This window comes from Daldinia vernicosa (assembly GCF_022497035.1).
Source record: "Daldinia vernicosa strain CBS 139.73 unplaced genomic scaffold F5Y00scaffold_30, whole genome shotgun sequence".
NCBI classification, from domain to species: Eukaryota; Fungi; Ascomycota; class Sordariomycetes; order Xylariales; family Hypoxylaceae; genus Daldinia; species Daldinia vernicosa.
The window spans coordinates 1-259,028 of NW_025953946.1; the positions used below are offsets into that span (position 1 = coordinate 1).

The window sequence follows — 259,028 nt, forward strand, 5'->3', positions numbered from 1 at the left end:
TATAAAAATTCATAAACCCTTGTTGTTTGGTTTTGCAATCAAAATATATCTTACAATAATCTTTTGGGTTTTTTTTTCTCATAACCCCCGCCCCCCCCCCCCCCCCCCCCCCTCTCCTCCTCCTCCTCCTCCTCCTCCTCCTCCCTCCTCCCTTTTCCCCCGTCCGCGTTTGAGCGGACGGGCAACGCCGCTAGTACTAAGATAAGTATTTACCTACTTTATGATAAATACAATACCTAAATCTTATATCTTAACACTAATGTAATACGTGCGACAATTTGGGGTGGATGGTGGATATATCTATACTTTTAACGAGGGGTTGCGGATCCCTAGCAACAGCAACTCAGGCACTCATTGTAAATGAAGAAGTCATTACCTGCATCTGCGCATATATAAACAATAGCTAGATCCTAATCCTGTAATCCTAACAATAACCAATAACAACGATGTCACCACTTATCTAGGGAATCACAGGGTCATCTCGTTGAGCCAACAATAATAATCCTTGTTCGATCAATCTATAAGTCTACAAATCACATGGTGTCGTTAAGCATATGGCCACGACGAGCTCCAACGCTTAGATTCTCCCACTTCTAATAATGACCAGAGTACTCAATAATAGACATATGGTATGATCTTTAAGCAGTCTACTTATTACCCCTATTCTATTTGCTACCTATTTAGTTGGATAGGGGCTTTGTGTGCAACGCCCTTATACAAATAATTTACAAATAATAGCATGGAAACTAGCACGATATTATAAGATATCTATCTTTGAATGGGGTCAAGCCTTTTCATCCTTCGCTGGCCTTTTCTTCGTACTTGTCCAGCTGCAGCAGGCCACTAAGATAAATGATAGAACAGGTGCTCCGGCGGGGATATACTAGTCCATACTATTAGCTAAGTCAACTTTTCGTTGGCATGACATTGTATCTTACGAAAACTTGAGCTATTGCTTTGCTGTATGCGCTGATCACGGCAGGAACGTCTGACGCATCGACTACTGATCTAACATCAGTTGCACCGACTGATATAACGACGTTGACAACGTCCGGTGATAAAATAGGGGCAAGATTTGACCTGAGTGCTGCCTCGAAGACGGCCTGTCCCACAGCGAGGAAGATAGCGCAGCTAGTTGATATCACCAAAAGAAGAGTAGAAGCGCCAAGGGGAACAATACTCTGTGGGAGTGATGCTTGCATGCCGAGGTGTGCCTAGAGCGTGTTTGGTATCAGCACACATTTAGTCATGCTGAGGGTAACAGTACTAACCTGGTTAGTTGCCAATGCATACCCGATGCCGCCAAAGATTTGGAATCCGATCCATCTCCCAGCATTGACATTAGGATGTAGAGTACTCAACAAACCTCCACCAATACTAACTGCACACTCAGAAAATAACAGAAAAGGATTCCAATATCCAAGCCGTAGTACGATAGCGGACCCTATAAACGATGCTAACACATGGGAGATGACGGTTGGGAGATAATCAACTCCGCTTTGAGTAGGGGATACTCCAAGGACCGTTTGAAACCAGATAGGTAACCAATATATGACGAGCTGAAATGGTCCATTTACGAAGAACGAGCTGAGGCATATAAGCCAAGCGTTCCGATGGGCAGTGAAGATTCGAGGGGGTATTAGAGCACCATCTTGCAAGCGCAACTGGTAGAAGATGAATAATGCCATGACGACAGCAAATCCGACAAAAAGCCCCACAACAGTCGACGAACTCCAGGCATAATCATTACCGCCCCATTGTACCGCTAAAAGCAACATAGTCAAAGATCCGGCGAAGAGAACGAAGCCAAGGAAATCCAAATTCTTAAGCTTATTAGAAAGTGTTTGCTGTTCGCCTTGGGTGGGCTTGATCCGAACAAGGACGAGGAAGAGAGCAGCTGCAAACCCCCCTATTGGGAGGTTGATGTAAAAGCACCATCTCCACGTAACTTGCTGCGTCAGCGCTCCTCCTAAAGGAGGGCCGACGATGCTAGCCATTGCAAAGGTTGCGCTTAGTATTCCATTCCAGATAGCGCGCTTGTGGAGCGGTATGATCGTAGTCAGGATAGCGAATCCTCCGGCAAAGATACCAGATGCCCCTATACCTGCCACTGCCCTCCCGACGATGAGGGCCTTGGACGAGGGCGCGAGTGCGCAGACTAGGCTTCCGATTTCGAAGATGGCGACATATAGCAAGTAGGCGGACTTCTTTGAAAATAGAACGAAAGTCTTCCCCGTTAGGGGTTGTGTGGTACATCTAAGGGGGAGGTCAATATCAAGTTCTTTCAACCGACTAGTAAAGGGGACTATTACAACGCAAGCTGGAACGTGGCACCGTACCAGCCGACATCATTGATTGAATTAAACTCAGAAGTTATGACAGGAATCGCTGTTGCGATCAAGTTGAGATCCTATGAAGCTGTTAGTACGCTTGGATGCTAGGCACAAGATACTATGAGGCTACTCACTAGGCCAACTAGAAAGTTGCACAGACAAATCGCAGTATGTATTAAAACGAGCCGTACCCCTTGTACTTCGTTATCTTGGCTCTTGGAACCTTCCAAAGGGCTTTTCCTGTTCTGATCTGTTATTACCTCGTCCCGCGGAGTCTTCTCTAGCATGCCTCCTATATTTGCGGGCTCCTGCTTGGAGTCCGAAGCGGGGATAGTGGCATTCGCGTTGGCCATGTTATAAGCCTAAGTCAAAGATTTTCGAGATGAAAAGCGTTATACCATGATGTTCGTTATTGATATGCCGACGATGGATGCACAGAATAAGCTCTTGGGTTCAAAAGAAAGGTTTCCATCGGGCGAAGAACAGATGGCTATGCCAAATTTGGAGTAACATTCTTAACGAGGTAGTATTCTACAGCGGAAAGGATGCATGTGTACTGTGAGGCAAGAAGTAGCTCTACATACCTTGAAAAGGGTACTTCACTGCACGGTTAAGCTAACACAGATTTCGGATGTAACCTACGTGTGCGTTTTTATATATGCAATGTGACGAGTAGTTTCTATCACCCTACATGTTCCACGACAGTAATAGGAACATTTGTTAAAGTGACATGCACTCAATATTAGCCAGCTCCTTGAGTAATACGGCGGAAATTGGTAACCGACATGATAAAGGAATTAGACGACCAGGATTCCATGTTAGCATCTTGACAGGCTTGCGGCTCAATTTGAGGCACTTAAGTATTGTGCTGACTATGGCTTGCAGATCGAGATCAGTTGGAAATATCAACTTCCTTCAACCCCGCCAGATGTTGACGCCACACCGGTGCATGAGCACAATTACGCAAGTCACCCCCTCAAGCAGATATGAAGAAAAATGAAATTAGGAAGATGGGATATTGATTGGAACTATCCCTTAGGTACCTACCTTATGTTTACTTTGGAACCATTAGCCGTAACCTTCAGGGTTATCATATTACTGGTGAGATGCGGCTTAGTCCACCCCCGGATTCACATTCCACAACACCTCGATAAGACTTGTAAGGCATTACGTTACAGCGATATAATCAACGGCGCTAAGTTTATTAAGCTTTAGGAACTCTATGAAACATCGGTCCCTACTTAAAGTACATACTACTACTACGTGGTCGATTATCTCCATATGTTATTATGCCTCAAGTGGCTTGCTCTGGTGTGATGTAATGCTGCCGAGAACTGTCTCGCATTATTGCAGTAGATGACCTAATGTGTCATAAGGAGATATTGGTAAACGTAGAAGCATTCAGATACTTATGAAGTCCACGAACTATCAAATTTATCCTTCAACCCCCTAAGTTATTTACTTTCTATGATAATACCTACCTAGGCTATACTTAACTTCTTCGTCAGAATGATTGAAATTACTTTGTTCTCGCCGTCGTCATTATGGATTTCGTTGGTAGTATTGTTGGTTTATTATGTGGCTGATTCGCTACTAACACATAGAGATGTGAAGAGAGGCAAACATCCCCTTGTGGGAAGTCCGTTATTTCTCACACCACGATTCATCCTCAATCTCATATTTGCTAGTAGGGCTAGTAAAGTAGTCAATCAAGGTTACCAAAAGGTTAGTCCTCCTGTTTTAAATAACCTATGTAAGTACAGTATCTAATAGCTGCATCATATAGTTCAGGACTCGGGCTTTTCAAGTAGTTCGGGGAGAGGGGAATCTCATTGTCCTGCCAAACTCTTTAGTCGAAGAGCTTGCGACTCTCCCTTCAACAGTGGCAAGCCCCCATGGCGCTTTAGAGCACGACTTATTAGGCTCTTATACAGGGCTAGATGTCATTTTAGAGAGTCGTCTTCACCACTCTATCGTACAGCGTAGACTTACCCCTCGTCTCGGTTTAATCACGCCTCGCCTAGAGAAAGAGCTTATCCCGTTGTTTGAAGAACTATTACCACCTTCCAAGGGAGAATGGATTGAGTTTCAACCTTACCAAGTCTTCTGCCAGTTAGCCGCACGCCTTACTGCGCATGCTATTGTCGGCCCCGCCTTTTGTAACGACCCAGTCTGGCTAGACATCGCTATTAATTACACTGAGAACCGTAAGTCTATTGTGATCTTAGTCCTCTATCGTCTATCATTAACCTTCTGCGCTGCTAGTATTCAAAACAATTGTGGTGCTACGTTTGCTCCCTTCTTGGACACATTCTGTAGTATCTCGGCTACTTCCATCCTATTGGAAATGTCAGGGGTATATTCGATCATCTAAGGTATTGCTAGGCCCAAAGATTAGAGAACTCCTTGGGAGAAGCGAAGATGGCTCCCTCGCTCCGGACTCTAACGAAGACGAATTCAATGTTCTTACGTGGCTTGCCTTCCTAGCAAAGGGATCAGAACGAAAACCTGATAATATCGCACATACTGAAGTACTCCTTTCCCTTGCTTCCATTCACACGACCCTTCTCAGGATGCTGAATGTGCTGTATGACCTTACGGCTCATCCTGAGTTACTCGAAGAGCTGCGAGTGGAGATATACCAAGTAGCTTCTAGTCCGGAAGGTTGGAACAAGCCTTATGATCGACTTTATAAGCTGGATAGTGTACTGCGCGAATCCCAACGGATGTCACCACCATCAACTATTGGGATAAAACGGCTCTTCAAAACACCATACACATTTCAGAACGGGCTGCACATCCCCAAAGGAACATACGTCTGTATGCCAGTCTATGCCATTGAGAATGACCCCGAACATACCCCTAATCCAGATTTGTATGATGGATTGAGAAGCTATCGCGCTTACATGCAGAGCCAATCTACTCCGGGAAACTCCAATAACTCTAAGGAATTCCAGTTTTCATACGCTAACGACCCAAATGTCCTGAATTTCGGGTATGGGAAATATGCTTGTCCCGGAAGATTCTTTGCCAGTTTGATCATCAAGATGGTCCTCGCCAAATTACTTGTTGAATACGACTTCCAGTTCTTACCAGGTACTGGGAGGCCGGCAAATCTAGAGGTCCACGAATTTCTATTCTCGTGGCCTTGGAATAAAATGTTACTAAGGAGGAGGGAAGGTAGTACTTTTTCGTTTTAAGATTACACAGGTTAAGTCTATGTAGCTTAATATATTGCCCATCCTCGTGTGATTGATAATTGACATTGAAACCCGAGAGATTGTTACGTCGATCAGCGTATAGGTGGCAGTTGATTTCGATTGCATTCTTAACAGTCTTTTACTAACTGTGCTACAATCGCTACGGTTGATTTAGTAATATTGGTGATCATTGTAGCTTAAGGTAAAATATCCCGAGATGTCTCTACGCGCCCATACCACCTCTCGCCTATTTCGACGTATCGTGGTGATGAACCAGACGGTATCTGTGCCAACATGCCGTGCAGTGCCTTCAACTTTTCCAATATCGTGTAACCAACTCTCTTTTATTTTATTTCCGCGTGGTTAACGGCAGTGAGAAAATTGGACATCCAGAACGAGACATGTCAGAAAGTATTGCAGAATGAAGACTATTGGTGTGGTAGTGCCTGTATGGACGAATTAAAATCGAGAAGAATATCTTTCTTTCTCCAACTCATGTTGCACAGCATCGCATCCTAATTTGAAAAGTACCTAATCTCGTTGGTGGTTGTTGGTTTTCGTGTTAATAGATATCTGCACGTTGGAACAGATGGGTTGGGTAGCAATTTTCCGAGGGATTTTCATAAAGCTGTTCAGGAACTACTACGGTACATCTTAACATTTTAATCACTAAGATGCTTAGATGAAGATATCGCTTCTGGGAGGTCTATTCGATGAGTACCTAATATACGATTCTCATTGCTAAACTAGAATATACATACGTAATAATACAAGATTCGGAATATGCCAACGATTCTCACCCATGCCCAGCCAGATGTAGTTAATGTTAACCCTTAACCTCGTTCTACGTCAACACCTCTAGTGACATTAATCACCCTATCGGAAGTAAAGGTTTGTGGCTCGTCCTTGTCATTAGCGGCAAGCACTTGTGTATCGTGGTGAGTTTGAGGCCAGTCGTTGCTTCGTTCGTTAAGTTGAAGTAGAGAGTCATCCTTTGGCCCCTGGTGAGCACCGGAATCCAGTGCTGTGTGATTTTTATCCGAAGAAGATCCCGAGCGCCTGCTTCTGAAGGATCTTAGAGAGAAGGCAGATCGTACGCTACGAACGATCGATTCGGGCGCCCTACCACCCGCCACTAAGGGCCCGTAACATGGCAAACAAGCGGCAATGATAGAGCAATTAGGCTCAAGTATCATGAAAACAAACTGGACCGATTGTGTGTCTATGTCTATTAGCAATATTTCTTAGAGTATTAGAATAATTGATATGACTTACACACTGCACTTCGGGACTTATGGACTTGGTTAAGGGACTGCGATACAAGTACCAGGCGAACAATGGCGGCAACACAGCAGCTTCAAAACGTAAGCTAGTGAAAATGAGGGTCCATGGGAAGTAGAATAACATACAAGGCACCAAGCCAGAAAATCAAGCCGACGAAAATCTTTTTCCTAGTAGGCATGTGGAGCCTGTAAATAACTGGCAACGGAAGACAAAGGACAGCAACATCGAGGCCTATGCTTGTTCCGACTTGAGCGAGAGCTAAGGGTGTCGGACTGAATCGTGCGTGGCCCTTCCCGGTCCACGACCCGGATACCGGATCGGTCTCAAGCAGGACCAGCTTGAACAATATTAGTCCTAGACTTGGAAATTCGCAACTAGGTAACTTACGAAGAAGAATAGAATACCCCAACAGCTAACAATTACAATAGCAATCCACACAGCGACTCTGAACCTATCGTTACTACTGAAAACCCTCTTATAAAACAATAGAATAGCGATTTTCACGACCGTTAGAGCGGGTTGAACAAGACACGACGAGATCAAAATGCACTACATTCATAGTCTGTTAGCTATGGAAACGCAGCGATTGTCTTCCAGAGAATACTAACCTTCAATGAGTCCGTCGTGCCAATTGCTGGGTCGATTTTATAATAATCAATGCCTGCAATCGCTCCGAACACCCATGAGTTTATGCTAAGCGAGAGAGCGAAAATCTAGATGCCGTCAGCGCATATCTCAGTTATATCATAGGAACGAAGAAAATACCCAGGAAGCTATAATCCACCAGTCGTCCGCTTGAAGTAGCATCTGAGCCATCTTTCGAGATTTGAATCGAAGGTAAATTGCACCAAGAGATAAGAGCGGGATAATAACAGAGACGATGATGAGCGGTTTGGTAACCAGCGTATGCACTCGTTCCGCCATCTTGTCGACTAGGTAATCCGATCGCTCACATTAGAACTTCTCTCAGATAGCAAGAAGACGCCGTCTTAGCGGCTCTATCAGTTCGTGAGAACCAAATGCTCGTCTTTTGTACTTGTTGAAGCTGTACTAATATCAAGCAAAGGATTCGAAAGCGAGGAAAAGCTACACGGAGCTGAGATTACCAATCTCGAATCTCGAACGGTAAAGATCAACGGGGCTGGTATCGATGTTATGTCTTACGAAAGTGGCCTGCTTCCATGTGTTAAGGCAGGCTGCGTGTTACCTGAAATCGAACCTCCCCCTCTTTAAGTACCTCTGTCGACACAACATGTACCTCTTAGGATCCTGCATAATCCCCAAAGCTACTGTAACCCATGCGATTATTATGAACTTATCGGCAGGCTGTGTAATACGCATTATATTTCACTATAGATGAAATATGTACAAAATTAGAATCTCAATGCCGATCTCAGTATTGGCACCAAGTGGTATGGTACTCGACATCACAGTCCACAAGCCTCAGGCATAAGAGTATCTCATATAATACAAAGACTGCAGTATAAGAGTCTTAGGTTAAATAGCTAAGATGCAAGCGGTTATCGACACCATTGGTAAATTACCTAGCACCAGTATCAAGTTCTTATTTTAGTAATATTAAGACAGAATGGCTGACAAGGTTTTCTTTGGTCTTCAGGGTCTTCAACAATATGTTGTCTCTACTCAAGCCTTCCAATATGCGTCTACCGACGCTCGACAAATACTTACTATCATAGCTACAGCTTCATTCATGCTCCCTATATTGTATCTCCTCCAATTGAAGACGTACAAAGAGAAGATTCCCACGGTAAATCTAACATTTGGGCTTGAGCCACGTTGGTTTGCCAGGATACGTTGGGGGCTGAGGTCAAAGCAAATCCTAGAAGATGCGCATACGAAGGTAAGGCTTCGATGCCAGGCTATACCTAACCCACGATGTCTAAGAAATATTAGTTTCAAGGTGGCGTGTATAGGCTCGTCCGGGGCGATACCAATCTTATTGTCCTTCCGCATAGCTTGATCCCCGAGCTCAATCGATTACCGCCATACATACTCAACTCCCGCGACTACCATTCCTTCTCCGTACTAGGACATATTACTGGGTTGGATACCGTCCGGAAAACGAATCACCACCTTAAAGTAATGCTGGGACAAGTCGGCCCAGCACTTCCACACTTGAATAAGACAATCGGCGAAAGGGTAGCCGCAGCTATTACACGATGCTTTCCACAGCAAACCGACACGTGGACGGCGCTAAGGCCTCTAGACAGGGCCACCAAGTGCGTCACTGAAGGCATTGTTGTAGCAGTATTCGGTCGACCTGTCTGCAATAACCCTAAATTGAACCACGAGTGTTATCAGCTCGCTACAGACGGTAAGTTTACACCCTTTGACTCTACTTGATGGTCACCTTAGCTAATTCTTTACTAGCTTTCACCATTGTAATGATCTTAAGATTCGTCCCTTCGTGTTTACATCCATTCCTGGGTTGGCTTCTCCCCGCAAAATGGCGCTTGAGGCGGAGTTGGAACAAGATAGACGAGATGGTTGTGTCAGAAGTCAAACACCGCCAACAAGGAGGAAGTGCGTCGCCAAAGGATCTCGACTTCCTGTCCTGGATGGCGACAGATGATAAGTCGGTTGAAGTAACTGACCCTCATATGCTAGTCAAGCTTGCAGCAACGATCGCAGTAGGGGGCATCTACAGTATGTCCAACACTGTAGTCGGAGTAATTGACGACCTAGTCGCCCACCCTGAAGTTCTCGAAGAAGTTCGAAATGAAATCCAGGAAAAGCACAACGAGATAAATGGCAAATGGGACTTTGCGGCTATCAATAGCTTACAAAAGCTCGAATCGGTCATCAAGGAGACTACGAGGCTTGCCCCTGGCTCATTACTTGTTTACAGCCGGGTCATGAAGGACGACCATACACTATCTAACGGGGTATCACTCCGAAAGGGCCAAACCATCGCCATGCCCGCTCACGTAAAATCCATGGACCCGGAAGTGTTTCCTAGCCCAGAGACTTACGATGGGCTCCGTCATTACCGCAACCTTGACAGCCAACATACCCGCCCCTTCATTAGCGTTGATGGGAATATCCTTACGTGGGGTGCTGGACGGTCTGCATGCCCAGGCCGGTTCATAGCTAATACGGTCATCAGAATAGCTCTAGTGAAGCTTCTAGATGCTTATGAGTTTAAGTTCGTCGAGGGTAGGTCACTTCAGAAGCTTGTATGTCACGAGTTTGTGTTGTTCAACCCATTTAGTAAAATAATGGTTCGGAAACGGGAACACTCGCTAGGCATTGAATTCGAATAATTAGATTAGATAGGTAGCATTCAAGTTCCTGCGTATATCTTAGATTCATAATAAGTAGTTCAAGAAATGAAGCAGTTCTCATTTTTACCTCTCCTCATTAGCTACCTAGGTACCCACCCGCCTAGGCACATCACCGCTACACGCCCCTATTTTACCCCTATTTTACCCCTATTTTGACCTTGAGAGACATAACTCTCCGTTCTCACTTACAAAAAAATATTAATGGTTACCGGTCAACTAGCAACCAATAGTTGTGGCTCACCTATTCAGACAAATTGCACTTTTAGAGAATTCGAGCGCAATGCATCAATGCCCTGAACAGGATACAAAATCCGAACCATTGCGTTGCATACATGGCCCTAAAGATGGAGATGTCACGTCCTGAGCCTCTTCCCCCGCATCCCCAAAGTTACACTTAATATCACTCTTATCTCATCTTTCTTCATTCGTCAACCCCACGCAACCTCAATGACACAGATATAGATAGTTTACGTGTTACCGCGGCTGTACAACACTACTACATACTGCAATTCTCCCATTATACTCCAACGTACCAACATGCTTATCTTGCCCACCCACACATCACATCATAGTTGAGGCTCATATCTAAGTGCCTTATGATCGACATCAAACAGAAGTAACCCTACCGAATCTTCAAGCACTGCCACTATCCGGGAAAACTCCATATTTGACAGATTTAGAGACATTTCGCGAGCATCCGGTAATCCGGAACCAATCATATTTAAATATGAAGTCTATTTGTTGCGACGGTAGGACCAAGTATTACTACCAGCCCTACTTCTTACCTACACTAAGTACCTATACACTCTAGAGCTTGCCTCTACAAAACCCGGATGCTTACACTTGCACTTCACATTGCTCATCACGCCGCCAGAGTGCTTTAAACCCCAGCATATACCCTGGCGTAGTCCTTAGCCGGTACTACCTTAACAAGCTTTTTACAACGGCAAGCGGCAGTTGTTAGCTTTGAAGATCGCCGCATAGTAATCCTACCAGGCATAACGCAACTCTCGAGCATGAAGAGATGACGAGGTCTTTAACGCATTGTTCCACAGAGCAATAATGGAACTACGTGAGCGCTAAACCCTTGTCATCATTGGACAGACTATCAATTCATCGTAACACAAGTACAACTATACACAAGTCGCATGCGACTCTTACCAACTGCGTATTGGTTCCTGTATGTTGGCGGCAAATGGGAGATCGAATGTGATGTCTTAGCCCTATCCAACCCGGAAGGATCAAGCTCTGCTAATCGTGATAAGTCCAAATTAATTATCACGGCTATTGTTGCTCGCCTGTTGTAGGAATGGCAACCTAGTTGCTTAGATGCTATTCTCAACCGTGCCATGCCTGTTATTACGTGCCACTTCGGTACGGGGTATCTTAGAATAAGCCAATGTATCATAGAGTATTCTACACAAGAATGGTACATCTAGAGGTTCGATCAACAGGGTTATGCTCGGCTTAGAGTCTTTACTCCCCTTTATTGAGTTTGTGAACCATTGTTTTTTCTGTTGGTGAGATATGTACAGGTAGCTAGGTAGACCTAAGTATCGTTGCATAGGAATATGAGAATAAGTAATCTTCGCGGTTCTAGTAGCCCCTTTTACGCTACAATACAAATTTCGTAGAATCTCATACAAACGAGCGTTCTAGTATACAGTTGGATATTACAGACTTTTTCAACCTCACCCTAGTCCTGATCCCTATCATCCGAGCAATAATTATGGATATCTCTTTATACAGCCAGTCTCAATCGCTGCTTGCCCAAGTCGCGGCACAATGTACGGCGGGCAAAGCGCACGGCTTCATGTCATCATCTATTTACGATACGGCTTGGGTATCTATGATACAGAAGCCTGGGGACTCAAAAAGCTGGCTATTTCCAGAGTGCTTCAATTTCGTACTCCAGAATCAAATGTCAGATGGTGCCTGGACGTCTTACGCATCGGAGATAGACGGCATCTTGAATACGGCCGCTGCTCTTTTGGCCGTGATCAAACACCTAAAGGAGTCGCCTGATAATGAAGATCTGATGCTCAGGAGTCAGAAGGCAGAATCCGCGCTTACACGGATGCTCAGAAGCTGGGATGTGGGGGCTACAGATCAAGTTGGGTTCGAGATTCTTGTCGTAAAACATCTCTCTTTGCTTGAAGACGAAGGGATCGTCTTTGATTATCCGGGGTTAGCAAGCCTGAGAGCTATTCATAATGCCAAATTAGCAAAGCTTCCCGTGTCCAGTGGTATGAATTATCCCATCCAGATCTCTAACCCCCTTTTTCAGAAAAAGAGAAATTTAATTTGAATTCGTTCATCGTAAGCTAACATTCGTATAGTACGTGTAGTCAATCCAAGAAGCCGGATTTCCACGTTGATTCTCAAGAGGCGGGGAGATTTTTATGAGACAATCCTTTGAACTGACATATTACAGGTGTACAAAGCACCGTCAACCCTTCATCACTCTCTTGAAGCATTAATTGGACGTATTGATTTTGACAAGACGAAATGTCAAAGGGGCGACAACGGCTCAATGTTCAATTCCCCATCATCAACTGCAGCCTATCTCATGAATTCATCCACTTGGGACACAATGGCTGAATCATATCTCGAAGATGCCCTTATGTATAGCACAGGTAAAAGGGACGGAGCCGTAGCTTCTGCTTGGCCAACAACAGTGTTTGAAGTCTCTTGGGTATGCTTGTTCAGATACAGATATAGATCTTTGAACTGGGCTAATCTGTGTAAGTCAGGTCACCACAATACTTGCTGAAGCTGGAGCCCCTATTGGCGTGGTAGAGTCCTCTGCTATTAGTAAATTTCTTGAGGGAGCTTTGACAGCGCATAACGGGATTGTTGGGTTCGGTAAGATTCGTCTGGCAAATTTATATTAACAATCCGTTCCTAACAATTATTCCACAGCACCTTCAATTCTCCCAGATGCAGATGATACGGCCAAAACGATAATGGCATTGCGTTACCTAGGTAGATCCGCTGATGTTGCACCTCTATTAGAGGCGTTCGACGCAGATGATCATTTCAAAACCTATCAAGGAGAACGAAACCCTAGTTTCAGTGCAAACTGCAATATTCTTACATGTTTGCTGATGCTGGATGACCCAGCGCCTTACGTATCCCAGATAACGAAAGCAACTAAATTTCTATGCAAGCAAGCATTCAGCGGAGACGTGAGAGAGAAGTGGGTAAGTTAATGGAGTAGCTAAACCATCATGATATAAAACTCACTGACGACGATTTTTAGCACACACATGAGCTGTACTGGATGATGCTCCTATCCCAAGCTTTCGTACGAATCTGGCATCACATGAAGATTGAAGCTGGGAGTCTCCGCGATGGTCTCTTTTCCAGAGAACCACAGCTGAGGCAGTATATCCCTATGATATCGCTACATATTCTAGTGAAAACACTTGGTTCTCAGGAGACCAATGGCTCATGGGGTAGCATATGTGAAGTAACGGCTTACGCCGTCTTGACGCTGTCTTCGCTGGCGCAGATCCCCTGGGTTCAGGAGCTTCATGATGACAGAATTATCGCCAGTATCAACAGAGGACTGTCGTTTCTCAAACTTCACAGAACCCAATGGGATAAGGGGCATTATCTGTGGGTTGAAAAAGTGACTTATTCATCCGACATTCTCTCCGAAGCGTATTGCCTGGCAGCTGCTATGGGTCCAGCTACTTTAACCTACCAGTCTAAGATACCTCACGCATTTTCATTACCAGAAAAACTTGCTGCTGGCGTCAAGAAGGCGATGGATATTACTAAGGGGACTCCGCTGCTCGCCCATACCGAACCACAAATCCTCCAAGAAGCAGAGCTGGTAGCCGTTTACGCTCTTTGCTATCTGCAACAAAAGCACGTAGAGATATTTCCGCAGCCAGAAGGTGGAAAAAGAGACCATAAGTACCAGATATTTACACCAGTTATATGGGCTGTCTGCAATGCAACACACGGCAACGCCATTAGCCTGTCAGCGATGTGCGAGATGGTAACATTTTCCACGCTGATCTACCAGGTTGACGAATACATGGAAACCGTGATCGAAAAAGTCTTCAAAAAGCATCTTCCTGTAGTCGCTAGACTCATCGCGCAACTATGTCAAGATATCAGCATCACATCGGATGGTAATTACCCAGATGGAGGAGAAGCGACAAGCTCGTCTTATGGACTGGTGAATGGCGAGAGCGTTGCCCTCGAGGAGGCAAAGTACGTCTTCAGTCGTTTCATCAGATACGTTTTGAAGCACCAGGCGGTTCTTGCTAGTCACAAGAGTGTACAGCAAAGACTTGCTTATGAGCTGGAGATATTCCTCACCGCTCATGTCACTCAGGCGATGGATAATCAGCAGCTTGCTCTTCAACAAGAGACCAATGCGACATCTCCTTCTACGCTTCGCGAATACCTTAGTCCTGGACGGACTTTCTACAGCTGGGTACGAAGTACGTCAGCAAATCACACGTCGTGTCCCTTTTCTTTTGTTTTCTTCAACTGTCTGGTTCCAAAGCTATCGTCCAGAGTCTTCAAAACAGCAAGATCATCTTATCTTGCCGAAGACATGTGCCGTCACCTTGCCAGCCTGTGTCGCATGTATAACGACCACGGTTCGGTAGCGCGGGATAGAGATGAGGATAACTTGAATTCGGTGAACTTTCCCGAGTTCCACCTTGGCGTTAGAAAAGGACCTGACGCGGAGCAAGTTATTAAACAAGAACTGATCGGGATAGCTGAGTACGAAAGGGAAGGGCTTGAGAGAGCAATGAGTGCAGTAGAGAACGACCTAGGCGATAGCAACTTGATGGATGCTTTAAAAGTACTCATTGATGTCACAGACCTCTACGGCCAGATATATGTCCAAAGGGATCTTACGGCCCGAAACAAGTAGCTCTCGATAGTTAATAGGGGTTGAGAAAGGGGCTCCTAGGACCTAAGGTACATAGTCAGAAGGGCTTAATCGCTTAAGGATAATAAATAATAAATATCCTTGTTATAGCTTTCTACTGTTCTTCTGCGTATGCTGTTCTTTCGGAAATAATGAAGGATTGTTCGACCTGGATAACAAGTCACCGTCTTATAAATGAAGCGCGTCACAATACATATGGCGATGTTGAACTTACATCAGCAAACCCCCACACGTTAAGGTACGACATAGGTAACCCCACACTTTTTACAGCTAGGTAGCTCACTTACCTAAGGTACCTAATCTCGACACTCGCCTTAACAAGAGGGCAAGCCCTAATCTCCGCCAAGACTTCCAACCGCCCCACATCCACCCACTACGCTCTCCAACAACGACCTACTCGTCAATTTCACCAAAAAAAAAAAAGAGAAGTTTCTAAACCACACCTCTCCTCCGCACACAGCCAACTTCTTGCGCGAAACGCCAAACCCTCACGACACCCAGTCGACCAACCAACATCTCCGACAAATCCCCAATTTCAATACCGCAAAAATGACTGGCGGAGTCTCCGTTCGCGATGTCGATGTAGGTTCCTCCACCTTTCACAGATCGCTCTGCCCGCCGTGAGCGGAAAGCGGAAGCGGATCGCAATTCCTCCTCCTCCTCCTTCTCGCGCCTCTCCAACAGGCGCAGTAATCAAGAGAAGGACACATGAGATCCAAAACATGAATCAAATTCCAGACGCAACAGGATATGAGAAAACTACAAAAGAAAATCTCACTTCATTGCCGTCGGGAGCAGGCGCGAGGGGGTCGCAAGACTTCTGATGACGGAATATTTGCTGATGGGTTTTGGGTTTCCACACTATAGGCGCAGAAGTTCATCGACGCGTACGCTAGCTTCTTGAAGCGACAGGGCAAGCTGCCCATTCCCGGTATGTCTATTCTTTATCCTCCTCGTTCAATCATAATACTAATACAACCCCCCCAGGTTGGGTCGACACCGTCAAGACCGGTCCCTCGCGCGAGCTTCCCCCCCAGAACATCGACTGGTTCTACGTGCGCGCCGCCAGCGTCGCCCGCCACGTCTACCTACGCAAGACCGTCGGTGTCGGCCGTCTCCGCAAGGTCCACGGCACCGCCAAGAACCGCGGCACCCGCCCCTCCAAGCACGTCGACGGCTCCGGTTCCGTCGACCGCAAGATCCTCCAGGCCCTCGAGAAGATCGGTGTCCTCGAGCAGGATGAGGAGCAGGGTGGCCGACGCATCACCCAGTCCGGCCAGCGAGATCTGGACCGTAAGTTAACCACCACATTCATTCTTGCCGGGGATAAGAAGATGCTGACTGCTTGCTTATAGGAATTGCCCAGACTACTGCTGAGGCCGAGGAGGAAGAGGATGAAGAGTAAATGTTGATACCATGCGGGAATGATTCTACTACTACGGTCTAGGTAGCAAAGGTCTGTGGGCACGGCGTCTGAAAATGGCTGAATGAATTGATTTGGCGAATTTCGCTTTCGCACTTCCCCATGGCACATTATTCGCCTACAATACGCGTGACTGCTATGTTTTTTATTATGTTTCAAGTTGTTGTATAAGAGCAATAGAGCTGGGTAGGCCAAGGAGCATAGAAATGACTGGATGACTGCAATAGCCAGATTCTAATTACAAAATTCCAACATGTCCGGCAAGTGTGAGATCAGCATAGCGTGTCCTCCTATCACCACATCATAGACTCTTTCCTGTCATTCTTCGTCCTTTTTCCTAGATCCTAGAATACATCGAGTTATTTTCTAGACCTAGAACCTTCCCTTCACAGACTGTTCATTTTTCTCATGATTATTTTCTCATAACTAAGCTACAAGCAAGCCACTTTAAAGCATCTCCAAGTTTTGCTCAGATTCCATCAAGTGCTCACAGAAGCTGTAGAGCGGGGGGTCCTAACCCTTACTTCCATGTGTCTGTTCACGCTTCTCTCTAGAAATTCCCTCGGTAATGTTAGAGACAAGATAAATCGGCTCCGGGACAGGGTTGGTAGGGTATATATGAGGCTGAACCGCCTGCCCCTCGCGACGCCATGGCTGCAACAGTTGAGGGCGGGCTCGTGGTTGCGGCTGGTAACGCCACTGCTGAAGCTTGGTTAGTCCAGAGACTGGGCACGGGGTTATCTCCCTCTCTTCTTGCTGTTCCTTCACGAGACTATCCTCGTCGCTAGGACGAGATCGATGAGACAACTGCCTTGGCACGTAGTAGTAATCTTCCTCTTCCCCTTCCCCTTCGCTTTCCGAGTGGACATTAGCATGGCGTCCTAGATCTCTTTGATTCTCTCCTTTCGAAGTATTGCCATTCTCGTGGCCGGCAATCGGCTCAAAGCTACAGAATGAAAAGTCTGCTTCATTAGGTCGAGGAGTGCTGTTATCACTATCCTTTTTTCCGGCACTAACGTTGACCACAGAACGTCGAAGAGTCGGCTCGTTATCGCTGCTTGTGGACGAATACATGACAGTGTCGCTATCATCCGCCACATCGACGAGTACAGCATCATCCGGTACCGCAGAAGACGGCCTTCGATTTCCCGATGGGAGAATGAAAGGCGTCGCAAGCGGTTGCTGCTGGCGCGGGTGACGATCCGTCATAACAGCGTCATACCCAGGGAACTCATATACCGGCGTCTTCTTCTTGTATTCAGCTAATATTTCGAAATGGTTTGGTGGTCGGCGAGATGGTATATCAGAGAATGGATCTTCGAAGAAGCGTGATCTCTGTTCAGGAATAGGCCATTGCATTCTCGGGCGGGCGGGTGTGATGGGAATAGCTCGCTCCATGGCGGCGGCGGGGTTCGTAGCAGGAATAATAATATCAGCGTCGTTGTTAAGGACAGGAGACAATTGTTGTCTCTCCATTGACATCCCTATGAATGACTGGCATGCTCTATCTGCGGGAACGCCACCTATAACCCGAACCACATCTTCCACGACAGCAGACTCTTCACCATCAGATTCCGGGAAAATGTCGCCGAAGGTATCGCATCTTGCGCCGCTTCTCTTGTCCTTTGTTGCAAGAGTAGGGCCAATACCAATCCCGCCCCTAACGGAAAAGTGTATGCCCGTATACTGGAAGATTCTATTGATGAATTTTAGGCATGTGGCACATGGTTGTGAATCGATCATGATCACGGCCGAGCGCGCACTGCCAAGTGTCGCATGCTTCAGCATATGCATATTGGCAAGAAGCCAATCCTTGTCCGCCTCCAGATTCCCGCTTGACTTTCGGGTCATCTCGAGCGCATACCATGCCGCGAGGAGAACTTCAACGTGTCCGGCGTGTGCACGGCCTCGATGTTCGTCTTCTGCGGGTTTATTCCCATTATCACGCTGGTTTCCGGGGAAGTGAAACTTGAGTAGGGCAGCAATGTGGTGGAGAGCGATATAATTCCATTTATTCGTGTCGAGGCATTTCTCATCACGGTCGCCTCCAGGCTTATAACCACTATGAGCGGTCATCAGAACTTCGCTGTTGCCCTTGGCTGTTATAAGACCAATAGTCTTGCTTCTGTCCAGAGGGATGTCGGTTTTTACTCGATAGACCGGAGCATATACGACGATCTGGCTTCCTTGCTTTGCCAGTCTATAATCAGGGAAACCTATGTCAGCCCTTAGGCCTCTCACTACAAAACTTCATCAGTCATCAATTCTCCAAGCAAGCAAGATAGCAACTTTTTTGATTTTTTACTCACTTGATTTAAGAACGCTTCGGCGACCTTGAGAGGTCAGAAGATCGTAGATGGCCTTGCGTGTATTATGAGCATCTTGATGCTCACGTCCTATTTTGGCCGTCTCAAGAAAGAATTCTCGTCTACGCATTGCGAAGCCTTCATCTCTAGTATATGACGAGGCATATAAACCGTCGGACACTAAGTTGACGCCTTTCTGGATAAAGAACTCGACTATGTCAAGATGTCCCATAAGGGCGGCAAGCTTGCTATAGCACGGTTAATTAGTATGCCCTTGCCCGGGAGTATATTATGGCGAAAAAGACCAAACTGGTGATGGGTAAAGAGATCCCGGAGATAAAGACTCACATGGGTGTTTCGCGAAGCCCCCATTCCGTACCAATTTTCGGCTCCGTGATCGATTCGAGGACGCCTTCAGATTGTGAAACCAACTTGATGACCCCTTCAAAATCACCTTGGAGGCAAGCCACGTGGATTGGCTTGAGGCCGAGATCCGCGACCACGAGATAGTTGTTTCCCTCCATGTCACCTAATTATAAGAAAAGGTGATAGTTGGGGGAAGGGGTGACGTCAGATTAGAATAGGTATATGAATCGGGAAGAGGTGGACGTTAAATATTCAGAAGCTAACTAGGGAATTTTGGGTGAAATAGAGAAGGGAAAGGAGTTTCAAGCCTAAATTAAAAGGACTCAATATGAACAGCTTTGAACGAGGCGTGCAGTTTCAAGGCGAGTAATTAAAATTCGGGTTGTTGACGACGGTGTATTGGTTCTAAGACTGAAATACCTTCAACACTAGATAGGAAGCTGTCACACTCCGGTTCACGTAGTAGCACATAAAATAGCAAAGGAGGGCGAAAGGGGTACCTAATGATGATTGCAAAACTGAGGTGAAATGTTAGAAGTGCGAGTTGATCACGAAACGGACGGGCGCGGGCGCGAGGGGAATGGGAGGAAAGGGTAGATGAAGCGGAGATGTATGGATGGCTAAAGGAGATGGCGGCGGGGGGGCATTTATAGGCAACAGTATAAATTCCAGCTGCTACTTATGTAGGTATATACAGGAAAGGGCGTTTATGTAGCTCAACATCATCGTACTTCGGGAGGTCAAGAACATATTGCGGACCTGCTATAACCGCTGGAAACACGTATTGACGTTCCTACCTTAGGTACCCAAGGCACTTAAGGCGCATCGTAGCTGCACGTGTAACCTATAAGCAATGACATCTCGATTATAATCAGCAAATAAATAAATACCAAACAGCTAACGTATGTAATATACCCAGATATGATAGGTTAGCAGTTAGCAGACCCTATAGTATGACCAATATATAAGGTCCGGGTGCCGAGCTCTTTGCTTTTTTTCTCTGATAGAAGATGGTGTAGTAGATAAGAGTACGAGATGTTGATTTGACAAGTCTTATTGTGGCGTGCGGGGGGGGATATGTTTGCATGTAAGAGACGAAAATAAATGTGAGAGGTTGTCATCATGGTTTGCTGTCATCGGAGACTTAGCTTGGGGGTTTATTATAGGTACGGAGGAATGCTTAATAGGGGTCATCTATTAAGGAAACAATTCACGAAATTATACACGTGCAGGACATCACGGAGTAGATATGTCATAAGAAAACTGTGCCTTTCATCAATGTTGTATTAATTTTATTAGCGAACTAGGTAGTTCCATTTCTACAAAAGCTGTACGTCAACATAAAAAGTTCCTATGTGCATTTGTACAGTTGATAGCTCATCCGACTCCGGTTGACTTGAGAAAATCTGGTATGTGAAGGTATGACAGAGCACAGGCATAAGGCCTATAGCGTGAAGAGACTGCCGTTAATGCCCATCTATTACTCTATCCCACTGACTAAAGCCTCCGGACTTCCGGGCCAATCTTAAGCCCATTCCGCAAGCACGGCCATCAGCCCACAGCCCAGTGCGACACACCCTAAGGCGTAGAGCTGAACCTTTAGTCCCGCATTTCGCATGTACGAGTTAAACATGAACTCGTGGGCGAGCAGTTCGACGAGACCGGTGTAAATAAGAATACCGGCACTGATAGAGTCGAAAATACCATTGATAACCAAGCTCTTCGGGCTACCAGGCTGAAGAGTTGATCGCACACCCAGGCCGATGGCAATGGATATCGGCGTACTTATGGCATAGCCAAACGCCAACGCATAAGGCATCCATGCCTTAGAACTGGGCCATTGTGCCGTAGCCAACCGCGATCCAAGACCGAGACCTTCGAATGTCTGATGAAAGACGAGCACGATATATAGAACTGTGAATTCTTCACCGGCAACTGCGAGTGTCAAACCGATGAAGATACTGTGGAATATGACACCGAACTCGAGGATGAAAAGCGCCGTCATTTGCGCGGCGAAAGCAGTATGGTTATCGGTATCGCGGTGTTCACGTTGGTGGCCCAGGTGATCTTCGCCGCCGGGAGGATAGCTAAGATCTGTAGGTAAACCATTGTTGGTTGCGTTCCCAGCATTGTTCTCCTTGTTCGCCGAGCCAGCCTCGAGATCTCGGATTGGCGACGGTGAGACCTGGCTTCCCTTCTTAAGGATATCCAAGGACGGGTCGGCGCCCTTCACGTCGTGATGGTCATGGCCAAAGAAGTCAAAGCGGCTCGCAATAAGTTCGATAGTAAACATGACGAAGACCGTCATTAAACAAATTCCAGCCGCCCAGTCGTAACCGGTAATGGGGCCATCAAGACACGGCGATTTTAAAGCATCGAATGCCGGCGAGAGGAGATGCATGAATGCTGTTCCGATGATGACACCCGAGCCGAAATATTTCGCGATGAAGAAAGCCGCTCCGTTCACCCTCACTTTCGCACCTCGGGCTAAGAAGACGGGTAATACAGCACCTAGTAGCGAACCAACCAAGATAACGAAGATAGAGGATATGCGCAGTCCCATTCGGCCGTCGTATTCGTTACCAGTATCGCAGTCGACCTCGACGGTGAAGCCGGATTCAGGGGCCACATCGGAAGAACCATCCTCCTGCCGTGTACGAAGTACAGCATCCAGAGCTGTATGTAACACCGACATCTTGAAAGATTTTCACGTGGAGATATAGAGATATATGTCTCTGTATCTTAGAAAAGGGCAACGCCTAGTAAGGCTAACGCCAAGATATAGCTCAGGGGGTAAAGATATAAGTGATCTTGATGACCCTCTAGGAGTGAGCCTATCTCTAACTGTTTGTCAGAAAAAGATCAACGAGAGAGGGCAAGGATGGTATATATACCAGCTTGGTATTCGTAAAGTTCTAAGGCTGAGTACTAGGTTAGCGGGATGATGCAGGTGAGAAATTGCTTGTCTGTAGCTGCAAAAACAGGGGAGAGGGGTGAAAATATAATGAGATGGGAGTGTCCAGCAAGGTATAGCAACTCCTTTGAAGCGAATAAAGACCTAAGAACAACAATTGGGTTGTATAGGTATCCAAGGTGAAGAAATTTCTTTGAAATTTCAAAGCACTTAGTGCTTGTTAGGGTCCAAGGCCTAGTGCAGGAGAGGACCTTGATGGCATATACACGCCAACGAGCTTTGAAATATTTAACGTATCCGTTCCAGGGGTTTTACCAGACCGTGAAGCAAGGGAAATAACTAGCAGAACGGCGTGCCGAAATTTTATGAAAAGGAAATGGGCCTTACCTATTGGGAAACACTTCGTATCCTGTCGTTTCAAGCCGGAAGAACCCCAGGACTTGTCAGAATACGGCGTCAGTTCGGTGAATAGATCCGGTCCTCGTTTTTTTTTTTTTCTTCTCGTGCTCCAGGCGCGTGTAAGAAAATACAGACGATGGAATTTAGGGTATCGGAGAAAGGCGACAGCGCTGATGACGATCCGGAATGCGCAATTCTGAATTAACAATATACGCGTCCTATCAGCGCAACATATACGTCTCCTTATTGGTAGATGTTTGTGTTCCGGGATGTTCTAGAAGATCTCGATGATGCTACTCCCAGAAACTGCGCGATCTTATAGAGTATGATCCAAGTAGATGTCGTCGCTTAATTTTCGTAGATTTTGAAGGGAGTATACTATCGCGTACGGCAAACGGGAGGTTATATGGAGAGATCACCTGGGAGATAAGTATTATCCCCGTTCAACGAGCAGATGAGACGCTAATCCGCGTGGGCAAGTGGCCGTTAGGAGCGTGGGGTGATTGGAACGATGAGTGCGACAACTTTCAGGTTTTACCTGAATAGAAATGGAGTGTGAATCACGTCCAGTGTGGATGATCACGAAAATTACGTATGGGTATAACCCTCCTTGTCTATTGATAGATTTGATGGGATAGGATGGAATGACATAACATGCTTCAAATTTATTATGTACGACGTTTATAAGTTCAGCTCCTCTATTTACAAAGTATTTCGCAAACTTAGTTGGGCATATTATGTGGGCAAGCAAGGGCGAGTGTACTAGGCGAGTGACGAGGGATTTAGAAAAAAAAGGCAAACGGCGGGAAATATCATTATCATAGAAAAATGAGAACCTTGATGGTCAACGGCCGAGTTTGGCACCGCACAAGGTTGATATAAATGTCAGAGATCCAACTGGGTTCCTACCTTAGACTGACTTAAAACAGGTACGTACCGTCGGGCGAGTAAGCCATTTTAGGGAAAGAGACCTCTAGATGTGGAGGATACGGAAGTGGGTCTAACGGGTGTTAGTTAAATCCATTGGTCGGTGATGCGCGTGGTGCTCGGTACCTATGGGCCAGCTAAGTACATACAAACATCACCTACCTGTACCTACCTATTTTCGTAGGAAATAAAATGGAAATTCTAGGTATTAGACTATCATGTAGGTAGGTAGTAATAAGCTTTTTTTCTGTATGCACTGACGCAAATATCCTTTTTAGACTTATTACTGTCCATTCGGACTAAAAGCGCCCTACGTATGTAACGTACCACACCATCATAGTAAGTACACACGGGCCGTGATAAACGGTAAATCCAACCTTTGCCCGGAAGGATGTGTAGTATTCTCGTAACATCATACCCAACGTCATCCGACAGGGCTGACAGCCGATATATTAAGTCTTGTATTTCTACCAAAAAAACTCAATACTTAGGTATTTTGCACCAACGCACAGCAGAATCCAGATGAAAAATCTGCTTTGTCCCAACCCCCAAGATCCAGTGTTCTTCGGCGGTATTTCTTCAATGGGTTCCCATACTAAAGACCCTTTATTCATTGTCTGCATTGTACTACGTCGTCCAATTAGGTACAAGTATAATCCGTACAGGTCATGACTACCAAACTGCGCGGCTCGTGATACGTTGGTTGGTACCGCTACTAGGCATTTTAGTGGGTCCCGTTGCATTAGCCTGTCCATCAGGGTTCTCATGCCGAGATCCTACTTCAGCTGGCCATCAAGGTTCTCAGCCTCCAGTACGTACCCCACATCTGAACTTCAACTTTGCGTATCAATGATTTTACCCTTGATTATCAAAACTTACAGCGCGTCATGAACCAACGCCTTATCATAGCTGGAGAAATAAAATGATACGATCTCCTAAACCTTAATATTTTTATCTCATCTCTTCAAGTACTATGGTGCAAAATTTGCTATACATGGCATTTTCTAGTTGATCAAGCTAGCATCCAGTCATGATCAAGAGTCATATCTATCATACCATACACCAATTTCGTTCTCGACTACAAGAAGCGAAGCCAAGGCACAGTAAATCCTAGATAGCTCGTGTTGCACCACAACATGCGGAGAAATTAAGTTAATATAGCTTAGACCAGTAGCCTCTCGAAACAAGCTTCTTCCAAGACGGCCCCCTTCTCGGCACTGGGCCAAGCCGTCAATGTAATAGCTTGTCAATGGTAGCGGAGGGAGCTCAACCCCATGACTACAGTAGGCGGGTAGCTATACTTGCAACAGCATAGCGGTATGCCAAGTTGCGAGATTCTAAAGAGACACCACATGTGGTTCGAGTATCTATGGAGGTATTCCAGTTAGACTGCCCGGTCTCCTGGGTCGCACCACCGCATGCAATAACAAGGGTCTCCGTTACTCAAGAACGCATTAGAGGCCGCCGGGGACGCATCAGGGGTCCAGTAGAATTAGCCTACATACCTAGATAGACATCAAGGTATTTTGACCCCGGGGTCACCGAGAGAGGTATCATGGCCGAAGAATTGACATATAATCCGCATCTCTTCTCGCCCGTCGTTGCAAATCTTCTTCCAACGATGCGACCGTAGTACAGGTCCCTCATACAGTGAGAGTGCCTCAGGAAGGATGCTGGCAATACACGTCGGCCCATGAGATTGGTTGGGGATACTATCAGGGGCGTAATTGCGACAGTGCCACCAATCCATCGTCAAGCAACGATATCGCACATTCGGGTTGGACAGCAATACAGGCACGCCGATTAATCGCCACGAAAGCCATTTTGGAGGGTCTAAGCTTATGCTATTAATATCTTCATGCCGAGAATTGTACTTCGAGTCCTAGTGTGCGGAAAGGCGAGTCAAGTCGTCGTAGGTCAATGCTACTGCCAAGACTAAAAAGTAAAGACTTGACTCGACCCTCCCATAAAAGACCAACCCTGAGATGCTGGTCTAGGCGCGCCTTCAAAACGCCCGAATACTGCTCATCATGATCATCATCATTCTCATTGGTGGCCGGTACTGTCGCATCCACATCCGGATCGTCTAGCCTCCACTCCATCTTAGCCTGGAAGCTTCTTTCCTTCTTATTTAGCTGAGCGACCGATTCCGGTGGTGGCAGAATTTCAGCCGTGTCCAGGGGTAGGGGAGGGCTATCCAACTCCAATTCTAATTTCTCCTGGAAACTCCTCTCGGGCGTGGCGTTGACTGGCGTTGGTACTTCTTCCAATTCTTGGTTAATAGACCAAGCCGCTCTCTTTCTCCAGAGCTCCATACCCACAGCCCAGTCACTTTCATAACTGTAAACATTGAAATCCATCCTCGATGCAAGCGAACAATAGCTACCAGCCATGACTGCATAACTCCAACTAATAGTTCCCATCAAGGGGTTAACCGTCATTGTCGCAGTGAGTGGAGTACCTTTGTGCGTAGGCAGCGTCGCAAATCGCGTTCCAACACTCATACCTCCTGACTTGTTTAGCGTTCCGTAATAGAACTCGGCGCCAGCACTGAACCGGCCGAAAATGCGTTCTCGCTCGCTGTTACCCGTTCCGTTCCCATTGGTAGTCGCTGGTTGCGTTTGTGTATCCAGGTGAGCCACATCACCGCCGAAATTGTACAACGCGCGCGCTCCGAGCAAACCGCCGTCGGTTGATGCGAGACCCTCAACCGCATAGCGACCCTTGTCGTACTGTACCATACCCAGCATAGTACCCCCATTCCGTAGTTTTTGATCTGACACAGCACTCAGCTGGAATTGTAACGTACGCGAAATCCTCCTAACCACCAGGGCCTCCAACATCGATGCTGGGAGGTAAAGTCTCCCATATGCAAGTCCATCTTTGATCAACCCTCCCTCCGGTTGTCCTTCCTCAGCTCGGCGAGGTAGCTCGGCAAGCGGGCGGTAACTTCGCAAAAGATCTGGTAGGGGTATCTTCTCACTCTGGGCAATGGCATGACCGAGAGGCACCGTTGAGTATAAGTATGATACAGAGCCATCAACAATACCCACGGTGCCAAGCTGATACGAAGTAGCGAATTGCGATGTTGCGAGAGAAGATAGGGTTAGACGAAGACCACGAGGCGTCGGAAAGTTCAGAAGGGCATCGGACGTCGCATTGAGCGAAGAATAGCTATTATCCCGGTTCCAGCCTGTTGCAGCATAAAAGACCGACTGGATATAATCCATAAATTCCCGCATCTTCGTGGAGGCCTGCCCATCTAGCCAGTAGTAGGCAAGCTAGAGATCAGCGTCACCGTATGAGCATCGGAGAAAAGACTCGACGTGATGTTGCTAGTATTGGGAAATCGATAACATTTGGCGATTAAAGAACTCTCCCAATAATTTGGTTGTACCTAGGTACCTAGCTACAATTCGTCTTACGCCTTGAGATAAATTTAGGTACAAGTACCAAAGTATATCACCGGCTTTCAACCGACGGGAACCTTTAGACGTCAAATACTTTTAGGAAGGGAAGGACTGGAGAAATTGCTAAGACAGTAACAAAAGTGGGGTCAAATCACTCTTTATAGCTTCTTTCCGGGATAATGAAAGACTTCTCCCCCTAGAACACCAACAGTTCAACACGATCAAATAGCCTTTCACACATCGCAATATGTATATTATTAACTAAGATATTCCTTATTCAGAACCATAGGATTGGATCCAAAACACCAAACTATCAAAAATATCTAGCAATATCTGATTACTAATTGACTTGCGTCTTAATAATAGGTAAAGCTGTGCCTCTTGCGGCGCTTCACGTCCCCGACGGGCAAACCCTCTCCCCGGATCTTCACCTAGCCAAGCCATATATAAAGGAGAGGATTATAACAACTACTAGGTGACAATTGCAAAGCCAAACTATGGAGTTTTCTATACTTGTTGCGGAAATGGTATAATACTTCTGGGACTTCTCGGATAGATCAGATGCTTGACCTTGGGAACAGACGGACAAACCTTTAACATATCCCGCCGCTATCATATTAGCCCGGGATAAGGACACCTTAGTCAATATGAAAAAAGGTGTACGAATGTATGAGATCTCAGTACCAGGGTCCCCAGTATCATCAAAACACTACCTTTTCGGATTATAACATTTCCCACCGGGTTAAGCCAGACATCGTCAATATGACGAGAAAATAGCCATACTGATTTCTGTAATTCCGACGCATACCGTAAGTGAACACCTAAACACCTATAGTTGAAGTAATGAGAGTCTATAGTAGGTCCAGGAGTAGATGGCTTAAATTAAATTTCTATATAAACCAACCCAGAGCTGCTCGAGTTGAATCGGATATTAACAGATCACTTCGCCCTCAAGTTTTAATACCTAACATATTGTCTTCTACTCTAACCAGTACCTTACAATCATCATGGCTGATAAACAAGTCTGGCTCGTGACAGGAGCTTCCCGTGGCCTTGGGCTCGACATCGCCAGAGCTGCCCTAAAAGCTGGACATGCAGTCATCGCAGGCTATCGTAACAAGGCCAAAACTCCCGCCTTCGCAGAAATCGAAGCCCTCGGCGGAACATGGCTCCAACTCGAAATGGCTGGGGACGACGTAGAATCTCAGGTTCAGTCCGCCATTGCGCTTCATGGAAAGATCGACGTCCTAATTAACAACGCTGGATGGATTATGCTCGGAGGCATTGAAGACACGGAGTACGCCAACACCTAGAAATCATTCTCTTAGAGCAAAATACGGCTAATACTACGAGGTAGCTTCGACCATATCGATAGCATATTCAAGACCAACTTCCTGGGTCCTCTACGTACGATTAAGGCTGTTCTACCTTCTATGAGGGCCCGTCGTTCCGGAACCATCGTCAACGTTAGCAGCTCGACAACTTTGGAGATGGCCCCGGGTCTAGGTATTTACGCAGCAACCAAGTTTGCTCTTGGAGGTAAAGCATCCTCTTTCTATCCCCTACCTAGTTTGGCGTTTGTCCCAGGCTGACCACGTAAAGGTATCACCGAGACGCTCCAGGCAGAAGTCGCCGCGTTCAATATTCGTACACTGCTCGTCTTCCCTGGAAGTATGGATACCGGGGCGCGAGATACTTCCGGCGCAGGCGTTCACAGTGAGCAACACCGTTTCTCGGGATTCTCATTTCCGAGGCGATTTCTAACTCGGCCGTTATAGTTCCTTCAAGCGAAGCTTACAAAGGCACTGTTCTCGAGCAGGTAGAGCAGTTCCTTCTTTCGCCCGCATTCCTCGATTCAGCTTCAAAACCTGCCGCTGTCGCGCAGCGAATCGTCGAGGCGGTTGACGGCACGGGAATATTCACCGGGAAGAAATTAGGTCTCATTCTCCCCCTTGGGAAAGATACTGGCTCTAGTCTGGAGAAACGAGCTGTCATGTACCAGAATCTCGTAAAGGACACTAAGGAGGTGTCCGAAAGCGTCTAAGGACATCGTGTTAGGAAAACAGCCTCGAGACATAAATCCAGCTCATCGGCTCTACGCAAACATTCACTATCGAATATCATCACACGAAAAGTAGTTGTCATGTAATAAATCAAGCCAATCGATGTTATTTACGTATGGCTAGTTAAGGTGGTAGTATACACCGTGAAGAGAATAATAGCCAGCATGCTGACTGGGGTATCTTGAAACCCAAGCACATAAACCCGTGCTTAATCCCTAGTTCCAAATGCTCCAAAGCATATCCTCATCAGAGAAGGTTCTTCCCTGGCCCCTAATGGGCGGGTCGACGACCATGACCATGACCACGAGGCTTTACAACCCGTCTGCGCAAGTACCCCATGCCACTCTTTTTCTGGATAGCGATCGGCTTGCTAAAGCCCCTAGCAGCCGCCGCAACGGTCCCGACATGGTCCCAGCTATCGCTGTCCTCGCCCAGACTCCAAGCCATCACGCCACCCAGTTTCATAGGCGCGACAATCTCACGAACCTTCTGGTCAATTAACTCCGGCGAGTCCCACGTCCAGAACAGCTTGCTGTCCGCATCCCAGTACCACATGCCGCCCTCGTTGCTGTCGAGCTGGCCGTTCGCAAGCGCCTTGCCGAAGGAAGCGATTACGTCCGGGGCCTGGCAGACGCCGTATGCGGACTGGCATCCCATGCCGCAGTACTCGGTCGTGGAGCCGCAGGATCCGTATTGAGAACAGCAGGTGCCTTCGGGGCATACCTTGAAGCCCGCGTCAGCGCCGCAGGTGCCGTCGCTAGACGTGGCCATGTTCTGAGGCGGGGACGGGGGATGGACGTGGGCCTTCTCGAAAGTCATGGCCCCTGAGGTACCTGCGTCAGAGCCGTCGCCGTTCTCGGCCGGGACAACGGGACAACCGATTGGCTGGGTGCAGTTCGCGTCAGGTGGCGTCAGGAAGTATTTCGCGTAGTATGCGAAGCCGAGATTGAGCTTGGAGGGCGGTAGGCCTAGGTCCAGGTACATTTTGGTGGCATTGATTGCTCCCTTGACGGATGTGTGGTGCGAAGTTGTGCCGTCGCGACGGTTCATCATGTCGTAAGACATCAGGTTGACCATGTCCACAGCAGCGAAGATCGACGGTGCCTGGGGCCCTGCGTAGGCGATTATATCGCGCTGCATGGAAGGGACGGCGATCGAGAGTTGCTTAGGAGCGATGGCGTTCTTGATCTGTTGTAAGAACATGGGGAACGTCGTGATCTCGCTTGCCTTATCCGAATTAGGAGTCTGTTTGTAATCGGCGCCGTTGCCGCCAGGATACTCCCAGTCGATATCGACGAAGTCGAAGCCGTGGGTCTCTACCATCGCCGCGACGTTCTTGGCGAACATGCTGCGGCTCTCTTCCGACACGGCCCCTTTCGAGAAGCCGGCCGTGTCGCCCCACCCGCCGATCGCGATGCCGACCTGAGTTCCGTCGTCGAACATGGCGCGGACCTTGTCTAGGGGCATGAATGGCTCGTAAGCCCCTGCCATTTCGGTGACGAAGAGAGATGAGTTGGCGAAGGCCATGATGACGTGGGTTATACCCGCCGTTACGTCCCTGCTTGGCAGGATAGCCGTATGGTATCTTGTAATTATGTTAGCTCATTGTGGCATTAGGGGTGAAGGGGAAGCGTACTGGTCGAAGTATACGACATTTCGCAAAGGTACCGTGCTGTTTGTTAGAGTACTATTGGTTGTCGTGCCGTTGGTTAGGGTACCGCTGGCTGGAGTACTGTTGGCTGGGGTGCTGTTGGGAGGAGTGTTAATAGGCGCCGTATCGTCGCATGCAATGGCGAGCCCAGCCATGGCTAGGCCGCCTAGAATCTTGATCATATGCATAATGAAGGTAGTGCAGTTTGATGAAGGTTATACGATAAAGGAGTATATAGTGGTGTTGTCATAATTTGTTGTTGAAGGATGGTTAAGGATGGTTAGGGTCAGCTGAATTAGAAGGAGAGGGTTGGTTTATGTAGTAATGCTGAAACCATTTTCGTATCCTTGTGGTCCTTTTGAAGACTCACTGTCCCTCGCAAGCCCACCTGACTGTCGCTCAAGCTGTGATCCTCAGGGTTCAACAAAGTACGTATTGCAGTGATTCAGTCCCAAACTGCTTGGCAGTTGCCGTGACGAGAATTGGTGATGAAGCAAGGTCGGGGAATGACGTGGGAATATTTTAGAAGACGCGCTGCCACGAGAGTGTTTAGTTTGCTAATTGGCTGGTTGCCTATCGCATTCAAACATACCCTATCATTAATTCACGATCTTTCGAGCTATTGGGAGCTATGAATCCATTCTACGAACAGCTCACCCTATCGCATCCAGGAGTGACGATATGCCATTGACTAACTCTATTGACTTGACACCCCTAAACGTTTTCACTACCAACGTAGGTTAAGTGACATAAGGGGTTGTTATTCAAACTGTGCACCTAGCAAACCAGCATCTGTTAGCAAAGAACCCTTAATAGGGATTATTCTAATCTATTATGCCCAGTCACTAATAGCTCGTGCCGCAAAAGTCTCCAAGGTGGTATGAAAACGTAGCTGCCCAGTTGCTTAAGTTCCAATAATCAATAACAACCTAATATAATAGATTTACAAGTATTTTATGTTAAGTTGTATTATGCTAGAGAAGTCCAAGTCCAAGTCCAAGTGATAGACACAACATAGCAAAAAAATCTCTAATAAGACCAACTGCATAAATCGGCAGATCATGCAATAATTTGTTAACTATCATGTAAAGCTGTAATATTAGGTTTTATTCTGAACTGCGCTTACAGACTTTGTGAATGCTGATGATTTGGGTAGCATCAACGATATATGCTAATAACTTCACCCGAAGACTACCAACGGATGGCAAGTTACACGTTTATGTTTAGTAACACTTTTGTTAAAATCCCGAAACCAAGTCCCAGGCCACCCATATACTCAACCTATGAAGTCCATTATTATGTCACTGAGATGGTCCAGCCAACTTATATGATTGTATGATGGTGTTCTTATAAGAGGCGTTTGCACTGTCCCGAAAATTTACTGAGATCTAGCAAAGCCTCAACATGCCACCTAGTTCCTATGAATAAACTTAGGGAATTAAGGAAATTTGGGACACTTATTGGGACACTTACCTCTTGAGGGGTCATTGCTGTCTTTATTCGTAGCTCTATGTGACATACTAATCGATATACGTAGTCAAGTCATAGGGCTTGTAGTTGATATAAAATAGAAGATTATGTAAACACAAGCGTCTCTTAAAGATGACCATCGTGTAGCGCAAGTAAACAAAGAGTTGAGTTGGGACATTGACAAGAGGTAATCTTAGGCAAGGCTGCAACGGGCCGAAATATATTGGTAATAAATGTTATAATTCAAACTTGGCTTAAAAAGGGAGAGAGTACTATGAACTGTCTCGGTAAAATAGAGGCCAAGCGAAGTTACACTTTTAATCCACCAAACATGTCTTCTTTCTCCATTGCGCGGAGTTAGGTAGGTAGGTATATTATGTAGAGATATCGGCTAAGCGCATTCGTATATGCGGTCTAACTTTTGTTTTGTTGGAATATCATGTCCTCGATACCTACCTCACATCCGAGGATTTATGCGCCGCGAACCTTGTAGGTAGTGATCCACAGGAAAAAGGAAAAAGCAGGAGGATACCTACTATGGGATTGTTGTTACCAGATGTTTGTGGCTTAATATGCTGCATAGGTCGTATAGGTCGCATAGGAAACGGGCTAGGTCCGAGACATGCAGGCAGGATCCTTCGTCTCGACGCGCGCATGCAGATGAGATTCCTCGCAGGACTAAACAAGATGTGACGGGATCGAATTTGCCTACTTTTGGAAACTAACATTTGTTTTGATTGGAGGCAATCAATTCTTATCGATAGGACTACTAGAGGGCCCAAGCGCCTGGCGGTCCCTCTTCGCTGCGCTCAGAGGGAACCAAAAACCTGGGACAAACCAAAATTCTGGGACAGCCTTGGCAACAAAATACCTATTTCTCATATAAAATCCAGATTTCAACACCTTATATCTAATTCAATAAAATAGATAAAAATATATTTCCAATACAAGATATATTACAAATATTCCATTCTATATAAAAGTATTTTTTTCGAATTTAAATAAAAATAAAAATAAAGAATGGTTATTTTTTTCCAAAAGAATTTGGTCGAATCCGAGTATCCCACATATACCCCATACACTTTCTAAAAAACACCACACTATAACAGCCATAACTTGGCCAATATTACAGCTATAAACATGCAACTTATATCAGAATTTTTCTTATTTTTCAAATAATTTTTCAACATTAAAAAATTCTCTATAGCTACAAAATTCGTCAAGTTGGGGTTTTTATTAACCTAAAAATGGTTGAAAATGTTAGTGCAGCCCATACATTCTACATACTAAACACTATCTTGTCCCAGAATTTTGGTCTGTCCCAGGTTTTTGGTTCCCTCTGAGCGCAGCGAAGAGGGACCGCCAGGCGCTTGGGCCCTCTAGTACACAGGAAATCTTGATTCTAAGTGGGGCAAAACTGAAACGACAGCAGCTGCATTGGGCTAAATAGAGTAGTTGCTGTGGTGACAACCCATGTAACAATAGTGGAGTTATCTAGCGGGAAACTGGCAAATAATAACTCGCGCTCAATTGTTGATCTGCCTGAATGGGTTTACCTTCATCTTCCCCTCCATATTACTTTTCTTAGACAACGCCTCGGCCGGCCTCTAAAAGCGAGACACATCATCTTATCAACTATCAACTGCGAAATCGCTTGCATCACTTGCATTTGCATTGATCCTTTGCAAAAAAATATTCCCCGGAGGCCACTTGCGCATGCAAAACGCACAACATCGCTTTGGCGTAACTTGATCGCCTGGGATGCGCCGACTGACCTCACCAAGCTTCTAGGTTACCAAACTAGAAAATACTCATTCGTTAACTTGACCAGATCTTCTTGATATCGAACCACAATCTGCGGTAAGGCCAGTGCGTCACCGCTTGCAAGCTTGAAATCTGCTTGACCTCCCTAACAAAACTTGGATACAATTCATGAATACAAACAATTAGGCATCTGGCCATCTGCTACTGGTATCGCATTCAAGATGGACGCGGGCTACCTTTCTCAGCAGGTTAACACCATAATCGGTCAGCTCCATGGCCTCTTCGACGAGATTGGCGTTGCTAGTCATGATCGCGAAACCAGAGAATCGGAGGTGAGCCACACTATATCGATTGCATCGACGAAAAACTAATAGGAGAAACCCAAAGCTCTTCGCAGCGCTCTCCGAGACTTTGAACAATCAGGTGAAACAGGTAACGCTAGAAAAGAAGGAATTAGTCGAAGAGGCGCAAAGACTTATTACTACAATCCGCCAAATGGAAGCATCCCTTGACGGTTCCAGGTCACAACGCAGCTACACTCCCGAGAGTGATGATCTTCGGGTCACTTTTCCGCTCACAAGATGCTTAACGGTGTTAAAAGAGAAGCATATGCAGATAAGCAAGCTTCACCGTGAACGATTCGAGCAAGTTAAGAGTAAGTTAAACTCAATCATCGCAGGAGGAATCTGAACAGGGCATTTCGTTCTAATCTACTTGCAGAGCTCGTACAGGCATTAGAGTCTTACTCTTCTCATCTCGAACCTACATTCATAAATATTACTTTACCACCCACGGGTCCGAATCAGTCTATTCCCCCGAATTTCGATCTTTCCCCTTCATACGTTAATAAGTTAGACGACGAATTTACGCGAGTCTACGAAGAATATACCCGACGTGTAAATACAGTCAAGTCTCTGTCGGAACATATTATCCAACTATGGGCAGAGCTTGGTACGCCTCAAGCTCAAACCGACGGTGCGATTGTAAAGTATTATCGCGATGCCCCTGAGCAGCTCGGCCTGCACGAAGAAGATCTATCTAGACTTCGTAATAAGAGAGACAAGTTGGCGGAGGAGAAGAAAAATCGCGAAAAGCGTCTCAAAGATCTCAAGGTGTCCGTTGCGGCGCTTTGGGAGAAGCTGGGTGTCGATGAAGCGGAACGTAAGGCGTTCCTAAATGGCAACCGCGGCTGCGGCGTCCGACAGATCAACGAATTTGAGGACGAATTAGCTAGGCTGAACGAGCTTAAGCGTCAGAACTTACACTTGTTTGTGGAAGATGCGCGATGCAAACTCCAGGAGCTATGGGATGCGCTGTACTATTCAGAGGATGAGATGCTCGAATTTACGCCGGCTTTCTCTGACGTTTACAGTGACGCGCTACTGGAAGCTCACGAACGCGAGATCACTCGACTTGAGACTTTACGGGAACAGCGAGCACCTACCCTAGCCTTGGTTGAGAAGCATCGTACTCTTGTTCACGATCGAGATGAGCTTGCAGCATCCAGTCAAGATGCATCCCGACTTATGATGCGCGGCCAAAAAGGAGAAAGGCGAGACCCAGGAAAGTTATTGCGCGAGGAGAAGATGCGAAAGAGAATTGCCAAAGAGCTTCCTAAAGTTGCTGCAGAGCTTGCCAAATTACTAGAAGAGTGGGAGGACGAATACGGTCGCCCATTCCTTGTATTCGGGGAGAGATACCTCGATCTTCTAGAACCCGAAGCTCCCAGACAGCTACCAGGCCCAAGATCGAAGACCCCTGCAGGCCCTCCGCCGTCGGCAAACAAGGTGCAGAAATCAGCGCCGCCACCTAGCCGCACCAACAGTAATGCTAGCAAAGCGGGTACTTTTCCGAGATCGAAAACGCCGGTAGTGAATGGTAACGGCAACGGCACAATCAGGAGAGCACCTCCTGGCATGCAGGGACCCAAGGACCCCAAGGGCAGCCCATCCAGGATACCAGCTCGCGCTCCTTTATCTAATCTAAAGCACGGTAACAATTCTCCCGAAAGACCCCGGCCAGAATCGCGGGTCCAAGGCGTATTACGCCCTGGACATCCGCTCTCGCGCGCTCCTCCGCCTAAGATGAGAGACCTAAACTCGCCTCCCGAATTAGAGACCCCAGTAAATCCCTACCGAAACGTGGGGCTTGGTTCAAGCACTCATATCCGAGCTGTTGAGCCGGACGATGTGTATGATGATCGAGCGTACGAGCGAGACTCGTACCAAAGTTATTCAAGATCTCAGTCGCATCAAGATCCGCATATGTCAATACAAAGTGAGCGACTTGCACAGTCATCCTACCCTCAAGCACCTCCTCCGAGACAGATCTCGAATACGTCTACGGTGGTAACTGGATCTGAAAACTGGGAGACGTATGACGATAATTCGGAGCCGGAGGCGGACGCATCTGATGCATACTACGCCAAGGTACGAGCAGCAAGAGGAAAGCGATTCACACCAGAAGACCCATACTCACGACAGCAAGCAAATGTACCGAAGCGATATCGAGGTATCCCGCCCCAAATGCCACCTGGGCACGGTACGATAGATGCCGAAGGCAATCGTATCATTTCGGGCAGCGAGTGGACTGATGAAGATGCCTACTAAGCATTTCACTGCTCTTCCTGCTAAACTATTAACGAGCGATAACGAGCAATTACGAGCTTTGAGAGTTACGCAACCCACCGTTACGATTTATGTGACGCTTCTCACAACCTGTCAGCGATGGCGCTCTTCCGGATTCTTTTACATAATATTCTTGTCACGTTTTGATACTGTTTCTGATTTGCAGACACCGGTTTTTGCTTCTTATGTCTTATTCCGCTTCTTGTATTTGTCTTTAATTGCATTATGATGTCGTTCGCCGCGAGGCCACCTAGGTGAAGTCCTAACATGGCGAACTTGACGTTTGTCAAAGCTGGTCGATAGCACATAGCACCCGAATCGTGGTACTCATGATAGCTTTAACTTGCCTGGTATTACATACTCTCTGGAACATAATCGGAAAGGGGGTGAAAGGCGGAGGGTAAGCAGGCGGCTAAAGGGGGTGAGGAACATTGGAATCGGCGTCGGTTCATAAGGCGTTCAAGATGGGGGGCGAATAGGCATGTTGAGATTCATATTCCGGCTTTTTTCGTCGTAGCTGAAATTAAAAAGCCGGCTTGAAGCTGGTATTTCCTCTTAAACGTGAAACCATTATAATGTGAAAGTAGTTATGTTTATAATTGTTAATGTTTATAATTGCTAAAGTCGAGCCCATCGACGATATACCCATTTACTTGATATGCAGTGGCATCGCATCGCATCGCATCGTAGTACCACCTAACTAGACTAAAACACAGCAAGATTTATTAGGTGCATGTAGTGTACCTACCCCTGATGCAAGACCCCAGATATCGGAAGTCGGGGTTCTTTAGCGTGTTATTTTAGGATACGAAACCTTATCAGATCGTTTTGTTTCAGCCTTCAGCCCTACAGTATCTCCCAACCCTCTCCTTACTTTACTCCATTATCCATTAGCCCCTGCTTCGAAATGGTTTAACTACCTAATCTTTTTATTCTACAACTACCATGTAGGATTCTCTCATTGTTCCGATGTCACTCGTTGCGCAACAACATATTGACAATAGTTTTATATCCTACCTATAAACAACCTGCCTATAAATGAACCCCTTTTCATCGAACCTCCAATCTAGGCGGTCTCCTCCTATCAACGGGCCTCATGAACGGATCAGGGGCCCTTAATCGGAGCCGATTGCCGCCGAATCCATCGGGAAATCACGATGATGCTTCTTATAACGCCGCCTTAAAAGGTGCTTCACTCGCCTTTCAAAAGTCCGCACCGAGACAATTACCTACGACCACTCCTTCTCGAAATGTCGATAACCGAGCTCTTATCGCAGCCACCTCAGCTTCGCGAGATCATTCCCGAGCAGCTAGCCGACAGAACACGGGTAACAACAGCATCCACGGTGCAAACAGTAGTCTTGAACATGAGCAACGGACAAGAAGCCAGCCTCCGACACAGCATTTACAGCCACCTTTGAACCGCAACTATGGTAGCTCCTCTTCCTTGGGGTTTGCGAGCAAGCAAACTACGCCAGACCCCCGTTCTCCATCCTTCATAGCTGCAACCTTGGCCGCCAGCAGATGTACTAGTCCCGTCCATCATAATCAGACAGCTCAGTCACATCCGCACGCCCAGCAGCCAGTTAGAAAACAGCCGAAATATAGCTCCGATGCCAACAGTGCTACCAGTTCAGTGACGAGCCTCGACTTGGCAACAGATATGACCTCAATCCCTCCTACGAACGCTCTTATATCGATGTTTGAGAAGAAGAGAGATGATACAGATCCTGTTAAGAAAGACGTAGAGGTGCCGGAGAGTTCGAAGTCGCTTAGGACAGAATCTGTGACTCGACCTCTGACCCCTCCAAGGACCTCGAGCTCTATTCCTAAGAATGACCTATCCCCATCAAAACTAGCGAGCAATATAGCGTGGCAAAGAACACCATCTCCTTCGGTTTCAGTTATGGGGCCAGCCCAGGAGGGACATCGCCTGGTTCAAAATACGGCTATCGAAGCTAAGGCACGCCCTCCTACTCCTCCACCAGCAAGGACGAAGAACAAACCCCATACGCCTTCGCAACCTAGAGCTCTAGAGTCAAGTGGTAAACCACGCGCTTCTACACCACCAATATCTATTGGAAGTGCGGATACCGTTATTCTATCGCCTCGGCCAAAGCGATCTACTTCCCAAAAGATTCTATTAAACGACATACAGGCACAAGATACGGTGCAGCCGGACCAAACATCTAGGCCAAGACCGCAATATCCGGCTCCGTCGCATGAAACTACCGTGCCATCCCTCCGGGAAGATGATCTTCGTCGGAGTTCGATTTCATCTAATGACACCTTTGTCTCTGCGTCATCAATCCCAACACTCCACCCTAGTTCCCCAGATAGAAGCAGATCTCGACCATCAACCCCTAACACGACACGACAACGGCGGCCTCCATCAACACGGGCTATATCTACAGAGATTACTTCCACTGGTCGTCCGCCAGTTCCCCCTCGGCGACAGCCGCACATGAGCTCTCCTAACCTACCCCTAGATTCACTTACCGATGCCATCGTAGCGGGCGCTCTCGCATCGTCCCGCATAACGCCATCAAAGACCCCGCCGTCGAAGCCGCCGTCCCGTAAGCAGACACCGCATATGCGCCAGACGCTGCGCCATCCGCCTAGCAAATCGGACGACGAAGAGGTGACTCGCTCGCGCCACCACAAACCTCTCGGGAAACTAGGCGGCAATAAGCACATTCACCACGAAGGTGAGCGTCGCCGCTGGCGCGAAGAAATTACACTGCGCGAGCGCAAGCGATACGAGGGCGTGTGGGCGAGTAATCGGGGCTTACTACTCGTTTCGCCAGACGCGAGGGACTCCCTATCCGTTCCTACCTCTGCTCCTAACGAAATAGAAAAAGAAAGGGAAAGGGAAAGAGAACTGGAGCAAGCCGTAGCCAATGTAGTGGTGCGCGATATCTGGGCACGCAGCCGGCTACCGCCGGACGAGCTGGCGGAGGTGTGGGACCTAGTGGATAGACGTGGACGTGGATATCTAGACCGCACGGAGTTCGTAGTTGGGATGTGGCTTATTGACCAGAGGCTCCGCGGACGCAAAATCCCGCGCAAGGTCTCGGAAAGTGTTTGGGGAAGCGCTAGGGGTGTGAGGGTTGCGGCGCCAAAGGGGGGTAAGTAAGCTTTTTGCTTACACTTCTACTGGTAGTGGTAATGGTGGTTGATAGTGCTATTACATCGAGCAGTCGTGCTTTTCGGCGAGGCAAGTAAATAAATAGATGGGAACGTGAGAAGGCGGGCAGGTTGTGTATAAACTGGAGATTGGATAAGCGCATGGGATAGGAGAGTATTGATACCCCCGTATAAGTTTAGAATAGAGTTATTGATAGTGGTACTGGTTGCCCATATATTAGTAGTATTTATAATGACCTAACCTACTTATCTTCGTTTGATATAGTGTATATACACCGTTTTAATGCCGAAACATTGGAGTATTAGTTCCACTACGATAAAGTTGAAGAGATAGAGCTTTCTCAACTTAAAGACGTTCATGGGTCGGAAGAGGTTAGAGTGCTTGAATTGAAGTCATGACGTGGGAATTATAGCATAGCCCGTTCTTCGAGGACTTCCCTAATAAGCCTCATTGACTTCATCTAAATCCTCTAAATTCTAAATATCCAATAATTTCTAACAAATTTTTTTCTTTTTCACCACTACATACCAGATAAAAACGATACCTCGACTTCCTCGACTGAGTCTATATAGAACTAGTTAGAGTTTGACTTACCTCAGGGGCAGACTCATTCCTAACCAAACCCTCCTACGCGCCATTCACGACATGTCCAGTACGCCCCAAGGTGGTAGCAGACCAAACGAAGAAATAAAACGACCCTGACGAGGAACAGACGGAAGAACATCGTGAGCAGGCAACAAAAACAACATTAGGAAAAGAGAGCGACCAACCTGCCAAGCAGCCAGATCCGCAACCAAGCCCCAGCAAATCTACTGGTATTAGATCCGATGGTCCCGGGTCCCGGGTATACATATGTGAAGAGAAGGGAGCTGGAGCAGGTCAGCATACGGGATAACTGATAATCATTAGCCTTACGGCTTATTTACCGTTTATTTACTAACATAACCATAGAAGGAGCATTTTAAGTGATCTGTTCTTCAAAGTACCTTATCGACACGTTTCCGACGTTCTAGAAAGATTCGGGAGATACGGGAGATACGGGTAGGAGTTGTTATCTGTAAGGATCCACCTACGTAATGGCGCATTTAATGAAAGGGTAGGACCAAGAGTGATGATTGGACAACAAAGCCACAGCAACGGTTACTAGCCTCGTCACGCGGATCCCTTCAGTGGCTAGTCACCTACACTAAGCTTTCTTTAGGACCTTAGCGTCCGGCAGTTCCTGAAACACCTAGTCCCAGCACAGCTAGCGTCACGTTTAGAGCTTAATTACAGGTAAGCAAGGTAGGGGTGGTAGGGGGAGTCCAGTTTCCAGAAAGGCGGCGCTTGTGCGACAGAAACGTAGGAGACTTTTATTATTATGATTACACGAAAACAACTCCACGGACTTCTTTCTATTTTTACACAAATCAAAGGGTCCTTCTTGCACTTTGACCAACTCACTTCTGACTAACTACTAACTGAATTTCTTTTGTGGCCACTCTCAATTCTTACCTTCTTGCGACTTTACAATTTTCTACACTTACAACCGATGCGCACGCTGATTTGCTAATGTTTGACGATTACTACCGCAATTCATTCTTAAGCACTTGCTTAAACGTTAATTGCATTGAGCAATAACCCTGAATCTTGTTGATCCGTTGAGGGGCATTCCGACGCCCTTTTAACCTTATTGGTCATTGACTTCGGCCGCTTCTACATACTTCTTCTACTAACTCCCTTCTCTTTCGCACTTTCGCATATTCTCTTTTGCATATTCTCTCTGATCTTCAGTTGAGAAACTTCACTTGATACTTGTCCGGTCCCATTCTTAATTAGCCTTGCACCATTTTGTCGGGTTAATATTTCGTGGTGTCCAGCTGCTCAGCAATGAACCGCGTCGACTATCTTGAGCTACTCAGACCTTCATCCACTTGACCCCCTGGCATTACGATTCAGATACGATATTTGGGTATCAACAACACGTTACTCTTATTTGTAATTAGACCGCGGTCGACTCAACTAATCTAATACTTGGAGACGGCAAATCTACCTATCCGGAGTTCGGAGACGGGCCTTATTTTACGCGTTCCCAAGAGCTTACGATGGCCGAGACGGCGACCCAATCCCCTGTCGACCTACCCACGAATATATCAAATCGAGGTGCAACCATTGGTGTTCCTCCCTCATCCGCGATGGCAGCGCCCGCAAATTCCCAAATCAACCGTGTACGAAATCACTTCACTGTACCGATGGCTAGCCCAGTCAATCAGAACGGAAGCTTCGAGTTCGACCGCGTGCTCAAGTCCGGCTACGTCCAGAAGCGAACCCAGAAGACCAAGGTGAGTAGTCACATTATACCATACTTTTATCCTGAAGATCATAGCTGCTGGGGTACTAAACAGCGATGCTTGACAGACTTGGAAATCCGTTTATCTTGTTCTTCGACCCAGCGCCCTCTCGATATACAAAACGGACAAGGAGAGCAAGCTTCGGCACAAGCTCTGGACTTCGGAGCTCTCTGCCGTCACGCTCCTCAAAGACCCCAAGAACAAGCGTCATAACCTTTTCGGTCTATTTTCGCCAGCGAGAAACTACCACTTCGAGGCCCCAAGCGCGAAGGACGCGCAGGAATGGGTAGACCTAATTAAGACGGACGCCAAGATCGAAGAAGAGGAAGAAGAGATGTTCTTAGCAAGTCCCATCATTCGCCGACAAACGTTCGCTCCCGTTGGTATGTTGCAGAATGGGTCAGGAACAACGCGGATCTTGTCTCCAGATCACGAAAGGCCGATCTCTAGTTCACCCGAGCCTATCGATCCGAGATCGTCGCGATCTGCACCATCTACGAGAAGACTTTCGCACAACGATTATTCGGGGCTATCTGGAAACGAACTTGCTTCGCATTCAGATATATCCGACAACGAAGGACGAGTGCACGGCGCATCCATCGAGAGCCTCAGTGCCCGATCACCTGCTACGTCGGGAACGCAAATAGAGACGGGCTCGAACAATCGACCGATTTTAGGAGATAGGAATGCAAGTCAACTTAGCGGCCTTAATCTAGAGAACGATCCGGATCGCATCGTCTGGCAAGGCTGGCTCTGGTTGCTAAACAGCAAACGCGGCGTTAAGCAGTGGAAGAATCGCTGGGCAGTTCTCCGACCCCGGAATCTCATTCTGTACAAAGATGAATCCGAGTACAAAGCCTCCTTCATACTATCCCTATCGGGGATAGTTAATGTCGTGGACATCAATCCGATCAGCAAGACGAAGTCGCACTGCTTTCAGGTTATCACGGACGAAAAGACGTATCGCTACTGCGCCCACGACGAGGAGTCGCTACTGCGTTGTCTGGGCGCCTTCAAGAGCTTGCTCTCCAAGCGGAGAGAGTTGGAAGCGCGGGCAGCTGCCTCGGGGAACGTGGCGCCGCCCAACGCAACAGCAGCATGATGTTATCATGCAAAGCATTGTTTTTCGTGATACCCCCGTAGGAGCAATATGGTGAGATTGCATTTGGAACGTGGTATGGTCAGGTACACAGGCGAGGGGCGTAATACCGTCTCGGTGCTACGAGCTAAGAGCTAAGGGTAAATCTCGCATAGGAGGGAGGTGTTACCCTTAACGAAGTGTTACGATACAGAGGCATTCAGGCGTACGCATGCTCTGCAGCATGATAATGACAAGAGTTGTACAACTTAATACTGCTACTGCTGCCCATAAGCATTGCGATGCAATAATACCGTGTGCTACTATATTAGCTAATATAATATAGACAGTTTTATTTCCAAAGAAGACTTGATAGTGATCCTATGCTAGACTCGACTCGTTATGTGCCAACAAGTAAACTAACCACTTAGCCAGGGAGAGTAATGAGATATGGATGGGAGCTAACATGAAGCGAAACTAAATGCACCGATATAGCCGGCTCCTCCCACATAGCTACGGACCTACCTAAAATAGCCTCGTCGATCCGAAAGGCAGTCGGAGTTAGCCCGGCGGCGTAGTTCCACACATCCCACCGCCCTAGCTTATACTAGACGCAGGCACGATGTGCGAAAATCGCCGCAAGTAAGGATCGTCGAGATCTTTACTCGGGTAGGTAGTTAGTTATTTAGTTAGCTACATACCTAAGTTAGCTAGTTAGCTGTCGCGGGGAGATAAGGAAGGAAGAGGCAAAAGGAAGACAGACTAGCAGTAGCTAAATTTCTGGAATGATTGGTTGGTGATTGTTGATTTGTATGTACGAATTATTGAATACAACGGCCTGGTCTCTTTTCACGATAATATATAATAATAACAATAACTACATAGTACCTTAGCCTAGGTAGTTAAATTATGTAATTTGTAATTTCACATGGGAAAAGCGACGAAGAGAATAGGAATTATGTAGGTAACTTGGGTACCTATGTAAAGCAGTCGGGCAGTTGGAATTAGGTTATCACCCGCCGATGGCAGGTCACCCGGACCCGACGAGACCAGGTACGCAGGTGATTGCGGTATAGTGGCTGGCTAGGATCAGATCAGAGGTTCGGTGAATGAGGATGAGGAGGCACGACATCAACGGCAGGTCGAATTGCTAATGATGCTGATGCTGCGATGCAACCTGCCATCGAACCAAAATTATATTTCAGCTGGTTTGGTTTATTTTATTGTGTACAATACGCAGACATGTGCGTATATTACATTAGGTAGGCTTTTACATAGGTGCATGTTTTTACTCACCTACCCTATTTACATCAATACCTACCTAACCATTAGCTAACTGTGGCTGGCGCTCCCCACAGCACGCCGGCGTTCCATCCCGTCCAGCTCGACCGGCGTCAAGCCACTCCTGCGAGGCATGCAACTTAACCTTACCCCTGGCGAACCTATATGCACTAGACATCTCATCTCCAACGACTACGCAGCACAAACACAATACAACACAACAACACACATCTTTGCCCTCCCCATCCCCTCCCTCCTCTCCCCGATTCCCCACCCCCAAAATCCTATGTAGCTTCGCTATTCGACGGCCGCTCTCCAGTAAACCAGCCAATCAGCCGCCGCCGTCATGCGGTCTGCTATAATGACCACCCTTGTCTTGGTCGTGACGGCGCAACCCTTGTCTTTGGAATTGCCGCTGCTGCTGCTTGGTTGATTACCTAGATCTTGTTTTTTTGGTTTTTTTTCGACCTTTTCCCTTTTTGGGGTTTTTTTCGACCTTTTCCCTTTTCTGGATTTTTGGAGCTCCCCCCTTGCGCTGCTAGCTTATGTATGTACATACATAGTGGGCTGGCTACCTGGTTATTGTGATGTTCTTGGATCCCCTGGTTCGACTTCTCGTTGGATGGGAGAAAGAGAAAGAGAGAGAGATGAGCGTGGCAATGGTAGGTATATGTCGGCTGGCTGGCTGGCTGGCTGGCTGGCTGGCTGGCTGGCTGGCTGGCTGGCTGGCTGATCCCCCTGGCTCCATTGGCGCGTTAGGTATAGTGTAGAGGTATAGTAGAGGTATAGTAGAGGTATAGTAGAGTTAGTTTCTGCAACGAAAGTAGCAGGTATTGCCTATGCTTCTATCTCTGATGAGGGGCACTTGTTCCTGATCTCCAAGTAAGATCCCCTATTGGGTCAGGGTCAGGCACGTCTTCTTTTTTTCTCTTTCCCCCAATGTGCGGCCCCTAGGTCTCGGCCTTGACCGATCTCGTGGCGAGAATGTCCGTCCCTGGCTCGGGGTTGCGTTGGTCATTAATCTGTTGGATCGGGAAGGTCGATGGGTTGCCAATGCAGGTAAGGCAGGGTAAAGGTCAGGTAGCGATGTGGAGAGCTAGCTGCTCGGCTTAAAGGCGCGTCATCGTGGTCGTCGGTCTACCGTTTTATGTGATGCTGTCTTGCATCTAGGAGACCACGTTCTGGTTCTTGTCCTTTTTTCGGCTGGGCCTGCTGGTCGTTATATACGGCGGGAGATCCGCATTCCAGATCGCTTTTTCATCTGGTTTCTGTCGGTAGCTAGCTGTGTCGCCAGACTCGCCCGCTTGAGAGACTGGTGTTGAGAGCGCTTCGACGCCTAATAATATAGTAGTTAGCTGTGCAAAGAGAATCCCGTATCACGGCACACATACGCTCGAATCCCAGTATTCAACCCCGGCTGAGCAGATACTGTCAAGATGAAGCTGCTCTCGCTAATCACGGTCCTAGGAGCCGCCGTGCTTCCGGCGGCCCTTACCTCCGCTCAGAAGCTGCCGCTGTCAACATCGTCGCGATGGATCCTGGACGCAGACGGCCAGCGCGTTAAGTTGCGCTGTGTTAACTGGGCCGGCCACCAGGAAGCCAACTTGCCCGAAGGCTTGAACAAGCAGTCGATCGACTACATCGCCGACTTCATCCAACAACAAGGCTTCAACTGCGTGCGCCTGACGTACTCGATCGACCACGCCCTCAACCCGGACGTCCTCGTCTCGGACTCTTTCGTCAACGCCGCCAGCGCAGCAAACGTCAGCGCCACTGACATGAACAGCATGTACTCCCAGGTCGCTGAGAAGAACCCCTTTGTGAGCGGCGCTACTACACGCGCTGTCTTCGAGGCTGTCATCGCAGCGCTCTGGAAGAGGGGCGTTATGACTATCCTAGACAACCACGTCAGCAAGGCGAGTTGGTGCTGTAAGTAGCCCCTTTCCTACTACATCCCTCTTACCCCTTAACGAGAAACAAAGAGGGAAGATCGGAATCTAACAAGCGCCAGGCAACATCGACGACGGCAACGGCTGGTGGGACGAAGGCTTCGGGTACAACGACTGGAACAGCCGCTTCTTCAAGACGCAAGACTGGCTCAACGGGCTCCAAGCCATCGCCACCTGGTCCGTCTCCCAGCCCGGCGTAATCGGCATGTCCCTCCGCAACGAGGTGCGCGAGTGGCTCCTCCAGGGCACCAACGGCCGCGCCGACTGGTACAACTTCATGACGCAGGGCGCGCAGCGCGTACACGGCGCGAACCCAGACCTCCTGATCATCATCGGCGGGACGCAGAGCGCCACGGATCTGACGCACCTGCGCGTCAACAAGCCGCTCGACTTCAGCGGGTGGCAGGGGAAGCACGTGTGGGAATGGCACGCGTACTCGTTCACCGTCACGTTCGCGCTGGCCAAGGGGAACTGCAGTCTGCTCAAGGAGACGTACGGGCTGTTCGACGGGTTCGTGCTCGTCCAGGACGAGGCGTACACGGCGCCGCTGATCCTCTCCGAGTTCGGGTTCGGGATGACGGGCGGCCCAAACGACGGGCTCTCGGACGACGACAATAGCTACTTCCAGTGCCTGCGCGAGTATGTCACGGGCAACGACGGCGAGTGGGCGCTGTGGGCGGTCCAGGGGTCGTATTATGTGCGGCAGGGGGCTGTGGGCGCGGAGGAGAGCTGGGGGCTGCTCGATGCTGATTGGAAGGGTTTGAGGAATGCGAATGTGACTGAGTTGTTGGCGCCGATGTTCGAGGTTACTCAGGGGCCGTGAGGGGAGTCGTGAGATGTTGGAGGGGGTAGTTCTGGGTATATATTTTTGAACTCATGTTTTTGAGGGTTCTTTTCAGGTATATATATAGTTTGATCGGAAGTGAGATCGAGGAGGAGGATGGTATGTATACTTGACGATACCATTGGGTGGTCGCTCGGGTTGGCGTGTACTGGGCTTGGTTCTGATACCCTTTATTTACATCCTGCCTACAATAGAGCATACATAAGTTGTTACTTACAGTTTCCATCTTGACCATTGTGAGGAGAGGGACAAGAGAAGATTTTGTTGTAGACAGGAATCCCGCGTATATAATATAATATAATAATACGCGTATAACACCGCCCCCTTTCTTATATAAGCCGTCCGTCCGTTATTCTGCTGCCTGGGGTCATATGATGCGGACTGCATGCGCGGTGATCTCGGTACGGAACTACATACATATGTATAAGTTGATGATATAAATACAAAGTGACTTCCGGCAAGGCCCGCTAGAAATATATTTATCACGTTGCTGGCGCTACCTAGGTACCTACATTAGATACCTAGGTATGTACCTTAGGTACGTGATACCTACATACATTAGGTACATATCTAACGAAATAGCAGCACACTCCATCACTCGGAACCGCGTAGCCGCTCTTGCTAGGCAGTTCTGGTCATGCGGTTCCGAGGAGCAACAAACTTCCTGCAGGGTCATTGGGGTCGCTACCCAGTTTCTCCGGGAGGGTTTTTCGCGGTGCTGGGTTCGAGTCTTCGGATTCACTCCGCCGTCTTTTTTGATCTTTTTTTTTTTTTTTTATCTTTTCTCGAAGAATATTTTTGCATGGAAGACAGACAACACTTATTACCTTGGGGGATGTTGCCTATAGGTACCTAGGTTACTTGGGCACTTTTACTTTTCCATTGCAGAGGCATTATTTCTGGTAATTAATATGTAAATACTCATATTTATGAAATATGAAATATATCAGCTACTGTTAACTTGAGTTCGGATAACTACGTCTAGCGTATTAAAGTAAAAGCAACACCATGGTTAGTTACGTAGGGAGAAGTGAATAAATATCGACTTATCCAAGGCTCTTCCTCGTTCCTTTACGAGCTCAAGATAATTACGGTTATGATGTACAAGACGATAGATAGGGGTGTTAGGTAAAGAAATATTTTCGATATGTTGCGTTCTACCTAGTCATGTACCACGATCATTCGAATCTAGAGACTACGAGCTACATATTATCGTAAGGTACCTAACTAAGGTAGCTAATTTTGTTATGGCCAAGTACCCGATCCCTGCCAACCGCATCACAGATCTCGTCGTCGTGCAGCAGATGGCAAGAAAACACGTACCTAGGTAGATACACCCTCCCCGTTGCCAGGCAGCTAGCTAGCTAAGCTGCCTTGCCCCTCCGCAACATACCTAGGTTCATAATATGCACTAAGAAGCCCTTCCATCACCCCTGATCTGCAGCTGCGAGGTCAAAATGGCCATTGGCCGAGTTGTTACGGAAGTAGGGATAGAAAGAATTCCTCGAGGAGTTTTTCGTACGGCTTAGGTTCGATTCTACTGCAGGGCGGCAAGAAGGCCAACTTGTTCTGGTCAAGTGCGTTGGATAGGATCTAGGTTCCGAGCTTTTTTGTTAATTGTATATTTTTTTTTCTTGAATACCTAGAGCTTTTAAATCTTGTAGATATTGTTTTCTTTTTTTCTTTTTTTTTCCTCTTGCTCGATAAGCCCTCAAGCAAATGGAAGCATCATATAGGCACTTCGTATTCTCGAACTGTGCTTTATTTGTCGACTTCAAATGATACGTAGTTTTATTCCATTAAGTGGATTTTATCTACTATTGTATAGTCGTATATAGTTATACCGTACTCTATTTTATATGTATAACTGATCTGCTAAGGTAGACATAAAAAGCATGGGAAAACAGTGACTACCTATATATACTGAGAATATCCTTTGCTTTAGATATTTTATTTGTAGTCCTGGCACTATCTCCTGATTTGGTTATGTTAATCTGAAGAAAGGAAAATTGGAGACGGCTAGTTGTTGGAAGCTGCCGTTATAGATGTAAAGGAGAAAAGTATAGCACACTATAGCGGGTCGGTGATTACCCAGGTGGTTAAAAGCCACCAAAGTTAACTCCCGGCTGAAGGTCTGAAGTACCTAATATATATTATTTTAGATCCTTAAACCAGCACCCACTGTCAAGCACAGCTTGGTCTAATGAACCGAAGCAAGCTTCAAACGCGTGTTGCGGGTTGTTTTTTTCTGCCTTTCTTCAGTTCCAAGGCTACTGTACGCTACTTAGGATCTTCTATCACTAATTACTCCATCGCCCAATATATTCTACCGACTCTAGTCCCGACCAAGGCCGAAGCTAAGAAAGGGGTTGCTTGAAATGCCCCCTCCCCTGGGATGTGACGGTGATATACCCCTTTTCAAGATTCGCTACCGTAGGTTCTTCGTTCTTTCCACTAAGAACGGTGATATAAACCATTCACCTGATCTGCTACTGGAAGTTGAAGTATTCTTCGTCAAAATGTGCTAGATCCGCGTCGTTATTGTTGTCGAAGTACATCATATCGTCAAAGGTACTATCATTGACACCTCCGCCTCCCAAGTCGAACATGTTGTCCGTTCCGCCGTTGGTATTGTCCAGGTTGAACAAGTCATCGAGGTTTGTATCGGTTTTATCTTCTTCCTTTGGTTGCTGTGGGGCTACTGTTATGTTTTTCTGACTGGTTCCTGCAGCGGTCCCTACAGTAGTGTTGCCAGGTTTAGAGGAATCTAGTGGTATGTCATGACCCCCTACCTGCGGAGCGAACGTAGTTAGATCAAATTCAGGCATCGGAGCCGGAGGCGCGCCCGATGCTTCAGTGTTCGATGGCGCAAGGGAAAATTGCATGTCTGTGAAGCCCAGCGCATTGCTACCCCCTGCCGCACTAGTATCGGCACCTACGGCGTTAGCAGGCACCAACATAGCGTTCAGAGTCGCGTCCTGGGCGGCTTGTGCTGCTGGCGTAGTTTGGACCTGTCTACTGGGTTGGGCACTCGGCGCTGCTGGCTGCGGTTTGGTTGTAGCCGCTGGTCCTATAGCAGATGGTTGAGGAGGTTGCAGCCGGGGGATCTGCGGCGGAGGCACCGGGGTTACCTTGATGGGTTGAGCTAGCTTGGGCGAAGGCTTATGTAGCTGCTTTGGAGAGGGCTTCACTTCGTTCCTAATAGGCGGAGTGGCTCTAACTGGTGGCCTGATAGCACTGGCCGAGACCCGTGGCGATGGCTTCTTGTCGCTAGAGGTCAGGTCAACTACGTCAGCAGACATGCCCATGCCCATACCCATGTCGGGGAATGGGGCTGTCGGCTTATGCTCTTGCTTGGGAGCAAAGGCTGGAGCGCTCATGGTGTGTGCCGCTGAGGACGGCAATTCCATCATTGGTGCCGGTGGTGCCACAGGTTGCGGAGCGGGAGCTGGAGCTGGAGCTGGAGCAGGAGCGGGAGCAGGAACGGGAGCTCGGGCTGCATGTAGCTTCTCCAGATCCCGCAGAATAACGGCCTTGGCCCTAATCTATCGATGAAGTTAGTCCGTACACGGCCAGGAGCTACACGAATGATGGGTACATACGATTTCGCTTTCAAGGTCGTCCAAGGCATAATGATAGGCCGTCATGGAATCTGACGTCTTTGCGCGTATCGCGTTGCTCGCGCTAACGTTTCTTGGACCATCCTTGGCATTTGCTTTGAGATGTTTTCCAGTTTGCACCAGCTGCGATGATACTGTGTTAAATAGGTCGCTCGGTTAGGATACACTTTAGTATTAAACAACTTACAACTTCGTTGAACATCTTGTCTAGGATCTCGAGAGGATCATGCTTTGGAGCCGCCATTATGGCCGATGTTCGTTGTAACGTATTCGTATTCACGATGGACGGAGCATATATGGTGGTGGTATATAAGGTAGTTGAGTGCTGCCTAAGTAGAAAATATGTTGAAGTGCTACTGGGTTGATAATTTGATAGCAATTGCTGTCACTAAGATTGTAAACCCAAGTTTTAAGTGAATAACTAAACCGGGATTTGCAACTTGGTTACTTATACCCACATACGTATTCCGTAGAATAAGGTTCCAACCATGGAACTCCGGACACTGTGCCCCACTAGTACCTAATTGGTTCATTCAACTCCGTAGGGCTGCCTTGGCCTGTGGCTGGTGACTAATGAGATGCTTAGTCCGTAAAGTACATGTATCTATCAGATCGGCTACTCTATCTTAGGTTGATATTATTAAGTTATACTATAGGAACAAGTGACAAGTAAAATATGTATATTACAATATTGGCAACGATTATACTGTATGTTTCATCAGAATTAGAGGTACATGTTTGTTGGGTAATTATGACTTAAGGTATCTAGGTACATATACCAAGCTCTGATCTGTAGACAAAGTCGCTATATTACCTATTGTCGCGAGGAAGTATGGTTACCCTTTGGCAATGTCGTTTCTGCATGCATTGATATGGCCCTGTAATTTCTACTTCTATTAAGTTGAACGAGTAGCCGCCTAATAAAACAAGTCATACACTAAGATGATTAGCCCAACCCTAGTTCAGTGGTGAGGCATTCAGGGTGAAACTATAAGCAAGTGAATGATATGGACAGGTTGCATATTTCAAATCTTGATGCATTTTAGTTCCATATGTACAGTTACGTATAACCTACATAGGTACTTAGATACCCAACAATGTGGGGTACCTAAACTAAGCGCACATGCAATTCTAAAGGTTAAAGGTTGGCAGGTCGGATAGGTCAATCACCCCACGTTTGTGCATTATTACCTAAGCCGTCAAGATATGTACCTAGGAAATGTACTTCCTTACCGTAATATGGGGGGTAGCAGTAGCCGCATATATACCGCTTATTAAAGCGTAGCCGTACTTATCCCACTCAATGCAATAAGCGGCTCCCGATTCTTACGTTTAAAGAGTTAAGTGACTTAAATATTTAAGTGGTAATATTACCGCTTACGGTTTAAACGCTCCAAATATTTGGGGCGCTAGGCCAAGCTGAGCCGTACTAGCGCGGCTCTAACCAATGAGCTGCTTTTGCGCCGCTCGCATCTCTGCGCCACTCCCGATTTGAGCGGCTCCCCTATTAAGCGGTACGTACGGGGTATTATTACATAACCCCGGGCGCATAGACCAGGTTATACCCCATAATTACATGTCCACACGCGTGCCCGTGATATGTATGTAACATAATATGCCCGTGGTCTATTTGAAAAACACGTAACCTTCCAATTAAATCAATCGTATACCGTAACCCGTAATTCATAAATTGTAACCCGTAGCCCGTAGCTCGTAACCCGTAACCCGTAATCGTAATTATAATTACTACCAGAAAAAAAAGTCATACAAGTAGATTCCCATATAAAAACGTATGGGAATATACCTTTTAATTTTTATATGCACTTACCTGGAGCGGTGCACGTGCCGCTCCCTGGTGGGAGCCGCTCAAAACGGGAGCGGCGCAGAGATGCGAGCGGCGCAAAAAGTGTGAGGGGCGCACGAGCCGCCACGAGCCGCTCATTGGTCGAGCGGCTTACAGTGCAAGAGCGGCGCATCAGTTGTACCACTCAAAAAATATTGATTAGCTCCTAGCGCTGATGCGTATGAGTTTGGTGAGCTTCACGTTTTTCCCTAACATCTGGGAGCGGCTCATACCTGGGAGCCGTATATATACTGTATATATACGGCTACCACTACCCCCCCAAAGACGCTAAGGTTCTTTCTTAGATGCTTTGTGTGGCTTAGCAGCCTCATCTGCGAACGAAACAGCCAGACAGCCTGACAACCCCACATTTCTGAACAAGGCTTCTCCACTTATCCATCAAACTCGTCTGAAAAAAACCCAATCCCAAGACGCATCTGCTATTAGACCCCGTTTGCTTCCCTTTCCTTCCTCCATCTCCCGTATCGTGTGCAGAAATTCCTCACGTATTGTCGGTGCCGTGTGTTGAAAATCGGGGGACTCCTCCTTTTAAGGCAGTTTCCTTTTTCTCTTCCTTCTCATCTTTGTTCTCGTCTCGTCGCCGTCGTCGTATTTTTTCCAATCCGTAAAGGTTCACTTTTATCATTTTCCTTACTGTCGTCGGTCGCTTGAGGCGTTGTATCTGCATACGTTCCTGCTCCGCCGCTATCAGATCCCGCCGACAGCAAAGCGAACATCACTCTTGGTCTCTCTTCAGTCTAGGCGGCCTTTCTCATCCTTGAGTTGCGAAGACCTTCTTCCTCTACACGTCTTCGACTAGAATCGCATTGTATCGGCGTCTCATTCTCGAACAAGTTCCTTTCGAGATTTCTCTCTTCGATAAGAAAAAGCTTGCCTTCTTCCGTCTCCTACTCGCCATTGCGCATTTCCGCATCCCATTTGCACAATTCCGATAGATTCGCCAACCACGAGCGCGCCATTGTATTCAAGAAAAAAAAAACCTGGGGACAACAAGATCGGATCTTCAATACCCCACCTTTTCCTCACATTTTTTTGTTCACGACCTCAACTGAACGAAGCTACGACAATTTTCCCAAGTTGATAAGAATTGGGAGCCTTTTTTAATCCAGAAAATCGCACCCCTCCTTTTTTTCGCAAATCAGCATTTTCGCTTGCTCATTTCTGTCGCATTACAGCAACAAATTAATTTTGCACGACAATCTTACTACATCATTATTAAACAACATCTCAGTTAATTGTTAGTTCGCAATGGCTGATACTTCTGCCACTTCTCAGCTACCTCCGCCGCCGCAGCCTAATGCTGGCGCGCCTGGATTTGACAACCAGAATGGCCAGGCCGGTCCTACCCACATGCCGCCTCCGCCTCTTCACATCCCGCCGAACACAAATCCCATCCCTACAGCTATCACCTCTCCCATGTCTGCCGTTGACAAGGGAGGTGTCATGTCTCCTAGCAGTGGTGGCCCATTCCCGCGACGTGCGGCACCCGAACCTAACAAGCGCGCCTTGTATGTAGGTGGCCTTGACCCTCGCGTCACAGAGGATGTTTTGCGCCAGATCTTCGAAACCACCGGACATGTTCAAAATGTCAAGATAATCCCAGACAAGAACGTACGTGATATTCCAGGGCCTGTGCCGGTATTATAACCATAGACCCATTATGTGATAATTCACTTTTAGACATGCGCTAACTCTTTACTATAGCAGAAGGGATATAACTACGGTTTCGTTGAGTACGATGACCCTGGCGCGGCCGAGCGCGCTATGCAGACGTTGAATGGTCGACGTGTCCACCAAGCTGTAAGATGTCCGCTACTGCTACTACTACTAAAGGATGGGATTAACACGTGATTCTAGGAAATTAGAGTCAACTGGGCCTATCAGTCCAATACTACTAACAAGGAGGACACATCGAGCCACTTCCACATCTTTGTCGGCGATTTGTCTAACGAGGTCAATGATGAAGTCCTTCTGCAAGCCTTTTCGGCTTTTGGAACCATCTCGGAAGCTCGCGTTATGTGGGATATGAAGACTGGACGTTCCCGTGGTTACGGCTTTGTTGCTTTCCGAGACCGCGCGGATGCTGAGAAAGCCTTGAGTTCGATGGATGGCGAGTGGTTGGGTTCCCGTGCAATTCGATGCAACTGGGCCAACCAGAAGGGGCAGCCTTCAATGGCTCAACAGCAGGCGATGCAAGCTATGGGCATGACGCCTACTACCCCCTACGGCCACCACCATTTCCCTACCCATGGAATCCAGAGCTACGACATGATTGTCAACCAGACGCCGGCTTGGCAGACTACCTGCTATGTTGGTAACCTAACCCCGTACACCACTCAGAATGATGTCGTCCCCCTCTTCCAGAATTTTGGCTATGTCACCGAGTCCCGATTCCAAGCCGATAGAGGCTTTGCATTCATCAAGATGGATACTCACGAGAATGCCGCCATGGCTATCTGCCAATTAAACGGATACAATGTTAATGGACGACCTCTGAAGTGTAGCGTAAGTTGAATTTCTCCTGTGATTGATGGAAAATGATATTAATTATATGGTAGTGGGGTAAAGACAAGACTCCCAATGCCCAAGGAAGTTTCGACCCTTCGCAACAAGCATTTAGCCCTCAAAGTGCCCAGGCGTCTGCGTACCCAGGCACACCCTCTACCTTCTTCCCGCAATACGGAGGTATGTAATTTCTACCCCGCTTATTCCTGTTTGGACTGCTGTGCTCACATCTATATTAGCGGGTCAGTATGGTGGTCAGCAACAACCCTACGGTGGACCGCCAGCTCAGTCGCCTGCTGGTTATGGAGCGCAGCCCATGGGCTATGGCGGTCCGCCGAGCGCCGGAGGTTACGGCCGCGGTCAACAGCCGCCCAACCAGCCGTGGACGCAGCCGCCACCTGCTCAGAGTTTCAACAGTGGATATCCTGGATACCAGGGTTAGCGGTCCTAGGGGGGGTTGATTTCTTGGTGGAGCGTCTGGTTAACAAGTTCCCTTCGGATGTGCACGCTACTTACATTCCCCCCTATTTTAGTCTGGTTGCTCAGTAGATGGATGCACGTTCGAGCATAGACCCTTTAGGTATTTCGATGGAACGTAAGCCACGCCAAATTGGGGGGTTTTCTCTTTAGATGACACATTCCAGTTTTTGCTTGTTACTTTCTACTCTTAACATTTTCTATCTTTTTGCTATTTCCGTGGTTGTGATTCCAGCTCGGATTTTTGAAAATCTAGGGCTTTGATTATTGTTTGGTTCCGTTCTGAAAAGAAAAAAGTTTCTGGCATTTCCTTAAACGCTTCTTTGATACCTCCGAGCATTTATTGATACAGGCGCAACGATTTTCTCGCGTTGAGCCTGACGAAGTTACGGCGCTATTATTATTATTATTACGATTCTCTTAAGTCCCCCTTCAGGCTGTGGGAGCAGGCTTCTTGATGGCCTACGAGGAATAAAATTTCTCTTTTGATTATTAGGGGGAAAAATGACGTAGAGGTTTGTTGTTACGATACCTCTTCATAGGGGCGGATGTATGTAGTCCCAATCGAGCGGACTGGTTGGGAAAGAATAGCCACCAGTTTGTAGAGCTCATGAACAAAGATGATAAGTCAAGTCGGAATACCTAGGCCAGTGTTTTCACATATTCCTCCTATTCTGTCTGGTGTGGTATATACATGCGCAAGCAAACCTCATCCAGATTTAGAAGAAGATTCTATAATTTAGTGGACTTAGGAGCCAGGGGGTAAGTTGGATTAGGAATATAAGAATCAGAGGTGTTGTAATATTTCTAAACTCTACGATGCACAGACTGCCTTCGAATGGGCTATGTATACGTGATGCGACACCTGCTAGGTTAAACGATCTTCGGTTTAAGGGGTGAGATGTGACAATTTGAACGACGAGAATCCTTGCTGGTCTGGCGTCATTTAGGCTGAGAGCTTTGTAATCATGCCCAACCTCAGCTGTTATTGCTGTAACTAGATTAAATTAGAAGAGCTTTTCTTAACGTCCAGTTTAATATTATCTCCGGAAGATCTGTATAAGATAATATGCCTAGTTTCATTAAAAGGTAATATCAAATATCTCAACCAAGTTATCTATCCTAACGGCAGCTCGAGGACGTGATAGTGGTTCGGTAGACGGGTTGCTCTAAAAGCTGGAACACTTCCATTGGCGTGCCACGACCGGCCGGACCGGCAAAGGTAAAAGGTAGTATCGCAGTTAGATCGACGAATTGTGTGTAATGCCGCACAAGGGGAAAGCTGTCGAACGAGCTAATCTAAGAAAGCTACCTATAAGAGGCCTCTAACTTTCGCATCGCATCATATTTCGTGGACCGATGCTACTACTCCTTGCTAATTATGCTGATTTGGAGACATTTGCCATCATGAGATTCCGGAAAGCTTCTAACTACCTAGATGAAACTGGGAACGGCTTGGGGGAAGGGAAAGAGAAGTTAAAGGTTCATAGGAACGTAAAGAAAGGCCGACAGTCGGCTCCTGCTTTGATTACCTATGTGCTTGGTTACGTATGTAGGAGATACCTAGGTATATGAGGTAGGTTACAAGTCATGTTATTATTACTGTCTCCACTCCCATGTGTTTGTTTCGATCGTTCTCGAGCGGTACATAGGGACCTTAGTTACATGAGATTGGATAGGGGCTCTTTTTATCTTTCTTGTACTTGTTCCTTGAACAAATGCTCGAATATATTAATAAAAGGTGGTACGTGCCCGATACAAAGGCAGGTCTTAAAACGAGATAGTTTCTTGTCTTTTCTTAACTTTGGGCCAAGAAAAAAAAAAGAGCTTCTCGAGGACGGTCCGTGCTTTGTTTGCTAGTTCCAGATGGTTTCGTTTACGTCGTTTTGTCGAGGCGCGCGCCGGTTAATAACGCCTTTGTGGCGAGGATTCCCGGTTGCTATCATACGGGGGCTTTCCCAAGGTTACCTTTTTCGTTTTCGTCGCTGCTATTTGGAGGCGTTACTCATTGATAGGTATTATTGAGTACCTAGGTAAGTGGTTGAAGATATCGTGTGGATAGTAGTAGATTGCCGGTTTGAATGTTGCAATCCTAATCCTAATCCTGATGCCAGCCAGTCCCGCAAACTCAATTGCACATGCATTTGATTCCGTTTGTATGTGACCCTCCCACCCCTCCAACCAGCCCTCGCACGGGAAGTAGGCTACTGTAACTATGCACGTAACGTGAACTACTGTTTGTTTTGAAATAACTTAGGTAGTTAGGCGTGTTTTTAATGTACATATTTGGAAGATATGTATGGCTATGATAAACTATGGTTTGACCGGTTGAAAAGTCAATGGAAATAATTTATCTCTTCGGCCACCAAGTTTGTATAGGTATGGTTGGTGGATATAAACATTGAAACGTATCAAAGCTAGTTAATTTATTTAGTTGTACTGCTGACTGCTGTGCTAGTGTAAGAGGTACCTAAGGTAGAAGGTACCTATACCTAAACGTATCTCCTAGCATTATTAATGTTGGTAAAGGGCAAGTAAAGAAGAAGGAACGTTCAAAGAGGCTGTTATTACCGTAATGGTAAGTCCCAAAATTCGTTGAACGTCTCAAGCGACGCCCTTTGTGTTTTTGTGCTACGTGAGGGTGGGTACCTATCTGGCAATCTAATTCCCCCGCCGTATTGCCCTCACTTTATTACTTTGCACCTACCTTAGGCTACCTATCCGGCCTATGTAAGGTATTGTATGTACGTACATACCTAAGACACCAGACAACCCCGGTGGTTCAGTGCCTTAATTAGTACCCAATCCACCCCATTCCCCCCAATGACAATACTTTAGATACACAACAATATTGTAAGAGGTACTTGAGAGGTATTAGCAAAATAGCGCAAACTTAGACATATTCACAAGTAACTATATTTTATCTTGTAGGTTCTAGGTTAAGTACACTCTAGTCCAGCTTGCTGCAGGTCAACAACCTACCCATGGCTTATCTTATGTTGTCCCTCCACTCTTTTCAGATTCTCACTTTCTTGTCCTGACTGACGTACCCGCCATCCAATCCCAAAACCTCACGACACAATCTGCATCTAACGTATCCTCTTCCCTCCTCTTCTCTTCTTCTCTTTTTTTTTATTTTCTTCTCTTTGCATCCTCATTCGAAAGAAACTAAAGGGGCTGTTCAAAGCAAATAACTATACAGCACCGAGATTCCTAGTCGAGTTCTATTTAGATTCTCGCATCATGAATACCTAAATCCTACTGTTGTACCAGACTAAACCTCTCCCGTATATCGCATTTGGGTACGAACCGCAGCCCTCGCCCATTCGTCATCCTTGTTTTCCCCATTTTCGGCCAACCTTTTTTTGTCTCTTGGTCCAAACACCTTGAACAAGTCAGCAACGTCGAGCCCAGTTAGCCAAGCCCGCATTCTAGTGAGCCCTTTGCTCACTCCCAACTTTTGCTAATGCGCGTGTTATGACTTAGGAGGACTACCCGACGACAATAATATTTTGGCCTGAATTGGCCATATCGTTTTATCCCCAATTCATCTTTACTCGAGCCAACTTGTTCATCGCCACAACCCCCGCTGAACCTGCCGCCTCTCTCTTCCTTGCCGCCCGGACGCCATGGATCAATGGCAGGGCTATTCCGACGCCGCTGGCGGTTCTCGAAGATATAACGGCGGTAGTCAAATGACTCCGGGTAGGGAATATGCTCAGCAACCTGCTCAAGTCCAGCCTCCTGTCGGCTTCAAGTATGATCAGTACCAAGGAGCGATAAATTCGCATGCTCCTCAGCAGAGCGCGACTTCGCCTATCACCACCCCGCAGTTACGCGATGGCAATGGTGACGTGCCTATGCAGGATGTTCACGATCCTTACGGGAGTATGAAATATCCCATGCGCCCGCATCATCAGTCGCACCTCTCAGGTGGTCGATCCGCGAACCTCCACTCGCCCTCTGAGCCATCGGCCGCCGCTCAGCGATATTCGCCCATGGAAGTACTGTCGCCAACATCACCGTATGCACCCAAGTCGGCAGCAAATCAGGCTCAGTTCTCCGCGCCCCACACTCAGCGCCAGTCACCTACTCGGGCTGAGTATCAGTCTCAGAGCGGTTATTACGCCCGACAGAACTCTCAGCTTCCTTCTATCACGCCTTACGCAAATTCCCAGGAGAACTACCCATCAGCTACTGTTTCGGCTCTTGATGGTGCCTATGCTAATGACCCAAAATCACCGAGGAGAGCGCTGCAGCCCACCGCCACAATGCCTGTCGAGAAAAAGCCCGTGCCCCAGTTTAAGAAGATCGGCGCCGTGACAGACTTGCGACCCAAGGTCAATGCTCAACCGCCGTTCCGTCGCGCAAACCCCGAGGGAGGGTTTATAAGTGTATGAAGACTTACTATCGAGTATTTACCCCGGACGTAGCGATTCTAACAATTTTTCTTTTATAGCCTCTCCAAGCCCTTACCGTCCATCTACCCGCAACGTATCGCATATGCAACCCTAACTTCAAATACGAGTCTTCCCGCAATCCCCGTCGGGTACTGACTAAACCGAGCAAGGGAACCAAGAACGATGGGTACGATAATGAGGACAGCGATTATATCCTTTATGTCAACGACATCCTAGGTTCGGAGGAAGCCGGTCACAAGTGCGTTTTTTATTTGTAGTCTCCTCTTTATAGACTATTGCTAATGACTCTTATAGGAACCGATACCTCATCCTAGATGTGCTTGGACAAGGCACCTTTGGGCAGGTCGTCAAGTGCCAGAACTTGAAGACCCAAGAGGTCGTTGCTGTCAAGGTCATTAAAAATAGGACGGCATACTTTAACCAAAGCATGATGGAGGTGTCTGTGTTGGACTTGGTAAGATTTGAAGCCTAAGTTATCCGTATTGAGCTTCGCTAATGACTACGTAGTTGAACACGAAACTTGACAAGAACGATGATCACCATCTACTACGACTCAAAGACACGTTTATACATCGACAGCATCTTTGCTTAGTATTCGAACTTCTGAGCGTCAATTTGTACGAGCTTATAAAGCAGAACCAATTCCGAGGTCTCAGTACGACACTCGTCCGAGTATTTGCCCAGCAGCTCCTTAATGGTCTCGCCCTGCTCAACAAGGCGCGACTAATACATTGTGATCTAAAACCTGAGAATATTCTACTAAAGAACCTCGAGAGCCCCATCATCAAGATTATCGATTTTGGCTCAGCCTGCGACGAGCGACAGACAGTGTACACATACATCCAGTCGCGATTCTACCGATCACCCGAAGTATTATTAGGCCTTCCCTATTCCTCGGCAATCGACATGTGGTCACTCGGCTGTATCGTAGTCGAGCTATTTTTAGGCCTGCCGCTATTCCCGGGCTCGTCCGAATACAATCAGGTCTCGAGAATCGTCGAGATGCTTGGAAATCCCCCGAACTGGATGATCGAGGTCGGTAAGCAGGCCGGTGATTTCTTCGAGAAGAGGCAGGATGAATTCGGTCGGAAAACGTACCATCTAAAGAGTATGGAACAGTTCTCTCGGGAACGTGGGACGAAAGAACAACCTAGCAAGAAGTACTTTCAAGCGAGCACGCTACCGGAGATTATTAAATCATACCCAATGCCGCGAAAGAACATGAAGCCGAACGAGATTGAACGAGGTAGGCACTGTCTTCCAGCTAGACGGATTTTTTTGGCCCAGCTAACCTGTATATCCAGAAATGAACAACCGAATTGCTTTCATCGATTTCGTGCGAGGGCTACTGACTATCAGCCCTCTAGAGAGATGGTCGCCGCAACAGGCAAAGCTTCACCCATTCATCACTCAGCAGAAATTCACCGGCCCCTTTGTACCGCCGATGAACTTGAAGTCAAGCTCTCTGAATCGATCTCCAGCTCCTGGAACACAACAACAGCAGCAAGCTGCCGAACTCAGCAAGCAAAGAGCACAACAGGCGCAAGCTCAAGCTCAGGCGGCTGCTCAGGGAGCGTATATTATGCATAACTCCCAATATCCAGCCACGCCACACGGACAGCCTTCGATGTACCAGACCAACGGCTTGTATACCCCCAGTGGTAGTCACGCGGGTGCGCCGCCGCCTTATACCGCCCAGCAATCCCCTTACGGCCAAATGCCCATGGGTCAAGCACCTGCGCAAGTGGTGCCCGCGAATTACGCTGCCGTCCCGCAACCGAACCTATACCAACAAGCTACGGTTCGAGCGGGCCGCCAACGCGCGTCGACGATGGATCAGCAGCAGAGTGGTATACCTGCAGCCATTCAGAGAGTCGCTAGCCACCTTGATCCAAGTCAGCCCATCAGACTGCAACCGAGTCCTGCATACTATCCACCACCTGCCGATGGCATTGGCCTCACAGACCCTGGAGCTGGTAGGGTAGCTGGCAGGAGAGACAGTAGATCGCAGAGAGGGGGTACTACTAGAGGTAACCGTGACTTCATCCGTAACCTAGAAGAAAGGACGCTCGAGGAGGGATTCATGGGAGGTGGAGGCCAAAATCCGTGGGCTTGAGTAATGCCCTATGCGATTAAGTCCCACAAGAGCAGAACCGCGTATGTCAATCCATGTTGAGGATATTACAGCCAACCTCAACCTGTTGACGGGGGCCCAAGTTCCTAGGATCGACCCTCACTCCTAGCTAGATTGGTAGCAGCGACATTTCCGAAAGAGCCTATCCTTCGGACGCTGTTATAGTCCCGCGTTAGCCTACCGGCGCGAACTTTTACAGGCGTGTATGATACCCAGCAGAACATAGGGTGCAACCTAGATTGCCCAAAAGTTTACTTTTCTTTCCTCTTTTCCTTCGCTGCACACTACAGTTGGAGATTGATGATATTTCGGCTGCATATAGCATTGGGAGAGGTTTCTCGACGAATAGCTCTGCTTTGAGGAAGAGTGGATTATCAATGAGAATGTTGCTACGTTATGGCTCAGAAAACCCTAAGTAGGCTGTATAGGGGGGAAGAGCCGCCTTCGCTTTTACGTTGCGGTTCGGGCCCGTAGGCAAAATCTTAGATCCAATACCCATCTTAGTTCTGAGCGTTCGTTTTGTACTAAGTGGGAGATACTAAGCTTTCCCACAGAGATTCCGTTGCTGTTATGAGGGCTAACCGCGGTAACGTATTACGCCGAGGGTAAATGATACCGGCCGAGTGGTAGGAAAAGGGGATACAACTTGAGGAACGAGGACGATGGACGAGTGGACGGGAGGATGGAGGGAGAGCTTGCTGCTACTTGGCAGCTGACTTTTTATTTTTATTTTTATTATTACACCTGCGGGAAGCGAAGAGGATTGCGGAGGTCAAATATGACCTATCGTGCTAAGAGGCGCGATTTGCTGTACGTATACGTTACCTAACTGAGGTTGCATATGATACCTACCTATAAATGCGTATAACTAGGCTACCTACGATGACTATGGTGGTGATGATTGTGATTGTGATTGTGGTAGTGGCGAGTATAAGTTAACTGTGCGGCTAAGTAACTCGATCGTTTAGCATTTGACTGAGGTATATGAAGTTGGCATGAGAGTGGGATGGTAGTCTGATGATGAGATAGATAGTGGTAGGATAGGGGGGAAAGGGATGAATAATCGTATCTTGGTATGGGGTGTAGGAGATACAGTAGAGTTCCCAAGTGAAAGGTTTATATGAACGATATATGAACGTAACGTAGGTATATATATGTATTGGTACACAAACGAGAACTCCGTAAACTCGTTGGCGTTGTCTCTTTATAACCCTTTTTAACGTAATAAAGCTTCCGTAGAGATATGATTGATTTGTCGATTATCCCGCTGCCTTTCCCTACTTACTTTCTTCCCTTCCCTTTAGATTTAATTTATTAGCCGTTAGACTATATCTACCTATCTCGTTAGTTTCGTGTCGTCCTCTACTACATATATTACCTACCTACCTACCCCCTTATCGCCCCCCAACTCGGAATTTTGCATATGTCGAGAAATTCTAGTATTGACTGTTTCCCTTATACCTATTAGGTTAGGTATTTCTTTATATATTTACCCTTATATCACCTTTCTCGTAACCCTTCGATGTACGTAGACGTACGTGTATTCGAGAAACGGCTATAGAACTAAGATAACATAATATTGATTTATTAGTAATTACGTTATTCCATCCACACGGCGTATAAAACGATAAAGTTACAAGCATAATTAAGTCGTAGCATTAAGTCGTGTCCATAAAACTGGTTTCATAATCTAACCTATAAGCGACCTGGTCGTCCATAGCCCCTAAATGCCTGCCTATTAGGTACCCGCAAAGGGGGTATATTGTCTACATGAACACCTCGTCTCCCCGCTGGATCCAAGGTATTAATGGTGGTGTAAAATGTAGACGCGTGTGTTGTATTAGTACATGCCTAAGTAGGTAAAAAGGAATAACTCGAAGACGTCCTACGTCATATCTATACGTCCGGTACTCCGTCTCTGGATATCTCGTTTTCCCTTTCGTAGTCTGCGTCGTATCCGAAAACGTGACTCTAATGGAGACGTCCATTTCTTCAATGCTCGTCTCACCAAGGGAGTCTATTCTCTTGGTCGACTGCAATATAGCCCTACTTGCGCGCCGTAACGGAGCTACATCTTCTAGGATCCCTCGGTTCATCATCGTCGGTATTGACGGCGAGGTGAATAATTATCCGGGTAATAGTCGTCCCTCCCAGCAACATCCGCTTCTGATCCGTGGTCCTACCTTCCGGTTCGGAAGTTTCTGCCTCGTCGACTATTATTACCACTAGCACCGTTAGCTTGGCTTTGGGGGACCATGGTATCGCTGTATAGGCCGCCGCCGTTGCCGCCACTGTTAGAGTAGCTACTGCCGAGCGAGTCCGTATCCATCCGGTCATCAAACCCCATTGATCCGTCGACCACAACATTATTGCCGGCTGATCGAGTCTCGTAGTCACGCTGGGCGCGTGGCCCGGTAGGCGGTGTGGAGCGATAGGTGCCACCGGGCTTTAGATATACGTGAAGCGTTCTGCCGTCGGCCTATCGCATTCATTAGCTTCCTGGACATGATGTGGCTTAGTTAACTTCCGCAAGACTCACCGTCTGATTGTTAAAAGTCTGGATAACCCGGTCCGCGCCCTCCTTGCTCTCGAAGACTATCTCGGCTATCACAATAGGATGGGTCTTGATTAGTCGACAACTGCTCACAAGGCCTCCGACTGGAGTCATGGCGCTCTCTATATCAGCAGCTGTGGTCCCCGGCGCAAAGTTTTGTGCCATGACAGCAAACGGTCCTGCAAGGCCTCGAATCGTTATGCCTTGTCCCGGGGGCTGCGTGGGTGCTGAACGCACGTTCAACTGCTGCTGCGCCGTTGCAGGGGAGAAGGTTGTACGCTCATAGGCATTGGCAAGCCGAGATGCGCGGTTTGGCCTAGCATTTCGCGGGGCGTTTCTCGGTCGAGGCGCCGAAGTACCTGGTGCGTGAATTCGGGATGCTAGGGAGTTCGGGTCTTGTTGCGCTCTCGGGTTCTTGGGCGCATTGTGAAGGTCGTGAGTCCATTCACCATTGATATCACCACCTGGGAGACGCGCAACCGATGATACTCGCTTTAGAAAGTGACGTATTAGCGGAGTGTTCGGAATCTCAGAACTGGGATGGCAAGTGCAGTGTTATCATACCTTCTTCACTCCGACTCTGCTTGCAAGGGAACCAGCAGTGGGTGCGCTCGCTCGTCTTTGGCCATCTTTCTTCTTAAAGATACGCGCAGCAAGAGCTTCATTCCTCTTACGCTCTCGGCCTAAACCAATTGAGCATTAGTTGATAAGTTCTTCGTTTGTATTGATATTATAAATTATAAATTGGTAATTATTGTTCCAAGTTGCTCATAAACCCTCGTTCGAGAAACTTACCAGCATTGATGATCTTCTCAAATTCGGTGGCGTGTTCTTTCGCCATTGTGACTTGGTGATGTCCGAAGCCTTGTAAGGGACGACGAGTATGCGATATTGGCAAACGGTGATAGACGAGGGATCTAATCAATTCGCAAGGGAGGATATTCGCTTGGAATCTAGATAGATAGATATTCTTCTAAAAATGGTCGTGGGGGTTATCTCGAGCAAAACGTTGTGAGTTGGAGGTAAAGTGGCAGGAGAGGCGGTAGAAGATGTGAAGGGCTAAAAGCTATTAATTAAATATGCGCGGAGTTGAATGAAGTTTGTAAGAGCGCGAAGGTTGAACTTGATGCAGGGGTGGGCGCGTATGGATTATGGCTCAAGGTTCAATCAGGGAGGTACGTAGATAATGTGGCCGTGCAAAGAAATCTGTGGCTAGATATGTACCTATGTACCTACAACAGCTGAATAGACAAAGCACACAGACCATTATAACTTAGCGGGGGTTTCTAGTTCTTGGCTGCTTACCTAAGGTAAATATCAGCTTCAAAAGGTACGTACTCGAAGCGATTAGGGTCAAGCAGCTAGCCCGCAACCCACACAATCAACTTCTGCATCGAGGGAAAATTATCGGCTCTCTAATTTCGGGGTGTCTTTTCCAAATTTCTTCAATTGCCCAAACAACCCAAACATCCATTCTCTCTTCAACATCACGAATTACGCAAATTAGACCGGCACCATGGGTCGCGTGGTATGTTCGGAACTGCTTTTCTATTAATTGGTATTATCGCGACTAACGAGTTTCGTCAAATAGATTCGTAACCAGAGAAAGGGCAAAGGCAGTATCTTCAGTAAGTATTCGACGCCGACGTCCTCTCGCAACATCCTTTAGTGCTCGCCACGATTGCGATCGATTGAATATCCTCCGATACGCTCTGATACGGATTATTTCGGCTTACCTTTGATTTCTTCTAGCCGCCAACACCCACCTGCGCAAGGGCCCGGCCAAGTTCCGTTCTCTCGATTTCGCTGAGCGCCATGGCTACGTACGAGGTGTCATCAAGGAGATAATCCACGACCCGGGTCGTGGTGCTCCCCTCGCCCGAGTCGTCTTCCGATCCCCCTACAAGTTCAAGCAGATCACCGAGACCTTCATCGCCAATGAGGGCATGTACACCGGTCAATTCATCTACGCCGGCAAGAACGCCGCCCTTACCGTCGGAAACGTCCTCCCCCTCTCCTCTATGCCCGAAGGTACCGTCATCTCCAACGTGGAGGAGAAGGTTGGTGACCGAGGAACCCTTGGTCGCACCTCTGGCAACTACATCACTGTTGTCGGCCACAACCCCGATGAGGGCAAGACCCGAATCAAGCTTCCCTCTGGTGCCAAGAAGGTTGTCTCCAGCAGCTCTCGAGGAATGATCGGTATTGTTGCCGGTGGTGGCCGAACAGACAAGCCTCTCCTGAAGGCTTCGCGCGCCAAGCATAAGTTCGCCGTCAAGCGCAACTGCTGGCCCAAGACTCGTGGTGTTGCCATGAACCCCGTCGACCATCCTCACGGTGGTGTAAGTAGAATCGGATGTATTGGAATGTTTTGTTTGATACTAATGCGGAATGTTAGGGTAACCATCAACATATCGGTAAAGCCTCTACGATTTCCCGATACGCGGCGCAAGGTCAAAAGGCGGGTCTCATCGCAGCCAGACGGACGGGTCTGCTGCGTGGTACCCAGAAGACGAAGGAGTAAAATGGGTTCTCCAGGTCATGGTTCATCACGGCGGTTGGAGTTTTACTTGTTTGCACTTTGCATCTCTCTAGGTACTTGGCGAGCTACGATATGAGATAGGCTCAATGGAAGTACCCGGCATCAGATTCTTTCTGCACTTCTACACATATTTTTCAGTTGTCACCCGCCGTGAAATTAGTGAAAGCTGAGATAGAGCTATTATGGAGGATTTGCTGCATGGATGGTAATCCCCAGGCCCCCCCAGGCCAGACCAGGCCATACTTCGTACAATATGTATAGGGTTAAGTGGAGATGCTATTACAAGAAAAAAGATGCATTCCGATCAAAGTATCGCGTGACGAGGGTCGACAGATGGAACCATACGTAGCCGTATGTACCTGATGTAGATAACCTATAGGTCTATCCTTGGTAGGGCATGATATCATACGATGGAACTAGCCTTGATAAAGAAGTTAAAATACCTAAAAGTAACCGCATTATTTGCATAGGTACCTAACATAAATACTCTGATGTTTTACCATCTAATTACCATTTCTCTAACCACCTAAGGTTCTTTCCAAAGGATGCCGATATTGTCTTATTAATAGCGCGTGAGATTTTAGATGTGAGTACCTAGTAAGTAATACAGCAGGAAGTACCTAACCTTTAGGAGAATGCCGTTCCCCACCTGCCTTCCCTCCGGGTTGATCCCTCGGACAATCTCAAAAGCGCTACGATTCTATAATAATAACCCCACTAACACGGCCCACGTCGCTTCCTACGCTTGTGCCGCTTGTGCCTGTACAACTGTCCCGCTCTCCTATAAAATCTCACCCCGCCAAAATAAGGGTCTTTCTACTTTAACACAACCGCCGAATCTTCTACCTCTATCAACATTATCTACCGCCGCACGACGACGCTTCCAATCTACAATGGCCGCTAATAAGGAATACGTACTCCTCGCTTTGGAGAACCCTCTTCTGGGTGAGTTGAAATTTTACTTAATTTTACTTATACAAGTGCATCACAATTAGGCATCTAAGAGGGGTGAAATGCGAGGGGTGAGGGGTGAAAGTTGAGCTTCGGTCAACAATTCCAGTGTAATTGTGTATAAGCCAGAGCAACAACAACAGAGCTACTCTTGAAGCTTTTAATTCTATGAAAAGCTATACTCCAAGTACAACATCAGTTTACCCAGGAAAATAAAATTATATGACATGGAATTCTCCATAATGTCGTGCTCTTCCCATGGGCACTTCCTACGGACACTACCCCCACGACCGCTTCGGCCGAGTTTAAACTGACAGATTTCGGGGCCGATGTTAGATATCCAGGCCCAAGGCAACGAGGAGCTCCTCAAGAAGTACAACCTTAAGGCTAACGATGCGATCCTGGCCTCTCCCGAACATATCCCCATCTACGAGGAGCTGCTAAACAACTACGATGCCAAGCTGATTGCCGGTGGTGCCGCCCAAAACACCGCCCGTGGGGCTGCCTACATACTCCCGCCCAACAGTGTCGTCTACCTTGGCGGTGTAGGTAACGACAAGTACGCTGACATCCTCCGCGATGCCGTCAAGCAGGTCGGCCTGAGGGTTGAATACCGCGTCGACCCCAACACCCCCACCGGCAGGTGTGGTGCTATCATCACCGGCCACAACAGGAGCTTGGTCACTGACCTTGCTGCCGCTAACCTCTACGACATTGAACATCTCAAGAGTCCCAAGATCTGGGAGCTCGTTAAGAACGCCGAGTTCTACTACGTCGGTGGTTTCCACTTCACCGGTATTTCCCCTCCCCCGATGCTTGCATAGCTGATAGCTGGCAAGCAGACAGATAGGACGAACTCACTAACAACTCACAGTCTGCCCCCCTGCTATCCAGGCCCTCGGTGAGGAGGCTGCTGCCAACAACAAGACGTTTATCGTAAACATGAGCGCGCCCTTCATCGCCGAGTTCTTCAAGGATCCGCTCGACGCATCGTCCCAATACTGGGACTACGTGATCTGCAACGAGTCCGAGGCCGCCGCCTACGCGCGCTCGCATTCTCTGCCTGTTGCCGAGACCGACGTTGCAGGTATTGCCAAGGCCCTTGCCAACCTACCCAAGGCCAACACCAAGAAGCCTCGTGTCGCCGTTGTCACCCAGGGTACTCTACCTACCATTGTTGCTATCCAGGGCCAGGACGAGGTCAAGGAGTTCCCTGTCCACCCCATTGACGCTTCCAAGATCACCGACACCAACGGTGCCGGTGATGCCTTCGCTGGTGGTTTCGTTGCTGGTCTCGTCCAGGGCAAGTCCCTCGAGGAGAGCATCGATATCGGCCAGTGGCTTGCGCGCCTGAGCATCCAGGAATTAGGACCTTCGTAAGTAATTTCTATCTACTTACTTCTTGCCCTCGTCCTTCGTTACACATCACATTTTCTCTGGTTATAGTGCAATGCGGTTTTTTTTTTTTTTTCCTACTGGACGATTCTCAGGGGATAATACAAGCGACAATTCTTTGTACACACCAGAAAATCACAAAACCCCCTTTCTTACCGTATTGGCGAACCATTACTAACGAACGGTACAGATACCCCTTCCCCAAGCAGGCCTACCAACCCTCCTCGTAAATTACCTTCCTCATGAGACGGCAGTGAAAAAGAGCCTGTCAATACAACAATGACCCGGTGGCAACACCAAACAGCTTTGTCGTTACTCAACTTGGCGCAAAGGACGGCGTTCTCGGGAAGAAAATTAGGATAGGGAAAGGGTAGGTAGAATAGATAGAAAGATCTATATTGCTTTTCAACAGGCGGTGGGAATGGTCCATTAACTGCATTTGCAAAAAGCGAAGCGAACTGAAAAGAAGATGGGATAGGAGAACGCGAGCCATCTTCCTCATCTTTTTTTATCTGCTGGGTTTCAACAACTAGAGGACATCATATTTTCTTGTCTTGTCTCTTGTTGTTTCTATACATCATTATTAAACTTGCTTTATCATATAGCTAGAGAGCTGGCTGTATGATTGGTGGTGGCTGGCATTGCCGTGCTGGTCCCTTGGCCATCGGGATGTCGACAGTGGCCTTTCGTATACATACTTTAGCTAGCTAGGCAACTAAGTTATGTCCTACGATCGGATGATATGAATACGTGAAAATGTGATGGATTGGTGTGAATGAAATTTGCAAGGTGTCATAACAGATAGCAACAATGCTCGGTTCCAAATACGGAGGGCATTACCTATGGATAGAGAATATATCCGAAATCTCTTAAGTATAGAATATTTCCGTCTCTACTAACTACATATTTCTACAAACTGAACAACAATCATCGCGGTAGTTGATCATTACTAGAAACCGTCTTTAACACACGGCCAAGACCATTATTATATTCCCTATTATGCCAGTAAATCCCTACGGCGAAGGATAGGATACGAAGCTATCTAACCGCGAGGCAAGACTCGCTACAGACGGGGAAGTAATCAAATATGAAATTTAAGCAGGCCCTGGCTGCAGAGGGGACTGTATCATCACATTTCCTGCTGTGTAGAAAATACGGAAGTAACCAAGAACGACGCAACAACGCGGGCGTTTAATCGGGAAGAATATGCCGTGTTACAAAAGTTTAAGAGTCTATAATTTATTAGAATCCCTGTTTTCAACCATTTCCGTGTGTGGAATACGACTTACCCAGCGGTCACCGCAGCGAAGTAGTCAGCTTCCCAAATCCAAAAATCTTTTTTTTTTCTTTTCGTTCAAGGGTTCAGTATGCTCCGCCCTCGAATTCCTCGTCTTTGACTCTGGCTGATTTCCACGTAACTGGATTCTGAATATTACAAAGAGTAGCTTCCGTCGAAAGGATGATGTGACATGCTGGGTAAGCTGTACTGGATCTCGAGGAAACGTAGAAGGGTACCGAAAACAAGACATGTATGAAGAGCGCTGAACTCATTCTTTGTTCGCTTAATCATTAATGACCATAAAAAAAGGTTATGTCGCTGACGACACAAATTTCTCATATTTGTCGCCTACCATTCTTCTCCATAGGAGATAGTAGGCCTCCTGCCCTCAAGCTGGATAACAACCGCCGTCTCACTATCTGTTCGTCAGGCCCATTGTCCGCGCCTTTGGGGTCATATTCTTCTTAGCAATGTCGTACCCGGAAGATAAGATGTCACGGAAAAATGACCTTCTCATTCTGGATGTTTCAATGAGCTGCCCGTAGCAGTATGAATACTGTGACCGTTTACGCTGCTCAACTATATTGAATTATCGCCAAGGTGGTTGAAGGATGCTGGTTAACATGCCCCTGCAACCGTCGGGGAGGATCCATGAATAGGGTATGTCTTAGAATTGACAGAGCTCTTATTACATAAACATAAGGCTCTTGACCTATAGTCTAGTCCGGGAACACGGATTTTAAAGTAATGAGGCGTGGAAGAAACGATAATATCGAGCCTTTTCTTTCGTAATGTTTCCTAGGAAATTCTCACTAATCGTAGTCCGCTTTAGTTATTAAGAGTAAATATGACAATATGTCAACGGAAGCCATCACTTAGGGCGTTGCTTCTGATTTTTAAGCATTGTAGACCCCAAGAGTTGGCGGTCATAATCATAAGAGTCGCCTTCAGTGCCTAGAGCATTCTTAGCTTGATTTCAGTAGTGCGTAGAGCCATCCCTACCGTTGGATCCCGCACCAAGACGGCCGAACGGGGTACTGGCATTATAGCTGCCGTTAGACAAGACCATGTTAGGGGGGCCACCTAGAGGCGCGGCAGGAGTACCGCCATAAAGGCTACTCGGGTGCGAAAAGGCGAATGTCGATCCGCTTCTCGTAGGTTCCTGGAGCCAAGGAGATTGTGGTTGCTGGACTGGGGTAGGAGGGCCGGGTGCCTTACGTCTGGATACTGATCCCTGAGGTCCTAAAACTAAAACGACCGCCGGATCGATGCCGGCGGGGCTCGAGGCATTCGGGGGATGGCTGCGAGGGTCTTGAAACCCACTATATGTTCCGATTGACTTGCCGGACCAGCTTGGTCCAGGCGAGTTTTGCAGATTAGACGTAGCCGCAAGTTGACTAGCAGAACGTTCCATGGAAGTTGAGCCAATGTTAAGTCCGAGATTGCTCAAATAAGGCGATTTGGACCCCGGGGCAAATGGCGAACCTGACGTTCCGGGTGTAGATCCCCGGGCCCCTAAATAGGGGCTAGCAGCCACGCGGCTCGCAAAATTATCTGAAGACTGCGTATCATTGGGGATTAACCCATGCTGGGCATAAAGAGAAGCTGTCAAACTACCAAGAACGGCAGTTCGCGATGCTTCGAGTGAGTCGCGAGAGCCTTTTGTTTCATGTCGATTGAGAGCCGGCGAAGGTGCCATGGTTATTCCTGGCTTGCCATAAACTTGATATGTACCAGTAGCTAGACCATTAAGATAAGATGATTCCAGGCTATCTGATTGACCGTGAGCGCTCCTAGGTATATAATCGCCATCAGGGGGCAACTGATTATTAGATCGACTACCAGAACGGTGCGGAGTCGGCTTATAAAAATAATCCCATGGAAGACTAGGGATAGTCTTAGATACTGGAGAAGGTTGTGCAGAAGTATGCTCAGAATTAGCGCCTAATTGGCCAAAGACCTCATTTGCCGTAGTAGTATTCATGCCATAGCTTGTATCAGCCTGTGTCTGGCTCGATTGAGGTCTGCTGTCTTCAGTAGGATCCAGAAGCTTATTTACCATGCTGACCATTTCACTATCTCCACTCAAATCCGTATCTAGAAGTGAAAAAGGGGCTCGTTCGTCGACCGACTTCCCTTTATCAAGTCGATGCTGCGTCTTAAGGTCCATATCACTATCGTCGCCATAAGATTGTTTTGCATCTGCCGTAGTGATACCTGAGTTTGAAAACTCTAGGTCTTTCTGTGCTAGATCCTCAGGCTTAGCTTTCGTCTTACTAAGCTTAAGCTTATTCACCATACGTAGCATGATCGCTTCGCTGACGGGAACTCTCTGAGAAGGTTCGTCAGTAAAATCCCAGCATTCAACATCTCGTCCCTCATGCTGCTTAAGAGTCATGACGAGTGAGCAGCCCGAACTCTCTGCTAACAGAACACCACAATACACGATGTCTCTGATGCGCCAAACCGCTTCCGTATCAGGTCGGTATTGGCAGCCAGAAGCCCTTTGATGGGGCTTGCGAGATTTGGATTTTTTTGGTGAGCTTGGGCCCAGCAAGTCTTCCAATCGTGTAAATAGTGGCAGGTTTTCGTTGGAAAATGGTCTGAGCCCAAGAGACTCGACATCTTCGGGTAATAGATACTTGGACGTGGCTGTGACCGCAACTTGGTCGATGATCACGTTGAGTAAAGTCAGCGTATCACTGAGGAGTCCGTATACGTCACTAGCATATGGCTCTAAGAATTCTCGGTAGCTGTTAATATCGGCCTGAGAAACGTAAATCCATGAGATATAAAGACGGATGAAAGGGAGAAGCCGCTTTAGAAGCTGGCTAAAGTAGATAGGACTCTCAGCACTGTCACGGTTCTCTCTTTGCTTCTCGGAAGCTGGAGACGTTGCAGATTCATCCAGTAAACCGGCCTTTAGAACTCGAAGGAGAACCACAAATGTACGGATATTGAATCTCAATAAAAATTGAGCGGATTGGGAGCCTTGTATTGTCCAAGTAGCTTTTGGTTGTAGTCAGCATATAAGTCAACAATAACTGAAAGACAGTCCCGGCAAACTCACCCTTTACTTTCTCCAGAGCAACGTCATATGCCGCGATGTTGACGAATGTCATTCTGCGTAAGATAGCGTCATCAGGGTTAGATTTGATTGTCATCTCTATGCGATGTAGCACTTCCTCTTCTAACTCAGACTGCTGAGAAAAGGGCTCTCCTTGGAAGAAATACGCATGTAATCGGAGGAACCAGGTAACCATAGTCTCACTCGGATCTTTTGGCCCCTTGCGAGCAGTAGAAGGGTTTTCCAAGCCCTTGAATTCCCGCTCAAGGTTAGTAATCCCTAATTGGTGCGGCCTCGCGATGCAAATAGAACGGTGAAAGTGATAGACAATGTCAAGATGTCGAGCTTGAAGTTGATACAGTACGGCTAATTGGTGGTGGGCGGAGCCGTCATCGGGGTCAATGGCGTTTGCTAGACCGTAATACTCCAAAGCTTTATCGAAATTCGTACTGGAATTCGAAAGCTTCTCAGTCATCTGACATCGATACCTGACTAGGTCACCGAGGTGAACCAGAGTTATCTGGCATGATTTCAGAATCATTGCGCGAAGCCGAGACGGAGGTGTTGAATCGGGAGGAGGAATCGCTTCCGGCTCGATATCCGTACCATACGCAACTTGGTGAAGTTGCGGGATATAGAACCGGCTAGATAGTCTTTGAATATAGACACGGTAAAACGATTGAGATGTCCTCAGAAACCCGCGGTACTGCTTCTCTAGCTTCCGTCTCACGACAACTTGATTCTGTGCCAAGAGGCGGCTCATAACTTTTCGGTACTCTCCGTTAAGAAAGGTGTGAGCATGCCATAGAAAGTGCTCAACATTCTTACCGGCTGCATACTCGAAATCATGGTTGATGACGTTCATACAAGCTAGACGGAATCTAGAGTAACGATAGTGTTAATATCTTCTATCTTCCGGTAGCAGGAACAACACGGAAGGGGAATTCATACTCAGCCATCGTCTGCTCAACTTCCTCGAAAGCAGTTGTAGTGTTCGTAGTTCCGCGTTCTTTTTTCAGGCTTGATATCTTTGCCATTATATCAGTGCGGATCTTCTGGGCGTCCCTGCCACGCATGTTAATGCAAAAACCAAAACTGGCGCATCTGACAAACATAGACATACCCCCAGCTCGCCCTGGCTTTGTCTCGCGGGTTCTCCATTGTGGACGAAGACGGCTTACGATCGTAACGTATATGTGACGTCGAAGCGTGGTATAATAGCGCTATTAAGTCACCGTCGCTCTAGGGCGCGGGGTTTATGTTTTGACTGGGAAACTGTTGCGACAGCTCACAGCCAGGAAGCAGGATCACACGAACTCGAACCGGGCATGAGGATGCGGCGGATATCCATAATTTGAGGTGTGCGACGAGAGGCAACTGAGGCGCGCCGTACAAGATTGGGAAAAGGTAGCTTTCTCGGGGTATGATATCGGGTACATTTGCGGTTAGTTGTTAAGAGAAGGGATACCTCGTAGAAGAGATGTCCAACACTAAGAATCAGACGATCAGACAGGTAGAATTAAAGTTAGGAAATCGTAGGCGCAGACAGAAGCACGGATAAATACTACGTCTGCGACCAGGAACGAGAGCTTCTTATAGACCAGGGCGTCTTATTGGGTATACAAGAACCTATGGTAAGGTTAAGGGGAAAGGCGTGAAGGTGAGGAATGAATGGATGGAGGGTGAGGCGACTTGAATGGGCTCATAAAGTTGTAGTGTAGATCGTAAAAACGCTGGGAGGGTCGGCGCACACCAATGATGTGCTAAAATCTGCGAGCCTGCCCAAGGACCGATGTAGTACAGACAGGCAGGGCTACATATATAACACCAGACCTGATGTATTGTACCCAGTAAATATTAAACCTTAAAAAATGTACCTTGCTGGGTATTATATACAACGCGTACTGCCTACAGTCAGGTATGATAGGTACCTACCTAGGTACCTTATAGCACTTGGGCAGACCCCTCGTTGCTAACCCCCGGATTAGTTTAGGGGTCCTTTTTGGCACATTTACATTTAAAGATACCTATGTACTCTGTACGCTTGCAGCCACTAAGCTTGGATTCACACGCCGTAAACCCTGTCCTTGAGTCCATGCGGCAGATCAATCAGATCAATCGTCTCTAACTCGCTGCATTCAGTCGCTAGTAAACCTTTTTTAAGTTTTGAATTTCCCACTTGGCATTTTATGGAATCGACGAGTTACGATTCAAACTCACAGACCGCCTCCGTCGAGTGGGCATGGGTGGCCCAAAGTTCTCTTCCATTGTTCACATTCGTCATCAAACTTCGTAACTTGAACTTTAATATATTGTGTGCCAATAAGTTTATTATGCCTTTTGTTTCGTCTCTTTGACCTTTGAGTAACTATCGCTGCTATTTTAATACCATTCATCATCTACATACGAGGACCCACGAGTGATAAAGAGTTTATCTATTCAAACCGTCAAGTCTCTTTCATGTACAGTACATCGCTTTTAGAACCCCACCAAGTGACTTTGATACTTACACAGACTTGACCTCATCTTCAAGACCGTCGGCGACCAAGCAATCGAAACTTTATGCTTAACTGCTACCAAATTTCTTGGGTCACTAGCAACAGTTTCTGTTAATGTAAATTTACCCCAAATTTCCATACTAAGTCCACAACGCAAATATGAAGCGCTCACGCGAGCCTGAAGAAGACGAATTATCGTCACCGGAACCTGAAGCTAGCTCGGACAAGATTTCGAATAGCGCAAGTCCACGAGAAGTAGAAAGACTTCCACCGGCGAAAATCACAGAGCTTGACGAATCCGCCGTTGACGACGACGACGACAATAATACCTTCATAATGAAGTGTTCTCTACCCCCGCACCGAGACGTGCTGTCGTTCAAGACGTATACGGAATATGAAGCACACCATAACAGGACGCATATGAATCGATGTGTAGAATGCGGAAAGAATTTTCCGTCCGAGCACCTGTTGAATGTTCATATCGAAGAATGGCATGACGCCTTCGCCGCCGTGAAGAGAGAGAAAGGCGAGCACACGGTAAGGGTGCTCCCGGAGCCAACCTGGTTTAAGCTTATGGGACTAATTACATTTTGGGTAGTATTCTTGTTTTGTTGAGGGTTGTGATAGGAAGTGTAGAACCCCTCAGAAAAGACGAAGCCATCTCATCGACAAGCACATGTACCCGAAGAATTATTTCTTTGGAATTACTAAGGATGGTGTCGACGGAAGACAGTCACTACTAATCGAATATGGGCATCGCCGACGAAGGTCTTCTACGGCGACCAACGGTAATGGACCAAAAACGACAGGCCGACGGCAGAGTCTTCGGCAGACGGAAACAACGAAGCCGGAAGCACAGCAGCCAGGAACAGAACCATCGAAAGTGAGCTCTCCTCAGGCTGAAGCCCCAGATATGGAAATGGAGGATCTGGCTGGCGCTATGTCCGCACTCCAGTTTGTCCCCACGAGCATACGCTTTGGCCACAGGAAAGGAATAGCTGGATTCGCAAGACGATGATGTGACGAAAACAACGATAAATGAGGACACGAGAGCACGAAATTATGAGAATGAGCATGAGCACGAGCCCAGTGACCTCAATAGCTATGACCTCAATAGCTAGCATTACATACCATACGAATGATATTCTAGCCCATGATAAATTATGCTTTTTGAATTGAGTCTTTACTCCATTATCTTCCCTAGAAGCTCGTGATATCATGCAGTGAAACGGATCGCCCGTATTCCAATAGGTATAGTAATGCCGGAAACCAGTATGTAGAATGAACCCTAACGCCGTTATGCCGCGAAGCCCAACCAGTGCATAAACTCAAAGACCATAATTTAATCACTCGAGGCACAACCTCTACAGCCACAGCTAACGCATTGGACATCCTGCTCGTCCTTCAACTGGGCTTTGGGTACTCGGCAGACGCACGTCGACTGAAAGTTCGTCTCCTTGGTCTGGATGCAGCGAAGACAGCATAGCTATTAGAGATTCCAAAATTAGCAAGATGTCCCAATTTGCACTTTGAAAAGTTTCGGTATGCATACCTTTTCGTAACCCTGCTTCTTCCATTTAGCAATTAGCATAGCGTCAGCGTACCCGTTCTTGAGCAGCCAGTCGTATAGCTGCTTGCTGATAGCCTCCTTCTCGTAGTAGAGCTCGTAGACATATCGGCTCCGCTGGTGAGAGATCTGGAAAATGGGCCATTGCGCCTGGTGCTTAGGGATGTTGTTGGTAGGCAAGTTCTGCGCGTCCTTCATCTTGATGTTGAAGATCTCGAGGTCATCGCGGATGTCGTCGAACCCGGCTGGCGGCTTCTTGGATCGTGACGAGCCGAGGGATCTAACTGGTGGCATATTGTATGTAATAAATGTATCGGATTCGGTGAAGGAAGGAAGGAAGCTTAAGGCGTATTCGTGAACTACGTGGGTAGTTGTTCGATTGCCCGGCTTCTAACTCCTGGAAAAGTAGGTAAACAGTTCAGCAGGGTAGTGGGGCAAGGCTGAGAATTACAAGAACGAAGCCTTCTTGGAAGTGATGTTGAACTCGAATGGAATGGTACGCGATTATGCAAGATGACTAAGAGAAAAAGCTAAACCATGAGGTACTTAAGTACTTTTCAGTATAAGTGTGGCTAATGTGGCTAATGCAGCCCAACTTCCAAGGCTCAGTTCCCACCTTCGCTTGAGACAATTGGAAGCTAAGAAGTTGGAATGAACTTCAACGCTACGTCAAGGAGCATATCTCACCTATCATGCCGGTGACACCTACACAATTCGCGCGGACGACGCGGACGTGTTAGTATATACCTCCCGCTTCCATTTTCGCCTGCTGACATAGTCCGCAGCGGCCAATTGGAGCGACGCAAGACGACGAGTCCTGGCGGCTTATCGAGAATGGATACGAGCGGTACGGATCTCCCCGGAGCGGAATACTTCATACCTATATACAGCTGGAACGAAGCGCAGGGTGGTTCCTATATAGAAGGGAGGCTTATACAATTTATTTTCTAGGCTCCTGAAATCCAGACGATGTACTCGATCCCCTTCCCTGTCTCCGTCATCCGTACACGAATGCGACAGGAGTTTGAGCGCCATAGATTCGTCGACAAGCTACCGGTAGTCGATGTGCTCCTTGTGCAGAACAACGCAGAATATCAGGTCAGTAAATAAATGGCATGATACGCGGCCACGGGTACCAAGCGTACTGGATATAAAATTGGGGGTATGGCAAGTTCATCTTGGGAGCATCACTGATGGATTGTGCAACAGGAAACCATGAATTTCTGGAAGCAGACTACACATGTCATGTCTTATTTCCCTAGCGAACACTTCCGAGGAGCCGACAGACTACCGAAGAGCTTTATGCAGGGTTTCTTAGAGGCAAGTTTCTATTGCGAGATCCCTCGCACGGGAACCTTCCTGCTAACAGTGCCTTAGGGTCGCAACTAGATATGGGTATCGTCCCGCTGTATTGTACATAGCAAGACCCGAAGTCAAATCCTAGACCTGAGAAAGTTGTTCTTCTATCATACTCCGAACGCCGCAAATACCATATCCTCTAGGTTGTGCCAAGATACTCTTAACTAGTCTGTGCTGCCTGTCTTCTCCTCTCAGCTTCTTCTTGCCTCTTGCGAGCCTGCTCCGGGGTTGCTTCGAACTTCTCTCGCTCTGTCCAGAATTCGTCGGCAACGACATCACAGAGGTCTTCTATGTCCTGGAGACCCTTGGCCAAAGCGGCAGCGGCAGTTGTCGTGTCTGCAAGCAGTCAATACCGAATAGACGAGAATTAGTTTCTAGGATATCTCCTACCGTATGTTTGGATTCTGAGGTTCATCTTGTCCTCGGAAGGATGGGGAATAGCGTACGCGCAGAATTCGACGTCCGGGCTATGATCATATTTAGTTAGTCGCTTTACTCCCGACAGAACAGAACATCAAACGTACTTCTTCATGATTATATATCGCAGAGCATTACCAAGTGTGTGACCCTCCTTCAGGAATTCGAAAGAAGCTGCCGTTTCAGATGATCCAGGTAGCTACGTGCAACATTTCGTTAGTGATTTGCTCCCTTCAGGCCAGAATGTAGGCCATTTGAACGTACAATTCTAACTCGCTGGGGTTCCTCCTCTTCTTCTTCCTCAACGGGTTCCTCGTCGCCCTCCGATCCGTCCTCCTGCATGGCATCTCCGTTTTCCTCTTCCACAGGCTGTTGCGCCGAGGTGGGAGCATCGTCCATGGAGGTATCTACCTCCTCGGGCGCATCGTCGCGAGTCTTCGTTCTTCCAGGCATGGCGCGCGGTATTATATCAGGAGCAGTTGATATTTACGGGAGTGGTGAAAATGGTCGACGACTTATACCGACTAGACGCAACTTTACTGGCGAAAGTGTAGCGCTCAAGAATTTTGGTGGGGTCCGTTATTGGTCGAGCTCCGACGATAAAATTTAAGGTTAGCTATCACAGGGAAGACTTTGATTGGACGACTAAGATCATTGGGTCCGATGATTTTCCGACCGTCCAATTTACATGTAGGCTGGAGTAGGTAGCCACATACATATCACCGCAATTCAAGAGCAACTTTAACCTTTTCTTCAGCTTCTAGTATAATTCAAGGGTATAAACATACTTAATTCTACTAACTAGTTCTAACATTCTATCGAGTTACAAGCGCGTAAACGTTATTTCCACGCCATTCATTTTCAAGACCTCGTTGAAACAGGGTCAATTCCATCAAGGTTAAAATATTCTCGCTTTCCGAGAAAAATAAATTAGCATTTAATTGTTACTCTTTCTAGCTATTGGAATAGATGATCCAATTTGCATCTAGGTCTAAATTATTATTGTTGTTGTTGTAATAGTCTTGAATAATGGTACTTATGCATCAACATTTTTTGGCCATATTATCGTCAGTTGTTAGTTGTGTTCCTGGCAGGGACTCGTGCACGCCGAGATATCATCATATGTTTGGTCAGATATCACCTTTTCGATCCCCGGTGGGAAAGGACTATCCGGAGGTGCTTCCAGGGGCAATTCCGCTTTCACAACCACTTTGATATGGGTAGATCCGTAGAGACGACATCCGGCATATACGTGGTCATAGTGGATGCCGTGGCAGACGATGGTGAGTTGTTCCAGGTTTACCAAATGAAGATTGATAATATAAAACAGTTCCTGAAGCGCCAATTGGAAGCTTGGCGCATAATACGAGAAGTGCCACGTGAGCATCGAATTGCTGATAGCGATATGGCGGATACGAGCCATATCTTCCGGGTGAAGTTGAGACATGAAAATACTGAACCAGTCTTTCGGGCATCCTAATACCATGCTTGGTCCAAAATAGAGCACATCGCTTATGGGATCAACAAGGCCTCCAATACCAAAACGTAGACTATATTGCTTCAGTGCCTCTTGTCGCGATTCTCTACACACGTGCAGATTTGCAGGGACTCTACACACGTACGTATAGTGGCATTCTTGTTTACTTAGTTTCAGCTGGGGTTTAACGAGCTGCGTAGCTTTAATTTCTATACAACGTGGCAGTAAGTTATATTCCCATATCATTAGCCGGAGTTCGGTGGGGAGTTGAGGAAAAAAATGCTTGAATACCTATGTTAGCATGTATTCATACTTGGGTATCGTTAAGACTTACGAAGACTTGGAATCCATCTCTCGGTGTTGGCTTTACGCCATTAGTAGCCTTCGTGAATCGGCGTCTAATTAGGGATAGTACTTCATGCATTGCTGATTAATATGGGATTCCGAAGTAGCGGGAAACGTAGAAGCCGAGTTGAGTAAAGAGATAGAAATATAGAGGCTACTCATATGTACCTAAGGTACTAATAAGTGCCAGTAAGTGCGAAATCCATAACACTCAACTTCAATGCTTAACTATACAGTCAGCCCATAAAAGAGATAGAATGTACTAACAAAGCAAATACAATAGGCACTAAGTCAGAGGAACAAGATCCTGTGTCCTTTCAACATGTAACAATTGCTAACAATATGATTTTAATGAAGGGAAAATATTTTTAGAGTTGCGGAAGGCTTAGGTGACTATGGAAAGCTCACCGCTCGGACTCGGAAGACAACGCGTTGAAAATCGTCCAACCCACAACGCGTCTTCCTGCGATTGTGACGCGTTAAGCTCCCGTATTAAATATTTCAATTAAACTTAGAAAGCCCGGGCGGTTGGAACCTCATTCTAGCAACAGGTAGTTTGGTAGTTACATATAGCTACCTATATAATAGTTTATTATGAATTCCTAGAACATTTTAGTTATGTTAGGTAGTTATGTACATAGTGTACGTAGATCTTAGATTATACATGCCAAGAATGTTCAAAGTTTAGTGAGATCCACCAAACCCGACAGTTCGGTCACGGCAGTTTGAAGCCTTGTATCAAGCAGGGAAGGTAAACCCCTCCCTCCTTTTATAGTATAGTAAGTATTATACTATAGGCTTAAGATGTATAAGATCCGAAATACCTTGACTATCTACCTAATGTATAAAGAATAATTGGACTGAATATGTGCTCAACGTATCATAGGATAAATACTACCTAGGTACATATTAGAACCACACTACCGTACCAAGATCGGCTGGTTGCTGTTAACGGTTTTATAATTGTAAACCGTCTTTTTACAGTTACACTTTTATAAATATTCAAGATGATAAATGTTAAGAAATATTAACGTTTAACATGCTTTTAATAACAAATCAAATCTAAACGTTTAAAAGGGCTTAAAACATTCAAATATATTAATACTTAAATATTTTAAATGATTTAAATGATTTAAGCGTTCGAGAGGCTTTTAAACGTTTAAGCGTTTATCTCTTTCCCGCTACCCCTGTCGATCTACCTAAGTAGCAAGAAGCCTGGTAAGAGGCTCTTCGGAATCATCTATATAAAGGCCTCTCCCCCCTTCGAAAGCGATTCTTCTTTCTTTCCTTCTAAGTCTTCAAACCTCAGCCAGCTAGCTAGGCTAGGCCAAGCCATTATAGCCAAGACCCAAGACCCAGGAGTTATCGTAGCCTCGTAGCCTCATCACGTAGCCTCATCACGTAGCATCGTAGCATCGTAGAATTGTAAAATCTTCAATAACCTAAGTCATAATCCTACTGCTTCTAATTGCGTTTGTACGCTCGTTTGTACGTATACGTACCTTCCCGTTAGCTCCCGTGGCTCTCCCGTCTCCTTTTTATAAACGCGTAAACGTTTAAAGTTAATTTCAACGATTAAAAAATTAAATACTTCGTTAGATTTTAATCATTTAAAAATATAAATGCCCGAAGTGCTTTCAAATGGTTTAAATATTTCTAAACGCTTGCTAAAGTTATTCAACGTTCAAGAAGTTGGAATTTCATTAATAAAAAATTTTTTTAATGGTGAGAAGACGGTGAATTAACGGTTTATTGCAACCAGCGGATCTCGGTACTGTAGGAGGCCAGCATACGAAACCATGAAGTTGGAAATACTAGCAACTTCTCTCGTCAACTACCTACTCAGGCGGCCAGCTAGTTAACTTTGGCTGCTATTTATTTGGAGGACTAATCGAAGCGTCTAATTTGCTAAAGTAAAACTTACATACATCTATCAAAGCAAGGCCGCGCTCAGATTAACCACAATATGATTAATAAGTCGCGACGTGGTCTACGGGTTTACACAGCAGGGCTTATGCCTTAAGTACTCATTCAAGTTGTTATGTCACCTGTAATATCGTAGAACATGGTTGGTTGGTTGGTCTACGCCGCGTCGCGCTGAGGTAAACCGTGATATTGATTCACCCTTTAGAATAATCTTGGTAAGACCGGGAATAAGAGGCTAGCAATACCTACCTACCTATCTATAAATCGCTGCAAACCCGCCAGGGAAGCGGGACGGCGCAGTGGAACTCTATAGATCCTTCCGAGCACCCTTACCCCTTACCCCCGCATACCTAATTCCCTCCGAATGTTCTGCATCGGCCCAGCTACACGGACGGACGGCCGGTCCCACGACCCTCCCAAAGGAAGACGCCTGCTCTAAGCGCAGCACTTGAAGAAGATCAATATCTTCCAGCCAATTCCCAGAGAACACTTCGCAGGGGGGGTGAATTCCCGTGGTGGTAGCGAACGGTGACATACATTGGCGCCGGCCCTTGTGAATCGTGATTGGCTATAGTGGTGCCGGGCCTCCACTTCCCCGAGCGTGTAAGCGCCCGCAAAGGTCTAAATTTGGGTGCCTCTGGGCCAATCTACGATGGCCCGAATCCAAGTATGCCTCTTAGGCCCCCGGCCTCAGGTCAATCACACGCGTCTAGCGTGTGCATGGGCGCATCGCCTTCCACGATTAATCTCCCGGGCAGAGCTAGATATGTATGAAAGGTATCACCCGGGGTACTATCCTTAGCATTGCGCATGGCTACAAGCGCTCAAACGGTCCACGAGACTAGGTCTAGATGGGATGGCTTCATCGACTACAGTCGAATAGCTGAAGGCGTATATTCATTCATATTCGTCGCATTTCGCCTTCTCATCAGGTTTGTCAAGTTATCTCTTTTCGACATCTCATCAAAGTTGCTCGTCTTCGGGTTATCCATTTCCTTTTTTTGGTCACTTATTTTCTTTTCTATATCTTGCTTCGCTTCGTTTGATCATATTCATATTTAACTATCCTTATTCCATAGTCAACATTCTGTGAAGGTTGAAAACGGATAATCACCTATATATTTTCTCGCTCTCTCTCCATCTATCTATCCCCACCATGTCTTCTGATAACAAGGGCCGTATCCCCACGCCTTACTCGGACGTGGATCCTCAAGATCACCAGTACCAGAGTCACGTGAAGAAACTTCGTCTTGTTGATAGTGCTCGCATCGGTCTCACTGGACTGGCCCTCCTTTGCGGCCTGACTATCCTCGGAACTGCTGCCGATACCCTGGCTGTATATAATGCAACACACCTCTCGAGCGATTATCACTTACCACTGTGGCCTGACCAATTCGATCTCCGGCCCACGGTAGCGCTCGTCGTTGGCAGCACTATTGTGGTCATTGCCAATATCGTATCTTTGCTATGTAGCAAAGTCAGGGTGGTAAGTACAACTTCATTAATAGATCCCATTTATCGTAAGATTGGATTCGTGCTAAAAATCTTCAAGCTTCGCAACCAGACCTCGGTTCACACGCCTCTTACTTTTGCTGCGCCCTTTGTTGGCTTTACGGCTGTCATGATCGGCATGATTTTCTTCTATGCTGTTAATACATCAGCCACAAATGATACGTTACAGAGCTGGAGCTGTCAGTGGGGATTTGCGAGCATGGGCGCGAAGCCGCACTTTGGCACTCTATGCAACGAAAGCCGGGTAGCCCTGTATCTGTCTGTTATATTAGTTCCCGTCGAGTTGATTGTCTTTACCATAGCCGGCTACCAGTCGATCTTGGAAAAGAAAGCGCTCGGTTTCATCCCGTCTCACAAGACTGGCAGTCCTGTACCATCAGCGTGAGACTCAGCGTGAGACAGTACCAGGCAAGGAGTGGACCCAACTGGTTCTCGACCTGCACACACCCGCGGCCGCGGGCTAATGTCCTGCAATATGGCGATGATCCATGCATGGTTGTCGGAGTCCGGTCATAACGATAGGTAAGGTGCGCAAGGAAGATAGTTTACGAACGACCGGTGTATAATAGCTATAATAGGCCGTCACCGAGAAGTGGCGATGCAATAAACATTATCTGAATCGACGCTGCGGGTTGACATTCTAGGTCGTCTTGATTTGTATATAGGAGGATAGGTAGACTGATTGGTGTAATATCTCGGTTCTCGGTAGCCCACAATAACAATTTATTCGGATTTGACCGCTACCACTTGAGTTAGGTGACTAAAAGAGTCTCGGATATGCAAGCGATAGATTAATACGATCATCATGTGGGCGGAAAGCTGCGGCTCTAGTCCCTGCAACGTGTTTGTTTGCGATAAGACTCCAACTGTAGACGACCCAACCCTCACTTATATAGATAGGCATCGTCATCCTAATATAATTGCGAGAATCAGTGAAACTCAGTGATACTGAACGAGGGGTGGTCCGTGGGATTCGAAGTCATGGACCACCCTGATTTCTAAGCTTCCACCAAGGAATTCTCTCGGCCACTGGATGCAATGTCGCTTTCCTAATTGCTATCATCGATGGATAAGCGGATGCAAGCGACCAGAACGGGTTGTAGCGTTGCAGCGTTGCACGGAAATGTTGTGCTCCCATTGGCGTCGATTGTAGCCTTCCATGTCCTACCTAGATCCAGCCTGTCGTGTGCACCGTGTTACAGTGGTCTGATAAGGGTTCAAAAGAATAAGGTGATGGTAGTAGGTTAGATGGAATTTCGAAGGTTGAGATGGTGGGGGTAGATAGGAATATGAAGAGCCGGGTCATTTATGAATAAAAAGAGAAGATATCCGGGCATGGGAAGTATAAGTATTTAACCTTATGTATTAATGATGTATGATGTATTACATAGTGTCAATACATTAACCATATTTGAATGTAAGTAAGCAATGTTGGGGCATAGTAGTAAAAGGGAGGTGCCACTAATTCAACCACTCCAGTCGGTACCTGCCTCATGCATCCTGACGACAACCTGCCTCTGCTTGCCTCTGCTTGCTTTTGCCTGCCTGCCTTTGCCTGCCTTTAGGTAACCTTCCTTTAAGTAACCTTCCAGACTTTCCAACATTAAGTCTTTGCAAACGACCTCCATCGGGTTTAGGTATTCTCTGACACCTCACTTCACTTCTCCTTTCACCACCATTACTCCATCGGCGTTCCAAGGTTCCTATGTGCCACTAGACTTTTGATTCGGCCGAACTAACTCAAACTAATCAAACAATCTCAACCTTTTATAATATCTACCACACCAACTCACGATAAAAATAGGAGTTAAGTTAGCTGAAGGTCACCCACTCGGTTTTTATCATACTATATTGTAGTACTGCTCCACGCTTACGGTCTACTTACGAGGGTAGATAAGGCCTAGATCGGTATTCCCTCCCCCAAGGGCCCAAACAGGGAGAACCAGTCCCCACGTCCTGTACAGCTCAGTGCCCAATACGAACATCACATGCGCTAGATCAATGCAAGACAATCTGCCCTACAAGCTGACAGGACGCTATCTCAACTAGGAGACCCAAATTCACCTATAAGGCGTCGCACTTGGCAATACGCGAGACAAGATCTGACTTGACTTGACAAGACTTATGCGCGCTATTGAACACTCCAACGCTTGTACAACAATGGTTCGACCAGATTCTTTACCAGCTAGGCTGCCTCGTATAAACCCGCCCTTGACAAGTAACAATTATCCTTCAGCTGTTCCCGACATCTCTTCCACGCAGCGAAAAGGCCATTCTTCACGCTCTTCGAAAACAAATATCGTCGAAGGTAACAAAATGATGCGCAATATTGATCGACCCCCACCAGGCGACCCAACCGGCAGTCGCAAGTCCCAAGTACATCCAGAGCTTAGCAAGAAACGAAGCGCCTACTTTGAGACTGAATTCGCAGCAGCGAACCGGGGTCCGGACCCGGTTAAGGCTCGAATACAGAATGAAGCTATTGTGATGGCAGATCTAAGGACAAATGTCATAGTGAGTTTATGCGTCTACTCCATCAACGTGACCTACTAATACGGGCCCCTAGATCAAGGACGAATTTTCTTTTATAACTGATCTCTCATACAACCTGTCCAACAGGTATCAGCGACCAATATCTTCAATCGTCATCAACTTGAACCATGGCTGCTGCATGATGTTTGGGGGTTCCTTTGACCCAGCATACACCTTAACTATTCACGCGCTTCCGAGTCTCGTTCAGCCTACCACGAATAAGAGAAATGCGGCGCTTATTCAGCGACATATTCAAGAGACCCTAGGTGTCGTGGCGTCGAGGGGTTATATACGCTTCGTCGCTACCCCCGAAGAGAATGTTGCCATCGGGGGCAAGACAATTGCTGCTGAAATAAACGAATCCGGTAATGCCATGGCCGATGACAAGCCCACCGAGACTAAAAGAAGTGCCAAGTCAAATCGGAGGCTTGGTGTAAAGGTATACTTTTCCTTCCTCTTCCTTGGCTGCGGAGCTCAAAGTCGGCTTATAGGACCGATAACTAATACATTAATAGTCTTTTGGGGGTTTCAGATCCGCTTCTATGGCTGATCTTGCGAGGGTTCCTACGCCACCCCCGAGTACCTCAGATGAGACTGCACCCATCACAACCATTCCCGAAGTGCCTCCTACGCCGCCCGAGGACGATAAGTTAGGCGACTTAATTGAGCACAAGCCGGTCAAGACCGCATCACGTCGCAGAAGCCTGAGATTTGGTCTGTTTAGTGGGAAGACAGCAGTGTGATAGAGTAACAGTCACAACCGCTTATTACTGTTGTGACACTGAACCTTTTGGTTGAGATGGCCTCATTATGTTGCAACACCTGGTTGAATACTTTAGTTGCGTCGCAACTTTCATAATGCGACGATATTAAATACGGGCTGGCGTACATTGCATTGCATCGCTTGGGGGAAAGCGTTGCACTGGAGTTTGGGAGGGAGAAATAAGCATTCTATCCCGTGGGACATGATATTATTGCTATGTTGTATGTGCGCGTGACGAATTGCGATCGGTGTATGATTTATTGAGAAGCGAGTCCTGATAAGCTAATACCTAGGTAGGGTCGGTAGTTGATAGTCTAATGAGTATATCCCGCGGCAAAACATAGCTACTTACCGAATCAATTAGATTTTGTTAAGCTTCTTGACGAGGCGACCAGAGGCTGCCGTGTATTAGGATATATTTCTGAGGCATGGATGTTAGAAAGTGAATGAGAGTGAGCGTCACTGCGTAAAACTGAAAGAGAGCAAGAGTGGTAGTTATGTACCTAACATATAAAATGAAATTGAGCTTACTAAGGTTGGATGGATTGTGGTTTCTTGCTTGCCAGCTGAAATCGCATGGCTTCGGTCAGCTGATAACTGTCAGAACAAGATTGTCGCCAGCTGATAGTAACTTCGTGCTCGTCCTCCCTCAAACTCCACCTTGTGCTCTAACTCTCACATTTATGATTTGACACTATTATTTGAAACGAGACTAGGTATACCTGAGCTTATACCTGAGCTCTAGATCTTGAACGCGAGGGGAACTTCTTCCATCTACATCAATGATTTATGGCTTTCCGGACTTTATCACTTAATGATAATTCGACGCGAAACTGCATTCATTCATTTAATAAGTTCAGTCCATTTCGTATTTCGGAATTGCAGCTGTTCCCTCGGAAGCCATCGACGTCGGCGGAACAGAAGTAGCTGAATAAGAATAACCTGACATCGACATCTTCCCGGTCTACCGAAACATCTTGCCGACGCTGTGCACAGCCGTGTTGCCTGATGATTCTCGTCGCTATTTATTGCAGCCACTAAAGAGCCAGTGCTACATAAAAGTCATCATTAGCGGTGCAACTGTTAAAGGGTGAGTCAGCCCGTGCCAGCCTGTTGGTTTATCTTGATTTAATAACTAAGCGAGTCTATTCGTCGCTATATAGAAGCTGACTCAGAATCTATCATTCCATAGGCTAGAAAAAAAAAAACTCAAGGCGGACAACCCGCTTGCCGTCAGTACGCACGGGTCGTCTCTTTCTACATCTCGTCCATGTCGCCGGGGAAGAGGGGAGGTTAGGGTTACCGTGCGTTCATTGCCCGGCGTAACAGCTAGATCCCGGTATCTTATCTAGTTTCGTCTTCATTATGGAGGTGAGACATTGTCTTTTCTTTTCTTTTCTTTTCTTCAAACCTTTTTCCTAGTTATTTCCTTGCTTACGAATTAAAACACCATCCGAGCTGGTATTGCCTAGTGGCACAGGAACACCGCCGCGTATCATCGTCGACACTTTTTTTTTTCTCTCTTTAGTTCGGGCAGGGTCATCGATCCATCGACGGGTGCTCGTAACCAGTCAGCTCCTCTACCATTATATTCTCTTTTTTTCTTTTCCCTTTTTTCTCTTTCTTACCATACCACCTCTGACACGCAGTCATGATGTGCAGTGGTCATTACCGCTTCCAGATATATCACCATTATTGTTATTTTTGTTGTCGTTAGGCAGACGTCAGGTATAGAACCGGATTTACGGACGGGGAGATTATTATGACCTGATTACCACATATCCGAGCTCTCTGAGCGGAATCCCCGAGTCGTTTAATTTGTACCACGGTGAGATCAGCAATGAAATCATCTCGCTCTTCATAGATTATCAGGAGCGATATGCCCTGTTTCGATCGAGCTGAACGTTCCGAGTCCGTGACCTTTTTCCCGTTATGAAATTTGACGTATCCCCTGGTTGAAGCTGCCTACATGCAGCCACCCAGCTGTTGCTGTTTTTTTCTCATCACCACGACCTTGCATTCCCGTCTCCTTGGATTCGGAGACTTCGTTTGCAGATTGGCTCGCAGGTCTCCTTTAAACGTATCAACAAACGACGAACAATGAACATCTGCCTGTTCACATTTTGAGATTCGCTTGAGATAGTTGCCTTCTTCGTGTCATTCAGCAGAGATGTACCTGGGAAAAATATTATGCTCGTACGAGGAGCACATCCACTTCAGCCAGCTTGGTCCTTGACGTATCCAAGCCGTTATCGTTCGCTCTAAAGCTTCACTTCATACCTCTTCGTTCTTGTTTAACTCTCTTTATTATCATTATGTCTTCTCGGCTTCGTGGTTTGGACGCGTTCGACCCCGACGTTGCCGGGGAACAACCACATGGGACACCGTCTAGTCTTGCGCAACAGGCTCTAACGCGTGTATATGAACAGGACCAAAGGCTACGGAAAAATGGATCGAGGGTGTCCGATCAACCCCCAGATCTGTCATCGAAAGGGAAACCTAGGTTGCTCCTGATGGGGCAGAGAAGGTAAACTATCGTATATCAAATACCGGAGGACTAGGCTAACCCCCTTTTTAGGAGTGGTAAATCGTCGATATCGAGCGTGGTTTTTCACAAATTACCCCCGAGTGAGACTCTATTTCTAGAGTCAACTGCGCGCATCCAAAAAGACACCATGCCGTAAGAAGCTGATTGCTTGATATATGTGATTTCTCCTTCTAATATGACACTATAGGTCTTTTATGGATTTCCAAGTATGGGATTTCCCAGGTCAAATCGACATCTTTGATAACCCAACCTTCGACATCGATGCCATGTTTGGCGAGATAGGTGCCTTGATTTGGGTCATAGACGCTCAGGATGATTATCTAGAGGCAGTAGCCCGCTTGAATGTGACTATACTAAACCTCCAACGGACGTATCCGAACATCAAAATCGAGGTGTTCATTCACAAAGTTGATGGATTATCAGACGACTACAAGTTAGATATCCAAAGAGATATCACTATTCGGATCCAAGACGAACTCTGCGACCACGGGTTTGAAAACGCGCCGGTCACTTTTCACTTGACTAGCATATACAACCATAGCATTTTCGAGGCGTTCAGCAAAGTGATTCAGAAGCTTATTCCTCGACTTGGTATACTCGAAGCGATGCTTACTAACCTCTGCCGTACTTGTCGTTTCGAAAAAGCCTATCTATTTGATGTTTTGTCTAAGATATACATTGCGACCGACAGCGAACCCGCAGATATGGCAAGCTACGAAATCTGCTCTGACTATATTGACGTTATAATAGACGTCACAGAAGTATACGGAAGCTGGCCCCGCACTCAGAAGTACCGCGAAGCTCTGGAAGGCCCGCCTTGGAACCAGAAGATAGAGGATCAGGTGGCCTCGGGATGTGCCGAGAGCTGCATGGTATTGAGCGACGGAAACAAACCGATCATACTACGTGAGGTCGACAAGTACCTCGCACTAGTTGCGATCATGAAGGAAGACAGCTACGACAAGATGCCACTTGTCAACATGAATGTCGAGGTTGTTGTGCAGGGTGTGAAGGAGTTCTTCGAAATTACGAAGCCAAAATAAACAAAAGCCCAGCCATCAGTTTGACTTTATAGCTTGAGATGAAGCAAATTGTTGCAGGAGCAACGCCAAGGGATATTCATGTTCTATGGGGTGGACAATCATTCAACAAAGAATGAGACACCGTTATAGATTCGAGATGAGCTATTCTGCGGTCCATGTCAATCTGACATGAGTAAAAACCAGGCTCCACGAGTGCGTATCATAGGATGATCAGATTTGTGATCTCAATCACAACTTGAATATAAAAGGTAGTCTACAAATAGCATACCAATTTGATATGCTTACTAAATGTGAGACTTGTGAAATCCGCCATCCTCTCTACAAAACAGCTTATGAGGTAGCTATTCGTGTAACTATTCGTGTAACTATTATATGGTAAGTCGCTTTGTAAATTGTGTTATGCTAACACCACCAATCATAAGGGCCATCTGGAACGCGTGGGCATAATCGGAACAGTGCTTCACAAAACAAGGCAGGATATGGTCTTCTCTTCTTCCCGTCTACCGTCCAGCCTCTCCGCCGCTTATTCCCCTGTCCATCGTCATTTAAGATGAACACAACACAGCCTCAAACCCCAACAACGTAAAACCTCATTTGGTAAAAGGGAAAGCTCAGATCTAATTGACTACCTAAACTAAAGTGTAGATCGCTCTACGGACGTTTTAAAGGCGGGAGAGCAAGACGGGGATTAAATCTAATAAGCAGAATTAGTTTTAGTATCCGCTTGCGCATAGAATTCCAACGGCGTTCGTTCAAATAGCACAGACAATATAGTCTCAGCATGCGCTGTCCGTCCGTTCTACTACTGGGCTACGCAGCGGCCGTAGCTGCCGCGGACCCAAGCGGCGCTACCACCCTCGGCCAGCTCGCGCTACACAAGGTCCTACAGGATAGCCGAGAGGTCTTCGGCGTAGAAAGCGATAATAATTCGTCCCGGCCGTACGCAAACTGGATGTCCAGCGTCCCCGACGCCACGCCCCTCGCGCATCTAAACATCCCAGGCACCCACGACGCCGCGACCTGGAACTACAGCCAGGCGACGCAGGACGCGCTCGCGTACGCCACGCGCTGCGACGGCGGAGCCGGGCCGGCTCCGGCTCAGGTCTACCGGACTCAGCGGTACGGGGCGGCTGCGGCTCTGGATGCCGGGGTGCGGTTTTTCGATCTGAGGTTCGCGTTTGATCCGCTCGATCGGGATCTCGTGTTCTGGCACGGGGCGGCGCTGCTCTCGGCGCGGGCGACGGTGGACGATGTGCTCTTTGCGTTTTACGCGTGGCTGGAGGCGCATCCGGGCGAGGCTGTGCTGTTGAGTTTTCAGTACGAGGGGGGGACGAAGGAGGGGGCGGGGTTTGACGGTGCGGTGAGGGATAGGTTGAGGGGGGTGTTGGGGTCGGATGCGGCGAGGAGGTATATCCGGCAGGATAGCGGAAGGCTAGGGACGGTGGGGGAGAGCCGCGGGAAGATTGTGCTGGTGAGACGGTTTGATATGGGGGGTGATGGTGCGGAGGACGAGGTGTTGCCGGGACTGCATTTGGGTCCGGGACAGTGGTTGGATAATGACCGTAGGGGGTTTGAGTTGGTGTATAATAGGACGAGTAACGAGACGGCGTACGTGGAGGATTACTACGAGCCTTCGGACTTGGGGGCTAATTCGACGGTGGCGGAGAATATCCAGGCGAAGATGGACGCGGTGAAGACGCATCTGGAGAAAGCTGCTGCTGCTGCTGGGGATGCTGCGGATAGCTTGTTCATCACGTTTGCGTCGGGCGAGAACGATGCTAATGTCCCGCACGTGTTCCCGCAGACGATGGCGCTGGGGAACGGGACGGAGGTGACGCCGGATGGAGGCGTGAATCACCAGTTGGTCAAGCTGCTGGGGGAGATGCGCGGGAGTAGGCTGGGTGTTGTGGTTTTGGATTTCTTTGACGAGCCGGCTGAGTTGGTTGGGCTTGTGTTGGGTTTTTAGATGGATATACATAATGAGCTGGGAACCTGGCGGTGTCTTTAGTTGGACGTTGCTTGATCGAATCTACATTGAGGGCTAGCTATATACAGTAGGGAGTTTAAGAAGCTGTCATGGCATGTTCTACTACAGACTTCTAATTACGTAGAATAAGTAGCGTATGAAATAATGTTTATAGGCCATGTCAAGTCGGACAGCAAATCGTGGCACGTCTTTTGGCTCTTTTCCTGTTCTTGTGAAGGTTATATTAGGTGAATGTTCTATGTGTAGCTAAAGGTCGGGTTCCGATATTGTCCTTCATAGTTTCCGCAGGCTATTTTCTGTACCTTAGAACGTTTCTGTGGATGTTTATATATGTAATTGAAGCATCATGGGATGCGCGAAGTAATTAACACGGTAACTATGGATCTTTCCCCGACGATAAACTGCCTGGCAAAGTAAATAGAGTTTATGAGACTCCATCTTAGCATATTCTGAATATGAAGGATACTCTTAATGATCATAAACATTGCTCCTATCTATTTAGAACTCTTACTACGACCAATAACCGATAACTCTTCCTGTAATATGAAGTGTACCATACGCAAAATATGGTGTGCGTTGAGCGATAAAAGATTTCCAGATGGCCTATCTACCACACGTAGAGTAAATCCAATCTCTTGCCAGGCTGCCGTGAGCTTTTCTGGAGCAAAGTTCTATTGAGGCATTAACAACTGGACGGCCCGGATGGCGCTAAGTCCACTTACATGATAATCATTTCCGCCAGCATCCTCAGCGATATAGGAGCGAGATTAACACCCGGTGGAACAAAGCCGAATGTACTCTGTCTCGAATAAATTACCACGATAAGCCAGGCATGTTGCTAGCTAATCTGTGCCTGACATGACAAGACAGCCCCTGAATTCCCAACGTAACTAGTCAAGCAGCTAGGACCTAGTGAGTAAATGATCCGCCTATTACCGAAAGCGAGGCATAATTATTGTAACAGGAACTGAGTGTAGTATACCGGCGTGGGTAGCTAATCGCTCCTGGCGAAAAGGATACATCCGCGCTCACGGTTGGACGCTAGAAAGTCGAAATTAGTTCCAACAGGGCCGACGTAGATCAGGTACACAAAACAATTCAGAACGAATAGTATCGAAGCCCGAGGACATCATGTAGTATAGAAGCGCGACGATTTGTTGGGAAGTTCTCGATCCCGGCCTAGTCCTGCAGTTTTCGTCCTGGGTCGTGCTGCTCGATCCCTTGCAGTCCACCGGAGCTGACAGGGCTATGAGATGACAGCGTCTGAAGCCTCTATACGCAAAACTACCCGGCTACTGAGAATCGATGCAATTTCTCCCCTAGTATCCACCAGCCCACTCGAGCAGACGTCAACTGTCACCCCGGACTTCGTATTGCTAAGCATATAGTCAGAAACTGCATCGTCATAATCGAGAAATGACGTTGCAAGATCTAGCTCCTGCGCCACCGGCTCGGTCCGTTTAAAGATTGACTTATCTAGGGAGGGTATCAAGCTTTTATATTAAACGTCTCGATGCGTCGCGGTATTTGGAATTCAGCCAGCGAACTTGCTATAGGCCCGGGAGTTATCAGCGGCCCGGTTTCACCGGCTCCGGTCCGCTGGGGCCGGGTAAATTCAGCCCCCTCTGCAAAGCGCCGCTAAACCCGCGGCGTATATGCGAGGTCCTCCCGGCCGTAGACGTAATGATGCCCGTCGTTGCTGAACCTTAGGCGAGACGTCAGGTGTCAAGCATCTGCACTGCTGCTCCCGTATGTATGTATGTCCTGCTTCGAGAATATGTCTATAAATTGGGGCGCCAAGACAAAGCTGTAGGCAGTCGATATTACATACAAGTGACTAGAATAAGATCAAGTTGTGATCTACATTCTCATCCTGTTAGCAGCAGAATTTTCATTTTGCTACTCGAGAAATCCTTTAAACGGCACAAAGTGCTATGTTGGAAGTAGGAAGATGAGCTATGAAGCTATCCTGTAATGTGTTCGAATGGTAGTAGATTTGATGCTCATGAAATCAGCAGGTGAGTTGGATATTCGATTCTAGGGGGCGGATTCCTCGGAGAACGAGTTGAGTGAGAGAAAGTTCCAACCTAGGGGATCGCTCTCATCCTAATGAACATAGCTCGCTATGCTACTTCAGGGGGAAGAAAAGTGGTAAGCGGCAGGGTAGTATTGGATGTGCATTCACTCGTCAGCGTAGTTAAACGACGATAGTCTTAAGATTATCTTCCCCATGCCTATGTGATTACGCGCATTGCTCGAAGCTACCCCGTAATAAGATAACTATACGATGCTATCTTTAACCCTGAATGACCAATATTACCGCAATAATTCCGCCATCAGTTCAATGCTAGAGGAACCGGGGTTATAGCCGAGGATGCTATCAACTATTCATATGATAGAAAGTCATTAGATCTAATATTGTACTAACCTAGAGGTAACTCGTGGGGCCGGCATTAAGGCGTCTGAGGTATACCAGCTGACTGGCCTCAAAGCTGACAGCCTAATCCAGGAAGAGATATTTACCTATGTATGTATTCTAAATCGTGCAGCAATGGTCTAGAAATGGCACGAGATTACATACTCGAATGACTCGTTAGTCTAAGGTTCCTAGAGTTCGTGGCCCAAGTCGATGGATAAGAGCTAACCCTTAACGACAACGCCCTCATAAGACATCAGCCATGGTCAAGACGCTTACAATACATAAATAGTACATAGTAACTACCTACCTACATAGTAGAACAAACAAGTCCCTGCGCAGGTGCGGCCCCAGTCCGCACCTCTAGTTAGCTCCTTGAGGGTAGTTGTTCATATTTCAGGCTTCAGGTTGAGTCATCGTCAGTGACGGTAACACTTTCAAAGATATGCAAGGGGCCATTAGCAAGTGCTTTGTGGGGAATTTAGGAATCAAGATACTAAGTTAGTCCTGGCGTAAATGTAGAAGTTATTTTGGCTTGGCGTCGGGATGGAGGGATGTAATTCGGGGTTATCGGTAATGTTGGTTTTGGGTGAGGCTGCGCCGTGGGAATACGCTTAAAAACCGGACCGGACCCTTCATTTTTCCATAGTTTTTCCATAGTTAAGGTATACCCCGCTGGATTATGTAAGTAAAGTGGGATTTGCACAAAATACTCTCCAACTAGTAATAAGATGAGTAATAAGATTCCAAATGTTCCATTAAATTTCCCTTTCCACAGTCCTTAATACATAACTTTCGAACTTCCTATCACATAAATTCATTTGCCAGATCAGACGCGTATGCACGTGATACAAATGCGATCTCGGCAATCAGGTCATCAATGCATACCCCTTAGCTCACGATTATCGGGCGTTTACCACATACCATAGCGGCAAAATGTGGTTTCGTGGAATGATTGCTAAAATTGAAATGGCTTAATAAAATGTAGAACTTATTACAGATTTAAGGCCTTTAATTGGTTAATAGTTAATAAAAATGGGTTAAAACCTAGAATTATTCCGTAAATATCGGAATAATTTTTAAAAGTAAAATAGTTTTATTATTTTTTTTTTTAATAAAAATTATTAAGTTTTTTTTATTATAAAATTTATAAAAATAAAAATTAATTAAACTTTTATATTAATTTAATAAAATTAATTACTTTATTTTATTAATTTAAACGTTTAAACACCTTATTATAAAATAATATAAACGTAGGAGTTATAAGTTTAAAAATTAATTTTTTTAAATTTTTAGCGTTTTTTTAATTTTTAAACCTATTTTTTTAAATATTCCACATTTTTAAGATTATTTTAACCCTTTTAAAATTATTCCAACCTTTATAAAATTATTATAAATTTTATGGAATTATTATAAGCCTTATGGAATCATTTAATTTAAATTAAAACATTATTATACATGGAATCATTGTAATGGGTTGGAACCATTCCACGAACCTACATTCTGCCGCTATGGTACATACAACATACTGCGTTCACCGTCAATGTTGTGGGATGGAAACTGATCATGCCAAGCATACCGAGCGAACCGAGCGAACCTAGGTAGCTTTCGTAATCACTGCAACTATTGCAACTATGTCCCACCGGGAGTAGCCAAGATCTAAGATCCGGCCGTTTTTGCGTCATCTAAGGCCACTACCTATTCGGCCTGCCCTTGAGATATCTCCAATAGAGATAAATAGGTCCATCTGCCTAACCCTCTCGGGTTGCTTTCTCCCGCCCATTATCTAATGCCAATCCATTGTTAGTTATCTGGTGAGTTATGTAAACATGTGAGAATCATTACCTCAAGGAGTACTCCTTCAAGCGGCGGCACCGCATACCGTGGTCCACCCGGAGTTGCCTCGAACGGCATTGGTCTGTTAAGTCTTAACTCCCTAGGTTAACAGGTTAGGCAGCTTACGATTGGTACCCGTCTAGGTCTCCATTTTAATTTCATGCAAGTGCCGGCTTTCCACCATGCCAGCATGCTTACAAGGATGGATCTTGGCCGTCTTCGCAACGACCATACCCGGGAGGTTAGATTGAACTTCCTTGACCCCCAAGGACCACATTCGAACCTTGGAAAACTTCAACCCATTAATATTCTACCTACAAACAGCCAGGTAGCGGGCCAACGGTGTGTATTTTCCCCGAATTGTAACACACAAACCGCCACTTCGATACCACCATGCATACTTACATAGGTAGTGATATGGCCGTTCAGATAGGAACCCCGTCGAAATATCAATTTGAAGCTACTTAATGATATTACTAAACTACACACCGTATCTCCATCCGTTCCGTATGATTTTCATATATCGATGCAACACAATAGCGTTGCCATCCCGATTCTCAAGCTCTCTGTTAGGTCACACACAGCTTGTCGTTAAGCCAATTGAGCTCATTGATTGGGTTCGGTCGGGTTTGGCCAAGACATGATTGTCTTGGCTCCAGTCTTCATTTTCTTTTTTTAGCTTTGTAAACCGTTGATGGTAGGCGGTAGGTAGGCGGGTTGCATGCATCATCTCTTAAGAACCCCCACACCCGGATCACGTCCATGCAAAATTTCTTGTACCTGACAGCTGTGATTAGGTTTGCAGACGACTGCTTGATACGACGATAATATACCGCTTCTGTTACGACAAGATTCAAATTTGGCAGGTGCCTTTCTGTTACGGATAGGAATTCGATTAGGAGTAAGGAACCAATATCCTTCACCTCGAATTTCGGTCTGTTTAACAGTAGCCTTTACTTCTTACTGCCGATCTTTGTTCGATATTACTATTGGGCGCCTTCGTTTTAGTGGAAACCCTCCAATGAAGTCGAGTGCTATGTCATCATATTCAATAGCGCTCTACATACATATGACCGGTATAAATCTCGCGAGAACGCAAGACATTTCCTTTGTTAAGCACACGGCGCAAACGGCACACATGATGAACAGCCATGACGCCAGCCGAACTTTATCGGCGGGATAAAGCTATCCCATGATATTATCACATCAACGCCAAGTGGCACCGTCTCCAGCCTGTCACGCACGAGATACTGTTGGTCAACCAGCTTACATCCTGTTGCAAGCGCCTATGATTTCCGCCCCTGTGGCACGGTTGAACTTCCCTGGACCTTACACTAGGTACTTACCTTCGGGATTTACGTACCATCGAACTAATCTTTCTGTTCTTGGCATCTACCTCCTTAGGTAGTATAAGGCATACATAGGTACGTATTATATGTACCATTCGACCCTCTCATCTCGTCACACGTCGAAGCATGGGGTCCGGGCATATTAACTATATCCGATTCGACTTTGCCATCATCTTCAACCTTACTAGCAGCAGCTCCCAATTAGCGGTCTTTTTTGTGGAGATTACCCTGGCCCGTAGATACCAGATGGTGGGTGAAAGAAATGGGATACTAGGGTAGAACAAAGGCGTGTAGGTGGGTTAGAATGTTTGTAATGCGTGAAACCTGATTAGAGCCTCAAGCAAACCGGACAAGCGAGGTTGAGTCTGGGCCTCGGTAGGTTACGTAAATTTGATCCTTGTTTCTCTTATTTATTATAAACACCGCGTAGATCCCTCCTCCCTCTACGAAGTTATTTTTGCTTTCCACCTTCAAGCCGTCTCCTTGCCCTTGGCCGAGTTCCATTCAGATATACATTTGAAGGGACTGGGATAATCGAACATAAGACAAGATGGGCCGCGTATCTACTCCCGCCGCCTTGCTAGGGCTTCTCGGACTTGTCTCGGCGGCTGGTTGCCCCTTTGCTGACCCGGCTGCTCTTCGTGGTCGAGCAGAAGCACCTACCGGAGACCCGATACTCGAAGCCACTATTGATGATAGCAGTGGCTTCTTCACCGATGACGTGGGTGGGCAGATTCAGGAGCAAGACAGTCTTAGGGTTGGAGATAGGGGTCCTACCCTGTTAGAAGATTTCATCTTTCGTCAGAAGATCACACATTTCGACCATGAGCGAGTAAGTTACATTGCCTTCCCCTTGTTAAGTCCTTACAAGTATGAGAGCCTGTGATCACCGTCATATAATATATGTATACCTATGTATATACTATGGATTCATACTAACACATCAATAGGTTCCTGAACGAGTTGGTATGTTTTTTTTTTTTTACTGAGTTCATATCTCATATTTAGACTAACCTCGTCAAGTTCACGCAAGAGGTGCTGGAGCTCACGGCACGTTCACAAGTTATGGCGACTGGAGCAACATCACAGCTGCCTCGTTCCTAAGCCAACCCGGAAAAGAAACTCCGGTTTTCGTACGATTCTCAACCGTAGCTGGATCGCGTGGAAGTGCTGACACAGCGCGTGATGTTCACGGCTTTGCGACGAGATTGTAAGACTTGCCACCTTATCATACGTTGAAAGCACACTAATATGATTCATGAAATTCAGCTACACCGATGAGGGTAACTTTGGTATGCAGATCCAACCGCTTAGTTTTACTAATTTTAGACTAATATTTCCAAGACATCGTGGGGAACAACATTCCGGTGTTTTTCATCCAGGATGCTATTAGGTTCCCGGATTTAATCCACTCAGTGAAGCCAAGCCCCGATAATGAGATACCTCAAGCCGCCACAGCTCATGACTCGGCCTGGGATTTCTTTTCTCAGCAGCCGAGTTCGCTCCACACACTATTCTGGGCTATGGCTGGGTTCGGTATCCCGCGCAGCTTCAGACATATGGTCAGTCTTGAATGGATACACCGATTGGATTCCATGCTGACTTACGCAGGATGGCTTTGGTGTTCACGCGTTCCGTCTCGTGACTGATGATGGCCACTCTCAGTTCGTGAAGTGGCACTGGAAGACAAAGCAGGGAAGGGCTAGCTTGTACTGGGAAGAGGCTCAGGTCTTAGCCGGCAAGAATGCAGATGCCCACCGACAAGATCTGTTCGAAGCTATCGCTGCCGGTAATGGTCCCGAGTGGGAGCTTGCCGTCCAGCTAGTCGATGAGGACAAGGCCCTCGCGTTCGGATTCGACTTATTGGATCCTACCAAGATCATCCCTGAAGAATATGCCCCTCTCCAGAAGCTTGGCGTCATGAAGTTGCACACAAACCCAACGAACTACTTCGCGGAGACGGAGCAAATCATGGTAGGTTTTCTGGTCTCATCGAGATCGGTTCCGGAGCTATCACATATTTATTTTTAGTCTGAGTACTAACACAAAACGTAGTTTCAACCTGGGCACATTGTGCGAGGAGTAGACTTCACCGAGGATCCCTTATTGCAAGGCCGCATATTTTCCTACTTGGACACTCAGTTGAACCGACACGGAGGTCCCAACTTTGAGCAGCTTCCTATCAACAGGCCAGTCGTTCCCATCCACAACAACAACCGTGATGGCGCAGCTCAGAACTTCATTCACAAGAACATCCACCCTTGTAAGTTCTCTTCACCCCCTAAATTTGACCGGTTTCTTCAACTAACGTCCGCTGCAAAGACACTCCTAACTCATTGAACGGTGGGTTCCCCCAACAGGCGGACCAGAATAATGGACGCGGATACTTCAATGCACCTTCCCGGAGCGCCAGCGGCAGACTCGTGCGCGGCCTCTCGTCCACATTCGACGACCATTGGTCGCAGCCGCGACTCTTCTACAACTCGCTTCTCCCCGTCGAGCAGCAGTTCCTCATTAACGCCATCCGCTTTGAGACCAGCCACCTGAAATCTGCCGAAGTGAAGCAGAACGTACTCGTACAGCTTAACAGAATAAGCAACGATATCGCAGTCCGTGTTGCCACCGCTCTCGGCCTAGAGGCCCCTGCTCCTGATGACACATTCTACCATGATAACACGACGATGGGCATTAGCATTGTCAACGGCACACTGCCCACTGTTGCCACACTCAAGGTTGGTATCTTGGCTAGCACAACAAGGGCGAACGGCACAAATGCGCTCGACCAGGCTAAGAGCCTAAAACAGCGCCTAAGCAACGATAACCTGACCGTGACCGTTGTAGCCGAGAGCCTGGTTGAGGGCGTTGATAAGACGTACTCGGCTGCCGATGCAACGGACTTTGATGCCGTGGTTGTTACATCCGGCGCTGACGCTGCCGGTCTTTTTACCCTCGGTACTCTAAGCCCACTCTACCCTCCTCTACGTCCTCTTCAAATCGCCAACGCGGCGTACCTATATGGCAAGCCCGTTGCCTACTTCGGCAGCAGCTCGCCGAGTGACTCGCTAGCAGCAGGCGGTCTGGACCCGAATGCGGAGGGCGTCTACGTCGATGCCGACCTCGAGAATGTGGCTACCGGTCTCGTGGACGGTCTTAAGACGTTCAAGTTCACTTCGCGATACCCCGTGGATAGGACCCAATAGTGGTAAAATGGAGAGCTCTGGGTGTTCTTTTTTTTTTTAAAAAAAAAAAAAGAAAAAGAAAAGAAAAAAAGTTTCGTGTGTATGTAATATGCTTTGCTTCGGCTACTGTATATATTTAGTTTAATATTTATGCAAATATCGTTAAACATACTGTGGTTTTGGTTTTTGTTAGTGTTGATGTTTAGGAAGATGTTGGTTTTATTTAATAATAACGTAGCAGCGTTTCTCGTTTGAGGAAAGTAGATATTTAAAGCTCTACCTTTAGCTACCTATTATTCTGGGTTGTGGCTTGCGAATGTGTACAAGGGATGTTCTACTAAAGTTATACCGCCTCGCCATACCTTATTCCTTTTGAACGGACGGTCTAGGAAATATGTATTGGGGTAATGAGTACTAGATTAACTAATTAAAGAAAGTCACGAATAAAAGGGGCTACATGCGTTTTTCCACCGTGTTTAGTTCTACCGGGTTCATATATATGTGGTAACTACCTCAGACGTCTAAGTATATTCTAAAATGCTTCTTATAATAGGTATTTGTCTCGAGTCCAGTGTAACTATATAATTCGACAGTCATTAAAACGTGGTATAACGGTAAAATCCACGAAAAGGGAGTTGTACGCCAATGTCGATTCTCTATGGCACTGTTTGTTTATATTAGACCCTAACCTAGACCTGGAGTCTCCGAGTATCCAACTAACCATACAATACGTGCTATAGTAGGCAACGAATATGCTACCTCGTATTATACAAGATATGTGTTAGGCACTACAACGTTACTATCGATTTTCTGAATGAAAATAGAGGGTTCTTTGGCTCGGTATACCTTGGCAGTGCAGAAAAGCAACGGAGGAGATGCTTAGGTACCTATACAAGCCTTTAGAGTCCCTCATACGCATCGTATCTCGAGCTTAGAGAAGCAGGAAAGAGGTTATGGGATATCTTGGTTGGTAAATCAAGTCGCAGGGAGTGATATATAACGCGACACGCATCTCCCTAGGCATGTGTATAAGTAGCATGAGTTGCTTTCACAGACTTTAGATCTAGATAGTAGTTCCTTACGGTGGCATTAGGTACCTAGCATTCGAAGCAGGGCCAAACCTATGTATATATAAACTCGATGATTTTGTAAAAAGTCGAGATGCAAGCCGTATAGGTAGTTATGACAAATCACGCATTGCATACGGAATTGTCTTTATATAATCATGTAGTTAGTTATATAAAAGGCATTTAAACTAGGTTAGTTGCTCTTTTATAAGCCAACCTACATATATCGACTTAATTTAATACCCAACCCATCCACACACACGTCTTCCCCTAAGGCAAAGCTGCCCAAGCAAATACAACCCCATTCCATTAAGGCCCCCAACAAGGCCGCAGACTCCTAGGTAGCCCTCTCCAAAAAGAAAAAAAAAAGGAGAAAACGAAAAAGAAAAAGCAATGATAGGCCAGCAATACGCCCTCTCCGCAGCATCCTGTACCACGACCCGCCCGACCCAGACTCTCGGGACCCGTCCCCCCTTTTATTTATTTATTTACGCACCTACGTATATACGGATCCACGGTCCATACCTACCACATGACCGCACCCCCATGCCGCCGCCAGAGGACAAAAAGCTCGAACTCATGCACGACATCGTGCGTCGCATGAGGGATATAGTCACGTGCGCCTGACCCGAGTTCTCGGGTCCGCTCGAGGAGCGGAGGGTGGTGTGATAGGCTGGTGGTGAAGCGGAGGTATGGAGGTATATGTACACTATGTAAAGTCGGGCTTCCGGGCTTTTTGGTGAACTCCGGTTATTGTGTTGGTTGGTTGGTTGGTTGGTTGGTAAGTTGGTTAGGACTGGTAGGTATTGCTTCTCCTGCCGGATTAGGGAGACTACATACTACCTACCTAACGTATAGTATAATTATTCTTTTCACTTTACATGTATGTCCACCTAGGTTAGTTAGGTACATACAACTAGCTCTATTCTCGTAGTTCGTCTCTTGTAATACTATGTGCATACGAAGTAAGCTAGGTACCTCTATAACATCCCCCCTCCCTTCCCCTTTTCTTTTTAACCCAAGTCGCTCTCGTGAGGTAGTTAGTTGTAAACGCAGCCCGCATTTCGGGGTTTGAACGAGAGCCAAGTTCGCACAATTTATCTACCTAAGTTATAAAAAGAATTAACGATTATTTACTTAGAGAGACTATCCGCAGAGGGTATGAGGTCTTCATCGGACGTTGGAATCCGGTATGGTACCAGGGATAACAGACCAATTTACTCGATTGTTTGCCATGCTTGAAATCTCTTCCGACAATGGCGTCGAGTACCTGAATTCAGACTTGCTTCTCTTAATGAGCGCCGCTCTTTGCCATATATTAGGTTCGTCTCTCAGCACAGGCCTGTTGCTACTTTCAGTTCTAGATGAAAATCTCTCAACTTAGCATGTTAAGAGTTGTCTGTCACTGGTCCTAAGAGATGCCATATATTCAGCACAATAATAGGATTTGAAGCAAATCTTGTTCTCAATACCCATGGAACTATTAGTTAACTCTACGTAACTAACTAACCCTTAAGTTCGACCGCCGGAAATTTAATGATATATATTAACACGCTGAGCTTATAAAAATGGTATGGATAAGCTTATTCAACTCCTTTATCTAGCTCCCTATTATCCATTTTCTAGGACTCTAGTTGACACATCTTGTGGTGAAATACGCGCTTCTCATTACACACCTAATAGCAGGCTAAAAAAGAAGAGCTCGATACCAATGCAAAGGATGACTCCCCCCCTGATTATTTGGGATGCCTCCCTAATTCATAGCAAATACCGCATTTTTATCAGGGCGAAGCGGGTGTTCCTTACGCCTCCAAGACGAAAACCTGCTCTGATCGAACTATATGAAACTTTTTAGTATGAGATAATATTGCCGAGCAGCCCGTTCCGGCTACTAATCCTCTTCACCCTCAGCATCCTCGTCCTCGTCCTCGTCTTCTGCTTGTTGTGTAGATCGGCTGTTGGCTTCCCGGTGCTCCGCGTCCCCATGTCCGCTCTGCCCGCCCTCTCCTTCTTCACCTTCAGCTTCGTCTTCTCTACCGTACGGGTGATCTCGGTACAGACTCATCCACGCCCTGATGTCGTCGCTGGGGCCCTCGACTACGACGTCCAGTTGGTCCACGTTGCGTTCCTCCATGTTCAAGTCCGCCGGTACGAGTCCTATCGTGCGAGCGATGTTCTTGTTGCGTTGGGGTTTGATAACGCTGCGTTGCATGACCGGGTAATAGAATGCTGCCTTCTGGTCGATCGCCTCATCGTCGTTAAATGCCAGCACCACCTCCTCGTCATACTTGGTTTGATTGTTGAGTTCGAGCTCCTGCGCCGTTTCATACGTTCGTACCCGTGGAAATAGGAAGTTGGGTTTGCCGTTGCTTTTGTGTGTGTAGAGACTGTCATCGTCGTGGTCCGGGTTCTCGATGTCGAACTTTTGCCGGAATCGCTCTGATGCGTCCAAGTTATCGTTGAGGAAGAAATCGTAGTCCATCAAGTTCTGCGGCTTGGGGACGTGCTGTGGATCCCGCTCGTGGGCCTGCATGGCCATCGCGAAAGCGGCCTCTTCAGCTTCGGTTTTACTGATAGGCTTGAGGATTCCGTTGAGGAGACGTTTGTCGTATACACGGGTCGCGGGGAGAGGATTATGGGTGAACTTGAATGTGACGTAGGCACCAGAGTCTGGGAAGGCCTCGAGATCGGGAACTAAGGGGTAGGCGTCAACCAGCTTGAGGTTCCTCTTCGAAGGATGTTTGACCCTGCTCTTATCCTTTAAGTTCGCAGCTGCTATGGCAAAGCCCTGATCTATCTTCTTTTTGATATGGGCTGGATCGTCAACATCTCGCTCGGGAGAGGGTCGCTTCAAGGGGCGCTTAGGAGCTGGGTTGTTGCTACGTAAAGCTCCACCATCGTGGCGCTTAGTGGTGACGGAAGAGATATACTCTGTACGTCGGAGGAATGATACGTTGGCTTCGGCAAGCTTGGGATGACCTAGGCTGCCGGGACCTCTGAGAAGAGCTCGATCGTGGGGATGGATTTGTGGTGGTTGCGTAGGAGCTTGGATAGCTGTATCTAGTCAGTCACGAAATTACTACAGATTTATAATTTTGCATACAGCTTTCGTCGCCATCAAATATGCCTGGCATTCCCACCAGGTCCAATGGCATACCCAGTTCCGCATCGGCCTCGATGTTCAGCGGCTGCTCCCTGGCTAGCCTCGAGGCGAAACCGGGGGCTGTGTATTGGCCGCTTGCGAGGCCAGTATTGGGTATATCAAGAAGCTTGGGTGGATTGGGGGGAGGCGGTAGCGCATTAGAGAATCGGATTCTTGCGATGAAATCTTGGTGGACTGAGCGGTGCTCACCGCTGCGCGACGAGGAAGCCATCCTGATGATGGCTTAAGGAATGGGTAAAACAGGGATTGGAAACAAAGAATCGGCGATGAGAATAAAGTCTTCAATAGTATTCTTTAAAAATCTCAGTGTTTGAAGTTGTGCCTCATAAGATATCTGGATGAGGGACAATCTGGAGGAGTAAGACGTTAAATTGAATATGGTGATCGCAAGTTGAAGTTATCGGTAAGGTTGATGTTCTGCGCGTCGCGATGAGGTGGATGGTGGGTACTTCCCCAAAGTTTATCAGTCGCAAAAAAAAGTTGTCAGCTGTAAGCTGAGAACAACCGCCTGAGCTTTATCGCTATCATTATCGCAAAGCTGCCTTTGCACTGCCCACGCAGCCACGTCCCCAGCACGATAACGTGATAACCGATAGAATACCTACCCAAGGTAAACAGGTACCTAGGTAATGGACTAAGCACCACAACTTTATAAATATTCTTTAATGCCACTCATGCCCTACTCGAATTTTAAGGCTGATTATTATTGTTCTTCAGTACAATGTCTAATGATGATGATGATGATCCGGAAGAGTCAAACCTGCGCCTGGTCCGCTTCCATGCTATCCTCATTCCTCGTTCTACCCCCCAAGGTCAACCAGCATCAATTCGGATGCTCACAACATTACTCCGTACCTCAGAACCCCAGCTCCTGTGTACCTCAATACAAAAAGCCTGTAACGTAATTTGTACAAGTCAATCCCTAGCATACACCACCTTAATAAAGGTAGACTTCAAAATATACCGAAATTGTCTACACTTGTAGTCTAGACCCTTTCAGTAGCCTTTCCCAGCGTTGCCCTGATTAACCCCGGCGTGATCAAATCATACTCGTAAACATATACTTATGAAGTACTGCTTTTACCATACTTCGCCTTGCCGAATGAGAATGGGACATATCGGTACTTAATCATATGCTGGATTTGCTTGCGCACTGAAGACGAAGTTAGCAACTCTAATTCATCCCCATATGAATAACAATAACTATTATAACTTACTGGTCAAGACGAAGAGAATGATCCAATACATAACTAACACAGGCCAGAAGACGGGAACGTCGAAGATCTCGAACCAACTGCACGTGAAGGCGATGGTGATAGCGCGGGTGGCCTCGTGCCAGAACTTAAACTCGGGTAGTCGTCGAATAAATGGTCGGAATTCCTCGTCCTGCTTCGTGGGCAGGCCACCAGCTGATCCATCTTCCATCTCATTGTCTAAAAGCTCGTTCGAAGGGTCGAACTTGGGCTGGAGGAAAGCCAGGAAGAGATTAAGAAGGTAAATCCCCAGAGCATACGCCACTGGACATAGTTAGCTATTGTCTGGGTGCTTATCACTATAGAAAGGCTTCCTTACCAATGTACCAGCCTTGTGCGAAGACGATGCGAAGAAAGAAGATGCCCAGAAATACACCTGTGCCAATCCATCGTTGCAAGACAAATGGTGTTGATCGATCTAATAGGACTTGATATTGCTGTGCACTGTTAGAAAGGCTCCCACTGGTTTATGGCTACCGGCGCAAAGACGTACTCGCTGGATCTTGGAAGTCTGGGCCGTAACGGCTGCGAAAGGGGTCTGATCGGACTCGACAGTCTCCATGGTGGATGATGCAATAATGCAACTATTATTTTCTCCGAACGAGAATAATTTGGATTAGGTCTGGCTTGCGTTGAATATCCCGTAAAATATTTGTAACAGGCCGAGTGCGATCGTGAAGAGAAATTGGTGACGCCGGAATGAGTAAAGAAGGTTCAATTGTCTTAGTAGCAATTTGCACGTCGCGACTTTTCGCTGGCTTGCGACGCCAGGGGATCCAACAAATCTGGCCAGCTAATTAAAACTTGACTAGCCACATGCACAGCCACCAAACTATAATTGGGTCTGTTTTAATTGGTGCCTGGGCGACTTAGAAGCTGCTGGGTTATGGGTGATGCAATGATGCACGGGCGGGCCTTTAATTTCCCCTTTAGCTGCACATAACTTGATACAAGACCTCGGGATATTCCAGTACTTTGTAGCGGGGGTTTGCTTATTCATCTATGGCTCAAATATCCTCGGCCAGCTTCGGCTTCATGAGCTCATACGTAAGGGAAACTGTACATTATTGTTTAAGCTTGAGCTTCACATAAACTCAATATTATCTTATCTTATTTGAGACATGAATGACCTCTTATTCAATACATTTCGAATTACACGCATTACAAATTAATCAATTGTCCACTCACGCTCTTCCATTGGTCCTGTGCAATCCCATTGAAAAGCTGTAACCCAAGAGTACCTGTTACGATTCATCAACTTCCGAACCATGAACACATTACGGACCTTGAGGCCACTAGCCTCACGCATCCAACCTTACACACTCCCTAGAACAGTCCGCCAGTTCTCTGCTACGGCAACTAGGTCTTATGAATATTTATTGGTATCAGAACCTAAGCCGGGTGTTGGCCAAGGTGAGAAGATGACATTTTCCTCTATGGCTATTGATTAACTTGGAGACCTCAACCAGTCACTCTAAATAGACCTAAGGCTCTCAATGCCTTATCTACGCCCCTCATCAACGAGCTCAATCAGGCCTTGGGCGAGCTCAACTCGTCGGACAGTATCTCAGCTATCATTCTGACAGGGTCTGAAAAGGCCTTCGCTGCCGGCGCGGATATCAAAGAGATGGCGCCCCTTACCTTCTCCGAGGCGTACACCAAGAGCTTCATCGAATCATGGTCCCAACTCACAACTCAAGTGAAGAAGCCCATAATTGCAGCCGTGTCCGGGCACGCCCTTGGCGGCGGTTGCGAGCTCGCTATGATGTGCGACATCCTATACTGCACCGAAACAGCCAACTTCGGGCAGCCTGAGATCAAGTTAGGTACCATCCCAGGCGCGGGCGGTAGCCAACGACTGACACGAGCCATCGGCAAGTCACGCGCCATGGAGGCAATCCTAACAGGCAAATCGATATCGGGAGTCAACGCGGCACAGTGGGGACTCGCTGCTAAGGCTTTCCCCAGCTACGAAGCGCTGATGGAGGGCGCATTGAAGACAGCCGAGACCATCGCGAGTTATTCCAAGGTAGCGGTTATCGCAGCCAAGGAGGCAGTGAACAAGAGCCAGGACCTACCGCTGCGGGACGGCGTGGAGTACGAGAGGCGCGTGTTCCACTCGCTCTTTGGCAGTCAGGACCAGAAGATTGGCATGAAGGCTTTTACGGAGAAGACGAAGCCGGAATGGAAGCATGAATAGTAAAAGTAAACCCATATTGTACGGTACGGTGCGATGGCATGACATAACGTATAAAGTATTTAATTTTCGTCACGTTTCAGGTTGAGAGATGTGAAATTTATCGATGATGTTGCTTGCTCTTAGAATCTAAGATTCCGAATTATATAAATCCTACTTCGTATATCCCTTGAAATAAATCTGGGTTTTCCTAATCAAGCAAATGAATTGAATACAATAAGTCATAATGCACGTATTTCAATATACACAACATACGCAGACGTTCGTATTAATATATTGTATACAAAGTACCTGTGTAAGAAGACATGTTTATGCGGGTCGAGACCATTTACGGAACGGCCACGGCTACGGCTATGGTCAGATGGCGAGGTCGATACATAGGTTTAGGTTGTCGGATAGGGCTGACCGGGGATTTAGATTTAAGCCTCATTAGCGTGGCCGTATATATATAGTTAAACCTTAATATAATAAATTAAATTTTTTAATGTTTTAAATTCGTTATAATAAAAATTCGTTATAAAATAAATAACTTTATTTTAAATAAAAATTAAATATATATATATTAATTTTATTAATAAATTTTATTTATTTTATTATATAAAATATATATTAACTGTCGTTTATTTATTATTTAAAGTTTTATTTTTTTACTTTTTAAATTTAATCGCTTTTTTTTTAAAAAAAATTTAATTAAATTTAAATCGATTTAATAATATTATTTATATTATTTTAATAATAATTAATATAAAAATAAAACTTTAATTAATAAAATTTTTTTAATTTTAATAAATTTAAAACTTTTATTAATTTTATTATCGTTTTTTATATTTTAAATAATATAAATTAATATTAATTTAATTAATAATTTATTATTTAATAAAATAAATTTAATTATTTTATCGTTTAATTTAATAAAATTAAATATTTATATAATTATTTATATAATTTTTACTTTTTTAAATTATTAAATTTAAATTTATATAATTTTTTTAATTTATACTTTTTTATAATTTTTATTATTTTAATTTAAAAGTATTTTTATAAATTTTAAATTTTATTAAAAACCGTTAATTTTATAAAATAATTTTTAATTATTTAAAACGTTATTTATTATTATAATTTAATAATTTATTTATATATTTTTAATAATAAAATTTTATTTATATAATTAATATTATTTAACGTTATATTAATTATATAATTAAATTATAATTTACGGTAAAAAAATTTTTAATTTTAAATAATCTTTTAATTTAATAATTAATAAATAAATATAATATTTATTATTTTAAATAACTTTAAATTAAGGTTCGATATTTAATTTAAAAAAATATACTTTTTATAATTACACCACTTTTTAATTAATTATAACCCGTAAAACCCCTTTTTTAAAATATCTTACCTTTAATTTAAAGTTATTTTAAACACATGTTTTTTAAAAAATTAACTTATAAAAAATAACATTAACATCATTTAATTAATAAAATCATTAAAAAAATAATAACGTTAACGCGTTTATAATAAATATTAATTAATTATATAATCGTATTAACTTTATTATTAAGTTTATCGATTAAATCCACGTATTTTAAATCTTTTAAAATATTAAAAATGGTTATAACAGTTACAACGGTAACTATAATAACGGTCGCAATCTTAATCATAACACCGGTCGTAACACATTAACCATAACACGTAATAAAATCGTACGGATATAAAAAAAAAACGGAAAAATTCAAGTAATAATATCATTGCTTTTAAATATAAAAAAAACTATTTTACACGTAATTATAAATATTATTATAAATATTATTATAAATATTAAAAATAACCGTAATACCGGTTACACCATTAATCGTAATAATAACCGTAATATATAACGCGTAATAAAGTTATATAAATATAAAAAAAGTAAAAAAGTTTAAATAATAACATTATTACTTTTAAATATAAAATATATTATTTTATATATATTATTAATTATATTATTAATTATATTATTAATTATAATAATGGTAATAATATTATTTATTATAAAGTAATTTTAACATTTAAAGTTATAATATAATAACGTAACGTCGTATAAATATATAAAAAATTTAAATAAATAAATATAATATATTATTAATTTTAAATTATTTAAATTAAAATTATTTTATACGTTATAATATTATATTAAATCATTTAAATATAATATTTAATTATCTTTTATTAAAATTTCACCGTAACGTAAATTCGGACTTAAAACAACTTTAAACCATAATTTATTAAAAAGTTTACTCGTAACTTATAAATATAAATATATAAGTTATACGTTTTATAACTTAAATAAATATAACCCCCGCGTTTTAACGAATTATAATTTAACGTATATTAAAATAAAATATTTATAAATAAAAATTTAATTTTTATATATTATAATTTAATCGATTATATAATTTTTTATAAAATTATTTTATAAACATTAAAATTATTAATTAATAATAAAATTTAATAACCGATTATTTAATTATTAAATTAAAATAAAAAATCTTTAAATATAAATTTAATAATTTAAATTTTTTTATTAAATTTATAATAAATAAATAAATTATTTAAAAAACGTTAATTTAAATTAAAATATTATACATTTTTAACTTTATTAATAAATTAAAAAATAAATTTATAAATACTTATATTATTATAAATATATAATATTATAATTTAAACTTTATTTTTTTTAATATTTATTTAATAAATTATAATTAATATACGATTAAAAACCATTTTTTAAAATAAAACCGTTTCGTTAATATTATATATATTATTAATTACATATAAATTAATAATATTTCGTATTTTAATTATATAAAATTTAATAAATAATTTATTTATTAATTTATTTTTATTATATTTTATATATTTTTATATATTATATCGTTTTTTAAAAATAATTAATTAATTATTTAATTAATAAAAATTTATATAATTTACGTAAAAAATAATGGTTAAAAATCGATTAAATAATTTATAAATAATAACTTTAAATATATCATTAATAATTATAATTTATTAAATTTATAATTATTATTATTATTTAAAAAAAACGTTTTTAAAATTTAAAAAATTTAATTTAATAATTTATTTAATATTTTTTTTATTTTTAAAATAAAAACGATTTAAATAAATATATTTAATTAAAAAAATTTTATAAATAATAAATAATAAAAAATAATAATAATATTTACGTTTAATTTAAATATAATATTTTTATTATTTTTATTTAAAATATTATATTTTAATTTTATAAATTATTTTACATTATTTTTTATTAATAATAAAACGCCGTTATACATTTATTAATATTATTATAAAAATTAAAAAATTTATTATTTATTAATTTATTTAATAAATTAATTAAATTATAATTATAAAATATAATTAAATAACACGTTAATATTATAATTTTAAAAATTAATATTTTAATAATTAAAAATTAAAAATTAAATATATTATAATTAAAATTTAATTAAAACATTAAAATTTATAAAAATCGTATAAATTTTAAATTTTATTTTTTTTAAATAAAATTAATTTAATTAATAAAAACCGTAAAATACACCGTTTTTTTTATAATTTTATAAATTTCTTTTATTTTATATAATAAATTACGTAATAATAAATTAAAAAATTTAACAAATTTATTATATAAAAAAATTCGTTATTTTATATATAAATTTTAAAAATTTTTAAAAAAAATTCGCTAAAGCGAGGATTTATTATATTATAAATTTATTATAAACAAGTTTAACTGTATATTTATATAAGTATGTATAAGCATTTAGTTATGCGCGGAAAACGGGTTGAAAAACGGAGTGCATAAGTCAAGTCGCTGTGAATAGTTTTAAGTATTATGTAGCTCAAGAGTTGTCATTTCAAAAGCGCACCTTGAAAGTCTATACAATACCTAAACTACCTACCCACTCTGAAGTTCGCTAATGCTATGTAAGCCTTTCTCTCTCGGGCACTTTTCTTAATAGATTGAGCCTTATATAAGCCGGCCAGTATAAGGATAAGTGTTTAATCTTGTCATCTACTGCGGTAGAACTTGCATGCAGATAAGATCGGTTAGTATAAACACGAGAAGCTGACAAGCGAGATTATTTATAAGATACTCCGACTTAGACTTTAGAAATAATCAAACCCTTAGAGGAGATATAAGTTGAAACTGCAAGTGCGCTAGCCGCTGTTGCAAATACCAGTTCTCGTATATAGCATGTTTTTTTATCACTATATCATAAGACTCAGGTAATATTGTTATAATATATAATTATAAAGGGTGAATATAATAGTTAAGATATTCATGATAGTCCATATATATATTCTTAGCATACTCTCGCATTTAAAAGTAAGCATAAACCATAGACTCGCAAAGACTAATAATAGTTACTCGTTCTATAAGAGACGTAGATATTGGATAATATGACGGTTGTTATAGAATTGATTGACTTATCAATTTTAGGCTATAACGTCAAGCTCAAGTAATAACGAAGTTTCTAAAGGATCATGTGTGATGTTTTAGATTTGCGGCTTGTGATCAGTTATGTCATTGGGCTAACTGTATTATGCCTTTGAGGCGCCACAAGAAACTTTAGGTTGGTTGATACGGAGAATAAACGTGGTATAAATGAATTTAATACAGTCTAACTTGGTCTACGCACGTTGCATTAAATCGAATAGCGCAACCAACAATTACCTAATGTACCTACCTCTGATGATCTACAATGTACCTAATATCTTCCCCCATCTTTCAATCTTCAACTCCATTTCTTCACCGCCGACTTAGTGGCTTAGACAATCGCATATGTAGATGAACAAAAGCTGACTATGGCCCTGACATAAGTCCAAACATTTCTCTTCAGTAATAGTTCTTTTCCAAGGTTACTGAGCGGTCAGATGCATCGGATGCGCAGCTACTAGCATCATGCAGTTCGATTCTAATGGTGGCGCGGGACTCGATACGAAGTACTTGGACTCGGCGGGACAGGGACATTTTAAGTTGTCCCCACCACCATTAACTCTCACGTTAACCACCCTCGTATAAAAAATAAAAACTTGGGACTTTCAATATCACCTAGTAATAAATTGACAAAAGGCGCGATGACCTCTTCAAGGCCTGGTGTCGATTTGGAAAAGGAGTTGACCTGTTCGGTAAGTTTGTATCTTATCTTAAGTGGTGGAAGATGGAAGATGGAATTCAAGGGATACTAAACGGTTACCAGATCTGTACGGACATCCTCTACCAGCCCTTGACCCTCCTCGACTGCCTGCACACCTTTTGCGGCTCCTGTCTAAAGGACTGGTTTTCATGGCAAAAGACAGTAGCAGAAAATTCACCAAATCCTGCATCGCCCGGTTCCCTAAAATTTACCTGCCCGTCTTGTCGCGCTCAAGTTCGGGACACCCGTCACAATGCCACCGTTACCACTTTGCTCGACATGTTTCTAACCGCGAATCCGGACAAAGCTAAGCCGGACGACGAGAAAGAGGAAATGCGCAAGAAATACAAGCCCGGAGATAATGTCTTACCGCGGATCCAAATACCCCAGAGATCACTCGAGGAGAGACGGATGGAGGAGATGGAAAGGCGGATGCTGGAGCACGCACGTCAGATGAGCTTGCATGATGCAGGTGTCGAATCCGCGGAGGGATCTAGAACGAGGCGGCATCATGGCCATAGCCGGTCCGAAGATGGGAGGAGCAGATCCGAATGGGACAACAGTCGTGAGACACGACATCGGGATGCGCGTGATAGACCCCTACGAGAGGAGGGACACAGGCGTCGACATGACTCGAATGGCATGTTACAACCTGATTTACCTCCGGATGAACGGCGCCGCTATCGTAGTGAATCACAGCATCGCTCTCGTGATTCATCTAGGACTAGGAGGAGACAAGTTGAGCACCAAGCGTCGATAAGATCCCTGATTAGTTCGTCCGATGTGGACTTCCGTGACATAGAGAGAGAAATAGAAGAGTTTGCGCGACAAATTCAGGAAGAAGGTCTCTTAGATGGATTAGATTTAGATAACATCGACCTGGCCCAGAATGACGAACTAAGCCGAAAGATCACCGAAGCGTACCGACGGAGGCAGAGGGATCGAATTCGTACCCAACAACCTAGGAGAAGCGACCCAGTCATAACGTCTCTTAGACCCGAGCCTCTGCAATCTTCTTTGCGGCCTCCTCCGACAGACACATCTCGACCTAGCAGCCGGCCAAGATCAAGGTCGGCGCATAGTAGACCGGCTACGAGCCAAGGCCAAGTAGACGATCGCAGCCGACCCCCTGTTACGTCAACTCATCTAGAGGTTCGTGCTGATCCGGAAAGGCGGCGGCGGAGGAGGACCTCCAGCGACGCCAGAAGCGCAACCGATCCCGTGAGGCCAAGAACGGCAGAGACAAGGCCAGCAGCAAGATCACAGACAGATCTAACTTTAAGACCGCAGAGTACCGACCCATCGTCACGCCGTCCTTCTATCACCGAATCGAGGAGCTCTAGTATGCCTACTACAAATGCGGTCGGACAGCCGCAGCCGGAAGAAGGCTCTAGACCCAGAGATCTCTCTTTTAGCGCACGAACATCTGCTACTCAGATCCCACGGACGCCCTCACCGGAACCTCATTCTGATGATTCTAGCATGGAACACCCAAAACGTGCACGACGGCCTTCAAGTCTCGTAGCTCCTCAATCACCATTACCTAGCCTTGGACTTATATCATCGCCCTCACATCAAACGCATCACCAACGGACGAGATCCCAATTTTACCAAGAGCCATCAATCACGTGTGCCCGATGCGAACGACCGCATATCGAATATGAACTTCATTATAACTGTTCAAAGTGCGCCAACGGGACGTGGAATATCTGCTTGAGTTGTTATCGTTCTGGGAAAGGGTGTGAGCATTGGTTTGGTTTCGGATATGCGGCATTTAAGAATTGGCAAAGAGTTGTAGCAGACGGAAACGAGGGGCTGGAGCCGCCGCACATGTTGACCTCATGTCGATATAAGCAACCCAAGTATACGCCAGGCGGAGCGGATGGGCGAAGGACGCTTACTACGGATGACCCGGCTAATCGCTTAGAAAGCGGCATGTTCTGCGTAAGATGCCTATCCCTGGCTAACGAGTGCTTCTGGCGCTGCGAATCTTGTAACGAAGGCGACTGGGGCTTCTGTAACAACTGCGTGAATACGGGCAAGAGTTGCACGCACCCTCTTCTTCCGCTGGCCTATGTCGCACCAGGGACAGGCTCTGCTACTCCCCCGGTTAGTCCTCGGCTACCTAAACGTCCACGAGGTGCGACGCTCTCATCGGGCCCCAACGCCGTTAGCCTTGGAAGTTTCAAGTCGCTTACTTTTACGACGACGTGTGAGATTTGCCACGGGCGTATCCCACCTGCAGACCAGAGATATCATTGTTTTGAGTGTACTAGCAAGGATTTAACGGATGGGCAACCGGGCGACTACGATATATGCGAGGAATGTTACACCGGCCTGGTCCACGACAAACGCATATCGGACGAGAACGGTCATACCGGATGGAGACGCTGTTTAGAAGGCCACAGGATGGCCATTATTGGATTCTTGGAAGGCTCACTTGGGCTAAGGCGTTGCATATTGCAAGATATCGTTGGTGGAAGGATTTTACGCAAGGAGCCGTACGAGGGAACCGGCGTCCCGGATGACGAGCAACACCAACCGAGAGGCGCGCGAATGCAAAGTTGGAGTTGGAAAGACTCGAACGGATCAAAGCTCGAGAGGCTTGTAGCTATCGACGTGGCGACGACAGCACCTTCATTGGGCACGGAGTTGTTCCCTCCCTCCGGAGGTGCAGGCTCAAGGGCAGTTGCGAAGTGGTCTTGGTACCCGCAGGCCGGCGTTACAGATGAGCTATTATTCCCCAAAGGAGCGGAAGTGAGAGAGGTAGAAGACGTGAACGGTGAATGGCTATTCGGGAGCTATATGGGCGCCGAAGGATTGTTTCCCTCGCCATACGTACGGATTATCGAGTAGCGATGGCCATGACAGTTACGATAACGATGTTGGTGTTGCATTTTGGACGGGCAAGTTATTTGCATTTATCTACATAATATGCATGGACATATACCATAGGGCGGGATACCTTGATACGTGATATCATTATGATCGGTCATGATGGACCGAAGTATAATACGGTCTTAACTAGCTAGTTGGCGTTCGTGAATATAATGAAAGAACAATTCAAATTAATAAACTTGTATTTTAATATCTTAAAGTTCTTCTGACTAGCCGTTGTGAACTACAATTTTTTTTATGTTATTGTATAGTTTAGTTAGGGGTTAAGGGGTAACTGATACGTACCGGAGGTACCTTACTTCTATAGACAGTGAACATGGGCTAAGGGAAGGTCCCGACAGCGGGAGCCGGGATGACGTGATTAAGAGCCGGCTAGCTGGGAACCCGAACCGTTGCAATTGCCACCCTCCAAAATAATTTCTAGGACTGCAGGGTCCTTCGAATTGGAGCTTTCGATCATTATTAATCTTTTAACCTTTTAACCTACCTTATTTCCAACTCTTCGCCGCTGATTCTCACATGCATCTTATCCTTTAGCGACAAAAGGGGATAATATAATATAAGGGTAGTAACATACCTAAATTCAATACAATGTTCCGGCATGGCGTGCGAACGATAACGACCACGGCGCGTAGAGCCGCGGCCGTCGCACCGGCTGCCGCGAAGCCTCCGAGTCCTCACACAATCGCCGTCTCGAAGGCACAAGGTATCGCAAAGGGATTAACTGGTGGTACGGATTTCTCTCTTCTTCTTCCCGTCTAGCCGCGCAAGCAAGCAAACCACGGGATGGTGCATATGCATATGTAAAAATGTAAAATATTTGTAAAATGTAAATCACAAGGCTAACGGAACCCCGTTTTCTTCTCCCGCGCAGCAATCGGTAACACGCCGCTCATCCGCATGAACAAACTCTCGGACCAGACGGGCTGCGAAGTCCTCGGCAAAGCCGAATTCATGAACCCCGGGGGCTCGGTCAAGGACCGCGCGGCGCTGTACGTGGTCCTGGACGCGGAGGAGCGCGGGCTGCTGAAGCCGGGGGGCACGGTGGTCGAGGGCACGGCGGGCAACACGGGCATCGGCCTGGCGCACGTGTGCCGCTCCCGCGGCTACAAGCTCGTCATCTACATGCCCAACACCCAGTCCCAGGGCAAGATCGACCTGCTCCGCCTCCTCGGCGCAGAGGTCTACCCCGTCCCCGCCGTCGCCTTCGACAACCCCGCCAACTACAACCACCAGGCCCGCCGCCACGCCGAGAGCTTAGATAACGCCGTCTGGACCAACCAGTTCGACAACACGGCCAACCGCCGCGCGCACATCGAGACTACGGGCCCCGAGATCTGGGCGCAGACGCACGGCAAGGTCGACGCGTTCACCTGCGCCACGGGCACGGGCGGCACCCTCGCCGGCATCACGCGCTACCTGAAGGACGTCTCGGGCGGCCGCGTGAAGGCGTACCTAGCAGACCCGCCGGGCAGCGTGCTGCACTCGTACATCCAGTCGGGCGGCAAGCTCGTCGAGCGCACGGGCAGCAGCATCACGGAGGGCATCGGGCAAGGGCGGGTGACGGACAACCTGGCGCCGGACGTGGCGCTGCTAGACGGCAGCGTGCACATCTCGGACGAGAAGAGCGTCGCGATGGTGTACAGCGCGCTGGACGACGAGGGCCTGTACCTGGGCGCCAGCAGCGCGCTGAACGTGGTCGCCGCCAAGGAGGTCGCCGAGCTGCTGGGCCCGGGACACACCGTCGTCACGATGCTGTGCGACGGCGCGTACCGGTATGCCGACCGCTTGTTTTCGCGGAAGTGGCTTGAGAGCAAGGGGCTGCTGGGCGCGATACCGAAGGGTTTGGAGAAGTATATCGTGCTGCCGTAGGTTTAACTAGGTACCTACCTAAGGTGCCTGCCTTGGTAATCTAGATAGATGTACCTACGCGGCTAGAAAGGGGTTGGAGGGGAGGAAAAGAGTACCTAGAGGAAGGAAGGAAAAAGAAAAAAGACTACGTATAGGGGAAGAGGCGTTTAAAGGTGAATGTATACATGCATATAACTAAGCGAGATGTTTGGTCGAAGAGAGGCACGCTTCTTGTTGGTAAATATCGATCAGTTTGTTTGTATATATGTACAAGTACAATTGCGGTGGCAGCGGCGGCGGCGGTATTATACACATCATTTGATCGGATCTGATCTGATATGATCAGATCTGAATCTATCATGACTCCTGTACAAGGCCAGTAATTTTTTGTATTTTTTTCTCCCTTCTTTTATTCCTTTTCATGCATCATTACCATATAGTTTCTGATACACCGCCTCCCCCCTCTTCTCGCCCGCCTCCTCCACCTCCTCGCCCGCCTCCCGCATCTTCTCCCTCGCCTGCCTCATCCTCTCGCTCACCTTCGCGCGCGCTTTTTGAACCTCAGCAGCGAGAACATCCCGACGGGATCGGAGCTGCGCCGCGAGCTCCGCGTTGTCGGCCTCGAGGACCTCGACGGCTATGTCGAGACCCCGTAGCAGAGGCGCGGTTATGGCGAGGAACTTGTTGGGATTCTTTAGGTACCCCATCTTCTCGTATTTTTCGTATAGCGCCTGCGGCTGCACTTCGCGGAGCTTCTTGCCTTCGGGCCATAACCTAACTACGTCCCGCGCGTGCTTGACCAGCTTGTCGACTACGGCTTCGCTGACCTCGTCGCCTTGCTTCGACACCAGCGCCGCAGCGATATGCAGCGGCGCAAGGAGGACCATGGGGTCCCTGTGCAGCGGCAGTTCTCCCTCGACCACCGGGTCGGTCTTCAGACGCTTCGGCTGATGCTCCTCCAGCTGCAGCAGCTCCAGGACTATCTCGGCCCATCGTAGAGCCTTGGCCGTCTCTTCCACCGGATCCCTAACCTTCGTTATTTCCACCAGATCCCCGTTCTCGTCGGTAAAGTTTACCGTTTCTACTACCGGATCCCCGTTCGCGTCGACAGCCTTCATCACGACGAAGTGCATGACCTCGTTGACCTTCTCGCTCGAGTCGAGGCGGAACCCCGTCCGCGCCACCCCGCGCGCCAGCTCGATGACTTCGAAGATGCGCCCCTTGGTGCCGAGTACGCGCGTGAGTTTGCAGTAGAAGCCCGGGTCGAAGCGGCGGCGCGCGTAGGCGACGCCCTCGATCAGAGGGCGCAGGTTGGCGAAGTCCTCGGGGGCCTCGAAGAGCGCGATGGCGTCGAGGACGGAGCGCCGCGTCTGGGGGACGTCTTTGAAGGGGTTCTGGTATCGGAACTTCAGAACCTCGCCGTCGATCTCGATGATGATGGGGTCCGATTGGAGTCTCTTCTCCCATTTCGGCGAGAAGATCTTCTTGCGCTGCTCCGTCGGTAGGTACGCGGGGAGGATGATCTTGTGCCGGATCGTGCCGAGGAGTTCGTCGAGCTCGGAGGACGAGGTTGGTGTGAAGTGTGCGATGCCCGCTGGGATGGGGGGTTAGAAATATTTGGTATCTTAAGTATCTCGTATGGAAGGGGAATGGAATATACCATTTCGTCGGGTGGAAGACGAGAAGGTCCGCCGTGTAGATGCGGTTATCCTCCTCGTAGCAGATTCCCAAGCGGCATTGCTCGCGCACAATGCGCTCAGCGCCGAATATCTCGACATAACTCCAGCTTTTGTTTAACAGGTAACTACCCTACCTTAGGTACTCGTCAATTATCATCGAAGTCACCCCGCGGTTGAAGTGAAGCTTCGGAGCTTAGATAATTTTATTTAATTTATTTTATTCCAATCGACTTGAAACTAAAATTTCCAATGCCGGCCCCCCGGCAGCTGCTGCTGCGCGCCAAGACCCGACGCCGCAACAATTTTCCTCCACCCGATTATCGATAAGCCCCCCCGTCGGATCTTCCAAGACCCACCCACCACCAACTTTCAAGAGTTGCGTCCTTCCATGCTTCAAGATTTCAACGAGGCCCTTCTCCAATCCGTAAAGGTTGATTCCACGACACAATGATCACCCAATCTGCGCGGCGGCCGCTGAGCAGCTGGAAGGCCGTCCTGCGACGTACCCGCCAGCAGCGGAAACAGCAGATGCCGCAGCTATTCCGCACAATGGCTACCGAAGCCACTCCCACGGCCTCTGCTTCTACACCACCACCTCCCCCTTCTCTGGCCGCCGTGAAACCCACGCTCTGTACGTCCCTCCGTCCTTCTCCCCACTCCGACTATCAACCAAAGCACAACCAATCCAACCAACCAACCAACCAACCAACTAACCAACCAACTAACCAACCTCTCCCTCCTCTAGACCTCCGAAAATCCAACCTCCCCCACAAACCCATCCGCACCGCCTTCGCAGTCTACCCCCGCGTGCCCTCAGCCCGCAAGACGCACCCCGCCCCCCTAGACTCGTACCACGCGCAACAAATCCGCCGCCTCGACCACACCGGCGCGCGCCGCGCCCTCTTCTCCAAGGCGAACCCGGACGCCGCGAAACCAGGCGACGTGCTGCAGGTAACGACGCGGCGCGGCGGCGGCGAGCCCTTCGCGGGCGTGTGCCTGTCGATCCGGCGCGCGGGCGTCGACACCGCCATCCTGCTGCGCAACCACCTGGCCAAGGTGCCCGTCGAGCTCTGGTTCAAGGTCTTCTCCCCCAACATCACCGGCATCGAGATCGTCTGGCGCCGCCCCAAGCGCGCCCGCCGCGCCCGCCTCACATACATGCGCAAGCCCAAGCACGACATGGGCAACGTCGACCATCTGGTCGCCGCCTGGCGCCGCACGAGGAACGTCTTTACGACGAAGGGGAAGGCCAAGGGGAAGAGTGCTAGTGCGCCGGGCGCGAAGCGGTAGGATATATAGGTAGGGAGGGAGGGAGGGAGTTAAGGGGGGGAGAAGCTGTAGAAGTAGATTTATGGCGGAGGATGAATGAGAGCAAGGGGGAATGAATGTAGCAACTCACTTTTCACCCGATATTAGTCTTGAACTACTACTGGAAGGACAGAGCAAGAAAGGTACATGGAATTGAGAGGTGTATTAAAATCTGCGTGTACAAAAACATGCGTAACTATTCGGTAGAGGTGCAACATATAAATATTAAATATTATATATTACATACCTGTCATGGTTCAAAGTCTACATTTCATTTCAATATATTTCAAACTTAGGCACCTATACCTGACCTCTCAAGTGCCTTGCCTCATGATTAAATATAATTAGGACATTTGTTGCGAATCACCTCACTATTTTCGCGCATGGCATTATTTCTGATCTAATATTTATTTATTTATTAAGAGACGACTGTATAATGAAATCACCTCATACAAACGTTCTGATTTCTACACTAGGTTACATCTCTCGGCCGAAATAAGTATGTGAAGGGAAGCCCGATTCCTGCTCATAACAGACAGGAAAAAAAGAAATAAGACAGATGATGCTTTCCCCCTATGATATATCATGGCTCCTACGAAGCCTTCTTGAGAGTTCGTGCAATCCAAACGCCGTGTCTGGGACAAACGCCAACCGAGAGAAATCAATATTGCCTCCTTCTCCATCTAGTATTTAATAACGTTTCTATTCCAGGCCTGAGCCCCCGTCTCTAACGTCATCTGTGCAAATAATTGTCCTGGTCTAGTCTTCTCCGTTAGTTTCCGCATTCGGCCGATACTACAAGAGTAAGGCGAGTATCTAAGTCATCCCGTACTCCCAAGATACCAGTTTACTCTCGTGCCTCGCTGCCACCAAGGATTGCGGAATATCGGCAAGGTTCCAACCTGCTCTATATCGTTATTGCGGATTGGTATCGGCTGAGAAGATGCTCGTATTGGTTCTCCACCCACGGGCCCTTTTGGCACTGGCGACTTTTCCCATCCCGCCGTACCTTTCCTCCCCTAATGATCAAAGGTTGGCTGTGTATCAGCTCTCTTTCTACGTCTCGGAATCGGTTCGTGCGCATCGCCATTTTCGCCCTTCCCTGGGTCCGTGATATGCTTCCTTAATGTCTCCGTCGTGTTAAATCCAACTGAGCTATCCAATCTCCCCGATGAATGATGAGACTGGTAAGTCGGGCCGGGATGTAAGAGACTCGTGAGAAGGTGTCTCTTATCTACGCTGCGGCTACGGCCTCGCTTCGGACTCGAAGGCCGGTGGTGAGAGAGCTGCCCAACCGACATTGCCGAATGACGACGTTGAAGCCTTAATTCAGTTTCTTCGGCCTCCGTACGGTTAAGGTATTCGCTAGGTAGAAGAACGGCCCGGTCAAGTCCGTATGGTAAACCACGATGGCGGCCACGAATCTGCATAGCGATTACGATGAGCTTCCCCAGGATAGTGAACTGCGAGCATAATGAGGCGTTGACACCGGGGTATCCCAAGCTGAGTCCAACAGTGCCGTAAGCGCTCACAATCTCAAAGAGTACAGCAAACATGGAGAAATCTCCAGTCATAAGCTTTGGGCCTTCGGTAATAGTGAGAATAAAAAAGCCGACGAATATGTACCACAGATCGAAAGAGAGTTGGCGACGTAAATGGGTTCCGACATATGATATGTTGCTCTTGCCAGCGATGTCGTCGTCATCATAGCCTTCACTGTAGACTCCAAGAGACTTCTCCTCGTAAACGTTCGTCCTACGAATTGAGATAGCGACGGGGAAGACGGAAATATACATCATGATGAGGTATGACGTTTGGACAGCTGGGTGAAGAGCAGACAGAGTCACACAGGAGAATCCCGCAGTTCTAGTAGCTGTGGCTTGGAACCATCCATCAAGAAAGCGGACATTTAGCGGCAGTCCGGCGACCGCTTCACCGTGTAGCTAATTAAACATTAGTGATGGGCAACGCTGGAGGTCTACCATTAGATACTTACGTCGAGGATGATGAACAGAATCAAGTCTATCCCGTTAAGAGCGACCAGGATAAAGAATAGCCACCAGGTAGCATTTGACGGAAACAAGAGGGTAAAACACCGTCGCGGGTGGTCTAAGAGAAACCTCAGCTCTTCCCAGAGACCAGACCCGCGGGGTACAAAAAGAGAAGCCAGCCAGATCATGAAACGAAGCATGATAGGGAATCCAGTGTTTCCGAGTATAATCAAGAATGACATTATGAGGAGCGGAAATATGGCCGTATTAAATGAGATCATGCTGTCGGGAGTAAGCGTCAAGCCAAGATCCATGAACGCAGAATTCGCCATGAAAAAGCCCCACCATACCCTGTTCTGGCCGGCCTCGTCAACGACCTTGCCGTAGTAGTCGTTGTGGACTATCCACGGAACCAGAGTGACCATGCCGAAGATGGTGTAACCAAAGAAGTAAATGGTGAGGACAAGGGCAAGTGTTTTTAGAGATCGATATTCGATGCCACCTAGCTCCTCTCTCTGCTCTTCGGTGAGTCCCAGGAAGGCAGAATTTCGACCTAGAGTCGGCTGCCAACTCAGATATGGCATAGGATCCTCATCCTTACTCTGAGTTAGGACGGACTTGATACGGTGTAGGGGGTTGCTCCGAGCAGTCGACGCGGTAGTCTCAGTGTGATCTATTTTTTCCCCATCTTTCCTAGGCATCCGGGGTTTCGAAGCACCAGTCGTGTGAGCAGCTGCCTCAACATCCTCTGCTATCTCCTCCGGAAAATCGTGCTCATCCCTGTGTGGCTTTATCGGCTCTTCGATGGTAATTGTTGGTTGGCGATCTGGACGACTTGCAGGGTGAAAGGGCGATGTTGGTCGGCGGGGACCTTCGACGCTTGATTCCCTTCGTCTACGACCCGAAAGACCAGGACCTTCAGGCCCCTCTTCGTCTACTTCTTCCGGTAGCGCACCTCTATCGGCATCACGCGGCCCGGGAATTCGGAGCGCACCCTTATCGATCTTGCGCTGCCTTTCCACGATAGCAATATGTTCCGCATCGGTCCGCTTAGAAGGCAGCGGGATTTCTTCGTCATCCGAATCAATGGCATCACTCCTCTTGACCAGGTCTGAAAATTTAATTTGAGGTGTAGGAAGCCGCTGAAAAGATTGGTCCTGATCTTTGGGATCAGCTTCCTCCTTCATATGATTCCCATTCGCAAACGGCTCATGGTCTGTAGCCCCCTCGATGGTGTAGTTATCTAGTACGATGCCATCATTAGTCATCCGAGATGCCTTGGCGGTATTGTGCATCACAGTGATGTTCCGGCCATTGACGCCCTTCTCTAGATCCACAGGATTGGCTTTCGCTTTTGACCGTGATTTGGACATAGAAACCCGTCGCGTCCGGGCTTCTCTTGCAATATGCTGGAATCTCTTCTCGAACCAATAGAGACGCAAGAAGACAACAGAGGAGTGAATGCTAATTGGATTAGACATCATACTGAGGAAGTAAATCACCAGTTGCTGAAAAGTGTTGAGCAAGTTGGCATCAATAGTATTCAGCCCTGCTTGCGTGTTTGCACCGCTAGCAAAGAAGAGGGCATCAATGTATGCCAATTTACCTTGAGCAGATGCAAAAATCAAGATTGATCCAAGAATAGTCAATCCGATAATCCAGAAATCTGGAGAAGATTAGCTCAATGTTGTGTTATGTTATGTTATCAGACGAATAGAACTTACAATGGACGGTAATAAAGTTGAAGTGCGGATTCCTAGACAAGAAGGACGGGCGAAGCGTTTGGACAAAATCCAAAATACGCTGACGAGATATCCCCATGATGGCTAAGTTGGAGTGTTATACACCTAAAAGTGAGGCCTGCTCTTCGATGCTTAATGCTCGAAGCAACGGGGAAAGCCGATGTTACAAAGCCACCAAGTCGAAGACCTGGCCGGTGAGGTCGTTGATGAGATTGTGGACGCCAAACATAATGGTTATTGCTCGTTCCGATACTATATAATGAGGTCAACTAACGGGATATGCGGAAGGCGTTGAGCAATTATATGGGTCAGACATTGCACGGTCGAGAACGACGTCCATTGAAATAAAACAGCTCGGTGGAAGGTGAGATGAGATGTTTAAAAGAGAGGGAATCAGAAGGTGAAGTACCAAGTCTGAATAAGTACCTAAGGTAGGGACTTGCAACAGCTTGGTACAAACTTCTATACAAAGGGGGCTAAGACAACAACAGAAAGGGAACAATAAAATCAAATCAAATATTCGGTAGTGGATTGATGTGCATTGATGCAAGGGTGAAAACACGTCCAGACGGAATTGAATTTTAAAAGTTTGTAGGGATTAACTGTAGTAACTTAAGGAGAATATTTTGACTTACTTGCTTCAAATTACCTGGCATAGTCTTGAGTAATTGGTCGATTGGTAGGTAAGCGCGCGAAGGGATATTGAGAGGTCGTTCTAGACGAAGTCTTGTTTTAGGTGGTGGTTGTTTGATGTTGAAGTTGTTGGAGATGGCGGAGAATCGAAGAAATCTTATCCACCTTTGGACCTGGGTACTTTTATCGGTATATCGAAAATCTAGTGTATACTAGAAGGTAAGGTAGTGACGGAGGAAAACAAATGAGGTGATGCCTTCCGCTGAATCACGACTCGAATTGTTTAGGTACCTTATGTAACTAAGTGGATCTAGTCGAGAAACGTCAAATCTTGATAACTGGATCTTGGCGCTCAGTCTGACACTATGTATATGTATGTAATATGTATGCTGCTTCCCGTCTTCCCACTTTACTTTTTCTTTTTTTTCTCACGTCTTACTTAGCTGTGAATATAAAGGGGGCTTACATTGGCTGACAATTCGTACTTTACGGGTGAGAGAAGAAGTGCCAAGACCCACAACAGACAGGCTTTAAATTTTTTCTACCAAAAGATTGCTTTCTTATCCCTAGTTAGACTGAAAAAAAGACGGGATATCCTAGTTCTTCATGGTCCGAGATGGATGATGTACATAACATGCATATGTACATGCATGTATTGTTCAATGTGAATGTACACTATACACCTTCATAAGTTTGAATCAAGCACAAACCATCATCTTCTACTATGGTATGATGGGTAAGTAAAACCCCTGTCACAAGTCGCGCGCTAAAGTGTGGCCTGTGTTGCTACTTCTTGACTTATTATAGTTTAACGCATACTTATATATATACAGTAACAAACACAGAAAAATCAACACTTATAGCACTCATAAGTTAAAACGCCAGATTTGAGCTTATTTAGAGATTATTTTGATATACGTTTTATTTATAAAGAAAGTGTAATACGTTGATGTATTCATGATTCCTTTTTTGAATGTTGAATGTATCTTGGGAAGACCCTGGATAAACTAATACTAATTTAGTATGGTGGCCTGCCTAACCTATTCCAGCGGTACCTGACAGTGTCGTTTTACTTATGCCTGATACCATAGTATTCTACATACACTATTCAAGTCAGCAGGGGTTAAAATCTAACCGGCTAACGGAAACACATCTAGCGCAAAAATTAAATATGCAGCACAGCCGGGGTAGAGTAAGGTTGGGGCCGCCGGCAGTGGTGCTACGTAGTCTAAAGTGCAAGCTCTGTCAGTCCTGTTGCTACTGTATGTTGCTATGTCAGCACCCGGCATCTGAATCATATCAATCAATTCGCGATCAATCGTTTGTAGAAAAGTTCCAAAAGGTTCTAGACTCACATCACTCCATTAAGCACTGTAGAATCACATACGTGGATCCTGGAGTACTATGCGACCTCCATCTGCGGAATTTGGAGATGGAGGAAAGATCCGGAAGGTTTTACAGATTACGAGCTGTGTACTTGATATATAGAACAGGGGTCCTATAAATGGCCGACAGCCACATTTCAACATGTGACTGCGTTACTATGGTGCTTAACTGATGATGTCACACCCGCCTACAAACGGTACGATTAATGCCAATGTGGTCAAAGCGCCCATAGGTACAATTCGATTATGTACATGTACTCAAGTACCATACCTACTATGCAAAGGTACAAATAGAAATAAAATGTTTACATACGGTATTATTTATGGTAAAAAAGCAACAATATCAATACAGCCTCGTAGATGCCACCATACCATCATAGGTACCTACCTAAGAGGGTAGGTATGGAGAACGGATGAAGTTGATATTTCGGTTAACCCGTACATCGGCGACGCTGATATTACAAGGAAAATACTGCGACTGTAAATGTAACTCGAGTTAAGCCTCCCCTTATCCCTCAGCAAAAAAATGCGACCCCAATCAAATCCCGTGAAAGTCAGCCCATGTCGTGCAGTGTCCTGAGCAAATTTTAAATAACTCCCGGTGCCACGCAATGTGCGTGTGCTAGGTTGCATTTCATACGTAGCACTGCAGCCATGATCGTGGGATGGATGCATCTGTCCATTGCGCTGGGATCACTAAGCCACACCCGGATAAAGTACCTCTGTATTAAACCGTATCGTCTATGGCGATACGCCTGTAGCATGAATACTACCTGTCAACCAGCGGTGAAAACCATACTTGGGGTAGGTATATTCACATCCCACAGAGTCTCCAAAATACACTGGCGCCATTCCTTTTCTGCGCCCGGGTATTGTACAGTGTATTCACGCATCCTAGCGCTGAGTTTTAAGCCTTTCCTTTTCCCTCGCCATCTTCTTGAAGAAGGCGTTGCTCTTAGCTGGTTTCTTCTTGAGCGCCTTATTCGCGCCCTTTCTCTGTTCGATGTAGGCCATGTCCTTTCCACCGCTAAGATCATCAAGCCCACCAGCCGTACGTCTAACTCGACCTCGCTTTCCCGAACCTGCTATATTAAACATATCATCCGTGGTATCATCCCTGTCTCTATCATCTGGCTTCTCTGTGTCCGTTACTATCTTCGCGAGAAGCTCACGACGCTCTTGGGGCGTACTGAAGACGAGCCCTTCCATCTTCTCCATTCCGGTAAGAGACGTAATGACCTTAAAGGAATATCCTTGATCTACAAGGAAAGCCTGTCTCTTGGTCGAGTAGTACATCTCGGGTGTATCCCGAGAGACTAGCGAATAAAAAAACGCATTAAATCCCTCGTCTGATCTCCGCTTAGCTCGGAGAATCCGGCCTAGTCGCTGTGCTTCCTGACGACGAGAACCGTAGTGCGAGGAAATCTGGATTAAACACGTAGCCTCTGGAAGGTCGAGAGATGTATCGCCAATCTTTGACAGGAAGATGGTTTTGACGAGGGGGTTATGCATGAAATTCTCTAGCACTACCGTCCGTTCATTATTTGATGTAGACCCACAAATGTAAGCTTTTCCGAGGGCTAAAGCGATCTGTTTGAGGGCGTATACATTGTCCGAAAAGACGATAATCTTGTCGCCTCGCCTCTCGTGATAATCAATGAGGAACTGGCAAGCCTGGATCTTTCGTGGGTTCATGACATATAAGTTTTGTTGGAGACTTCGATTTTTCTTCTGTCTGTTGAACTCGTCGAAGAATTCTGCCGTCATCGGGCACCAGACTTCAGCACATTGGACTTTGGCTATGTGGCCTTGTTCTGACAGCTCCATCCAATTCGCCTCGTACAGCTTCGGCCCAATAAGGAAGTTCAAATCTGAAATTTTATCATCTTCCCGGAGTAGCGTAGCAGTTAATCCGAGCTTTGCGTGACTCTTGATCGAATGTGAGACCTTCCGGAAGATATTGGCTGGCACAACGTGAACCTCGTCGAGCAACATCAGACCCCATTCCCGGCCGGTCAGGAAATCCATCATCTTCTGTGAATCGTGAGCCCGCTTCTTCCCCGAGTTTGTCACCATAGGATACGTTGTAACGATAATACCCGTATTCCCGGGGAACCTTTGCTTATGATCCGAGGTGAATAAGGCAATATCATCAGGTCTGATATTAGACCATTTTAAGAATTCGTTCCGCCATTGATTAGCCGACATCGTGCTCGTGCAAAGGACGATGCAGCCCTTCTTGATCGTACAGGCAGCAGTGATTCCGACCAACGTCTTACCTGCGCCACAAGGCAGGACGATGATACCACTTTTTGCTCGGCCGTTGCCAAACATCTTGCTAAGACTCTTCTCCTGATAACTCCGAATTTGTGTAGCTGGTCGTAAGTCGATCTCGAGATTCGCATTTCGATCATCGTTACGGAAATCGTACTCCTCCAACATAGGGTATTGAATCTCCAAAGCACGCTTCTGGACGACTTCGATAGAAGTATCGTAAATCTCGAAGGCATGCACGGCCTCCTGATTATCGTCATCATCGTCTTCTCTTAGAGCATCGTAAGGATCTTGAGCTTGCGCCCCCTCGGTTGTCTCTGGTTGTGCCTTTTCATCCTTTTTAAGTTGTGCTTGTTGTACTCCTGCAGCATTAGAGGTTCCGGGAATCACCAGGCCACCCATAGAAGGTGCGCTAGTAACAGTTTCCGTGCCCTTCACGCGACAAGGTCCGATAACCGCGTCTTTTAGTAGTTTCTGTAGTACTTCCGGGTCCGTGCTTTCCACGAAATATTTCGTATCCTTGATAACTAGCTTCACTTTACCATAACTAGAAGCACAACTGCTAATGAATTTCGTTATTGATTCTGGGACGGGGGTCTTTGAAAATCGTTCTAGGGTATTAATTATATCTCGAGGTTGTAGCCCAACTGATACAGCAGCGTATAGACTGTGACTAGTAAGAGCATACTCGTGTATGAAGGTCGGGCGCGATAAAGGCTCGGCAACGGTGATGAGGAAGTCTTTTGCTTGATCGGCCAAGGGGCTGAAGTTTTCCAGGATGATTCGTCCTCGCTGGGGATCGATCCATATAGGGCGACTCTTAAAATCGGGCTTTAGAGGCAAATATGAGAAATCCCTCTTTCCCCCTCTGAAAAATCGACTCGAAGTCCAATCTTCTTCGTGCACCGTGGTGCCTTGAAAGGTAGCAAGAGAGAAACGATCTACGACCTTTTGTAGCTGTTCCTCATTCTCGGCCGGCTCTTCCGGAGAATCTGAATCATCGTCGCTATCGATGGATCGAGGCGTCGAAGGACCGGGTGTCGAAGTAGTAGAGACCCTTCCCGACTTAGCGGGGCCTGCAACGTCTTAAGAAGTTCAGCATGATGAATTCATGTAGCAAGCGAGGATAGTTGGACATACTTCCTGAAGCCTTTCTCTTCGCTGGCATCTTGACAGCAAATCTGAACTGAACTTGAAAGGTGTGAAACAGTCAAAGAATGATCACTAAGGCTGGCGCGGAAGAGGCAATGTAAAGGTACAATCTAATGCGCTTAACCTCAATCTTACGTAAACAAATATGTATTATGTACCCATAGTCAGCATTTTGAGCCAGTCGGAGAATTTCCAGGATATGCCTGTAGGTAATCCTAGTAAAAATAGATGTACCTAACCATGTGGAGACACCTATGCAGTAACTGATGGAATTAACTACCCACCGCCTTCCACTATTTCTAGACCGCCTTTATTATACAACTTTCTGCCGGTAAAAACTTTTGAATTGACAAACTCTAGAAACTGCCCCATTAAAAGTTAGGTATGGGCTTCAAAATCTCGAATATTGCAAGCGTTTAAGTTAGGTACTTAAGATATATATCGCAACTCGAACTTCGTTCCTCTACCTAACCGTCCCAATAACCTCAATCCATGATACCAAACTACCTACGCATGGAATCTTAGTAAACTTTGATTTATTCATCGCAACGGAGCTATTCGCATGTTCGATAAGCATCCTGATACTACACTTCAAGAAAATGGCGACTCATACTGCTATGGCCCAAGGCAGCGATGCCTCAATGCGAAACTCTTTAGAGCAACGTCTTGGCATCATTCATTTTGTGTCGGAGAAGGAACATAGATGGTATGGTCAACTCCGTACAAGGTAAGAGACAGGTTGATCTGAATCGTCGTTACGACGTCGGTTCGCTTATTCGGTTCAGTTCTAAATTTTTTCAGATACACTGATTTCCAAGTCCATGAGATCAGTAAGAATGGTGAAGTGATTCATCTGCATGACTTTCAGACGAATGCAAGGGAATTGGCAAAACCTGTGAGTCGGCTTTAACCTAGTTATATCGTAACCCTTAACTAAAGCATCTAACGCCAATAGACTCCTAACCAACCAACAGCAAAGCCTCAAGTTGCCAAACCATTACATTCTGAAGAGGGTAAAAACATCACAACTGACACCGTTGTCGCGAACGATACGGCATCTCAGCCATCAGCCGGTTCGGAGCAGCCAAAGGATGGAGGAAGTTCCGCCACTATACCCGTATCCGATCAAACAGTTCTCATAGACCTCCTCGGCCAAAGCACTGCAGAAGGTTTAATTGACTTATACAGCAAGGCAAATGAAAGCACGAAAACACAACCTAAAGTCTCCAAATTTGTGACGATCGCAGCAATAACTGATAAAGCCCAAAGATCCCGAGTTCATTCAGTAAGTCCACTAGATATTTATAATCGAATAAAACTGACTCAAATTAGGAAATTCGTCGCATATTTGGCGGCAAACTTGACACCGCCACGGATTCGGATGGCTCTATTAAGGCAACGGTTGTCACCAGAGGTAACCAGCAGTGGGGCAACCGCTCAAGGAATGATAGATCTAGAAATGATAGATCTAGAAATGAGAGGTCCAGAAACAGCGGCCAGGATGGCAGCCAGGATCAAGACGGCAAGTTCTTGCATTTCACCCTCTACAAGGAGAACCGAGATACGATGGACGCGATCGGTCAAATAGCCCGGTTTCTAAATCTCAAGCCCGCCTTTTTCGGTATCGCCGGCACCAAAGACCGCCGTGCTGTGACTACCCAGCGAGTCAGTATGCGGAGACGAAATCCTCAGTCACTAATTTCTCTTAACAACGACAAGATATATGGCGTGAAACTCGGAGATTTCAAGTTCGAGCAGCATTCTATCCATCTAGGACACCATAGCGGGAATGAGTTTGTGATCGTTCTCAAAAACTGCTACTTTAGTGACACGCAAGACCTGACGTTTGAACAAAAGCTCGAGGTTGCAGATACTACCATAAAGACAGCATTAAAACAAGTCACTCGGAATGGTTTTATTAACTACTACGGCACTCAGCGATTTGGTACACATCAAATCGGAACCCAGGAAATCGGCATGAAGATTCTCAACCGTGATTTCGAAGGCGCCGTACAAGCTCTACTCTCTTTCGACCCCGCTTTACTAGACATCTCCGACCCTACCTCCGTCGAATCGATGCATCGTGAGGATACGTATCGTGCACGGGCTTGTTCAATCTTTTCGGAGACTGGCAAGTCACAGGATGCGCTTAAGTGTTTACCCAGAAGATGCCACGTTGAGTCTGCATTGATGCGTCACCTCGATAAACAGCCTAGGGATTTTCTCGGGGCGCTCCTTTCAATTAGTCGTGGGATGCGTACGATGTATGTTCACGCATACCAGTCTCTAGTATGGAATTTTGCCGCAAGTAGACGCTGGGAGCAGTTTGGTCCGCAAGTAGTCAAAGGAGACTTAGTCCTTATTGGTTCCGAAGCTTCTGCCTCATCAGAAGACGGTCAGAAGGGAAACGGTGAAGAAGATATGATCCATCTTATGGACGGAGGATCTTTTGCCGAGGATGCAGGCGGGTTGAAAGCACATGCACTAACAGAGGAAGAAGCTAGTGGTGGGAAGTATTCCATCTTTGACGTCGTATTGCCGTCTCCGGGTTGGGACGTCGTATACCCGGATAATGAAATTGGACAGTTCTATAAAGACTTCATGGCTAAGGAGGAGAATGGCGGGCTAGACCCCCAAAATATGCTCCGGCAGCAGAAAGATTTTAGCCTCCCTGGGTCTTACCGCAAGCTCATGGGCAAGTTCATTGGCACACCAGACGCCTCTGTCAAAACCTACTTGAAGGATACGGAACAACTGGTACCGACTGATTTAGATCTAATACGAAGTCGCAAAGCTAAAGAAGCAGCGGATCGCACAGCCTCTAAGCGGGAGGCACAAGGACCACCCTCGACATGGCAAAGCTTTGCCGATAACGTACGAGATAATGATCTCCAAGAAGCTCGAGCCAGGTTCGAGAGACGAAAAGCCGAAGAGTCTACCGACATGCCAGAGACTCGGACAAGAGATACCTGGGTGCAGACTTCAGTCAACGGAAGTAACAAGCGAGTCAAAGTTTCTGAGCAAACAGACGATATCAAAGCAGGGAGCGAGAATAGTATCACGCAAACTTATGAAGATAAGATGCAAGTAGACGCAGATAAGGCTGATCAGCCAAATACAATCGAAGGGGTGCAGTCGACGGGCCAAGATGACAGAGATTCTGGCCCCTTACTTGTCACCACCCTTACATCACAGGTGCGAACCGTTGCAAAGAGCGCCATTCAACTACTTGTGGCAGCGTTAGGAGTGTTTACTGACAAAAGCATCATGAAGCCTTCCGAGAATACAGCTACGTCCGAGATTCAATCCGAAGGGCAGACGTCGAGGCCCGCCGTAGATCTACCTAGTACCACCAGTCGCCGGAACGAAGCAATAAAGTCATCGGGCGATAGCGCAGCCGAAACATCTCGTCATACCGAATCCCTCGGTGACATCCACGATGGTGAACACGAAGCGAACGAGTCGGACCAGTTAACCAATGCTACTACTACTGATGAGAAGAAAATCGCAGTGATCCTTCGATTTGCACTAAACACTAGCCAGTACGCAACCATGGCTCTTCGAGAACTTCAAGGGGCGATCCCTGCAAGCGACGACATGGCTGTTCTAGATTCTCCATCGGCTTCTCCCCGCGAAGATATTGCCAACTCCCTATAACGAGGGGATCTAATGCAGGTACTTCGCTGTTATGAATCTAGTCCATCTTGTGCCGGCCTCTCTATTTCACCCAGAACTCCTTCGGTCTTTCTACACTCGCAGGTCGTTTCTCAGCTAAAACACACGAGATTAATTGGCAGAATGTGAGGATCTAGAGGCATTCATAACCTCATCGCGTTTTGACGTTCCTTCGTCGGTAAGGTCCCAAAATTTTATGAGTCATACTAACTCAACAACGGGAATACAAGATGTATAAGCGCATGGTCCTACAATGCCGCCATTATGTTTTGCTAAAGAGATGAAGCGCCAGATTGCTGATATGGCTTTGATGTAATGAGGAGTAGGCATTGGGCTGATATTACTCTGGCATTCTATGGAAGTTAGCTAAGATACCCAATCACCCAATCACTACTAAATAAATCAAATGCACTGTATGCCTAGCATATAGTATCATGAGCTATCCGCGCCCTCCAATTCCCCGTAGAACATACTCAGATACATATTCTATCCAGGCACTACCTCCATGTATCTCTAGAGTATACGGTCTTTGTGAGGACCCACGTGTAAGGTACACCTTGTATGTATGTAATGAATACCTAAAGTAAGTGCAGAGTGCTACATGTAGAGAGCTGAGGCTTCTTTGTTTCACAAGCTCCATAATACAATCATGCCCTCGAATAGCAACTTCCCTTTGTTAAGCAATGGAGTGAGGCGATTCTTCTTGTTCGTAAGCCTCTCCCTAGTATATCGATTCGACCACCTATATCAAGTACACCTACTTTAAAGTATTGCTAATCAACCCTCATTAATCCGTCTATAATTTCTGCCCGTAATCTTCTCTCAGGGATACTATATTTGAGATATCGTTACCTCAAATTAGACTAGGAGCTTCTAAGCCGCAACTAGGATGCTACGAGACGAGCAAACTGTATACTAGCCTATTAACTATACCTCACAATGAGCATGCTCGAACGAATCGCGCAGTACAACCAGAGTACCCGTTCTCGAGTAGACGTACCGAGGCTATATCTGAAGCCAAAACCTGCTGGAATTAGCAATGATGGACAAGACCACTTCCTCTTAAGTAGACAACAGGACATTACGAACCAGGTAACGCGATGCGGAAAACAATAACATATGTAGCTCGTTGATAATATTACTCACGACGTACAGGTCCCAAGCCGAAATGTTAAGCACTTTAGTTTAGACGGAGCCAGCAGCTTGCCGTTCAGCAGGAGACCGCCGCCTTTGAGAGGTATTGCAGCTCGATAAATTCTTATTTACTTACCTTAGTTACCGACTAACAATGGGTGTACTCAGCCCAGTCCGCATTCTCGCTGGAATCCGACGAAGGCGCTGTGCTAGACTGGAACCCGGCGGCATTACTAGAACTCTCAGATTCCGTCAGGGTAAACTTGAAGCACTATAGGAGTGTGGGACCTGAAACCGAGAAACTAAACAGTTTCCTAGAGGTGGCACTTAGAGACGAAGAACAGCAATGGGGGAATCCAACACTCGATATCGAGACCATTGAGCACGCTCGGCTGGACAAGTTGCTGGCTGAGCTTTTACAGTTTGCCGAGAAAATGAGAGGAGGTGCTTCTAGCTCGTTAATGAGGACAGGTGCGGCAACCGGCAGCTTCTCGCTGCAATTCCGCGTCATTATATCGCATGCTAAGAACCTATGGCGCGCGTGGAGGCGTAGATTCCGCGAGCAGTACTTCATGATGGATCAATATCGCTGTGCGGCGCTAGTCAAGGGCGGCCGGCTCAAGGATGTTTCGTTCAACACCTCCCTATCCTACGACCTGGGTAAGTGGCAGACGAAGGTGAGCGACCCAATCTCTGAGCTTGAGGGGAATTTACAATTCGACCCTGGACAGTAAGTTCTTTTTTCCGTAGTTTGGCTGGCTTGTTTCTAACATCATATGTGCCACTCAGCTGGTGGCTGAACATTACATGTGCTGAGAGGGATGGCATGGTAACTAGTTCGTTGGAGATACCAACGAAAGGACGGTATGGTATTACTACTCTACCTCTACTTACCGGACAAGAAGAGTGGATACGGGGTGATATATATAAATATGTCCGCGAAGGAAGGTCTGGGGACATGCATATCGCTCTGATATCCCAAGTCGGCCGACAGATCCGCGTTCTTCGAGGATATAGGCTGAAGAGCATCCTGGCGCCGCAGGCCGGCGTCCGTTATGATGGACTGTAAGTCATGGTAGAACCTTTTACTACTCATTTTCAGATAATTAGCAGTTGACAGAATACTTACTTACCCGTCCGTCGAAAAGATTCGCTATCAAGCAGTACGGGTGCAAGCTCGACAACAATACGAACATCTACCGCCTCGAACTGACACTCGAGCGTGTCCCGAACCAAAAAGTGTCCCTGGAGGACATCGAAAGCATACCGCGGCCGTCCCAGCTAGACGACTGGAACTTATACGAGAAGCTCGAAGGCGACAAGATCAAGCTCCTCCAAGGGGAGACAAGCTATCTAGAATGGAATCTTAGACGCCAGGAAGAGAAGATTGACAGAGAAGATTGGAGAAGGGCGCGTCTGTTCAGAGCGTCTGTCTCGCGTTGGGGGTCCAGAGCTGATTCTCAAGAATAGGGGTAGGGTCTGGTGGCGGGCGGCTATAATGCCACACAAAGCTTATACAAGTACTCTCTATATAGGTACTCACTGTCCTATGTATTATTAATGATCCAGCCTTAGCAAATTGTAGCTTATGGCTTTGTAGCCATAGAAGAATACTCTGATTGGGTCCAATGGCCCAGCGTGTAAGTCAGGCGTGTAAGTCAGGAAAGGGATGAGCTTAGTGGGTCTATTTTTGACAGCCGCCAACCAGCTGAACATGATCTGGCTAATAGCCCCTCATATTATTATTTCCTGCACGTCAGTTCGATCAGATCAACGTGGGGCTCTCACATCAACTTTGTACATTAGGTACCTAAGGTAGCCAGATACCTAGCTTATCCAACCACTATCAACATCAACATCATTCGAAATGGGTGCGAAGAAGAAGGCCGACAACAAGTCGAACAATAAGGATTCCGGCGACAAAGATGATAAAAAGGGTGGTAATAAAGTGAAAGGCGCACAGTCCGTCGTGGTTCGCCATATCCTGGTAAGTTAGGGTTCGACCTCCTCCTCATCCTCGAGTATACGAATTGACACACAAACTTGCTTGCAGTGCGAAAAACACTCCAAGAAGGAAGAAGCGCTAGCTAAGATCAGGGAGGATCCCACTCTGAGTAATTTCATCGCAGTGGCTAGAGAGTATAGCGAGGATAAAGCGAAACAAGGTATGTTATGTTCTATTTACGGAGTCCAAGTTTATCGCTTTACTTCTTGATACTTAAGTACCTAGTATCTATATAAGTCAAAAACTGACCTGGAAATCTTAGGCGGTCTCCTTGGTACACAACGGAAAGGATCACTACAACCTGAATTCGAAGATATTGCTTTCGCGCTACCAGAGAGTAAGGGCAGTAATCTCAACATCGGAGAGGCGAAGACGGCGTTCGGATACCACCTAATTGTAGTAGAAGAGCGCAAATAAGCTCGTAATCACCATGATAACAAAAACCTTCACGGGTCAAAAAAAGAGGCTTTGCAGCCGAGATTGGTAATGCAAGTTTTCCTTGATTCCTGATGCAGTATAGACCCCCTATTTTTTCCCCCGGCATCTATGCCAGATGGTCAAGCCGGTAGAGTACATGCCAAGGGCTCATGACGATGGCTTGAAAATCATTCCGTTCCACTGTCTATATCCCCGCGCAACGCCCGTGATGAATTCCTTACTGCTCGGTCTGGAAGTAGTTTAGGAGGATGGATCGCTCAGTCGACTCCTCACCCCAGTCCTTGACAACCACGCAAGAGCAGTTAACTACCTTGCGCGCGTTGCCTTCTCGGTCCAAGACGCCTACGAATTATTGTGGTTAGTTCCGAATTGTATAATCCCATAGGCTGGCTCATGTAACTTACAGAGACCTGACCACTCGCCCAGTTGCTTTCCGTCGGGAACCTTGATCAGGGGAATCTTGTGTTCGGAGCAGAGAGCGATGACCAACTTCTTGTAGGCCTCTTCTTCGCAAGACTCGTTTAGAACACACATGTGAGCTTGTCGTCGGTCGAGAGCCTTGGACGCTTCACGGAGACCCCGGGCAAGACCGTCGTGCATAAGGGCGAGCTTCAAGACACCCTTGAGGGCGTCCAGAACGGACATCTGGCCCTTGGAGGCATCGGCGGAAACTTCAACCTCCTCGGGGGCTTCGGGTGCGTTGTTCTCTTCTACGTCCGACTAAAATTGAAGAATACTTGTTAGTAAATTGCTTGCGCGCACACAATAGCAATATGAGCATAAGATGTGTAAGGCCGTCGCATTTAAATATCATTGCCCCTTCGTGCGGAAGCGCAATAATTATATATAATAAAACATACCATCTTGAATTTTGTGACACCGGTGCGATCCTCGAAGAGTGGTTTTGCTGTGTCGAGTTGTGAAGGTGAATTTGGTGGGTGGGTTGAGTCGTGCGAAAATCTGGAATTGTTCCAAATCGCCGAATGGAAATAGAGTATATCAATCGAGGCTTGAGCGTTAGGGAAGGTGCAGTGGGGAAGGTTAGTTGTGTATCGCTTAGGGTTAGTTGGCCGAAATTTACCCCATTGGATGGAGATTCCCAATTCAATCCGCCCACCACAATTTTCGCACCGCCGAAAAAAAAAAGAAACCAGAAATCAATCTCACTGACCGCCAACCATTTCTCCAACTTTTTTCTCTTACCTCCACTCCGTTCACTTCAACCAAACTTCTGCACGACAAGCAAAAACCAGAGCGTCAAGCAATTCCCCTTCGCTCACGACCTCCATAGAGGTATGTTATAATAAGTCGCCATGCCTTAAATCAAGGCAAATTTCATCCCCCCCAATGCGCCCTTCAAGAAGCCGGGGGAGAGCAATCAGAGACCTTGCCGCCGGCCTTCGCGTCGCGATGGTCGAGTCGGGTCTCTGATACGCTTCTCCTCTCCAGTACTGAGCGGGCAGAACCCTCCCCAAAGTGGCACATTGGGGGAGGGCACTCTCCATGCTCTTGGCTTTTGAAGGCTAACCAAACACCATTACCAACAGATACCTCACATCCTTTTCGAACGGTCTGAGAATCTCGCAAACCCGCCAAAATGGTCAGAACTTCCGTCCTCAACGATGCGCTTAACGCCATCAACAACGCCGAGAAGACCGGCAAGCGCCAGGTCCTCATCCGACCTAGCTCCAAGGTCATCAAGAAGTTCTTGACCGTCATGCAGCGTCACGGTAGGTCATATATTCTTCATTTTCCGCAACAACCAGCCCTCCAGCATCCCTCACATACGAAACATTCGGCATTATAACTGGATAACGGTCTCAAAACGTCCTACGACCGAAGTCTTTTAAGTTGCCGATAGATCGAAGTTTTTTTTCTGGCGAAGGAATCTTACACGTTTCTCTGATATATCCAAAATGAAGTCTTACGTTTAGTCTTTCGCTACATCCAGCTAACGCTTTTTTCCTTGTTAGGCTACATCGGCGAGTTCGAGGAGGTCGATGACCACCGAAACGGCAAGATCGTCGTGCAGTTGAACGGCCGCATCAACAAGTGCGGTGTCATCTCTCCCCGATACAACGTCCACCTTTCCCAACTCGAGAAGTGGGTTGTCAAGCTGCTACCCGCCCGTCAGTTCGGCTACATCATCCTTACCACCTCGGCCGGTATCATGGACCACGAGGAGGCCCGAAGGAAGCACGTTGCTGGCAAGATTATCGGTTTCTTCTACTAGGCGGATGACAAAAGAACAAAAGGAAAAGGAACAAGGGATATGAACTGACTAAGAGCATTCTCGGCGTTTGGGAGGAATGGATAATGGTCTAAGCTATGATGCTTGATATTTTTCAGCCAAATTCACCACGATACCACGAAATGCTACACAAGTCCAGTTCTTGCATGCGTCTAGCCCCCCTGTGTTCCCCTGTATGTTGCCAAGCCGCGGAGTGCCATGTGAAAGTGCCGGTTGTACTGTGTACCTCAAGTACCTTACCTTACATAGGTTAGGTACAATACCTAAAGTGAAAATAAAGCTTGATCCTTCCGTACAACGGTGACGGGTATTGATTGAGTTTATTTAGTATAAAGTTCTGTCATCCAATTGACAAGTGTAATCCTCCGAATTTCGTGATCACATTTCGTGCTATTTTCACAAGGTTTACCACATGTTTAGATATTTACATGCTTATACCCCTGACTGTGGCCCGCAAAGCTCGAAATAATTTGTACATGATTCATGGATAATAATGGCTAATAGTAGGTCGGATCAGAGACGCGTCACAGTGCGTCCTCCCGCACGTCTATTGATTGAATGCAAGTATTTAATTGGACCAGGCAAACAAATACCGGGGCACTACGTACAGAGGTAGTAGCAACTAAAAAAACAGGAATGGGAAAGGGAAAGGGCTCCTGAACCTCATCGGGTCCATTTCTTTTAAAGGTTTATATCTCTATACCTCCATATATCCATATTTCCATATTTCCTTCCACGATAGGTACATGTACCAATGTCATTCTTTACATCATTATTTCCTGCTGCGCCAATAAGTTTCAGCCGACGCCATCGAGCCTTCTAAACTGCGGGTGGGATTAGGGCTTGAAGAGAAATGCGGCCGCGCCAACTGATCCTGACCGGCGGGCTCGTCTTCCTCGGTATTTGCGTCATCACACTCTTCCGGTTGACGCCTTCCGGCACCAATCTCTCAGACCTTAAACCCGGCCCTTTATCCTATACACACGGCACTGGGAAAGATGGCTCGAGTAATGCACCACAACCGCTGGCGGCCCCGGTCCCCTTCGATCCTAAGCCGAAGCCCGCTCCCGCTGGAGAACATCCTATGTATTACCTGATCACGCAAGCGGAAAAGGATCTCGAGGCCACCAAGTCACGCCAGTCCAAGACAATCAAGGATGCTGTTGCAGAGTACCGCAGGCGGTATGGGATCCCCCCGCCGCCCAACTTTGACAAGTGGTTCGAGTTCGCAAAGGCCAAGAACGTCCAGCTCATCGACGAATTCGATATGATCCACGAATCGCTGACGCCCTTCTGGGGACTGAAGCCCTTCACGATACGCGCGCGCGCCAGGGAGGCGCTAGGTTTCGACAACGCGTTGCTAGGTGTCCAGATCCGAAACGGTAAAATTACGCATATCCAGGGCGGAAGCGAGTGGCAGCGCGAGGCCACTGCGGGCATGATGGGGAAATTCCTAAAGTGGTTACCCGATATGGACCTGTGCTTTAATCTGCACGACGAGTCGAGAGTCGTAGTACCGCATGATGACCTAGCTAGATTGGTTAAGAGGGCTAAGGAGATTAATATGCCCGCGGCCAATTCCCATTCCCGCCCGAGAAACGAGTTCACGCCCATGGGCAAGGGGCTAAATGACGGGTCTAAATTTGAGGAGAGCAAACTGACGCGATTCAACGTCTTTGCCCACCAGCCAACTTGGACTCACTCGAGGTTGTCGTGTCCCCCGGAAAGTCCTTCTAGAGGTTTGGAGGAAGAAGAGAGAAAAGATGACATCTCGAAGTACGGCTTGGGAGAGCTAGGCTTCATCTACAATATCACAGCCATGTCTGATATCTGCTATTCCCCGTCGCTAGGCTCGACGTTCGGCTTCTTCGACCGGCCGAATGCATACAACATCGTCCTCGATCTGTTCCCGATATTCTCACAGTCCAAGATCTCGTCCTACTCCGATATATTGTACCCGTCGCCGTGGTACTGGTTCGAGAAGGTAACGTATGACGAGGCAAAGGACATTCCGTGGACCGAGAAGCAGGACAAGTTCTACTGGCGCGGTTCTACGACTGGCGGTTTCAGCAGGAACGGCGGGTGGCGACGACAGCACCGACAGCGGTTTGTGAAGAAGATGAACGCGGCCGATAACGCTAAGATCCTCGAGGAGGTAAATGGTAAATGGGGGGTCCAGGAGGTACCGCGGGGCGACTACAAGGACATCATCGACGTATACTTCTCGGGGGTGGGGCAGTGCGACCCCGGCGACTGTGATGCGCAGAAGGAATTCTTCACGATCAAGGGGCATGCGGAGCAACAGGACGCGTGGAAGTACAAGTACCTACTAGACATCGACGGGAACGCGTTCAGCGGGCGATTCTATGCGTTCCTAAAAAGCAAGAGCTTAGTGTATAAATGGGCTATCTTCCGCGAGTGGCACCTCGAGTGGCTGAAGCCGTGGGCGCATTACATCCCGCTCAGTATACAGGGCGAGGAGTGGCTCGAGGCTGTCCGGTTCTTCGGCCACGGCGATCTGGGGACGAAGGAGGCCGAGCGCCTCGCGAACCAGCAGCGCGATTGGGCGAATAAGGTGCTAAGGCACGAGGACATGGAGGTGTGGTTCTTTAGGTTGCTGCTAGAGTATGTCCCGGCGGCCCGATTTAATTCTTGTTTTCTTTTCGGTGGATCGAAGTGCTAACGCGGACGCAGATACGGCCGAGTCGCAGACGACGAACGCGAGAACATCGGATACTCGGTAGGCGCACCCGCGGGTAGGGCGTCGGGAGAAGTCTCTTCTTCTAGCCCATGACGGAAAGATAAAGCGGACACGTTAATATGGGGGTCGGAAACGGGGATAGGATACTAGGATATGCTACGTAGGCATAAGTAGATCTGGCAGGCCGGCGTACGGATTGTATAAAACAGCTGCATGGTCGGAGTTTTTTTTTTCACCTTTCACCTTTCACCTTTTTCTTTTTCTTTCCCGGTGCACATGCCTGCACATACACATGCGGATGGACGGATGATGGTACTATATACATACATACATATATATGTGTATATACGGGAAGAGGACAGGACAGTCTGGCGCACAGCCAGCCCCCTTTCCCGCGGTTCGATATACCTACGACGGGAGGGGAATTTTTGGATCCAGAGCGGAGTATATTCTCGGACAGCGTCCGGATATATATTTATTTGGGGTTTCGTCGGGCGGGCGAGCGAGCGAGTAGATCGTGTAGATGGGCGGACTGGACTGGGCCGGACTACATACTTATATATACCTTACGTAGGTAGGTATGTATTTATATACCCACACAAGTATGTAGGTTGGGGATCCGCTAGGTGTGAAGTACTGCGCCTCGCAGGGTGGAAATGTAATGCTTAATCCTGACTAGGTACCTACTAGGTTAAGTTGGATGCAAAGATGACATTATATGCTTTAGGTTGGGTACCTATATATATATATATATGTGTAGGTAATGTCGTATACATAGGCGGAGTTGGCTGTGTCTTGTAAGTTGTGCAAGGGGTCGAGCACAGCGCCTTAGGTATGTATAGGTAGCTATGTAGACGTAAGGTGGTATTGAGCTGCTGCCTGTTGTGGAGAGGACGAGGACTTATGTAGGACTAGGACTAGGACTAGGACTAGAGAATTGGACGTTTTATACGCCGTATTAATACGGATTTTTGAGTTTGTTATTTGGTCTTTCTCGAAAGTCTTATTTTCAAGTTACGGTACCTAAGTATACGGTATAGCATCCTGAATAGTTAGGTACCAGCCCGAAGACCATTCCCCCCTCCCCCCTGGTAGACTGCATAGGTACTCAGGTTCCAACAAATGGTATCATGGTTCCAACTCTGCTCTTATAATTTATATATTCCTCCCCAAAAAACCGGACCAGCAATGCCTCTTCATGCTTTACTCTACTCGAAAAGAACTTCCATAGGACAACCGTATAGCATACAAAGCAGATGGGATTTCCCAGAACCATTTGCGTTCCTATGCTCCAGTAGAAAAACCCAAAGTATGCCGGATGGCGCAGAAACGAGTAAATACCCGAGGTAACTAGGGTATGGGAGTCCTTCTTGCGCTGCTGGATGGTATGATTGAACGACTGGCCCGCCTGGCCCATGGCCGCGCTGCGGACGAACTGCCCCACAAACACCAGTACGAATCCTAACAGCAAGATGATATGTCCACTATAGAGCGGTGCCCAATTCCGATTCGGGAACAGCAGCTTAGTAAAGAGACATTCGAGCGACGCCGCCGCATGCGCGATAGCATAAGCCGGCCAATTCGCCGTCAGCAAGAACGAGCCGACATTCGCGACCGGAGTATTGTACCTGGCCGTAGTCCAGAACTCGAGGAAATGGAACGTCGCCAGCGCGCCGACGAAGAAGGGCACGCGCCACAGCGGCGACGACGTAAATACCAATATCGAAACCGTAGCGACGGCGGACAAGGCGAGCGCTATGCCGAGGCAAAAGGACCGGATCGCGATGCCCTCGAGGGACTTGGGCCCCGCGGGGAAGTAAGCCCGTTCTTCGGGCGAGGCCTGGGCGTTCTGCGCGACGGGACTAAGGAGCGGGAGAAGCAGATTGTCAGCATTTGTTGTTGCGCGCGTGTTGATCGAGGCGAGTTTTGCAATGGAGGAGCGCTGGCGCGTGTTGTTGTTGTTGTTGAAGCCCGTCGCCCACGACACGTCTGCGTCCTCGTCGGGACCATGATGCAGAGGGGCAGGGGCAGGGGCAAACCCGCCGGGCACAGGTGTGACAGGCGTCGGCGTGGGTGTTGGCGTAGGCGTCTCCGACACAATCGGGAACGGAGTAACACGTGACATGATGGATGGATGGCGCACCAGGGACTTAAGATGTTTGTTCTACTACAAGGAAGCAGCTAGAGCTAGAGCTAGAGCGACGGGGAACGTTCGGGTAGGAAGCTTTGAAATAGAGGTTCGACAGGTAGCTAATAAAACATAAAGCGAAGCAAACTTACCTATCCGGCGGTGACTCCATTGTTGCTCCGGAAATACCAATACCCCTCTCTCCTTTCCTTTTTATTGTTGTCTCGGAGTCTCTTCGCTCGATATCAAGGACAAAGACGATCTAGGAGGTAGTTGTAGAAACCAATCCATGATACATATGTGTGTACGTTGTTGGTTGTTGTATGGAGAATAACTAACGACGGCTTAGAGTAAATAAATTAAAGTTGATACTAGGATACGGTTGATACGCTGATAACGGTATCGAAGACATCATTTTTTATGGGTCCGTATAAGATAGAACTGAATAGATTACTTAGGTAACTAAGCAAGTATCTACATACCAAATCTACATCTAGGTACGTTGAGTCTCTCTAGTGTATTTTCTTGGGCGGATTCTAGACCGTCGGTAAAGATTTACCTAGTAGCATATCAATGATGAATAGAAAAAAGAAATATAAACGCCAATAAAACCGAGCAGAATAATACCCATCACTCCAGGACAATGCCATGTCATTAGTTAATTTGTCTTATTCGTATCTCGTTTGTACCTAAAACAGAGCACCAAATCTGGCTCGTTCCTCGTTCATAAAGCAAAGGGTATCATAACTTTTCTCCGTATCCCGTGATCCTTACTACGAATCATTCAACGCCGGGTCGATCAAGCCATCCAAATCACTAGGCTGGATGAGCCGTCTCATCTCGGCCTCATCGTGGAACCATTCCTCGTCAAACCCCGGTGCCATTGAACCCTCCAGACCAGCATCAGCCCCAATCCAGAATTCGCCGTTCCCAGCACCCGCCTCTTCCAAGTTCCCTGCCCCTTGCACCATCATGTCGTCGAATACCATTGGCAGCATCGGGTCTGTCCCCGGCTCTGCTAGTTGTTGCAGTGCATGCTCGATGATATGCTCGCTTTGTAGGTGTGTCTCAAGTTCGCCATTGTGTACGAATTTGGCGGTACAGCCGGAAATTGTGCATGGCAGTGTCCGTCTAGACTTTTCTCCCATACCCGTGAGCTCTTCGAGGATATCAGACGGGTCGCGTTGCTTGGGCTTGGATACGCCCTGGGGTTGCTCTGGCCGTTCGTACTTCAGATGTATATAGCGAACGTGGTTCTCTAGATTGGCTTTGGTAACAAAGCTCTCCCCGCAACCATCGGATTGTAACCAGCGCCCCAAATCTTCCGTCCCGCTAAGATCAACCTCCCCGCAGACGAACCGCAGGCCCTCATGGAAGCTTCGTATATGAACATTGAGGTTCGATTTCTTGGTGAATGTCTTGGTGCAACCCGGCCACGTGCAAGCAACATTTTTTCGCTCCTCGACGCTCTTAGGATTTGAGTGTTCCGAGTCAACATGCTGCTCGAGACCTAATCTGCCATTACATTGGACGCCACAGAACATACAGCTGACATGATCTTGTTTCATGTGAGCTTGCAATAAGGCCATTGTGGTGAATCCTACTCTCTCGGGCCGGCCGCCATCCATGTTCTCTTGACGAGTGCTGCATTCCTCGCACCAGAAGCGAATTTCACCATGCTCTCGTTCTTGGTGGCGTCTTAGAGCTCCAGCGTTATCGAACCCTGCGCCACAGGCATCTCCTGATGTGCCATCTTTATAGTCGCAAGGGTAAGGAGCAATACGAAGATGCTCGGCGCGGATGTGGCGTTGTAAAGTCTGATGCTTGCGGAACGACTGGTTACATGGCGGGAAGTCTCGGCATCGAAATCTCTCTTGGCCCTCATGAACAGCTTGGTGTCGTCTCAGACGAGTAGCTGTCATGAAACTCTTGCCGCAATCAGGTTGGGCGCAACGATGTTCGCGCTCGCCAGTGTGGGAACCCTTGATGTGCTGTCTCAAGTGTTTCTCCTCGATATAGTCTTTGTCGCAACCGGGAAATGAACACTTATACGGTCGTTCCTTGTTGTGAGATCGCATGTGGGCAGCAAGACGGGCTGGGCGGTTGAACGTCTTATCGCAATCGGGGAATGTACATTTGATCGTCTTGAGATCTGAAGGAAACTTGCGCGCAGGGGAAAGAGGAGTCAATGGGGTATCGTTTGCGGGAATAGTAGATGATGTGCCGGCATAGTGCGATTCGTCGTCAGAACCAACATCGTCAATGTCAAGTTCAAAGTTGAATTCTAGTGAAGAATGACAGCAGTTAGTTAACGAGTTACGAATAGTTAAACGAAAATAATATTGGTAACTTACCATCGGGATCGGCAATCCTACTTCTCTTAGCTTTGGGCCCATTGGGGTCCTCGGCCTCTTCAATCGCAGTCCTCTTCATAATGGGACAGGTATCACCTGGCCATGTTGTAGAGGTAAATTGTCAGGTCGTAAATGCATGTGCTTGAATCAGGACCCTTGAAAGTCAATTGAGAAAAATGTTGTGCCGAGCAGCTTATCGACATGATAATGATATCGATAAGAAATACGGAATATTTTATGGGGAAATATTCTCCAGCAGCAAAGCTAGGAGGTACATAGGTACGTACTTGCATTAAGCCGCCTGAAAGCAGCTGAATAAATAAAATGGTCAAAGCGCTAGTTCTGCACTAGTTCTAGGTAATTCTAGCTAGACGGTGGACGTGCAGTCAAAACAATCCTTGGCCTCGATTCTTTTACCTATCAGCTTTTCCAAATTTTTCGCATCGCATCTACCAAATCGCGTCTTCGTCTGCGGTTTGCCAGCCAACATCACAGCTACACCAATCTTTAGGCATACAAAGCTCTCCTTTCAAGTCTATTAAGTGATTTTCATTAATCAAAATGTCTGACTACGGTGATGATGGGGATGTCGGTGGAGCGTAAGTTACGCTATTAGCACATACAGAGTGCCCAGTGCTCTAACGCGTCGCAGGGACGAGCCTATGTTCGAGGATGAAGAGCCCATAGACGACGAGCTCGATCCCGAAGTTCCCGACAATGAGGAGGATGAATTCACCCGAAGAGGCGTAGACGAGGAAGAAAATGTTGTCGTCTCGGGCGATCCGTCTGCTGCCGCAAACCGAACAAAGTCTACGACAAAGTTGAACAAAGACAAGAAGATCCCTAACGAGGAGCGATCTACCACTCCATACCTAACGAAATACGAGAGAGCTCGTGTTTTAGGTACCAGAGCACTACAGATCAGGTAAAGCAACATTGACGAAGGTCAAGGTCAAGACCTAGCAGACGTTAACCGGATATTGTATAGTATGAATGCTCCTGTCCTCGTAGATTTAGAAGGAGAGTCAGATCCGCTCCAGATTGCTATTAAGGAGCTACGCGAAAAGAAGATTCCTCTGATCGTCCGCCGTTATCTTCCCGATGGCTAGTACGTCTTGAATTCTCCATTCCCGCAAGTGTAATTGGTTGGTGCTGATTAACTCCACAGTTACGAGGATTGGTCCTGCGAAGAGCTGCTCCAGTAGAACGATATCAGCTCCCTCGGCCTTTCGCAATCTGGATATTGAACCGACTCTAGCATCGCTTCGAACGACCCTCCAGCGGATAGGGTTGACCGATACGACTATGCGTGAAGGAATCGTCGGATGACTCAGAGAAGTTTGCACGAGCACGGAGTTAGTGGTTGCTTTTCGGAATATATCAAAATTTCCCCTGGGCATAATACTTCTGAGTACACGGCGTCGAGGAATTAATATCTACTCGGTTGATTACATGGTAACTAAATCGCCTCGCATGGCGGGTGTGGGTTCCGCTATCAGCTTTTCCGCAAACCCCCTATCAGCCTCATCCAGTGCAGAGGATATAAGCGGTGAGCCTATGTCCCATGACCACGTGCGCCGACAAGAAAAATATTGCCAGATCCGGCTGAGTTCCCTCGCCGAGTTCACCGGTGACTGCCATTAGGTAGCTGCAGATTGATTTTCAGTGTTGTTATTATAGTTATTCTAACTAATAGTCAACGAAAAACAATTGATGCATTTTATGTCCCTGTTAATAGGACTTATAAATTCACCTACAATTTACCCGAGCCTATTCACTATGTAGCAGGTAATGGCGCTTGTGTCAAAAATATGTATAGGCGAATTCATCTGATCTATTCTAAAGACTTGCCAGCTCATCCCTATGTAGAATACGGATTACTAGAGGCGAGCTTAAAATAGCGGTAAATATTCGTATTGAATTGAATTCCGCATGAAATATCCAATGCGGTGTGACTATTCCACATTTAATGTAAGGCTACCGAGGGTCACATCCGCTACGACCCGCTAAACAGACAGACCAATCAGTACAAGTGACAACATCTTACCAGCGGATCGGACCTATGACGTCGGCTGACCGTTTAAAAGGTTGAAAAATGCATGTCAGCTCATGCAGCAATAGCCGCATTTTTCCCTTAGGTTCGGCAGCTTCGCAGCTTCGTCACACATAAGGGTCCTAAAATTGCCCCTTTAGGACTAATAACGTGACCACTGAATACGAAGTATTGCCTTTAAATTCTCTCAAGGCTGTACCGTTAGAATTGTGCGACAATAGATAGCATGGTATAGCATGCTGCAGATTTACATGCTATCTCTGTGGCGTTTGGCTGCTCCCTGCTTACGTTGGGCAGGCAATTATATATAACTAACCTTCATATAAGTAAACGAGACATGGTGTTTGTCGTTGGCAAACGGGAATGAGGATAAGACGAATTTATAACTTGTCCCAACTCACAATATATACACGTAATTATTACACACATGCCTACCTTATCCACCTAATCCATATATCCCGTCCCTAGATACATCAGATGCAAATTCTAGGACTCGAGATTTGATCTTGCCTAAGCGAAGCCGTATTGTCGATCAATATTACCACTACTCAGCTACTGCAGCATTACTTCCCTCATATATTCCTTCCTGCCCACTTTATTCCCCGTTCTCTGTGGTAAATAGCAGGAGTGACGACCTTACAAACGTACAGACCGGCAGGAGCCAGGGAAACAGAAAACTCCACTTGGCACTTCCTTTGTTCGCCAGGTCTACATTCATATATCCCGATTCCCATCGTTCCTAACAACCCACAACCCAAGCACGAATACCCTTTCTTACCTCACACAAACTCGTCTTGCGCTCTAAAGTTTCTTTACCAAAACACAACATCGCAACATTATTCCATCCACCCGCAATAATGCATTTTTCATCTATCATTACCAGTCTTATCGCAGCTGCGACTTGCATCTCTGCCCTTCCGGCACCGCAATTGGCTAAGAGAGACATGGGAGGTGTAAGTTCTATCATTCGCTTCTTCTCATACCGCGCAGCGCAAATTGTTAACTCGCGAATATCCAGGTCCTGATCTGCAATGGCGCCAATGCCACAGGCACATGCCACTATGAGGTCTACTCGATGCACGATTGCCACGAGCTACCCGATGGCCTAATCAACAATGCCAAGACTTTCGCTCCCGATGGCGATGCCTTCTACTGCTGGCCTAAGGTGTAAGTTGCAGGATATTTCTCTCTCCCTTACTATTATTGCGCACTCCAGCTAACTCATTGTATAGAGGCCGCTGTGATCAGATCTGCACGTCGCCAACCGGTTGCACATTCGGTGCTGTATCCTTCTACAACCCCGTCAAATGGGATCTGTCGACCATAAAGTGGGATACTTTGATCACATCCTTCGAGTGCGCGCTCAACCAAACCACGAAGGCATAGGCGCACGACGAAACTTTCGAAAATGTTGGCAACTCGGCATGGCGCTAATGAAGCAGACAATCGTCTGTTGTTAATATTTCCAAGCCTTGTTCTCCAACACTACTTAATGCGAAGTTGGACCGACTTTCCCGTTTATTAACGGGCTGCCGGCGACGGAGTCTAATCGGTATTCGGGTTCTTTTTGGAATTAGAAGCTGCCAATGACGTCGCTCAAGCGGCTTAGAATGTGGGGTAGATAAAGAAAAATGGCTTGCTCTAGGACCCAGGACCCATCAGCGGGGTTAGCTCTCCCCTCTTCGTCTTTGACAATCAGACAATTCGAAACTGCCGGGGAGGCAGGGAGGAGCTTGAGGGGCACCAAAAGCACATTACCGTTTGATGCAGCAATCGCATCATAGTACCTAATTCATAATTCACTACGCTGTACATATTGGAAGCATAATCACACCGTTAGACTTAATTGACTTCACAGATCATATCTTTCTATTCCAGACTCTTAACATTTATATCACACGGTGGCATTTAGACTAATCGCAAAAATGGCCGCCTTCGAGACCAAAGCCAGCATCCCCAATTTCGGCGGTAGGCTGCTCAAGCTGCAACACCAGTCCTCCAGCACAGGTACCCCTATGGACGTAAACCTATTCCTACCTCCCAACGCAGTCTCCGGGTCCAAGGTTCCCGTGCTAATCTACCTATCCGGTCTAACCTGCACGCCCCAAAACTGCACCGAGAAGGGCTTCTTCCAAGCGCACGCGGCGCGCAGGGGCATCGCCATCGTATGGCCCGACACCTCGCCCCGCGGGGCCAACATCCCCGGCGAGACGGAGAGCTGGGACTTCGGCGCGGGCGCGGGGTTCTACGTGGACGCGACGCAGGCGCCGTGGAGCGCGCACTACCGCATGGAGTCGTACGTGGCCTCGGAGCTGCCCGCCGCGCTGTTCGCCGCCTTCCCCGCGACCCTCGACCCCGCGCGCGTCAGCATCACGGGCCACAGCATGGGCGGCCACGGCGCCCTCACCCTCTTCCTCAAACACCCCGGCAAGTACCGCAGCGTCAGCGCCTTCGCGCCCATCGCTAACCCCTCCCGCTGCCCCTGGGGCGAGAAGGCTTTCTCCGGGTACCTCGGCCCGGACCGCGAGGCGTGGAAGAGGCACGATGCTACGGAGCTGGTGAGGGGGTGGCCGGAGGGCGCGGATATTAAGGCGCTGGTCGATGTGGGGACTGGGGATAGCTTTTATAAGCAGGGCCAGCTGTTGCCGGAGAACTTTGAGAAGGCGGTTAAGGAGGCGGGGGTCAAGGGGTTGGAGTTGAGGTTCCAGCCGGTAAGTTTTTTTTTTTTGTTTTTGTTTTTGTTTTTGTTTTTTCCCTGCTTCTGTGATTATTTTATTTATTCTTGGACGGGCTCGAGGATGGGAATGAGAATTTAAGCTAATTGATGTGTGTAGGATTACGATCACTCGTACTTCTTCATGTCGACGTTTGCCGAGGATCACGTCGAGCATGCTGCGAAGTACCTGTTCTCGTAGGAGCATTTCTCTCCTTGAACGATCGCAACACTTGGAATCCGATGGTAGATAGATCATGTATGCTTTTCTAAATCTAAATCTAGGACTCGCGAAGTTGGAGCGACGTAGAATGAACAGAAGAAACTCTAGTATTGGTGGTAGTTAACGGAGAAGGCAACAACAACAAGAAATCTAATTTAAGTAGAAGATGCAATTCGCCTGTCATGAGAGAGCAATAAGAATTCGTAAAAATTCGGAATATATAAATATATATACCCTCAATATCGACTCGCTTAAAGAATTCAAAACGTAATTCTTTGTTCAGATTACTTGGTATATATTGACATTTGAAGCCGCGGATATCTTCAGGCAGGAAAAAAAAGACAATAATTCGCTCCGAGTTGCATCGCTAGGCCTGAACCAACCACCTTTACTCTCCTGCTTCTAGCTGTTTCTCTTCTCAACGGGGCTCAAGTTCTCCTTCTCAAGCTTACTCTTCATTTCCGCATCCACCTCTCGCCGTATCCGGTGGAAGGCGAGCTTCTCAAACCGGCTCATCCCCTTCCACCAGTGATGACCGGCTTCGTGTTCGCTGATGCGCTCGATGAGCTCCGACGTCTGGACCCTAACGTCCCGGTCCTTATGGAATAGCCCCAGGGCTATGTAGAAGAGTCCCGCGTGGGACTCGGGAGCTACCGACAATAGTAGACTGATTTCGTCGTACGAGTGGACGTACTGGGCAAACGTCAAATAGATTTCTTTACTCTGTGCTGGGGTTAGACGTTGAGACCGGAGCCGGTCGTGCATATGGTGTAGGTCTATCCCCTTTAGGGGCCGGATGGTATATAATTTGGCGAGGTCCTAGAACTAGTGTTAGTTGGGAAGGATTGACAGTTTAACGAAGGCTGTCTCACTTGGATGTAACTATAGTAGCTTCGGGTATTTCTCCAACCCTCGATCCTGCACACGTTACCAGCAAGCTCCTTCTGCTTGGCAGCCTCGTCCGCCCATACGTACCCGTGTCCGCCCGTAAGAGTTTCGAACTCGTCACCTCCGATATAAAGGGCACTTGCCCCATACACCGTCTCTTCGAAGGCCGCGGCTATCCTAGTAAATCTAACGACCCAGTCTCTCCACTTGGCTCGAATGACTTGTTCTCCGCGCCTCGCTGTTATGCTCTTGAGTATGTCATTCATGAATACTACATCTCCGGTAAAGTCCGTGGTTGCTGTATTAGATGACCCGCTAAGCATGTTCGCAAAGGACGGGTTCTGCTGTTGGAAGTATACAAGTCCTTCGGTGATTTGCGCAGGTTCGATCTTCTCGCTAATCTTCATCCGTCCTGTCTGGAGATCGCATAGAAGATCCCACCATTCGGGGTGCAGCTCAAAAGTCGGGTTCGTAACTCCGGCAATAAAGCCGGGAACCTTTAGCAAATCGTCAACCTTGGTAAGGTCTGTGTAAGGGAACGCATGTCTAGTGAATCCCCGCAGGAGACCGCCAGACGCAAGGGCGCATGCCGCCAGGACGGCTTCTGCAACCTCTCCTGACGGCATATTATGTCCAACAAAAATTATCCTCTTCTGGGTCAGAAGTGCATTAGCAAGTACTATTATAGGATGGGTTCCTGGGCCATTCGTAGTTAAGTGAGTATGTATAGAAAACTGTTGTGTCGACTTTGCATGCGGCTCTGAAAAAGTCTGGATGAGTTTTATGAGCGAAAAATCCCCAACGGTTTCCGGCATGATTGCTGTTGGGACCTTGACGGGGATAGGAATGCCCTTATACATGACCTTGCTCTCGAATTCGTGAGTGTCTCGTGGAACCGAGTACGCGGATTGGCCTTCGAGATGAGCTTTCGTCCCAGCCCGAGATATACCCTGCAGCTTGGGAGGACTCCTACTTGCGTCGAATGGCTCACCAACCCCCTCAGCTTTGTCCTGGGCGATTCGCCTCTGTATCATTCGTTCAAACTTTTCGACGAATAGATCTTGATTATTGCTGGCCTGCAAGAGATACCTCTCAAGCAAGTTGAGCTTTGGCATTAGGGACAGATCCATACTATTGACGGCTTCATAGAGCAACGCCAGCGTCTCCGGGACAGGAGATTTATAATATTCTTCAAGCGCAAGCAACAGTAGAGGCTATCATAGTTAGAGAAGTAGAGCGGGATGGCACAAGGGGCACTATAGCTAACCTTATATATGTGTAGAAATGGGTGTCGTGTACATATAGCCATCGCTTTGACTACAGCGCCTCTCTTCACGCTCTTGTCGTGTCTCGTGTAAACCAAGTTTAATACGTATATTAATGGAGGACCCTCTCCTCCTTCAGGTTCCGAGTCGGTTGATTCATCATCGTCCCAGTCATCATCTTCCTCGTCTTCGTCTTGCTCGTTATTCGTATCGTCATCTCCGTTTATGATCCCAGCGGCCCTGTCCTTTCTAAGTTTCCTCCTCTTCCGTCGTTCTGCCTTATCTTTTTTCTCTTCGTCATCGTCCTCCTGGGTCGTGTCCTTATGCAAGAAAAAGATAGTCCAATCTTGAGTACGCGAATGGACTTGGTCTGGTAACATAAGCTCTGCTAACATGTTTTCATCACCGGTTATCGCGACAGGGTACTGGTGCTCCATGACAGGGCCTCGGTCGATGTCAAAGGAGGCGACCAAGATATACTCGACATGGTTCTCGGAAGACTCGCGAGGATACTGGGAACGTAGTTTCCTGGGAGACTGTCCATTAGGATTAGGCCGCCTCGGCGGTGAGAGAGAAGAATGTTGCGAAGACTCGGCAGTCTGGCTGCCAAGAGATGAAGTCTTGGATTTTGAGCTGGGATCTGACGTGCGGTCGTTGTTTACCACTGGAGGCTGGGGGGATCTTGGAGGGCGCGAACTATGAGACATCTGCGAGGGCGAGCGCGACGACAGAAAGGACGAAAGCGATGTGCGATGGTTATGATTTCCGCTACCGCCATTGGAAAGAGATTGGCTCGTATTTGTTCGCGAAAGATGGGGGAACGCCATTTGAGTTGATACAATTACACTAGCCGGACTAGCAGTCGGTTATTCTCATTTGGTATGATCGTCGCGGTTGACGAGTCCGCCGCTCGGGGTGGACTGCTCGAGCGTTGATCCCCGCGGTCACGACCGAATCGCCTTAGTTGCTTTAGCCGATAATACTAGAAGTCTAGGCCTCAATGCGTCGCCAAAGTATATACAGCTTTACGACTTCGTCTCGCGACTGCGTTCAAGTCAAATTGAGGCTGGGTGCGATTAGTTGACCCGTTGCGGGGATTTTTCGATCAGCGCCGCTGTGCCATTCGCAACTCAGGAGTCAGGGGTCGTCGTGGGTATATGGGTATATGGGTATCTTGATATCTCGATTGGTCGTACGTTCCACCGACCAAAATAAATAAAAATCAGGCCAGATGTTGAACAATGCCAGCGATTACTGTAGAGAAACAGAAAATCGGAGTCAGAGAAAGCAACGACCGAGACATGATCTGCTACATGGCCATCTCTTCGGAATTGTTTGAACTTAAAAGGTAGTATTTCACCCTGAGCAGGGGGGACAAGATGTGGGTGTGGGAAGAAAAGGTACGAGACGAAAGCGAAAGACGTTTCGTATCAAACCAGACCCTTGAACCTTTGGGATTTGGTAGGACCCCTGTAACCATCATTATGACCAATGATTAGCGCAGGTAGACCCTAGAAACTTTGGGGGTGCTAGGGGGGGCTAAGGGGGGGCTAGTTCCTATCTCCTCTTTTTAGCGTCTTCTTTAGCGCTAAAACGTAGCGAAAACGCGCTCTATCAGTTTACTTATGCTGCTTATGGCTTTCCACTCACCCCCAAAATGGTCCTTTAACCCCACCAGCAGCGACCAATTTACCACTTCAGTCACCGATTCAGATCCATCATGGACCAATTAACATACATCATCTATGAACATGTACGACATCGATAGTCCATTTGCGCAATCGGCCAGCGCCTCGTTTACCACAAGAGGCAAGCTAAGAAAAGGCCACAACCTTATCTAACTAAATCTACCTACTTAAGCCAAGGATCATCCGTGCAACTCGTCTTCCGGACAACTCTATATTTTTTTTTAACGTATGTGGTATCAATGTTAATGTGGCCCAGGAGCGAGGGGACCTTGAGAGCCTTTCGCCTACACACCTACGCTACAATATTGCGAACTAGATTACGCCCGATTATGTCCAGCGGGCTAGGCTCAAGCCAAATGTGTCGCCATGCTATTTATTGTTCAATAATATCGGTCGGAAGCCACATATATCCGCATATGTTCTGCATGAGCTTATGCTAGATGCTAATCGGATGCAGCCATCCGCATCTAATGCCAAGCTTCCACATTCTGACCGGTTGGTCCGACGCAGAGAAAGGAATACCTGGAGGATCTATATTACAGTCATCGAGCTAGAGATAAAAAGAAAGGATTGGGCCGAATATGCTACTTCCGAGCAATTGGGTCTATTATAGGTAGATTTGCTCATGGTTCTACCAAGTCTACATAAGTGACATATTAGAAGTCTATAACTACCGACTATTCATATCGTACTTGGTATATAGCATACTACTTGTCCTATTAATTTATCGCGAGATGAAATAGAATGTCTTGAGTTACATCGAAATAGAAATGTTTAGTTGTAAGGCGAAGATACGATATTTAGCAGTTGTAATAATAATTTTATACTTAACGTATAGTATGCTACAAGAGAATCTACGGGACAATCGTCATGTTATAATGGAGACCAATCCTCCTTTAGGGCTGTATTAGTAATAAATGTATAGCGTATCTGCGTGTAGTGACAGCATTAGGAACATAGAGTCTGGTTATCTAGTTCATCAAGAGCCTCAATACTTCAAAATATTACTTAACCCCCCTGGCTATCTATTATAATAGTCTCCGATTAGTTTTGATTCTAGTCGCATGTTCCATAAACTATAAATCGGATGCATTCCATCGTAGTCCCGTACGTTCATGTGAGGATACCTGTACCTTATTAAGAATTAGTTATACTAGCCCTTCAATAGTTTCCAGATAAGCAGTCAGTAGACGGAGGCCATCCGTAGTCACCTCCCAGTTGACTCTAAGGTTAACGACTATAAACACGTATCAAGTGTACATTTTCAAATGTCTAGTAACTATACTTAGGCGGGTATGCATAGACTAACAGTTGAATGAATGAAAACTACGGAACTTTTATTTTGTTGATATAGGTACCTATTGGTACTACGAAGTCCCCGTAGCCAACACCATGCCACTATAACATATCTTATAATAATATCAATGATACTGTAAACTGGGTATGTATAATTAAGCATACTGATAGTAACGGTTTGGTTATTGATTAGAAGTAGAATTGACGAGGCTTTGAAGAATTTGAAGGGTATCAGAGAAGCTCTATCGTTGACTCCTTCAGCTTTAGTGTTGGAAAGCATACCTAGGTAATGTTAGATAACTAGGGCTCTAAATAGAGAATGCCCGCGCCTTGATACTAAGTAAAACTAACTTGTCGGCAAAGTCTTGATATATAAGAAATAGACATAAGAAGCTCAAGGCCTAAATTTTAGTTGAAAGGTCTTATATATCAATTATTGGACAATGGAGCTGGGTCAAGTCGCGCGCATGAATCTAGTACTTACCAAATCCAGTAAGTGGGTTGTGCGTTGCCCCGCAACGATCTGGCATACGGGTACAACGATACAACAAATGTTCGAGATGCGATGCGCACCTGGGCGAAATTCAAACCTAATACAATATCATTCATGCATTAAACCTCTACGATAGTCCACCAAGTTCAATTCGAGAAGCAGTTTTGTCGTTTTGAAGCTCGTTGAAGCTCGTTGTTCAGCACGCCTCTAAGAACACTTTCTGCTTTGTTTACTTATCAAGATTGCAGCACGGTCCTGGGACATCGGTGACAATGGTGAGTAATAGAAACCCACTTGACTGCGGAGCTCCCTGCATTGCATCGATCGCCTCTCCTTGGTTTGTGATAGATTGGTTCAAATACTTATACCAAATAGGCTACACCAGCGGGTTACAAGCCATCGCCTCTCGGATACGGTTCACCTCGAAGTTCCCCTTTCCGACGACCAGAGTCTCCCGCGTCACCCTCGTCAATTAAATATACGACACCGACACCGTCTCCTTCAAAACCTAGCGGCGTCCATACACCTTCTAGATTTGCTGCTACAGTAGAATCACCTACCAGCTCGGACGGATTGACTCCTCGTGGATACGGTCAAACAAGCGATATGCCATTTACACAATCTCTCGCTTCTCCCGCACATATATCCTCGCGGACTCAACCGTCACTGCATTCCGCGGCTCAGGGGAATGCACTTTCTCAATTACAGCCGGCACAGCTCCGAGTACTAAGGGATGTATTCCAGATCCTGGATAGAGACAGCGACGGTGTCGTAAATAGGGATGATGTTGTGGACATGCTCAATCAGCTCGGTATGCTGCATATCTTGTACCCTAGGCCATTGAATATCAATACTGACGTAGACCGACTCAAAGGACTGCCATCTAGCCCAGCCGACGTCTCGCAATTCTTCCCCTCGGCCGGCCCGCAAACGACGACCCTTGCGGTATTCCTCAACTCGATAGCTACGACGCTGGCCGCGATGTCACCGAGTGCAGAATTACTATCAGCCTTCTCCGCCTTCGATGACGATGATAGCGGTCAAGTGGACTTCACCGAGCTGCGTGATGCTCTGCTACACACGGCGCCGGAACCAGGAGAGAGGGCATTGACGGCGACTGAGGTGGACAAGATCTTGCTCGGATTCAGTGGAAGAAGAGCTTTCAGCAAGAGTATGGCCGGCGGATTGAGCAAACGCGGTGAGGTATTCAAGTATCAAGAGTTCGTGAACTCCATCGTAGGTGGTAATGGATCGTCAGAGCCGAGTTCTCACGAGGCTTCTGAAGAGTAAAGTTGAAAAAGAAAACTAAAATTTCCCTTGATGAGAAGACCTAATTCTTGTATTATGTACCGGACAATGGGACGGATCGGGGCATTAGTCAGGGCTTCGTGAAAGGCATTTCTTGAGTGCTAGTGTAAGGAGTTACTGCAATTACGTTGCGTTTTTAATACGAAGTCCTTTCGTATTCGGGGGGCCTACAAGGTACTAGGTTAGGGGGTTAGGAGGTTAGGGATTCTATTCAGACTAGACGGTAGACCTTAATGTATTTCAAAGTAGTTGAATTACCTGAAATAAAAAGCGGTATATATTAGAAAGTTGTACCGTAATCCACGCGATTGGGGTTTTTTTATAAGGTAGGTAAGTTGAACTTGGAGATATCGAAGAAATGAGCAAGTATAAAAACGTAATTTCATAGCTTAGATACGCTGTCTGTGTAAGGAACCCTAGGTAGAGACCTTACTGAATTTGGACCGGGGACATGGTTAACGATATCCGAATTCTGGATAGAGTTTGACAGGTTGCATTGTTGAGCCAACCGCCAACCGCCAACTACATACCTAACCAACTACCAACTACCAACTACCAAATACCAAATACCCGGGTGGCACGAGATCATTTCAACCTTATATTTGGTAGATCATGTGCTACGTGAGGATCGTAACGTATTAATGATACTTTGACTGACAAGGTCTGATATCGTTTGCTGTGGTACAAACATAACGTTATCAATATCTGGACCAGCCTCGCGATAAAACAACGTGCTCTGATTGGCGGCTTCTAATTAGAAAATTATAGTCAATTAGAGTAAGCGTTTACAACGGATTTGACCCGGTTGTCCCACGGGCCACGGAGGCCGCCAGGAGTCCAGGACAACCAGAACAACCCATCACCACACGTGAATTATCTTACCTTGTCCCTGCATAAACTGGGTTTAGCGACAATGTTGAGCTACCCGGTTGAACGACCCGCGACCCGACAAGTTACGTAGTGTGGCAGCCGCGTGGCAGGCCAACTTGATAACCCATTACATACCTAGTATCTTTCTGGCTATATAATAGCATTTGCTATGTATTGCGTCAAAGGCTTGAGTTGAAACAAATCCACAAACCCACAGTAGAAGGAATAGTGTATATATGTAAGAACAGACTCGGTTACGGTCACAACTTGGCGGCTTGGCGAGTTCGAGTCCCAATGTTTTCTTGATGCTGCCTGCGGTCATGACGGTATCTTCCCGCTAGCCCAAGCGTTTTGATACCTAAGACTGCTAAGACTCTCATATCAGATTTGTACCTTCCCCATAGAAGCTTCGAGAATCGGTTGAAGAGAAAGGGGTCCATTGGCTGGGGAGAGTGGGCTTGGGTGTTTGGCTGCAGGGTCTTCTGCCGCCCTCGGAACGATCCTTGCGACCCCTGTCCGTCTTTTCATCTCGGCTTACCAGGATTGACTTGTCCGCGCACAGTAGTACAGTAATAACAGCAGGTCTTAACGAACCGCCAACGATGATATCAATTTGAGGTTTGATGAGACTCATATCAGAGGAGATAAACGCCGGAGAAAAGAGACAACAGGATGGCAGGAGAGAGGAGAGTTTCAAGACCAACGCAGAAGACAGGATGTCAGTCTGTTGCCAGAGTGAGCGTTGCAATTTACGAGCACAACGCATTGTTCAGCCTCTCTAATTCTAAGCGTGTTGATGAGATTGGCCTGGCAGCCTGGTAGGATGCTACGTGAACAAGCGTTGCGGAGATATATGGCCATTCAGAACGCTGGACTTGTGTTGTAGACGCTGAACAACTTGTAAACAAACCCATGCCCCTCATTTTGAATTATTGGCCAACCGAACTCGGCCCCTCGAAGAGTTTGATCAACATGTATGGATATTGGTTAGAATTATAGAACAATAGAATAACAGTGGTTGATGTTGTTAAAGGACAGTGGTAGTGAGTGGTTGCTGGCAGGATGCGGGCAACGGGTAGGCAGGTAGGAAGTACTACGTAGTAGCACGTCGTAGTGGGGTGGCTGGAGTTTTCTGGAGTCCTGGTTATTGGAAAGTATTGTACCTAGGTACATATAGGTAGGTATTATGTCATGTATAATACATGACATAGTACATCCCATTTATACATGTACGTGTATACCTACATATGTCGTAACAATTCTAGGCTAAGCATACATATTCACAGGGACATGTACTGATAACCTCTGGTCAATGCACCGACCCGCTGACTGACCAAGTATTCGGGACTTCTTTTTTTTCTGGGTGTTTCTCCAAATTTCACAAATTTCAAATACCAGCCTGATGATTCTTATTCTTATTCAATAGACGCGAGCACACAGGCACATCACTATCTGCTTTTGTGCAAGTTGGCTGTGCGAGAAGGCGAAGGTACCGTGCTGTCCCTGTACATTGGATAAAAAAAAAAAAGTCTTGACAGGCTGATAAATCGTATCTTCCTTATTGTCTTGTCATCTTTCACAATTCTTACATCTTAAACCATCTTTTTGGTTTTGACCGTCCCTCATAACCTTTTAACCTTCTTTCGTCACCGCTGTGCTTTCCCACCAACGCGGCCTTCCTAGTGCCCCTCAAACTTAATTCGGGCATCTTCTAGTCACTCACTTACATTGAGGTTTACACCATTGCTGTTCTCCCAGCTCAGGTTTTTGCCCCAGTTCGACCGAAAAACGAGAGAAAAGAGTTGAACCAAAGAAAAGGTCCCTTTTCTCCTGCAGCCTGCGACTCGACCAGAGTTGGCCTAGTATCTAAAGGGAAGGGCTAGCACCGCGCGGCGGTGTGTCTTACAAGTCGGAATCACGGCGTAAGTGAATTTATTTTTATTTTATTTTTCAAGTTAAAGCAACAATTCATGCCAAATCCACTAGTAGTTGGTCAGTCCAGGAACGCACCACTGAGAGCGCTGTGGCTCTTTGCATGTCAAACGTCAATTGGTATAGCTTAACTTGGTGTTGCGAAATACGGATGACACTTTATTTCTAAGCTTTTCTTATTTCTTGGTCTTTGGGGAATTAACTAACCATTTTTTATTTTTTTCGCACTAGGGCCTACGGGGATCCAGCATCAAGCAGAAGGTTATCGAACAGCGGAAGAGCGTTTGAAGCGGGAACCATAGCGAATTATTATTACCTTGTCTTAGGTAATAATAGAGGTGTGGGAACTTTTTTTTCTTATCTACGTACCGCGCTTGACTAAAGCCGAAAACCTCCATTCCAAATGAAGGGCTTATTCAACTCGAAAAAATCCCCAAAGAAACAAACTGCAGGCGATAGCAGCGAATCTCACCACACCCCCAATTACCAAGACAAGCCACAGCCTCAAATTCCTCGCTCAGAGCAAACTTCTTCAGCTGTAAAACCTTCCATCAGCTCTACTAGATCGTCCCCCACCAAAAAGCCCTTGCGCCCCGCATCGCCTTCCCAGAGGGAGCAGCCTAAATCGCGGACCTCTCGCTCTTTTGCGAGACATTCAAGCGACCAAGGCTCTTCTTCGAGGCGAAGTAAAATCGATACTGATATTCATCCTTTGAATTTACCACCCGAGGAGCTCAAGCGCTTATCTGCTCAGTATAATTTGAACAGTAGGAATTCCGTCGACAAGATGGACAAGATGGATCTCGACAAAGATACCCCGGCCGTACCTCCGACCTCGCCACCTCCTGTACAAACCCAATCTTTTACTATCCCCGTCAACCCTTCTCCTACGAATGGAGTGAAGCAGGATGTGAACGATGAGGCGGAAGGCCCGGCTCCTCCGCCTCATAGGTCGAACCCTTCCAGTCCGGTTCCCACCGATGCGGAAGCGGCCGAGGCTCACAAGGCCGACGGAAATAGATTTTTCAAGCAGAAGGACTATGCACGAGCAATTGCTGAGTACACGAGTGGTATGCTCTTGCGAAATCACATCATATTGCGCTTTTGAAAACTGACACGTATACTAGCTATCCAGCTTATCCCTACCGAGCCTACATACCTTAGCAACCGTGCCGCGGCTCTCATGTCTGACCGCCAATATGAGGCTGCTCTGGACGACTGTGTTCGAGCTGTGGACCTAGACCCCCATAACCCTAAGTACCTGTTACGTTTGGCCCGGATTTACACCAGTTTAGGACGTCCTGAGGAGGCAATGATTACTTTTGGCCGTATCCAGCCTCCTGCTTCTGCCAAGGATATGGCTGCCGCTAGGGAAATGCAGCATCACGTCAGAGCAGCCCAGGATGCCCTTGACCGCGCCATATCTGGCTCCATGGTTTTACACGCTTTGGACCAGGCTGAGAAGTTGCTTGGACCCGGGGCGAGCAAGCCTAGAAAATGGCAACTGATGCGAGGCAATGCATATCTCAAAATGGGAGGTGCTAATTCATTAGGAGAAGCGCAGAACGTAGCAATGTCTATTCTAAGGCAGAACAATCTGGACCCGGAAGCATTAGTGTTACGGGGACGTGCACTATATGCCCAAGGAGAGAATGATAAGGCCATCACGCATTTCCGAAAGGCGCTCAGTTGTGATCCCGACTTCAAGGAAGGTGTGAAATGGCTTAGAACTGTTCAGAGGTTGGACAGGATGAAGGAGGAGGGCAATGCGGAGTATAAGGCTGGACGGTGGCAGGCTGCTTTCGACAAGTACTCAGCTGCTCTGGAGGTTGATCCCTCCAACCGAGGCACCAACTCGAAGCTGTACCAAAATCGGGCCCTCTGCCGACTTAAGCTGAAGCAATTCGCCGAGGCGATTGCCGATTGCGACGAAGCTTTCAACTTGGACCCTTCGTACATCAAGGCCCGGAAGACAAAGGCTAACGCATTGGGTCAAGCGGAGCGGTGGGAGGATGCCGTTCGCGAGTGGAAATCGATCCAGGAGTTAGATCCTGAAGATCGAAGCATCGCCAAGGAAATTCGCAGGGCGGAGCTAGAGCTTAAGAAGAGCCAGCGTAAAGACTACTACAAGATTCTCGGTGTCGGTAAAGATGCCGACGAGGCCGCTATCAAGAAAGCTTATCGCAAGCTTGCTATCAGGCACCACCCGGACAAGAACCCCAACGACGACGCGGCCGCTGAACGTTTCAAGGATATCGGCGAAGCTTACGAGACCTTGAGCGACCCTCAGTACGTATCAGCTCCTCATTCCTAATCCTTCTTTCACTAATAATCTTGCAGGAAGCGTGCTCGCTACGACAGCGGAGACGATCTGATTGACCCCTCCGACATGTTTGGTGGTGGCATGGGTGGTGGTATGGGCGGCGGCATCGACCCGGAGATCCTCTTCAGCATGATGAACGGTGGTGCCTCTTTCGGCGGGCCAGGCTTCGGTGGTGGTGGTGGCTATGGTGGTCGCACGCGTCCTCAGGGTTTCCCAAGTGGATTCCACTTTGGTTGACAATCCAAGCCTGGCGAGGATATCAATGGCGATTCTGATTATGATCGAGACGTTAGCTCCGAGAGTGAGCGGGCACCTTGGGGCCAGTTTGAGCAGGGGTCTTCCCACGGAGTGACTTTAGACGAGAGGATTACTCAATTCCGCTGGTCCTTGATAGCAATGGCGTGCGCGTTCGTGTTCCTCCCGCTGGAATTGGCCACGACGTTGCTTGTGTTGTATATCTGCGGTGTGCTAGCGAGGTCATCGGGCACGATACGCGGGATCCTGTAAAGAAGTAGGGACTTAGGGATAGACGCTTCATCATCGCCGGCGTTAGGGGGATCATATTGAAAGCCATTTACGTGGTGTCCTATCTCAGATGCCCTAGAGAACGGGCGACTACTTAGGACTACAGCATAGGAACGAGCAAGGGACTGCTCGCTAAAAAAAAAACACACACAGAACTAATGATAGATACACCTCAATGAATAGGCATGAACCGGATTACTTTGTTTGTTTTTTGTTTTTAGGCGATGCATTTACTTTATATTTTTTCATATGCCGTGTATATGAGTCTCAATGCCAGCGCGTCATGATAGGTGCATTTCGATTCGATGTTTTGAATTCCATGGTTAGATACCCGCTTTAACAGCAGTACATGTGATATTACCTACAATTTACAGTTAAGTTCAGCGTACATAGACGTACATACATACCTACATACATCCTACATACCTACGTAGGTAGGTAACTTAGTATATCCCCTATATCCTGGTGACCGGTAACCGAGCCAGGCATTGGAGAAGGTCCGGCTGCCGGGGCTAAAATAGGATGTTACCTTGTTGAGATTCCACCTGCAACCCATATACCTAGGTGGTAGGTACGAACCCACCTATAACCTAGGTACCTAACGTACCACCGAAGCTACTTCCGACTTCAACCAACTTCAACTTCAACTTCAACTTTGTTAGCTAAGGTTTCTTAGCAACAATATTTATAATTGTTAACCACTTTATATAGGAAAATGTAACCACATTCGTTATAGTGTATTACAATATAGTATATTAAACCCAATCGATCAACCCCGACCTTTCCGAGCATCCCTCCACATCATCTCGCGCGCGCGCAACCAACCCGGCCGACCCCTCCGTAACCCCAGCATCATCTATACGCCACCAATCTCACCAGCATCACCACCAACCAGCGCAGGGAATCTTGGTACCATGGCGCGGTCTCGCATTCTCTGGCGTTTCTTGCCCTTCAGCCGCACGGCGACGCCGCTGCAGGCTACGACGTATCTCCTCGGTATCGCGCTCTTCAGCATTTCCTTCCTCGTCTTCCTTAACTCGGCTGTCTCGTTTGTCATCACGGACCTGCTGGGCGTGAAGACGGGCGTCGGCGACATCGTCGGTACCCTAGGCTTTGTCGACGAGGTCGTTGCGCTCGTAGCTTGCCCGGCTTGGGGCCTGGTTAGCGATCGTCTGGGCGTGCGCTGGGTCGCCGTCCTGGGGTACGGGATTATTGCTATCAGCCTGTTCTGCTTCGTCCAGGCCCGCGATGTGTATCCTGATTTAGTCATTGCGCGGATCGCGTTTGCGCTGGGCGCTACGGCTGCGGCGACTATGGTTACGGCTATTTTGCCTGTGCTGACGAGTGACGAGAAGGTGGGTGCGGATAGCGAGGATGGGTATGACGGTGCGGATGGAGGGGACGGGGATGCTGCGAGTGCTGGTAGCGCGGGCTCGAGCAGGAAGTCGAGTCATCATCAGAGGGATAGCGTGGCTATGAGCCTCGAGAGCGACGCTACGATTACTCCCGAGATATTTACCCAGAATCTATCGCGTAATCGGAGGGGCAGCGATGATTCGGGGGACTCCTCTGACACATATGGCAGCGTTGAGAGTAAAGGTGGCAGACCATCAGCTCTCGCAGGATATGTAGGCTTGTTTACAGGCTGCGGGGCTTTGGTCGCTCTATCTCTTTTCCTACCGCTGCCGACACGATTTTCCAGGAAAGAGGGCGTCACGCCCGCGCAGGCCATCACGCACAGTTTCTATGTCGTTAGCGCCGTCGCACTGGTCGTGGCCGTCTTCGTATTCTTCGGCCTCCGCGGTCTACACGGCGAGGAAGGGAAGGGATGGCGCATGCTTCTTGGTTTGCGCAGGCCACAAGACGCTGCGGGACCCAATGGTTCCTCTACAGGAATTTCCTCTTCGTCGCCCAAACCGCTCCCATATCATAAGCTTTTGATCTCATCGCTTCGCCTTGGTGCGACGGACCCGCACATTGCACTGGGATATCTGGGGGGCTTCGTGGCGCGTGCGAGCACCGTCGCCATCTCGCTTTTCATACCGCTCTATGTGAACGCATTCTTCATCGGCAACGGGTACTGCCGTGGCTCGCCGAATGACCCGTCGCCCGACCTGAAAAAGGAATGCCGCGCTGCGTATGTCTTAGCCTCGATTTTGACTGGTGTTGCGCAGCTAGCCGCTCTATTGTGCGCGCCTATATTCGGGTATGTCAGCAGGAAGAGCGACGGGGTCAATCTACCCCTTGTATTCGCCTCCCTGCTTGGTTTCGTGGGATGGATCGCGTTCCCGCGACTCCAGAGCCCCGAGTACGCTAACGTGAGCGACCGCGGCGGAAGCCCGGCTGTCTTCTTGGTGATGATACTCGTCGGCATCAGCCAGATCGGCGCCATCGTGTGTAGCCTCGGGTCCCTAGGCCGTGGCGTTCTGGCTGCCGACGTACCTGTTATATCTAATGACGAGGAAGGGAATGGGATCCCGCGCTCCAACGACGACGCCGAGACAGACGCCCTTCTGGGGCAAGAAGCTGGTGGAAGCAGCAGCAGCAGCAGTGATGTTAGTCCCAGACGAAAGGAAGGGACACTAGTATCCCGTGTGCAACTGAAAGGCTCTATCGCGGGCGTTTACTCGTGGTGCGGCGGCGCTGCGATTCTGCTCCTGACTAAACTGGGGGGTTACCTGTTCGACGTGGCGTCCCGCGGGGCCCCGTTTTACATGATGGCTGTCTTCAACGGCATATTGTTTGTCGCGAGCATAGCCATTGGGATTATCGTGAGGAGAAGTAAGCATACGAGTAGTAGGTCGTTGAGTTTTTGAAAAAGGAATACATAGGGCTAAAAGGAGTAGAAACGGAAAGGGGTGTAGTAGAATCCCTACGTTAGGTAACTTTTGCTATATAGTAGTACTGTGGTGAGGTGAGGTGAGCGGTTTTCTCGCATTGTAAAATAGGTAATCACGGTGGTCTAACTGTTTCATATACTCGTCCTACCTAGTGTTTGGTTTTGCATCATGGCGAGTTAACTAGGCACCTAAGGTCGTCTCTAAAACGGGATTCAATTTCGGCCTTGCATTTTCTTTGCGGTAAGGTTAGTTATATATAATCGGTTATCTAGCAAGTCCTAAGAAACAAGTCATTCTAGCGAAGAAGTGGTTGGATGTCCTCTCCTAATAAATTAATAGTATAGACTCGATACGAGCGCTAGGCGTAAAGGTACGATGGATAGAACTGTATAGGATACTCTATTGAGTGACGATCTAACTTTTAGCAGGATAGCGTTTGAGCGTATATCTCAAAAGATCAAGATGTAATTATATTACGGATACCCTTTGCCTTTCTCTATTCTCTACCTACATGGGGCGTAACTCATCTCATCTCTCACACGCCGGCCAGCTAGTTCAACACAGGCGGTTGATTCAGAGCCATCCTCTTAGCTACAGATCCGTACTTAGCCTGCCAGGCATAGAAATACACTAGCGCAGCAAACGGCTGACCCAAGATGGTGAAGGAGACCCAGAAGATACAGTTGCCGATGAGTCGGCCATGCGGGCCCTTCATCTTGGAGAACGGCCGCGTGAACCATATCAGCGGGATCTGGACGATCATCCCCATAAATGCGACTCCTATATTATTATTAAGTTAGCGCGTGTCCTGCTTGAAGCATCGGATTGTGGAAGAAAGGGGGGGAAATACATACCTATGGGATTCTTGGTTGGGATACCGACTAGAAGTTCGTGTAGTATAGCTGAGACGAAGAACACGGCGATACTGGCTAGCTGCATGCTCCAGCCCCTGCCTATCAAGGGCGAGAAGATGTGCCTCTTCATGAACTGGTAGACGGGCTTGTTCCAGAGCCGCCAGTAGTCTCCCAGGCCAGCCGAGTTCCACCAGTCGTCGTAGAAAGACCGGTCTCCGAATCGCATAATCTCTGCTAGCGCGTTAAGAGCCGATTGGAACAGAGCAAAGAAGCCAGCCAGCCAGATGACAAGCGAGATTGTGGACAGCTTTAGAAGCCGCTCGACAATCGATACTAGGTCCAGGTGGTCTATCTTGTCAAGCGAGTTCCATAGGACCGGGGCTGCATACTGGGCGCTGCAGAACCATATGAAGACGCTCAGACAGACCAATTCGCTGAGTCGCTTAACGACGAAGAGCCATCTGATATTCTTTGATCGAGGGTATACCGGCTGGTAGACGAGCGTCGGGGCCCACCAAAAGTAGGTCAGATTGCTCATCGTGATATTCTGGGGATACGGGCATTGTGCATATATTTCAGGGAGGATAGCCAATTCGCCTTTGACCGGGTGGAGATACGCATGACGAAGATCCCTATTCGTAAGTGCGTATGACAAGACCTTCATATAGACGATAATGACATGAAGTTCCGTTATAGTACCAATTAGGGGGTGGTAGATGTGGAAATAGACGACCCAGCTGTGGACGGCTAGAGCCAGAGTGGCGTTTAGGAGATGAGCAGTCCTAATAATCTTCCACTTGGACTCGAAGTTGGCCTGTTGGTCTTCGGTCGGGCTTGCGGTCCCTCCTTTGCTAGCAGATTGGGCTCGCGAGATGCGTGCCTGCTTAGCGGCGTACCATTCGAACGAGTAGGCAATGAAGAGGTGGCAAGGAACTAGTATATAGAGAAGGAAGCCAAGGAGGACATCCTGACGGCGGAAATCGTGGCATGTTATACATATCAAGTTCCCGTACTAGTTACCGTTTATGTAAGTGAGGGTTTGACCGGTGATATCCAGCTGTTTGCTAACCTTTTGCATGTTCTCTATTACCAACCGTAGATTTCCCACCACTGGAAAGAGTCAGCATGTTCCCGTCTCTACGGTAAGACGGCTGAGAGGTTATATTATACCTAGCACGATAACCATCAAATTTCTAAACCCTAGGAAACTCGGAGTGGCCGTTGTGTCATGGCTTAGTGTGGACGGTCTCGACTCGGAATGAACCGCGGTAACATGTCTATATTTCCTAAAAGCATACGACTTCTTTTCTCCATTTGTATGTTCATTGGGGACCTCGACTGTGGCGCTGGAGGCGGGCTCTTTCGTAGTGTCGTTTCGTCGAGCAGTTACCGTCCTCGTGGGGGTCTCGAGACTTGTACTAGTAGCCGAGTCCATGATGGGTCTTGTATAATCGTAATGGACTACGTCTATGCTAGTAAGAAGGTTTCGCCGTGAGGGCACATCTATGTAGGAGTTCTCGGGAGAAAGCTTTAGAGCGGTTGGGGAGCTAACGGGAAACTGGTTAACTACACAGTTATCAGCGAGAGTTTCGCAGAAATCTATCTAGCCCTCTTCTATAGCCTCGGACCGACAGCACCACCTCATGATAGGCGCAATCCTTTGTGAGAATGGCTAAGACATGGTCTCGGTTAAAATTCGTATCGTGATGCGCTTTCGGCCTGGTATAAGAGCAAGAGTGATGTAATACCTTGGATGTGAGGAGGTGGTCCCGTTACGCATATGTACCTAGAAAATATCTAGAGAGGGGAATGTGGCATCTTGCAGTACGTTGTCGAATAGATCAATTGGAATGTAGCCACAAATGTGAAAAATAATAGGTAATATGTAGAAAAAGATGTATGCATGTATGTATGCATGTATGTCTAATTAGAGACATGTCATGATTAATATGTATTTGAAGGCAGACCACGGGAGTCCCTGGTCGAACTTTAAGCCTATTTTAGTCCTCCAAGGGAAAGCCGTACCGAGCTGCGAGTTGAACCAATGGGTTAGTATCGCCATCATTGCATCCATCAGAGACCCTGTCGATCGAGGTTCTGTGGGGACAAGGAGTGTTATCCTTCTGTCGCATTGGATATTGAAAGAAGAGCCACTTGATTAGTGGGGAAAGATAACTATAGATATTATCTTAATTACATAGAAGAAGAAAAATCAGTCGGCCGAGAGCTGGGCCAGCATTAATGTAACATCAATTGGCATGTGAAAGAAAGAAAGAAGGAAATTCATTCTCGTCAGTTTGGTAAGACAGGCGACGCCAAATTCGTAGCTTCCTACCTAAGGCTAGGATCGTACAAGTGCAAGTTCCGACACTTCCATCCATCGAAGATGTAAAAGCCCCACTAAAAGTGGCTACTCCCCGAACGAACAGGCTGCCCGACAGGTACATAGTGCACTGTGGCTTAACTTAGCTTCAGCCGCAGCCTTCCGTTGTGGCGCAAGCTTCCCTTGTCGAAATTACCTGCAAGACGTTCATTGTTCGCGTCTTTACATGTAGAAGGTAGTCCCTCATCCCAAGCTCACCCAATCATCAATAATTTTAATCGACCACGACACATAACTCTAAATACCGAATTCACTAAATCTACTCATAATATTTGATTTCTCACGCGAATGTAGCTATAGCCGACTATGGCATACGATCCCCGTGGCGATCATGGCGCGCCGGGCGGAGGTCATGAAGCTGGCAACTTCGTAAGGGCCAGAGGTCGACGTGAGTATTTTGATAATATATTACACTCTTCCCTCAAGCTATTGGCCTCCTTTATTTGGCTTGTTTCGTATTTGATAACCGCTGTTAAGATTTAAATGGGTATTTGATTTAACTAGCCGACACATCTGTTGAGCCTACTCATTTTCATCTGTGTCCATTGGCGTATTAATGCTTTATATAGGCCCTGTCACCGATTACGGCTCTACGGTTGCTCATTGGATGCGCAATCGCCAGCCACGATTCAAAGGCGCCTTCAGAGGCGAGGTCGAACGGCCTAGTGCTAGCTACATCGTTGACGTGAGTTGGGCGCCGATGACACTTTGGTTAAGCAAACTAAACCATATATAGATGCTCCCACCCCTGGCAAGAGTTACTAATCCTGCCGACTCTGTCCCTACAAAACATCTTCATTCGTCTTTGAATAAGATCAAACACCCAGTCAATGTTGTACGATGGACTCCGGAAGGGCGTCGATTATTAACCGCCTCCAGCAGTGGCGAGTTTACGCTATGGAACGGTACTGGATTCAACTTTGAGACTATTATGCAAGCTCACGATGTTGCTATCCGGGCCTTGGCTTACTCGCACAGTGACGACTGGTTAATATCAGCTGATCATGATGGTATTATTAAATATTGGCAGCCTAACTTTAACAATGTGCAAGTAATCCAGGGCCATCACGACCCTATCCGGGATCTTGCTTTCAGCCCTAACGACTCTAAATTTGTTACGGCATCTGATGACTCCTCTCTCAAGATCTTTGATTTTGCTGGTGGTGTTGCCGAGTCAACACTACAAGGCCATGGCTGGGATGCCAAAAGCTGCGACTGGCATCCTACAAAGGGACTGATCGTTTCGGGATCAAAGGACCATCTCGTCAAGCTCTGGGACCCTAGAACTCAGCGTTGCCTAACCACCCTCCATGGTCATAAGAATACCATTACTAAGACATCATTCGAGCGTGTCATGGGCTGGTGTCTTGCGACTTCAGCGCGAGACCAAACAGCGAGGATATTTGATATACGAATGATGCGAGATATATGTCTTCTTAGAGGTCACGAGAAAGATATTTCTACTCTTGCTTGGCATCCAATTCACTCGAATCTGCTCAGCACCGGAGGTAACGAGGGCTCTTTGTTCCACTATATACTAGATGAGCCGAATACCCCGGCAGGACAGGCCATCAGCACGGCAGTTTACGAGAGCCCAGATCCGTTGACAGCACCTGCGCAGTCCATATATCCAACGCACAAGGTCCCCTATGCCCATGACTTCGCAATTTGGTCCCTTGACTGGCATCCTCTCGGCCACATCTTGGCTTCGGGCTCGAACGATCGTATTACTCGGTTCTGGTCCCGTGCCCGGCCTGGCGAGACAGATATCTTCCAAGATAGATATCATATTGGTGAGGCGGCTGCGGAAGCTCAAGGAACTTGGGATCGACGCGGCGGTCGTCGTCAACGTCAAGAGGAAGAAGAACAGGAACTTGAGGATGAGGCAGAAGGTTTGGTTGATCAGAAGATGCCGCTTAGGCAGCCGGCATCTGCATTTCCAGGTCTCCCCGGCCTCTCCTTGCCAGCTAACGGCATTCCTCCTCCGCCTCCTCAAATTCCCGGAGTCGGTGCTATGTCTGCGCCAGCTACAGTACCACCTCTACCGTTCCCAATCCCTGGCGCGGTTGGCGCTCCACCTCCACCGCTCCCAGGTGGTTTAGATCCGAATAACCCAGCCGACTTTGCCAAGATAGCGGAGATGATGCAGAAAGCCGGCCTACCTCCTCCACCACCTCCCAACATGCTTCCACCAGGTTTATTTCCGCCTCCGAATTTCCCAATGCCACCCGGGTTTCCACCTCCTCCACCTTTTGCACAGACAAGTGCTGAAATGCAGGCTACCGACAGCAACGGTCGGAGAAGAGCACCCCTCCCCAGTCAGGAAGAAAGCCTACGAATGGAACAGAAAAAGGGGAATTATACTAGAGTGCGTTAGTAACCGTCGAGCTCTATCCCCAGTACCTTATAAAAACCTACTTCCATAATTTCTACCGCGTTCAGCTATTCAGGGTACCCAGCTCGAGCGGGTCAGAGATTTCGCTGGTCGACGAAAGGCAACGGCCCATTCGATAGGTACGAGCAAGAGTGAGCTCATACTCAGCGGAGTGATCAGAAGCAAGCACCTGAAAAAATACAGAAGGTAGAACATTAAGTCATTAATCTGACTGGCTTAGAATACGTCAGAATTTAACTAAGGAGGTCGGGGTTGATAGATAGGGCAATTTCTTCTTTGTTCAAGGACGTCCCGATTCAATGATGTACAATTGACAACATTACTGCATATTTCGGGAGTAGAGCGTGTACGATGAGCATGGACGATGCCCCTTGGCCAAAAGGGCGGATACCCCAGGCGTTGAAGGCGTTGTTGGGAGAGTTTAGCTAGGTTGCGGAAAGGAATAGCGATAAATTTCACGATAACACGTCTATATCTGTTCGCACCTCACCTCGCTAACATATCCAGACGAGATGGCAGTGCCAACTCTAGGTCCTCGTAATGTTCGTATGCTCTTATTTATTGGCATGAGACTTTATAATTTCCTTAGACGCATCGAATAGTACATGTACATGTAGTCGCTCTTAAGTATAGTAGAGTGTGGTTAGAATCCAGTAAAGATAATGATATGCTATTTCAAGTTATGCTATGCTATGCTATATATTCCTCGTTTCAAAACTTTCCAATAAGCTAATCTACTACCCGCCACTTGCCAAGAGGAGGAGGCGTATTCGATTTCCTCGTTGAAAGTTTGTGTGTAGAAAGCAGAAAGCAGTAAAGCTATTGGAACGAATCAACCCCCAAACGCCACGACTCGCCCCGTCCCAAAAAGAAGGGGAGACAAATGCAAATGCAAATGCAATGATCAAGGTAGAACCGTGCGTCCCAATAAAGTTACATGTATGTGCATATTGATCTTTATCTAGCTCGCTCTAATTTCTAACCGCGAATTCTACATGCATGAGATATGTACGTTAGGTTAGGTTAGGTAGTCTTGCGTGCGTTAGATACGTACATCATCATAAGCCCCGTTTAATTCTTTGAAAAAAAAAAAAGTTAAAAGTAGAGTAGTTCCGCGGAACGGAAAGACATTACTAGTAACCAAGGATATCGCGAGTCGAATAGTTATGGCGATAGTTACCGAAATAAATAAACATCTGTCTGTCCGTCCTAGCGCTTCGCGACGGCGGAAGAAGAAGCGCCCTGCTGGGACTTCGCAAACGCCTTTTGCCGGTTGGCGTAGTCTTTGATGACGAGGGCGCAGGGGGCTTCGGTGCAGAGGCGCCTGCGGCGCTGGGCGGGGAGCTTGGTGGCGAATTCGAGGCCGCTGGCGCGCTCGACGGCCTCGACGGGGACCTCGAAGTCTGTTAGGGGTTTGTCGTTGGGGATGGGGGCGTTGGGCAGCACGAAGGCGCCGAGGGCTACGTTGCCGCCGACGGCTCCGTCCTCGGCGAATATGACCTTGTAGAAGTGCGTCGGGACGGCGACGTTGGGCGGGTTGCCGATGACTTCGTACCGCACGTACCACTTGTTGTCTGTCGGGTCGCGCTTGGGCAGGTATAGCGGGCCCGTGACGACGCGCACGCTGGGATACCGCGACGTCAGGCCCCGGCAGAAGTCCTCGAAGTGCGCCCAGTAGTCCCGGTTGAAGCCCTCGCCGACCTGCGGGCACATGTTGGTCAGGAAGAAGGTCTCGTCCATGGCGGCTTGGCCCCAGCGCGCGTCGGCCGCGGGGACCTGGTGGCCCCGGTCGTAGCCCGAGCGGAAGTAGTCCTTTAGCCGCGCGCGGAACTTTTCGGGCACGGCCTCGTCTTCTAGGAATGTGCTGTGCTTGCGGTCGCCGTCTCGGATTGCTAGCGACGCTGGCGTGATGTGCTCTGCTACCCAGTGCGGGTTACGCAGTCGGCGGTCGAACGAAGAGATTAGCGCTTGCCGCGTCGCGATGTCGGCTACCGGGCCCGGGAAGCCATATTCGAAGAGGCCGGCCGGGTCGACGGGTCCAAGGTTCGCGGCGGCGGGGGCCGAGGTCGACAGGCCCGTCTGCGCGGTTTGTTGGTTCGGGGGAGTAAATATTTGCTTAGCTGGGATGGGGATCGGTGCGGAGCCTCCTGCCGTAGGTGAGGCCGAGGAGGTAGTCGTCGTTACGGATATAGTCTTGCTTTCGAGATTACGGTCTGATCGTAACGCGTACATAGTAGCTGTAATGGCGGCGCCGGCTCCTGCGCTTGCCGCTGCGATAACTGCTAACGTAGTTTTTGACATGGTGGGCAAAAAAGGCGGGCTCCCTCTCTAGGAAGCTAGTCGGTACTCTTTTGAGTTTTATACGAAGGAAGGAAGGAAGGAATATTTGCGATGAAAGAGGCCGAACGGGCGGTGTGGAAGTCAGGCGCGGTTGTGTGTGAGCAATATGCGGCTCACGAGGGGAGTGTTGCAGGCGCCCGCGTGGTGGTGAGGCGTGCAGCAAATGTCTTAGACGGGATCTTGGAAATTTTGAGATTTTCAGCCTCGAGGTAGCGTTGACGAGGTGGGGGGGGGGGGGATTTCTCTTATCGATAGACTAAGTGGGACGCGATGATTGGCTAAGATGGGGGGCTTGTTTTCTGGATTGTACATAGTGCAAGGTACCGAGGTGAGCACAGACCAACAGTTTATTTTAGTCAACCCGTTCCTCGTGCAGCTCGTGGCACCGGATGCACCTGTCAACTTTACATACATGCTAATGTTCCCTTCAGCCCTAAAACCAAAGATGGATTTACCTCTATCACATGGCAGAGTACCTACATCTTGAGTACCATCCATGCTGATGATTTGTGAGATTTAATACGAAGTACGAAGTACCAATAGCTCTTCGATACCTCTCAATTTCGAACCATGACGTCACCTAACTTAGAGTCTTAGATACCTGCCTAACATACAACCCCGTGCTGGCAAATCAAATGATATTCTTCAACGAATATAAACGATCTGATTTGTTATTTACAGGCACGTTACATTCGTCGTCGGAATCGAACCGAAGATACAAGAGACAAGTACGTAATATACAAGAAGATGTTAGGCGTAGTTACTGATATATTCTATTCGTTACTTGGTAGTTAGAGGTATTCTCATACGTCTATCTAACACTGGCTGACTGCATTGTGGTCGTTTATCAGTCTATATAAGTCTATATCCAAAAACGTCATTTCTAAGGGTATACGCAAAACCACCAAGCTATTATTTCCTCGGCTATCACGGTTCTTCCTTCAAAAACCAATACTTGATCACATGGGACTCATGTTCCCTATATTGTTCCAGTCAAATTTCAACTCAAGCCCTGTGCTCGGGATTCTCCATCAGCTCGTGGCTTTCCTCATGCCGGCTTGTTTCGCTGCTTCTCTCAAGACGAACGCTGCTTGCGTTCTGCTTCGCCTCGTGGATCTGTCTAAGGCCCTGCTCAACCAGCGAGGGTACCTCGGAAAGTTCATCCTTCTCAGCTAACGCATATGAAGGTCCGTATTTCTTCAACGCGCTCTCGAATTTAAGATACTCGATCCCTTGGTGGATCAGTTGAACAATAGTGACGGCAAGCAATATGGTAGCAGTCGTCTGGCCAAAATCCCACCTGTTCTCATCCTCGCCCTCCAGGTACGGGTAGTTTTCCATTCGCAACTTGATCATCATGTAGAGGTGTACCGGAAATTGTAGCGCGCTGAGTAGCAGCAGATGTTTCCGGAATTTCACCGAGGCAAACAGGGAACCGAACATGACGAGTAAAAGCCATACCGCCGTGATCGCTACGTATGCCTTATCGGTGTTTGGATGGTCAGCTCCCGGTACTGCGAGACCTGTCGTTATATAGCAGTGGCCAGCCTCTTCTGCGGTAAGCGACCATTCATCTAATCGGACTTCGAGGAAGATGGTAAGTCCTAAAAACAAGACGGCAAAAGCGTATGAAACGCGGAAGCGACCGGTCCAGTAAGCCGGGAATATCTTATGATGGGGTCGCGATTTAAGCGATTTAGCTCTCATGAAGGTCCAGCAGACAAGCGCCGCTGCATTTGAAACGCTGTGTACGAAATAGAGTAAGTGAACGAACTTGCTAAAAGATGCCATGAATGATCAAGTTTTGAATTTCTTACCCGACGAAACTAACAGTGTCGTAAACCAAGTGTAGATGATATAAGTCGATTTCCTTTCCATGTGCAAGTGCCGTACCGATAAGTGCGATTCCTTTATATAAACCGTAAGCCCAAACTACCTAATGTATAGGTAGGGAAGAAATAAGCATAGCTATGAAAGAGTGTACCAGTGATCATTTGCAAATCGTTTCCAACCATTAATATTTCAGTTACGAATCCGAGTCGTTTCTTCTCGTTCGCACGTTGCGCGGTGCCCTCTTCACCTTGGACTTCGAGACGGCCGAATTTTGTTAGGAAAAACGCCCAGATGGACAATACTAGCGAGATTAAAGCTTGCACGCTGAAACCGATTAAGACCTATACGCGTTGGGTGGGCGTTAGAATTGACAAGATTCGAAATCCAAAAACGGGAGCGCGTTGATCTCACTCCGTAGCCCGCAATATCGGGCATGGCCTCGCCGACTTTCTCACATTGCGTCGGTTCTCCGTGTAATTCGGGCAACTCAGATGCTTCCATATCTTAATCGTACGTAGGTATTAGTGAAGACTCTTGGCGAAGGTTATGTACTCGTAGGGCTGAAGAAATCGAGCTGCCAAGTTGCCAAGCGGGCTCTCAATTGGCGATATAAGAGGCCAAGAAGCAATTATCTCAGGCCAAGCTTTCTTGAAAGTCAGTTCTTAGATAGATATTTGTATCCCATCCCTTCGGACTAATATATGTGTGCCGAAGAGCCTAACCCGTGGTGCATTGGACCCTCATCTCATGCACGGTACTTGGGTAGAGATCCTATGTAAAGCTGAGCTGGCAGGGTCTATCAGGCTGCGCCGCATATCATCCGCATATCATCATGTAAGCCACTACGTTTTGACGAATGACGACTCTTTGCGAAGATCCAATCTTTTTCAGCTGTCGCATGTTTTGAATCCAAGTTGCATTGACTACGTATAAGTGGTTTTTAACCCGTATGAATTCGTTTGCACGGGCTCTGCGGTTTGGTTATCTCTGCTAGCCATCCCCGTTATAGGAAAGATATTCTGAAAATCACTGGTCTTTATTTAGCCTTACCGTCTTTTACTTTCGGAGGATCTCTCTAGCCTTGTTAGGAATATAAACCGAAGGAAGTACTTGAGTGGAATATCCGTTATTAAGGCTGTTTACTACCTGGGTAGCTGTTGTCTATTGTCGCAGGATATTTAAAGATAGGATCCCGCCCCGTTTCTCGTTCTCGTTCTCGTTAGCTTGTACCAGCTATACAAAGCCACATTTTCATCTCTTAACAAATAGAGAGACGACTGGATATGCAGACTTGCCTTCTCGCCCAATAGGCTTGCTCTATGTAAGGAGCCAAACAAAATAGTATCAACGGCCTCTGTTTTGAATAACTGGTATTTGTTGCGGATAGCAAAATCTCGAGATTATTTCGTATATTCTAATAATCAGATGATAGATATATAGGTAGATAGGCAAGTTCACAGTAGGCGAGGTCATATCAAATTGGCTTAGAAGTGTGGTGTTGGTATTACTGAGTCGATGGAGTCGGCATATGGCATGAATGACGACGGAGAGCGGTTCGTCGAAGTCGAGTAACTGATAGGTTCGGATATCGTGTTATTTCGTCATGCCAAAAAGAAAGAGAAAAATACTAAAAGATGAGATGTCCATGGCAAATATAAGCTTGAAAAGGATATTTCTCCAGTAGCCGTAGACATGCGCTATTCGTGTAGAGGAGTGCCAAGGTGATGAGTAGTAAGTAGTAAGAAAATCGGTCGCACGACGTCTTATTTATATTATTGCATCCTAGGTATCTACCTAAGCACATAAACGCCTTACATATCTGTACGTATACCTCTGACCTACATGCATGTATCCGATTTATCTATTGTAAGCGCCACGATGAGACTACCTTGAGGTTAAGGTGTTCCACTTTTGGACACTTACACAGATCCATCGTATACGCCCGGTTACACAAAGTTCTTGACTCCCCTCTATCGTGATACAAGCTAAGCAGGGCTAATCCGATTTGACAAGTTTTACGTATAGCTAAGACGAGTGCCGGACAAACTTTGAGTTTATAAGGAACAGCTTATAAGGAACGTTAAGCGGGTTGGAGTATGTCGGAGACCGGACTACACCGCTTAAAACGTGTATCACATGTAGGTCCGTCAAGGTTCTCCCTTATCCTGCCGTGTCCAGACTATCTATATTTCGCAGCCTTAGCTCAACCCAATAAGCATCGTTAAGTTGCCGCGTATGAAGAACTTTCTCTTGGTCACCTGGTAGACGAAAAGCAAAAGTCGGAGACCCCAACTAGACTCTACTACGTACACTGAGGTAGGGTTATCGTTCATAACTCTCTCCGGTGTCCACCGCGGGAACCAACATTAGTGTATGTAGTTCAGACAGGCCGACCGACAGGGTCCCAACACTCAAACCTGAATCCCTAGGTACCTTGAGTGGGGTTATGAAACAAACCGTCGACGTGACTTTTACTTGTACGTTTCTGAGGTTTACGCAAGGTTGAATGAGATTGCCAGACAATGTGAATACCTATACCTAGGTTAGTTGTCTTGCTCAACTTGTCAACTTGGAATATGACAACTCTACTAAAATGATGTCCAAGTACTTAATGATTAAAAGGCTCTCAAAAGGGATGGAACGTAAAAGATAGAGCCTCAAGTTTCAGCTTTAAAGCCTCATCTCGAGTTGGAAAGGTTGAGCAATAACTTATAAGTAACGACCTTGAGGGCAGGAGGGCAGGAGGGTTACCCCAAACTTATGTACATAGTATATGTGGAACCTGGAGTTCCCTTACTGCCTTATTACTAAGGGTCAAACAAAGATTGGCCATCAAGGTACCCGTCAACGCATGGCTTGGCAAAGCTTGGCACATCATCATAGGCCTTCTACCCAATCAGATGCTGCACAAAAGCAGCCTCTGTCCCTTCCCGCATTGTTACATCTGTAGGTCGGTAGCCACTTCTACGGATCTGCCTACATCTTAAATACACAAGCTAAATAGAAAGAACTTTCCGTCTAACACATCACATCACATCGCATCACTTACAAAGTTATTGTTATTGCTATTGCTATTATTTTCTTCTTCCTTCTATATATATATAAACCCGCTCCAAATTCTTGCTTCTTTCCGCTTTGTTGAAAATAACTAGAGAGTCTTGTTACTACGCCACCCTAAAACGGAACTTATCAGACTGCCGAAAGCGTCTCCAAATCTGCCAGCCTCATCAACATTATCAGATCATCGGAACCCATACCACTCTCAACTCCATGTTCTCATAATCTACCAGGTATTCGTTTAAAGCTCGAGGGAGGAAAGGCGACGGCGTGGTGTGATATATCTAACGTCTAACGTCAATTTTGGCCCATCATCCATCATGGAGGTCGCCGAGTTGGACAATGATACGAGGGGTTGGATCTTGTGCCTAGTGAGCGGCGTTGGTGTGTGACCTTAAGCATCAACCATATGGATTGTGCGACTTTCGCTGGTACACTGACTGACTTGTTGAATTCATATAGCATGCGTGATAGGATCCTCTATCATCTGCGTCGATGAAATCGTCCGGCTCTTCCCCGGCAAAAAGGATTTTCGAATACAAGACAGCAATACCTTTCTCGCCTGCTCGCTGAGCTTGAGCTTTGGCGTCATGGTAAGACTTAGTTAGCATCGTTTATTTCAGTTCGAAATATGCTGATATCGTATATTCTAGTTGTTCATGTCGCTGTACAGTATGTTACCTGAATCGAAGGACTACTTTAAGAAGGGAGGCTATTCAGAGCAGGCGTCGGGCTTCGCCGTGATGGCCTGCTTTGTAAGCGGATTCGTGGGTATTCAAGTATTATCGAGATTATTTCACCGGCTCATACCTTCGCATGTCGTCGACTGTGACCATAGCCACGATGATCATGCTTTAGACAGCCATCATACCCATGCAGACGGCTTCAGCCGAAGGCTATCTTCACATGCCTCCCATGCTCGAAGCATCGGCAGACGCAATCATTTCACAAATGCCCATATTGACGGCCCAAAGCCTCTAGTGAGCGAAAACGGACACGCTAGTGAGATTACGCCGCTTCTACAGACAGACACCTCCAACGAGATATATCGTGCCCGACCACTGAGGAGGGCAGAGACCGAGAACCCCACAAATGCTCACTCACCTACAGCCTTGCGTGCCCCTCGCAGTCGAACGCTGACGTCGGACAGGCGACCTTCGATGTTGCAGAAGAGAGTTATGTCCTTTGTGAAAGACACCAAGCCCAATTGCGATGAGGCTGGCCCTTGCTACGGATACTCAGATCCCTGTGGACAAGAATGTTTCAAGCACCTCAGTAGTCGATCCGCACCCCTATCCCGAGCGCCTACTTTACTTCGTTCTCCTACCGTAGGACATACCGAACCGCGTATCGATACGGTAGATGAGGACGGCGATCTTGATACTTCATCTACCGTAAGTCCTACGTGTCGGATGAGTCGTGTGCATTCGCGTGATGTTCACCACGAACATGAAGACGAACACCACTCTGAGATCCTGGAAGACGTTGAGGCCCAGCATCATCATCACGTTCCCGAGAACGCCTTTCTGTCCATCGGCCTTCAGACCTCTATCGCGATCGCTCTACATAAATTCCCCGAAGGCTTCATCACTTACGCAACGAATCATGCAAACCCTTCCCTTGGTTTCAACGTATTTCTGGCACTGTTTGTGCATAATATCTCCGAAGGGTTTGCACTTGCATTACCGCTCTATATGGCCCTAAATAACAGATTCCGTGCCATGCTGTGGGCTTCCGTATTGGGTGGTCTAAGCCAACCATTAGGAGCAAGCATCGCGGTGCTGTGGTTTAAATTGGCCCAGCACACGAATATAACGCCCGACGCTGTGGCGTACGGCTGCCTGTTCGCTATTACAGCAGGCATCATGGCTAGCGTGGCCCTGCAGCTGTTCGTCGAGAGTCTGAGCCTCAACCACAACCAGAATTTGAGCATTTTATTCGCCTTCTTGGGTATGACGCTTCTGGGAATCAGCAATGCCTTCACTGCACACGCCCATTGATTGTAATATGCGCCTCTCCGCCCCCTAATTGGGCAAAGGCGGAGAGGAAACGGACGGCATGCGTCATTAATCGCCGTCTTTTCTTTATTTTAAGGCTACAGGATGGAAATAGGCCAGGGTATCACAATTAATTTTGCAAGCATCATGCGCGGCGTCCTCGGAGTTTTTACGGATATGAGTGATGCCAGGCACGAAACTCATAATTCAAAAGGGTAACCAGTCGAAATCGCAACTTACATGCCCAGGCTCGCAGGGAAGCGGGAAAGGAGAGGAACTATCAGTGTATACCTACCATAAGGCTAAGGCAGAGTGTTGCATACGTTAGCTTTTTTTAGTATACGGTGGCCAAAGTAGCAACAGCTTGAATCGAAAGGCTTGTTTCTTCTTGCTTACCATACAGGTAGCTAGGTAGCTAGTTAGGTATATATATATTCATTACGCCCCGCCGTATTCCGAACTTAACAGCTTAACGTACGACTCTCCTTATTACCACTTCGTGCTTCTCTTCGCTGGTTTCTCTTCTCCCACCGCCATCACAATCTGCTCTGTTCCCTCTCCTGTCCCGGCGTCAAAGCACCGCTCATCAAAAACTCTCCGCCGTTCCTCTCTTCCGGCCGCGGGTATCCATGCAACACCATCTCCCTCCCGCCGGCAGTCCCCCACCACGCAACGCCGACAGCCGCACGTTCCACGTCCATCTCGCCGTTGACCAAGACATCCCAGAAGCGGCGACGAACACCGTCGCGCAGACGCGGGTCCTCTATCGCGTTCATGGTCTCGGCGGCGCGCGTGAGCCACTCCTCGAGCGCGTGCAGCGGGACGTGGGGTAGCGCATCGACAAGGGCCAGGACGAGAGCCGATTGTTCCGAGACGGGGTCCTCGGACGAAGCCGCGGCCTGCTGTTCGCTCGGCGGCAGGGGAACTGTGGATGCGCCTTGGACGGCGCGGAAGCGTAGGGTTTCGAGGAGGGCTTCGGCGAGGTCGGGGTGCGAGGCGGAGATGGGGAAGGGAGGGCTGGAGATCTGCATGACGGTGCGGAAGGCGAGGCGGAATTGCCGGGGGGAGATGCGGGAGGGGAAGGAGGATAGTAGGGCGTCGACGTAGAAGGGGATGAGGGAGGCGGCGAGGGCGCTGTGTTGTGGACATGAGAGGGACGAGAGGACGGCTGAGTGTGCCGCTTCGAAGAGCTCGAGGGTTAGTGAGGATGGAGGAGTGTTGGCTGGACTGGCGAGCCAGGAGGTGGATGGAGTCAGGTAGGCCGTTGCGGGTGTGACGATTAGGTCCTCGCACGCACGTGTTGGCAGCGAGAGTGGGAGGTGCTCCGCTGTGTTGAGGTAGAAGAGGGCTTGGGCTTGGATTACCGGGGATGGCACTACGTTGCTTGTCTGTGGTGATGGCGGTTGTGTATCTCGAAGGAAAGACACGCAAGCATCCGGATAGCGTGTGATAATATCGAGCGATGTGAGGTAAGTGAATGTGTAGACTTGGAACGAACTCGCACCTTGGCGCGTAGATATAAAGGACAAGTTTCGCAGTATGTGCAGCGTTCTCGCAGCCGTAGCTGCCGCCATCGCGTCGTTCCTAAGGTACGGGTCTAACAGGGACCGCCCAACAATAGCTTGAATTGTCGCGGCCACAGCGTATAGGATCTTCTTGAACAGCTGCCATAGAATTGGCCAGGGGCCTAGAAGCGTCTCGGACGAGAGAGCTGTAGATTCGACGGTCAAGTCGATGGTAGAAAGTGGACAATGAGTCCATTTATTTAGTAGGGCCGCCGTAAACCCAAGAAGTGCTTCGTGAGCTTGGAGGACGATATTGGGATCCGTCGCCTGTTGAACAGCAAACGACGCGAGCCGCGAAAGGGGGCCCATATTCTGTGCTAGGGGCCGAGATTCGAGTTTTTGAATCCTAGCAGCGGATGGCGAATCGGGTTGCCACTTTATCGTCGGTCCTGGTACGATATCGTTCGCGATGGGTGAAATGAAGTCGCCGTGTTGGAGGCCTTCTTCTCCGAGCATCGCCTCGACTACGGCCGGTAGGAGCGCATTCCCATCCAGGATTTGTTTAGCTGATTCGTGTAAGAGGGGGAACGCAAATGTCAAGGCCAGGACAACAGCGCCACGCCCTAACGGCCCCGTCCTCGCAGGTTCTTGGAGCGCTAGGTTGGCGGCTGTAACGACGGCCTGTTCAAGCGTCGACCGTAAACTCCGAGATAAGGACCTTCTATCGTCTCCTTCCATGCCCATCAGGATACCTGTTAACACCAGCACATGTTGCCATCTACTCGACCTATCATCCATTCCCTTCGCTATCGCGCGTGCCCAATCCTCGCTAGAAACGCCGCTGCCAACAGGTGGTCGTCCGCGCGGGAGAGTCGCATTTTCTAATTCGTTCCGCCGCACGTGTATCGAGGCGGTGTTGTATATGCTTATGATACGTAGACAAGTGCGTAGGCCGTCGGGAGATTGCCATATCGCGCGAGCTGTAAGTAAGTGTGAGGTAAGTAGAGAGAGGTTGAGAGGATTGTTGAGGCTGGTGAGAAGCGATGTGGTGGTCGCGAAGATCTTGTCCGTCTCGGTTGGATTAGGAGCGTTTTGGTAGGCCCGTAGGACCGTTGCCAGTAATCGATCGCCCGGCATTGTTTCGCGTCTCGATTTTATATTTTCGTGTGGCAGTTAGTTATCCTACATAATGAAACGGTTCTTTTTCCACGTCATTGTTTGTCGAGATAAAATTACCAAAGTCTAAAGTTTGGAGATTGGAGATTGAAATTCCGAGGGATCGTTGTTGCTGCTCAGTACCCGCGTACGGGTTACGGGTTATGTAAGCCGATCAGCTCCAACTTTTACCGAGGCACGACGTCAACTGAACTTACATACCTACATATATGTATTACCTAACCAGGCTAACCTAACGCTAATTTTATCCCCCTGCCCCGCAGCCACCACACGGGAGCTTCCCGCCGTGTAACCGCCCCTGTCATCTGTCATCCCATCCTTCAGCTCAAAGAGCTCAAAGAGCTCAAAGCTCCACAACGTTTTACCCGTCGTCTCCTTCGCGTCTCCTTTGTACAGCTCTAAATAGCATAGAACATTCCAATCGTATCATCAATTCTATGGCAATACCTTCTAGAGCAACAATCTAAACGGCCAGATGGCCACTCCACCGTAAGTCGCATCGTCTCGTCTAATATTCCATTGTTAGTATTGTCAAGTGTCAAGACAATTTGACTAAACAATTAACGTCTAGCGCCGACTGTCAGAATTATCCTCCCAACGATTACCACAGCCCTAAGTTCCCGTCCCTCTGCTGGCCTCCTCAGGATCCATACTGCGCTTTATATTCGGTCTGGGACTCATGGCGATATACACTTCTTTGGACCCTGATCCTTTATGCTGTCTTCCATTTCGGAGCCGTGGGCATCGCCCTCGCAATGCAGATCGGAAAGCCGCGATTCGTATGGAAGTACATGCTGGCCGTCCCAGCTATATACGCCTTGGTTGCTGGGGCTGAGGCATTGTTCACCGGTAGTATTGTTGGGCTAGTGTAGGCATCTTCCGACCTTGTCTTCGAGTCCTTACCATCAGCTTACACCCGTCTTCAGGCTCGGCGCTGTCTACATCTCTGGATGCTACCAGATGCCCACGTGGATACCCTTCATCTGGGGGTGGATAAATGTCTTGGTCTTAATCGTCTCCTCCTTCACCATCCAGGGAGGTCTATAAAGCCCTGTGCTATAGCCCGAAACGAGCCGTGTATCCAAGTGCAATAGACCTAGAAAGACCTCTCAAACCGGAATCGATGCATTTCTCCCACAATAGGAGATATCGAATGATGAGTGGCACAGCCTACTGCGACGCCTCCAGCCGCAATAGTTGCGTGAGGCATTAATCAACTCGAGGTGGTCCCAGCTGATGTATACACCATACTGGCCAATGGCTATGAGTATCAAGCTAATAAAGGACACTAGGAGACACATAGCTAGTGTCATACCGATTGTATACTTCTTGAGATAACACCCCAGTATTTTTGGGTGCTAGACTTGGAAGAATAGGGAACGAAGTCAGTAGTTCTCGGTTTAATATAACCCTGTCGATAGTATAGCCGTATACGGGCACAATTTTATGGAGGCAGCCGTATAAAGTACTGCTATCTCAAATAACATATATATTCTTGCTGAAATACAAGGTTATCAGAACTCATAATACTTCACTTATGTGACCTGGCAAAGGAATCCCTACAGGTTATATAAATGTTAGCCTCGGGGTTCTACATAATTTCCATCGTCACATTGCTGCGTAATTCAATTGTTTATTCGGGGAAGAGTACTTTATTAAGTAACTAGAATAAAATAATAAAACAAAACAGCAAAACAAAATAGGTACACTATCTACATGAAATGTAAACCCGGGTCTAGTTACCCACTGGCGAATACATATCCTTCATAACCCAATCTAGGCCAGCAGAAAATGACATCGCCTTTCGTACGGTAAACCCAGGTCGGTAACAGTTGACAGGAAACTCGCTTCTCGTAAAATAAAGCACCCTTCCCCTTTCCTCCCCTACTTGGTGGCAGACTCCGCTCCGTGCAGGATGCGTTACTTAGCTAGGTCAGGCCAGAAGAAACCGAGACCGAATTTTAATGTCTCGGGTCCTTTATCGGTCCTCATAGCATAACATACGTATCCCTAAAGACTATCCGGCTCAGCCCGGGCCAAAAGAAACCGGGACCATATCCTAATGTCTCGGGTCCTTTATCAGTCCCAGTACCGTAGCAAGAATAATCTTGGAAGCGTAAGAAAGCACCAACCCTCCCTCTTCCTTTTTTTTTTCTTTTTTTTTTCTTCCCTATTTACTCAGTGGTAAACACCGCTTCCTACGGAACAAGTTGCCCAGTCAAGACCAAAGGAAACTAGGATAACATAGCAATATATCGTCCAAGTCCTTTTATCGACCCCAATAGCGCATACGTATCCCTAAAGACCATCCGGCTCGGCCCAGGCCAAAAGAAACCGAGACCAAATCCTAATGTCTCGGGTCCTTTATCGGTCCCAGGACCGTAGCAGGAGTAAATCTTGGAAGCGTAAGGAAGAACCCTCCCTCCCGTCCCTTTTTCTTTTGCTCCCCTACTTACTCGGGTGTCAACTCAGCGTCCTATGGAATACGCCGCTTAGCCTAGGCCAGAGGACCCCAATAATTTCTAATTTCTCTTGCTAAGTCCTTGGTAGGCAGGTATCCCTAAAACACCTATCCTATGTAGACCTAGCCAATTGATGATTCCTCGTCGGTCCCAGTAACATAGCAGCATGAGTATTCCTAGAAGTATGAGAGAACACCCCCTTTTCTTCTTGTCTTTTTTTTTTCTTGACTGGAAAAAAAAACATTCGGACTCTAGGAAAATTCCCCAACCCCTTATCGGTCTCAAAGCGTCAATGGCATGCGTATTCATTTAGAACGAATACATTACCTAGTTTTGGCCAAAGGAAGTTGGGGAATGACTAGGAAATTGCGTAATAATAATGAAAAAAAAATGAGTGTGAATTTTCTGTGTCTCCTTACCCCCTATCGGTCTAAAAGCATCATTGATGTGCGTAGCGTATTCCAGTCACTTGCTCTGGAATATCTAACTCACCTAGCTTTCAGCCAAGGGGACAAGGAGACGTCCAAGTCTCGGTCAATCAAGCAAATCGCACCGAAGCGATTGCTCAATCAAAAGATTGCAAAATCGGTCCCTGTGATAAACAAGGATAACTCCCCGCCCTTGTCGGTCTCAAAGTACCATCGGTGTTGCGTATGTAGGTACTCAGATGGAATACCTCACGTAACTACCTCAGGTAGGCTCTGAGCCAAAGGAATGAGGAAATCCAGAATGGCGATTCCACGATGAATGGAATCAGCCTCCCGTAGGATAATATGTACAGTTGCCTAGCTTAAGCCAAAAAAGAAGTAAGGCAGACCCTACGTAGGTGGGTTCGCCCTATCCCTTATTGCCAAAGCGTCCTCGGCATAGTTATGTGATCCTAAAGAATAACCTCGCCGGAAGAAATTCAGTAATGGAAAAAGGAGATACATTACCTATTCTTTTTGCTGTGCCGGCACGACAGAAGGTATTCCAGGAAGCAGAGAGGACATACCCCCCTTCTTGAGTTCTTTTTTTCTTTTTTTCGTCTTTTGTTTTTCTTCGCCAGTTGATTTCAAATCCTGTCCCCTACGGATGACACCTAGCTCAGGCCAAAAGAGAAAGGCGCACGGCGGAATGGGCCTTAATTCTTTATCGGTCCTGAAGCCGTAGCGGAATCATCCCTAAGGGACAAGACAACTCTTCAAATTCTTACACGACGTTTTTTTTTTTTTTTTTTCGTCCCCTTTTCCCGCCACTTAGCAGTAGGTAAATCCCGCCTCCTGAAGATTACATCACCTAGCTCAGTCCAAAGAGAAAGGCGCCAATATCCATACGCCTTAACATCTTATCGGTCCTGAAAAGCATGGCAAAATAATCCCAGGAGGAGGAACAAGACTACATCCTCATCTTCGACTCTTGGGTATCTTCGACTCTTGGGTGAATTCGACCTCCTAGGGACTATGTTGCTTAAACTTTGGGCCAAAGAAAAGGCTTTTTTCCTTTTTACCTTAATCTTTATCGGTCCCGAAGCCGTAGCAGAAATCATCCCCAAGGGACAAGACAACTCTCCAAATTCTTACACGCTGGTTTTTTGGTTTTGGGGGGGTTTTTTTTTTCTTTTTTTCTTTTTTTTTCGTCCCCTTTTCCCGCCTCCTGAAAATTACATCACCTAGCTCAGGCCAAAGAGAAAGGCGCCAATATCCAAACACCTTAACATCTTATCGGTCCTAAAAGCATGGCAAAATAATCCCAGGAGGAGGAACAAGGCCACATCCTCATCTTCGACTCTTGGGTGAATTCGGCCTCCTGGGGACTATGTTGCTTAAACTTGGGCCAAAGAAAAGGTTTTTTTCCTTTTTACCTTACTCTTTATCGGTCCCGAAAGTACAAGCAAAAAAAAGTCCCTGGAAGAATAAGAAGACACCCTCATCTCCTCTTCGTATTTTCCTCCCCTTTTCTTCCTCTCTTTCAGTGGCCACCCTCCCTCCCGCCCAAGGCCACTTACTTACTTATTTAACGGATTTAATCAACGTCATCCGGGCTGTGAGTGAACGACGGCACGTCCTCCTGCTCCTGCTCCGGCAATTTTCCGGGCTCGGAACTAGGGGGATGATCCCGCGAGAGTGCCTCGGCGTTGTGCCCATGAGCACCCCGAGTCCGCCTCCCCCCTAAGAGCAAGTCGGCCGCGTCCTTACACTTGTCCGCAGTAGTCAACGGCGTATACAAGACTCCCGGCCGCGGAGAATACGAATCTCGAGAATGCCTCGGCTGGAACCGCAACTCGGGAATCGCAGCATTGAACATGAGCTGATATTCCTTGGCGTCGCTACCGAATAGCTTCTCCATTGCGGCCGAGTAATTGCAGTCGTTCTGCTCTCGCAGCTCCTTCTCCATTTGCTCGATTTTAGGCATAAGTAGACGATCCATGTACTCTTCCTGGGACCGCGTTAGCTGCAAAACTACGTCGGCGTTGTTCTCACTCCCTTCCTCATCCTCTTCCCCATCCTCAACGGGAGGGAGAGAACAACTTTCAAGATCCGACTTGTTCACGTGGACGTAGTCGTCAGTAATGAAAGGACGCTCAACTTCAACCCACTCGTGCCAGTCCCTATCTGGACTTAAGCCTGATTTTGTCAGTGCAGGAATGAAAGAACGATCAACTTCGTCCCAATCCCTGTCTGGACTCAAGCCTGACTTTGTAAATGCCATTTCGATAGTTCAATTCGAAGATGTGAAGTTGAAAAGTTTAGAGATTGTTCGCTAGGTACAAGAATACTCAGAAAACCAATGCTGTAATATGAGTTCTTGAGAATATTATGATGATAACTTGATAGTTGTGTGTGATGATGATGAGTTTTTCTGAGACCAAAGTATCGAAAACTGGCCGACGTTATATACTACCTTCTCCCCGAGACATGTTCATGAACAGTGTCAATGTTATAGAACATGACGCTTGTATGCCAAGAACCCTTTGGGAGTAAATACAGCAGACAAAGGTTATTGTTTTGACAAAGCTAGAATATAGCATAATCTTATTCGGCACAATGCTCTTGTTTACTGACGAGTACAGGGTTCAGTTGAAAGAGATAGTTCAGTAGACAGGCAACTAAAGCGCCAGGATCAATGGGCGGGATGGGCATTTGGGGAAAATGATAAGAGAAAAATAGCCTACGCAACTACTAGGACAGTTCATCGAAATAATAACCGTGGAAAGCGGTATACTTGGACCCATCGAGGTCAATAGGTTCACGCAAAATGCTTGAAAATGAAAGAAACTTTTGTTAATTCGGAATAGTGAGAAAACATCTGCTTCTCAGGATGTTCCTAGCCAGAAGTTAACTGACTTATGAGCTCTACAGGCCATACTGGATCCCCTGATAGACCATCGAAAACCTAACCTGCATAATAGACATAGTGTACTTTCTAGTGCAGGTCTCAGGATGTTGCGAACTTAAGCGCCCAGGCTGGGAAAGGCGTCCGAGTTGAGGGCGAATGAGGCATTCTCGCGAGCGCCACCGCGTCCGCCACGGAAGTCACCTCGGGGCTCACCTCGGGGCTCGCCTCGGGGTCCACCACGGCCACGGCCACCTCCGCGACCACGACCCTCACCCCTGGGAGCATCTCCACGGTTGCCACCACGTCCGCCACGACCACCTCGGGTACGCTCGGGCTCAACGTATCGCTGGTCAATATCGAGAAGCTGCTTGGCCTTGCGCTCACGCTCGCGCTTGACCTTACCGCCGGCGCCAGGGACGTAATCGTCGTCGTCCTCCTTGACGAGGGCCTTAGCGCTGGCCCACTTCTTGTCGGCCTTAGTGCCTTCGTTGGGCTTGCGGATCTCCAAAGACTCGCCGAGGGCGGCCTTCTTCTCAGCTTGCTGAGCAAGGTAGTCGGCATAAGAGACGTGCTTATCCTCGGGCTCGGCCGGAGTAGCTGGCTCCTGGGCATCCTCAGCGGTTGATTCCTTCAATTCCGACTGAGCAATCTCCTCTCCGGCCTGCTCATCCTTCTGCTCGGCATTGCCTTCTGTAGCGCCCCATGCTAGGGCAGCTTGCTTCTCAGAACCACTGAATGCGAAATTAGTACTTGTGACAGAATAGGCGTTCGTTCAAAACCAACCTTGGAATATTCTTGGGATGTCTGTCGTCACGGTCGCGGGAGAATCGACCGCCACGGCCTGTGTCATTATATTAGCATGTATTCATTTCCAACAAGCATTGGGTATTTAGCTCTTACCTCCTCGTCCACGGGCATCGCGACCGCCTCGGGGACCACCTCGGGGAGCTTCATCTGTGGGCTTGCGCTGATTGTTAGCTGTACCGGCACTGCGGTCACGGAAGGCTAGATGAGAAGTAGATTAGCGGGGTGAATTCAAATGAGGTCGGGAATGATGCGTCAAGATGACGGAATCCTTGAGGATCCTGCCAGACGCATATGACGATGACGCTCACCTCCCTCGTTGCCTCCAGGACCAGCACGACGAGCTCCGGTGTTGGTAGCGGGTTTGACGGGGGCTTGGGGCTCGACGTTGCGCTTGGTACTACGCATAGTGGTCTTCTCGACCGTCTTCACAGGGCCGGACGGCGCTTCATCTCCTTCGATATCGTTACCTATTGGTAATTGTTAAGGTTAGTAAACCAGGATTTCCGAGGTCGAAAATTTTCATGGCGGGGAAGCAATCGAGGGGTTCATACCGAGGGCATCGAAAGGGTTCTAAGCGATTTAAAAATTAGCTTTGCGATTTCAACAGACCTCTACTAATACATAACAATGAATAGAAATGCGACGAGCAATCGTAAGCTCGAAGTAATGAAAGAAAGAAATAAAAAAAAAATAGGCGAGTGATGCCCAAGAATTATGACATACCTTCGAGGCGACGGACATGATGTCGCCAATTGATTCGCCTTTCAGCAAGGCGGAGCTCTGAAAACGACAATCGGATCAATAGGAGAGAATGCAACGAGGGGAAAAGGATATGGCCTAGCAGGTCATATCCTTGAGCAAAATGTCTCGTCAATATCCTCAGCGGTGGTGAGGTTGGGTAAGGTTTGGAATTGGTGTGTGTGTTGCGGCGCCGGTAATTGTTGTGTGAGAGTTGGGCCTTGTGGGCTTTCCACTTGTTTGCGAGGTGGACAAAACTTTCCTTGGCTAGCAGCTAGAAACCAATGGACCTAACTCTTTTTTTTTTCCACTCTTAGGTGACGCCCAGACTCGCTTAGGCGGGACGGCGAAATAATTCTCTTATTTTTGTTTGGTTTTACAATTGACGCTTTTTAGTGCGCTGCTGAATAAGCACCTTACTGGGCAGATAGTAGGGCAGGTAGGGTTCAACATCTGTTAGCGCGGGACGCACTACCAATGCTAGCACCTTCTTAAGATATCCGTGGGCACTGTTTTGAGCAGCCGTAACTCAAGGTACGTATCTTAGGTACCTAAGTCTACCTCCTTAGGTACGTATTTATGGTCACCTATTCACAAATCTTGACTTTTTTGCTTTCTGCCTTTTACTTACGCTTAGAAGACTTCATTAAGATACTAAAGGTCTACGAGTAGATAATGTACGTCAATGGAATCCTGTCAGCAATTACGTATTCCTGTAACAGGGTAGCCAAGGTTTCCCCGGATCCCACAATTGCATCACTTGCATATCGAGATAGGCACGTCTGATGCTGGTGTAGATACCTAACCTAACGCTTGGACCATTTGTTGGTCCTGATGGATCCCTTTTATCGTGATGTTTATCATCGCTTAGTTATCGGTATCTAATCTTGCTATCTCTATACCCCGCCACCGTATATTGCACTGATAAGGGAAGAGATAAAGCTCTATACCGCTGAGAAGCTGAAAAGCCACATTAGTATGTCAAATACCGCAATACAGCAGTAGATAAGGGTTTAGGAGATGTAGTATATAAAGTGGTATTAAAGTACCTTATTTACCCTTACGAAGACAAGCTAATTTACTCTGTCAAGCTTCATAGTCTCTTTTCCGAGGGGATGGTGATAAGAATTCAGGAGTGTAGCAGGTAACTACCTATATAATCTTACACCAGAGTTGCCGTACCGTTCAACGTGAACCTTAGGCACCTGATAAACATGTCAAGGACATAGGCGAAGATGTTTACTATTAATTCCACTCATAAGACATGGCAATATGTCATAATTAAGACACCGAGGCTTATTTACCACTTCCTGTTTATATACCTATATTAATGAATATAAGTAGGCCACCTCCCACCACGCCACTACATACCCACAGGCCTCGGCCGCCGCACCGCAGCGCAATGCACAACGAGCATACCTATATGTAAATGCGGCGATCTACCCGCTGCATGATAGGCCGCTAAAGAAGACTGCCCTCTTGGCAGACAAACCTAGATTCAACGCGGTGCGAGTTTTACCAAATATGCAACCCGTGTCGAAAAAAGTACACTACCTGACTACTCGAGGCAACGTGATCGGCGAGAAAGTAGTAGTATCCGGCTATTAGGACCCTAGACGTTTTGTTGCTACATACGATCCCAGCCCGATCGACCCTTATCTATCTCGTATGTAGGCGACGATATTCGTTCAAGATATGTAGATTAGGTAGGTAAGTAGGTATGTGCATAAAAAGCGAATCCGCTACCACGCGTCGACATGCTGTCGTCTACATAAGAGGTAGACGTATGTATGTGCGCTACCTTGCAATTTCTGTAACAACCATTGGTAAGCCATATGATATGTATGGAGCTCGCAGGGTCCTTGTCGAGTGCCACCACCGCTATGTAAAAACGGGTAGGTATAAATAGAGACGACGTGATAGGTCCATGGCGAGCAGTATACGAGGACCCTATGTTGGTGGCATGGTGCTTGTCCTCAGACAGGGACCGGAAGCTATATCTTACTTAACCTTTAGGTAACTTATTTTCCTCTTTGAACCACGGCATTCGGTAGCGGGATGACGTTATGCGAGACGGTGTGCCGGAAAAAGCGTTGCTACACGCTGGAATTAGGTCCAAGGAGATACTTCGTACCTCGTTAGATCGTGGGGTATCGTGGGAGGGATTTTGATTCTGTTAATAATGGCTTCCTTATCTCTGGTTCGCCTATCATACCGACAATTCATTGACACCAGAGATAAGCCAACCATAGGTCACCTCCCATCCAAATAAATACTCTGCAGTAGCATCTAGACGAATTTGAGAATATCTTCTCTATTTATCTGTTCGCCGACAATCTTTGGAAGTTCTCGTCGACTTCTCATTCGAAAGACATAGAGCGAGCCGAAGATATTAGTCCTAAACGGCGTATACTCCTGTTTGAGTCTACTATAACGACTTAAAAGAGGGAATTTTTTATTTATCAATTTTTCTTGTTTTCTCCTGGTGATCATTGAGACAAGTGTCTCTTTCATAGTCATTGCCGATATTCATTTCTTCATTTTCAAGAGGTATGATATCTCAGAGTGTTTTTACGGCCTAAGTGGTCTCGTGTCTCGAATCTCGAGTGAGGTGTTTATCACACCTTGGCTCCCCTTGCTTTTAGCTTAGGGAAGTCAAGTTATATGTGCTGCACTCTATGTTGGGCCAACACCAGCCAACTATACACAGACCCAACCCGACAAAAATGATCTCACGATCAAGGCGGTCCAAGATGAGGTCCTATGTTGCGTCGAGATGGAAAGGACGTAATGTCAGCTAGGAAAAGAGAGTTGATTAGAGGCAGCACGACTCTATTATGAGACGGCCTGAGATATTCATGGACGCGTCACATGAGATGGAGAATGCATCCAGGCGAGAGGTCCGTCGCTTCAAAACGGCCGCAGTTCTCGTGATCTCGAATGTGGGAATAATCTGCGACGTCACTTAGAACTAGCTAAGCCGGAATGTCTGAGCGGTCACGCCTGACGATGACATCCGAGTCGATCGAGGATCCCCGGTAACTGTCAGTGCAGCATACACTCGTATAGGGTTTTCCCTTCCATCACGGTCAGCAAAGACGGTCAGCAAAGGATACGTAGCCGGGGACGTGGGCGTGAGAGTGAGCGCGGATCTGGGTCACCGTATTTTGTGTCGGGTTCGCCTTTCGGAAATGGTCTTTTCTGGAGATCACGCGACACGCGCCACTTACAGGGCAGTTGTCTGGAACCACTTGTCCGATTTGTCCTTTCATGCAGAGGCCTGGCCGAGAATCTCGAGTTGCTTTTGCCGAGAGGCCCTCAGCAGGGTTCCAGTGCTGACAGGTCTAGCAATCGATACATAGGTACGTACGAACACGACCGGGTTTGAAATTTCTGGGCGGTTGGATGGGGGGATACGCCCGTGATGCCGACTCCACCTGCAAACCGATTCCTTCGATTCGTACGCAGCACAACAGCATTGAGAACACCCAACACCAACGGACCGAACCCACCAGCCACCCGGTCGCCTTTGACCGAAACAGCATCCCCGACCGAGGACTTGATTGTCTTGGTAAGACTTTGTGAACCCACCAGACAGATATTTCTCAGGTCTCAGGATCCAATATCATTACAACGAAGCAAGACGATCGAGACTTAATCCACTCAGGCCTCATGCCTCGTGATAGTTGCCCTAGCCGGACCGAACTAAAAAAGAACGAGCCTACGACAAGCCCCCACGACAGCTAAAACAGACCCACGAGACCGCTCTAGGCCAGGGGAGGAAGATGAGGGAAGCCAATGGTACCATCTAATCTGATCTGGCACGCCGAAGTTGCTGACCGACAGCCGGTCGGCACGCGCGGCACCCGCAGCGTTGAGTTTGGCTTAAGAAATAAGCCTAGCATTGAGTACCTATAGCGGAATCGACCGCTCTGACCCCTCTAATCATCCTACCTGGGTAATCACCCTACAAGCTGTGCATACGGGTCTAACTTCCTGCCTTGGCAGTCCAGGCAGTCCCAAGAGTGTTCAAGTGGAGATCACATACAGCAACCCCTCCTTCCCCTCCGAGTGCATCTGCCTCCTGTCCGGATGTATGTATCTGCATTACTACATGCGTGTATATATGTACATCAAGTTTGGGGTCCACATCACTAAAAGTACTTACTACCCAAGTACCTCCGTGGAAGAAAGGAAACCACCGTCTGAAACGGAACGATACAAACGATACATACATTTTACATTTTAGCGGGGAAAGAAAGGCCTACCGTCTCTGTTTATATCCTTAACCCTTAACCTCCGATCACGGATACCCATCGGGGCCTGTCCGGCATTAGCCAACTGCGCGTTTAGCGAGACGTTCAAATTGTACGTTACGTACCTCCTTGTGGACTTACTTACCACCGGAAAATAGATCATCGATCTTCCAATCTATCTAATGTCTAATTCGCAGTCTCTACCAGGCCGAGAAATTGAGGAGGGGAATACCTAGAACTAATATACTAGGATCTGCTGTGAAACTTGGAAAAGCTCACATAACGCATTCTCGGTCCATATCGTTTCGTCAATCCGACGTCACCTTCACGCCCAAGACTCCGAGAAAATGTTAATTTGATAATAACGTTTGAGGAGTGTAGATGAGATGTCCAACTGTCTACCCGTGCAGGACGCACATAGGTGCATATCTACACGACAGGTCGATCCTCGAAGGCTATCCAATTTTACTGGTCAATAACTCGACTCCTTTGCTCGAATTTGTCTTCCCCTTCGCCTCTGGGGTATGTACAGCATCGATGGGAGCTTTTTATGACACCGATACGTAAAGAGCCTCGTGGCCATGGCTCACCAACCGAAATGCGCAACACTAGATGGTGCATCTTCCCAAATCAACAGTATATACACGGATGACTTGAATATTGTGGGGTGTGCTTGAAAGCAGAATATATTCCAGAATGGAGGAAGAATCGCATCGCCTCTCTAAAGGTAATCGAATCGCGTCTCGCTAGGCTGAAGTGCTGTTTTGGTTTCGTAGACCAGAATATCATGACTTTTGAACTCCTATAAACGCCTGCCATTATGGATATCGGGATCCTGTAAAATTTTTGAAGCGTAAATCGTATGGACCATCGTACCAAAACAAAACTTTTCCTTCACTCCCAAATATTGCAATTGTCGTAATAAATCGATACCTCGGGTTTTTGGAAACCGGAAATGGATGGCTTCCATGGGTATCATGTCGGTTATCTTATAGAATGCTTCCAATAACTTCCAAGAATGAGTACAATGTCGATCCTTCAACGCTTATTATCGCCTCGGCGGGAAGCTACATACCAATCGGCACTTAACAGTTGCTAAGCATGATTTCGTGGTCTCAGCCTGCGTTCATTCATCCATCGCCTCGATTAATAGGGAGCGGCGTCTCGTTGGCATTGCTTTCGTCTGGCCTTCATGCAACTTCCACCCTCTTCGACATTGTGCGCAAACCCCCTCAACCATATTACTCCGATTCCAGATGCTACCTCATATTACTCGTGTCGAAGGAGAACTGCGTCGGAAAGGCCATAGACGCACTCAGGCCAAACGGATCCCAATCCAATGCTGGATCCAATAGCTGGGTCATGCTTGGATAGCCTTGGCCTTGTGTTTGGCTTTGCGCTTGATTGCCCTGTCCCCCGGGTGCTATCGGAGGTTGTCCTGGCGGTCCCGTCGTCGTTGGCTGCACAGACATGCCATGTTGTTGAGGGACTTGGAACGTCGAAGGATAAGGGCCCGGCCCTGGCGTATCCGGTTCGGGCTCGTCCATCATATCGGTCGGGGCGTCGTACTCTTGTTCTGTACTCACGGGTTAGGCATAGGACGACAGAGTTCTATTAAATATAAAAGAAATGGGCTAGCTTGCCGAGCTGCTGAAAATGATTTTGAAATGATGGCGTCGGGTAGAATGCGGTCGGCCGGGTGCCAGCAGCATGCTGCTGCAACATCTGCTGGCGCGCCGCGACTGTCATTCCAGGCATCGGTGCCAACTGCGGTTTCATCGGCGGGGGGATCGTCGTTCGCATGCTCGTGGGATCTGAAGATACGGGTGAAGCTGTTGCTTGACTACCAAAAGGTGGTGTAGGGTTAGTAGGAGAAGCCGCGTGGGAAGGGGGCGTTGGCCGAGTCTTAGGCGATGCCATAGACTGCTGCACCCCTGCGGGCTGGGGTAGGGAGGGCACGCCAGGCTCGAGTTTCGGGGCGATGCTAGAAGCAGACCTGCGCGAGTGGTGATGTCTGTTGAGGATCGCCCGCGGCATAGGTGGTGGTTGCACCATATTCTGGGGCATATGAGTTGGACCAAGGTTTGGACTACCGGTCTTGGCATGAAGCTCAGCTTGGACATCAATACCTAAATAAGGTAAGTTGATGCTATTCGCAAGATAAGAAACCAGAAGAGAAATCACCTTTTTCCAGCAAGATTCGTTCGAGGAGGGAATTCTTATATCGGAGCATCAAACATTCATCTGCAGCACTACGGTGGGCTGCTTGCAGGCTAGCAAGGTTCGACTCATGAGCCTTAATAGTCTCTTCGAGCTGTTTGATATATTCTGTCCGGCGCTCTCTGAATGCGGCTTGCGCCTGGCGATTTCTCTGCTTGCGCTCTTCCGAAGTGGCATAGATCTTTGCTCGCTGTCAGCCCACGAACACGGTTCGAACCCCCCACTATGTCTCGAGTATGGCGCGAGCGACCAAAGCCAAGCAAAGTGAGTTACAATTGCATAAGAGAATGGTATACTTACGGGTTTGCGGCCTCCTTTACGCTTTGCTGGTTGGTTTTCCGGTGGAATCGATGGACCCGGCTCATTCTCAGGACTTGAGCCAATAGACTCATCCGATTCGTCCTTCGAATGTTCTTTCTTGTCAATAGACATTTTGTCTGACATGACAAAATCGAATACAGGAGACGATTGCCGCGCGGCAGCAAACGCCTCTCAAAAGACGTTGTAATAGGCAAAAAAGAAATTATATAGTTAGGCGGTAGTTGCCTGTCTTCCTTAGTAGGCTTGCTCGGTATAAGTGTCTGTGGCGTAAGTAGGGGGAATATTGTTTAGTATGTGTGGCCCTTAGATATCGCCGAACTTGGGATCAAAAAAAGTAAAGTCGTTCGTTCGGCAGTGAAGCGCGTGCATGCAGCGCTAATCAGCACATAATCTGGGGAAACGGGATCCGACAGATGGGGACAGGATTCTTTGTCAAGATCGAGAAATAAGAATGATCCAGGCGGCGCCAGGGGAAGCAGTCAAGTAGAGTAACAATGGAGATACACAAGAGACAACGAGTAGTATAGAGGGGTGACAAGTTGTGGTGAAGTAAAGGTAAGGAGAAAATATTGCTTTGGTTTTATGTAATTGAAATCGGTAGGGCAACTCGGGTTGGCTGGCTTCGGTGGCTTGCCGATTTTTAGAGGGGACTTCAGCTAGATGGCAAAAGAAGCACCAAATCTCTTGGAAGGTGTGGGAAGACTTTTTTTTTTCTCTTTGCTCCTTTTCCTCTTCTGTATGCCAATTGGCGGTGCGGACTCTAGTCTTACTAGCAAGTGGCTAGTCTAGTCGTCTGATGATCGATAGAGGACCTACTAACGTTACTGGGTCCAATTGTAGCTGATTTTCAGTTCGGCCTGCTCCCTATTCAGTCGCCGTGCGTCTCATTCCACTACTTTTAAACTTGATGTATTCCGTACTACCCACGCAAATGCCCTCGTCGAAAACCACAACAGGACCTGAGTATTTTATCCTAAGCAGATTATAGAAGGGGGAGCTTGTGCGGTCCCGTGTATACAGGCTGACAGGTAGTAGTAGTCCTGGCTAGTATAATGCCAATACCACCCAAGGTCCGCAAGGTATCATGCAGTCAGGCAGTAAATGCTGCGGGACAGAACACAAGAGTTGAGAGTAGTGTGCACCTAGGCGAATCCACTGTATTGAGGGTCTAAAGAGAAAAAACGGATGCAACTTTAGATGGGTCGTTCAACAGTGGTCCTCCGGTGGACCGCGTTGATTAAACAGCGGCAAGACGAGGTAATACAATAAGGAATATAGTAGGTAGTTAAATTAATGAATATTTATTTCAGCTTTGAGAGTTTATTGGGAAAATACAATAACAATAATAATGATCGAAGTAAAGTACTGTAAGGTTTAGGTTATGTAGGTAGGTAGGCAACGAGGAGGAGTTGTAGGTGGATATTGCTAGCTTTTCATCTTCGAAGAGTAAGGCCGGGGCCTGCCCCAGTTACAACGCTTGTATGTACGAAGTAGGTGGTGCCTTCCACTACAGAGGTACGAAGCTACATGTAAGGATGTACGTGTAGGGACTTTAGAAGCTAGGTGAGCTTGAGCTTAGCAGGCAGGCAGGTGGGATGAATGCCTGTCAGTTTTAAGTACAGGGTACCTGGTACTGAGTAACAGAACCAATCCCTGGTACTTTCGGTCAAGTCTCCTCAGATGACAGTTTTGAAACGGGAAGATAATCTCTAAACTCACTAAGTATATGGAAATATAACCGGACAACTTCCGACTTGTCGACCCGGGCCGCAAGTCAACATCCGACCTGTTCGATTGGTTTTGCCTATTCAGAGTTAGGTAGCTTTTTTCAACATACTGCTTTATTTGCTCGACCCCGTATCTTCGTGTTCATCTAAGTTATCCCAAATTCTTTTGACATAGCTAGGTTATATAGAAGTCTCTTATGTAGAGGCCTTAGGAATATGATAGTTATAGTAAAGCGTAGTATATTAGATCCCAGAGCGGCAGGCGAATACACAATAACACTTATTAACTTCGTTAAGTCTATGGTTATAGTAAGTTTAACCACTTCTCCTTGTGATCCTCTGGTACGAGTAACAGTTAATCACCTAGACGTCATGTCTAAGTGAGTATATCACAGTAACTAACTATTGGATATACCGAAACTATGAGCCACCTAGACTAGTACTACGCCCGACGCGGTGTACCATCTAACAAGTCGGCCTATTTAATCAGCCATATAATTAATATGCCCGAAAGTTATCTATGACTAGCTGTTGTACTTAAAAAAAAAAAGCCAAGCTGCGCGTCGAGCCAAGCCCACCCGTATACATAACGCCTGAAATCTCTTCATGGCCGAAAGCGGTCACCGAATCAAGGTAACAGTCCCTCAAGAAGCCTCGCAGGATGTGGTGGTACATAAAACTTGGTAACTACGTGTTCCTTAATGGTTGCGTAAGACATCTATAAATCCGGGGAAGAAGTACGAGAGGGGCACAGATGCTGCGAGACGGCTAATTGGACCATAGATGACATGAAGCGATCTTAGTAAGACATGTTGGTTGTTAACTTAGCAAAATGGGTATTATGCTAGGAGAAGAACTATGAACAGAGACCGCGAGCACTAACTGAGGGGTCCCGGAAAGCTAGATGAAAGAAAATCATATGTATAGGTGTCGGTAACCCCGGTGGAGGAGGCCGAGAGCGGCGATGAATCAGCCCTACGAATTTTCTCAATTTTTTTTTTTAAAAAAGAAAACTTGGAAAGCTTCTCTCTTGTGGCTCCGCTCAGATTAGATTTTTCCTAGTCACACGAGACCGAGTTGATTGATCACTTCTTTTAGTCCTCTTACTGATCCGTCACTAGACAGCTCCCTAAGCCATCTGACATCAGATAGCAAAGAGGCTGAACCCTTAATACTTCCATAGTAGGTACACTTAAACGGATATTTTTTCAACCCTTCACCCTTTGTACGCAGATATTCTTGGTGGCAAAACTTGAAACAGATAATTCTTGTTCCTGCTTCTGCATGCATGACTGCGAGCAGGACTATGGGACTATCGGCTTCATCTCGCCGTCGTTCTGCATAATGTTACGACTTTCCTACGAAGAAACACATGGCATTACGTCGACTGTGTAGTATATCATCAAAACGGGACATGGGGGATATTATGCTTGCTGTGCTAGTATATTGCCATATTTAGGTAGCGCCATACGTAGTAGCAGGGTAGTACATACTGCATGTACAGAGTAGGCCGGTAGATACTTTTGGATTCCAACCCTGCAAAATGCTGAATGCTGCCGACCACAAAGCCGATCATTAACTTGTTCTCCGTCAAACAGACAGCGATTGAAATTGTGGGGGAATGAAGATCGATGAATCGCCTGTTGCATCTCCGAGGAGGGTATGTAATCCGCGTATGTAGTAAAAAACTAGATGAAAGATGGTTGGGCTGGGTAAGTCCAGGCGAGCATCCGGCCAATCAGAGCCACATATAAGGCGGCCGGTTCCGTATTAGGAATTTTTCTCAGACGACGGGATCAGGGGTGTAATGCACGACCAACAGCATTGCAGCTCACAGCTCAAAGCTTACAGTTAGAAGTAGGTACAATACGTATATAACTTCAGCTGGACTAATACGGAATCGACAATTTCACAATAACATATTTGATTAACTAGTAGCTTCTATAAGACTTATAGTATTGTTCATCTTATATTTTATGAAAATTTTGGCTTCACTTATATTAATTAGTTCTTAAATGCTTCTCTTTATAATATGTCATGCGTCGTAAGACTCGACTCGCCTCTTCCGTTCAAGTGCAATACTATAAAGGATCTTATGCATTTGCTATGCAGTTACATGCATGTCTTTAGGATCTCAATGTCTTTGTTGCCATTATGTGTAACCCCAAATATTTTCCATTGGACACCCGTAGTAACGGGTCAGCCAGCCATCATAATTTCGAGGCGTCGGCTGACACCTTCTAGAAAGCTTCTAGCGCTCTTCCAGATCACCGCTTCGGTTTGCCAAGCCGCAAATTCTTAACATCACACACACCGTAGCGGCGAGTTTGAGCCCGCCTTTGATATTAGTCGCCGATTTCGCTGTGTTGTCCAGCCCTATGAAGTCTTGCAAGCTGAGACATTTCACATTGACGATTACTGTTGGTGTCTTGCCTCGCTGACGTCGCTCAAAGACAGCGGCGCACACCGCTTAGTACCTACTCGGCATTGTATACCCCGGGGACAGCCTCACTCTGCGCAAACTTCGACCGGAGAACGGCGCCTCGTTATTTCGGAGATCCTCGAATTCGATACGAATTGACGTCGCAGTAATTCGCGCACTTATCATAATGCGTGGTTCCCTGGATAATACTAATACTGCACGGTACTCTAGTCCAGACCGAGCAGACTGATCAGGAAACGTGCAAGCCTTGGGAAAGTTGGAATTAGCTTTGATTTTTATCGAATTAACGTTATCAGATCATCAACTGCTGAGAGCGAACCCCCACGCCTAGACAGCTGGGTCAGTGTGGGCGAGCTAGCCTTCCCACTTATGAATATCTAATTGGAAGAGACACTAAAAGTCTCCCGATCTGCATATCCTCAATGCCGGCGTTCTACTACGTAGTTGGTTCACCCATGGTACTGCATCCTTCTCGTGGGGACATACTGAACGACTATAGTAGCGTCGCCATCATGTATGTATAAGCTGCCACAGTATTTCGTGCATAGTACATTGCTTATAAGGCTAGACGCGGCTGATTAAGGTACGCCCAAGAATAAGGAAGTGGGATGACGACTTGGGATAGCTTTACTCCGTGATGGTGCTTCTAATAAGCCATGTACTTAGCTGTGACTGCTATTTTAGTATTATGCTGAAATAGATTTCTTCGGATTCATATAGCTCCTTGTCCTCTTAGTCGATGACGAAGTTATAAAGATTCGAAGGACATGAAAGGACTATATACCTAACGGTGTTTAATCTCTACATCCAAACAGCTTGGTATGTAGGTAGCTATGGCGTGTATAATTATCGAAGCAAGGAAATACGCATAATGTATCAGTTAGGAGAACTGATAATATATTACGTGTAGTCTTTCCTTCGACTCGCCGTGGCATGAAAGTGCCTAGGGTACTAATCTGAAATTGACCATATATTTCGCTGTGTTAGAGTGTTAAATATCCCTATCATCGTTATATATCAACTTTGGTCACGAAAAAGAGCGCCTAACGCCTTTATCTAAGCTAGCGGATCACGAAGCGTATCCCGTGGCATCCTTTACGACACCGAAGGCGCCACCCCCTTTCCCAAACATCTCTCTTACATCAGTGATAATACAATCCGGCCGCTCCCAGGTGGCGAAGTGGCCGCCACTTTCATGCTCCTTTTCGAAAACCACATTACCCAGCGTACGCACCCACGTGCTTGGTTGTACTTGTATATCCATGGGGAAATGGCTGAAACCAAGCTTTACACCCGGAGACCACGCCCTCAGGCTCTGGTGGTCTAGCTTGTTCTTCCTGCCGTCAACATTCTGCGTCACCTCGTAGTAGATCCTGACGCTGGCGGCGGGACCCGCCGTGCTGAACCAGTAGATGCTGATCCAAGTACAGACTTCCTCCTCTGTCCAGGGATACGAATCCGTCCAGTCGTGAAGCTTCTCATAGATCCACGCCAGTAATGCTACTGGGCTATCTGCTAACGCGTAGCCGAGGGTCTGCGGTTTGGTGCATTGCTCCAAGTTGTACCCCCGGCCTTGTTCGTCGAACCATTTGGTACGACCTACGCCGCGCTGTTCTCGTGGGCTATAGGGTAAGATTGCGTGCTGGAGAGCAAGAATCGGGTTCGTGAAGTAGCTCGGGGGATTTGCAGAGTTGAAATTCAGATGCGTCGCTTTACAGTATTGCGGGTATAGATGTGCGAGAGCCCTACTGATGTGACACCCCCAGTCGCCTATAAGCCGTGTTAGCAGAAATGTAGGTACATATGGCATTATTTATACGATTGTTTGTAGGAATGGATATATCTCACCTCCCTGCGTGACATATTCTTTATATCCCAACTTTAGCATGAGCTTGTTCATAGTCTCGGCATATTGCTCCGAAGCGAAACCCCGCTTCTTCGGACCCTCAGAGAAGCCAAAATTGGGCAACGACGGCGCGACGATGTCGAACGCGGGGTAGTTAACACCATCTCCATCTTCAGTCAGGGGTTTCAATATCTTTAAGACCTCTTGGAAGTGGCCTGGCCAACCGTGCATGAACAACAAGGGGATTGCACCTTTTACCTTGCTACGGACGTGTATGAAGTGGATTGCTAGAGGCTCGAACCCATCACACTGGATGTCTGTAACAAAATGTGGCACGCTGTTAAGCTCCTCTTCTGCCTTTCTCCAGTCGTATGACTCTTGCCAATATTTCACAAGCCTCTTGACATCAGCAAGAGGAGATCCCACTATGTTGACCAGAGTCAGCTAAAAATTGGTTACAACATGCCCTCAGGGGTTCCAATCAACTATCATAAAAGCCAAAGGGGGGATATAGAATCGACGGATAAACGACTTGAAAATATAGGCACTTACTATCCCACCCCGCCTCATCAAGTTCGTCTGGAAATTTGGCGAGAGACAGTCGCGTTTTTAAGTCATTTAAACGCTCTTCATCAATTGCAATAGTATAAGGCTTAATATCCGCCATGATGGAAGGTCCTGATTCGATGGCAACGAATTGCTATTGGTGGAGATTGGTCGGGATGAGTTCGATTTGATAGCACCAACAAATAGCTATTATAATGAGTAGAATAGTGTTTGGTTTAAGAGGTTATCATTTATATCTGGCATTGAAGCTTTATATGTTAAGGCGACGTACGTAGATTACAAATGCTATAAGTCGAGATATTGGATCCGGAAGAATTTCTAAGGATATGATAGGTAGGGCGTACATATGACGTTGCAAAGGGCGCAAGACAACTCTTAGCTACGACTCTACTACAGCTCTACTGAGGTATGAGTGAGGTATAGAATTTCCCCGTTGCATGCATGATGCATACATATATTATTACCTAGGTAGGAGACAAGGTAACAATTGTTAAAAGTTAAACTGATTGGTGTTCATACCTGGTTCAGTAAAAATTACTAAATCGATTGTTCATTATTGAGCTACTCGTGTCCATTAGCTTGTGAATACCAAGGGTGATCTCGAGTCGACCACCAGCGGATTGCAACAGGCCAGACAAAGGCACAACGCATGGTGTTTCGATACCTAAAGTATTATCATCCAATCATTATGTACTCAAGTAGTTATTCGGGAACAACATACATGTATACATCCTAAACTTACAACTGTGTTGAGACACGGGTTGGATTAATCGCGTGAATATGAATTATGAATTGAAGTTCCATTAGTTATCGTGATTCGACAAACATGCCACACACGTATTGATCGTCCTTCTACTATGTAAGGGCACAGGAGTTATGTCATAGAGTTCGGCTAGAAGCTACTAGGTATCTCGCTTAGGTATCTCGGTACGTACTGTATTCGCATATAAGCAGTGGTTTTTGGTAATGCACGGGCCACTAAAGGGCCAAATCATATCTCCTAAGTGCATAACTCTCGACTTCTAGCTGGTCAGTGCACATGAACTGAAAACAATTTGTTGACTTTCCCCCAAAGTAAACAAACTCTGATGTCAGTTTCCCTTCTCTCCCCACAACTTCCTTAACTCCCCTTAATTAACACCATCGCATAATATTGGCTCCATGCCCCAGCTCGCTTGAACGAATCCAGCTCGTAAATTTAAACCTGCGCATCATCTACGCATCATCTAGTTAACCCGTATTGAAGTCCTATTCATCGACCATGGCGCGTCGCTCAGCTCGCATCGCGAGCGCTTCCAAGGTAAGTAAACACGTTAGCCTGTTGCGCTCCTCACCGCCTCGACTTCGCGCGCTGCATCACTTTACATCGCGCCAAAGGTTCTGCTTGTAGTGTATAGCGAGGCTAATACTGGATCTAATAATAGAGGACTGCCGCTTCGCCGGCGCCTCAATTAGGCGCTCTTTCCGAGTATGATGAGCACACCCCAACATCCACAAGGCCAGCTGCTGCTCAGAGCCTCGATACTATCGCATCTTCCCCAATGCATCAACCCGCTACCCCCGCTGTAGCTTCGCCTGTCAAGCTGCCGATGTCAGAGAGGCATCCCAGCAAGGTTCACCCCACTACTGCGGCACCTGCGCCAGGCCTCAACCTTGGGTTTGTCGATATTGACTACACCAAGAAACCCAACGAAGGCTCCGGGGTGATCCTATCTACCCCGTCCAAAACGCCCATGCCGTCTTCGGAATTTACCTTCCGCTACACTAGACCCAACCGTGGTGGCGATGAGGGACTAACCCCCGCAGCTAAGAAGATGATGGAAGGTATCCGCGAGGAGGCTGCAAAAATCAAGGTTGAACTCTCTGCTAAGCGTGAACAAGAGAAGGAGGAAGAGGTCGCCAACGAAGGTCGTAAGATTCGCTCGGCCAAAGGAAAAGCTGGCCGCTTTAGCGCTGTTCATATGGCCGAATTCAAAAAGATGGATTCTATCGAAAACCACCCCTCAGCATTCCGAGCCGTCCCTGGCCGCTTTACCCCCGTGAAAGCCAGCCTCAAACGTAGCCAATCGAAAGCAAACCTCGACGAACCTGATTCGGCACGATCTAAGAAATCTTCTTCCCGCCCAGTGCCAAGTGCTCCCGAGAAGGAGCAGGAGCAGCTTGAGTCGCCTGTCAAACGTACAAAGCAGCGAGTTGAGGACGACGTGTCCGCCCTCCGTCCCGTCTCGCGGGATGGTAGCTTCATTCCTCGACCCAAGAGTAGCGGTAATGATTCGATTCGTAGCGGTATCCCTCGCTCGCATGCGCTTGCCAATCTCATGACGCCAACTAAATCATCGCTTGCCCGTGCGAATAGCGTCAAGGCTCCCAGCGTCACGTTGACGAAATCTATCAGCAAGCCGGATCTTAGTGGCCTTGCTAAATCCCCAAGCAAGCCAGACCTTGGTAGTCTCGCTAGATCCTCTAGCAAGAAAGGTATTAATACTCTAAAGAAGTCTATGTCGAACAATGCCATTACGGATAACAAGCCCACTCATGTTCAAACGCCTGGTCGATTTGATAGAGTCAAGTCGATCCTAAAGAAACAGATGGGCGGGTCCAAACCAAAGTCCAATATTCCTCAGCTTGCTGCGTCTCCTTCAAAGACATCTCTCCAAGAGCGTATTGACGAGGAGCTACCTCAGGCGCCGCTTACCACCCCTGGACGAAAGCTGGAGCGACGCGTGAACTTTACCCCAGTGGTTAAACGAGCCACTATGCTCCTAGATTCTCCTTCGCCTGTTAAGTCGAGCATTCCACGCTCGAAGGCCTTATCTCACCTTCGATTTGGCAGTTCCGTTGCTGAGAAGCCGGCTAATGACAAGGCTTCCGAGGGCGAGGTTACATATCCCGATCTCTCAGCTTACTGTCGAGATGTAAACGAGGAAGCCGAAAAATCTGCCACGAGCCAGCCCCCCGAATCAGTTCCTGGTACTTTCACCTTCCGCAGCGATCATACTATCAGCTTTGACAGCGTCTCTCCCCAAGGATTTGGCGGCGCTGCTGGTCAGGCTAGTCTCCGCCACGTTCGAAATTCTATCATGCCCGGTAGTTTCCCAGGTCAACTTGAGGTGTCCCCTAACAAAGAGAACAAAGATCCGGCAGTAGGATCCGGTATCCCCCATGGAATGTCAAACAAGAAGAGACATAGAGCAACCTGGGACGAAGAGGAAGAGGAGGATGAAGGTAGCAAGCGTGGTGCAAAGAAACAACGCAAGGATCCGCAGGCAGTTGAAGGATATGCCCTCATCGCACCTCGACTGGTGGGCGAATCACCAATCAAGAAGCTTGGTGAAACGGCCAACACCCCTAGCCCACAAAAGAAGAAGAAGAAGGGTGGCCTCAGCCTCAGCCGGCTAAACATGCTCGCTCGACCAAAGGTCCGAAAGTAATTGATTTCATATTAGGCGTTTATCAACCTCCCGGCATATTGGCATTACGGAACGAATCACGATATCTGACAGTATGAAGAAGCTCGTGCTATTGCAATCATTGTTCAGGATATCTGGATTCAGATTGTTGACAGAAACATGATGGCGTAATGGGTTTCATCTCTGGAGTCCGAAATTCATGTACATTACACTAGCAATGTCGCACCCAGATGGGGAGACTTGGCTAGTTTTCTTTTCTTTTCATTCCCGTCGGTTGATTTGTAGTGCATAGGGGGGGTGTTCATGAACGGCTTTGTAAGACCACGAAAAATCGGAGATTTCACGATGGATAGGTGGCTCTCTCTTTCCTGGAGTAATGGTGTTGGCTGGTAATGGCGACACACAAGTCGCAAGGTTTGAGGTTTGATAGGTTCTAGAGTTAATGATGATTACGATATTTGGCAATCAATGACTTGGGTCGTGATAGCGGGATAGTCATGGCTTGTTTAATGAGCTATGCCTTCCTTGTGGCTAATGGATCGGGCCTCTATCTAACTCTCCTTCCCATGTCCCTCCTTATTACGGGGATTTGGCAATAGGACCCTTTCCCTTGTCCGGTTTGTTGCTATTTTCATAATAAACTTCCTTCACACCTCATTACCTAGGTCCTTACCTACCTAAATAACTCCATAACCATAACAGTATTCTAGTATTATTGATATAGGTGAGCTATCACGATAGTTACCTCATCCATGAATATCACCTCCTTGATATCATTAATTCTTTTCGACAAAGCCTCTCGAGGCAAGACAAACATCATTTTCGCCTTTTATTTTACTCTCGGTATTATAAGATTTATTTCTTACCTACGCACTACGATGACACACACTCAACCATTCACGTGCACGTTCTGCTGGCGCCCATCTTACGGCTCTCCGCACGCCCTCGGCCGGTCCGCGCGCCTGACTTGCGAGCCTTGCTACCGCGGCCTCGTCGACCTCGCCGTATGCTAGGTCTGCGGCGAGATCGTGTTCCGCGGCGAGGAGAGCGTGAGTCTGGGGTGGTGTTTCTGGCACCGCGCGTGCTACGGGTGTCTGTTTTGCGGGAGTAGGGCGGTGGTTAGCGGGCCGACGATTGCGGAACTCTTCGTTGATGTTGGCGATGATGGAGTTGCAAGTAGTAGAGGCGGGGATGGGGATGGTGTTGGATCGGGACGAGAGATTACGGAGGTGCCTACTTGTGCCAATTGCGCGGTTGAATGCGAGGTTGACGGTGAAGACCGGAGGGCTTTCGTAAGGAATGCTTTGCAGAGGGTGGACAGGGCTGATGGAGGTATGGCTAAGATGAGATGGGTGAAGATGGGCGGGCAGATGAGTAGGAGGGTTGTGGGAGAGATCAAGAGGGTGCCTGCTACGGCCCCTGAATCTGTCCAGGTAAAGAACTCGTTGATGTCAATGTCGTTCAATTTGGGCTGACATATTTCATATTTACAGAGCCCGCCGTCCCTAAATCGGTCACGATGGTCCATTCAGGGTCGGACACACACTTCGCATGCATTTCGTCTACCAGTTGACGGCGCTTTGGGTGCTTCGGAAGAGCCTGACGACGGTGAAGGGAACCGTGCCACTCCTCTAGATTCCGTCATATACGTCTCGATTTTCGATCCCGTTAACGAGCCTAGCTTTAAGCCCAGTCCTACAAAACCAATCCCTAAGTGGATGCGGTGGCTTCCAAGCCAGCGAGGTCAAGATGGCCGTCAACAGACCGAACCTCGGCCCCGTTCCATCCTTGATCAATATTTCCCTCCTAACCCCATAGAGCCAGAGCTAGATAATTATCCTATATCCAATTCACCTACTATTTGTCCAACAAGTCCCTCCTCACCTAACCCGCTCTATTCAGCAGCGACTCCACGTCCCCCCAATCGCCTTCGCGCACCTCCAAGTTCCGAGTTTGGTAAACTAACCGAGTCGACTATCACTGCCCTCAAGGGCCCTTCCTTCGTTCTAGACGAGCCATTAAAGCGCCCTTCCTCACGGATGGCCCAGCCAACATCAGCTAATAATCCCAAGCCTACAAAAGCCGACTTCACTCCACTACCTAATCCGCCGGACCCTCGTAGTCGCACACCATATGCCCCCCGGCAGCCGTCGCCACTCATAATCCACAAAGGCCAACCTTACAGTAGTAGTAGTAAAGCCGTATCACGAGAAGCATTATTCCCGCGCCGCTCCCCATCGCCGCTGGCCGAGCAAGTAGCGGCGCATCTTTTTCAACGATACGCCCGGCGGACGCCACCCGCGCAATCGAGGGAGTTTCTCAACACGTACAAGCCCCTCGGACCATCATCATCGAACGCGAGCGCCGCGGTCCCGGGCCGCGGGCAAGGCAGGGTCGTAGGCGACGGACGGCAGATCTGGAACATACTCGGCAGGGACCGCACGCCGTCGCCCAGCGGCGGCGGTAGTGCGAGACCGAGACAAGTTGTTACGGATGCGGGAGAGGTGGTGGATGTGCGGAGCATACGGAAGAAATCGAGTTTGCAGAACGAGATAAAGAAGTTTTTGAGCGGGAGGGGTGTTGGTAGGGAGTGAGTGATGTTGTGGGTTTGCGGTGTGGAGTGTAGTGTAGTTGATGGGTAGGTATAAAAAGGGATGGGATTGGGGATTTTGAGTAACTATTAGATTGTAGGGTTATTACTTTAGGTACCTGCTAATGAGAATTGTTAGACTGAGTGAGGGTTATGTTAGAGATATCGCCTTGTCCAGTGAGTTGATGGTAAACCGCACATTACCTAGGTAAGTAGGTAGGGTTTTCTCGGGGCGTAATCTACCTATGTTAGGTTGAGACACCATGAACTGATGATGATAGACGGCGGGTTATTAAGTTTTGTTAATATTGAGGAACATGCGAGTTTACTGATTTTAGTTTATAATGCCGACGGTATTATATAAAAGAGTAACATACCTAACATCTTAATTTTGGTTTAGGATGGTTTTGGTTGGTGGAGGTTAACTTCTAAGCTAGTATACTATGTAGACCATTAAGAAATAAGAGTGCTTATATGTATGAGCTGAACGATAACATTAATTTGGTTTGATTTTTAAGAAGCTTTAACTTGTAGTTTAGTTAATGTTATTTACAAGAGTTGTATATAACTACCTAGGGTTGTAGTTGAAGAAATGTCACTGCGGCTAAGATATGCCGGGACGTACGTATTGTACCTGACAGCAATCTGCAAAAGTCCGGGGTAATTTTGGGCTGCTGATTGGTTATATGACGTATGACGTATACTTGGCTATAATAAAGTTGCGCTGTAACCTTATGTAGGTACTATAGAAGAAAGCAAGATATCGCAACTTCTAATATTGAAGTACGGGTAGGCGCACGATGGGGTGTGATTATGTATATAGGTACATATACCGGGGGAGAGTGGGGATGCGACCCTTGTCTGTTCCCCATCCCCTCCAAACTCTAAACTCCACAGCTTTCCCTATATATTACATAGTAAAGCTTCCTTCTTACATATCTCCAGTACCATTTCCATCTCCAGCTTCGCATCTTTGCCAACACCCGCAACCGTCGCATACTTAAATAAATATAACCAGAAGACCTACATACTACCCCCTATTTTAGAGCGTCTTTGAACAACACGCACACACGCAATGGTGCCCATGACGCGCGTGGACCACGATGCTCTTGAGCGCAAGTCATTCCTACCCTCCCCTCCCCCCTCCGTATATGTATATATATCCACTCCTATATACCTATACTAACTCCCCCCCGCAGAACAACTCAAAGACACAATCCAAACCCTCACCAACGTCCTCGTCCAAGTAACCAACTACGACGCCGCCGCCGCCGCCCCCCCCTCCGGCGGTAACAACACCCCCTCCTCCACCACCTCCCCCCACAGCCGCCCGTCCCGGGACGTCATCGCCAACGAGCTGCGCACCCTAAGCGCCAACCTGCAATCCATCCACTCGCGCGCCACCGACCCGGCCCTACCCGCCCTGCCGAGGGTGCCCCCCGAGCTGGTCGAGTACGTCGAGAACGGCCGCAACCCGGACATCTACACGCGCGAGTTCGTCGAGGCCGTGCGCCGCGGCAACCAGCTCATGCGCGGCAAGCAGAGCGCCTTCGCCTCCTTTCGCAACGTGCTGGCTGGCGAGATGGAGCGCGCTATGCCCGAGCTGAGGGACGATGTGGCGAGGGTGCTGGTGAATACGGCGAGGAGGTGAGGAGGGAAGGGGGGGTGAGTTGTGGTTGGTTGGTGGCTTATGGGAGGAGGGTAATAGATGTAATATGAGCGAAGAGTAGATCTCGGTTGTATTTCTCAAGAAGGGTATTTGGCTAGCACTACAACGCACGATAGCGTCAGGAACCATAGCGTTTGATTATACCTACCTACACAGGACGATACTAATAAATTCAGTTTGCTTGGCATTAGAGGTTTGCCCAGCCTTATTATCAATCAAATCAGTCAGGAGAGCTTTTACTTAGGTTGCTACAAAGTTCTAACGTTGACTTTTAAGTTGCAAAACTTGAAATCATCGAATTTGCATTGAACGCGTCGCGGCGCATTATAAACTTAGGTAGTAAACCATCGTCGTCCTTTTCCCCTACCGGTTTTGTTTTATTTACCTGGGCCACCCCGACCGAGAACACCACTTTAAAATTTCCAGTCCGCCCCCTCCCTCCCTAGACCTTTCCTACCTAATCTTATGTAGCAAGATAACTCTAGTTAGTTAGTTAGTTAGTTGGTTTAGGTAGTTAACTAGCTCGCAAGGATCTTGGTTAACTCGGCAACGACGGCATCGCCAGTCTCCTTGGTGCCGGCCTCGCCGCCGAGATCCTTGGTCCGGACGCCGCTGTCGATGACGTTCTTGACCGCCTGCTCGATCGCGTCGGCCTCCTTGGGCAGCTGCAGCGAGTATCGGAACATCATGGCGACGGAGAGGATGGTGCCGATGGGGTTGACGATGCCCTTTCCTGAGATATCGGGGGCCGAGCCTGGATATATATCCGTCAGCCTGCTGATTACAACACAACGCTAATTAATATCTTAGCAAGACTAAAAGGCAGACTAACCGTGGATGGGCTCGTAAATGCCGTTACACCTCGACTTGCCGTCCGGAATGCCGCTCAGGCTGGCGCTAGGGCTCAGACCAATACTACCGGGGATAACGCTCGCCTCGTCGCTGATGATGTCGCCGAACAGGTTGCTAGTGACGACGACGCCGTTCAGACCGCGCGGGTTCTTGACCATGATCATGGCCGCGCTGTCGATAAGCTGGTGCTGGAGCTTCAGCTGGGGGAACTCGCGGGCCATGGTCTCGGAGACGACCTTGCGCCAGAGCCGACTCGACGCCAAGACGTTGGCCTTGTCGAGACTCCAGACGGGCGCGGGGGGGTCGCTCGCGAGCGCGATGTACGCGGCGAGGCGGGTGATGCGCTCGATCTCGCGGCGCGAGTACAGCTCGGTATCCCAGGCCTCGTCTCCGTCGCCGGCCTCCTTGCGCTCGCCGAAGTAGATGCCGCCGGTCAGCTCGCGGACGACGGTGAAGTTAGTGCCGCGGCAGACCTCGGCCTTGAGCGGGGAGTGCTCGACGAGCGAGTCCGAGGGGAAGAAGCACGGGCGCAGATTGCCGTACGTCTCCATCTCCTTGCGCAGCTTGAGGATGCCCTGCTCGGGGCGGACGGCGCCGGTGCCCCATTCGGGACCGCCGATGGCGCCGAGGAGCACGGCATCGGCCGATTTAGCGGCCGCGAGGGCTTCGTCTGTAAGGGGTGTGCCGTGGGCGTTGATCGAGCACTGTGGTAATTCCAATTATACAACGTGTTAGCTATCTAACCTAACCTAACCTAAGCTATGTTCTTCCCTTCGTTGGGTATGTGAGTGATTTAATAAGGGAGGGTGGTACAGAGCGGGGAGGGGAGAGAAGGGAAGGGAAGGGAAAGGAAAGGGAGGTAGGAGGTTTCTTGGAATTCGGAGAACGTACGCCGCCTAATAAGTGTTCTTGAAGGTTGAACTTGCCGGCAGAGGGTCTGGTGGACTCAACCGCTTTGATGACCTAGTAATGTAGTTTATATATTAGCGTAACTAGCTCTTATAATTGAGCCTGTTGCCCGTGTAAACGGGCGTCTTGTCCAGTTGGATTGTCTTCGTCTATCTCTTGCTGCTGAACTTACTTTGACAGCCTCGGCCACGACCTCGGGGCCGCTGTGATCTCCGCCGAAGACTACGATGTTGTGTGTTGCCATTTTCGAGGGCCAATTGAGTTTGTAAGGGGAATTGGATAAGGAAGGGAAGTGAGCGAGGTATACTCCGAGTTGATTGAGGAAATGACCGAGTTGTAATATAGAGAGGGTAAGTTGCTTGGGGGCTGTTCTTGCCGTAAGCTCGTAGCAAACAAAAAAAAGCTAACGGCATGGAAGCTGCCCCGCGTTAATTGCTTGTGTCTCCGAACCCACCCCGCGATTGCCGAGATCGGCCTTCTAATATTGGATAGCTCTTGCTCTTTGTCTCCCGGCGCTCTTCTCTTCGCCTATCGCCTATGAACATTCGCCATAATTGAACTTGTTTACCGATTTAGTATACCGAGGGCCGGCTTATCGGACCTCACCCGATCTGCATATACTCTACACCACTCGGTATCCACTCATATGGGTGCATTATAGCATCATTATAGTATCATTATAGTACCGTATCCACGGACAACTTATAGATTCGTATGCTTCCATTTCTTAGGATTTGTTAGGCATTTATGTGGCTATATTTCCCTTGCCCACAAACTTGCGTAGCTCAATCATCCTATATCTATAAGCCATACCCGTTGCAACCGCTTGTACATATGCATATGTAAACGATTGGTCATAAAACAATAAACACATTAAATCGGTACCCTTGCTACATAGCCTTCATAAATCTGCGCTTCTTATTGCTACTCGTCATCTATAAAATATAGATTAGGGTATCGTGTAAACGTAAAGGCCCCCAGCTGAATCTTGTAGCACTATTCTATCCCGTCTATACCCAATCCCAATGAGCGCCATTCGCATATATCCCCATTATAGATTTATCGTATCGTAACCAACATTCTTCGTAACCAACACTGCATGTTGTTGTTATCTAAACGACTTGAACGATTTGTGTGCTAGCGGAGACGTTGCAGGTACTCGGGGGTTCATGCCCCCCATACTCCTGCGTATTTCTCGACCTCGCATTCCATGGGCGTTCGGCGTGTTTGCACAAAATGCACATATATACACGCTAGGATGGGTTTGCCGCGTGATATTGATGCACTTACCATGAAGCCACATCTCACATGATTCACTGTAATAGGGTTAGTCATGGTATTGAACCGCGTCGTAGCTCGACTATATAGGGGGAAGAAAGAAAATGGTATGGGTACCATTGAACCATATAAGTATTGCCGTGGGTGTGGTTACTAGCTGTGTTGCAAACGCATCGGATGCGGTGGCCTCGTTCAGTGGACTGGCTACGGAGTTGACTAGCCTTTACAGGGGAAGGAGTTAATCTTGAGACTGGCCGAGGTATGAAATTCTCATTCATGTTCGACGCCCTCTTCTGACGGTTCTCGATAACTCTACGTAGCTCGCTTGTTGCATCGCCATAGTTACTACCGCCGGGAACGTTCATCACCGTCTCGGCCTCGCTCTCAGGATCGTCGACAGCATCAGGTTCGTTATAGTATATTCCAAGACTACTCGTACTCTGGTCACTAATACTCCGCTGAGAGGAGTGAAAGGGGAGGGACGCCGGGTTTCGTGGGTCTGGGAGAGCGAACGACGTGTTCCGGCTAGGAATGATTATAGGTTCATCATCCGTTGAGGAATCGTCATCCTCGGAGGATGGCCAGCTTTTCCCTTTGTTACGCTTTTCCTTCCGACTACGCACTGCTGTTGGTGTTTTATCCTCATCTTCTACGACTGTTGTCGTTGTTTCCGCGCGAGCCCGACCCCTTGAATCGATTATGAACTTAACCGAAGTTTGCGTTCTTGGGGCTGGTGTTTCAGGGATGGAGCTCAAACTTGATAACCGTTGTTGGTGGTTCTTCAATGGTGATATTCTTCCACTTCCGCTTATTCTAGATCCTTGGGATGCCGATCTTCCAATAGTCTGCGGCATGGGTCGTGTAGCTGGTGCAAGGTTAGGTAAATTGGCTGCCTTACTGACAGGTTTTCGGCTTATCTTCTCGCCGGAGCTTCGCGATAGCCCGGGGCGATCAGATGGCTTGGCCGGTGAGCTTGCGGACACCCGATTCGCCTTCTTGCCGGCGTTTATTTCCTTGTTGCTGGCTGAACGGCGAACAGCTCCACGCTTTGGTGCCTTGGCAGCTAATATGATAGGCTCTGGATGCGAAAAAGATTGCATCAAGGGAGGCTGCGATAGGGGGTTGAAAGAGGCAGGTTCCATGTTCGCGGACGGCGGCCTCGTAAATAGGAGACCGGGATCTACGGAGCCATTCTGGTTCATCATGGCAAAGGATTCGTCAGCCGATGTAGCGAAGGACTGGCTAAACATTGCCGTATCGACAACGCTTGCGTCTATAGCCGGTTGCGGAGGCTTTGGCGCAAGTGCCCGTTCCTTCTTCGCTGGCGGGTTACTTTCTTGGCTTTGCGACGGAATAGAAGCCGTTTCTTGAAACATCTCGTTTGACTTGCCCCAATCTATAGAGCTCATGGGCCGGTGACTAGAAGTTTGGAACATCTCCCCACTAGCAACGGAAAAATCGATATCCATCCCACCCATATCAGTATCCCAGAATATACGCGAATCCTCATAGCCCGAGGCCGTAGCTGGTGCTGACATTGGGTACCCAAAAAGATCCGTGGGGGTTGTTGGGATAAAATTGGGCATCTGCTGCGACGTGCCAGCTACGAATTCCTGTTCGAATCCGTCATTTTGCATATTGCCCGTCCGTAGCTTTGGGGCGAGTCGCTGCCTTCCTTTGTGAGTAGACGGCGGCGGTGTAGCCGTTTGCCCCTGAGCCTCTTGCGCCCCGTCTCGGTGGATCTTTTTGGACAGCTGTTGAGAAGTAGACCGGAAGCCGGCTTCGGTTGGGCTACGACCGGGGGCTAAGGGGTTCGGAGATGATGCCAGCCGTTTAGACGGGTCAACAGGCGGTAGAGGCAAATTTGGGTTCGGCGAAAAGTGAGGAGCATGGGTTGAAATTTCAGAAACAATGCTCCCGGCGGATAGGAACCTTTTATGATTTGAAGCCTGATAAGGCGTAGGGGCAGAGTATCCGGCAAATGGGGCGTGTGAAGCTTTCAGGTTACCGGGGGTGGAATTGAAGACGGAATACTCTTCAGCAAACTGAGGAGTCCACCCAGAGGAATCCTCGAAGGAGGCCCGGTTATTCTTGGGGGTTTCGAACACAGAGCTCGGAAAAGAAGCGGTGGTCGGGGTTTGCTTTGGGGTGGGAGGCTGAGCGTTTGGATCACCAAAGCTAGAAAGCGAATATTAATACTAGGTAAGACAAGTAGACAGGGAGAATGAAGGTGTCTTGCCTAGAAGTTGGTCTGTCTCCACTCATAGCAAAAATATATCGTTCTTTTAAAGGAAGTTCCCCTTAGATAGTTGTAATTGTAATTGTAATTGTTGAAGTTTGTATGTCATTGCACATTATCATAGGTATATACGATTCATCGAGCGTTGAGGCGTAGCCAGGTTAGATTAGCCAGGAAGATATGTATGTCCGTTTGCTCGATTTAGGCAGAGCCAGCTAGATTATACAGATTAGAAACTTTTATTGTCGGTAGAGATCTAAACTTAGCCTCGGAATATAACATACAATTATGAGTGAAGGCGGTTAAAAAAATAAAAATAAAATAAAAAAGAGTCGTGTATCATTAAATTGGTGGTCTAAAAGTTGAAAAAGAGAAAATCATACGTCCAATGGGGGTTGTCGTGGTGAAGAAGCGTTGGTGGGTAAAGATGCTTAGGTAGATGCGGGTTGTCCCTCTAAGTTTAGGACGGTTTGCGGGCTTGGGGGTTTACGGTTAGGCTGTCGGGTAAATTTTTAGGTAGGGTACCTAAGGTCTGTGCAACTTGTGCTGGGCGTAGCGGTACTTCAACTTTTTATTTTTTTATACCTAACACAATGTAGTCACAATTACGGAGCAACTTAGTAAGTGTAACGAGGGGCAGAAAGCAAAAGACAATAGCAATTATTAGTGGATGATGCCTACATAGTGAAACCTACCAGCAGCTTTCTAGGTACATGATACGTATAGCATGCAGCAGTTAAGAAATAAGGAATCAATTGGTTAAGAGCTCTTGGGCGAGGAGACCAGCTAAAGTAGATGAGCGCTTCTTATACTGAGATAAGATAATTCTACTTAGGTACCTAGGTAGGTATGTAAAAGATCATACTCCTAAATTCATATGCTCCGTCTCCACCAAGCGGACAAATTGCTGATGCTTACTCCCAGGCGCCGGTACCGAGTCGGGGGAATCTCTCATATTCCCAGCAAATACCGGTCAAGTGAGCTGTCAATTGGCCCTCGTGCAGGAGCAAATTAGGTGGCTGGACTAAATACTTATAATAACTTGGATACTTTAACTAATTACTATAGTTATTTATTTCTTTAACTACAATAAACATTTATCATCTTCTTAACTACCTACTTTTACGTCGTATACCTAGTATTCATATAGCGGTATAGCAGCCTACCGGCGTCCGCATCGTCGGTCAAATCACGGTGGATCACGCTAGACTGTTGTACGTACCTTTCCAGCTTACTTGTGCTGTCTGCGTATACTCGACGACCGCACCCTAAAGGGTGCTGCGCTTTAATTAAGGATTGGCCCTGTAATTCGGGATTGATCCGAAGTACTTCCGAATGGGAAGGCTTCCCATATATTCTGAAAGTATTTTCAAACTTCCATCCATTTTCATAATATTTCGTAGTATTATGAAAATATTGTTTCCTTTTCAGGATTTAATGAAGGTGGGAATAGCCTCTTATTCGCCCTAATCCTTGTACGCTATCCCCAATTACAGGGCTAATCCCTAATTAAAGCGCAGCACCCGAAGGGGGCGGTCGTCGAGTATATGCGTAGACAGCACAAGTATAGAAAAATGCTGGAAAACTCCATTCGATAGGTATCATTGGTTATACTCACGATGGATCCAGCGATTTCGAGCTAGGACCTGCATTAGATGGGGACGAAAATGAGTCAACAGAAGAACTATCCCCACACAGCAGCCTACATGTCTTTCCAACCTGCATACATACATAGATACTCGAGCAGGCAGCTATATGCAGTTTGCTGGAAAAATCACAGCTCGGCCGTGCGAGAGAGATGAATAAGATAACCACCTGATGTAAATAGTTGACTAGTATGTATGTATCTGTCGGGAGTATTCAGATCTCGGGTTGTTCTAGTTAGAGCTCGGCTGGTACAATATAGTGGTATATCAATCAATCAGACCATAGTGAAACTCTAGGTCTTATTATGGCAATCGAACGAGGCCATTATTATTTTCATTGACTGTCCGATGGCTTGTGGCTGCAGCAGACAACCCTGACGAAATAACTGCTTTTTGCTTGGTCCCCTTGGCGCCACCACCTACCTACTACATAGGTACCTCAACAGGCGCCGCAGCTCACCATCCAAGTCTCAGTCTCATACCTACATCCTCGAGTCTTTCTATATTTAAAGGAGAATAGGGGAACTGGAAATAGGTAATAGGTAATTCAATGGGAATAGACGCCCTTTCAATGCCGCAGGTTGGTCAAACTCGACTTACGTCGTAACACTTTAACGTCGAACGCATTAATAGAGATCGAGATTGGTAGAGGAAGCGCGCGTATTTTCTTCCGTCCTTTCACCAGCCCGACGATAAAATAAATCCCGATCGATAATACTACCTACCTAGCCTACCCCCATATTCGATTGCGTACGACGTGTTCCCCCAATGTGGAAGAAGGCCGGTGACGTCGGATCTGCATCGTACCCTGCATAGCCCTATGGCTCGACAAATTATTAAATGTCGTTATTGGTTCGTTCTCGTTTAACAAAAAAGTTATCAACTCCGCAAAAAGTCCATGTGTCCTTTAGTCCCTCGGATTTGAAACCCGGGAAAGAGTTGATTCAAATAAGTCGGCATTGGTTCGAACCAGCAAAACCCTTCGTACCCTTCGTACTTCCTCAACCATGTATAAGAAAGTTAAGGTACGCAGATGCATTTAATGATGTATCTTTAAATTTAAAAGTCCAGTTATCCCCAAAATCTATCTTTAGTTCCTGCTGTGTGCATGTAGGACAATAACTCAAATATGATTGGCCCCGTCGTTTTATGCTATTTCCCAAAACGTGCCAATTAAACCTCCACATTTTCGTCTTGATTCGTCTTGATAATGCCTCTTCCCCCTGAACTAGTCGAAGACTATCTCGGGATTTTAACCTTACTTATATAAGCTGTTAGATAACGTCATTGCTACTATTCCACTTGAACTTTTACCGTAGAGTTTAATTTAGGAGGTATCGTTTTACATATAAATAAAACTATATAGATGATGTCCAGTTTGTTTATTTTATCAATTACAATCTTCCCTTTTTATATCAACTACGAGCAAAAGCAAATCAGAAGCCTTCTAATCCGTTACGCCCCTTAATTCCTCTCTTAAACGCATGTCTAGCTCGGTAAGCAATTTAAGATTGGTAGAATGTCGCCGAAGTAAATATTATTAATCCGATATTTCGATGCGACGCAGGATACAGCGAGGCAACTCTCCCTATTCTTGTATATATGAGTCTCCAAAGTTGCAAATAACAGCCAGCGAACCTTATAAAAAAGGCTTGCAGATTTTGCTCACAGAAATATGTATACGAATCTTCTCTCACGTACGTTAGCCGTAGTATCTAAGCCTCAGGAAGGCCACATGCATGATATGATATGTTCTTATGTGAACACTGCAACCCTAATACAATAGAATACCGAGGCAGGATCTATCGAAGTGACGTTACTACGAATCCGACACCTTTTCAGGTTGCCAAGGGCGTACCCATTCTCGTCGGCGTTAAGGCTATCAACTATCAACGGCCGGTTGCGACCTTGTCAGTCTTCACCTATCTGGCTGGCCTATTATCATTGTCAAGCTAGTCCTACGAGCTTTGATATATGTGTTCGATATCTTCGCCGGCCTCCTTCTCGCAAAAGGTTACCTTACATGGTGTGATGCCTCGGTAATGAAACAAACCCTGGCTTGAAATCCTGAATTCTCCGGCCACTCGGAATAAACTACTACCTGGGAGTTAGTAAAGGGGTATCGGGGCCGTAAATACTATAAACTTAATTTCGTAAAGATAGCCGGAACGCTTTTATAAGGATACGGTGCGTACAGCGAAGAAAGCTACTAGCGATACGTTAGAACGCGGTATGGTACTGTCATAAAGACTACTTAAATACGCACAATACACAGAGAATTGATTTACTCACATAAAGTAGAATGGTTACCGTGTTAATGATAACGACATCGCTAGGACGCCAGCAAGGTAACTCCGATGAGGCCTATATGCAACTGTATTATCCCTTGTTACAATGATCCCATACGAGGACGTCGGCTTCATCAATATCAACCACTTCTTACCTACCCCTTAGTTTCAAGACAAAAAAGCCTCCCAGTGTATTAATATTCACTAGCCGTACTCGAGACTCGGCATCGAGGTATCTTTCTCGGGCACATCGAATCTTAATATAGCTTTAGCAACGAGGAGCGATTCGCCGGCGGTGGGGGCAGAGTTCAGTAATACGAGGCTGGCTATTCAGGGGCACAAGCGCTTAAAGGGGTGCCTCGTGTAAAAAACGATCTACAGAACGGAAACAGAGTGACTTATAATAATGACGACTTGTTTATCATGACAAAAAAAAAGGTGAGCGCAATCCCGCTGTGGCCTCGATTTCGTAGCCTCGCTTCAATGTCATCGGGTTTCATGATATTTGGCATGGATAAGGATTCAAAGCGAAGGGAGGATACTCAGAGACCTGAATATGTAACAGATACGGTCATACTTGGGTTGCATTAGGGAATGAGAAGATGAAGAGGAAAGGAGCTGCATACCTGAAGACATATTTGAAGACACCATCAAAGGGCTAAGGACGATAGCTAGCTATAAATATATCATATCAACATTTGTAAGAACACCCGATCCTTGCTTGATATACACGGCCCAAATCAGCTATCCGCAAGCCTACATACAGGTTAGATTACTCGGCAGGTCCTTTTTGTCAAGTAAAAAGTGTGTGTCGCAAGCCAGGAGCCTTCCGAGCGGCAGGAGATGTGATAGCTCAGGAAAGTCCAGAATCCTCCGCGAATTGCGCACCTACTTACGCGAGAGATCCCCGATCCCGCTCCCGCATTCAATCCTATAAAGCCACTATCTTACATGTCGCCAGAAGGATCACGCCAGCGCCGATCCTGGGAGACATCTAGGCCCGTGGTGCGTGTGTGAATGGCCAGATCATTTATGTATTGCTTAACGCGTGTAATAGGTAGTTAGTTAGGTAGTGTCGAGATACAAACCGGGTAACCAGTTCTCCAAATATTGATGTACATGATCAAGCACTATTCGTTTGGTAGCATTGCTGAATATTATTGCGGTGCTTGTTTCTATTCGTACTTGAATTTATGGATGCTCGACTTATTATTTATCCTATCCACTAAGAAACCCCCTTTATTAGGTACCTACCTCTTATTCGGGCGCCATCCAGATATGAAGGAATTACTTGCTAGGTAGACAGGTTCAAATGATATATATCGACTGATGCAATTCCAATACAACGATCCTCCGGCGTCCCTAAAGTTCTGTATATTCTCCAGACTCCCATATACTTCTCGGGTGTAAAGTTCTACAAGCCCCATCTTGGTCTAAAAAAAAATAGGTACTTCTTTCTAGAAGCATTGAGATCTCGCCCCCCTTTCCTGTAGAACCGTAGGATTACACCAGTAGTACCTATGCAGCGAGTATCGACTGTCCCGAACACCCACCCATACCCCCGTAGAGAAATATTTGCAATTTTCAACAGCCCCCAACACAATGGAAACGGGGTAATAGGAAGGAGCACGGAGAGTGAGAGAGATACTACCGTCTACAGCCACGAACACGCAGTCGAGAAGCACACATGATGGATTCTCGGACTCGGTTCTTCCTCCTCACTTTCTCTCCAACCCGCGCAGGTTGACTGGGTAAGTGACTCTTGGGACGATATGGTAAGCAACCCTCTTCCCTTCCCCCCCCCCCCCCTGCGCGGGAGATTCCCCCGGGTATCGTGAGTGTAGTGTATGTAAGCTCCATCCTACGACTCGGAAGCCCGCCACCAAGCATACATAGGTATAGGTATATGTGCGGTTTTATGGGTTTGCCTTACATACCAGCATACGTACCTTAGACCCGACGCCAGGGCACCCACACAACAACGACGGGGAACAAGGATCGAACTCAAACTACTATGTCAGCAGAGGTGGAGGAAGTAAAGAAGAGGGTGTGTGTGTACGTACACCTCCCTATGTACCTACATACATACACTAGAGCCAGGGGTCAAACCGCTACGGCCGTCGAGGTATAACATCCGAGCAAGCAAACCACACTAGACGCCTCGACCTAACCGTCCCCAAAACAACGGGAAAATTCCCCGATCCTATTCATAGAACGGGAGACGTGACTAGTGGCGCCGCGCCGAAAATTTGCGTCGTGGAGATCATCCGCACTACCTATATGCAAGGCAGATAGATAGATGGATGGATACATCCGTTCGTCCACCGATCCATACATACATACATACATACATACATACATGCAGACATAGGTATGCCAATAGTTACCTTAGCATCTAACCTCGTCCACACCTACCTACAAACACAAACCCTCGGCCGCACCCGCACAAGCACAAAATAAGATGCATCTAGAATATACCTACATAGATCATAAGTTCTGCGCTACAGGGGGGAGGGGAGGGAGAAGGGGTTAGCTAGTGAATTACCTACCTAAGTATAGCCCAACACATACCTACATACATGTGAGTTTATGCGTTTCGTTTCCGTTCCAGCCTAGCATCCACATCCACGTCCACATCCACCCGGCCCTGCGGCTCGGAGGAGTACGCCTAGTAAGAACCAAGGGCCAGGACGGCGTGTCTCCAGCAAAGAAAACGGGGCCTCCAATGAGGCGAGGGCCGAGGAACGCCCTAGTCCTAGTTGCCGGGGACTTGGAAAAGCCTCCCCCTTCCCCTGTCCCCTCCCCCGTCCCGTTGATCTGACGCTGTCTACCTAATCTGATGATCGATTCTTCTGGCCCGTGCCTGTATATGGAGGCTGTGTCGTTTGAACTAGTGACCTAGTCCTCGTAGAACGGGGCATCTTCAGCTGCTATGTATCTACCTATCTCGTAGTAGCTGAAAAGTTCGTCTCGGCTCGGGAAGGAGCCGTTTCCCTGATCTTATTCCGGGTATCCCACCTCGTGCTGTTTCCGCCTCGTATAGTCGGGAATACACACGTAATCACATGGAGTCAGCAGCAGACTGCAGTAAATCGGGCGTGAGGACAAAGAAATCGTTCATCATCTAACTAGCTAAGTTATGCGCGCGCATATCGCGCTGGGAGACCATCCCGTGGTATCATCCGTTCTCTTCCAAACTCTACCGCTGCCCAGCAGGGCTGTAAACTGACCGAAAACCAACAATTCAAAAAACAATAACCTCCCACCTCTTTAACCCCCCCTTCCCCTAAAATTCACCCTCCCAGATTCGTCGAGGGTATCACCTTATTTAGCTATCTACATTATTCGGTAAAGGAAAGGAAAAAAATTGGTATGATTCATATAGACAGCGAAAGGGGAAAACTCGACAATAGTATCAGCGACTGTGTATGTAGACGCGTATGTGAGAAAAATAGCGCACAACGAAGCAAAACCAATCTTTTTGTTCTGTCGTAACCGCCACAATATACTCCCCCGTTCCAGTCTATCCCAGGCCGTCGTAAACCAACGAGCAGTGCTCGATTCATCATAGCATCTGCGTTGGATATGTGTGATTTTGTTCATATTCGGGTATAGTATTGAAGTTAATGAAAATCGACTCGTAATTGGTAAAAGAGAGGAGATAAGCGAGCAAGAATAGCGCGCCAAGATGCGCCACCTGGCCAGCAGAAAAGTCCGCCGTCCGTCTATAATAATCCGCCTCGATGTCGAGAGCGGTAAATTCAAGGAAATTGTCTTGGTTATCGCTCTAGGTGTCTACCTAGATGCGAAGGGAATAGTTGTTCGAAAGGGGTTGACTTGTTTTAGCTGATGGTCAAATCATGTTAGTTAATCCATCCACTGTAGGGAAAGTTTTTAGTTGTTGTTGTTGATGTTGTTGTTGCTCTGGCCGAATCGTCTGTTCGTGGGAAATAGGCGTAGACATCGGCATAGGGGTTGGCGTTGGTGTTGCACTGAGTGAAACTGCCGTAGTATCGGTCCGAGGCGTCATAGGTTGCTGTATATCCAGCTTTGGCTTTACAACAGCCCTTGAGTTGCTGCTCTCGCGTCGCCTCTTAGGCGCATCCTTAACTTTAGGGTGCGTGTGGCACTGTCATTCATTAGCATATTTATCCAAAAGGTATCTTTAAATTCGATTCTTACCTTATACGCGTGCCTGAACCAGGTGGTACCCTTTTTCTTACTGCTTACCAAGGCGATCCAATCATTGCAACTTCCACATAGACCTTCCCAAACATCTGGATTGCCATCCATTCGTCTAGTCTCTTTAGGTTCTTGGAATGGATTACCGGTAGCTGCGCTGATACCGTGGGTAAAACTCTTGTCGTACCAGAATGCAGAATTCTTCAATACCAGCCATCGACCAGGCTTGCAAATACCGCACCACCCTTCTCGCTTATTACCGTGGCCACGAACCCATCTAGGAGTATACAGATCACCTTCAAATCGTAGCTCTTGCTCGTGGGGTGTAAGATCCGGGTCCGAAGGATTCATGTCCTCCGGCGGTGGCGGAATTTGTTCTTCTTGAAGAGAGGCGTATAGATCTGGCGGATCCGATAAGTCGGTATAGTGCCCATGCAATGAATGAGGATCCGCGTTGCTTTGCAGCATCCTGAAGAGCCCGTGTGACAACAGCGGTGGCGGATTCTCGAAGTGATGCGCCTCCGGGTGGAACGCCTGCGATGGCAGTTGAGACGGTAGCTGCGTTGGGAGAAGCATACTATTACGGAAAGCTGGCGGGTGTGACATGAGGAACGGGTGCTGTTGCACAGCTTGAAGGTTGCCGAAGTTTAGCGGAAGCGGGTGGTTAGGCATCGTAGGCGACGAATGCCTCGACGACATTCTCGGCCCAAAAACGTCATGCGTATGATGATAAACGAAAGGAGACGGTCGGCGGCTGGCGGTTCCATAAGACCCTGTGGACCATCTCTTATTTCGTGCGCTGCTATCGGCATTGTAAGGAGCAGATCTTAGACCAGGTCGAGGAGAAGGCGAAGCGCCCCGGCCACGGCTTTGAGTACGGACGAGATCAGAACGGCTCTGCGGTGTCATTCGAGGGGAAGCTACAGGTGACAATTGAGTAGAGGACATAAGCGAGTTTCGGTTCGAAGTTGGCGGGTAATCCGATGTGAAAGACGGTGCCTCAGACAAAGCAGCAGAGAAATCGTCGTATGAAGGCATATCAGAAAGGCCGCCCGTCGTCGACACAGTAAACGAAGAGCCTGACATGCGACGCTGGTTCAAACCCGACTCGAAACCCATCGACTCATTTTCGATTTGGGACCCGGGGTATCTAAGATCTAGAATTGGAATCGCCTCATCTGCGGTATAGGCTTGACCGATGTTCATGTCTACATCAAAGTTGGGCATTTCAATATGGTGGTCTTCACACGGTTTGGGTCCCCACGGGCCTATACTAACGGTCAGTGATGATCCTAAGCTGAGTCGGGTTGAACTCACTGCTATCCATTGTCGTTACGGGATAGAAGTCTTGATGCATCGAAACAGGTCGCGACATAGTATCACTTGGAGTGTGAATTGTCAAGCCGGATGGCGTTTCCCATGAAGCAATCGTTCCGAATTCCTCCCCGGCGCAAAACGAAAAACCTTCATGGATAGTGGCGGGCCTTGGTCGCGCTTCTTGGGATGTTGGCGTCGTCCACACTCCAGCCGGTGCCATTTGACCTTCCACCCCGGTAGACATGTCGTTCCTATTCATCGTGACTAATGGAGGCGGACGTGGTGGCGGGACCTCTCTGATGAATTTATCGTTGGAGCCGAGTGTGTAAGTAGGTGCTTGCATGTGTTGGCTCCTATGGTTGTGAGCCTCTATTAGATATAATCCGACTCAAGTAGTACATACAATTGGCCTTGTGATGAGTCCATAATTCTGACGTCAAAATATGAAGGCTTGATCTATTATGGCTTGTATACTAAAAAGTCCCATATAGAGATTAGTCGATGAACGACATACTCATATATTGGGATCAGGCATATCCATGTTGTTGTTGTGGTTGTTGTTCGTGTTGGACTGTGTTATGTAACAACTAGGAAACTTATTAATGACTTACATAGTAATAGTGATATGGGCTATAGTAATCCTCGACGACTAGTTTATCTCCGGAAACGGTAAGGTGATTCTGAGTTGAGAAGGAATGAGGAGAACCTTGACCGGTGAAACAGCGAAGGAAGCGAGTGTATAAATCAATGAATAGCGTTGGGCTAAGTGTCGTAGATGTAGATTCGTAATGAATGTAATGAGTTCCCTAGAGACAGGGCAACTCGATTGGCTAAGTGGTGCTTGCTCACGTAGACTGGTTTGTCCAAGTGGGAAGAGAGCCAGCTCCCAGTGTTATAGACCAGAGTGGCAATAATAGAGTATGTTATGAGTTGTGCAAAAGGAGCGACTAATAGTGGAATACCTTGGTTAACCGTGTGTAAGGAAGAGAGCGGCGAGGCGAGAAGAGGAGTAAAAAGGCAGGTTAATGGAGGGGCGGTGCAGAACACAGAGAGATATAAGGATGCCCTCGGACGCAACAGGGCCTCTACAAGTATGTACACTGACAGTTCGATTATAATTCAACACGGCCAGTCGGAACATCGGTAGGAGCTAAGCCGGGTCTTCTTGATACATGGAAACCTGGCCACGTCTGTGAACTCGACAACAGGAGAGACTGGCGTGCTAAGTCGCGCTTGGCTTTCTCGAAAGAGACAGGCAAGACAGGGCAGACAAGGACCAGCGGGCGGGCTCTGCAAGGATTTACAATACAAGGGTTCAGTGGGTTACATCTGTTCGTCGATGATGTGTTGCGAGGAATAGTCAAGTCTTTGAAATAGGGTAGAGTGGTGAGCGTATGGGGGAGCAACGGAGAATTGGATGGGTCTCGGGTACCTAGCATGTAAGAAGTAGCCAAAAACCGATTAGACTAGGGACCAGGGCTGTCCCCCCGGTCGTAAATATCCATGGCAAGTCCCAACTTTTTTGGGATAGCTAGGCAGGGGTTATGATATAACAGGACGGACGTAATTTTGATGTTGAGTACGGAATACATAGAAAATGGGAAATTTCATTAGACTAAGGGAAAAAAAAAAGTATGCTTGGCGAGAGAGAAAATTTAGAGTCTAGATACTACTCACTATTTTTAGCCTGTATCGTCTGTACCATCTGTACCGTTGAGCCTCATAGTAGGTGACTGGTCTTGGTCTCATGTTATGCCCGGCCATGTGGCAAGGAGTAAAATATATGTACGGTAACTAGGCTCAGACAGCTAGCGTGGGATAAAAAAATAAAAATAAAAGGCTGAGCTGACGAGACGACATCCGAACTACGAGAGCCGCGAAAGCTAGCCTTGGAGGATCGTATACCATCTATGTTGTACGTAGGCTCAGAAGGAGTAGGCAAGATTCTAGTGCCGTAGTCGTATGACACCACCATGACACCTTCGTCGGTCGGATATGTCGATCTGGAGAAGCTAGGTTCCTGAGAATTACAATACGTACCTTATTACTGTAGGTTTTGGAAACACCTTCTGGGGTCTTTGTGGAGCAACAAGGACTCGCCGTGCTATCACGCGAATAGGGCTTGCTGCTAAACACATCCTGTTCTAGGTATGCATGCGGTAATCGCAAGTAGCTTAGTTGACAAGGCAATACCTACGAACACGGTATGCTGTGTGGCTATTCGGGTTAGTCTGCTCGTAGCGCTTAGAGATATCTAGGGATCTCGAGTGAAGTTTCGAGACGACCCACGAAGGACGTCTCGTTGGACAATACGCGCAAAATAGACGAACTCATTAACAGAATTCGGAATATGCGAGATTGACCAAAGCGCCAGGAGGCGCGCATGTGTGCAATCAAAGCTCAAGACCCGCCGATTCCCCAAGTTTTTAAACAGTGGAATCTCGTCGGGTTAACCGACTCTGGGTGCGTTAATTTGGTCATTAGATGCCGAAGCAGTAGAAACGTTGGTTCGATAGAGACGCGCAGGCGAGCTCATCTGAAGACGGGATAGCCAAGAACTGCAGGGGAGACATAGACCGACGAAGCCACGATTTGGATGATTCGGGAATAGTGATAAACAGCCAATGGCGGCAGAGAGGGCGAATGGATGGGGAGGCGGAGCTCCCGTGATGGAGGGGAGACGATGCGTGGTGGGCTGCGCGACACTACATAGCATGAGCTCTGACCTCTCTGGCCCTCTGAGATGGCATGTATGGTATGTATGGCATCGTGGAGTGGTGTGGCCGGGGGGGTATTCAGATAAAACTCTGGCGCGATCGAGAAGGGTATGTTCGAGCGAAGTAGTACAATCGAAAGCGGATTCGCAACCTCTGGTTTGCTCGAAGACGCGCAGAAACGCAGAAATGCAGAAACGTCTTGCAGACTGCAAGGCGTGTTGGACGATTGTGTTGGCTCGGAGACTGAAAGGGCTAGGGACGACCGGAGGCTCTAGACTCAGACGATGCCGACCAAGATTAGGAGTGTGTCGTCTCCGTTCGTCAGCGGAGCGCGTTTGATGTTGAATTTTAGTTGCGTTGGGCAGTTTTGCGATTGGTCGGGCGGAGAATAATATACAGGAAGGAGGTGCATGGAACAGGGGTTATCATCCCTGACGCGTCTCAGAATCTGTAACAGAACGGCTGACCCTGGATTACCCCTGGCCCGCCCCCACTTGCCTTTCAGTCCCGAATGTCAAAAAATGTATCTAAAAGATCCAGACTCCACCTCTGAAGCTGCGACCTGCGTCTACGCCCGCACGCTGCATTCGGTCTAACATAACATCGATATCTTGTGACGATTCGGCACAGATAAAAAAAATATTTAGGAACGTGATCCGTACATGGAAGCACAACTTGGATGGTGGGAAGAGACGATGGCTCACACAAAAGGTCACAAAGGTGCGCCACTTGCAGAATAACCGTGCCGTCCTGGCCGTCTCGAGGGAACTCTGCGCGCCATGATAAGAAAGCGGCTGATGGAGAACTGGTACTACGTTGGCAGGTTGGTTATCGAGTCGCCATTGAAATTCATTTTTAGAAACACTTTACCGGGGCGTCTGGGGTATGCTCAGTATTATGTACCTGCGTATACTATGTATACATATATAGAGGTACCCAGGTATGTATGTACGAAGTACAATACATACGTACCTCTTTAAGTTCCAAGGACCGGTAGAATGTCCAAGCGTTGGGATTCGGTTACATAGTACGCTGGACTCTCTCTTAGCCCGTCTCTCTACGGAATAGTGTAATCCCTCTTTAATGCTTCGACGTTGCCTTCGGCCCCTCCATGTTTCGATAAAGCTTCGAGAAACAAGCCTTGGTCTTACCGATGCGCCGTTATATGTGAACTAAGTTGGTACGGTATGTCTCTCCGAGTCCCTTCATCTCATAAAGATTGTTTTGTTTCCTTAAGAATCGGCTTAAGAATCGGGGACCATAAATCAAGGAGCTTGATAACCCCGCAATTCCAAGTTTTAAAGTTCGATAGTTAGAAACATCTGATAACTAGCGATTTGTTTGCTCCATCTTTTGCTTTTTAAAGCTTTGATCTTCAGAGGTAGTTCTTATTGTCGGTTAGGTACCTAACGTACCACGTTAAGCCTTACCGTTATTAAACGTTAGGTATAGAAAATCTACGCCCGCGCTAAAGAAAGCGGCGCCTGTATTCCGCCAGGATTGACTTCATTGTTAAACCCATGGTCGAATATCTACCATGAGGGTCACGCTCGGAATTGCGGTCCTTTAGGGTCGTCCAAACAGGTTTTGACTGCTTTACGACGCACCAACCGTAAGGCGGCCTTGGAATAATTCCGGTCCCCAACAGGCAGTTATAATAAGCGTTATTATCATATGTACTACTGCGCGGGGCGATCTTCGGGTCCTCAGATCGGATACCAAACCGGGCTTTCGAAGCTTCTTATCGATATACCAAGTAATGAATGGGTAATAATATTCTTGCCTTCTTGCCAACCCGCGTAAGCATTCCATGTATTCCATGTGCTTACACCTGTACATGTGCGAGGGCGTACCGAATATAAACGCCATCCTTCTGCATCTACTAGTCACCCGCGTCTTACAAGGCTTGTAGGCTTGCAGACGTTATCTCGGTTGCGGCCGGTATTTTAGTGTAAGACGAAAACAGCTACGGGATAGCCCTAGGGCCTAAGATGCGAAATGTACCTGCATCGTATATGAGTATGCTATTATATACGTTCGCGCTGCCGTAAGCGGGCTAATCAGTCCTTCGGGCGAGAGCGAGATGAGATGAGGCACACGCATGTATAGGTATTGGGTATAAGATGTACGTATGTAGTATAAGAAAGGCATGGATTGGAGCTGCATCGATTTAAGTGTGTGCCTTATCTAAACATGTATGTACATGTCTCATCGGATGGGTCGGCTGACGGAACGTGGCTTACACGGTACGGCACGACCTGCTTCCTTTTTCTAACTCGGGCTACTACGTTGGGTATCGCGAATACATACATGTATCTACTGTACCTGTATACTGCAATTACCTGTATGCACTTTGGAGCTGCATTTACAGGTATATGCGCGGAAAACATGTTCTAACATTACTTGGTTATCATTCTCATCGACAATGCAATGCAAATATCACCCTATTTTTTCTCTCGAGGAAGTTCATCGTATGTACGTAACTACGTATCATTCGATTTGTTTGATATGGGAATTACACCGAGAGTCTGACCTCGGCCGCCGCATCTGGTGAGCGTCCTTTTAATTAGTTCCTGCCAGATCGTGTCGTGTAAAGTGGACAAGGGGTGGACTCTTGGTCTTTCCATATGTTCTACGAATCGTTCTATGGGGCCGCTTTGATACCCACTCCGGGGCTAGTTTACCGGGATAAGCACCGTCCCGTCTCATCGCATAACGTTGTTGACTTCTTTGGGAAATTATTCAATGCTCGCTTTTACCCGCAAGCCCCGTTGCCTTTAAATTTAGTAACTACTATCGCCTTTTCATCATGAAGATCGCAAGCTGACGATGACGAGATCACTTCCCCAGATACCTAGCGTAGACCCATTGGAAGATCATATCATGCGTTAAACCTAGTAAGCGAGAGGTCTAACAGAACGTAAAGGTTCCGATTTGCGTAGTAGACCGCATGCTCCGAACAAAGCCTGGTTGGCATTAACCATACCTCGTAATTTTCATACAAGTCGAATATTCGTTTTTGCAACCCTGCTTTAACTACCGTTTAATTAATCGTATTAAAGACTCTCTGAACGACAACCCTCCATGAGACATAACTAGATAAGAATAGCTCACTGGTTCCTTTAGTTACACTAGCCTCAGACGGCATATGTCATCTGTGTAATAGTATAGTTATTCCATTTTTAGCAATTTCTTTGATATCAGTGATGAATTCTGGCGCGAGAACCTGATTTATAGCAGACCGGCTCTCCTGCCGATGACGATAAATGCTAATCTTCGTGGCAACATTATTCCTTGTTGATCTTCTTCCAGACTTCAGTTTCCGCTGCCGCAATCTTCTCTCCTGTCTGATGAGCCCATTTCTTCGCAGCTTCCCAAACCCCACTTTCTGAATTCCCTGTCTGATCTTCTACCGCACTCCGCTGAATAGATGACCTCTGGTAATTATCGAGCTCAGAAGCGTTAGAATTCTGGTAGTATCCCGGAGGGTGCTCCAAGCTGTGATGACTTGCTTGACCACTTAAAGCTGTGGAACCCTGGCTGCTATATTCTGAAGTAGGCACTGGGGCTATAGATGTACCCCGCTGTTGAGACTGATAGGATGCAGTAGGTGGGGGGATTGCCATCTGCTGAGGATACGGTATGTTTATGGGCTTCTCACCTGCTTTAGGCGGTGGCGGTATATTCGGGTTAGTGACACCGGTTGGGACAGGGACGGCGCCAGGTTGCGGTGCTGGGGGCCCGTCATGATTAGCTTGAGAGGCATCTGCCGTCGCAGTTGGAAGTGAGGGCACGGCGCCAGGTTGCGCGGACGGATAGGCCTGGCTGGATGGAGTAGGCAATGAGCTAGTTGGGGTTGGCTTTGAAGTGGACGATGGTGGAGCAGTCTGTGGCGTCACTCCCGAAGCCTTCGCGGCAGTAATAGGGCTGTCCGTATAGACTGGGATGGGAGCCATGGTGAGAAGGTGCACACAAAGTGACTAGACGGGATCTATGTAAAAGGAGAAATTCTAATGTGTAAATGTAGTTTAAAGGGGGTTATAACATTGAGAAGCTACAATTCGAATATTGCGTTGTCAAGATTGTTTACGTACGTTATGTAAGTCAGACGGGACAAACGTAAGAGGCTGGGAGGTGGTAGGCAGGCATGAGTTAGGTAAGGAAAGTAGGGAGGACAGCTATATGAGTCGAAAAGCGACGTCATAGGTGTTAGGTTGTCAGGTGACTCAGCTTCGACTTTAGCCTTCTTCGTACCAAGAGAAAGGAAAAATAATTTAATCAGAAAATTTGTTTATTCGTCATATACTTAGTGAAACTACCTAATGCTAGCCGGTTTGTTTTCGAGTATCTTTGTTTGCTTGTTCGAGAGAGGAGCTATACCAACTGGCCGGTGTTTTGTAAATAAGTCATAGTATTCTTTTATAAGAGAACTAGAAATTAGATTATTAGAATGAACAACTGCTAAAGACAACATTTATAATGAAATAGCTTATTAAGCTGCTAGAAAGTATGGATTAAAGAAGACTACCTCTTAGGTAGGATGTATTAAATATCTTGATTAACAACGTGCTGGTTTGAATTTGAAGATTATTGCACTTCAATGTTCTAGATTAACTAGTTGGATTTGACTGCAATAGCTTGTTTGGGTCTTATCTAGACACCATACATGATAGGATAATCCAGCTACCGAATTCCGCTACCAAGCATGGGTACTAAGCTCAAATAAGGCTTAGCGCGCCCCCGGCTCCAGAACAAATATCAGGTAACATTAGCTAGGCTAAGGTTAGCTGAGTACCAACTGGTGCAGCCGCGACTGATTGATTTGATAATGGCCCAAGCCGCAGGGACAAGAGGGCAAGCTCGAAGACAAATTCACTGTAGACGCAAAATAAAATTCCACCGCGCCCAATACTTGAACAATTTTTCGTAATGTATCGGTAATCCGACCCCTTCTTCCCCTTCTCCTTCTCCCACCACAAATGCTAGAACAACAAATACATATCTACGTAGATGCAGCCATCATCACCACATCCGCCATTCATCTAATACCTAATACGTAACCATGGTCGGTAAAGTTAGCGAGAAAGTCCTCCTTCGGGAAGGTTAGTTATTACTTGCTTTGTTGACCCTGCGCGCATATATGAAGCTGACATGATGGTACCAAAGGACTTGAACGAACCGACAATGGCATGAAGCAGACGAGCTGGCCTGATGTTACGCCAATCAACCAAAAGAACTATTACACGTACGCGACGCCCTCGATACATTTGTATATTATACACACAATGATGTCCCAGAAGCTGATTGATATATTCTACTTTGTAGGGATTACATGAAACGCGATGACCAAATACTAGCACTTCGACTGCAGGCCGAGGCGAATAGAGATAGACTCGTTCAGAGTGCAAAGGATCGTGATCGTGCTCTTGCGCGCAACGGACACGCTGAGGTACCGCTACCAGTTCCAGACATCCAACCCGAGGATGCTGCTCCGGCAGTCAGCGAGGGCTTGGACCCTTCCAAGGTTATTGTGATACATCCGGGGAGTCAAAATCTTAGAATAGGTTTTGCTAGCGACGCCTTGCCCAAGACTATACCTATGGCAATTGCAACCAAGTTCCCCCAAACCGAATCCGAAATGTATGAGGCTCTTCCTCGCCGACAGTTTGAAGCCGCGACTACAGACCAACAATACGGCGAGGAGTGGTCTAAGAAGTATCAGAAGATGTCCAATGATCTCAAGGTGGATATGCGATCTAGGAAACTTAGAGTGCTGCCAAATTCGAAAGAATTGGTTGTGAATCACAACAGACGAACTGAATCCAAAGAGATCTCATTACATAATGACCCTCTCCAGATCGAATGGACCGACGTTAAGACTCTCGAAGATCCCAACTCGCTCGCCTCATGCTTCATAGGTCAGGCGGCTCAGCGCATTCCCGACGACTCTAACCCCAAATTCAAGCTATGGTGGCCGATGCAACACGGCTGGCTAAACGAGGACGATTATACGACTGCAGAACATTTATATGACGACTTCGAAACCCTCCTAGACAAGGCTATTAGACAGGAGCTTGGACTGACGAGGAATAGTACATGGAAGAACTATAGCTGCGTCTTCGTGATTCCTGATTTATACGACAAGAAATACGTGGAACAGATCCTCAAATCGTGCATGACTTGGTTCGAATTCAGTCGGATATGTTTTATTCAAGAAAGCATGGCTGCGACATTCGGTGCTGGGTATACGCAAGCGTGCGTAGTCGATGTCGGGGCCCAAAAGACCTCGATTGCATGTGTCGAAGACGGACTATGCATCGAGGACTCCCGCGTCAACCTCAAATACGGCGGCTACGACGTGACGGAAACATTTATGAAGATGATGCTTTACGACCACTTTCCTTACCAGGATATTAATCTTAGGAGACGGTACGACTTCCTCCTAGCCGAGGAATTGAAGATCAAATATTGCACCATGGCCCAGAATGATATTTCGGTACAACTCTATACTTTTCACCTCCGCGCCCCGAATCAACCGACGCGCGAGTACAGCTTTAAGACATACGATGAGGTCATCCTCGCCCCGATGGGCTTTTATGAACCGGCCATATTTGATAATTCAGCCAAGATACGCAGTCGGCGCAAACTAATCGACCGCTCCTACAATGCGTACGACGTCGACGTGCCCGACGATCCTGTTTCTGCAGCACAGACCGCCATTCTTGCTCTCATCAAGCCTTCCGTAGTCTCCAACGCCAACGGTTTCTCGTCCTCGTCTCTCGACCCAAACCTTGCCACGCCCATGAAGGAGAAGTCTCAGCCCTTCAACTTTCTTAGGGGCGACCTTAACAACGGGACGCCAGGTGGCTCAGCCGCAGCCTCGCCGGCCCCCGAAGGAGCAGCTACTCCCGTACCACCGACCTTCCACTTCGGCGCCAACGGTTCGGTAACAGGGACCGGTAGCCCAGCACCGAACGGAACATCAACCGCGCGCAACGGGGCGTCCCCGGCTCCACCGGCAGGCATGTTTGTAGACTCGGCTGCGCGCACGGCTAAGGCACTAGCCGCGGAGCGTGATGCCGTGTTGCCCGTGGTACCGCTCGACATCGCGATCCTGACGAGCATCCAGAACGCAGCCAAGGGCGACGACAAGAAGCTGCGCGATTACATCGGCAGCATCATGGTTGTGGGCGGGGGCTCCAAGACCCCCGCCTTCACGCAGACGCTCCACGAGAAGCTCAAGGCTCGCCGTCCCGAACTCGCTGACAAGGTGCTTATCACGCACTCGGCTCGCGACATGGACGAGCAGGTCGTCGTCTGGAAGGGCGCCAGCGTCTTCGCCAAGCTCCCGGCCAACGACTCCTGGATCACGCCCTTTGAGTTCGAGAGGTTGGGCGCCAGGGTCCTGCACCATAAGGTGCTTTGGGCTTGGTAGGCAGTTAGTTGGCTAGCCCCCGAGGTACCTAGGTGAGCGGTTGCGAAGAGAAGTAAATAAGGAGGTTTAGTTGGGCCAACTGCCCTGCCCCTTAATGAGTGAGTGAGTGAGCGGAGTGTAAGCGGGAAGAGGGCAGAGGGCAGAGCGGTAAGGAGATAAACATACACATACATGCATACATGCATACATGCATACGTATCTGGGGCGAAGACGACTTTAGCTTCCATGTAATCGCTCACGTACCACGCGTGTCTTGTCGTCGAGGCGGTTGTTTTTTCTTCACAGGGAAAGTATTATTTATCTGATCGTACTCTCTAGGGTCGGTAGGATTTGTATGGCGTTGGTGGTTGGGTTGTTCCCCCCGTTTTTCTTTTAGATAGGAAAAGATTTAAGAGAAACAAAATGAAAAAGAGACGCTAACTAATTAATTTACGAATACCCCCCTTATCTACTTCGTCTCTGTTTGAAATACGAGAAGTTTAGCCTATGCTGTAGGGGGGAGGGGCGTTTAAATCAGTATGGTTCCCTATGACTTGGTCAACGGCTTGAAATACCTACCTAGGCCTAAGGCTTAAAGGTGAGGACGTATGTAAAGTCAGTCAGTTTACCTAGACCATAGGTTCGTTATTGAGACTAAACAACGTGAAGTAAGCCGAGCGATGGAAATAGAATTAGGAGGTTTTATCTACATGTCATCGAGAGTAGCAATTAACATATCGGTCAATTGTGTCAATTCGGCAACTGCCTTATTACTAAACCTAGGTACAGGAGGTATGTAATCTTCTTGTCCACAAAAGAACTTTCCTTCCTCATGAGAGCCAAAGCCAGCCAGAATTTGTCGAGAACAAATCAAGTTGCTATCATCGGTTTTATGGCAGTGATCCTACTTGCGAAGATAGATCTAGCTGCCCCTCTTGTCATTAAAAACCGTGCGAATTTCATATCACGTACGTCTCTCTCTCATCCTTAAATTTTTTTTCTTTCCCCCTTTTTTGATCAAGCAAAAACAAATATACAGAATGGTTTCTGTATTTTCCCTGGGTATCTCATTCCTTGCGCAACGAGGTAAATCCGCCCCAAACGCCGAGGGCTCCTGAAATGGCGATCCGTAAGCCTAAATCGAAAAGGAGGAGACGATAGAATCGAAAGCCGGGCCTGATATTTCATTAGGGCCGCGAAGGCTCACTTGAAAGGAGTCTTGGGTGAAAGATGTGTAGGGGTAGAAGATGAGGGGCCGGCGGAAGGGTGTATCGAGGGTGATGATGTGCGTCCATGTCTGGTAACTGCGTCAATAGCCCAGCTAGGCAGGCGAGGATTGACATGGGAAGACTGCTTCGCCTTTCGATTCTCGATAACAGTTTCCAATGCCTCCTGATCATCTAGTCGAAGAGGTTTACGTCGGCCAGAATTTTCCCCCTTGGGAGTAGACGACATTTGGTGGAATCCATATTGTAGATGCTGTCGTTAGAAATAGAGGTTAGCTGGGTATTGTCATGTGAAGGTGAGTGGTTTGTTCCTACTTCAGGGCCTGCCTCAGACTTGCGAGCTGCAGCGGCTTTGTATTCCTCCCATTCTGTCTCTGTCAATTTGTCCCAATCACGCCGCTTTGCGGCAATAGCCGATGGTTCCATATCGGCTAGCTCAATAGTAGACAGAAGGTTCAAGCAGATTGCTTCAACAAATCGTGGAGACGATGCTGCTGTCATTATCTCCCATTTTACCTGGGCATGTTGCTCACGAGGTCGTTGTCGACCCCAAACTGCTGCTGTAATGGCTTGCGCGGCAGCTCGTTTCTGTTCATCATCATGCGGTGCCTCGCTCATTGAAAAGGCTCGTGTCAACTCTCCCTTGAAAGCCGGCTGGCTTTCCCAATTGGTGAATTGACTACCCATGACATGGCCCGAAGTTTGCGGTGGTCTCCGAATATGTGTAGTAGTACCCTGAATTGGCCGCAATAGGTTGGGCTGATATAAGACAGCATTATTCTGAGGAGGGTTTACGGTCTGTAGGATATTAGAGCTCCCGATACGAGGCACACCTAAGACTTGGTCGTTCTGAGCCTTGCCGTATACCACAGCAGAGGTCTGCAGCATAGCCATGCTAGCTTCGTTAGGAAATCTACCTTGATTCATAGAATATCCTTGATTCGTAGAATAACCTTGATTCGTAGAATAGCCTTGATTCGTAGAATAACCTTGATTCATAGAATATAGAGGCGGAATAGGCTTGCCCAGCCTACGAGCCTCATTTTGGGCGATCAATCGGTCAGCTTCCGCACGGTCCTCAGCTGTCAAGACAGCATCTTCGAGCTCTTCCTCCTCAAAAGTGTCCATCATCGTGATAGCTCTGATGCCGACTTTGTGAGCTTTAATAACCTTATCTAGGACATTATCTTTGCCAATATGTATATCAATATTTTGTTGTTTTGGCTCCGTTGGCATCTCAAACGAATGTCCGAATTCCTGGGCTTTAGGGATAGGATTTTTCTGGTCAACGACTCGAGAAGCTAACTGCATCTTCCATATCGCCATATTCAGCGCCTTCTCCTCGGAAGTACCCCCACAAACCAAGCGGTAAACATAGACTGGTTTCTTCTGACCAATACGATATGCACGCCCGACGGCCTGCTGCTCGTTCTGGGGATTGAATTTGACGTCAAAAATAATGACTCGATTGGCACTCGTCATGTTGAGGCCAACGCCGCCAGCTTTGGTAGATATGAGGAACACATCAATATTTCCCTTACCGAATTCCTTGACAACGGACTGTCGTTTACTTGTCGGGGTTTTCCCGTCAATCCGTTCATAAGAAAATTTCCTGTGAAAGAGAATAGACTCTATATAGTCAAGCGTACGGATAGACTGGCTAAAGATGAGAACTGAATCGCCTATGCGCTTGCACTCGTCCAGAATGGAGAGTAATATTAGGATTTTCCAAGATAATGCGTACGAACCCAGGTCCCTTGTCTTATGCAAGAGCGTTATCTCGCTGGTAACAAGCTCACTAGGTAAAGACTCTGCCTTTATAGTCGACTTTGCAAAACCCTGTTTTCTATCCTGCAGCTTTTTCATGAAGATCGAGGGGTGGGCACAGAGGATACCTAACGTTTCTATAGAAGCCAACTGACTCGATCCTGGGTGATCTAGTTGGTATCTGATGAAAGTTTCATACGCCTCTCGCTGCACATTGGTAAGAGGTACAGTTAAGAGGAATTCTAGCTTTGGTGGCATGTCATGCTTCAGCGCTGCGATCGTTATTCGCTGCACTTTTGGCGAAACTTCTTCCTTGAGAACCCTTAACATCTTCAGAGCCATTCTGCGCTGACTCATAGTACTGTCTAGTTTGAGACCTTCCTTGATTGGATTGGCGTACAACGATCTGAATTCACTGATATCAGATAAGTAGTTTGGTGCAATCCAATTAACCATAGCATGGTATTCTTCGACCTTGTTAGCCAAGGGGGAGCCGGTTAGAGCAATTCGGCTCAGGGTTCTGAAATGTGCGCCGGCGGCGTGAGTTTGTGACTTCGGGTTCTTCATCGTGTGCGCTTCATCGGCTACAACGAGGTTGGGGCCGTCGCATAGTATTTCTCTAAAGTCTTCCTGAATCACATAGTCCTTGAAGAGATTGTAGCCAAAGATAAGGATGCCACCTCGTTGGTCCCAGGCCTCAATGTTCGCATCGCGTTCGGAAACATCCGCTAACTGGTCAACTTTGAAAAACTCGCCAAGTCTATGTCCTTGGGGAGCCCAAGAAAGTAATTCGTCCATCCAGTTATTGACGAGCGAGGGAGGACAAAGGACAAGGGTTTTTGACTCCTTGAGGCCTTTAGGTATCTGACAGGAGATCGTCTTGTCTTCGGACCCTGCAGCTTCGGCGATAGCCACTAGGAGTGTAATGATTTGCATCGTCTTTCCGAGACCCATGGTATGTGCGAGCAGACAACCTTGCTTCGCTCTGGAGTCTACAATTTGATTCCACATGAATCTGACTCCCGCTACTTGATGTTCCTTGATGCGCCTTGCGATCTCGGGATGGACGTAAATGAATCCTTGATCATCTTCTTTGCTCTCGTTGATTATCATATCCTTTTGATCAAGAACTGCTACGCCTTGCGCCTCAAGCTCCACCAATTTCGCACGTAGTACTTCTTGTCGATGTTTCTGCTCTGCCGCTCGTGCCCGATCATGCTCTCTGAGGCTTTCTGCTTCTTGATTGCGAACCAACTTCTTACGTCTCTTCCGCTTTGAGGGTGATTTTCGATCGGCTGTTCCCGTATCAATCACCTTCCACTCGAAACGATCAGATAAGCGGCGGAGGAAGTCGGCATAACTGCAGAGTGTCTCTGTTTGTTCCCCTGCGTCTTCTACCTTTTTCATTATGTCGTCATAGCTTAGCTTCTTATACTGACCTATCGAGTAGAAGGCATCGTCTCTATATATTTCAAACAAACGAAGCATCGTGAAGGCGGCACAAGCTTTTCTCTTCTCGGGAGTATCGTAGGGAGACTTCGGGATTCTTCGCTCTTCTAACTCATTAGATAGAAAATCTATCCAACCTTCGTCTGATCGCTCCTTCATGGTTACCGAAAATATATATGATAGATATCCTTCGTCTTGCTTAGCCAGTTCTTGAGCTATCGCTTGTTCAGATGGGTCCAGGTCATTAACGCTCATTATAAGAGGCGATTGCTCATTATGCAATTGACTTAGCTTTCGCGGCGTGCTGCTCAGCTTTATCTTGGGTGAGCCATTGGGAACTGATTTGGGCTTGACGGGGGTAGTAAGATCTATCACATGATACTTCTGAGATTTGGCTGGTGTCTGAGGAGACTGTGCAAGATCGATGGTTTCTGTTCGTTCTAAGTCCATAGATACCTCGTTGTGGTCACTTTCACAGCGACGTTCTTGTTGCACGGGAGGAGTACTGTCTTCAACGATTGCCATGGGTGAAGCACTACGAGATGTACCAGGGGACGAGGGGGCGTCGACAATGAACTTTTCAAGCTCACTCTCGGATTCGCTTGTCAGTATCTCCTCCTCCTCCGAATCGGCAGAAACTAGCTTTGGCTGCCGACGGGTTTTAACGGAAGTCCGACGCGGGGCCGCGAGTCTTGCAGGTTCGGTTGAGGCAGTGATCACACCGAGAACCCACGAAGCATATTCCCTATCTTCTACACTCTGTTGCAAGATCAAGGTGTTCATCTTCAACTCGGCTGTTTTATGCCAATGCTGGAGAGTCATCTCTCTACAATACTTCGCAATGCGGGATTCGCATGCCTTAAGATTCTTGCGATTCTTGTCGATCGACATCTTTAGGCCGGCCCTTCGAGCACCTAACCAAATTTGGTTGGCTTTGTATAAGAGCTTGGAGGCCTTGCGCTCTTTCCAATCGGATACAAATTTCTGAATAGACTCATCGATCACGGCTTGGACTTCGTCGCTAGATAAGCCACGTCGGTCTTTTTTCTTGAGCTGTTCGGTTTTTATTTCAGCCCAAGTTTCAGAATCGTACTCATCATCTGAATCTCCGTACACAGGTAATATTTTATCGTGATCCGGATTGTTAGCCCCAGGTACTATATCCAGCTTGGCAGCGTAAGGAACCCGAGGCTTTTTATTCGGCAGCATCCGACGCTTGAGAATCTGGTAGATCTGTAGCCGGCGGCCATACGGCAGTCCATCGTCTCGAACTCGAACAAATGCGAGTGGTTGTTCTTGTTGCAAGGTGTCGTTCGAGAAAGGTCCGGCGTCGTTGAAATGGTCAACGATATCCACCCTTGTGACTGCATCTTTTCCGAGGTAAGCCCAGGTCAAATCGATTGCATCGTTTTGATGATTAATTAGGTTCCTCGATCTAGATGCCATAATCACGTCCGCTTCGGAGGGAATAGTGCGTGACACGTTAACATCGATCTCAGTTGAAATGAGTATAGGGGCTACTTTTCGTTTCTTTGTAGTGGGGGTCTCCTGAGCGGAGTAGGGAGTGTCATGAACAGCGTTAGATCGATATGGAGTAGGAGTAGACGCGACTCCAGGATGAGGACCTTGAAGCACATCCTGTGGCCCCACCAAGGTAAGATCGGTGCTTCTTTTCAGTGAAGGTGGAAGAAGATTGCGAGAAGTAGACTTGATTGGTAACACCTCCCTGTTGCCATTGCTTCCTGTTTGACCTTCGTCATTTCCAGCTTCGAAATCCGAGTAGCTGCGTTTCCGATACAGTCTATACTGTTTGCTACGAGCTTGGAATGAGCTGATGATATGCTTGAGTATAGATTTGTGCTTGATAATCTTGATGCGTAGTTCTTGGCAGAGTTCGGCACGATCATATGTGAGAAGCGTATGGCCGTCAACTCCATGCTCTCGCAATAAAGGTTCAAGTTGCTCCGGAGGCGGGAATTGCAGGGGGTAAGAAGTTGGAGGTTCCCAAGATCGATTGGCTGAGCAGAGCTCTTGAACCACCTTATCGACGTCCCAGTCCCATGGATCGTCCATGTTGGTCAGACGATACCATCGAGTGGGGTCAATAAGGGGTGTGAAGGGACTCTAGAAGTTGAAAGAATATTAGTATGACATGTATTAATCATTAAATAATGATGTAAAAAGGTACGTAAGGGAATAGTGTAGTGGAGTGTTAAAAATTACCTAAGGTATTGTTGGGGATGTGAATTCAAACCTCGATGAAATATCAGAAGTACAAAATAAGGAAACCACAGAAATAACAACAATCGAGAAGGAGCTTCCAAGGTTAGTTAGACTGAAAGAGCACAGGATGTAGCATCCTTTTCTCATCGTCGAACATACCTACCTCTTAGGCAGTAAACAGCGAGTAAACGAAGGATAATGGCAGAAGTTACCAATATGATTTAGTAAGGGAAATCATCGACTTACAGTAGTTGGATGTTCAATGTGGACAATAGAATAGTGACCATGAACTCGTATGTGTTTTGGGGATGTGAAGAAGGAAACACGATATGTCACAAGTGTTGGGAGGGAGGCTAAGGAACCCCGGGGTCAGTAAGGATAAAATAAGAAAGAGCAGTTGGCAACAACGAGAAACCAACCAGCAGCGTGAAGGGAAGAGAAAAAGCGGGATGTAGATCACGCCGAGTATGGAATTGCGGCATACAACGGCGTGACGATGTGAAGGAATTTGTGAAGATGGAAAAATGAAAGTCTTGCAGTACGCTCCGAGATGCCTACTTATAAATATGCCAGCTCGCCGAGAAGTAGACTCTACTTGCTCAGTGAACAAACCATAAGTACATGTTGGTAGACGAAGACGTTTTGGTGCATAGTATGTAGGATAGGTATATGACTTATAAGAGATCTGTGTTACGGGATGTGGAGTTTCAATCCCATCTAAGGATGAGAGGACCGATGAGAGGACCGACTTAGATAGTCGAATAATTAACAATTAGCAGCATTTGGGTACCTCGTAGCGTACCTCATAGCTTAGGAAGGCTCAAGTTACTAGGACCTAGGTAATGACTCGACAGGGTATGAGTAGCAAGTGGCAAGTAATAGGTAAAATTATTGCCATCGCTCTTGCTTTTTTTTAGTCCCCTGTCTCTTAAACGGAAGAGTACAGAAGTTTCACTTAGTTATTGTTAATTAATTCTGTAAATACCCAATCAGTCAGTTGTGTCTTAGAAAACAATGGTTATAATGAGCAAGGCAAAACGGAGGGAATTATACTATACGGAATGGCTACATACCTAGTGGCTATCATATACTCCCGACAGCAGCAGCAAACGTCGTTGTTAAAGGAGGATATCTATGTACATAGCATAGATTCGACGCGTATGAAGTGTCCCGCACTTTGAGATGGCTGGATGGATACTTCGCGACGCGGAGTAAAGGCCCCTTGAAAGACCGCTATCACGTGATACTAATATAGTCCTTACTACACTATACGCCTAGGTGCATAACATAAATTCTTTAAGGAGAGAATTGCTCTTATTGATCATGGGCGTTATCTTTGAATTTTCCCGGTGAATACCTGATAACGAATGAAGATTAAGTAAATTTACTTCAAGCAGTATATGTATGTAAGATTATCCAATATATTCGATCCATGAGGCTTATGGCTAAGTGCTTACATGTCCCGTTTTACATGGACATGTATGTAACAGCCCAAATTTGCCAAATTTTAACCAGTAGAAAATACCGTTAAGAAGCCTTTAAATGTCAAGATATTAAATTTTAGAAGCTACCTGATACCCTAGTCACAGCTCTTATTTCTAAGCAGTGATTACATATATCTCGTTTCTCGAGTCCAGCTAACTACGCCTAATCCTAACATGACAATTGGTTGTAAAAGGGTTTAAGACAGCTAGGCCACAGTGGGTTTGGTTTGTCTTAAGTATTTATAGGTAGAGGCGCTAATAATCGGGTGCAGCAAGACGCAAACTTCATCCCGCCGAGTTCGAGACAAGCCAGGTAACACTACAGCTTTGTACATCTTTGGCTTATAAGCCTTTCTACTGGGGTCTACACTATTTCCTTGCAACATCAGTTTGATATCATCAATTATTACAATTTAGGCATGTCCAACTATCCGCCTGAGATCACGCCCAGTGAAGGCGAAAGGTTGACTGAAGTTGTCAAGGATTGGGCACTGGCTCATGGCTTGGCTGTCCGACCACCTCCAGGTGTTATCGCTGCCGAAGCTGACCCTGCCGGGATACTTGCGACTGCAGTTCCCGTTACTCTCTTCCCGAGCCCCTTTCCCCAGGTGTGCTTCGACCAAGGAATTACGGTTCAGAAGGCTTATAATGAGCTATATGCATCTATCAGCCAAGATGAGGAGTTTCTAGCTCAGATTGTGAAAGAGTAAGTATAATGTACTTATGGAAATACACTCAGCTTTAAGGCCATAAATTAATAAAGCATAGAATTGGAGACGGCGATGATTTTATAACTGAACTATGGAAGGTTCACCTAAGAGTCAAGGAAGAGGGCTATGTTCAGGTAGGCTAATTAAACGAGTCTTTGTTGTCTTAGCATGTAGAGAAAGCTCACTCTAGGATGCAGCACAAAAGTCTTGGCCTCTTTAGATCCGACTATATGGTTCACCAGGATCGTAGTGCATCTACTCTGCAGATCAAGCAGGTCGAGTTTAACACAATTGCGTCTTCGTTCGGAGGTCTCTCATCGCAAACCTCATCACTCCATAGGTTAGGATCCATCTTCATCTCAAATCATGCAATACTAAGAAGTGCCTAGGCATCTTTCTTCAGCAGAGTATCCATGGTTGGAAAACTCAATAACGAGAGGAACACTTCAATTGCCTGAGAATGGTAGCGCTGCAGGATTAGCTAGCGGTATACGACAGGCCTTTATCGAATATGGGCCTCCGTCTACTAGCCACCAGAAGTGTGTCATCTTCCTCGTTCAAGGAGGCGAGAGGAATATCTTTGACCAACGCCACCTCGAATATGAACTCCAAAAATCCGAAGAGCCGCTGATCCCCGTATTCCGACTACCATTCTCGGAAATTTTACAGCACACAACCCTCGCCGAAGGTACAGGCCGTCAGCTACTATATCGACCGCCGCAGCTACCTTCTCATACGTTTGAAGTTGCTGTCATATATATGCGCTCAGGGTATGGGCCGTCAGACTATCCTGACCAATCCGCCTGGGAGGCTCGCTACCATTTAGAAAGATCGGCTGCCATCAAATGCCCGACGGTATTAACCCAGGTTTCCGGCACTAAGAAGGTTCAACAGGTTTTAGCAACGCCCGAAACGCCATCAAACCCGTCCATCCTACCCCGCTACATATCCAAGGACTCGGCGTCTATATCGAACCTAGCCAATACATTTACCAATATCTATCCCCTAGATAAAACAGAAGCCGGGCTCCAAGCTCGAAAGATCGCTCTCGACCCCGAGCTTTGCAAAGGTTACGTCCTCAAGCCCCAAAGGGAAGGGGGCGGCAACAACACCTACCGTTCCGCGATCCCAGCATTCCTAAAATCTGTTCCGGAGTCGCATTGGCCGTCGTATATTCTAATGGAACTGATCACGCCGCCGCCTGTCAAGAACACGATATTACGCAATGGCAAGCTAGAGCACGGCGGCGTTATCTGCGAACTCGGCATATATGGAACCTGCATCTGGGACCAGCAGTCCAAGGCCATACTCCACAACGAGAGGGCAGGCTATCTTCTGCGCACGAAGGGAGATCAAAGCGAAGAAGGTGGTGTCGCTGCTGGGTTTGGCTGCATGGATAGCTGTAGCTTGGTTTGACGTAGATGTTGAATTGGGAGGGGGTTATTGTCCCGTTTCATAGCATTTGTTCATATTACCTAGAGGTAGCTATAAGACATGAAAAGCAGCCAAAAACAGTTGTCCATTAGACTTAATATGCGTATTGTATATTGTCGTCCCAGACAATGTACGGTGAAGGGACATCGTTAACACATTTGGCATCAAGTCCTGACGTAACAGTAGAACAGTATCATACAGTAACATCCCCAAGCGTAGTCCCGTCATTAGGTAACCGTAGACATAAGAAAATTCTCGTAGTGGAGAGCTTTAATCCAAGATGATACACATCTTGGTCCGATAGGCGTCGTTCTGGCTGTCCCAAGTTTTATACACACTGACTACCTAGTTACCTATTCTTCAGTCGGAGTTGGTCGCTTAAGAACCTCGAGATGCCCTGTCCAAGTTTATTAGCATTAACGGCTAAACAGCGTATAGGCTAGTTGATCGTACTTTGGGTAATACTCAACGCCTGTCGGGTCTTGCCCTCGCCATCGGTGTACTGATTCATGGTGGCGTTGCCCTCAACGTAGACGGTAGATCTATGCGTCTTATGTCAGCTCTGGTCTCCACTCCACATTAATCGGAAAAAAAAAAGAGAAAAAAAAAGAAAAAAGAAAAGAAATTTATGTGGCACAGAAAGATATATTTCCATGCGAAGCTGACAACACAACTAATCTATCTGTCCATCCCAAAACCTTTCCTATAAAGCTGAAGGAAAAAAAAAACATCAAGTCTGAAGCCGGAACATACCCTTTAGGTAAGTTAGTCAAGAAGTCTCGGCGGGGTCCCTCCTCGACAAAAGCAGCGACTCTGAACCAACTCGTCTGGCGGTTCTCCTTAGACCCATGGTTGCTAGCGACGGAATACTCGATAAGTTCGTTGCCGGTGCTAGTGGCTCTGACCTCGGGGGGGCCAGCTAGGTTACCAACCAGCGTGATTTTGGCAATATCACGGCGGGCAGACGCACTGAAAGCGCGGGCGAGGCCCGGGGCGGCGGCTGTGGCTCGACGGGCGAGGAAAGACATCTTTTTTTTTCGGATTTTATGTGGATATACGTTGACGAGAAGCGCGGATGCGGTGGTAGCCGGGTTGTTGAGCTGCGGACGGCGACGTTGAGAAGAATTGCGCGTTGGTCAAATATCGTTTATCGCTAAGTTCGCGATTGCATTTGACGCGACGCAAATTAGGTAGCCCTAATCGCTAATTCTAATTGGTCAGATATCGTGGGGGGTAGTACAAGATAGCTCGGTTGTTAAATATATTGGATTATTGTATTGAATGATTATCAAGTAGCTTATAATTGCATTTCTGAACCGCCATCCATTACACCCATACATAGGTACATAGGTACATCCATCCTGATGGTATCACTTAACTTTTACAGATCTCAACTTATACTCGATGTTCTTGGATTAATTATTAAGAGAAAGTCTGTCAACAATAATACTTGGGAATTAATTCTTACTAAGATCAGTAAAGATATTTGAATAATTAGGTAGTTTATTATGCAGAAAGAATTTCCAATACAAGCTACGTACATTGACAGGAAATAGATCACAGCCACATATATAGGACAACAGCTGAGATTCCTAAGAAAATAAGGCCTAACCTTAGTTTTTATATCTACATATTTAAACACTGAACGTACAAAAATTATATCAGCCTAGGTTAACCAAGATCATCTTATCACAAAGTGATCCTAAAAGATGTGAAAACGACACTGGTTCCGGAAGGAAATCTAACCTAGGCTATATAAACCCCTGTCTTTATGTACGTCTAAGTATCCTTTATTCTAGACATTGCATATATAATCCTAATACACCTACTAAGGCAACTTACAGCCGTTTAGATTCCTATTCATAGGTATAGACAACATATTTAGCAGCTCTAGACAAAGTCATCACAAATCTAACCCCAGTAAATAGACCAAATCAACTAAATGTTTATATAAGATGATCTTATCAGCAAACGTACTGTAACTCGAACTTACAACCTTAATGAGCATACTTTAGCACACACATAGATCTCAGGCACATAAATATAACTGATCGTACATAGGTAATACATGATAGTTTATTTCTTTACACACTCAGTACTTAAACGTCCATCTTGGTTTACTTAAAAGCTCATAAAGGAGGTCCAGTAGCACAACAACAAACAGTAAAGACGAATCCATAACTTATTTATACGATTTCGATTAACTACCGTTGCTTATAACGTGGAGTACACAGAGAAAGACGAACAACATGCCTATTGTACCGTGTATGTCCTTACTGGTCTAAAATAATACAAGTCTTGGCACAATATGTTTTATTCATGTCGATGATCCCAGGGGAGAGATTTGGCACACATGAGTGAGGCCTTACAAGTTATTTAATATTTTGCAATGTCTAATTTTGTGATATCAAATACAGCAGATATGGTTAAACCGTTGATTCCCAGCTCAAGCCTCATACTAGATCTCTAGAATCTCTGGACCACCATAACTCCAGAGACGAACCCCCCCAGCTATATCAATGGTCCCAGCCCACAGATTGATAATGTTCCAAGTCTCAATAGAGATGCGTTTCACGTCATGCTCATATCCTCATGCTTCGTAGTATTCCCACATACATTCACGTTACCGTTCTGTGATCTAGTAGCGTGTTAGTTCTCCTGCTAGACGATCCTATGTTGTCTAAAGCATCACTGAAAGCTGAATCGTTCGTCTACGAGCTGCCATTATAGAAACGAGCTATGTTAAAGGAGTACCTCTAAGCCATGTAGCGTACCACAAGCGTACCTGAGTACCTAGTTGTAGGATAATGAGTGTATTCCATAGCTGGATTAACAAGGCGGGTCACTGCTTAGTCGTCAGGCACACCAGGTCCCATCATCTATTGTCCCTAACAACCACTCCTAGGCATCGATTCCTGCTTATTATGTTCAGTACACACACAGGACAGCTTAATCCACGATGCTCCACGCCTAGGGCACCAGTGGTTGGCCAGCCATATGTTCCTGTCTCCACGCCCCTTTCCCTATCACTCCCTAATAGCATTCACTACCTACCTGCCTCAAGGGCTCTCGCCTTGTGTTATTGTTCGTGAGACCAAGCTCCCCTCCTTCCCTTGCAAGCTCTACTAGCACAAGGCAGCGCAGTTGGGAGCAGAAGTACCCGCTCTTCTAAGCGGTCCAAGTGCCTGCTTTTGCAGCTGTTACCAGGGCGAATAGCTTCTAGAGCAGAATTTCTCGAGCAAGAGGCAAACTTGCTCACACGAATTTTCCCTCTCTTAAAGTTAAACTCCTTCATCCTTCAACTTGGAGTGTCAACCAACCTTTCTATCCACATTCTTGCGCAGGATCTCGTTCGAAGGCCTCCAAACTCGAGGTAAGCTTCCCATCATCAAAGCATTGATGATATGTGACATGTACAACATTGCAACATCAGATGAAGAAAGACTTACGAATTTTATCTAGCAACATCACCTAGGTCTTCTAACTTCTCTTCAACTTATTTTGGTATCCCACGGCGGGTAGCAACAAGCTACCTCTACGGCGCCATGTCCATCATGGTCAAAGTAGTTGTTGCGATCGCCTTTATGGCTTTCGCAACCGCAGCTGCTTCTGATCAGGATGGCTCGGCGGACGTAGATTGGAAACATACGCCTAACATTGGTATCCAGATTAACCTTGTGCTCCGCGTGGTATTCGCCATTATCGGCACCGGGCTATGTTGGCCGCCGCTTCGGACTTTATGGCGCTACAATGACCTCCCCGGAGTATCGCTTATTATAGTCGTGGCGATAATGAACTTTTTCGCCGTCCTGAATGCAATGATTTGGAGCCAGGATAACTGGGACGACTGGTATGATGGACAGGGATTGTGTGATGTTCAAGCATATTTGTCGACGCCGATGAAGACCATCTACGCAGCCACTATCTTCGTCACCGTCTACGAGCTGGCGCAGAAATTTGACGTCAGGAGAGCGATACTACTAAACTCCCGAGAAGACAAATTCCGAGAATTGAAACAAGCTCTTATCATCTTCCTGGTTCCCTTCATCCAGTTGGTCATGACGTACTTCACCATTTCACAGCGGTACAAGATCGGCACACTGATCGGGTGTATCGCTGAGTACGACAACAACTGGCTAAAGATTATAGTTTTCGATGTGCCGATCCCTATCTTCGTGGTCTTGTCTGTACCCTTCACTTGTGAGTATATATAAGATGATCATCAAGAGTTGCTTACCCCTTAAGTACCAAGGAAGAGAACGACTAACATGGACTATAGTTTGTGCATATCTACGCTATAGAAGATACTCAAGAGAAAGCCAACTAGCAATCGAGTCTAGCAACCAGGGGGTAGCCCGGCATATCCGGCTACGCATTCGCCTATACCATGTTACAGCGTCAATCATGCTTGTCTATGCCCCGGTATCATTCATCTTACTATCCAAGAACATCCAAATGGCTGTTCAAGAACCACCCTCGGCGTATGACTTCCATCGTATACACGACGACGCAGACCCGTACCCATGGGACTCTGTTACATTTGTGCCATCGTGGAACATGGAGTGGCTCGAAATGAACCAACCGTGGTTCGCAATCATGACGACGGTGACCATCATCGGTTTCTTCGGCACAAGCGAGGATTGCTCCCCCGTATACCGTGGGTATATGGAATGGCTGGGTTTAGGACGGTGCCTCCCGCGTCCCAAACCGCAGGAGGCTCCTCCTAGTCAACCTCACTTTCTTGATGACCCTGACGAGTTGCTTCGTAACGGGATCGAGCTTGTGGAAATGGGCGGCGGAAATAGGGAGGTGGCAGAGTAAGTAGTGAACGCCGAGCTCTAGAATAAGAAACTAACTAACTTGTAATCCTATAGACGCAGAATGCCTACCGATCCCCCTCAAGTCTCGAGCTCAAGTTCCGATATCAACGAAATTCTGTCTCCACGCCGGCCAGTAACACCGCAGCAGCCGCTCCCGCCGCCCTCGGTGGCTGCTTCATCACCACCGCCGTCCCCGTCACAGTTTCCTATGCCCCCCTTGCAACGACGACTGCCAATGCCTATGGACCGATTGGATAGCATAAGAAGACACATAAATATGCCAGGAAGTCCCCTCGAACGTGTTATCATCCAGTCCTTCATCCCGGAACGACGCTCATCACTACAGGGACAGCAATTACCCTCGCTTTTCCGTGCGCCAGTAAGCAGACACCCGCGCGTACCTCATAGCTATCTCACGAGTTTCCATCGAGACGACTCCTCCGTCGCCGGCCCGTCTCGCTCCCACGCTCGCACGCACTCCGAGCGTTCCGACTCGCAGCCAATCTTGGCGGCAACCGCCGAGCACGTCACGGAGTCTCCACGTACAGCAACACCGGCGCGCCGCCAAGTACCGCAGGAGGCCGTGCAGCCACGGGAGCTCCTCGACGACCAGTCAAGCTGGAGCGGAACCCGACGTCTCACAGCCGACAACGTAGTCTGGCCCCTGTTCTCGCGCACCGCGTCGACCTCCTCGCTAGCCCGACCCCGAGAAACCGCCAACGCCATCGCGGCGGCCAACGAGAGCCCAGTCCGTTCGACCGATAGCGACTTCGTGCGAGTGCGGATCACCGGAACTTTCTCGCCCTCGTTGCCCTCGCCTCCTCCCCCGGCAGAGCAGCGAGGAAGAGGCCGGAGAATCCCGCGAGAGCTGTTGAACCGGGTTGGCCGAAATATCCCCAGAAACGGAAACGGTAACTAAGTATGCTATGCACTGGCCAAGGAGAAGAGAACAAGGAGACGGTCAAAGTTGATGAGCCGGATTGAACGACATACTTCTAGAAACGACAACCAGTCGTCTACTAATGAGAAGAAGAAGACCAGAGCTGATGAGTCGGATCAAAAGCAACACTGCTGGAAACGATAGCTAATCATGTACGAATCATGTACGAAGGAAGAAGAAAAAAATCTACGAAAAAAAGAGAAAAAAAAGGAAAGAGATGGATAGGTCGAGTCATAGGATCGTGAAAAGGGGATAAGGATTAATACTTTGCGTTGACGGGAGTGTAATTAGATACGAATTCGAGATCGAGAAAGGAGCCATATTGATCCTTCAACATGTAGCAGTCTATGGTCAAGGGACACACCTCTCCTTCCAACGAGACGTGAAGCCCGTCAAACTCCGACCGGAAGAAGGCCGTACGTATTGTATACCTTGCTTCTTGCATCAGACTCTAGTCCTCTGTTAATTTAATCATGCTTGCTAGAGAAATGCGCGCTCTACTAATAATAACTACTCGAGTCAGAGCTAGCAAATTCCTGAATTTGATTTTATAGAAAAAAAAGCCGTTGCCACAAATACACGTATAAGTGAAATATTGGGGTATGCTTATTATTATTGACAGTTGCTAACGTCTCTATCTCAATACACATCATCCGCCCCAGAGCCTTCGCAGGCAGGATGTCCTAATTCTGGTCTTCGTAAGAGTAAATGTATAAGTGATGCTTGATCTGTCATTTTCGAGTCCTCTGGGGACTATTCTGTCTTGATGGCTCATTAACTTTACTAACGGCGTGAAAAATCAATGTTGGTACACCTGAAACGCCGTGCCATGCTGTGATATTAAGCTAGCGAATCCGATGAAGGTCGATAATCAAAGAAAAGAAAAGAAGAGAGACTCGGCTCTAGTAATAGATACAAAATTAGAATAAATAGAGAAATTGTAGGAGGTATGCTTGGGTATCTTCGTAATTCGTACAGGCCGCGATGGGTCGAGTCCGATTAAATAAGGTATGAAGTGAAACCGATTTTGTACAGTAAGTTCAATGAAGAATGAAAGGTTGATGTTATGCCTCGATGGGTGGTACATGTAATACGGCTGGTTGAGGTTCGGCTGGTAAGTTTGGGCCGGACCTTGATCCCGACGCCTCGGTTGAAGCAGGTGCTATCTCTGGATCAGGAATTTGAAAGTCGAGCTAAAAAGGTTGGTTAGAATATTTTAAAACGATATCAGAGAAGAACTTGAACTTACATTCATATATCCCGTACGTCTTAAGGAGATGATTTTGGGAGCAATTGTGCTCTCGTCTGAGCCTACTGCCTTCTCCATCTCCATGTTCCATTTGTCGATCCAATCCTCCAACTGACGCAATCTCATCTTGGTATGTGTAAGGCCCAAATCGTCCCATATCCAGCCCGTAAGCAAGCCTAATACGCCATCGAGTATGTTTCTCCAATTATAGGGGCTGAAGATAGGTACGAGCTCTCCGTTAAGCTTTTCGATGACTCGGCGGAACTCCTGCTCTGATACACCCGCTGGATCTAGAATCTCCGGATAGAGATTCGAGAAGGTAGGCGCCAAGTCCCCTTCTACTAGCCAATCTCTTCGGATGCGTATAATCCGCGTGCTCGCATATTCCGGAGAATTGATGGGTACGTGAGGATTTAAATGCGGATAACACGGATGCTGAGGTCCCCATTCTTCGCCTAGATCTGGTTGATCGGGGTCACCAAGAATAGAGGAATTGCTGGAGGATACGCCCGAGATCATGCCGGGTGGGAGTGACACATTTGATCCATTATGTCGGTGATCTAGGACTGAGGGTCCTCTCTCTAGGTCTTTAGAGAATGACCTCTTGGAATCCTCAATTCCCATCGGGGGCATGGCGGCCTTCCCCTTCCCCTTGTCGAGTTTTTGATTGGAGCTTTCGGACGTATCGGGTCGGACAAGCCCAAAGCTTATGGCTCGCGCCCGTTTGGTAACACTTTGACCGCGCTTCCTCAAGCCAGTGAATTTGGCCCTTTCGGCCTTGGGTTTGAGTTCCGACGGTCCAGCTTCAGTCTCCTGTGGAGGATTGGAAATGCGCTTGCCGTCGTAGGAATGCCGGAGCGAACGAGGAAGGCTTATCCTTTTATCAAAGCTAGTTCTACCCTCGAGATGTGTACTGGTCCGTGCTGATTTATCTGGAAGTGGAAGAAGAGGATAGTCGCCTGCTCCAAAACCAATAGGCTCAGATGGGTCTGATGAAACTTCAATAGCAGGATGGTTGACGGGCACGGAAGGGGGAGGCGGGGTGGATGGACGGCGTTTGCGAGACTGCCGAGGGGGTCGCGGCGTTCGAGATGGAGGAACTCTTGGAGTCGAATTAGTGGGATTCCAAAGACGACCAGGGCCAAATCGACGCGGTAGACTATAGAAGGAGGCAGAAGCAGAAGCGGCTACACGATTATGGAAAGGCGATTGATGAATGCGATCGAACGGACCGGGGGGTCCTGTGGCCAGTAAGTTCCTTCGGGGATTAGTTGGTGGTTGTCGCTGTTGGGTGGTGACTACGGCAGGATCTGGGGCCGTAACCGTAACGGTGGGATGTTCAGGCTGCTGAGATGGCGAATTGACAGGGGCATTTGCCTGCTGTACATCTAGGGCGGCCTGTAACGGGATCGCAGAACGAGTGTCTGCGTGCGAAGCCGTTTGAGATGAGAAGGAGAAATGGCCGCCTTGACGGCCGGAGTAGAAATTGGAGAAGCTCGAGGTCGTCGACCAAAAACTAA

The 259,028-nt window shown here is 47.2% G+C and overlaps 81 protein-coding genes across 81 annotated transcripts in view; 45 read left to right on the forward strand and 36 right to left on the reverse strand.

The window, feature by feature from the left end:
* Positions 1-784: 784 nt before the first annotated feature.
* Positions 785-2,686, reverse strand: F5Y00DRAFT_263023 (MFS general substrate transporter; the record flags this gene model as incomplete). Its single annotated transcript, XM_048011469.1, has 5 exons — positions 785-883; positions 939-1,214; positions 1,272-2,256; positions 2,313-2,410; positions 2,468-2,686. The coding sequence occupies 5 exons, from the start codon at positions 2,684-2,686 to the stop codon at positions 785-787; spliced, it is 1,677 nt and encodes a 558-aa protein (XP_047863779.1).
* Positions 2,687-3,697: 1,011 nt separating this feature from the next.
* F5Y00DRAFT_253648 (putative cytochrome P450) lies at positions 3,698-5,533 on the forward strand (the record flags this gene model as incomplete). Its single annotated transcript, XM_048010077.1, has 4 exons — positions 3,698-3,718; positions 3,948-4,058; positions 4,120-4,540; positions 4,599-5,533. 4 exons carry the CDS (start codon positions 3,698-3,700, stop codon positions 5,531-5,533), a joined length of 1,488 nt encoding a protein of 495 aa, XP_047863780.1.
* An 833-nt stretch (positions 5,534-6,366) lies between these two features.
* On the reverse strand, positions 6,367-7,741 carry F5Y00DRAFT_263025 (uncharacterized protein; the record flags this gene model as incomplete). The annotated part of the gene is made up of 6 exons (XM_048011470.1): positions 6,367-6,755; positions 6,809-6,888; positions 6,943-7,154; positions 7,205-7,366; positions 7,426-7,530; positions 7,583-7,741. The coding sequence occupies 6 exons, from the start codon at positions 7,739-7,741 to the stop codon at positions 6,367-6,369; spliced, it is 1,107 nt and encodes a 368-aa protein (XP_047863781.1).
* Positions 7,742-8,528: 787 nt separating this feature from the next.
* Positions 8,529-10,101, forward strand: F5Y00DRAFT_270803 (putative cytochrome P450; the record flags this gene model as incomplete). The annotated part of the gene is made up of 3 exons (XM_048012669.1): positions 8,529-8,678; positions 8,732-9,152; positions 9,209-10,101. The coding sequence occupies 3 exons, from the start codon at positions 8,529-8,531 to the stop codon at positions 10,099-10,101; spliced, it is 1,464 nt and encodes a 487-aa protein (XP_047863782.1).
* A 1,750-nt stretch (positions 10,102-11,851) lies between these two features.
* On the forward strand, positions 11,852-15,232 carry F5Y00DRAFT_270805 (Ent-kaurene synthase; the record flags this gene model as incomplete). The annotated part of the gene is made up of 5 exons (XM_048012670.1): positions 11,852-12,358; positions 12,557-12,817; positions 12,876-12,987; positions 13,045-13,325; positions 13,385-15,232. 5 exons carry the CDS (start codon positions 11,852-11,854, stop codon positions 15,023-15,025), a joined length of 2,802 nt encoding a protein of 933 aa, XP_047863783.1. The 3' UTR covers positions 15,026-15,232.
* Positions 15,233-15,423: 191 nt separating this feature from the next.
* On the forward strand, positions 15,424-17,010 carry F5Y00DRAFT_239855 (40S ribosomal protein S19). Its single transcript, XM_048008146.1, has 4 exons — positions 15,424-15,625; positions 15,911-15,974; positions 16,031-16,336; positions 16,399-17,010. The coding sequence occupies exons 1-4, from the start codon at positions 15,593-15,595 to the stop codon at positions 16,446-16,448; spliced, it is 453 nt and encodes a 150-aa protein (XP_047863784.1). The 5' UTR covers positions 15,424-15,592; the 3' UTR covers positions 16,449-17,010.
* On the reverse strand, positions 16,980-19,296 carry F5Y00DRAFT_263028 (uncharacterized protein; the record flags this gene model as incomplete). Its single annotated transcript, XM_048011471.1, has 3 exons — positions 16,980-18,706; positions 18,776-19,020; positions 19,121-19,296. The coding sequence occupies 3 exons, from the start codon at positions 19,294-19,296 to the stop codon at positions 16,980-16,982; spliced, it is 2,148 nt and encodes a 715-aa protein (XP_047863785.1).
* A 1,313-nt stretch (positions 19,297-20,609) lies between these two features.
* Positions 20,610-22,220, reverse strand: F5Y00DRAFT_106073 (ZIP zinc/iron transport family). Its single transcript, XM_048003849.1, has 3 exons — positions 22,197-22,220; positions 22,033-22,059; positions 20,610-21,978 (listed from the first exon to the last, which is right to left on the reverse strand). The coding sequence occupies exon 3, from the start codon at positions 21,831-21,833 to the stop codon at positions 20,664-20,666; it is 1,170 nt and encodes a 389-aa protein (XP_047863786.1). The 5' UTR covers positions 21,834-21,978; positions 22,033-22,059; positions 22,197-22,220; the 3' UTR covers positions 20,610-20,663.
* Positions 22,221-25,153: 2,933 nt separating this feature from the next.
* On the reverse strand, positions 25,154-26,756 carry F5Y00DRAFT_106087 (uncharacterized protein). Its single transcript, XM_048003850.1, has one exon. It carries the CDS (start codon positions 26,618-26,620, stop codon positions 25,235-25,237), a length of 1,386 nt encoding a protein of 461 aa, XP_047863787.1. The 5' UTR covers positions 26,621-26,756; the 3' UTR covers positions 25,154-25,234.
* Positions 26,757-27,795: 1,039 nt separating this feature from the next.
* On the forward strand, positions 27,796-28,910 carry F5Y00DRAFT_270812 (putative short chain oxidoreductase/dehydrogenase; the record flags this gene model as incomplete). The annotated part of the gene is made up of 4 exons (XM_048012671.1): positions 27,796-28,085; positions 28,146-28,327; positions 28,391-28,504; positions 28,567-28,910. 4 exons carry the CDS (start codon positions 27,796-27,798, stop codon positions 28,830-28,832), a joined length of 852 nt encoding a protein of 283 aa, XP_047863788.1. The 3' UTR covers positions 28,833-28,910.
* A 211-nt stretch (positions 28,911-29,121) lies between these two features.
* F5Y00DRAFT_270815 (carbohydrate-binding module family 18 protein) lies at positions 29,122-30,805 on the reverse strand (the record flags this gene model as incomplete). The annotated part of the gene is made up of 2 exons (XM_048012672.1): positions 30,488-30,805; positions 29,122-30,436 (listed from the first exon to the last, which is right to left on the reverse strand). Exons 1-2 carry the CDS (start codon positions 30,688-30,690, stop codon positions 29,122-29,124), a joined length of 1,518 nt encoding a protein of 505 aa, XP_047863789.1. The 5' UTR covers positions 30,691-30,805.
* Positions 30,806-33,566: 2,761 nt separating this feature from the next.
* Positions 33,567-37,027, forward strand: F5Y00DRAFT_239862 (microtubule associated protein-domain-containing protein). The gene is made up of 3 exons (XM_048008147.1): positions 33,567-34,068; positions 34,124-34,391; positions 34,457-37,027. Exons 1-3 carry the CDS (start codon positions 33,958-33,960, stop codon positions 36,343-36,345), a joined length of 2,268 nt encoding a protein of 755 aa, XP_047863790.1. The 5' UTR covers positions 33,567-33,957; the 3' UTR covers positions 36,346-37,027.
* Positions 37,028-37,214: 187 nt separating this feature from the next.
* F5Y00DRAFT_239863 (uncharacterized protein) lies at positions 37,215-39,770 on the forward strand. Its single transcript, XM_048008148.1, has one exon. It carries the CDS (start codon positions 37,460-37,462, stop codon positions 39,497-39,499), a length of 2,040 nt encoding a protein of 679 aa, XP_047863791.1. The 5' UTR covers positions 37,215-37,459; the 3' UTR covers positions 39,500-39,770.
* Positions 39,771-41,685: 1,915 nt separating this feature from the next.
* On the forward strand, positions 41,686-42,943 carry F5Y00DRAFT_253660 (PH-domain-containing protein; the record flags this gene model as incomplete). Its single annotated transcript, XM_048010078.1, has 2 exons — positions 41,686-41,832; positions 41,909-42,943. The coding sequence occupies 2 exons, from the start codon at positions 41,686-41,688 to the stop codon at positions 42,941-42,943; spliced, it is 1,182 nt and encodes a 393-aa protein (XP_047863792.1).
* Positions 42,944-44,981: 2,038 nt separating this feature from the next.
* Positions 44,982-47,201, forward strand: F5Y00DRAFT_239872 (glycoside hydrolase family 5 protein). The gene is made up of 2 exons (XM_048008149.1): positions 44,982-46,129; positions 46,212-47,201. Exons 1-2 carry the CDS (start codon positions 45,637-45,639, stop codon positions 46,970-46,972), a joined length of 1,254 nt encoding a protein of 417 aa, XP_047863793.1. The 5' UTR covers positions 44,982-45,636; the 3' UTR covers positions 46,973-47,201.
* Positions 47,202-48,866: 1,665 nt separating this feature from the next.
* On the reverse strand, positions 48,867-51,027 carry F5Y00DRAFT_239873 (uncharacterized protein). Its single transcript, XM_048008150.1, has 3 exons — positions 50,801-51,027; positions 50,596-50,736; positions 48,867-50,538 (listed from the first exon to the last, which is right to left on the reverse strand). The coding sequence occupies exons 1-3, from the start codon at positions 50,855-50,857 to the stop codon at positions 49,483-49,485; spliced, it is 1,254 nt and encodes a 417-aa protein (XP_047863794.1). The 5' UTR covers positions 50,858-51,027; the 3' UTR covers positions 48,867-49,482.
* A 2,698-nt stretch (positions 51,028-53,725) lies between these two features.
* On the forward strand, positions 53,726-55,424 carry F5Y00DRAFT_253663 (uncharacterized protein; the record flags this gene model as incomplete). Its single annotated transcript, XM_048010079.1, has 5 exons — positions 53,726-54,088; positions 54,182-54,277; positions 54,335-54,982; positions 55,036-55,162; positions 55,222-55,424. The coding sequence occupies 5 exons, from the start codon at positions 53,726-53,728 to the stop codon at positions 55,422-55,424; spliced, it is 1,437 nt and encodes a 478-aa protein (XP_047863795.1).
* A 3,895-nt stretch (positions 55,425-59,319) lies between these two features.
* F5Y00DRAFT_253664 (kinase-like protein) lies at positions 59,320-61,996 on the forward strand (the record flags this gene model as incomplete). The annotated part of the gene is made up of 5 exons (XM_048010080.1): positions 59,320-59,853; positions 59,919-60,118; positions 60,175-60,334; positions 60,388-61,126; positions 61,185-61,996. The coding sequence occupies 5 exons, from the start codon at positions 59,320-59,322 to the stop codon at positions 61,994-61,996; spliced, it is 2,445 nt and encodes an 814-aa protein (XP_047863796.1).
* Positions 61,997-63,548: 1,552 nt separating this feature from the next.
* Positions 63,549-65,801, reverse strand: F5Y00DRAFT_239878 (uncharacterized protein). The gene is made up of 4 exons (XM_048008151.1): positions 65,364-65,801; positions 65,133-65,251; positions 64,554-65,060; positions 63,549-64,493 (listed from the first exon to the last, which is right to left on the reverse strand). The coding sequence occupies exons 1-4, from the start codon at positions 65,407-65,409 to the stop codon at positions 64,194-64,196; spliced, it is 972 nt and encodes a 323-aa protein (XP_047863797.1). The 5' UTR covers positions 65,410-65,801; the 3' UTR covers positions 63,549-64,193.
* Positions 65,605-67,580, forward strand: F5Y00DRAFT_239880 (60S ribosomal protein L2). Its single transcript, XM_048008152.1, has 5 exons — positions 65,605-65,633; positions 65,913-66,096; positions 66,160-66,196; positions 66,321-66,910; positions 66,967-67,580. The coding sequence occupies exons 2-5, from the start codon at positions 66,085-66,087 to the stop codon at positions 67,090-67,092; spliced, it is 765 nt and encodes a 254-aa protein (XP_047863798.1). The 5' UTR covers positions 65,605-65,633; positions 65,913-66,084; the 3' UTR covers positions 67,093-67,580.
* Positions 67,581-68,390: 810 nt separating this feature from the next.
* F5Y00DRAFT_270819 (Ribokinase-like protein) lies at positions 68,391-69,637 on the forward strand (the record flags this gene model as incomplete). The annotated part of the gene is made up of 2 exons (XM_048012673.1): positions 68,391-68,856; positions 68,936-69,637. 2 exons carry the CDS (start codon positions 68,391-68,393, stop codon positions 69,439-69,441), a joined length of 972 nt encoding a protein of 323 aa, XP_047863799.1. The 3' UTR covers positions 69,442-69,637.
* Positions 69,638-71,348: 1,711 nt separating this feature from the next.
* F5Y00DRAFT_270821 (uncharacterized protein) lies at positions 71,349-74,963 on the reverse strand (the record flags this gene model as incomplete). The annotated part of the gene is made up of 4 exons (XM_048012674.1): positions 71,349-73,744; positions 73,806-74,683; positions 74,754-74,867; positions 74,926-74,963. 4 exons carry the CDS (start codon positions 74,961-74,963, stop codon positions 71,712-71,714), a joined length of 3,063 nt encoding a protein of 1,020 aa, XP_047863800.1. The 3' UTR covers positions 71,349-71,711.
* A 1,403-nt stretch (positions 74,964-76,366) lies between these two features.
* On the forward strand, positions 76,367-77,409 carry F5Y00DRAFT_106569 (uncharacterized protein). The gene is made up of 2 exons (XM_048003855.1): positions 76,367-76,837; positions 76,899-77,409. Exons 1-2 carry the CDS (start codon positions 76,460-76,462, stop codon positions 77,316-77,318), a joined length of 798 nt encoding a protein of 265 aa, XP_047863801.1. The 5' UTR covers positions 76,367-76,459; the 3' UTR covers positions 77,319-77,409.
* F5Y00DRAFT_106515 (cell cycle control protein cwf14) lies at positions 77,279-78,370 on the reverse strand. Its single transcript, XM_048003854.1, has 2 exons — positions 77,853-78,370; positions 77,279-77,786 (listed from the first exon to the last, which is right to left on the reverse strand). Exons 1-2 carry the CDS (start codon positions 78,159-78,161, stop codon positions 77,643-77,645), a joined length of 453 nt encoding a protein of 150 aa, XP_047863802.1. The 5' UTR covers positions 78,162-78,370; the 3' UTR covers positions 77,279-77,642.
* A 189-nt stretch (positions 78,371-78,559) lies between these two features.
* On the forward strand, positions 78,560-79,311 carry F5Y00DRAFT_253671 (NADH dehydrogenase, alpha subcomplex, subunit 6; the record flags this gene model as incomplete). The annotated part of the gene is made up of 5 exons (XM_048010081.1): positions 78,560-78,602; positions 78,653-78,714; positions 78,819-78,965; positions 79,077-79,191; positions 79,289-79,311. 5 exons carry the CDS (start codon positions 78,560-78,562, stop codon positions 79,309-79,311), a joined length of 390 nt encoding a protein of 129 aa, XP_047863803.1.
* Positions 79,312-79,315: 4 nt separating this feature from the next.
* Positions 79,316-80,407, reverse strand: F5Y00DRAFT_106512 (RBP11-like subunits of RNA polymerase). Its single transcript, XM_048003853.1, has 4 exons — positions 79,908-80,407; positions 79,751-79,842; positions 79,617-79,693; positions 79,316-79,562 (listed from the first exon to the last, which is right to left on the reverse strand). The coding sequence occupies exons 1-4, from the start codon at positions 80,094-80,096 to the stop codon at positions 79,387-79,389; spliced, it is 534 nt and encodes a 177-aa protein (XP_047863804.1). The 5' UTR covers positions 80,097-80,407; the 3' UTR covers positions 79,316-79,386.
* F5Y00DRAFT_106511 (uncharacterized protein) lies at positions 80,408-81,703 on the reverse strand. The gene is made up of 2 exons (XM_048003852.1): positions 81,455-81,703; positions 80,408-81,402 (listed from the first exon to the last, which is right to left on the reverse strand). The coding sequence occupies exons 1-2, from the start codon at positions 81,542-81,544 to the stop codon at positions 80,719-80,721; spliced, it is 774 nt and encodes a 257-aa protein (XP_047863805.1). The 5' UTR covers positions 81,545-81,703; the 3' UTR covers positions 80,408-80,718.
* A 2,659-nt stretch (positions 81,704-84,362) lies between these two features.
* F5Y00DRAFT_106596 (uncharacterized protein) lies at positions 84,363-85,628 on the forward strand. Its single transcript, XM_048003856.1, has 2 exons — positions 84,363-84,877; positions 84,944-85,628. Exons 1-2 carry the CDS (start codon positions 84,548-84,550, stop codon positions 85,286-85,288), a joined length of 675 nt encoding a protein of 224 aa, XP_047863806.1. The 5' UTR covers positions 84,363-84,547; the 3' UTR covers positions 85,289-85,628.
* A 666-nt stretch (positions 85,629-86,294) lies between these two features.
* On the forward strand, positions 86,295-88,886 carry F5Y00DRAFT_239923 (Tautomerase/MIF). The gene is made up of 3 exons (XM_048008153.1): positions 86,295-87,417; positions 87,470-87,874; positions 87,951-88,886. The coding sequence occupies exons 1-3, from the start codon at positions 87,028-87,030 to the stop codon at positions 88,176-88,178; spliced, it is 1,023 nt and encodes a 340-aa protein (XP_047863807.1). The 5' UTR covers positions 86,295-87,027; the 3' UTR covers positions 88,179-88,886.
* A 1,627-nt stretch (positions 88,887-90,513) lies between these two features.
* F5Y00DRAFT_253674 (GTP-binding protein GTR2) lies at positions 90,514-91,789 on the forward strand (the record flags this gene model as incomplete). Its single annotated transcript, XM_048010082.1, has 3 exons — positions 90,514-90,725; positions 90,777-90,878; positions 90,934-91,789. 3 exons carry the CDS (start codon positions 90,514-90,516, stop codon positions 91,787-91,789), a joined length of 1,170 nt encoding a protein of 389 aa, XP_047863808.1.
* A 781-nt stretch (positions 91,790-92,570) lies between these two features.
* Positions 92,571-93,930, forward strand: F5Y00DRAFT_270823 (PLC-like phosphodiesterase; the record flags this gene model as incomplete). Its single annotated transcript, XM_048012675.1, has 1 exon — positions 92,571-93,930. One exon carries the CDS (start codon positions 92,571-92,573, stop codon positions 93,753-93,755), a length of 1,185 nt encoding a protein of 394 aa, XP_047863809.1. The 3' UTR covers positions 93,756-93,930.
* A 5,997-nt stretch (positions 93,931-99,927) lies between these two features.
* F5Y00DRAFT_263052 (CATB protein) lies at positions 99,928-102,577 on the forward strand (the record flags this gene model as incomplete). Its single annotated transcript, XM_048011472.1, has 8 exons — positions 99,928-100,209; positions 100,328-100,343; positions 100,401-100,587; positions 100,647-100,669; positions 100,722-100,939; positions 100,989-101,351; positions 101,433-101,640; positions 101,700-102,577. 8 exons carry the CDS (start codon positions 99,928-99,930, stop codon positions 102,575-102,577), a joined length of 2,175 nt encoding a protein of 724 aa, XP_047863810.1.
* Positions 102,578-105,149: 2,572 nt separating this feature from the next.
* Positions 105,150-107,239, reverse strand: F5Y00DRAFT_106806 (Paf1-domain-containing protein). Its single transcript, XM_048003857.1, has 2 exons — positions 106,727-107,239; positions 105,150-106,677 (listed from the first exon to the last, which is right to left on the reverse strand). The coding sequence occupies exons 1-2, from the start codon at positions 106,995-106,997 to the stop codon at positions 105,515-105,517; spliced, it is 1,434 nt and encodes a 477-aa protein (XP_047863811.1). The 5' UTR covers positions 106,998-107,239; the 3' UTR covers positions 105,150-105,514.
* Positions 107,240-107,452: 213 nt separating this feature from the next.
* Positions 107,453-108,787, reverse strand: F5Y00DRAFT_239943 (retrieval of early ER protein Rer1). Its single transcript, XM_048008154.1, has 4 exons — positions 108,533-108,787; positions 108,359-108,476; positions 108,004-108,303; positions 107,453-107,939 (listed from the first exon to the last, which is right to left on the reverse strand). Exons 1-4 carry the CDS (start codon positions 108,599-108,601, stop codon positions 107,851-107,853), a joined length of 576 nt encoding a protein of 191 aa, XP_047863812.1. The 5' UTR covers positions 108,602-108,787; the 3' UTR covers positions 107,453-107,850.
* A 277-nt stretch (positions 108,788-109,064) lies between these two features.
* Positions 109,065-110,483, forward strand: F5Y00DRAFT_239945 (ClpP/crotonase). Its single transcript, XM_048008155.1, has 2 exons — positions 109,065-109,452; positions 109,509-110,483. The coding sequence occupies exons 1-2, from the start codon at positions 109,308-109,310 to the stop codon at positions 110,237-110,239; spliced, it is 876 nt and encodes a 291-aa protein (XP_047863813.1). The 5' UTR covers positions 109,065-109,307; the 3' UTR covers positions 110,240-110,483.
* Positions 110,484-114,939: 4,456 nt separating this feature from the next.
* On the forward strand, positions 114,940-118,510 carry F5Y00DRAFT_239946 (uncharacterized protein). Its single transcript, XM_048008156.1, has 2 exons — positions 114,940-115,426; positions 115,498-118,510. Exons 1-2 carry the CDS (start codon positions 115,376-115,378, stop codon positions 118,288-118,290), a joined length of 2,844 nt encoding a protein of 947 aa, XP_047863814.1. The 5' UTR covers positions 114,940-115,375; the 3' UTR covers positions 118,291-118,510.
* An 81-nt stretch (positions 118,511-118,591) lies between these two features.
* F5Y00DRAFT_106878 (cysteine synthase) lies at positions 118,592-120,403 on the forward strand. The gene is made up of 2 exons (XM_048003860.1): positions 118,592-119,062; positions 119,207-120,403. The coding sequence occupies exons 1-2, from the start codon at positions 118,924-118,926 to the stop codon at positions 120,202-120,204; spliced, it is 1,137 nt and encodes a 378-aa protein (XP_047863815.1). The 5' UTR covers positions 118,592-118,923; the 3' UTR covers positions 120,205-120,403.
* On the reverse strand, positions 120,404-122,135 carry F5Y00DRAFT_106875 (uncharacterized protein). The gene is made up of 2 exons (XM_048003859.1): positions 121,844-122,135; positions 120,404-121,777 (listed from the first exon to the last, which is right to left on the reverse strand). Exons 1-2 carry the CDS (start codon positions 121,959-121,961, stop codon positions 120,603-120,605), a joined length of 1,293 nt encoding a protein of 430 aa, XP_047863816.1. The 5' UTR covers positions 121,962-122,135; the 3' UTR covers positions 120,404-120,602.
* Positions 122,136-123,177, forward strand: F5Y00DRAFT_106874 (translation protein SH3-like domain-containing protein). Its single transcript, XM_048003858.1, has one exon. It carries the CDS (start codon positions 122,310-122,312, stop codon positions 123,150-123,152), a length of 843 nt encoding a protein of 280 aa, XP_047863817.1. The 5' UTR covers positions 122,136-122,309; the 3' UTR covers positions 123,153-123,177.
* Positions 123,178-124,189: 1,012 nt separating this feature from the next.
* F5Y00DRAFT_263060 (potassium transport protein TRK1/TRK2) lies at positions 124,190-126,982 on the reverse strand (the record flags this gene model as incomplete). The annotated part of the gene is made up of 3 exons (XM_048011473.1): positions 124,190-125,113; positions 125,167-126,827; positions 126,886-126,982. 3 exons carry the CDS (start codon positions 126,980-126,982, stop codon positions 124,190-124,192), a joined length of 2,682 nt encoding a protein of 893 aa, XP_047863818.1.
* Positions 126,983-129,147: 2,165 nt separating this feature from the next.
* F5Y00DRAFT_239961 (DNA repair helicase rad25) lies at positions 129,148-132,435 on the reverse strand. Its single transcript, XM_048008157.1, has 2 exons — positions 132,336-132,435; positions 129,148-132,280 (listed from the first exon to the last, which is right to left on the reverse strand). Exons 1-2 carry the CDS (start codon positions 132,361-132,363, stop codon positions 129,816-129,818), a joined length of 2,493 nt encoding a protein of 830 aa, XP_047863819.1. The 5' UTR covers positions 132,364-132,435; the 3' UTR covers positions 129,148-129,815.
* Positions 132,436-132,701: 266 nt separating this feature from the next.
* On the forward strand, positions 132,702-136,464 carry F5Y00DRAFT_239963 (pseudouridine synthase). Its single transcript, XM_048008158.1, has 4 exons — positions 132,702-133,074; positions 133,149-133,242; positions 133,303-133,632; positions 133,680-136,464. The coding sequence occupies exons 1-4, from the start codon at positions 132,947-132,949 to the stop codon at positions 136,002-136,004; spliced, it is 2,877 nt and encodes a 958-aa protein (XP_047863820.1). The 5' UTR covers positions 132,702-132,946; the 3' UTR covers positions 136,005-136,464.
* A 497-nt stretch (positions 136,465-136,961) lies between these two features.
* F5Y00DRAFT_270834 (uncharacterized protein) lies at positions 136,962-139,330 on the forward strand (the record flags this gene model as incomplete). Its single annotated transcript, XM_048012676.1, has 5 exons — positions 136,962-137,114; positions 137,178-137,259; positions 137,325-137,886; positions 137,946-138,221; positions 138,305-139,330. The coding sequence occupies 5 exons, from the start codon at positions 136,962-136,964 to the stop codon at positions 138,624-138,626; spliced, it is 1,395 nt and encodes a 464-aa protein (XP_047863821.1). The 3' UTR covers positions 138,627-139,330.
* F5Y00DRAFT_106980 (FKBP-like protein) lies at positions 138,871-139,760 on the forward strand. The gene is made up of 3 exons (XM_048003861.1): positions 138,871-139,143; positions 139,210-139,321; positions 139,424-139,760. Exons 1-3 carry the CDS (start codon positions 139,024-139,026, stop codon positions 139,576-139,578), a joined length of 387 nt encoding a protein of 128 aa, XP_047863822.1. The 5' UTR covers positions 138,871-139,023; the 3' UTR covers positions 139,579-139,760.
* Positions 139,761-139,816: 56 nt separating this feature from the next.
* Positions 139,817-140,462, reverse strand: F5Y00DRAFT_253687 (40S ribosomal protein S12; the record flags this gene model as incomplete). The annotated part of the gene is made up of 3 exons (XM_048010083.1): positions 139,817-139,941; positions 140,004-140,319; positions 140,460-140,462. The coding sequence occupies 3 exons, from the start codon at positions 140,460-140,462 to the stop codon at positions 139,817-139,819; spliced, it is 444 nt and encodes a 147-aa protein (XP_047863823.1).
* A 196-nt stretch (positions 140,463-140,658) lies between these two features.
* F5Y00DRAFT_239971 (40S ribosomal protein S22) lies at positions 140,659-142,168 on the forward strand. The gene is made up of 3 exons (XM_048008159.1): positions 140,659-140,892; positions 141,147-141,329; positions 141,573-142,168. The coding sequence occupies exons 2-3, from the start codon at positions 141,197-141,199 to the stop codon at positions 141,830-141,832; spliced, it is 393 nt and encodes a 130-aa protein (XP_047863824.1). The 5' UTR covers positions 140,659-140,892; positions 141,147-141,196; the 3' UTR covers positions 141,833-142,168.
* A 354-nt stretch (positions 142,169-142,522) lies between these two features.
* On the forward strand, positions 142,523-144,766 carry F5Y00DRAFT_107015 (glycosyltransferase family 90 protein). Its single transcript, XM_048003862.1, has 2 exons — positions 142,523-144,475; positions 144,545-144,766. Exons 1-2 carry the CDS (start codon positions 142,704-142,706, stop codon positions 144,642-144,644), a joined length of 1,872 nt encoding a protein of 623 aa, XP_047863825.1. The 5' UTR covers positions 142,523-142,703; the 3' UTR covers positions 144,645-144,766.
* On the forward strand, positions 144,650-145,309 carry F5Y00DRAFT_107021 (uncharacterized protein). The gene has a single exon (XM_048003863.1). The coding sequence runs from the start codon at positions 144,765-144,767 to the stop codon at positions 145,218-145,220; it is 456 nt and encodes a 151-aa protein (XP_047863826.1). The 5' UTR covers positions 144,650-144,764; the 3' UTR covers positions 145,221-145,309.
* Positions 145,310-145,516: 207 nt separating this feature from the next.
* Positions 145,517-147,038, reverse strand: F5Y00DRAFT_239975 (ICMT-domain-containing protein). Its single transcript, XM_048008160.1, has 2 exons — positions 146,832-147,038; positions 145,517-146,413 (listed from the first exon to the last, which is right to left on the reverse strand). Exons 1-2 carry the CDS (start codon positions 146,849-146,851, stop codon positions 145,660-145,662), a joined length of 774 nt encoding a protein of 257 aa, XP_047863827.1. The 5' UTR covers positions 146,852-147,038; the 3' UTR covers positions 145,517-145,659.
* Positions 147,039-147,059: 21 nt separating this feature from the next.
* On the reverse strand, positions 147,060-149,210 carry F5Y00DRAFT_239978 (uncharacterized protein). Its single transcript, XM_048008161.1, has 2 exons — positions 149,034-149,210; positions 147,060-148,963 (listed from the first exon to the last, which is right to left on the reverse strand). The coding sequence occupies exons 1-2, from the start codon at positions 149,110-149,112 to the stop codon at positions 147,453-147,455; spliced, it is 1,590 nt and encodes a 529-aa protein (XP_047863828.1). The 5' UTR covers positions 149,113-149,210; the 3' UTR covers positions 147,060-147,452.
* Positions 149,211-149,416: 206 nt separating this feature from the next.
* On the forward strand, positions 149,417-150,802 carry F5Y00DRAFT_239981 (RNA polymerase Rpb6). Its single transcript, XM_048008162.1, has 4 exons — positions 149,417-149,632; positions 149,686-149,958; positions 150,022-150,141; positions 150,202-150,802. The coding sequence occupies exons 1-4, from the start codon at positions 149,595-149,597 to the stop codon at positions 150,236-150,238; spliced, it is 468 nt and encodes a 155-aa protein (XP_047863829.1). The 5' UTR covers positions 149,417-149,594; the 3' UTR covers positions 150,239-150,802.
* Positions 150,803-151,670: 868 nt separating this feature from the next.
* On the forward strand, positions 151,671-152,742 carry F5Y00DRAFT_107084 (uncharacterized protein). The gene is made up of 3 exons (XM_048003864.1): positions 151,671-152,039; positions 152,105-152,253; positions 152,319-152,742. The coding sequence occupies exons 1-3, from the start codon at positions 151,944-151,946 to the stop codon at positions 152,470-152,472; spliced, it is 399 nt and encodes a 132-aa protein (XP_047863830.1). The 5' UTR covers positions 151,671-151,943; the 3' UTR covers positions 152,473-152,742.
* F5Y00DRAFT_107101 (putative esterase) lies at positions 152,672-154,213 on the forward strand. Its single transcript, XM_048003865.1, has 2 exons — positions 152,672-153,797; positions 153,921-154,213. Exons 1-2 carry the CDS (start codon positions 153,012-153,014, stop codon positions 153,999-154,001), a joined length of 867 nt encoding a protein of 288 aa, XP_047863831.1. The 5' UTR covers positions 152,672-153,011; the 3' UTR covers positions 154,002-154,213.
* A 50-nt stretch (positions 154,214-154,263) lies between these two features.
* Positions 154,264-157,561, reverse strand: F5Y00DRAFT_239987 (spindle pole body interacting protein). Its single transcript, XM_048008163.1, has 3 exons — positions 156,178-157,561; positions 154,895-156,124; positions 154,264-154,841 (listed from the first exon to the last, which is right to left on the reverse strand). The coding sequence occupies exons 1-3, from the start codon at positions 157,000-157,002 to the stop codon at positions 154,425-154,427; spliced, it is 2,472 nt and encodes an 823-aa protein (XP_047863832.1). The 5' UTR covers positions 157,003-157,561; the 3' UTR covers positions 154,264-154,424.
* Positions 157,562-159,602: 2,041 nt separating this feature from the next.
* On the forward strand, positions 159,603-160,942 carry F5Y00DRAFT_263074 (EF-hand; the record flags this gene model as incomplete). The annotated part of the gene is made up of 3 exons (XM_048011474.1): positions 159,603-159,651; positions 159,901-159,927; positions 160,038-160,942. The coding sequence occupies 3 exons, from the start codon at positions 159,603-159,605 to the stop codon at positions 160,940-160,942; spliced, it is 981 nt and encodes a 326-aa protein (XP_047863833.1).
* Positions 160,943-163,730: 2,788 nt separating this feature from the next.
* F5Y00DRAFT_240013 (uncharacterized protein) lies at positions 163,731-166,903 on the forward strand. Its single transcript, XM_048008164.1, has 3 exons — positions 163,731-164,832; positions 164,890-166,051; positions 166,103-166,903. The coding sequence occupies exons 1-3, from the start codon at positions 164,166-164,168 to the stop codon at positions 166,320-166,322; spliced, it is 2,049 nt and encodes a 682-aa protein (XP_047863834.1). The 5' UTR covers positions 163,731-164,165; the 3' UTR covers positions 166,323-166,903.
* Positions 166,904-167,251: 348 nt separating this feature from the next.
* F5Y00DRAFT_240014 (uncharacterized protein) lies at positions 167,252-169,910 on the forward strand. Its single transcript, XM_048008165.1, has 2 exons — positions 167,252-169,820; positions 169,879-169,910. Exon 1 carries the CDS (start codon positions 167,525-167,527, stop codon positions 169,424-169,426), a length of 1,902 nt encoding a protein of 633 aa, XP_047863835.1. The 5' UTR covers positions 167,252-167,524; the 3' UTR covers positions 169,427-169,820; positions 169,879-169,910.
* F5Y00DRAFT_107246 (MBOAT, membrane-bound O-acyltransferase family-domain-containing protein) lies at positions 169,828-171,991 on the reverse strand. Its single transcript, XM_048003866.1, has 4 exons — positions 171,475-171,991; positions 171,374-171,414; positions 170,305-171,316; positions 169,828-170,230 (listed from the first exon to the last, which is right to left on the reverse strand). The coding sequence occupies exons 1-4, from the start codon at positions 171,737-171,739 to the stop codon at positions 170,001-170,003; spliced, it is 1,548 nt and encodes a 515-aa protein (XP_047863836.1). The 5' UTR covers positions 171,740-171,991; the 3' UTR covers positions 169,828-170,000.
* Positions 171,992-173,294: 1,303 nt separating this feature from the next.
* Positions 173,295-175,064, forward strand: F5Y00DRAFT_253696 (WD40 repeat-like protein; the record flags this gene model as incomplete). Its single annotated transcript, XM_048010084.1, has 2 exons — positions 173,295-173,372; positions 173,424-175,064. 2 exons carry the CDS (start codon positions 173,295-173,297, stop codon positions 175,062-175,064), a joined length of 1,719 nt encoding a protein of 572 aa, XP_047863837.1.
* A 672-nt stretch (positions 175,065-175,736) lies between these two features.
* Positions 175,737-177,616, reverse strand: F5Y00DRAFT_240021 (uncharacterized protein). Its single transcript, XM_048008166.1, has 2 exons — positions 176,137-177,616; positions 175,737-176,073 (listed from the first exon to the last, which is right to left on the reverse strand). The coding sequence occupies exon 1, from the start codon at positions 177,381-177,383 to the stop codon at positions 176,292-176,294; it is 1,092 nt and encodes a 363-aa protein (XP_047863838.1). The 5' UTR covers positions 177,384-177,616; the 3' UTR covers positions 175,737-176,073; positions 176,137-176,291.
* An 811-nt stretch (positions 177,617-178,427) lies between these two features.
* On the reverse strand, positions 178,428-179,756 carry F5Y00DRAFT_263080 (uncharacterized protein; the record flags this gene model as incomplete). The annotated part of the gene is made up of 4 exons (XM_048011475.1): positions 178,428-179,166; positions 179,240-179,330; positions 179,407-179,596; positions 179,667-179,756. 4 exons carry the CDS (start codon positions 179,754-179,756, stop codon positions 178,428-178,430), a joined length of 1,110 nt encoding a protein of 369 aa, XP_047863839.1.
* A 2,430-nt stretch (positions 179,757-182,186) lies between these two features.
* On the forward strand, positions 182,187-184,668 carry F5Y00DRAFT_240028 (Zinc/iron permease). Its single transcript, XM_048008167.1, has 3 exons — positions 182,187-182,696; positions 182,775-182,905; positions 182,966-184,668. Exons 1-3 carry the CDS (start codon positions 182,633-182,635, stop codon positions 184,310-184,312), a joined length of 1,542 nt encoding a protein of 513 aa, XP_047863840.1. The 5' UTR covers positions 182,187-182,632; the 3' UTR covers positions 184,313-184,668.
* F5Y00DRAFT_240029 (peroxin 8) lies at positions 184,669-187,123 on the reverse strand. Its single transcript, XM_048008168.1, has one exon. It carries the CDS (start codon positions 186,949-186,951, stop codon positions 184,846-184,848), a length of 2,106 nt encoding a protein of 701 aa, XP_047863841.1. The 5' UTR covers positions 186,952-187,123; the 3' UTR covers positions 184,669-184,845.
* A 166-nt stretch (positions 187,124-187,289) lies between these two features.
* Positions 187,290-188,549, forward strand: F5Y00DRAFT_240032 (uncharacterized protein). The gene is made up of 3 exons (XM_048008169.1): positions 187,290-187,479; positions 187,562-187,858; positions 187,917-188,549. The coding sequence occupies exons 1-3, from the start codon at positions 187,466-187,468 to the stop codon at positions 188,035-188,037; spliced, it is 432 nt and encodes a 143-aa protein (XP_047863842.1). The 5' UTR covers positions 187,290-187,465; the 3' UTR covers positions 188,038-188,549.
* Positions 188,550-191,456: 2,907 nt separating this feature from the next.
* Positions 191,457-192,143, reverse strand: F5Y00DRAFT_270842 (uncharacterized protein; the record flags this gene model as incomplete). Its single annotated transcript, XM_048012677.1, has 1 exon — positions 191,457-192,143. One exon carries the CDS (start codon positions 192,141-192,143, stop codon positions 191,457-191,459), a length of 687 nt encoding a protein of 228 aa, XP_047863843.1.
* Positions 192,144-192,885: 742 nt separating this feature from the next.
* Positions 192,886-194,318, reverse strand: F5Y00DRAFT_263085 (uncharacterized protein; the record flags this gene model as incomplete). The annotated part of the gene is made up of 6 exons (XM_048011476.1): positions 192,886-193,501; positions 193,554-193,611; positions 193,671-193,775; positions 193,886-194,044; positions 194,129-194,147; positions 194,301-194,318. The coding sequence occupies 6 exons, from the start codon at positions 194,316-194,318 to the stop codon at positions 192,886-192,888; spliced, it is 975 nt and encodes a 324-aa protein (XP_047863844.1).
* Positions 194,319-199,695: 5,377 nt separating this feature from the next.
* Positions 199,696-201,826, reverse strand: F5Y00DRAFT_107439 (uncharacterized protein). Its single transcript, XM_048003869.1, has 4 exons — positions 201,092-201,826; positions 200,756-200,972; positions 200,215-200,700; positions 199,696-200,147 (listed from the first exon to the last, which is right to left on the reverse strand). The coding sequence occupies exons 1-4, from the start codon at positions 201,233-201,235 to the stop codon at positions 199,831-199,833; spliced, it is 1,164 nt and encodes a 387-aa protein (XP_047863845.1). The 5' UTR covers positions 201,236-201,826; the 3' UTR covers positions 199,696-199,830.
* Positions 201,827-206,233: 4,407 nt separating this feature from the next.
* F5Y00DRAFT_240075 (alpha/beta-hydrolase) lies at positions 206,234-208,498 on the reverse strand. The gene is made up of 3 exons (XM_048008170.1): positions 207,681-208,498; positions 207,131-207,553; positions 206,234-207,052 (listed from the first exon to the last, which is right to left on the reverse strand). Exons 1-3 carry the CDS (start codon positions 207,793-207,795, stop codon positions 206,352-206,354), a joined length of 1,239 nt encoding a protein of 412 aa, XP_047863846.1. The 5' UTR covers positions 207,796-208,498; the 3' UTR covers positions 206,234-206,351.
* A 196-nt stretch (positions 208,499-208,694) lies between these two features.
* Positions 208,695-211,607, forward strand: F5Y00DRAFT_240077 (uncharacterized protein). The gene is made up of 4 exons (XM_048008171.1): positions 208,695-208,783; positions 208,843-208,887; positions 208,942-208,995; positions 209,120-211,607. The coding sequence occupies exons 3-4, from the start codon at positions 208,957-208,959 to the stop codon at positions 211,124-211,126; spliced, it is 2,046 nt and encodes a 681-aa protein (XP_047863847.1). The 5' UTR covers positions 208,695-208,783; positions 208,843-208,887; positions 208,942-208,956; the 3' UTR covers positions 211,127-211,607.
* A 721-nt stretch (positions 211,608-212,328) lies between these two features.
* F5Y00DRAFT_107626 (uncharacterized protein) lies at positions 212,329-214,210 on the forward strand. The gene is made up of 2 exons (XM_048003870.1): positions 212,329-212,538; positions 212,599-214,210. The coding sequence occupies exons 1-2, from the start codon at positions 212,440-212,442 to the stop codon at positions 213,697-213,699; spliced, it is 1,200 nt and encodes a 399-aa protein (XP_047863848.1). The 5' UTR covers positions 212,329-212,439; the 3' UTR covers positions 213,700-214,210.
* A 367-nt stretch (positions 214,211-214,577) lies between these two features.
* F5Y00DRAFT_240081 (mediator complex, subunit Med10) lies at positions 214,578-215,572 on the forward strand. The gene is made up of 2 exons (XM_048008172.1): positions 214,578-214,810; positions 214,895-215,572. The coding sequence occupies exons 1-2, from the start codon at positions 214,771-214,773 to the stop codon at positions 215,344-215,346; spliced, it is 492 nt and encodes a 163-aa protein (XP_047863849.1). The 5' UTR covers positions 214,578-214,770; the 3' UTR covers positions 215,347-215,572.
* A 77-nt stretch (positions 215,573-215,649) lies between these two features.
* F5Y00DRAFT_240083 (beta-isopropylmalate dehydrogenase) lies at positions 215,650-217,675 on the reverse strand. Its single transcript, XM_048008173.1, has 4 exons — positions 217,298-217,675; positions 217,108-217,179; positions 216,197-216,920; positions 215,650-216,118 (listed from the first exon to the last, which is right to left on the reverse strand). Exons 1-4 carry the CDS (start codon positions 217,367-217,369, stop codon positions 215,883-215,885), a joined length of 1,104 nt encoding a protein of 367 aa, XP_047863850.1. The 5' UTR covers positions 217,370-217,675; the 3' UTR covers positions 215,650-215,882.
* Positions 217,676-218,233: 558 nt separating this feature from the next.
* On the reverse strand, positions 218,234-220,668 carry F5Y00DRAFT_253703 (uncharacterized protein; the record flags this gene model as incomplete). Its single annotated transcript, XM_048010085.1, has 3 exons — positions 218,234-218,441; positions 218,521-220,581; positions 220,643-220,668. The coding sequence occupies 3 exons, from the start codon at positions 220,666-220,668 to the stop codon at positions 218,234-218,236; spliced, it is 2,295 nt and encodes a 764-aa protein (XP_047863851.1).
* Positions 220,669-228,287: 7,619 nt separating this feature from the next.
* Positions 228,288-230,913, reverse strand: F5Y00DRAFT_107678 (uncharacterized protein). Its single transcript, XM_048003871.1, has 5 exons — positions 230,687-230,913; positions 230,479-230,548; positions 230,076-230,428; positions 228,759-230,026; positions 228,288-228,705 (listed from the first exon to the last, which is right to left on the reverse strand). Exons 2-5 carry the CDS (start codon positions 230,499-230,501, stop codon positions 228,430-228,432), a joined length of 1,920 nt encoding a protein of 639 aa, XP_047863852.1. The 5' UTR covers positions 230,502-230,548; positions 230,687-230,913; the 3' UTR covers positions 228,288-228,429.
* Positions 230,914-235,819: 4,906 nt separating this feature from the next.
* Positions 235,820-236,939, reverse strand: F5Y00DRAFT_240089 (uncharacterized protein). The gene has a single exon (XM_048008174.1). The coding sequence runs from the start codon at positions 236,746-236,748 to the stop codon at positions 236,080-236,082; it is 669 nt and encodes a 222-aa protein (XP_047863853.1). The 5' UTR covers positions 236,749-236,939; the 3' UTR covers positions 235,820-236,079.
* Positions 236,940-237,598: 659 nt separating this feature from the next.
* Positions 237,599-240,663, forward strand: F5Y00DRAFT_240092 (actin-like ATPase domain-containing protein). The gene is made up of 3 exons (XM_048008175.1): positions 237,599-237,894; positions 237,959-238,037; positions 238,118-240,663. Exons 1-3 carry the CDS (start codon positions 237,855-237,857, stop codon positions 240,225-240,227), a joined length of 2,229 nt encoding a protein of 742 aa, XP_047863854.1. The 5' UTR covers positions 237,599-237,854; the 3' UTR covers positions 240,228-240,663.
* A 640-nt stretch (positions 240,664-241,303) lies between these two features.
* F5Y00DRAFT_107733 (P-loop containing nucleoside triphosphate hydrolase protein) lies at positions 241,304-247,440 on the reverse strand. Its single transcript, XM_048003872.1, has 4 exons — positions 247,430-247,440; positions 246,872-247,224; positions 241,748-246,772; positions 241,304-241,685 (listed from the first exon to the last, which is right to left on the reverse strand). Exons 3-4 carry the CDS (start codon positions 246,719-246,721, stop codon positions 241,410-241,412), a joined length of 5,250 nt encoding a protein of 1,749 aa, XP_047863855.1. The 5' UTR covers positions 246,722-246,772; positions 246,872-247,224; positions 247,430-247,440; the 3' UTR covers positions 241,304-241,409.
* A 1,159-nt stretch (positions 247,441-248,599) lies between these two features.
* F5Y00DRAFT_107791 (glutathione synthase) lies at positions 248,600-250,516 on the forward strand. Its single transcript, XM_048003873.1, has 4 exons — positions 248,600-249,061; positions 249,124-249,199; positions 249,263-249,405; positions 249,455-250,516. The coding sequence occupies exons 1-4, from the start codon at positions 248,775-248,777 to the stop codon at positions 250,479-250,481; spliced, it is 1,533 nt and encodes a 510-aa protein (XP_047863856.1). The 5' UTR covers positions 248,600-248,774; the 3' UTR covers positions 250,482-250,516.
* Positions 250,475-251,737, reverse strand: F5Y00DRAFT_240098 (nucleic acid-binding protein). The gene is made up of 3 exons (XM_048008176.1): positions 251,253-251,737; positions 250,953-251,041; positions 250,475-250,896 (listed from the first exon to the last, which is right to left on the reverse strand). Exons 1-3 carry the CDS (start codon positions 251,525-251,527, stop codon positions 250,853-250,855), a joined length of 408 nt encoding a protein of 135 aa, XP_047863857.1. The 5' UTR covers positions 251,528-251,737; the 3' UTR covers positions 250,475-250,852.
* Positions 251,738-254,044: 2,307 nt separating this feature from the next.
* Positions 254,045-256,238, forward strand: F5Y00DRAFT_263097 (pheromone A receptor-domain-containing protein; the record flags this gene model as incomplete). Its single annotated transcript, XM_048011477.1, has 3 exons — positions 254,045-254,699; positions 254,779-255,316; positions 255,374-256,238. 3 exons carry the CDS (start codon positions 254,045-254,047, stop codon positions 256,236-256,238), a joined length of 2,058 nt encoding a protein of 685 aa, XP_047863858.1.
* Positions 256,239-256,763: 525 nt separating this feature from the next.
* Positions 256,764-259,028, reverse strand: part of F5Y00DRAFT_270843 (Golgin subfamily A member 7/ERF4 family-domain-containing protein) — a gene marked incomplete at its 5' end in the record, with an annotated part of 2,580 nt that continues 315 nt past the window's right edge. The window contains 2 exons of the mRNA XM_048012678.1: positions 256,764-257,452; positions 257,509-259,024. Coding sequence (XP_047863859.1) covers positions 257,324-257,452; positions 257,509-259,024 — 1,645 coding nt within the window. The 3' untranslated portion in view covers positions 256,764-257,323. The remainder of the gene's footprint in view (positions 257,453-257,508; positions 259,025-259,028) is intronic.

Bases quoted from the DNA above. Each gene is read 5' to 3' on its own strand.
- F5Y00DRAFT_107678 (XM_048003871.1), bottom strand. From the start codon at position 230,501: ATGGACTCATCACAAGGCCAATT. The intron at 230,027-230,075 runs GTGAGTTCAACC...CCGTTAGTATAG, and splicing joins CGTAACGACAATGGATAGCA to GCCCGTGGGGACCCAAACCG. The intron at 228,706-228,758 runs GTAAGAATCGAA...AATGAATGACAG, and splicing joins GGTTCAGGCACGCGTATAAG to TGCCACACGCACCCTAAAGT.
- F5Y00DRAFT_106515 (XM_048003854.1), bottom strand. From the start codon at position 78,161: ATGCCACCAGTTAGATCCCTCGGCTCGTCACGATCCAAGAAGCCGCCA. The intron at 77,787-77,852 runs GTATGCATACCG...AATCTCTAATAG, and splicing joins AGAAGCAGGGTTACGAAAAG to CTATGCTGTCTTCGCTGCAT.
- F5Y00DRAFT_239863 (XM_048008148.1), top strand. From the start codon at position 37,460: ATGAACGGATCAGGGGCCCTTAATCGGAGCCGATTGCCGCCGAATCCA.
- F5Y00DRAFT_106073 (XM_048003849.1), bottom strand. From the start codon at position 21,833: ATGTCGGTGTTACATACAGCTCTGGATGCTGTACTTCGTACACGGCAG.
- F5Y00DRAFT_239946 (XM_048008156.1), top strand. From the start codon at position 115,376: ATGACCTCTTCAAGGCCTGGTGTCGATTTGGAAAAGGAGTTGACCTGT. The intron at 115,427-115,497 runs GTAAGTTTGTAT...AACGGTTACCAG, and splicing joins AAAAGGAGTTGACCTGTTCG to ATCTGTACGGACATCCTCTA.
- F5Y00DRAFT_107791 (XM_048003873.1), top strand. From the start codon at position 248,775: ATGTCCAACTATCCGCCTGAGATCACGCCCAGTGAAGGCGAAAGGTTG. The intron at 249,062-249,123 runs GTAAGTATAATG...AATAAAGCATAG, and splicing joins CTAGCTCAGATTGTGAAAGA to AATTGGAGACGGCGATGATT. The intron at 249,200-249,262 runs GTAGGCTAATTA...TCTAGGATGCAG, and splicing joins AGGAAGAGGGCTATGTTCAG to CACAAAAGTCTTGGCCTCTT.
- F5Y00DRAFT_240092 (XM_048008175.1), top strand. From the start codon at position 237,855: ATGGTCGGTAAAGTTAGCGAGAAAGTCCTCCTTCGGGAAG. The intron at 237,895-237,958 runs GTTAGTTATTAC...ATGGTACCAAAG, and splicing joins GAAAGTCCTCCTTCGGGAAG to GACTTGAACGAACCGACAAT. The intron at 238,038-238,117 runs GTACGCGACGCC...TCTACTTTGTAG, and splicing joins AACCAAAAGAACTATTACAC to GGATTACATGAAACGCGATG.
- F5Y00DRAFT_240077 (XM_048008171.1), top strand. From the start codon at position 208,957: ATGGCGCGTCGCTCAGCTCGCATCGCGAGCGCTTCCAAG. The intron at 208,996-209,119 runs GTAAGTAAACAC...ATCTAATAATAG, and splicing joins GCATCGCGAGCGCTTCCAAG to AGGACTGCCGCTTCGCCGGC.
- F5Y00DRAFT_239945 (XM_048008155.1), top strand. From the start codon at position 109,308: ATGAACACATTACGGACCTTGAGGCCACTAGCCTCACGCATCCAACCT. The intron at 109,453-109,508 runs GTGAGAAGATGA...GACCTCAACCAG, and splicing joins TAAGCCGGGTGTTGGCCAAG to TCACTCTAAATAGACCTAAG.
- F5Y00DRAFT_106511 (XM_048003852.1), bottom strand. From the start codon at position 81,544: ATGCATGAAGTACTATCCCTAATTAGACGCCGATTCACGAAGGCTACT. The intron at 81,403-81,454 runs GTAAGTCTTAAC...TAGGTATTCAAG, and splicing joins GAGATGGATTCCAAGTCTTC to CATTTTTTTCCTCAACTCCC.
- F5Y00DRAFT_239862 (XM_048008147.1), top strand. From the start codon at position 33,958: ATGGACGCGGGCTACCTTTCTCAGCAGGTTAACACCATAATCGGTCAG. The intron at 34,069-34,123 runs GTGAGCCACACT...AGAAACCCAAAG, and splicing joins GCGAAACCAGAGAATCGGAG to CTCTTCGCAGCGCTCTCCGA. The intron at 34,392-34,456 runs GTAAGTTAAACT...ATCTACTTGCAG, and splicing joins ACGATTCGAGCAAGTTAAGA to AGCTCGTACAGGCATTAGAG.
- F5Y00DRAFT_240028 (XM_048008167.1), top strand. From the start codon at position 182,633: ATGGAGGTCGCCGAGTTGGACAATGATACGAGGGGTTGGATCTTGTGC. The intron at 182,697-182,774 runs GTGTGTGACCTT...GAATTCATATAG, and splicing joins GTGCCTAGTGAGCGGCGTTG to CATGCGTGATAGGATCCTCT. The intron at 182,906-182,965 runs GTAAGACTTAGT...CGTATATTCTAG, and splicing joins GCTTGAGCTTTGGCGTCATG to TTGTTCATGTCGCTGTACAG.
- F5Y00DRAFT_239880 (XM_048008152.1), top strand. The intron at 66,197-66,320 runs GTAAGTATTCGA...GATTTCTTCTAG, and splicing joins GGGCAAAGGCAGTATCTTCA to CCGCCAACACCCACCTGCGC. The intron at 66,911-66,966 runs GTAAGTAGAATC...GCGGAATGTTAG, and splicing joins TCGACCATCCTCACGGTGGT to GGTAACCATCAACATATCGG.
- F5Y00DRAFT_240013 (XM_048008164.1), top strand. From the start codon at position 164,166: ATGAAGGGCTTATTCAACTCGAAAAAATCCCCAAAGAAACAAACTGCA. The intron at 164,833-164,889 runs GTATGCTCTTGC...CACGTATACTAG, and splicing joins AATTGCTGAGTACACGAGTG to CTATCCAGCTTATCCCTACC. The intron at 166,052-166,102 runs GTACGTATCAGC...ATAATCTTGCAG, and splicing joins GAGACCTTGAGCGACCCTCA to GAAGCGTGCTCGCTACGACA.
- F5Y00DRAFT_106875 (XM_048003859.1), bottom strand. From the start codon at position 121,961: ATGTCGAGATATTCGGCGCTGAGCGCATTGTGCGCGAGCAATGCCGCT. The intron at 121,778-121,843 runs GTATATTCCATT...CCCCCATCCCAG, and splicing joins GTCTTCCACCCGACGAAATG to CGGGCATCGCACACTTCACA.
- F5Y00DRAFT_239963 (XM_048008158.1), top strand. From the start codon at position 132,947: ATGGCGACTCATACTGCTATGGCCCAAGGCAGCGATGCCTCAATGCGA. The intron at 133,075-133,148 runs GTAAGAGACAGG...AAATTTTTTCAG, and splicing joins TATGGTCAACTCCGTACAAG to ATACACTGATTTCCAAGTCC. The intron at 133,633-133,679 runs GTAAGTCCACTA...GACTCAAATTAG, and splicing joins AAAGATCCCGAGTTCATTCA to GAAATTCGTCGCATATTTGG.
- F5Y00DRAFT_239923 (XM_048008153.1), top strand. From the start codon at position 87,028: ATGCGCGCTATTGAACACTCCAACGCTTGTACAACAATGGTTCGACCA. The intron at 87,418-87,469 runs GTGAGTTTATGC...ACGGGCCCCTAG, and splicing joins ATCTAAGGACAAATGTCATA to ATCAAGGACGAATTTTCTTT. The intron at 87,875-87,950 runs GTATACTTTTCC...ATACATTAATAG, and splicing joins ATCGGAGGCTTGGTGTAAAG to TCTTTTGGGGGTTTCAGATC.
- F5Y00DRAFT_240029 (XM_048008168.1), bottom strand. From the start codon at position 186,951: ATGCCGGGCGATCGATTACTGGCAACGGTCCTACGGGCCTACCAAAAC.
- F5Y00DRAFT_107101 (XM_048003865.1), top strand. From the start codon at position 153,012: ATGGCCGCCTTCGAGACCAAAGCCAGCATCCCCAATTTCGGCGGTAGG. The intron at 153,798-153,920 runs GTAAGTTTTTTT...TGATGTGTGTAG, and splicing joins TGGAGTTGAGGTTCCAGCCG to GATTACGATCACTCGTACTT.
- F5Y00DRAFT_240075 (XM_048008170.1), bottom strand. From the start codon at position 207,795: ATGGCGGATATTAAGCCTTATACTATTGCAATTGATGAAGAGCGTTTA. The intron at 207,554-207,680 runs GTAAGTGCCTAT...TGGTCAACATAG, and splicing joins TGATGAGGCGGGGTGGGATA to TGGGATCTCCTCTTGCTGAT. The intron at 207,053-207,130 runs GTGAGATATATC...CACGGCTTATAG, and splicing joins AGAATATGTCACGCAGGGAG to GCGACTGGGGGTGTCACATC.
- F5Y00DRAFT_240032 (XM_048008169.1), top strand. The intron at 187,859-187,916 runs GTAGGCATCTTC...ACCCGTCTTCAG, and splicing joins GGTAGTATTGTTGGGCTAGT to GCTCGGCGCTGTCTACATCT.
- F5Y00DRAFT_240081 (XM_048008172.1), top strand. From the start codon at position 214,771: ATGGTGCCCATGACGCGCGTGGACCACGATGCTCTTGAGC. The intron at 214,811-214,894 runs GCAAGTCATTCC...TCCCCCCCGCAG, and splicing joins GGACCACGATGCTCTTGAGC to AACAACTCAAAGACACAATC.
- F5Y00DRAFT_106874 (XM_048003858.1), top strand. From the start codon at position 122,310: ATGATCACCCAATCTGCGCGGCGGCCGCTGAGCAGCTGGAAGGCCGTC.
- F5Y00DRAFT_239873 (XM_048008150.1), bottom strand. From the start codon at position 50,857: ATGGCGGCTCCAAAGCATGATCCTCTCGAGATCCTAGACAAGATGTTC. The intron at 50,737-50,800 runs GTAAGTTGTTTA...GTATCATCGCAG, and splicing joins ACAAGATGTTCAACGAAGTT to CTGGTGCAAACTGGAAAACA. The intron at 50,539-50,595 runs GTATGTACCCAT...CTTCATCGATAG, and splicing joins ACGACCTTGAAAGCGAAATC to ATTAGGGCCAAGGCCGTTAT.
- F5Y00DRAFT_240098 (XM_048008176.1), bottom strand. From the start codon at position 251,527: ATGTCTTTCCTCGCCCGTCGAGCCACAGCCGCCGCCCCGGGCCTCGCC. The intron at 251,042-251,252 runs GTATGTTCCGGC...TAAGACGCATAG, and splicing joins TTGACTAACTTACCTAAAGG to ATCTACCGTCTACGTTGAGG. The intron at 250,897-250,952 runs GTACGATCAACT...AAACTTGGACAG, and splicing joins GGCGTTGAGTATTACCCAAA to GGCATCTCGAGGTTCTTAAG.
- F5Y00DRAFT_106878 (XM_048003860.1), top strand. From the start codon at position 118,924: ATGTTCCGGCATGGCGTGCGAACGATAACGACCACGGCGCGTAGAGCC. The intron at 119,063-119,206 runs GTACGGATTTCT...TCTCCCGCGCAG, and splicing joins CGCAAAGGGATTAACTGGTG to CAATCGGTAACACGCCGCTC.
- F5Y00DRAFT_240083 (XM_048008173.1), bottom strand. From the start codon at position 217,369: ATGGCAACACACAACATCGTAGTCTTCGGCGGAGATCACAGCGGCCCC. The intron at 217,180-217,297 runs GTAAGTTCAGCA...CTACATTACTAG, and splicing joins TCGTGGCCGAGGCTGTCAAA to GTCATCAAAGCGGTTGAGTC. The intron at 216,119-216,196 runs GTTAGTCTGCCT...ATATATATCCAG, and splicing joins CATTTACGAGCCCATCCACG to GCTCGGCCCCCGATATCTCA.
- F5Y00DRAFT_106596 (XM_048003856.1), top strand. From the start codon at position 84,548: ATGTCTTCTGATAACAAGGGCCGTATCCCCACGCCTTACTCGGACGTG. The intron at 84,878-84,943 runs GTAAGTACAACT...AAAATCTTCAAG, and splicing joins TATGTAGCAAAGTCAGGGTG to CTTCGCAACCAGACCTCGGT.
- F5Y00DRAFT_107021 (XM_048003863.1), top strand. From the start codon at position 144,765: ATGGTCGGAGTTTTTTTTTTCACCTTTCACCTTTCACCTTTTTCTTTT.
- F5Y00DRAFT_107733 (XM_048003872.1), bottom strand. From the start codon at position 246,721: ATGGACGATCCATGGGACTGGGACGTCGATAAGGTGGTTCAAGAGCTC. The intron at 241,686-241,747 runs GTAGGAACAAAC...TTCTAACGACAG, and splicing joins AGTCTGAGGCAGGCCCTGAA to CATCTACAATATGGATTCCA.
- F5Y00DRAFT_239978 (XM_048008161.1), bottom strand. From the start codon at position 149,112: ATGAAGAGGACTGCGATTGAAGAGGCCGAGGACCCCAATGGGCCCAAA. The intron at 148,964-149,033 runs GTAAGTTACCAA...ATTCTTCACTAG, and splicing joins TAGGATTGCCGATCCCGATG to AATTCAACTTTGAACTTGAC.
- F5Y00DRAFT_240014 (XM_048008165.1), top strand. From the start codon at position 167,525: ATGGCGCGGTCTCGCATTCTCTGGCGTTTCTTGCCCTTCAGCCGCACG.
- F5Y00DRAFT_107015 (XM_048003862.1), top strand. From the start codon at position 142,704: ATGCGGCCGCGCCAACTGATCCTGACCGGCGGGCTCGTCTTCCTCGGT. The intron at 144,476-144,544 runs GTATGTCCCGGC...ACGCGGACGCAG, and splicing joins TTCTTTAGGTTGCTGCTAGA to ATACGGCCGAGTCGCAGACG.
- F5Y00DRAFT_239971 (XM_048008159.1), top strand. From the start codon at position 141,197: ATGGTCAGAACTTCCGTCCTCAACGATGCGCTTAACGCCATCAACAAC. The intron at 141,330-141,572 runs GTAGGTCATATA...TTTCCTTGTTAG, and splicing joins GACCGTCATGCAGCGTCACG to GCTACATCGGCGAGTTCGAG.
- F5Y00DRAFT_239872 (XM_048008149.1), top strand. From the start codon at position 45,637: ATGAAGCTGCTCTCGCTAATCACGGTCCTAGGAGCCGCCGTGCTTCCG. The intron at 46,130-46,211 runs GTAAGTAGCCCC...AACAAGCGCCAG, and splicing joins CAGCAAGGCGAGTTGGTGCT to GCAACATCGACGACGGCAAC.
- F5Y00DRAFT_239878 (XM_048008151.1), bottom strand. From the start codon at position 65,409: ATGGCGAAAGAACACGCCACCGAATTTGAGAAGATCATCAATGCTG. The intron at 65,252-65,363 runs GTAAGTTTCTCG...CAATTGGTTTAG, and splicing joins TGAGAAGATCATCAATGCTG to GCCGAGAGCGTAAGAGGAAT. The intron at 64,494-64,553 runs GTGAGTCTTGCG...TGAATGCGATAG, and splicing joins AGACTTTTAACAATCAGACG to GCCGACGGCAGAACGCTTCA.
- F5Y00DRAFT_107439 (XM_048003869.1), bottom strand. From the start codon at position 201,235: ATGTCAGACAAAATGTCTATTGACAAGAAAGAACATTCGAAGGACGAA. The intron at 200,701-200,755 runs GTGATTTCTCTT...TACCTTATTTAG, and splicing joins ACGAATCTTGCTGGAAAAAG to GTATTGATGTCCAAGCTGAG. The intron at 200,148-200,214 runs GCAAGCTAGCCC...CCGTGAGTACAG, and splicing joins AAATCATTTTCAGCAGCTCG to AACAAGAGTACGACGCCCCG.
- F5Y00DRAFT_239961 (XM_048008157.1), bottom strand. From the start codon at position 132,363: ATGCCAGCGAAGAGAAAGGCTTCAGGAA. The intron at 132,281-132,335 runs GTATGTCCAACT...GAACTTCTTAAG, and splicing joins GAAGAGAAAGGCTTCAGGAA to ACGTTGCAGGCCCCGCTAAG.
- F5Y00DRAFT_107084 (XM_048003864.1), top strand. From the start codon at position 151,944: ATGCATTTTTCATCTATCATTACCAGTCTTATCGCAGCTGCGACTTGC. The intron at 152,040-152,104 runs GTAAGTTCTATC...GCGAATATCCAG, and splicing joins CTAAGAGAGACATGGGAGGT to GTCCTGATCTGCAATGGCGC. The intron at 152,254-152,318 runs GTAAGTTGCAGG...CTCATTGTATAG, and splicing joins TTCTACTGCTGGCCTAAGGT to AGGCCGCTGTGATCAGATCT.
- F5Y00DRAFT_107246 (XM_048003866.1), bottom strand. From the start codon at position 171,739: ATGGACTCGGCTACTAGTACAAGTCTCGAGACCCCCACGAGGACGGTA. The intron at 171,317-171,373 runs GTTAGCAAACAG...AACGGTAACTAG, and splicing joins TAATAGAGAACATGCAAAAG to TACGGGAACTTGATATGTAT. The intron at 170,231-170,304 runs GTATGTATTTCC...ATAATAATATAG, and splicing joins CCCAACCAAGAATCCCATAG to GAGTCGCATTTATGGGGATG.
- F5Y00DRAFT_239975 (XM_048008160.1), bottom strand. From the start codon at position 146,851: ATGGAGTCACCGCCGGATAG. The intron at 146,414-146,831 runs GTAAGTTTGCTT...CCCGCTCCTTAG, and splicing joins ATGGAGTCACCGCCGGATAG to TCCCGTCGCGCAGAACGCCC.
- F5Y00DRAFT_107626 (XM_048003870.1), top strand. From the start codon at position 212,440: ATGGCTAAGATGAGATGGGTGAAGATGGGCGGGCAGATGAGTAGGAGG. The intron at 212,539-212,598 runs GTAAAGAACTCG...TCATATTTACAG, and splicing joins CGGCCCCTGAATCTGTCCAG to AGCCCGCCGTCCCTAAATCG.
- F5Y00DRAFT_240021 (XM_048008166.1), bottom strand. From the start codon at position 177,383: ATGTCAAAAACTACGTTAGCAGTTATCGCAGCGGCAAGCGCAGGAGCC.
- F5Y00DRAFT_239987 (XM_048008163.1), bottom strand. From the start codon at position 157,002: ATGGCGTTCCCCCATCTTTCGCGAACAAATACGAGCCAATCTCTTTCC. The intron at 156,125-156,177 runs GTTAGCTATAGT...TAACTATGATAG, and splicing joins CATTTCTACACATATATAAG to CCTCTACTGTTGCTTGCGCT. The intron at 154,842-154,894 runs GTGAGACAGCCT...CACTAGTTCTAG, and splicing joins GCTACTATAGTTACATCCAA to GACCTCGCCAAATTATATAC.
- F5Y00DRAFT_240089 (XM_048008174.1), bottom strand. From the start codon at position 236,748: ATGGCTCCCATCCCAGTCTATACGGACAGCCCTATTACTGCCGCGAAG.
- F5Y00DRAFT_106980 (XM_048003861.1), top strand. From the start codon at position 139,024: ATGGGTGCGAAGAAGAAGGCCGACAACAAGTCGAACAATAAGGATTCC. The intron at 139,144-139,209 runs GTAAGTTAGGGT...ACTTGCTTGCAG, and splicing joins TCGTGGTTCGCCATATCCTG to TGCGAAAAACACTCCAAGAA. The intron at 139,322-139,423 runs GTATGTTATGTT...TGGAAATCTTAG, and splicing joins CGAGGATAAAGCGAAACAAG to GCGGTCTCCTTGGTACACAA.
- F5Y00DRAFT_239943 (XM_048008154.1), bottom strand. From the start codon at position 108,601: ATGGAGACTGTCGAGTCCGATCAGACCCCTTTCGCAGCCGTTACGGCC. The intron at 108,304-108,358 runs GTAAGGAAGCCT...AACTATGTCCAG, and splicing joins CGCACAAGGCTGGTACATTG to TGGCGTATGCTCTGGGGATT. The intron at 107,940-108,003 runs GTAAGTTATAAT...CTTCGTCTTCAG, and splicing joins CATTCTCTTCGTCTTGACCA to TGCGCAAGCAAATCCAGCAT.
- F5Y00DRAFT_106569 (XM_048003855.1), top strand. From the start codon at position 76,460: ATGAAGCGCTCACGCGAGCCTGAAGAAGACGAATTATCGTCACCGGAA. The intron at 76,838-76,898 runs GTAAGGGTGCTC...CATTTTGGGTAG, and splicing joins GAGAGAAAGGCGAGCACACG to TATTCTTGTTTTGTTGAGGG.
- F5Y00DRAFT_239981 (XM_048008162.1), top strand. From the start codon at position 149,595: ATGTCTGACTACGGTGATGATGGGGATGTCGGTGGAGC. The intron at 149,633-149,685 runs GTAAGTTACGCT...AACGCGTCGCAG, and splicing joins GATGGGGATGTCGGTGGAGC to GGACGAGCCTATGTTCGAGG. The intron at 150,142-150,201 runs GTACGTCTTGAA...TTAACTCCACAG, and splicing joins CGTTATCTTCCCGATGGCTA to TTACGAGGATTGGTCCTGCG.
- F5Y00DRAFT_106087 (XM_048003850.1), bottom strand. From the start codon at position 26,620: ATGCGGGAATTTATGGATTATATCCAGTCGGTCTTTTATGCTGCAACA.
- F5Y00DRAFT_239855 (XM_048008146.1), top strand. From the start codon at position 15,593: ATGACTGGCGGAGTCTCCGTTCGCGATGTCGAT. The intron at 15,626-15,910 runs GTAGGTTCCTCC...TCCACACTATAG, and splicing joins TCTCCGTTCGCGATGTCGAT to GCGCAGAAGTTCATCGACGC. The intron at 15,975-16,030 runs GTATGTCTATTC...CAACCCCCCCAG, and splicing joins GGGCAAGCTGCCCATTCCCG to GTTGGGTCGACACCGTCAAG.
- F5Y00DRAFT_106806 (XM_048003857.1), bottom strand. From the start codon at position 106,997: ATGGCTTCCTCGTCGCGCAGCGGTGAGCACCGCTCAGTCCACCAAGAT. The intron at 106,678-106,726 runs GTATGCAAAATT...GACTAGATACAG, and splicing joins ATTTGATGGCGACGAAAGCT to CTATCCAAGCTCCTACGCAA.
- F5Y00DRAFT_106512 (XM_048003853.1), bottom strand. From the start codon at position 80,096: ATGCCTGGAAGAACGAAGACTCGCGACGATGCGCCCGAGGAGGTAGAT. The intron at 79,694-79,750 runs GTACGTTTGATG...ATATGATCATAG, and splicing joins CGATATATAATCATGAAGAA to CCCGGACGTCGAATTCTGCG. The intron at 79,563-79,616 runs GTAGGAGATATC...GACTGCTTGCAG, and splicing joins CCTCAGAATCCAAACATACG to ACACGACAACTGCCGCTGCC.